This window comes from Pelobates fuscus, chromosome 5 (genome assembly GCF_036172605.1).
Source record: "Pelobates fuscus isolate aPelFus1 chromosome 5, aPelFus1.pri, whole genome shotgun sequence".
Classification (NCBI taxonomy): Eukaryota; Metazoa; Chordata; class Amphibia; order Anura; family Pelobatidae; genus Pelobates; species Pelobates fuscus.
In genome coordinates this window covers 292,337,781-292,597,713 of record NC_086321.1, presented here as the reverse complement: position 1 = coordinate 292,597,713, position 259,933 = coordinate 292,337,781, and the positions used below count along the sequence as shown (strand labels likewise).

The 259,933-nt window shown below is 41.9% G+C and overlaps 1 protein-coding gene across 1 annotated transcript; it reads right to left on the bottom strand.

The window, feature by feature from the left end:
- Positions 1 to 47,538: 47,538 nt before the first annotated feature.
- INSR (insulin receptor) lies at positions 47,539 to 200,136 on the bottom strand. The gene is made up of 21 exons (XM_063455443.1): positions 198,954 to 200,136; positions 129,295 to 129,843; positions 97,365 to 97,686; positions 95,994 to 96,142; positions 71,366 to 71,510; positions 68,511 to 68,725; positions 67,011 to 67,137; positions 66,380 to 66,630; positions 62,140 to 62,307; positions 61,681 to 61,882; positions 60,400 to 60,674; positions 59,888 to 60,030; positions 58,844 to 59,003; positions 58,244 to 58,343; positions 54,937 to 55,004; positions 54,614 to 54,843; positions 54,266 to 54,376; positions 53,905 to 54,064; positions 53,505 to 53,634; positions 53,053 to 53,187; positions 47,539 to 50,461 (listed from the first exon to the last, which is right to left on the bottom strand). The coding sequence occupies exons 1-21, from the start codon at positions 199,081 to 199,083 to the stop codon at positions 50,134 to 50,136; spliced, it is 4,098 nt and encodes a 1,365-aa protein (XP_063311513.1). The 5' UTR covers positions 199,084 to 200,136; the 3' UTR covers positions 47,539 to 50,133.
- Between the last annotated feature and the right edge of the window lie 59,797 nt (positions 200,137 to 259,933).

Here is a 259,933-nt window from a genome sequence, read left to right as displayed (position 1 = left end):
TACCCTAAAAATAGTGAGGGGGAACAATAACTAAGTACCTGTAAAAAAAAAAAGAAATACTTGTCTTCTTTTTTTCTAAAATCTTTTTTCAGACACAAAAAAGGCCAAATAAAAAAACATAATACCCATCACACTTTAAACAAAAAACAAAAAATCAGCCCCCAAAAAAACCTTGACGTTGAAACAGTAATCCATCTTCACCCATGGAGGGCACCGCGCAGACTGAGCTCCACAGGGCGGGGGAAGGCCTATAAAGCCTTGGCCGCTCTGCAATTAGGCTCAGAGCACTCTTGGTTGGTTTAAGACATCCAATCAGAGTGCTCTGACAGGTAAATTAAGAGACTGACAGGTAAGTCTCTACATTTACCTGTCACAGCACTCTGATTGGTTGGCTTGAAATCCAACCAATCAGAGTGCTCTGTGTAATTTTACACAGCGTGGTAAAGTTCTTTGGAATTTTTACCAGACATGCCCCTACTCACAGTATAGCTAGTAGTGGCAGAATTTACTAATACTAAGTAATCTTTACTTAGTATTAGTAAATTTGACTGAGAGACCAATTTAGGTCTTTCAGCCTTTTGGTAGATAGCTCCCTAATACCGTGAGAGGGAGTTATCTACTAAGCGGCTGCAAGAGAACATCCGAAGTTCTCAATTTCCGAAGTGCCAAAGTCCCGAACTGTCGAAGTCCTGAATTTCATAAGTGCCAAACCGAACCGAAGTACCGAAGTTTCGAAGTCCCGAATTTCGGAATGCCGAACCGAACAGAATATTTTGCCCACGCACATCCCTACTTGTATTCCATTTTCGTGCTTTAGAAATCTTGAATACATATAATATGAGTAATTAAGTATTTAGATTTATTTTTCAATTAAGGAAAACCTAGGTTAAATGAAAGAGATGAGGTATAATAGTTATGGTATCCAAAATACATCTGAAATCAAAGAGAATATACATTCCTTGATATCTTTTAATATATCGCAACTATACCATATATGGAGCATAGTTCCATTTTATTTTTTACATCTCCAACATATATGGGTAAGATTCATATAATTTGTGAATCTTAGTAAGAACCAGGTACCATCTGTATATCATTTTTAAGTGCTTTTCCAATAGAGATATACAGTGGATAGATCTTTTTAGTTGAGTGGTAGTTTGATACTATTCAGATGGAGTATAGGAAACTTTGAGGTCATTTTCCAATTTGATCTAGTGATCACACCCTTAGATTTTATTTTTTTCTAGATAGCCATATATAAAATGATTGAATACTATGATTTTTGTATTTAAATAATGCTTGCTTCTTAAATAGCAAAAAGTATCTCTTTGAGGTAAGTTGTATTTGGTTTGTAAATTAGGAAAACGTAGCATGCTTTTGTTTTCAAAAATATTGGATATTTTTATAATACCCAATTGCTTCCAATTACACATATCTATATCTTCCATATTATATTGAAGAATTTCTGTAGGAGCGTTTGCGAGTGTAGATTCTCATAGTACGAGTTTGTTTTTCAATATTTTTAAAGTAGTAAACATGTTGTCAATCAATTGGTTTGAGATTACTTTTTTTGGTTTGATATTATTATTATTAGAAGTAGTAGTAGTAGTATTTATATAGCGCCAACTAATTCTGCAGCGCTTTACAATATTATGAAAGGGGGGAAATTTACAACAAATGAGACAATTACACAGTCACACAGGAACAATAGGTAGATGAGGGCCCTGCTCAAACGAGCTTATAGTCTAGAGGAGGTGGGGTACAAATACACAACAGGGCAGCAAGGGTGACAGACAGCCACCAAACAAGGTGGAAAAGTAGCAGAGCTGGAAGTGAGAGTGGAGTGTGGCTCTTTAGGAGAGCAAGATACAGATATGGATAGGTATAAACAGGGCTCGAGTCCTGCAGGAACGCGTGGGAACGGCGTTCCTGCACTTTTTTTACAGCGGGAACACCATTCCCGTTACTCCTGCAGGAGCCCCCCTGTTCCCCCTGTTATGGGGTCCAGTGGGGCTAAAGCCCGGCGGGCGGCTGTGGTGCCTGATACACGCGGCGAGGGAGCTGCTGGTCTGTCTCCTCTGCTCCCTTGCGCGCTGTCTGCGGAAGCCGGAATATGACGTCATATTCCGGCTCCCGGCATTAATAGACAGCCCGCGAGGGAGCAGAGGAGACAGACCAGCAGCTCCCTCGCCGCGTGTATCAGGCACCACAGCCGCCCGCCGGGCTTTAGCCCCACTGGACCCCAGGGACAAGTCCACGCTAGCTCTCCATGTAGGAAGGCTGGGTGGACATTTGTTAAGCATTTTGTAAAAATGTATGTTTGTAAGTGTGAGTCTGGGAGTGTATGTATGTGTGTGTGTGTCTGGGAGTGTGAGTTTATGTGTGTCTGGAAGTGTGTGTGTTTGTGTGTGTGTGTCTGTGAGTGTGTTTGTCTGTGTGTGTGTATGTGTCTTTGTGAGTGTGTGTCTGGGAGTGTGTGTTTGTCTGTGAGTGTGTGTGTCTGGAAGTGTGTGTTTGTGTTTGTCTGTGAGTGTCTGGAAGTGTGAGTGTGTGTATCTTTCTCTGGGAGTGTGTGTGTCTGTGAGTGTGAGCTTATGTGTGTGTGGATGTTAGTGTGTTTGTCTGTGAGTGTGTGTGTCTGGAAGTGTGTGTATGTGTCTTTGTCTGTGAGTGTATGTATCTTTGTCTGTGAGTGTGTATTTGTCTGTGAGTGAGTATTTGTCTGTGAGTGTATGTGTGTGTGAGCCTGTAAGAGTGTGTGCGCATGAATGTCATCAGTATGTGTGTGTGCATGCGGGACTTGATGGACTTGACTCCTGGGTACAAATATGTTAGTCTGGGAGTCCATAAGCATTTCTGAAAAAAAGTGTTTTGAGGTACTTTTTAAGCAATTGAAGACTAGGGGAGAGTCTGATGGGGAGGCCAGCTGTTCCAAAGAAAGGGAGCCGACCACGAGAAGTCCTGTAAGGGCACGTTAACAGTAAGGGTGCGAGCAGCGGACAAGAGAAAGTCACAAGAAGAACGGAGAGACCGAGAGGGGGTATAACTATGAATCAGTGAAAAATGTAAGAGGGGCTACAGTTGGTTAGAGCTTTAGATGTAAATGTTAGTATTTTGAATTGACACCTATAGGATACAGGAAGCCAGTGTAAGGATTGATCGAGAGGTGAGGTATGGGAGAAGCAACAGGTTAGAAAAGATCAGCCTGGCGGCAGCATTCATTGCTGATTGTAGCAGGGCAGTTTGGCTTCTGGGGAGACCAACTAGGAGAGAATTACAGTAATCCATGTGAGAGACTACCAGAGCGCGAACAAGCTCCTTGGCAGAATCTTGCGTGAGAAAGGGGCAGATGCAGGCGATGTTTTTAAGGTGGAATCAACAGATTTTAGCAACATTCTGGATATGAGGCGCAAAGGTGAGGCCAGGATCAAAGATAACACCAAGACAACAGGCTTGCAAGGACGGACTGATGCAAGTACCATCAACTTGCAGGGAAATTATGCATTATGAGGGGGGAAAATAAGAAGCTCAGTTCTAGAGAGATTGAGTTTCAGAAAGCGGGAGAACATCCAATCAGATATTAAAGAAAGGCAATTAGTGACACATTGTAGGACCGTGGGGGGAGAGATCAAGGAAGGAGAGTGATATCAGCGTGTCGTCAGCATACAGATGGTAGCAGAATTCAAAGGAGTTAATGAGTTTGCCAAGGTAGGTAGTATAAAGAGAGAACAGAAGGGGACCAAGAACAGATCCTTGGGGGACTCCAACCTAGACATGGCGAGAGGAGGAGATGTCATTGCAATTGCAAATAGAGACACTGAACGAATGTTGGGAGAGATAGGAGGAGAACCACGAGATGACAGTGTAACAGAGATCAAGGGATTAAAGAGTTTGGAGAAGGAGGACATGATCAACAGTGTCAAAGGCGGCAGAGAGGTCAAGAAGAATTAGTATGGAGTAGTGGCCTTTTGATTTAGCTCTGATTAGGTAATTTGGGAATCAGAATAATAGATGCAATCAACATCTCATAGGGAAGGAATTTGTATTGGAAATCTCCAAGAATGTTTTTAATAAAAGAGTGCCAAAATATAAATATATTTTTTATAAAATAGGGCTGAGAAGCCATCTGAGCTTGGGGCTTAGGTGGAATTTAGATTTTATTATTGAATTGATAATTTCCATAATAGTTACATAGTTACATAGCTGAAAAGAGACTTGCGTCCATCAAGTTCAGCCTTCCTCACATATGCTTTTTGCTGTTGATCCAAAAGAAGGCAAAATGCCTGCTTTTATTAGAAGTCTCCTTGCAAAGCCTTTAAGTGTACACCAGAGTGTAGATACTGTGACCTCCCCATTGTCATTAATCTCTTTCAATTCATCTAGTTCCAAGGCCAGATCTAAAACTACATTCTCTTTTAATAAGAGGCTTTCATTCAGTCGTCATGTGTTTCTAATTTTAAAAGTTGGAGATTTCATTGTTTTTAAAAAGCTGGAGCGTGGTCTGATAGAGCAATTGAACCTATTTTAGAATTAATAACTAGATCCAAAAGGATGAGTTTTGTCAGGAATAGATCTATTTGAGAGTAGGTCTGGTGAACATTAAAGAAATAGATATAGTCCCTCTACCCTGGATTAAAAGTTCTCTAACAATCATAGAGTCAATTTTTCGTCCAAAAAATCATAACAATTTTGGGTGGATTTTCAATCTTTTTTATTATTGTTACATTTGTCTAATTTTAAATTAGAAACACAATTGAAATCACCTCCTATAATCAAATTACTGCAAGCTACCTTTTCAATCTTAGAAATGCAATCTTCAAGGAAACAAACCCATTGAGAATTTGTTAGGCGCATAGATATTAACAAGTGTAAATACCGTGTCATTTAATTTAGTAGTAAAAATCTGCAATCCGAATCAATTTCTGAGTGAATGAATTCGAATGTGAGATTTTTTAAAAAATAATGGCTACCCCTCTTTTTTTTATAGTTTCCTGCTATATTAGCAGAAGGACTATTGGGAATTTATTAAAATGTCATAATTTAGAGGGGGAGATTACCAAGTGGGTTTCCTAAATAAATGCTACATCTACCCTAGTATCTTTTAAAAATTTACACAATGCACCATGTTCTTTGGTAGAATCTAACCCTTGGATATTCCGTGACATAGATCTAAGTGACATCTGTTGAAACAGTACCCCCAGACGTACCACCTGGAAACTGCAGCCCTTTCACGATAACAAACATAAAACATGGAATTTTGAATTAATACATTTTGAAAATATATTTCAATATTCATCTTCGTAATACACGCTACTTTTTTTACGCAGGTAGTGAGGATTAGTGGATAACTAGAAGAGGATTGTTACGTTTGGAAACAAAAACAAAACAAAAACAATTTTAACATTAGAAATTTAGAAAACCATTTTGTTAATATACCCTTTCTCTCTTTTCTCTTGTTTATTCTTTACACTTCCATTTCTTCCCATTATTTTGGTTACATTGTTACATAGCTGAAAAGAGACTTGCGTCCATCAAGTTAAGCCTTCTTCACATTTGTTTTTTTCTGTTGATCCAAAAGAAGGCAAAAAAAAAAAACAGTTTGAAGCACTTCTAATTTTGCAGCAAACTAGGAAAAAAAATCCTTCTTGACCCCAGAATGGCAGTCAGATTAATCCTTTGAATAAAAAGCTATTACCCTACATTGAAAAATTATATCCTTGAATATTCTGTTTTTTTCAAGTATGCATCTAGTAGCTGTTTGAACATCTGTATGGACTCTGATAAAACCATTTTTTTCAGGCAGAGAATTCCACATCCTTATTGTTCTTACAGTAAAAAAAAAATTTTTTCTTTGCCTTAGACAAAATCGTCTTTCTTCCAGTCTAAACACATGGCCTCGTGTCCTATGTAAAGTCCGGTTTGTGAATAGATTTCCACACAACGGTTTGTATTGGCCCTGGATATATTTGTATAATCTTATGGTATCCCCTCTGAGGCGAAGTTTTTCTAAACTAAAGAGGTTTAAATTTGTTAACCTTTCTTCATAGCTGATATGTTCCATTCCTTTTATAAATTTTGTAGCCCGCCTCTCCACTTTTTCTAGTGCCATAATATCCTTCTTTAGAACAGGTTCCCAAAATTGCACAGCATATTCAAGATGTGCTCTAACCAGTGATTTATAAAGAGGCAAAATTATATTCTCATCCCAAGAATGAATGCCCTTTTTCATGCATGACAATACCTTACTGGACTAAACCACTGCCGATTGACATTGTACATTGTTGCATAGTTTGTTGTCTATAACAATTCCCAAGTTCTTTCCGTGTGTAGTTATCCCTAATTCGCTTCAATTAAGGGTATACGTTGCTTGTGCATTCTTTACACCGAAGTGCATAACTTTGCATTTTTCAACATTAAATTTCATCTGCCATTTGAGTGCCCAGTCCCCCAGTCTATCTAAATCCCTCTACAGCAAAGTAATATCTTGCTCACATTGTATTACTTTACAGAGTTTTATGTCATCTGCAAATACTGAAACATGACTTTCAATGCTTTTTTCAAGATCATTTTTTTTTTTCTGTTAATCTTTATTTTATTAAGGCACATATATGGGGTACAGAATAGAGAGAGGGAAATGCATGGGTATTTCACAACGTAGATTGGTGTAATGAAAACATTGTTAACATCGCTTAACGTAAACCTGTATTGAATTAGGTTGCTACTGAACGAGTGAGACCTATCCACTGTAGGTGTTTCCCTTCGAGCATATAGGTTGAGCGGTACCAGCTGGTACTAACATGTGATTACCAAACAGCATCAAATTAAACAAATCAATCAAGCTCAGCAGAATTATGTTTAGCACTATTAATGGTTGTAGGGCAAACATGTAGTAGATTTTTGTGGTGTATTCAATCTAACCACTAGCTTACTGTCTCTTGAGATTATGGTTTGTATATTCAGTGCTACTGTGTATAAAGGATGCATGCTATGGTAGTAGGCAGCATATATATGATGGAGCTAGTGGGTACCCTGCGCCTGCATGATACAAGATAGGCATATGCTGACCGGTTAGGTTAAGTTTTGGCTCAGGCGGCCCAGTACCTTTTGCTAACATAGCAAGTAGCCCATAAAGGGAATGCAAGCTTATAGAGCTGCCGCTGTGTATTGCTGCTAGCATGACTAAGTATACGGTTAAGCAAAGTTACATGAGTGGTGGCATTTGTAGCACTAGGTGAATATATAGTTACATGAGTGTGAGAGCGTCCCAAGTCCTGCGTGGTGTCTAGGCTGGGAGCCTAGATGTGGGTTGCAGGGGCACTTCACCCGATGCCACTATTGTGTTTGACTGTTCCCTGGTCCATGGTGGTGACCATGGTGGTCCGTTGTGTCTGTCCGGGCCCGCCAGGCGCCCTGCTCCCCGCGTTGCTGCTTTCCCCCTGTACTTACTGGGTGCCCGTCGTCCAGGTGCCGTGTGTCTTCTGCCCGAGCCCTTAGCAGGGGCCCTTGCCACATGTCCATTGACCCCATCAACAGGGTCGAGGGCCCAAGGATCCGCCGGAGTTCGGCTGTCCCCTCGGGTGTATGGGTGGCGTGGGAGGGTTACCTCCAGGTGAACCCCCAGCTCAGAAGAAGTGTGCACGGGCCTGGTAATGGCGTCGTCTCCCCGTGCGGTGAGGTGCGTCGGGCGGATAGCCTGGGATTTGCACAGGAGTGTGCCTGGATAGGCCCTTGTCTCTGCTCCTAGCCGGCATATGGGTTTTGGCGCGGCCCGTGCAGGTAGCTTCAGCCGCCTCCCATTCCTGTCTGTGATGGTGTGCTGTCTCCTCAGCGTCATCTGTGGGTGCTTTGGACGTTGAGTGGAGTTCGCCGGGTGGGTTTTGTGGTTTGCCACTGTTGTTGGCAGTTGCTGTCGCTTCGGTCCGTAGACTCCACGTGTCTGCTGGCTGTGGCTCACCTTGTGTGTCGCTGGAGCTCGCGGTGGTGCCGGCTCTGTGTGGGTGAGTGTCAGCTGCTTTGCAGGTATGTTTGTGCCTGCCAGTTGCTCCCTGGACGCCAGCTTCGTCCAGAACTTGGCGAACAGCTCGTCCAGTTTAGCTTCAAGCTCTGCATTCCTGGCGGGCCAGGTGCACGTGGCGGCAGCCATGTTGTCTCGCTTCATGTTGCTCCGCTGCTCACCATGCGTCTCAGCTGGCGCAGTTGTGGGTAGGTTGCTTCTTTGCGTTGGACCGGGATAACCACCGCCGGTCCTGGGGGGGAGCAGGGCATCTGTTGGGCCTTGCCTCCAGGGACTTTAATGGGCAGGCGAATTGTAAAACCCACAGGGACTCTTTCTGGCCACAATAGTGATGGAAAAGTTGTTTCAAGGGGACTAACACCTGGACTGTGGCATGCCAGAGGGGGATCCATGGCAAGACTCCCATGGAAAATTACACAGTTGATGCAGAGTCTGGTTTTAATCCATAAAGGGCATAAATCACCTAACATTCCTAAATCACAATGGATATGGATTGACACCTGACATATGACAAATTGACACCTTGACATATGGATTGACACCTGTCCTCAGAGACCCTGATACACACTGACACAGAGCAGAATAGGGACTGTTCCCCCTACATAGGGTCACTTGGCAGATATGGATTGACACCTGTCCTCAGGGACCCTGATACACACTGACACAGAGCAGAATAGGGACTGTTCCCCCTACATAGGGTCACTTGGCAGATATGGCTTGACACCTGTCCTCAGAGACCCTGATACACACTGACACAGAGCAGAATAGGGAATGTTCCCCCTACATAGGTTCACTTGGCAGATATGGATTGACACCTATCCTAAGGATCCCTGATACACACTGACACAGAGCAGAATAGGGACTGTTCCCCCTACATAGGGTCACTTGGCAGATATGGATTGATACCTGTCCTCAGGGACCCTGATACACACTGACACAGAGCAGAATAGGGACTGTTCCCCCTACATAGGGTCACTTGGCAGATATGGATTGACACCTGTCCTCAGGGACCCTGATACACACTGATACAGAGCAGAATAGGGACTGTTCCCCCTACATAGGGTCACTTGGCAGATATGGATTGACACCTGTCCTCAGGGACCCTGATACACACTGACACAGAGCAGAATAGGGACTGTTCCCCCTACATAGGGTCACTTGGCAGATATGGATTGACACCTGTCCTCAGGGACCCTGATACACACTGACACAGAGCAGAATAGGGAATGTTCCCCCTACATAGGGTCACTTGGCAGATATGGATTGACACCTATCCTAAGGATCCCTGATACACACTGACACAGAGCAGAATAGGGACTGTTCCCCCTACATAGGGTCACTTGGCAGATATGGATTGATACCTGTCCTCAGGGACCCTGACACAGAGCAGAATAGGGACTGTTCCTCCTACATAGGGTCACTTGGCAGATATGGATTGACACCTATCCTAAGGATCCCTGATACACACTGACACAGAGCAGAATAGGGACTGTTCCCCCTACATAGGGTCACTTGGCAGATATGGATTGACACCTGTCCTCAGGGACCCTGATACACACTGACACAGAGCAGAATAGGGACTGTTCCTCCTACATAGGGTCACTTGGCAGATATGGATTGACACCTATCCTAAGGATCCCTGATACACACTGACACAGAGCAGAATAGGAACTGTTCCCCTTACATAGGGACACTTGGCAGATATGGATTGACACCTGTCCACAGGGACCCTGATACACACTGACACAGAGAAGAATAGGGACTGTTCCTCCTACATAGGGTCACTTGGCAGATATGGATTGACACCTGTCCTCAGAGACCCTGATACACACTGACACAGAGCAGAATAGGGACTGATCCCCCTACATAGGGTCACTTGGCAGATATGGATTGACACCTGTCCTCAGGGACCCTGATACACACAGACACAGAGCAGAATAGGGACTGTTCCTCCTACATAGGGTCACCATTTTTAGCCCAAGGCAGCTCATCTCATCAGGCCTTTTTTAGTCTAATGTATCGCCCACTGTCAGTCCCTTCGGGATCCATCCCTCATTCATCTTAATAAAGGTGAGGTAATCTAGACTTTTTTGACCTAGGCGACTTCTCTTCTCAGTGACAATACCTCCTGCTGCACTGAAGGTCCTTTCTGACAGGACACTTGAAGCAGGGCAGGCCAGAAGTTCTATCGCAAATTGGGATAGCTCAGGCCACAGGTCAAGCCTGCACACCCAGTAGTCAAGGGGTTCATCGCTCCTCAGAGTGTCGATATCTGCAGTTAAGGCGAGGTAGTCTGCTACCTGTTGGTCGAGTCGTTCTCTGAGGGTGGATCCCGAAGGGCTGTGGCGATGCGTAGGACTTAAAAAGCTCTGCATGTCCTCCATCAACAACACGTCTTTAAAGCGTCCTGTCCTTGCCGGCGTGGTCATGGGAGGAGGAGGATTACTTTCACCTCTTCCCCTGTTAGATTCCCGTTGTGCTGTGACATCACCCTTATACGCTGTGTAAAGCATACTTTTTAATTTATTTTGCAAATGCTGCATCCTTTCCGACTTGTTGTAATTTGGTAACATTTCAGCCACTCTCTGCTTATACCGGGGGTCTAGTAGCCAAGTACAGGTCGTTCTCCTTCAGCCTTTTTATAAGAGGGTCCCTCAACAGGCACGACAGCATGAAAGACCCCATTTGCACAAGGTTGGATGCCGAGCTACTCATTTCCCGTTCCTCCTCCTCAGTGATCTCAATGAAGGTATGTTCTTCCCCCCAGCGTACAACACCACGGGTACCAGATAGGTGACAACGAGCACCCTGGGATGCCTGTTGTGGTTGGTCTTCCTCCTCCTCTTCAAAGCCACATTCTTCCTCTGACTCCTCTTCCTCACAATCCTCTTCCAGCGTTGCCGCAGGTTCAGCAAGCGATGCTGATAAGGCTGTTTCTGGTGGTGATGGTGACCACAACTCTTCCTCTTCACGCTCATCTACGGCCTGATCCAGCACTCTTCGCAGGGCACGCTCCAGGAAGAAAACAAATGGTATGATGTCGCTGATGGTGCCTTCGGTGCGACTGACTAGGTTTGTCACCTCCTCAAAAGGACGCATGAGCCTACAGGCATTGCGCATGAGCGTCCAGTAACGTGGCAAAAAAATTCCCAGCTCCCCAGAGGCTGTCCTAGCACCCCAGTCATACAAATATTCATTAACGGCTTTTTCTTGTTGGAGCAGGCGGTCGAACATTAGGAGTGTTGAATTCCAACGTGTCGGGCTGTCGCAAATCAAGCGCCTCACTGGCATGTTGTTTCGCCGCTGGATATCTGCAAAGTGCGCCATGGCCATGTAGGAACGCCTGAAATGGCCACACACCTTCCTGGCCTGCTTCAGGACGTCCTGTAAGCCTGTGTATTTATGCACAAAGCGTTGTACGATCAGATTACACACATGTGCCATGCACGGCACATGTGTCAACTTGCCCAACTTCAATGCCGCCAACAAATTTGTTCCGTTGTCACAATCCACTTTGCCGATATCCAGTTGCTGCGGAGTCAGCCACTTTTACACCTGTGCGTTCAGGGCGGACAGGAGTGCTTGTCCGGTGTGACTCTCTGCTTTCAAGCAAGTCAAACCCAAGACGGCGTGACACTGCCGTATCTGGGATGTGGAATAGTACCTGGGGAGCTGGGGGGTGCCGTTGATGTGGAGCAAGACGCAGCAGCAGAAGAGGACTCAGCCGAGGAGGTTATGGAAGAGGATGGAGTAGGAGGAGTAGAAGAGGTGGCAGCAGGCCTGCCTGCAAGTCGTGGCGGTGTCACCAACTCCTCTGCAGAGCCACGCATTCCATGCTTGGCAGCCGTCAGCAGGTTTACCCAATGCGCAGTGTAGGTGATATACCTGCCCTGACCATGCTTTGCAGACCAAGTATCAGTGGTCAGATGGACCCTTGCCCCAACACTGTGTGCCAGACATGCCATTACTTCCTTTTGCACAATCGAGTACAGGTTGGGGATTGCCTTTTGTGCAAAGAAATTTCGTCCGGGTACCTTCCACTGCGGTATCCCAATAGCCACAAATTTTTTGAACGCCTCAGACTCCACCAACTTGTATGGTAAAAGCTGGCGGGCTAATAGTTCAGACAAGCCAGCTGTCAGACGCTGGGCAAGGGGGTGACTTTCTGACATTGGCTTCTTACGCTCAAACATGTCCTTGACAGACACTTGACTGTAGGCAGATGAGCAGGCCTGACACACAGACGCTTGGAGACAACTAACTGCTATTCAATCTATAACAGTGAAAAAAGTTTTTTGGTTTTTAAATGCAAGCTATTGGGACACCATATATGAGTGGCAAAGTACACTGGCAGAGGTCTGCAGAGCACACGCTGAAGGCCTGACACACCCGCTTGAAGACAACTAACTGCTATTCAAGCTATAACAGTGAAAACGTTTTTTGGTTTTAAATGCACGCTATTGTGACACCAGATATGAGTGGCAAAGTACACTGGCAGAGGTCTGCAGAGCACACGCTGAAGGCCTGACACACCCGCTTGAAGACAACTAACTGCTATTCAATCTATAACAGTGAAACATTTTTTGGGGTTTTAAATGCACGCTATTGTGACACCAGATATGAGTGGCACTGTGAACTGGCAAAGGTTGGCAGAGTACACGTTGTAGGCCTGACACACAGACGCTTGGAGACAACTAACTGCTATTCAATCTATAACAGTGAAAAAGTTTTTTGGGTTTTAAATGCACGCTATTGTGACACCAGATATGAGTGCCAATGTGCAATGGCAGAGGTCTGCAGAGCACACGCTGAAGGCCTGACACCCGCTTTAAGGACACTGACTGCTATTAGCTTACACTGAAAAACGAGTGGCAAATTACACTTGCTGAGGTTGGCAGAGCACACGCTGAAGGCCTGACACCCAGACGCTTGCAGACAACTAACTGCTATTAGCTTACAGTGAAACACTTTTTTTGTTTTTAAAGGCACGCTATAGTCACACCAGATATGAGTGGTGTCACTGGGCAAATGGGCACAGTATCCCCTGAGCCTGACACAGAAGCTGGCAGGCAGGCAACTGCAATTACATTACACAGAAAAAAAAGTTCTAGCCCTAAAAAGGGCTTTTTGGGGTGCTGTCCTTACAGCAGAGATCAGATGAGTCCTTCAGGACTGTAGTGGACACTGAATACCCTAGCCTAGCTATCAATTTCCCTATCAAATGAGCAGCAGCTACACTTTCCCTCCTCTCACTAAGCATGCAGCTTCAGAATGAATCTAAAATGGATGCTGGGCGGGAGGTGGGAGGGTGTGGAAGGGAGGGTCTACTGCTAATTTGCTGGAATGTGTCTGCTGACCGTGAGGCACAGGGTCAAAGTTTGCTCAATGATGACGAATAGGGGGCGGATCGAACCAACCATGTGTTCGCACAGAAAGCGAACACGCTATGTTCGCCGGGAACTATTTGCCAGCGAACAGTTCGGTACATCACTACCTACAACCTATATCTGGTGGAGAATATTGCTTCCATTGCTAACAGTATTAAGATGTGGGAACTATCATCTTTTGTTCTGTTTGCAGATTTAAAGGACACTATTAAAAAGGATTATTCTTACCAATGTAGAGACACATCCAGTCCTACGAACTCTGTTACTAGTACTCATGTTCATTCAACTAATAACAGTTATAACACTACACTTTTGTGTGGCAATGAAATAGGTGAGGAAGAAACTTAAAAAGGGGGATATATTTTAAAAGTTGTGTTTTTTTCTTCTCTCTCTCTCATACATTCTTCAATAAAGTTTTACATTGCACATACATAAACATTTATCACACACACTCATCTAAATTATATCAAGTATATACTAATGATTTAAGTTCAGATTTTTTGTGACACTTTGTATAATATGTGAATTGACAGCCATAGAAAAGTACAGAAGAACTTATGTCGCTGAGGGAAATATTCTGGAGGAATGGTGTGTTGAATTTCTCCTGTATATCAGGTTTTTGCTCCCACTAGGTTCTCCTGTACTAGAGGGATAACTAGATAACGGAGCAACATAGAAGAAGAAAACATGGGGAAATGTGGGGTGATGCAACCCCTATTTGACTGTTTCCTTTCACCTTGCTCATCTCACTTACTATAATTCCTGTGCTCCCCTTTCCTACTTCAGATTTCATAGTTTAGATAGATAAGAGGGATATATTATTATTTTTAAATGTGCTCAACATAAGAGAAGAAAAAGTGAGGGAATGTGGTGACATTCTGTCATCAAACCAGTGACGGATCCAGAACCTGATCTCAGGAGGGGCACTTGTAGATTATTTAAAGAAATAATCCAGGCACAATAACCACTACAGCTCAGTGTAGTAGTTATGGCGCCAGTAGTGCCAGGATCCCATCCCAGAGTAAGTAGTCAAACCGTTTAAGAACAGTTTGACAACTTACCTGGGGTCTGCTGGGATATTGGGCATAGGAGCAGTGGTATGTGTTAGGGGTGAAGTGTGTGTGAAAGGTGCAGTGTGTGTGTGAGTGGGGAAATGCGAGTGCGTGAGGGCGGCAGTGCATGCCAGGGTTGCAGTGTGTGTGTGTTAGGGGGCAGTGTGTGTATGGGGGGCAGTGTTTGTGGGGCAGTGTGCGCAGTGTGTGTATGGGGGCCGTGTTTGTGGGGCAGTGTGTGCAGTGTGTGTATGGGGGCAGTGTGTGTATTGGGGCAGTGTGTATGGGGGCAGTGTGTATGGGGGCAGTGTGTGTAGTGTGTGTATGGGGGCAGTGTGTGTAGTGTGTGTATGGGGGGCAGTGTTTCTGGGGCAGTGTGTGTAATGTGGGTATGGGGGCAGTGTGTGCAGTGTGTGTATGGGGGCAGTGTTTGTGGGGCAGTGTGTGCAGTGTGTGTATGGGGGCAGTGTTTGTGGGGCAGTGTGTGTATGGGGGCAGTGTGTATGGGGGCAGTGTGTGTAGTGTGTGTATGGGGGCAGTGTGTGTAGTGTGTGTATGGGGGGCAGTGTTTCTGGGGCAGTGTGTGTAGTGTGTGTATGGGGGCAGTGTTTGTGGGGCAGTGTGTGCAGTGTGTGTATGGGGGCAGTGTGTGTAGTGTATGTATGGGGGTAGTGTGTGTATGGGGGGCAGTGTTTCTGGGGCAGTGTGTGTAGTGTGTGTATGGGGGCAGTGTGTGCAGTGTGTGTATGGGGCAGTGTGTGTAGTGTGTGTATGGGGGCAGTGTGTGTAGTGTGTGTATGGGGGGCAGTGTTTCTGGGGCAGTGTGTGTAATGCGTGTATGGGGGCAGTGTGTGCAGTGTGTGTATGGGGGCAGTGTTTGTGGGGCAGTGTGTGCAGTGTGTGTATGGGGGCAGTGTTTGTGGGGCAGTGTGTGTAGTGTATGTATGGGGTAGTGTGTGTATGGGGGGCAGTGTTTCTGGGGCAGTGTGTGTACTGTTTGTATGGGGGCAGTGTGTGCAGTGTGTGTATGGGGGCAGTGTTTGTGGGGTAGTGTGTGTATGGGGGCAGTGTTTGTGGGGCAGTGTGTGTAGTGTGTAGTTTGTGTAGTGTGTGTATGGGGGCAGTGTTTCTGGGGCATTGTGTGTAGTGTGTGTATGGGGGCAGTGTTTCTGGGGCAGTGTGTGTAGTGTGTGTATGGGGGCAGTGTGTGTAGTGTGTGTATGGGGGCATTGTGTGTAGTGTGTGTATGGGGGCAGTGTGTGTATGGGGGTAAGGAGGGTAGGGAGGCTTTTTTTTTTTAAATTTAATTAAAAATAATATATTCATGCCCCCCCTCCCTTCTTACCTTTACTGGGAGGAGGGGGACATTTCTTAGTCCCTGATGGTCCGGTGGGGATTCCCTGGTGGTCCGGTGGTGGTGAGGTGAACTCTAGCCCAGCTACAGGGCTAGAGTTCACTCTCGCGAGATTTGGAGCGTTGCCGTGGTTACCGCGGCAACGCTCCAAATCTCGCGAGAGGAGGACCCGGAGGAGCTGCAGGCTGAGCTCCCGGGTCCTCTCTCCCTCCCCTGCCGGCTGCCAGAACAGTGCCTGCGGACCGGGGAGGGAGAACTCTGATCTCCCCTCCGGTCCGCAGGCACATTGCAGGGCTGGCACTTGGGCAATGCCAGCCCTGCATTAGCCGGCAGGGGAGAATCTCGGGGGGGGGGCAATTGCTGCGTTGCCCCCCCCCCCTGGATCCGCCACTGCATCAAACTAATATGGTGACCAGGGGTCATGTGACCAAGTTCATGTATGCCTTTGTTACAGAGGGATAAGCTTTACCCTTTGATATGGTATTGGGTAATTCAATACCTTTGCAAGTCAGTAAAGAGATGACCACTTTTCCCTATCTCCACCCCTCCCTGTTCCTTCTTGGCTGTGCTACTGAGCAGACATAGGCTAATTTTTATCAAGGTGAACTGTGAGTGGGATCTTGTGACTTTATAAGATTTAGTTGTTATTGTGAGTTAGATTGTTGTTGTTGTTGGTATAGTTAGTTAGATTGTGTGTCATTATTTGTAGGTTGTTGTTTTGTCTCTGAATAAATATTTGTTAAAGTAGAAGGACCATAGTATGCGTACATAATTTATAGAGTTTGATAATTTACCACAGTAGGTACACAGTAAACATTAATGTAACACTATAGTCACCTAAACAACTTTAGCTTAATGAAGCAGCTTTAGTGTATAGTTCATGCTTCCCAGGTTTCACTGCTTAATTCACTGCCATTTTGTTTTGAATATGTTTATTAGAGTCGCAAAGAAGCGTAGGCAGACTTTTTTTGAATTGCTAAAAATAACATTTGGTTGCCTGCGCAGAGGCATATAAATCAGATGAGACAAGCAATAAAGTAAAGTAAATTGGACGTATATAGACTTTGCAAGATTTGGTATAACAAGGGCATTTAACAGGCATAATTACGCATTGTGTAGGCTGTTTAGTCATCTGAGCCATCCCTATGTCTAACTCTGCGTGCGATGGCGTTTTCCGCATGGGTAGCCTTGTACGTAGTTAAATAAACATGCAGTTAAGTAAATTAAGTATCCGTTAACTTTGCGAGATCCGTTTTGGCTTCGGATAAAACCTAAAAAACTATAGCAATAGGACTGACAAAAGGGAAGCTTAATTATGATTAAAAGTTGTGCACGTTATATGGGGTGCTAAGTATGAAATGGTCAATAAGTGCAGTACTTGCTTAAATGCGCGGCTAAATGTTCAGGTCTGTATGCGTGAAGCGGGCTCTTCTCGAGCCAGGTGCATGCACTAGGTGTTTTGTACGGAGCTTGACTCCTGGGCACTGTGGGTGCGGGGTGTTCAGTGTTACCTTGCAAATTTGTATCGAAAGTATAGACAGCAGTTAAGGTAAAAAGCAAATAAAATATGTAAATAACTTCAACAGACTATATGTAGTATACCATTCTAAGTAGGCGTCCCAGATCTGTCGAGCTTATTTACAATGCTCAGCGCGGCCCTTGCAGATATGTATCGTCTGCTGGTGGCTAAGCTGCCTAACAAGGATCTATATAGATTAGAAGGGAACATATGCAATATATGAACAGTTATGGGTTATGACATGGGCTTGCAATGATTATGCATGTCATGGGAGTAAAAAACAATTATAAGAACTATAATATTATGCGTCTGTATATATATATTAACTAACAAATTATGTAGAGTGCATATGGGCTCCCCCAAGAAGGAGAGGCGACATAGATAGCAAAAACAAAGCAGCCTTAATACAAAAATGTGAGTCACTTCGCTGGAGGGGGGCTAGATGGCGCCTGGTGCGAGGGTGCCAACCAGCTCGGAGTTCTGAACCTCCCAGGGCCTCTCTCCGGTTTTGCTTCGCCATGCGGTTCCTTTTCCAGGCCCTCAGGCATCCCCAGTCACAGAAGGTCCCCTTCCCCCCCCCCATGCTGTCGAACATGCCCGCGGTAAGGTCCACCGTGCTGTGGGCACTCAGAGACTGCAGCTGTCCAGCGTCCCCCCCCTGTAGAGTCCGCCAGGGCTCCAGCCTCCTGCACCTCACCAGCTCCGGTAGGGCCTCTCTGGAGCTCCAGCCCCGTCCTGCCTCATCCTCTTCCGGTCTCATACTTGGTGCCGGCACGCATCCCCCTCGGCCACCGGTCCACCGAGTGGTCTGCGTACCCAAGCTCCACAGGACTTGCAGATTTGGGGGAATTTTCTCGGACCACCACCAAATCCGAAAAACAGGGCCGGCTCCATGCCGGTCGGTTTGCCGCCCAGGGGAGACTAGTCGTGGGACCCGCTATCCCGGGGGGCTGATGCGCCCTGGTCTGGGTTTCCGTTGTGTGGGTGGGGCGCCCACCCCGTGGGGTGTCCGTTCGTCATTTTGGCTCCGTGAGGGAGGAGAGCACTCACCGGATGGGCCCCCTCCTCCAGTCTCCAAAGCTCGGACTCTTGGGCCGGGATCACCCCCCCCCCGGCTGTGAGGGTGGGGGAGCAGGGCCGGATCCGACCCCCTGCATGTCTCTTGCGTGTTGCGGTTCCCGCTCATGCGGCGTGTCACAGGCTTTATGGGCTTTTTGTGCTCCGTTAGCGGTGCCCGCCTGGTTTGTGCCGCAGCTCCTTGCTCTCTGGTTCCTCACCACCCGACCACCTGTCTTTTCTTTGGTGGTTAGTGCGATTTCGGGTCCAATTGTGGGTATTTTATGCAGCTTGTAGCCGGGGCCAGCAAGGGTGGCTGCTGCTCGGCTCGGCGGCCCGGCCCCGCCCCCTTCACTGCCGTTTTGGAGTTAAATCACTTTGTTTATGTTTATGCAGCCCTTGACACACCTCCCCTGACTCTGATTGACATAGCCTGCATGAAAAAAAAAACTGGTTTCACTTTTAATCAGATGTAATTTACCTTAAACAATTGTATCTCTTTCTCTGTAAATTTAACTTTATTTAACATACAGAAGGCTCTTGCTGGGTCTAGCAAGCTATTAACATTTCAGGGGATAAGAAAATCTAAATTAAACAGAACTTGCAATAAAGGAAGGATAAACTTTAGATGACTCTTTACAGGAAGTGTTTACGAAGGTTGTGCAAGTCACATGCAGGGAGGTGTGACTAGGGTTCAAGTTCAAACAAAGTGATTTAACTCCTAAATGGCAGAGACTTGAGCAGTGAGACTGCAGGGACATGATCTATACACCAAAACTGCTTTGTTAAGCTAAAGTTGTTTTGGTGATTATAGTGTCCCTTTAACAGCTGTCTAGTAGGTCCCGTGCCAGTAAAAAGGTTACAACGTGGGGTTTTGGTGCTCAATATATGAGACTAGTCCCCAGCAGGAATTCTCTGCACACCTGACTCTACGAGTGGGGGTTTAATTAAGGCCATGTGACAGCCTGACTGGAGGTACTATATATCAAGAGATACGACGGTAGGTCCAGGCTACAACAGAGTATAATGAGTGAATATCTAGGTCAATAGGACCAATAAAATCAGAAGGAAAGATAATAGAAATCATAAGGAAACAGAAAATAATTCATAAGAAAACAGAGCAGAATATCATCAACTTTAAGCTACTTTATACTCTATAAATTGCAGCCTCTCTGGTCTCCTCTCATGGAGAGATGTAGTTGCCTGGGTGCCCGTTGAGTGTATTCGACCACTGTAGAATAATACAGTCAGGAAAGGTTTGTCCTGTCTGTACGTGGTGGTATTGTATGCCCCCCCACCCCCGTGGGTGTCCAGTTCTAAGTGGGAGTCCAGTTCTAAGTGGTTGCAGGGTCTTGCGCCACTCGATGTAACCCTCAAATAATAAGGGAGTCTTCCCCCGTACAGCCGCCAGCAGGAGATCCTTTTCTTGAAGACTTGAAACGGATCATTAGACCCAAATGTGCTGAAGTCGTCGCCATCACCAGTTTCGGTAGATGGAACATGTCGTCTAGTCACACTACTTTGTCCTGATTAGGTGGTAGTAGAAGGGCAAGCATGCGTCTGATGAAATGTGGTAAGTCTGACATGCTTACAGGGTCTGGGATGCCGTGACTCAGTCCTTGGTGACTTGATGCTGTTTCTGTATTTCTCCCAATTTGTGTAACCGTCCTCTCCCATCACCATCTTGTGTCATGCAGACCTTTGTGAGCACCGCAGTAGTTCCTGATGTCGCGGCTGGTGGGGCCTTTGTCTGCTTTTGTTTTTTTATGCTTCCTACCCATGGTTGTTCCTCTACCGAATGAGGGTTTTTGTAGCTGGGTAACGTTCCAATTTCAACTCCAAGACCTCAGTTTTCTTAATATTAGGCAGAGAACTCGAGAGAGTGTGTCTGCTCTGTTCCTCAGTTAGCTCTGCCACCCCCTAATTAAAATGTATATCCCTGTTTGTTACGCTTTTGCAAGTATGTTAAATTCAATTGCTGTTTAACCATCTGTATAGACTCTGACAAAACCACCTCTTCAGGCAGAGAATTCCATATCATTATTGTTCTTACTGTAAAAAACCCTTTCCTTTGTCCTAGACTATATCTCCTTTCTTACAGTCTATATGTGTGACTGTATTTATGAATAGAATTCCAGACAATGGTTTGTATTGACCCCAAATATATTTGTATATGGATATCATATCCCCTCTGAAGCAGTGTTTTTCCAAACTAAAGAGATTTCAATTTGTTAATCTCTCTTCATAACTAAAAAGTTAAATTCCTTGTATCAGTTTTGTAGCCCGCCTCTGCACATTTTCTAGTGCCATAACATCCTTCTTTAAAATAGGTGCCCAAAACTGCACAGCAAGTTAAATGTGTGGTCTTACCAGTGATTTATAAAAATGCAAAATTGTATTTTCATCCCAAGAATGAATGCCCCTATTTATACATGACAATGCCTTACTGGCCTTAGCAATTGCCGATTGACATTGCATATTGATGCCTAGTTTTTTGTCTAATATAATTCCCAAATCCTTCTCATTTGTTGTTATCCATAATTCACTACGATTTAGGGTGTAAGTTGCCTGTGCATTATTTACCCTGAAGTGCATAACTTTGCATGTTTCCACATTTCATCAGCCATTTGAGTGCCCAGTCCCCCAATCTATATAAATCCCACTGCAGCAAAGCAATATCCTGCTCACATTGTATTCTTTTACACAGTTTTTGTCTTCTGTGACCACTGAAACATGGCTTTCAATACCTATTTCAAGATCATTCATGAATATATTAAATAGAAACTGCCCCAGAACAGAACCCTCAGGAACACCACTTACCACCTCTGTCCAGCTTGAAAATATATCATTAATGACAACTCTCTGTGCTCTATTTTTAAGCTATTGTTCTATCCAAGAATAAGAATTTTCATCTAGACCAATTTTTTTTTAGTTTGTACACATCTATTATGAGGAATTGTATCAAATGCCTTCGCAAAATACAAGTAGATCACATCTAGTGCAACACTGATCTATACTTCTACTAACTTCTTTGTAGAATGCAATTAGGTTAGTTTCGAATGACCTATGTTTAATAAAACCGTACTGATTATTGCTAATAACATTGCTCCTCCGAATGAATTCTTGACTATTATCCTTTAATAACCCTTCAAATTCTTTCCCAGTCACAGTAGTTAAGCTCACAGGTCTATAATTTCCAGGCAAATATGTTGAACCCTTTTTGAATATAGGAACCACATCTGCCTTCCTCCAATCCTCCAGTACAATACCTGAAAGAAAAGAATCTTCAAAGATTAAATACAGGGGTTCACGTATTTCCACAATTCTTACCTTTCCTCTGTGATCTTGCGATGCTTCCTGTCAGTATTCCCGAACGTCCTGTCACTTGGACAGAATGCTGGCGAAACCACTGAATTTCATCCTAGCAGAATAAGAAGTTTGTTTGGACGCAATTCGGGACTTTGTTTTGATCAGAATTTCATTCTAATGAATGAAACTCCGATCCAATTTGTGCCGCTGCTGCATCTTGCAGCCGCTTAGAAGATACCTCCCTAAAAATTACTTATTAAATTCTGTCCCTACTCGCTTTATCGCTTGTAGGGGCATGTCTAGTAAACAGTTTAAAAAACAAACAAACATAGTATCCCCCCTCCCGAGCCGCGCGAGTGGTTGCTCTTAAACTGAACAGGGGCCCCTACCCCTGAGCGGTGGGTGGGAACCCTAAATGACAATGGGGGGGGGGAACCTAATGTTCCCCTCCTGCTCCCCACCCCTAGCTGCTCACATTTTAGTAGACAGGCACCTACTCGCGGCATATCAAGTAGGGGCATCTGGGAGCTTTTAATCTCCCTTATGCTATGATGGGGGTCATATTGACCCCCCGGAGAGGGAGGGAGGACATGGGGGGGGCTTAGGAAGTGGTGCTGGTAGCTCCCTCCTTGTAATAAAGAGGTCTTCGTTGATTCGTTTGAAATTTCTATTCATTCGATTCTTTCTGACGAATAAATGAATAGATTAAATTCCTGTTCGCAGGCTCAATTATTTACTAGGCATGCGCAGGAATTTCTCAGTGATATCTAGTGTGGGCAGATGACGTGTCCCACCGGGACTTCATCTACCGACACAAAGATGACGGCGCCCAAAACCTAGGCCCGGGCACAAAATAAAGATGCAAAAATAGGTAATATGGGGGGCTTAGGGACATTTGGGGGTGACTAGGGGGACAATTAGATGTAGTGGAGTCGGGAGGGGGGTTTAAAAAAACGGGATTCGACCATGACAGTGCCGCTTTAAGTACTTGTGAATACCATCAGGCCTTGTAGCTTTGTTAACATTAACTCTCTTTAGCTGCTGTAGCACCTTGTCTTGAGTCATCCAATCACAATTTGTCTGCAATTTTTTTTGCAGCAATTATATGCATATCTTTTACCATAGGATACTCTTTAATATAAACTAAATATATATATATATATATATATATATATATATATATGTATATATATATATATATATATATTACATTTCTGCCTTTTTCTGGTCTTCATTAACTAACAAGCCCTTCTCTGTTTTCAGTGTACTTACACTTTCATTTTTCATGAATTCATGTGCTTACAAAATTTTGGGGAATTGGTTTTGCATTCTTTGGCTGTCAATTTGCAATTTTCTAGCTTAGCCGTTCTAATTGCCTTTTTGCATGCATTGTTTGCTTCCTTATATCTTATATAGGATGCCTCTAATCTGTCTGATTGAAATGCTTTAAATGACCTTTTTTATTTTTAATTTATGGATTCACTTTCCCACTAAGCCGCTTGGTTTTTGTTTCTTTTATATTTACTACCTAATGGCACTTACTGAGAAATGTACCTTTCTAATAAATGTTTAAAGATATTCCATTAAACCTCAGTGGGTTTTTTCACTAAAGAGTTTATGCCAGTCAATATGTTGTAAAGCTGCCCTTATCTTATAAAAGGGACTGGGGATACAAAGCAGCCCTGGAAAAAAAAATCTATGCCAGCCCCATAAGTCATTGTGCCATATATTGCCGTATGTAATATGTAAGGCTTAATGTCTTGCCACCCCAGATGGTTGAGTAAATATATATATATATATACACACACACACACACACATACACAATGACACAGACACACACACCATGGCACAGACACACACACACACACCATGACACATACACACACACACAATGACACAGACACACACACCATGACACAGACACACACCATGACACAAACACACACACCATGACACAGATACACACACAATGACACAGACACACACACACACAATGACACAGACACACACAAATACACTCACACTGACCGAATTTTACCTGTAGGTGACCGGCTGGGTGGGCTAGTGTCCGCAGGGGGAGATCTGCTGGCGGCCGCTGGCTGGGGGAGGTCTGCTGGCGGCCACAGGGGGAGCAGGCTGTTCTGTCTCTGCTCCCCCTCCCTCGCACGCTAGAAAGAGACCGGGGCCGGAATATGACGTCATATTCCGGCCCCGGTCTCATTAAGCTGCGCGCGAGGGCGGGGGAGCAGAGACAGAATAGCCTGCTCCCCCTGTGGCCACCAGCAGACCTCCCCCAGCCAGCGGCCGCCAGCAGATCTCCCCCTGTGTAATATACGACATTGCTGAAACTTGCCTATAATGCATCATAACATCGCTTTTCACGCTAAACATGGGCGGCCTGGGGTAGAACCAAACATTACTTAGGGTAAAACCGCTGGGAACAAGTGTAGTCACAAATGTCCTGAGGAGCACAGATTAGTGCTGATTGTAGTCTGCCTTACATATGCACTAGGCATCAGAGTCTGGGTGCTTCGCTGTTATGATAGCACGAAACTGTCCAGGCTAAGAGTACCTGTGGAGGGCGGTGTATTGGGTGCTTCAGCCGATACCTATTGCCGGTAAGAGCTGGGCTTTTTCGTTCTGAGTCTCTCCCTTGTCGCCCCCTAGCTTCCTGACGCTGCTTTGGGAGTCGGCTCCGGCGGTGTTTCCAGGAGCCATCTGCCGCACAGTTGCTTGAGTCGTCTTGATCTGTGCATGGGGTCGGTGTAAGCTGCGCTGTATGCTAAGATTTTGATCAGGTGAGTTGCCTGTTTGCAGCGGTTGTTTCGCAGGTCCGGGTGGTTTCAGTTGCAGGTAGGGGGTTGCACCCGATAAGCCTTCCGCCATTTTCCGTCTCTGGGCCCGCTTGTATCTGCGTAGTCGGGCGTCCATTTTGGAGCCTCGTGGCGTCTGCCTACAGTAGCTCCGTCGTGCTGCGGGCCGTATCGACGAGGTCACCGTTCTCTCGGCTTGGCGATAGGTAGCTCCCCTCTTCTGCAGGGCATACCTGAAGCTTGTGCAGAGGTGATCACATGTCTCCAAAGGTGACATGGGTGGCTGGGTGCGTGTGCTCCGCCTTCCCTGTTTGCGCCGGGCCGCCATTATAGATTTGCCCTGTGGGACAGTTTCCCCGGTTTGGGGTTGCCTGCTTGCTTCCAGTGTGGACCGGGATATCCCCCGCCGGTCCAAAGGGGGGGGGGGGGTAAGTTGCAGAGAAGTCGCTTTGTGGCTTTTGTGTCGGAGAGAGCGGCCGCCTCTCCCCGGTTTCAGCCTCAGGAGGCCGCATTTGTGTCTCTGCATTCCCAGCCTCTACGGGTCCCGGAGTGGTATCGCTGGGTTCAGGGGGGCACCCCCGACGTGGGTGGCGTACCTCTGAGTGGCTTTGGGTGAGATGGTCGCCGTTTTTGCCCCGGCTTGTTGCCGTTCGGCAGGAGCCCATGTCAGTTGCGTCTGCACGGCTCGGCGGTCAAGCTCCGCCCCCTTTGCGAGTTTATTTTAAAGGACATCTTATTGTGATCACTATTTCCCAAGTACTTGAATGTGGTTTAAAAGATTAAAATTTTGCTCCAAAAGCTGTTCTTCCTCATCAATATTAATATTAGGTGTTTTTTTGTTTGTAAATATATTTTTATTGAATATTTTTCAACATTTATCTTATGTTTCGTAGTAATAAGAAGTACACTGTGGACTTGCATGTCCCATCAATTATATAAGACATCCGACTGAAGAAAAATAATATTATTAAAGGCATACCTCAGAGACGTGCAGGTCTCAAAATTTGTAGTTAGCATCACTGTGATGGACTCGCAGGTCCTATAGCCTACATACATTAGTACAATAACGCAACGTCATGTGTGGGATCAGCAATTAGAGTCTGTCATCCGTTTTGCATATATGTAGTAAATGTGCTATTATCAGCTTTTACAGAGAAGCTGCCTTTGTAGTGGTATCTGTGGAACACGTTACCTAGGAAAGATTTTAGATTAGGTTCATGCAGATTATTTTGGGTTTACCCTTAGTGGGTGATTTCCTATCTCTGGGTTTTTAGTCAAGCATCAGTGCGCAACATTCAGGGTTGCGGGTCCCATCTGTTGCGAGGGATCTCTGCTCAGGGTCCCTAACGTCGGGTGTCCCGGGGCAGGAAATGATGCTGGGAGACAGTAGAAAGCAAAGAAGAAGAAGAAAAGAGAAGAATGGGAGGGGAGCTGAGGGGAAGGTTTGGTGTGAGGTCTCTTTGTCCGGCAGGTTAAATTACAGTGGCAGTTTGGATGTAAAGTCCAATGCGGCAGTGGTCAAGATCCAATTAAACCAAATCTCCATATACGCTGTAGAGGTGTTAACCGCCCCCATGTGAAGCTCCTCTACTGCCCTGAGCTCCTCCATTTGAGTAAACCATGCCAGGGGTGGGGGGATACTTGCCTGTTTCCAGGTTCAGGTTTCGAATGGGCATGGATTTCTTATATCTGGATCTGGGGTTGCCTGAGTGGTGTAAGAGCATTGCTGCCAGGTCCAGAGAGGTATTCCCACCCAGTAAGGTCTTATTTTTTCACAGTCCTACCAGATGTGTAGTGTGGTGCCCACCCCGTTCCCGTACCTCCAGCAGAAGTCTGTGTGATTTAGGTCTATAGCGTGTAAGAGGGCCGGGGTGCGGTACCAATTAGTTAATAGTTTAAAGGCTGTCTCCTGTGTTCTAATGAGAACTGCACAGTGGTGCGTGAGATAGCACATTGTTTCCCATTCATTGTCAGTAAATGTTCTGCCTACGGCTGTTTCCCATTTCCCCATGAAGGTAGGTTTCTCCATCAGTATCTCCCTCTGTAACACGGAATATGTGAAAGAGATCCCATGAAGCTGAGGGTCTGGATGCATACAGCTCTTTTCAAATGTGGTTCCCTGTTAAGTGCTCGTCCTTTAGGGAGGGTGTCAATGAAATTCGTCAGTTGTTTATACTTAAACGTCTGTAAGAAAAGAAAAAAAAAGTGGGGATGGCTCTATGGCCCTCCTGGGTGTGAACGTAATGGCGTTGAGTAGTGGGTGTACGTAATGTGTCCCGAAATGTGTTTGGGCCAAGTCCAAGTGGGAAGTCCTCACTATGTGTCAGGGGGTAGGGGTGAGGGGTATGGCGATAGGCTGTGTTTACTTTGAGCCCCTCTGCTATATTCGAAGGGTTTGCCGCGTGTATGGGGAACCCCCTCTTCCATCCACCCCCCTCACCCCAGAGTCACCATGGCAGAACTGGTCTGCCTGCCTCCGATTCCTCCACTACCTTTCATAGTTTATAAACATTAGTCTTTGTCCATTCCATCACCCGTTGGAGGTGGCAGGCCACATAATACAGTTAGAAGTACGGCTGTCATGATCTTGCTCAGGTCAGAAAGGAGGCTTTGGCCAGATTTAACTAAAGATGCTTTATTGGTAGGTTTTGACATAACAGCAGTGGTGTATCCTGGTTTTGTGCTGCCCTTGGCTTGAACACATGGTTGACATACAAACATACCCCTCCACCTTTCCTGTTTTTTGTATCCTCTCTAAATAATGTGTAACAATTTAAGTTAACTGCTTAGTCATGTGTCTCATCCCAATATAGTTACACAGTTACATAGTAGTTACATAGCTGAAAAGAGACTTGCGTCCATCAAGTTCAGCCTTCCTCACATTTGTTTTTTGCTGTTGATCCAAAAGAAGGCGAAAAAACCCAGTTTGAAGCACAGTTTTGCAACAAGCTAGGAAAAAAAATTCCTTCTTGACCCCAGAATGGTAGTCAGATTTATCCTTGGATCAAGCAGTTATTACCCTACATTGAAAGATTATATCCTTGAATATTCTCTTTTTGCAAGTATGCATCTAGTAGCTGTTTGAACATCTGTATGGACTCTGATAAAACCACTTCTTCAGGCAGAGAATTCCACATCCTGATTGTTCTTACAGTAAAAAACCTTTCCTTTGCCTTAGACAAAATCTTCTTTCTTCCAGTCTAAACGCATGGCCTCGTGTCCTATGTAAAGTCCGGTTTGTGAATAGATTTCCACACAATGGTTTGTATTGGCCCCGAATATATTTGTATAATGTTATCATATCCCCTCTCAGGCGACATTTTTCTAAACTAAATAGGTTTAAATTTGTTAACCTTTCTTCATAGCTGATATGATCCATTCCTTTTATTAATTTTGTAGCCCGCCTCTGCACTTTTTCTAGTGCCATAATATCCTTCTTTAGAACAGGTGCCCAAAATTGCACAGCATATTCAATGTGTGGTCTTACCAGTGATTTATAAAGAGGCAAAATTATATTCTCGTCCCGAGAATGAATGCCCTTTTTCATGCATGACAATACCCTACTGGCCTTGGCCACTGCTGATTGACATTGCACATTGTTGCATAGTTTGTTGTCTATAACAATTCCCAAGTCCTTTTCATGTGTTGTTATCCCTAATTCGCTACCATTAAGGGTACGTTGCTTGTGTATTCTTTACGCCGAAGTGCATAACTTTGCATTTTTCAACATTAAATTTCATCTGCCATTTGAGTGCCCAGTCCTCCAGTCTATCTAAATCCCTCTGCAGCAAAGTAATATCTTGCTCACATTGTATTATTTTACAAAGTTTTGTGTCATCTGCAAACACTGAAACATGACTTTCAATGCTGTCTTCAAGATCATTTATAAACATGTTAAATAGAAGGGGTCCCAGAACAGACCCCTGAGGGACACCACTTGCCACCTCTGTCCAGCTTGAAAATTTACCAATAACGACAACTCTTTGTACTCTGTTTTTAAGCCAATGTTCTACCCAAGAACAAGCATTTTCATCTACACCGATTTCCTTGCGTTTGAACACTAATCTTCTGTGTGGAACTGTATCAAATGCCTTGGCAAAATCCAAAGAGATCACATCCACTGCAACACCCTGATCTATACTTCTACTTACTTCTTTGTAGAATGCAATCAAGTTAGTTTGACACGACCTGTGCTTCATAAAACCGTGCTGATTTTTGCTGATAACCATGTTCTTCTGAAGGAATTCTTGAATATTATCCCTTAATAACCTTTCAAATATTTTACCAGCCACAGAAGTTAAGCTCACAGGTCTATAATTTCCAGGCAAGGATTTTGAACCCTTTTTGAATATAGGAACCACATCTGCCTTCCTCTAATCCTCCGGAACACTTCCTGAAAGAAAAGAATCTTGAAAGATTAAAAACAGAGGTTCACTTATTTCTACACTTAGTTCCTTAAGTACACGTGGATGGATACCGTCAGGCCCTGGAGCTTTGTTTATATTGACTTTCTTTAGTTGCTGCAGCACCTTGTCTTGAGTTAACCAATTACAATTATTCTGCAAGTTTTTAGTAGCAATCATTTGCACATCTATTGCCATGGGTTCTTCCTTAATATATGCAGAGGAGAAATAGTTATTTAAAATTCCTGCCTTTTCCAGGTCTTCATTGACTAACACCCCCGTTTCAGTTTTTAGTGTACCTACACTTTCATTTTTGTTTTTTTTTTAGAATTTATGTACTTAAAAAATGCTTTGGGGTTGGTTTTGCTCTCTTTAGCTATCATTTTTTCATTTTGAAGTTTAGCAAGTCTAATTGCCTTTTTGCACGCATTATTTGCTTCCTTATATCTTTTATAAGATGCATCTGATTTGTCCGATTTAAATGCTTTAAATGCCCTTTTCTTATTTTTAATCTCTTGTTTTACTTTTCTACTAAGCCACATTGGTTTTAATTTGTTTCTTTTATATTTATTTCCCAATGGTACATGCTGAGAAATGTACCTTTCTAATATTTGTTGGAAGATGATCCATTTATCCTCAGTGTTCTTTTCACTAAAGAGTTTATGCCAGTCAATATATTGTAAAGCTTCCCTTAACTTATTGAAATTGGCCTTTTTAAAATTATGTTTTAGTATACCCCATGTGCTTTTGTTTTTTTGAGTTTATTTCAAAGGATACTATATTGTGATCACTATTTCCCAAGTGTTTACCTACGTGAATGTTGGTCAAAAGATCAACGTTGTTTGTTAAAACCAGGTCCAGACAAGCGTCCATTCTAGTTGGTGCTTGTACTAGTTGTGACATGAAGGTGTCATTTAACAAGTTTAAAAACCTAATTCCCTTTGCTGAGCTACTAGTCCCTCTGTCCCAATTTATGTCCGGGTAATTAAAATCTCCAATAATTAAAGTGTTACCCAGATTTGCAGCTTTCTCAATTTGCTCAAACAGCTGTTGTTCCTCGTCAATATTAACATTAGGTGGTTTATAACATATCCCAACCAATAGTTGGTTTCCATTCTTTTCCCCCAAGCAGATATTTACCCATAAAGCTTCCACATTTTCCTCATCGCATTCCATTTGCTTAAGATTTGGCTTTAAATCATGGTTGACATACAAACATACCCCACCACCCTTCTTGTTTTTCCTATCCTTCCTAAATAACATGTACCCATTTAAGTTAACTGCCCAGTCATGTGTCTCATCCCACCATGTTTCAGTTATGCCTATTATATCATATTGTTCAGTGTATGCTAATGCCTCTAGTTCCCCCATTTTGTTATTTAGCCTCCTTGCATTAGTAAGCATGCATTTAATATCATGCGTCACTTGTATATTTTGTGAATTATCAACATTACATAGCTTCTCTGTTCTGAGCTTGCCCCTCCCCCCGTCTCCACCCTCCTTATACTGTGCTAAAGCCCATCTCCTTTCTGTCCTCTCTCCATTTTGTAAATTGCTATGACCCTCCCCACCTACTATTAGTTTAAAATCTCCTCCAACCTTCTAGCCATCCTATCACCCAGCACTGCAGACCCTCTCCCGTTTAGGTGCAATCCATCACTACTATAAAGGTTGTACCCAATCGCAAAGTCGGCCCAGTGCTCTAAAAACCCAAAACCCTCCTTCCTGCACCAAGACTTCAGCCATGCATTAACCTCTCTAATCTCCCGCTGCCTTTTCACTGTAGCGCGTGGCACAGGTAATATCTCAGAGAATACCACCTTGGAGGTCCTTTTCTTAAGTTTGCTACCTAATTCCCTGAAATCATTCTTTAGGACCTTCCATCTTCCTCTTACTTTGTCATTGGTACCAACATGGACCATGACCGCTGGGTCATCCCCAGCCCCTCCCAATAATCCATCCACTCTGTCAGCAACATGCCGGACCCGAGCACCCGGGAGACAGCAAACTGTCCGGTTGAGCCGATCAGATTGGCAGATTTCCCTATCTGCTCTCCTTATGGTAGAGTCCCCTACCACCACAACCTGTCTTGCCTTCCTTACATTTTGATTCCCACCCGTACTAGGGGGGCTGTTAGCTCGGCTGTTAGAAGTAACAGCTTCCTCTAATACAGCTACTCCTGAGCTGATGCTCCCAACATCTTCCCTCAAACTGGCAAATCTGCTAGGTTGCACCAAACCAGGACTAGCTAGCCCTTTCCTCTTCCCTCCCCCCCTGCTTCCTCGCCCCACTGTCACCCAGCTACATGCCTGTTCCCCATCTGTCATATCTCCTCCCTCTCCACTACCTGTCCCCACTAAACTCTGCTCAGTCAGCAGCAGACTCCTCTCAAGATTTTCAATCTCCCTCAAAGTTGCGATTTGTTTCTCGAGATCTCCAATCTGAGCTTCCAGAGAAGCCACTCGCACACAACCATCACAGAGGTATGGACCTTGGACGGGTACATCCAGGCATCCATACATGCAACAAGACGTGCATTGAGTTAAACCAGCAATCTTGCTAACACTCATTTCCCCAGATACAGAACAATAAAAATAAAGTAAAAATATATAAGTAAATAAAAATAAAAAAATTAAAAATTACCTTGATAGTTTAAACCCCTAGTTAGTTTGAACTCCTGGTTTTCTAACTCCTACTTGAAAGAGTCCACTTAATAGAGTCTGGTTCCAAGTAATGTGAGCAAGCTCAGTGAGTTAGGGGTGTGCCTTTATGGGGATACAAATCCCACACAGGTGCAATTAATGAACACTCCCCCCAATCAATCAAGCAGCAGCAAATACCTCAATATGTTTCTGTTATGCCATTATGTCATATTGCTTAGTGTACGCTATTGCCTCTAGTTTCCCCATTTTGTTATTTAGGCTCCTTGTAAGCAAACATTTAATATCATGAGTCACTTTTACTGTATGTGAATTTTTATTACTATTACATATCTCCTCTGTTCTGATCTTGTCCATCCCCCAAATCCTCCCCCTTGTGCCGATTTAAAGCCCATGTCCTTCCTGTCCTATCTTCATTTTGTAGATTTCTATGTGCTTCCACACCACCACTAGTTTAAAATCTCCTCCAACCTTCTAGCCATCATGTCCCCTAGCACTGCAGACCCTCTTCCATTTAGGTGCAATCTATTATGACTACAAAAGACTCTTCTGCCCCCTTTGCCAGGCCACCCATCATGTATTCTCTACATGCATGTAGATGGCAAACACCTATTCATGTAAAATATTTTAGAAATGTAATAATATTTCTGATAAAGATGATGTGAAAAATAATAACATAGAATAAATAAAATTGGAAGCAGTGGTTACTCTTGGATAAATTTATTTCAGAATTTTTATATAAACAGTTATTTGTTGAATAATTTACACTCAGCATGTTTCGTTTCAATGGTCAAAGATATTTTTTTCTGTACATAAATGTTTTAGCTCTAATATGAAAACATTGAAAAAATAAACCGAGCTTTTTGTTTTTATTAGATTTTTATTTTACACCTTTTTTTGCTTTGATTTTGAATTTTTTTTTTAGATTTTTTTTTTTAATCATTTTAAATTTACTTTTTTTTCACAAACCATGGCACATAGGATATATCGATCTTTACATATATATGTATTGATATATGCACATGTGTGTATATATATATATAAATATATATATATACACACACACACAAACATATATAGCTTTTTATGTAAAGATAGATATTCATGTATCTATATAACATCAACAGATCTATATAGATGCATATACTATTTTTTAAATTTATTTTTTGATCCTTAAAATGAATTTTAACTTCTCCACCACCAGAGAGAAGGTGGAAAGTGGATGTCTCTACTGGCAGTTTCAGGAGAGTTAAAACGAGGTATTTGATAATGATGGCTGGGGTGAGAAGAAGGATTTAAAGAGCACTTTCAGGAGTCGAGCATAAAATTTTTTTTAAAAAAATGTAAAAGCAGCAAAAGTAACCCCTTCACAACTAAAGAGTGAAGAGGTTGTACACAAAGTGACAAAATAAATCATTATATTTGGCAGGAACACTGCAGAGTTAGTTTAGAAATTTCAGTGCCAAGCACTTTTAACTGATATGTTCAATGGGTAATCTCTCCCCTCCCCAAGCCCTTCCTTATATGAGTTAAGTGTGGTGCCAATATAATGGGCATGGCACAGAGATAAGGGACTGGAGATAACTAAACATGTATGTAATGAATGGACTATTTTCCATGATCTATATCTATAAATACATGGGGCACAAGATAGCAGTTGAGATGAGGTATACACAAAAAAAACAAGGTCAAATACCTCAATAATTACTAGCTTGCATACATGTTGTCATGCTTGTAGCAATGACATATAGCCCATCTGTTGCGAGGGATCTCTGCTCAGGGTCCCTAACGTCGGGTGTCCCGGGGCAGGAAATGATGCTGGGAGACAGTAGAAAGCAAAGAAGAAGAAGAAAAGAGAAGAATGGGAGGGGAGCTGAGGGGAAGGTTTGGTGTGAGGTCTCTTTGTCCGGCAGGTTAAATTACAGTGGCAGTTTGGATGTAAAGTCCAATGCGGCAGTGGTCAAGATCCAATTAAACCAAATCTCCATATACGCTGTAGAGGTGTTAACCGCCCCCATGTGAAGCTCCTCTACTGCCCTGAGCTCCTCCATTTGAGTAAACCATGCCAGGGGTGGGGGGATACTTGCCTGTTTCCAGGTTCAGGTTTCGAATGGGCATGGATTTCTTATATCTGGATCTGGGGTTGCCTGAGTGGTGTAAGAGCATTGCTGCCAGGTCCAGAGAGGTATTCCCACCCAGTAAGGTCTTATTTTTTCACAGTCCTACCAGATGTGTAGTGTGGTGCCCACCCCGTTCCCGTACCTCCAGCAGAAGTCTGTGTGATTTAGGTCTATAGCGTGTAAGAGGGCCGGGGTGCGGTACCAATTAGTTAATAGTTTAAAGGCTGTCTCCTGTGTTCTAATGAGAACTGCACAGTGGTGCGTGAGATAGCACATTGTTTCCCATTCATTGTCAGTAAATGTTCTGCCTACGGCTGTTTCCCATTTCCCCATGAAGGTAGGTTTCTCCATCAGTATCTCCCTCTGTAACACGGAATATGTGAAAGAGATCCCATGAAGCTGAGGGTCTGGATGCATACAGCTCTTTTCAAATGTGGTTCCCTGTTAAGTGCTCGTCCTTTAGGGAGGGTGTCAATGAAATTCGTCAGTTGTTTATACTTAAACGTCTGTAAGAAAAGAAAAAAAAAGTGGGGATGGCTCTATGGCCCTCCTGGGTGTGAACGTAATGGCGTTGAGTAGTGGGTGTACGTAATGTGTCCCGAAATGTGTTTGGGCCAAGTCCAAGTGGGAAGTCCTCACTATGTGTCAGGGGGTAGGGGTGAGGGGTATGGCGATAGGCTGTGTTTACTTTGAGCCCCTCTGCTATATTCGAAGGGTTTGCCGCGTGTATGGGGAACCCCCTCTTCCATCCACCCCCCTCACCCCAGAGTCACCATGGCAGAACTGGTCTGCCTGCCTCCGATTCCTCCACTACCTTTCATAGTTTATAAACATTAGTCTTTGTCCATTCCATCACCCGTTGGAGGTGGCAGGCCACATAATACAGTTAGAAGTACGGCTGTCATGATCTTGCTCAGGTCAGAAAGGAGGCTTTGGCCAGATTTAACTAAAGATGCTTTATTGGTAGGTTTTGACATAACAGCAGTGGTGTATCCTGGTTTTGTGCTGCCCTTGGCTTGAACACATGGTTGACATACAAACATACCCCTCCACCTTTCCTGTTTTTTGTATCCTCTCTAAATAATGTGTAACAATTTAAGTTAACTGCTTAGTCATGTGTCTCATCCCAATATAGTTACACAGTTACATAGTAGTTACATAGCTGAAAAGAGACTTGCGTCCATCAAGTTCAGCCTTCCTCACATTTGTTTTTTGCTGTTGATCCAAAAGAAGGCGAAAAAACCCAGTTTGAAGCACAGTTTTGCAACAAGCTAGGAAAAAAAATTCCTTCTTGACCCCAGAATGGTAGTCAGATTTATCCTTGGATCAAGCAGTTATTACCCTACATTGAAAGATTATATCCTTGAATATTCTCTTTTTGCAAGTATGCATCTAGTAGCTGTTTGAACATCTGTATGGACTCTGATAAAACCACTTCTTCAGGCAGAGAATTCCACATCCTGATTGTTCTTACAGTAAAAAACCTTTCCTTTGCCTTAGACAAAATCTTCTTTCTTCCAGTCTAAACGCATGGCCTCGTGTCCTATGTAAAGTCCGGTTTGTGAATAGATTTCCACACAATGGTTTGTATTGGCCCCGAATATATTTGTATAATGTTATCATATCCCCTCTCAGGCGACATTTTTCTAAACTAAATAGGTTTAAATTTGTTAACCTTTCTTCATAGCTGATATGATCCATTCCTTTTATTAATTTTGTAGCCCGCCTCTGCACTTTTTCTAGTGCCATAATATCCTTCTTTAGAACAGGTGCCCAAAATTGCACAGCATATTCAATGTGTGGTCTTACCAGTGATTTATAAAGAGGCAAAATTATATTCTCGTCCCGAGAATGAATGCCCTTTTTCATGCATGACAATACCCTACTGGCCTTGGCCACTGCTGATTGACATTGCACATTGTTGCATAGTTTGTTGTCTATAACAATTCCCAAGTCCTTTTCATGTGTTGTTATCCCTAATTCGCTACCATTAAGGGTACGTTGCTTGTGTATTCTTTACGCCGAAGTGCATAACTTTGCATTTTTCAACATTAAATTTCATCTGCCATTTGAGTGCCCAGTCCTCCAGTCTATCTAAATCCCTCTGCAGCAAAGTAATATCTTGCTCACATTGTATTATTTTACAAAGTTTTGTGTCATCTGCAAACACTGAAACATGACTTTCAATGCTGTCTTCAAGATCATTTATAAACATGTTAAATAGAAGGGGTCCCAGAACAGACCCCTGAGGGACACCACTTGCCACCTCTGTCCAGCTTGAAAATTTACCAATAACGACAACTCTTTGTACTCTGTTTTTAAGCCAATGTTCTACCCAAGAACAAGCATTTTCATCTACACCGATTTCCTTGCGTTTGAACACTAATCTTCTGTGTGGAACTGTATCAAATGCCTTGGCAAAATCCAAAGAGATCACATCCACTGCAACACCCTGATCTATACTTCTACTTACTTCTTTGTAGAATGCAATCAAGTTAGTTTGACACGACCTGTGCTTCATAAAACCGTGCTGATTTTTGCTGATAACCATGTTCTTCTGAAGGAATTCTTGAATATTATCCCTTAATAACCTTTCAAATATTTTACCAGCCACAGAAGTTAAGCTCACAGGTCTATAATTTCCAGGCAAGGATTTTGAACCCTTTTTGAATATAGGAACCACATCTGCCTTCCTCTAATCCTCCGGAACACTTCCTGAAAGAAAAGAATCTTGAAAGATTAAAAACAGAGGTTCACTTATTTCTACACTTAGTTCCTTAAGTACACGTGGATGGATACCGTCAGGCCCTGGAGCTTTGTTTATATTGACTTTCTTTAGTTGCTGCAGCACCTTGTCTTGAGTTAACCAATTACAATTATTCTGCAAGTTTTTAGTAGCAATCATTTGCACATCTATTGCCATGGGTTCTTCCTTAATATATGCAGAGGAGAAATAGTTATTTAAAATTCCTGCCTTTTCCAGGTCTTCATTGACTAACACCCCCGTTTCAGTTTTTAGTGTACCTACACTTTCATTTTTGTTTTTTTTTTAGAATTTATGTACTTAAAAAATGCTTTGGGGTTGGTTTTGCTCTCTTTAGCTATCATTTTTTCATTTTGAAGTTTAGCAAGTCTAATTGCCTTTTTGCACGCATTATTTGCTTCCTTATATCTTTTATAAGATGCATCTGATTTGTCCGATTTAAATGCTTTAAATGCCCTTTTCTTATTTTTAATCTCTTGTTTTACTTTTCTACTAAGCCACATTGGTTTTAATTTGTTTCTTTTATATTTATTTCCCAATGGTACATGCTGAGAAATGTACCTTTCTAATATTTGTTGGAAGATGATCCATTTATCCTCAGTGTTCTTTTCACTAAAGAGTTTATGCCAGTCAATATATTGTAAAGCTTCCCTTAACTTATTGAAATTGGCCTTTTTAAAATTATGTTTTAGTATACCCCATGTGCTTTTGTTTTTTTGAGTTTATTTCAAAGGATACTATATTGTGATCACTATTTCCCAAGTGTTTACCTACGTGAATGTTGGTCAAAAGATCAACGTTGTTTGTTAAAACCAGGTCCAGACAAGCGTCCATTCTAGTTGGTGCTTGTACTAGTTGTGACATGAAGGTGTCATTTAACAAGTTTAAAAACCTAATTCCCTTTGCTGAGCTACTAGTCCCTCTGTCCCAATTTATGTCCGGGTAATTAAAATCTCCAATAATTAAAGTGTTACCCAGATTTGCAGCTTTCTCAATTTGCTCAAACAGCTGTTGTTCCTCGTCAATATTAACATTAGGTGGTTTATAACATATCCCAACCAATAGTTGGTTTCCATTCTTTTCCCCCAAGCAGATATTTACCCATAAAGCTTCCACATTTTCCTCATCGCATTCCATTTGCTTAAGATTTGGCTTTAAATCATGGTTGACATACAAACATACCCCACCACCCTTCTTGTTTTTCCTATCCTTCCTAAATAACATGTACCCATTTAAGTTAACTGCCCAGTCATGTGTCTCATCCCACCATGTTTCAGTTATGCCTATTATATCATATTGTTCAGTGTATGCTAATGCCTCTAGTTCCCCCATTTTGTTATTTAGCCTCCTTGCATTAGTAAGCATGCATTTAATATCATGCGTCACTTGTATATTTTGTGAATTATCAACATTACATAGCTTCTCTGTTCTGAGCTTGCCCCTCCCCCCGTCTCCACCCTCCTTATACTGTGCTAAAGCCCATCTCCTTTCTGTCCTCTCTCCATTTTGTAAATTGCTATGACCCTCCCCACCTACTATTAGTTTAAAATCTCCTCCAACCTTCTAGCCATCCTATCACCCAGCACTGCAGACCCTCTCCCGTTTAGGTGCAATCCATCACTACTATAAAGGTTGTACCCAATCGCAAAGTCGGCCCAGTGCTCTAAAAACCCAAAACCCTCCTTCCTGCACCAAGACTTCAGCCATGCATTAACCTCTCTAATCTCCCGCTGCCTTTTCACTGTAGCGCGTGGCACAGGTAATATCTCAGAGAATACCACCTTGGAGGTCCTTTTCTTAAGTTTGCTACCTAATTCCCTGAAATCATTCTTTAGGACCTTCCATCTTCCTCTTACTTTGTCATTGGTACCAACATGGACCATGACCGCTGGGTCATCCCCAGCCCCTCCCAATAATCCATCCACTCTGTCAGCAACATGCCGGACCCGAGCACCCGGGAGACAGCAAACTGTCCGGTTGAGCCGATCAGATTGGCAGATTTCCCTATCTGCTCTCCTTATGGTAGAGTCCCCTACCACCACAACCTGTCTTGCCTTCCTTACATTTTGATTCCCACCCGTACTAGGGGGGCTGTTAGCTCGGCTGTTAGAAGTAACAGCTTCCTCTAATACAGCTACTCCTGAGCTGATGCTCCCAACATCTTCCCTCAAACTGGCAAATCTGCTAGGTTGCACCAAACCAGGACTAGCTAGCCCTTTCCTCTTCCCTCCCCCCCTGCTTCCTCGCCCCACTGTCACCCAGCTACATGCCTGTTCCCCATCTGTCATATCTCCTCCATCTCCACTACCTGTCCCCACTAAACTCTGCTCAGTCAGCAGCAGACTCCTCTCAAGATTTTCAATCTCCCTCAAAGTTGCGATTTGTTTCTCGAGATCTCCAATCTGAGCTTCCAGAGAAGCCACTCGCACACAACCATCACAGAGGTATGGACCTTGGACGGGTACATCCAGGCATCCATACATGCAACAAGACGTGCATTGAGTTAAACCAGCAATCTTGCTAACACTCATTTCCCCAGATACAGAACAATAAAAATAAAGTAAAAATATATAAGTAAATAAAAATAAAAAAATTAAAAATTACCTTGATAGTTTAAACCCCTAGTTAGTTTGAACTCCTGGTTTTCTAACTCCTACTTGAAAGAGTCCACTTAATAGAGTCTGGTTCCAAGTAATGTGAGCAAGCTCAGTGAGTTAGGGGTGTGCCTTTATGGGGATACAAATCCCACACAGGTGCAATTAATGAACACTCCCCCCAATCAATCAAGCAGCAGCAAATACCTCAATATGTTTCTGTTATGCCATTATGTCATATTGCTTAGTGTACGCTATTGCCTCTAGTTTCCCCATTTTGTTATTTAGGCTCCTTGTAAGCAAACATTTAATATCATGAGTCACTTTTACTGTATGTGAATTTTTATTACTATTACATATCTCCTCTGTTCTGATCTTGTCCATCCCCCAAATCCTCCCCCTTGTGCCGATTTAAAGCCCATGTCCTTCCTGTCCTATCTTCATTTTGTAGATTTCTATGTGCTTCCACACCACCACTAGTTTAAAATCTCCTCCAACCTTCTAGCCATCATGTCCCCTAGCACTGCAGACCCTCTTCCATTTAGGTGCAATCTATTATGACTACAAAAGACTCTTCTGCCCCCTTTGCCAGGCAACCCATCATGTATTCTCTACATGCATGTAGATGGCAAACACCTATTCATGTAAAATATTTTAGAAATGTAATAATATTTCTGATAAAGATGATGTGAAAAATAATAACATAGAATAAATAAAATTGGAAGCAGTGGTTACTCTTGGATAAATTTATTTCAGAATTTTTATATAAACAGTTATTTGTTGAATAATTTACACTCAGCATGTTTCGTTTCAATGGTCAAAGATATTTTTTTCTGTACATAAATGTTTTAGCTCTAATATGAAAACATTGAAAAAATAAACCGAGCTTTTTTTTTTTATTAGATTTTTATTTTACACCTTTTTTTGCTTTGATTTTGAATTTTTTTTTTAGATTTTTTTTTTTAATCATTTTAAATTTACTTTTTTTTCACAAACCATGGCACATAGGATATATCGATCTTTACATATATATGTATTGATATATGCACATGTGTGTATATATATATATAAATATATATATATACACACACACACAAACATATATAGCTTTTTATGTAAAGATAGATATTCATGTATCTATATAACATCAACAAATCTATATAGATGCATATACTATTTTTTAAATTTATTTTTTGATCCTTAAAATGAATTTTAACTTCTCCACCACCAGAGAGAAGGTGGAAAGTGGATGTCTCTACTGGCAGTTTCAGGAGAGTTAAAACGAGGTATTTGATAATGATGGCTGGGGTGAGAAGAAGGATTTAAAGAGCACTTTCAGGAGTCGAGCATAAAAATTTTTTTAAAAAAATGTAAAAGCAGCAAAAGTAACCCCTTCACAACTAAAGAGTGAAGAGGTTGTACACAAAGTGACAAAATAAATCATTATATTTGGCAGGAACACTGCAGAGTTAGTTTAGAAATTTCAGTGCCAAGCACTTTTAACTGATATGTTCAATGGGTAATCTCTCCCCTCCCCAAGCCCTTCCTTATATGAGTTAAGTGTGGTGCCAATATAATGGGCATGGCACAGAGATAAGGGACTGGAGATAACTAAACATGTATGTAATGAATGGACTATTTTCCATGATCTATATCTATAAATACATGGGGCACAAGATAGCAGTTGAGATGAGGTATACACAAAAAAAACAAGGTCAAATACCTCAATAATTACTAGCTTGCATACATGTTGTCATGCTTGTAGCAATGACATATAGCCAGCCCACTGTGAATTGAATTTGAAGGATTATTTGTCCAAATATTATTACAAATATCCTTTGATTGTAAGACTGAACTAGGTAGTATATTGTATTGACACAAGTTTTGGAATGACAAATAAGTTAGCTTGGCTAAACCTAAGGCAACATTTGGGTAGGGCTTAATCCTATTAATCTAGGCCAGGGGTATCCAGAATGTAACAAACCCCATCTTATGTATTGTTATATAAGTATAATTCCCAGAATGCTCTACCAGGAGTAAATCATCATGTGAATTGTAGTTCTGCAACAGATGGAGAATTAACTCTCCTTGTCTAAGCCACTGTCAGAGATACAGTAAGCCTTTCTAGGACCCAAACTGGCTCTCTAGAATGTTCGATCTGCCAATAAATGCTCACATTTTAAACATGATTACAAACATTTTTAACATCAGAAAGTTGAAGAGTTAATGGAACCTCCTTCTGATACGTAGGATATTAATCCATTCACTGCCAAAGGAAAATAGAAAGGTTAAAGCTGAACTAGGGCTTCAGGGACAAATCTAACAATGTAAGGGAGAAAGCAAAGAAGAAATCCAACAATTTACAGAAGGTGCAATTTATATATGTTGCATTTTGTTTGTTTTTTCACAAAAATCAGACTAGTGAATTGAAAACTAAATTGCTAAATGTAGTCAGAAAGTGGTGATTTCGAAAAATTCTCAAACTTGTCTACAGTTACAGCTTAGTTATTTTAACCTAAATCCTGCAATTTGGTTTTCAATTACTCACAATTAAGTGTGAATAAAACACTATTGATTCATGATAGAACGGGAAATAGTTAATCAAACACAACATTGCTCATAAATCCATTTTCTGCTGGCTGGTAAGGACCGTATATGAATGAATTCTTAATTCCAAATAGTTGGACATTAACATCACTCACATTAACAACTATACAGTGCAATGCTTGGAATAGAAGATGCATTGCAACAGCTTTACACAGCCTTTGAGTTTTGCAGAGAATAAAATGCTCGGTTCAATTGGTTAAAGCAACTTATAAGGAACCAGCAAAGATGGATTAACCTACTTCACTGACAAATGTTAATCAGCCAGTGAAATGGGTTAAAGCCAAACCCAGTACTTTGAAGTTGCAACAAAAAAGCTTTGTGAAATTTCTGATAAACTAGGCCTAAAAAGAATAATCACGATTAGCAACACTTAAGGATCCAAGAGGTAATCAGTTTTTCTTTAAAAATAAAATAAAATAATAATAATAATAATAACAACATTTCTAATAAGCTAATATCAATCGGCGCAAAATAATAAAAATTAAAAAAAAGTACATTCACATTAATTTTATCTCAACAACACAAGCACTTAACATAACTCTGCAAGAGAGGTTCTCAGGGGGTATCCTTGCACAAGTATTCCCAAAAAAGCAGCAGCAATAAAACAGGTTAAAGAAATAAAAATAAAAAGATTTAAACTCAAGTCTACAGAGTTTTCATACTCAACTGACTTGCTATAGTTATGTAATATAGGGCATAACTGCTGGTTTAAATTGTATTGCTCAGGTGACACAAAGTGAGCCCAGCCTCTGTTATGCAGTGTATGAGCCCATGGAGACATATGTCCTAATGGTCTTATTTTTACAATTCCTTCCAGATTAACTTTTTAGGAACAGATAAAAATAGAAGAATGAAAATAAATAAAATAATAAATGAATGCATAGTATTACACATCCATAGTAAAATATGTCAATGAAATGACATAAAGCGACTGAAAATACTGCTGCATGGGAATCTTTAAAACTTCTTTCCAATGGAGAATTTAGGATTTAGCGCATGCATGTTGCTCCACCCCCTTACCTTCTTTCTCCCCTCCCCCGCAACCCCACTTCCCCACCCCCCCAAGCACACTTACAGATTTTGAGAGCAGAGCTCAAAAGAATACACTGTGTGTCATAATTCCATTGAGAATAAACAAAACGCATTTTAAGGGATAAGAAAAAAATAATAAACAATAGATTTTATTTGTATAATATAATAATTAAAAATCTAAGAAACCAAATCCCTATTCACAGATAATGATTGCAATTGTGTGATCTTAAGGTAACCCTTACATGCCAGGATAGGACTGCAGAGCTTTGTATTTAGATCCCCTGAAAAAAGTGGTAGAATAGCATAATGGAACAACTGGTCATATATATATATATCCCAAAACCCACTTATAGTTTAACGCAATCCTGGGTTAATCAATTTTATTTATCTGTGTGTGTATATATATATATATATATATATATATATATATATATATATATATATATATACATATACATACATATACATATACATACACACACCAACACAAACAGACACACAGACAAACATATACATCATGATCCCACCTATTAATTATGCAAGTGACTTACAAAATTAAAATATCACATTAAACAAAATTGCTAATAATTTTCATTAGTGCACTGCACTTCCCATGGTTTTGTCACTTTAGTGTTAAGATTCTGGCATCTCCACTTGCACTTCTGAAACCTAGATGCCCTAGAGGTAATGAGTTTTTAGGTTAGTGGCAGAACTAGACTTTCATACACTCACATGATCACATAGATTTATGGAGGATAGCAGGCATTCTGATTAAAATGCAATCACTTGTTTGATTTTTTTTTTTTTTTTTTAAATAGAAATTTGTGGAAACTAAGGAGGGTGAAAACTGCATTCATCAACAGGCACCAAAGAGCAACATAACCAATTTCACAAGAAAGAAAGAAAGAACGAAAGAAGAGAGACAAAGAAGAAACATTACAGGGGGAAACAGATTTAGAAATATAAACACAATAAACTGTCATAATTTGTTTTGGAAATAGCATTTGTGAGTCTGTCAGAATGTTCTGTTTCATCCCTCAAAACTAAGGGCTGACTTGTCCCCATAAACTGAAAAAGTGATCAAAGGATCAACATGAGGAGAACATTGCTAGGGTCCACCACAACTGTGGACTGAAGTGAGGTCAATGCAAATTGCATGGGAATATGACCAAATTATTAATTTTGCAAACGTTTGACAGGAACTTAGGTTTGAAAAGTTTTCCCCAAGATTGGTTCCTGAGTCAACAGTATTCATTCCACTTGGAAATGCTAAAGGAAACTATATGGTAACTCCACAAACTTGTTCTGCACACCTAACACTTCTACATATATACTAGAAACAAACAAGTGACTTGCACCTTCGTATTAAAAATCAATAGCGGCAGGTACACTGTTAAGTCACTTAATAAGACAAAAAAAAAAAAAGATAAAGATTGAATTGCTAACAAAAAAAAAAACTAAATTTGTATTTAGTGGGACAATCAAATTATCAGATATCGTATACACAACTTTCTTCTATACATAAAAATCGCCAGAATTAAACAATGGTTTTAAGACACCGAAACGCTGTAGGTGTAAGATGTTGGAGTGCTCACAACCAATATAAATGTTTTCTTAAGTGCCTTGACGCTTTGTTTGGATCTGCTGGGGTTGCCATGTGTATTGTGAAAAACCCGAGATGCGTTAATTAAATTCCTATTCTCCCAAAAAGGGTTACCCCTATCCATACACAACATATTGAGGTAGATAGTGTGCTAAAACAAAAACATTAACAAATTAAAAAATAAAATTAAAACGCCTCTAACCCCTTACAGACAACTAATTTTAAAAAAATGTACATGCATTTCATAATATATATATATATATATATATATATATATATATATATATATGAATTCTTTGTTACTATGGTAGCTAACTGAGTATCTGTACAGTGATCTTCATTATATTAAAATAAATACAATTTTCTCTTAATAAGAAAAATCTCTTGAATTACAAAAGAGGACAATATATATACTTTTTTTCGTACCATTTTCCCCCTAAAACTGTAGTGTTTTATATTATTTATTTTTTTAAAGGAGATAGAATATTAGATTTTATTCAACTGTCATGAATGCAGTTGAGAGCTTGTAGGCACTGAAATAGAATACAAATCCTGAATGTGAAAATGAAAGCATTAATAGAGAAAAGTAGCTTGATTTAAAACATGGATTTTATGAGTCTGCAGCGTTACTAGATGAATTAAATAGGACATGAAAGCAAAGTTATTCTAACTGATAGCAGCAAAAGATTTCACATGTTTAGATATTGCCATAGAGATGGTACAAACTTTGAAATTGCCATAGAGGTGGCCTTTACAAACTATCTAAACAAATTTTTGTAGGGCAGTACTATCTCAGGGAAACTTTCAGCAGCATAAACCAAGGATATATGCTATCAAAATTTAAAGGGTCATTGTGTGCACAGCAACCATAAAATGCATGTGATTATGGTGTCGATAGGCTGCGTGCCTACTGATACTTGGTCAAACCGTTATCCTGTCATTTGGCTAAATGCAATACCCCCTGGTTGTTGGCCACACCGTTTTCTAGCTGTTTCACCAAAACTTGGCTTGCCCAAGTTACCTGTGCCCAGGCCCCTGTTTGCTGGAGCTGTTTTGGTGGAAGTTTGAAGAGTCAGAGTCCACAAACTAATGACACCATACCGCTACAGTAGCCTAGACTGTTCAATTTCATTCAGCTCAATTATCTACAGGTGATAAAATGTATGTATTCATTATCAACTGAAAACTAAGTCAAGTGGTTAGATTTATCTGAAAATAGCTCAGGGTATACTCATAGTAACTGAAGGTTAGGGTGGGGGTTACATTTAATGCAAGTACCCTGGTCTGTAACAGGGACTTGGATCAACCAAATAAAGGTAATGTGGTTTCAATTTGGCTGATTGTGAATTTCCAAATTAACTAAATCACGGAATCCAAAAGTTCTATGTCATTGATCCAATCCTACCTGTCAAGTTTACATTTATCCCATATAGAGACAACCAAACTGAAGCCAAATTTAAATGCAAATTTGGTTGAAATTACTGAATTTGCCTTTTACAAATCTCCAAGATTTTTACTTTCTGTTATAACATCCAAAGTGTGAGCGAAACAACATTCAACAGCCATTGCTAGTCAGGCAGCATTTAGTGAATAGACACCTCCTTTAGCTTCCCTCCACCCTTATATTTTATTTACCCTCTGAGACTTTCACCTTGTAACATCAACTCACTGTCAAGATACAATGTTGTTTCACACTGACTTGGCTCATTTTGAAGGTTACAATTCCAGAATCTTACTTCAGTAAGCTCAAAAGAACACTCTAATTAAAATATATATAAATATCTATATATACACGTTTAATTTAGGTGAGTTGCTTTACCAGACTGGATTCAAGGGTCCCGTAAAAAAAATATTAAAATAAATAGCCAACATTTGTATTCTGTGCTGTGATAGATTTCTTACTGCAGCCCTATCTGCCTTCCATAAAGTCATCATACCAGATGACTTTCGTGATATTATGTGTTTCTCATACAAAATGGTACATGTGCGGTTATCACCGTGATGCTATGAGAAACATTGGTTGCAGTGTCTATTGTCAGCATACATTATATGCTGATGAGAAACGTAAATTAGATTCAATAATTGAATTAAATTGTGCCTAAAGCCCCTAGTGGCTATGTGCCTGGGCATTGCCAAAGGTCAAATGTAAAGATTGTAGTTTCTTTCAAACTGCATGATTTTTATTTAAAAGGCTGCAGGGGGTATCATCTGTGCCACAGAATAATGTAATTATGATGAAGTGTTAATACTGCTTAGACCATCCCTTTACCAACATTCTGGAGCAGGCTGCAATGATCCATAACACAGCCATCACTGGCAGGGTCATTTGCTAAGCTGAGAATCTGACCATGGAATTTCAAAATTCAATATTTGTCATTTTATTTAACTTTAAATTGATTGTGCATGGGAAGGTTCCTTTACTTAAGGTTACACAATGATGACTGATCTCTTTCTACATTGGTTAAATTTAATGTAAGATGATCAGCGATTGGCACCTTCATTATCTTTTTACTAAGTTTACCTTTGTCCCTATTCTGTGAAATAATTACCTGGTTTGGATTTTGTGGTAGAATTGACCTAGGTGGTTGAGATCCACTTACAGGGTTATTCAGTAAAGTGAGAATTTCAAATTTAAAGTCAAAATAACCAAAATGGAAAAATGTTTTCAATTAAGCTTTAATAAATAACCCTGTTAGTGTAAGAGGCTTTAATTGTGCTATTCAGTTTTTAACTTTACATTTTGTAATTCCCCAGTTTAGTCTATAATCCTGTATGTGTATGGGACTAGAAGGTGGTTTGAGCTAGAGGCTAAAATTACTTTAAAAAAAAAAAAAAAGAGGAATCACTAATGTGCATTCCTGTAATACAAATACAATAGGAGCTGACGCTCAATAGAGTTCTAATCATTAGACTTCTCTCTATCGCTATAAGTGGGAAAACTGAATATTGACTTATAGTGGAGCCCCTATATCCTCGAGACCTTTATAGTAAAAGATATTTTATAGGCAGACAAGCCCTGTGAAACACCTCGAATATCCTCTTCACTGCTGTTAAGATTAATAATTAAGATTGCAGAGGCCACCTGCTCTTTCCAGATAACTATAATAATAAATTATTATTATTCTGCATATCTTTACAAAACATTTTTTTAAACCAAGTTTCACTTACAAGCTCCACAGTTTCTGTGTGTGTATTTTTGTGTATATATTATATACTATATATTATATGTATATTATATTAAGTCGTGATTTGTTTTTTTGATAGTAGCAGCAACAGCAGCTTCCAGCCTTTCTGCAGTAAAAGATTATATACAAAACTGCGGCAGCATATAGCAATGAATTATGCTAAAATCAAGACTGTGTGCCTTGATAATTTTTTTAAAGAAAATAAAATGTTAGGAGATATTTTAGACTTTTTTAAAAGTTAAAAACGAATCCCTTGATTTTAGCCTTTGACTTAGAGCTATATAGCTATAGAGAGGGATTTGAGAATGTTAATGTGTTGAATTTGTAACTTTTATGGAGCACAATACTGTTATTGAAAGCCAGATATGAAGCAAAAGGGGGCACTTAGCTATCGCTTCAGTTCTGAAGATACCAGATAACTCTTATAGCATCCTGATACATCAGCCTGGAATTACATAAGTTCATAGAAGCTGTGATTGCATTAATTATAAGAAGAAGTAATATTGAAAAAAATGAGAATGGTTATGTAAATAAATAGAAGGGGTCTGGTGGAAGAGTTAAATGAATTAATACTTATGAATATCATATCCCTAATTGCTCTAAACTAAAATATACGGGTAGTTATTATTTAAACAAAAATTCAAAATTATGGGGAGTGATTGTTTTAAAAAGCATATCCTTACACGTTTTAACATTGTTTACTACTCCTTTACTTATATACAGTTCAGTAACAGAAATGAAAAATAACTGATTATTTGTTTGTATGGCACATGGCAATGAAGGGGGTGTTTAATGGTTAATATAGTAACTAGTCAACCATGGTGACGCATAGTAGTAGTGATCTGGGATTAGGGTAGATGGGGTCTTTTGTTTTGGGTTGGGGTGATTTTTTTTTTCTCCTTTCTTAAACTTGTTTCTGTTTTTTTTGTTTTTTTTAAATCTTAATAATGGATGTGATATCAAAGGAAATACCATACTACTTTATATATATATACTCCACGCCTGTTGAAAATTTTCTGTGACTGGGTATTTATGTACATATTTTATGTACATATATTTTCACACACACAGATACATACTTAACTGACCCACGCATATGTCAACCCCAAGATATACAATAGGCTACATATTAAATAAAAATTTTAAAATTAAAAAACAAAAAAAAATCCTGATGTATTGGTAACAACAAAAAGAAAATATTTTCCACATATGTCTAGATTTTGCAACAGGGAAGGCTTGACCAATAAAACCCCTATTAAAATAATGATACAAAAATAATAATATTAATCACAGTTATTAAAAAGAAAAAATAAGGAAAAAAAAAAGCAACTGCTATATATTAAGTTGTTAAAGTATACACACCAGACAGGAATCCTGATCTCAAATAAAATAAAAAGAAAACACAAACAAAAAGTTTGCTATGAACCACAGAAGCTAATAGTGACCAATTATCCCCCTTATCTGCCTGAGAGACATACAAAGCAGCCAAGGCAGTGAGGTGGTTCAGTATTTTCTACATAACCCTCTCTGTACTGAAAAGGTCCTAAGTCACCTGGGTGTGTGGCTTATAAACTGTTTAAATAATTTATTAAACAGCTGCATTTGATTGCAGTTACCTGGCCCGCCTCCACTGCTGTGTGAACAGAAAACAAAATTAAAATGTTGATAGAACTACACACGATGCCTTCAGATTGGAAAGGTGAAGAATAGGGGATGATGAGAAATCCCTCTGTTTTGGTCTGATAAAAACATCTGACAAAAAAAAAAAAAAAATAGCAACAAAGCAACCATCCCCAAAGATTAGTTTCAACCTTTGGAAGAGACATTTCTCCCATCCTCTCAGCCCCACCTCGGAAGCTTCCATTAAGAAGTCAATAAAAAACCCACTCATTTGCTAGAGGGGAAACAAATTCATCAATCTAGCGTGTGCTCCTCCATTTAGACATCCAACATGAGTTTTGTTTCTGCAGAGTAAGACCGGTGGTACGGGACCGTGAGCGCCTCTGATCTTCACCATGACAAGCCAATCTTTCTGTGTGAGGTGTGTCTAGCTTGATTTTCCAAAATCTTTTCTTTTACATTTGTACTTTTAGTTCCCTACTGGCTCTTGGAGAAAGGAGTTGGATTCTAAGTTCCGAGGTGAATAAACACCAATAATTTTACTTGTACTCATTTACTGCTGTTGCAAAAACCAGATTTCACCACAGATGATGGATTTTAAATAAACCCTTCTGTGAGAACTTCAGTTTTATAAATGTATAGAAACTAATATTCTCTTTTTTTTTTGCACATTAAAGTAATCCAGATGAGTGCTTTAATGTAATCCAGATTCGGACTTATTTCTTCTTTCTCCACCTGTATTTATGTATGTATGTATTAATGCATACTTGCTGGTTAAGAACCACTGGAAATAGACAGGCCTCTTTGAGAGAGAAAGTGTGTGAATAAGCATTTCCACTGTCCCTATATCTGTTCACAGGTTTGCCCCTATAATCAGCCTATCAAAACTGGCAAAAAAATGTAACTAATAATGAGTAAAATAGGACAATGAAACAATTGAAAACCTGATTAGGCATTGGTGTTTTGATGTCCTAGCTATGGGTATTGTTCTGTCCTGAGATTTGACGGAGGATAGTTATGCTTCAAAGGGTTCTAAATGTTAGGATGGACTGGAACGAGGCAGAGACAGGATGCGTCCATTCTTTCTACTACCATTCATATGTGTATATGGGATGTGTTCCTCGTAGATGTTCCCTCTGGGTCCATCATCTCGCAGAGAGCAGGAGGAGGGGTCCAGAGGGGTGCTCTCCATGTTTTCAAAATCAATGTCAAGATCATCTGTCTCAGGTGGCTTGTTCTCATCACTGTAGTAGAAGGAGACCTCCTGAAAACTGGGATGGAGATCATCCTTTAACATGTCGATAATCTCCAGAAAGGTCGGCCTCATTTTGGGATTATATTGCCAACACATCTGCATCAGACTGTTCCTGCAAAACAGAGTGCACACATCTTAATTTTACTGCATGTACAATTATTCAATGTTCATGGGTTTGGACATTTAAAAAAAATCTACTTATCATATGGACTAAAGTGGTAATCTACAATTTTTGCCTTACTTTATCCATTCGGATTTCATTTGCAAACTTTTGGAGTTCAGTGTCTTACCCCCTCTCTGTGTGATGTGTGTATCAGCTGGGTGTAATTTGTGTGGTGTGTGCTTGCTGCGTTTAATGTGTGTGCTGTCTTTGTGTAGTGTGTGTGTGTCTGGTGTGTGCTTGTTGTATGTAATGTGTGTGTGCTGCCTGTATGCAATTTGTGTGGTGTCTGCTGGCTATATGTCATGAGTGTAGGTGCTAGCTGTATGTAATGCATGTGCGCAGTGTGTGCTTGTTGTGTGTAATGTGTGTGCTGCCTGTATGCGATGTGTGTGGTGTCTTCTGGCTGTGTGCATTGTGTTTGGCGTGTGCTTGTTGTATGTAATGTGAGTGCACTGGCTGTGTGCAATGTGTGTTGGCAGTATGTAGTGTGTACCTGGTGTGTGCTAGATGTATGTAATATGTGTGTACTGGCTGTATGTAAAGTGTGTGCATTGTCTATATATAATCTGTGTGCTGTCTGTTTGTGTAATCTGGCTGTGTGTAGTGTGTTGGATGTCTTACTCCCTCGAATACAGTACATTCATTAACGTGACCACAGACTATGACCTCAGTAATTGCTCCTAGCAGTTCTGGCACTCACTAAGTCAGAGTTCATGTGGAGAGTCCCAGCGGCTACGCTCTGACTTACTAGAGAGCGCAGGACAGTGACTGAGCATTTACTGAGGTGTGCAATCAATCTATGAGCTCATACTCCCTATTCCAAGCATTGTCCTGCCTCAAGCTGCCCTGCCACTTGCCTAGAGAAGGGCTAGACACCAAAACAAACTGCCTGGCCTGCAGTACATGCATTGTTGGGTGTTGGGCGATACAAATTCCACATCGCTGAATGTTAAAGGGACACTATAGTCACCTGGACAACTTTAGCTTAATGAAGCAGTTTTGGTGTATAGAACATGCCCCTGCAGCCTCACTGCTCAATCCCCATGTAGGAGTTAAATCCCTTTGTTTATGCACCCTAGTCACACCTCCCTGCATGTGACTTGCACAGCCTTCCATAAACACTTCCTGTAAAGAGAGCCCTATTTAGGCTTTCTTTATTGCAAGTTCTGTTTAATTAAGATTATCTTATCCCCTGCTATGTTAATAGCTTGCTAGACCCTGCAAGAGCCTCCTGTATGTGATTAAAGTTCAATTTAGAGATTGAGATACAATTATTTAAGGTAAATTACATCTGCTTGAAAGTGAAACCAGTTTTTTTTTTCATGCAGGCTCTGTCAATCATTGCCAGGGGAGGTGTGGCTAGGGCTGCATAAACAGAAACAAAGTTATTTAACTCCTAAATGACAGTGAATTGAGCAGTGAAATTGCAGGGGAATGATCTATACACTAAAACTGCTTTATTTAGCTAAAGTAATTTAGGTGACTATAGTGTTACTTTAATATAAGCAGTAGAATTGTAGTATAAACAATTGTAAGCAATTCAACCTCAACAAATGGTGACTCCAAAACTGAGAATACTTGATTTGTTTCAATACAAGTATGTCAGCTACTTTGTTCCAGACTCTAGTGTTCAACATGGTTTCTATTAAATATGGGTACTTTAATGTGGACACAGTGTAGGATACAGTAGTACAGATGTAATCAAAATTATTATAATTTTGACACTGTAAAAGTCATTATAAGTTGCATTTTCAGTTCCATTTGGGGAAATCACATTAGTTGTGTTGAGCTATTTCAACTGCTTTTGTTTGATTTGTTCATTGCAAACAGCTGAATGTCTGTAAATGTTGCTAATAAACCTGATTTTAAAATGGGTTGAATAATTTTGATTACAACTGTAGATATTTATATAAAAGAGTATTACAAGGCATTTTAAATAGATATGCATTTTCTATAAGTGTATTCCAGTCTGTAAGGGGATTTTATAAAGGTAACTTTACCCCTTTCAAGAGAAGTACTGTTAAAGGAACACTCCAAGAACTATAACCACTACAACCAGATTAGAGGAGCTGACCAGTGTTACTATGTTTGTTATTTTAGAATCTTGTGTTGTACAATATTCAGTACAGTTACAGCTTTAAATTAACTTCCTTATCAAATGTATGCACACAACTCAGATAGTGCCAGTACTGAATTATATTACAGTTGTATTGGTGCCTGGAGAGTCCCTTTAATTGTTACCTAAAGTTCCATGAAGGTGCCACTAAAAGTTTTCCTCATGAACAAAAGGGTATTCCAAGGTGTTCCCCAATTCATTACACACAAACCCAAAATGGTTCAGGACTGATTAATTTCCTAGCTGATTAAAACCTGGACAGCTGGGGTGCATGTGGAATCAAATTAAGAGTGCAACAAGAAAACAGCTGTATGTTGCTCTTGGTAGAATTTTGAATGCCATATGAATGCTCTTAAATTCTGGTAATACCCCTAACAATAAAACAAACTTTAAAAAAAACATCATCATATTTCTCGATACTTACAATCTTGGGGGGCAGTTGTCTGGCGTTTCAAGGTAACCACCATCCATTACAAATTTGAGGACCTGTTCATTAGAAAGTCCCTGATATGGCTGCTCAGCTAAACTTGTTATCTCCCACAGAACCACTCCAAAGGACCTAAAACAATAACGAATGAAATGTTAATATATTCCAAGAACCAGCAAAGTATATTATAAAGACTGTCAAGTAGAATGTGATTTGTTATAATATTCAAATTTTTTAGAGCACGTTTAATGCTGGGGGTAAAGTGCAAGAAGTAACATTATTAAAAACATAACGCAATATCAGCTCCTCTATACATTTTCAAAAATGTAGACTAAAAATAGTAAACAAGAGAAAACCAGTGGAAAGGAAACATCCTTCCTTTGGATGTTACCTATACAGATGCTTCTACCTTCCTGATTTACATGTCTGAGCTACAGATATGAACATACCAAACATCTGAGAAGGTGGTAAATACTCCATCTTTCAGGGATTCGGGGGACATCCACCTGACGGGTAACAGACCTTTCCCCCCCTTCCTGTAATAGTCAGTTTCGTATATATCACGGGTCATTCCGAAATCTGAAGCATGAGAAGGAAAAATGGTAAATGGAAATAAGGTGATAGGCCAAATGAGGTACAACAGGAAGGTAAATTAAAACAAAAAAGTCAATTGACAAGTGTAGAAAGCAAAAAGCAGAAGTAAAAGTAAAAGAACATAAAAGCAAGAAAACCTCAACAATTTCTCACAGGTGGTATGATTTCTATTTCTCTTATTCCAAAATAAATAACACTGATGGAACAAATTCTGTAACCAATTTATTTTTAACCCAAGGTGATAATGTAACTCACCGCCAATTTTTACAGTATAATCCTCTGCCACCATGCAGTTACGGGCAGCCAGATCTCTGTGTACAAACTTTTTGGCATTAAGGTATGCCATGCCATCGGAAATCTCAGCTGCCATCTGGATCATTTCTTTGAGGGTAGGAGCTGGGCGGCCTGGGTTATTCTGCAAAAGTAGGAGATCAACTTTTTACCAGCAGTGTATAACAGATCCGAATATGTCTTGCGCTTATCTATATCATCAAACATAAAGCCATCCTTAAATAGGACAAAATGCTATTCAATAGTACATTAAATAGTACAAAATGCTTTCTTCATACAACTATTTTGCTCTCCCAAATACATGACTCAGTACAAGAATGCTTACTTCTGCATCAGGGCGCAGTGAACGCAAATAGCTTTTTAAGTCCCCATGTCCCATCAACTCCATAATCACAAGTGTAGGCTGGCCTTTAGAAACAACACCTACGAGGCGGACCTACAAAGAAGCAAGGCAAGACAATTAAGATCTAGATTCGGAATTCTAATACCATCAATATTGATATATTCAGAGGGTGATTTATTGTATTCTGCCATCCAAACCAAAACTGAATATATAACATTGATATGCATATCAGATAGAGTATAACAATGTAGAAAACAATCAGCTCATTTTCTGTTGGCTGAATTATTAAGTTACGGTGATTCTTAAACCTGCTGTTTTATGGTTCCTCACCACATGGTGACAGGTGAATCCCTTCATGACAGACGCCTCATTTAGGAATTCTATTCTTTCTCGGAGACTTGCAGACTCGTTCACAGTTTTCACAGCCACATGCACCTCTGGTTCTCCCTTAATAATGTCCTTTGCAATTCCCTCATACACCATTCCAAAGGAGCCCTGCCCCAGCTCTCTTAGCAAGTTGACTTTTTCACGTGGGACTTCCCACTCGTCCGGTACGTATACTGCAAGTATAACAGTTGGTAATGAAGTGTTGATCAAATCAAAATTTATTAGTGAACTATAACAAACTTTACAAATCAGCAAAGTGCACTCACCTTCACTGGCACTCAAATATTCAGGGTTAGAAGATGCGTACAATGGTCCAGTTGGGCCTTCAGCTTCTCTGTTGCAAAAAAAAGAAATATAAATAAATGGATAACTTTTAGGATATCGCCACCAATATCTGATATCTGATCATATTATATACCTCCTGGGTAGTATATATTTTTGTGTATATGCCTCATTCTCGGGTCCTCTACCAGAGGACTGGGAGTCCGAGACTTCTGCACAGTATCTTAGCTGGTCTTATAACTGCACTCTTTTGGACAGTGATCTCAGATGTTACACCTGGAGTCTGTTGAAGCCACTCCTCCACCTTGGCGGTCACAGCCCCGAGTGCTCCTATCACAACTGAGATTATTCACAGTTTAAAAGATTTTCTTTAAACATTAAAAGGACACTCTAAATCAGGGCCCCCCAGGATTAAGCAGACTTAATTGGCTCCCCTGAAGTGTCTTGGTGGAATGGAACTCCCATCTGTTCTGTCCTATTAACATGCCTCACATCTACTGAGGATTATAAACTGTGCCAAAATCACCCAACCTTTTAAAAGGTTTGGAACAAGCCCAGTTAGGTGGCAAAATACCTTCCAAGGTTTGGATTACTGATCCCCTTGTAGACAAGCAGATAGTGGAACACCCATTTATAGGTGCATCACTTAGTCTGGAACTTAATTTGCATTAAATATTGAGTCAGGCCCGCTGATGTCTATTATGCCTAATCAAAATTTAGAGGGGGGGGGGGGGGGGGGGGCTCACCCCTAGTGACATTCGTAACTTTGGAATACACAACTTGATGTATTTAAGGCAGTGGAGTACTCATACATCTCTAAAATCAACCTAATCCCTGAATTACCACTGACGGGTCTAAATACTTTTAGGTCAGCACATATTACTCCCTTTCAAAGGTAGGACCACAGAGATTTGACACAATATGAAGCACTTTGCACCACAAGAGAACATATGATCAGAGGAATCCCGTTGCTATACTCCATTCTGTTAACCGTTCCATTCTGTTAAAGTTGGAATGGAGATCGGGAATCACACTGTCGGAACAGCAATAGGAAACGGTAAACATTACCTTCCACCAGAGCTCTATTAGTTCTAAATTACGGGAGCTGAACTATAAATTACCTATGAGCTAATACAGGACACCAGAGTTGCTACACTGCATTTATGAAGGAGCCTCAGAGACGTGCTGGAGATGTGGGGAGGAGGTTTGCACTATTTTGCATATATGGTGGTCATGCTCTGTTATATCCCCATTTTGGAGACAAATCAAATGGAAGTGCTTGCTACGGATCTCCCATTTCAGTCCTTACCGATGTCGTTACATCACACAAAGTTTCTAAGCTGTCTAAATATATAAAGTCCCTAACAAAGTCCTTGATCCCGTTGATGTGGCACAAACCGATATTGTGTCTTCTCTCCAGCAGTGGATGTCAAAGGTAGAGGAAATCTATGATTTGGAGTCCTTTACTGCAGGACTTACAGGGCTCACCAAGCGTTGTATACAAATCTGTGCTCCATTGCTTGATTACAAATCCCATTGCACATCTGTCGAACCCTAACTTTCAAAACCATCACCTTGTGACGTACAAAGGGAGGTGTGTTTCATCTTTAGTTATGGTTCTGTCTGGTTCCCAGTATACAAACACTAGGATATGGGATACAGTGAAGGTGACAAATGGACGCGGAACAGGGTCACGGAGTGGAGAGGGGGAGGTGCTCATGGTGAGTTGTTTTTTTTCTTTCCCTTTCTCTCACTTCCTATTTTCTTTCTTAGTTTCCCTTTAAAAATGGGAAAGGGTAGTTCTAGAATGGTATGGGTAAGAGAACACGGCCACACAGACTTAGTCGAGGATTACATATAACCCATTGGGCAGACTAGATGGGCCGAATGGTTCTTATCTGTCGTCACATTCTATGTTTCTAAGCCCGAGACACACATAACGATCTAAGACCAGGTACACACTGAGTGCTCTGTCTCATAATGCCACCAATATGCATCCCACAGGCTATACCCTATGGTTATTTATGTAAGCATTTGTGATATATATATATATTATGTACTGTACACGCAATGATTGCCACTACTGACTCTGTGTGCATCACCGTTTCCCGCTCATTTAAAAAGAAAATAAAGATTGTAAAAAAAAAAAAAAAAAAACACCAAAAAACAAAAAGACACTCTGAGGATACATTAGTAGTGGTTTTCATGTATAGATGCCCTGAATCTAAAAACAATATGAAACGGGAATAGTATATATATATTTTTTTAATTAGATTGTTCTTTTAACCCCTTAAGGACACATGACATGTGTGACATGTCATGATTCCCTTTTAATCCAGAAGTTTGGTCCTTAAGGGGTTAAAGGACCACTCTAGTGCCAGGAAAACATACTCGTTTTCCTGGCACTAGAGTACCCTGAGGGTGCCCCCACCCTCAGGGACCCCCTCCCGCCGGGCTCTGGAGAGAGGAAGGGGTTAAACTTACCTCTTTTTCCAGCGCCGGGCGGGGAGCTTTCCTCCTCCTCTCCATCTTGATCGCGACGTCATCAGCTGAATGCGCATGCGCGGCAGGAGCCGCGCTCGCATTCAGCCGGTCGCATAGGAAAGCATTTACAATGCTTTCCTATGGACGCTTGCGTGCTCTCACTGTGATTTTCACAGTGAGAAGCACGCAAGCGCCTCTAGCGGCTGTCAATGAGACAGCCACTAGAGGATTTGGAGGCTGGATTAACCCTCATTATAAACATAGCAGTTTCTCTGAAACTGCTATGTTTATAAAAAAAAGGGTTAATCCTAGAGGTACCTGGCACCCAGACCACTTCATTAAGCTGAAGTCGTCTGGGTGCCTAGAGTGGTCCTTTAAAGAAAGAACATGACAACTGCTTTCCTATCACAGAATATTATAACTTGGAAAGTTACAATGTACTTTTGCATCTCTTTTTTATACACTGGAAGCAACAAATTGTATACAATATACCCATTCAGAAAATTATATTAGCCTATTAAACTTTGAAGAAAAAAAATAAGTGTCAGGAATCTCTAAAACTCTAAAACAGTGTCAAACTGAACTACAACTACCATGAATGCTTGCCAGCCAAAAGCACACAGTGACTGGATCAATTAGAGCTGTATTTCACTAACAACAGAATGCCCAATAATAATAATAATAATAATAATACATTTGTGTGACATTCTTTTACATTAATCAATGCACTCCGGAAATAAATGCACTTCTAGAAGGGCCACCATTGAGAAATATGTGTGGATCACTGTAACACGAAGAGTAACTCACTTCTTTTTCTGAATAAAACAGAAGGTCAGGAGGAACAGGAGAGCAATGACAATGATAACAGGACCAATGACAATCTTCAGGATGCTGGTCGGCGTGTGTACTGTGGGCAACATAATATGTTATAGCAAATAGATCATTATATATACCAATATACCATTATACTTTTTTTTATTAAACATTTACCGTTAAAAGCATGCAAATGTGGAACTCAACAACCTGCTATGTGGCAATTCTATTGCATTTATGAAGCAATATCCTAATATCATTTTTTCCAAGTTGTACCAGCCACATGTCTGCATCCAAAAATAAGTGGTTGGTATGTGAATAATGCACTGTAAGCTACAGAAAGGCACAGTTGCATTTGTTTTGTATTTACAAATCTGGGTAGTGCTTTAAATTACCGTACTTTAGAATCTTTTGAGGTATACATTTCCTAGCAATCCTGCTACCACAATGTGTAAATAAATTAAATATTTGGTTTGTGTGTTTTTATAAAAATACACAAACACGTTTTTCATGACATATATAAAAATAAAATATATAAATGATAAAAATCTTCTTCATGTAAATACTAAAGTTCTATATCCCAAACTTGCTTACCTTGGTCTGACACATAGAAATACGTGGTGTCTGTCCAGGAACCATTTCCAGCAAGAGATGTGGCCCGGATCTTCACACTGTAGTTTCCTGGGACAGCTATTCGTAGCTTCGTCCCTCTGTCCACCTTATATTGTTTCTGGGACACACAGGTCTTTTGTTCCTGCAACATGGAATAAAAGGCAAAGCAACCTGCATTAGGCACTGGAGACTTCAGTTCAGGTTCTTTTATGGTGCACAGTGGAAAAAATTACAACGTGAATCCTTGTGACAAAATACAAAACCTCATAATACAGAAAGCTGTAGTTTTACATGGGTTTATAAGTATTACATTCTGAGTGGAGTTGCTTTAGAGAAATTGCATTTGCTACAGACAGCACATACAAAAAACATGTCTCTGAATATTCATAGTATACAGCAAAGTAAAGTAATGCCCTCTGCAACCATTACATGGTCTCTCTGCAACCATTACATGGTCTCTAAGCCAACCCTGGTCCTTCCAATTCTTCTACATTTGAAAGGCAGCTGTAAAGGCATCACAGAAGAAATGATTCCAGAGGTGTAGATTTCTATCTATATATTTATACCTCATGAACAGGGTGTAAATATGTAATTAGTTTTTTTGGGGGGTATAAACCACCAGCACAAAATCTTGTACTTGAAATGAAAGGAGTGCCAATTATGACATTTAGGCCACAGTGACGACTGCACACCAAAGCAGGTAATCTAAATGGAAGCTCTTAAACCAGATTTGCACGCAGTTTGCCACGAAAATCCACAGATTATTTTCAACACGGCCAACACAATTACATTATAAAGCCTTTCTTAAGAGGAGACATCACGTGAAAGCAACAAATATCCATTCCCACATTTAGCTAAAATGTGGTTGACAAACTTTTTGACTCCTAAAACACAGTAAGAGGGCATTTTCAGTGACAAATGCATTTGTTATCAGGAAAGAAAAAACACTTTTAAGGAGATAGAATAGCACAGCTGGATCCATTACAGCCATAACTGGTTCATTGCAAACCCAGGACAAATTCTTACCTCAGGTTCTCCAAGTCTAGAGTAATGCACCTCATACAAAATGGTCAGTCCATTTGGATCTTTTGGCTCGTGCCACATAAGATGGATGATGTTGTGTTCTAAGCGCTCATAAGTTATAGGACCTACAATGTTGTCAGCTTTATCTGTGGGAAATATAAATACCGTTAAAACCGACAATGCCCTTTATATTCGCTTTCATGTTTAACGTTTATGAATTGCCACTTGTATGCAGTAAATTACAATTTAGTGGTTATTAACACACATTGTGTATGAATCAAATATTTTAGCATGACAATGCAAAGTTGCATTGCTTTTAAAACATTTGCAGATTTCTGTACATTCTTTTCATATATGAGCAGGAAATAAAAAAAAAACATGTGAGATGCACATGAGGCACGTTCTACTAAAATAATCATAACATACAAATAGATGTGGTAAGCCTTGTTTAATAATAATCGGCCTTTTTTTTTTTTTTTATTAATATTTAAAATGGAAAGATTTATGAAACTCACCTTCTGGCCTGGTCCTGGCACTAACATAAGCTGCTACACTGCAGCCATTGGTAATTTCATGGTTGCAGGCGTGAATCTCTATACGGTAAGCAGTAAAATGCCCGAGACCAGAAATCACAAGTGATTCCTTGAACCAGACTTTTTGAGAATGCTTCTTTGTCTCCAGATCTTCAGGGTTTCGAGTAGAGGAAGCATTGGATAGAGGTGGAGGTGAGACTTGGTCAGAAAGAGTTCCGTTGGCAATCCCAAATAGATCACGGCGTTTCCTTGACGGTCTAAAGAGAAAAGAAGGATTACTAATGTCTCCCTGAGCCATATAAATGCTTATAATTATAATTTTATATATATCATACACACACACACACACACACATATATATATCTATATAAACACACACACACACACACACACACACACACACGAATTAGCTGTAGACCAGATACCAAAATAACATTGTATTGCAGTATGCAATGATACCTTTTTTTATTTGGACTAACATAATATTTCAAAGACATGCTTTCGAGAGATTTCCTCAATTCCTCTGGTCTGAAGCAATATTGATCAATCCGATAGAGTTTAACACTTAAAACAACTGATGTTAGAGAAGGGAAGGGAGGGGGGTGTCATAAATAGTAGAAGACGTGCCTGAAAGTGAAAGGTGCAGGTTGTGTTTTTGTTTTGTTTGTTCTTTTGCTTCCAAACCAGCTCACTGACTCCCCTCCAGTTAAACCACCTTCTCCAGCCACCCTCACCTAACCCGTACCCCCCCCCCCACCTCCACGGCACGTGGATGGCAAAGGATGGCTGTGGAAAGTTGATGAACGGAGGGGAGTCAGTGAGCTGGTTGGAAGGAAAAGAACAAACAAACAAATAAACACAACCTGCACCTTTCACTTTTAGGCACATCTTTTGCTATTCATGACACCCCACTCACACCCCACTCCTTCCCCATTTACACAAATATACACAAACATACACGTGCATACATATATATTTATACATTAACACATATGAATACATAAATATATATACACACATAAATATATTTGGTTTATGAGTGTGGCAGAATAGTTTATCTTACTAACTCTGAAGTTCTGACATGTTATCTTACCATCTATGCTTACCCACCCTTCAACCCCCTTAGCTCTTCAACCCCCTTGTCATATTTAAACATGAACTGTCCACAGTTCGAGACTTACTTAGACTATCAAAGCCGTCCCTGGACCCAATGAATCACTGGCTCATTCACAAACAACCTTTGCTCACTGTATGCTAGTTTACCTTGGTATAAAGACCTCATTGTGCAGATAATTTTCAAATGTTTTCCGAAAAGCCTGTTCTAGCTGTTCGCTTTGAATCTGAGAGTCGCTTTTAGGACAGGAACAGCAGACAGCATTTGAATCTTTAGTTTCAGTTCCATTGGTTTTAAGTGATTCATCGGTTTCTTGGGGAGGTGTCGACTTCCTGGAGGGTATCTTTATATCTGTAGGGCAATAACATATTTAGCTGGATTACAGATACACTACTCAAGCTATCTACAATACACAGTGATAATTTCTGCTGAAATGGTTGGTATTGTAATAATAAAATTTTCATTAACCCTGGCATATATATATATATATATATATTTTTTTTTTTTTTAAATATCACCGACCATAATTTCATTTATGAAATCTCTTCTAGAAAGAAAAGAAAAAACAACTCACACCAAGTCTCATCTTTCTGATAAAAAGTACTTACCTTTGTTGCAATAATCCAATTCATACAGCTCACTGTCTTCAGGCTGCTCCTGCCAGTACACCAAGTAGTGGGTGACATTTCCATTAGGCTCAGATGGTGGCTTCCACTTTAAGCTAATTTGTGTGGATGAGTTGGACACAGAGATTGGATCCAGAGGAACAGAGGGAGCTAATGAGCAAAAGGCAGAGACACATTGAGGTCACAAACACAGATGTACATATGAAAAGTTGCATATACCAAATCTGAACTCTTTAGCCACGCTAGAAAAAGTTTAAGTCTTTTGTATTTCCAGTTGGTCAAAGATGACACAATCAAAAACTAAAACATGGATATTCACACCTACACACAAACCTTTATACTCACACAAAGTTTTATATGATATATAAAGAGCCCACAAACACAATAAACAACGTTCTTGAAACAGAATTAGATTAAATACTCTAAAATGCTATTTATCCTACTTTGGTCTTGATTTAATTCTACTGACAAAAAAATGGCTATTTATCAACAGTTTTCAGTCAATTTGTTTTACTGACTTTTGGATGGATAATGCCAACAAAAATTCAAATTGCCAAATTTAATAATACAGACTGCTAACCCTGTTAATCGTAAAAAAATAAAAATAAATTAAAAACGGTACATTGACGGGGGTGGAGCCTAGCTGGTAAACGGAGCAGACGTGTGTAGCCAGTGCTCCTGAATTTTGTCTGTTTTTGGGGCATCTACCCCAGTTTTTAAGCGACTTAATCTACTTACAGATACCTCTCAGATTGGGCATGCCATATTGAATGGCCTGACACCTCACTCGAGGCCACAGTCTGCAGGAGACACGAGGTGCCGTTTGCGACCTACCTGGGACTGGACTGAGGAGAGGCGGCCGATCTCCTTAAGCTTCAATCCTCTAGCCTATTTGTATAGCTTCCTAACCCCCTCCCACCCTGGACCGGCAGGGATTTTCCCAGTCCCCACTGGGGTATTCCTCACCAGCTACACTGCTCCCACCTTGCACCGCAAGTTCGCCGCACTCTGCAGGAAAGATGACGGCTTCCCCACGAGTGGCTGAGGAGGCCTGCATCCGTCCCATGAGCCTCACCAAAGCTCTACTGCAAGCATGCTTCTAAACCTGGATAACATTTTCCAGACCTTCTGGATGAGGATCCTAAAATGAACACGAGCTGAATTACCAACACAGCAAGGGGGTCGGGAGGAGAGCAGGCAGTCGAAGCCAGTTGGATCTCCTCAAGGTGTTCCTGTCGCTTAAGCACCCCACGCATCTGTTACCCACCTTTCTGGGCCTAGAGTCATCCGAGGCACAGCCTCACTGCATGAACCTCATGGACGGAGGACCACATGCTGCTGCCGGCTGTCAACATCTGGATTTTCTGCCTCCCCTGGAAGGGGAGAGGACTTAGCCCCTGACCGCACCCGAGTCCAAGGGTATATGATGCCAGTTCTCATACAGGCCCAGGGCCAGAGGAGAGCCTGGTCATGGCGCGAATCAGCAAATCCCCTCCTGAACTTTCTAAGCCACATGCCTCATTTGCCCCTGCTGTGATCGGCTGATCCACCTGCAGCAAGGGCGGACTTTGTGTATTCTGTAACACATATCTGCATTTTTTTTTCTTTATTTTTTTATGCTTTCTGTTTATTTTCTTGTGTTTCTAAGCTACTCTTTCTTACGCTCTAGGAGGCCCAGTGGTATGACAACTCTTTGTCTGGGAAGCTCTAAGCGTTATATAACCTGTGCTGTAGGTTATGTGCAGTTAGGCTTTTGTGACCTGGTATCACATCATGGTGTGGTACTAATGTTTTAACCCGACACACATCCTGGAAGTCCAGCGGTGTTCAGGAGTTTCTGTGTCCGTTTTCAGTTACATGAGATTCATGCCCAAACACCGCTGCCTGTGTTCATGCGAACAAGATGGCCGCAACCTTGTGGTTGTCCATAGAAATTGCGGCCACCCAGACGACCACTTAGAACACTGCGGTGTAAATTGCTACAAAGTAGCAATTAGGCTTAACAAGCTCCAGGGTGGTCTCCGGTTTGTGCGGCTGTTCGGTTCCCAAGCCAAATATAAAATCCCACAAACCAAGTCTGTTCACATAGTTTTTAAAGGGCTTTTGGTAAGAGGCTGGCCAGCAGACCCCTCCAGGCACACGTGATGAGGCTCAGTTCGTCACAGTGGCCCACACCCCTATTCATAGGTGTGGGCTGAGGGGAATACAGAGTCCCCCTTTGTACTTAATTAGTAGCCCCCAAATGCCCCTTTTGGGTGGGGTGTCACTAACTCCCTCTCCCGCTCGGGAACTTATAGACTTATGTTTGTGAACTAGGGGGCACTATGATGCCCACTCCTTTTATACTTAATAGCCCCAGGCCATGGGAGGAGGTAAAATGATGGCCTGTCCACCCCCAATTTTTAAAACTTTCAGTCTACATCTAAAGTCCGTAGATGGAGGCACGGGACGGGACCTGAGTTAAGTTTCCTCTGTATTTTTTTAGCAACTAGTCAGTTTTTTTTTATTTTTATTAAAGTGAGGAGCTGCCTGGTCACTAACAGACATGCCTCCAGCCATGGCACTGGGGGTGGGTGTACAAGGTATATTTGAAAGCACCCTCATACTAATCTGGTAGTTATATTGAGTACAGCCAGTTGGCAAATAGTCAAAAAATGTGGTATCTTTTTTGGCTATTGAATTTGATGAGCCATTTATCAGTTATTATAAATCCTATACATGGAACTGAAGCAGCAATTTGCAATGTGAAGTATAGCTAACAGTTTTGAAAGTATCGGCTCTCAATAGGCCTTTAACGGCTGTTATGTTATCCATCCAAGCTGTTAAATGGCTTATCAGGAGCCGATAAACGTGAGCAGCTCTGATTAAATTAGGTCTTTATTATTTTTTTCCCAATGAAAAGTATCATTGCTGCAGCCACTTTACTCTTCACAAATGGTGTTCTGGCGATTTGCTAGTAGTTTCGTATTTATTCATAGAAGGAGATGATTGTTGTTATTTTCAATGACTTAGTTTTGGAGGCACAAATAAACATTCTAATTTATTGCTTTGATGAAGGTATTCAGAAGCAAAACAGTGACTAAAAATTGTTAAAGTGTTCATCACACACACACACACACACACACACACACACACACACACACACACACACACACCCACCACCACCACCACCACCACCACCACCACCACATGTTAGCTATGGATTGTACTTTTTAATATTATTTTACACGTCTCATGCGATACATTTTTTTTAAATTTACATATTCGTGCAGGCACTGCATATAAATTAACTTAACCACCGCAGTGCCATAAACACAGCACTACCGAAGGAATGCCTGAGAGCACTTGCACTCAAATGGCATTTCTCTGTTGTGCTCAAGGGATCATGGGGTTCGGAAGTCACTTGTACAATACATAAGCGGAGTTGTGTGTTGTACAATCACCCTCCTACGTGAGCCTGTCACTATATATTCTGATAGATGAAAAATGTATATGTGTGGTTTATTTAACTAATATGTGTGTTTGATTTGGCTTTGTTTATCAGTTTTCTTTTTGAAAACTCCATAATGAAGAACCATGTTCTTTAATCTGCGGCTAGCTTTGGCTCTCTAGGCTCCACTTTCTGGTTGCAAAAATCAGTGTTCCACTTAACCCCTTAAGGACACATGACATTTGTGACATGTCATGATTCCCTTTTATTCCAGAAGTTTGGTCCTTAAGGGGTTAAATGAACCAGAAAGCGTTGTCTACATAGGTTTCCTTATGAATTAAAGTGTGATATCACATTGGATATATTTCTTTAACTAAACACACGCACAGAAGACACATTTACTCAAAAAACAACAAATTGTAGAAAACTGAAAAATTACAGATTTAGCCAAAAAGTGCTGATTTGGAAAAAAAATCCAATTAAGTTGGAGCATGGCTATTTTAGCCCCATTTTTGCAATTCAGATTTCATTTCACTACAATTTGATTATGAGTGAATAAACCCCATAGATACACTCATGTTTCTTCAATTAGGCTAATGTTTATTCATAGTGCATATGTACATTTTAAGCTTCTATGAATGATGGTTGCCTACAGTTGATATGTTAATTTACAAAGAGGTTTGTCCATAAATAACACGTTTCCACAAAGATCCCTGAATGCCAGAGTCATTTTAGAGGAAATGTAAAAGTCTCAGTATTAATATATATATTATTTATTATTCTCTAACTTACTAGTTTCATTTGTACGGATGTATATGATATCACTCTTTGCACCATATGTTCTCCTCTCATCTGAGCTGGACACAAGTGTCTTTACAAATACTGCATACTGTGTCCATGGTTTAAGTCCACGGAGAAGCCATCCTGGTGATGTCTGTGTTTTGCCATCTGTGCTGCGTAATGGGGGATCGACATCCACTACGGTCCAACTATTGGAACCACAGGCATCCTGACCATCAAATTCTGTCACGTTCTGGTAGGGGCTGAAAGGGCAATATGCAAACTTAATATTACCGAATGCAGAAGCTAATCTTACTCTTTGTGCCAAATATGAGTGATCATTAATCAGAAGAAAAAACCAAACATATATTATTTGAAATACTACAGACATGAGAGGAGGGTTTATGTTGTGAAAGGAAAATAGCCTTTTCTCAATCGTAAGAGCGTTAAAGATATTTAAATATCCAGACTTTATGTAAAAAAAGGATTAAACATTAAAAAGTATTCTGAAAGTTTCGAGCTTAATGTTAATCTACCTAACAATTAAAACAAGATATTTTTTATTTCCTTTTTTAAACAGAATGAACACACTGCCAAATAAACATTCTGGTGGTCTACCATAGTAAACACTGTATACACTTACGCTTCCTTGTACTGAAGCATGAAACCCAGCAGGTCTCTGTAATCTGGTGGCCAGTATGCTTCCCACTTGATCAAAACCTTATCAGAGCCAGTTTTAATTAGGTTAAAGTGAAGCACATCTTCCTCACCTGCAATAAAATGGAACCAGATAGGACAATAAAATCTCCACAGTAATATCCGCCACTTCCGCCCACATATGTGTATCTCTTTTCCTTGACACACTTATTTTACCCATTATTTATTATGTTTTGTAAACACTTTTGCATCAACCTCTGTAATCTGCAATTTTTCCATTAAGATAAAACTTAACAAACATGGATTTAAATAAAAAAATTACACTGAAAAGCAGCAGTCCCAAAATGAAAAAAAAAAAAATACACTTCACCAAACTGAAAAACATAGGCAATCTGTTATTAAAAATGGACTTCCAGCCATTCACACATCAATATATTTTCTTTCCATTCTCAGATTAGAGTAGCACCCATGGGCTTGAATTGTGTTCACTTCAATATTAATCAGCGAACAACTCATCAATGCTGCTAGAAGGGGGCTTAAGCCCTGGATTATTTTTATTTATTTTTTTAGCCCTGAAATGTGATTGAATGGCAGTAAGTTACCAGTGTTTTTTTTGTTGTTGTTTTTTTTTGTCTTTTCACTAAAAGTGTATTTCCAAAGCAGCTATCTCATAAAAAGGTCACTAGTATGGTTCTCTTCTAGGCTACTGGGAAAGGGGGGAATAGTTGTCCACCCCATGTGACAATCAGGAGGGTGATGCTGGGCAGAGAGGGACAACTCACTGCTCTCCACCAATCACTGCCATCAATATTGAACAGTTTGTTCCTGATTTACCAGCAACAGCATTTATGAAATAATAGATTACTAGTCGTGGACTACTGAAAGGAGGTCAAGTACTTGAATAGTTCAAAAGGAAAACTTAACGTCAGTGGGAGTGGGGTATTTTCTATGCAATGCAGATTAAGAGGAAAAAAATTAAAACACAAATATTTCAAAGGTGAGTTTCCAAAGCACTATAACCACTAAAAAATGGTTAACTAAACTGATAAAAGCTAAACATTAGTTATGCTGCTTTGAGTGTACCTTTCAGGAACCAACCCCTTAAAAATCACCTCATCTTGACCCTCTCTTTGTGTTCTTTATGTTTTACTTTCCCTCCTTTCATTCCTTTTATGTCTTCTAATGACTCCACTGTTTATATGGTACAATAGTTGCATCATTTTGCTATGCAATGTTATTTGATTGCAACATGTCAAATGATTTTAGTAAAAGCACATTTAAGATCTACCTGAGCATAATATAAAGCAAAGAAAAACTCAATATAAAGACCTGGCCAGCCCACTCTTCAGACCTCTACCTGATAAACACTTATCACATACATACCACAATACTGAATAGCTACCGGAACGTAATGCTGCATGAACTACTCTCTAGTACAGTATAGCCTTACACCATGCACATTTTATTGGATTTTAGCCATACTCACAAGACGCCTGGTCACCATTGGTCCTGATGGCAATGTCAGTTTTGTCTTGCCGACCTTTAGTTCCTGAAATCTCCTCCATACGGTGAATTTCAGCCAGGCACAATCTCGGGTTGTAATGGAAGAAGAGTTTTCCATGTATTATTGTCAAATTGTGCTTACTCCAGTCCCACAACTGGCGCAGATTGGTATTATCAAGTGCATAGAAAGAATAACTCCTGAAACATAAAGTAGAAATTTATTTTTTATATATAAAGTAATTTTCTTTTCCTGGCTATTTTTCATGACAGCATCATTTATGGGTTAGCTCAAGCTAAGCAGATGTCAGGACAGGAAATTATCATTATTAACAAATAAGCACATTTACCCCTACCACAGCCTACCATATGCCCCTACCACAGCCACCAGGGATAGAAGGGGACATAGAGACTTTTAACATAGCCTTCCCAGCTGCTATGAGATAATAAAACAGTAAGGTGAAACAACATTTTTAAGTATTAAAGATAAAGTTGTATCCTGCCTGCCTCCTGAGGACAGGGAAAAAAGACTGGGGTAGACAGGTGTCTGTGGGGTTTATAATTTATTTACTGATAATTAGAAATTCGTGTTAAACTACCCAGTGAGAGAAAACACAAACATGCCACGTGCAATGCAGACCTTAGAATACAACATATTTGGTTTAGTACAGCTTTAATTCAGCTTGCGATACCCTTGGCAGTGTATGGCTGCTGTACAGTTCCTGAATATTTTTTTTCTAATAACTAATTACGGTACTCTTTTTGATTTCTAGTTTTAAAATATCTTCTTGTCCTCAAAACATTTGTGTTGAGTAATTACTTTCTTCATCTATTAAATTTCCCACTAAACTTTTATGACTTGTATCCAAGCATGTTGCTTAGACATTCTGGTTTTTTTCTCAGTGCACATGTTCTGAAAATACACCGGGACTGTATCAAAGCCGTAATTAGCTTCTCTATGCAAGCAAGGCAAAAACTACTCTCTTCATATTTTAGATTTATCTTCTTGTAGATAACCAAGAAGAGAAAAATAAATATTATTGCCCGCTTGTTTTTACTGATGACTATTAGACAAACAACTGCATAGGCATTAATTCCTGCTTACTATGGATACTTTGCCAAGCTTTTATTGGACTGTTTTATAGTCCGCACTAGATCCAGATATTGACAAGCGATAAACACATCATTTACAAGTGAGTGCACTTTCTCAACTAGAATTGACTTTGCACTCTAAATGTTTGCATGGGATTTTCTTACACATACTGCACTGTAGGCCATTTTAAAATTAACAATGTTACCTCTACAAAAAGTACACCATGCAGCATATAACTGGAAAACGAAATGAAGTCGAGCCAAATGGTCTAATATGGTACACCAATGAACGGGGGATAACCCCAAAAGGCGAACTATGTGAATGAACGAAAGAGAAAATGGTGTACTATGGGGACTGGGATGTAGTCTAAACACAAAGGGATGCCAGCTTTCTACACGACTGGAAGGTAAATAATTGAAATAACATAAAGTGAAAAAACCTTATATACAGTGGTGTTAGTGTTTATGTATATTGCATTAAAAAAACAGGTATTTAATAAGCAGGTAAATAGTATAGTGAAATATTCACCAAAGCGTATGGTGACACAATGTATAGCTTTGCTATTCATAACCAATTAGCTGCGTATCGAACTGCCTTGGTGAATATTGACTATACTATTTACCTGCTTAATGAATACCTGTTTTTTTAATGCATTGTACATGAACACTAACACCACTGTATATAAGGTTTTTTCACTTTATGTTATTTCAATTAATAACATTTATTTATTTTTCATTTATCTTCCAGTCTGGTAGAAAGCTGGCATCCCTTTGTGTTTAAACAACATCCCAGTCTTTCATTCCCATGCACCGTATAGACTTATATTTTGGCACATTAACTCAACCATCTGCAATGTGAACTCTCCATGCACAGGACAGTGTCCGGAAATAGCCAATTTGACGATTTGGATCGATTCCTTTAAAGTTCACTGTGAAGCATGGGGTCTTATCTCTTAAAGGGACACTTTGGACCCCTAGAGAACTCTAGTTTGCTCAAGTGCTTTATGTGTGAAGCGTGTGTCCTCTTTTGTTCAGCACCTGCCTGGCAAAGACTTGGGATGCATTAGGAAGTCGCTGATTGGACAGCTACAGAAAGTATTGGAGGAATTAGAAGAGGAAGGCTTGCAAAGGCAACAGACAAGAGATCTGCAGCATTTTCAAGCCGATTTTAAATATGCCCTCAATGAAAAAAAATGCATAATTAAATGCCTGAATTGATTGGGGGTACTTATACTAAACAGGGATTTTTATTTATTTATTTATTGTTCCTTTGTGAAATAAGGGGGCTGATCCCTCAATGTTCACTGAGAAATACTCCCTCTCATCTCTCAATGTGAAATACCAGGTCTGGTCCATACATGCTTACAGTGAAATATAGGGTTTGATCTATGAAGCACTCATGTGACATAGAAATCAGAAGCCTATGAGATCCTCCCCATATGCACATATCAAGATGGAAAGCGCGTGAAAGATCCAAGCAGGAGAGAACCACACCATACCTCTCGCTTCTACAAACCCTGAACTCCGTAAATAACCGCCAGAGAACATTATTAATTATGTTAATTAACAGGGTTATTTACTAAAGTAAAAATTCAAAGCGAATTTCAAATTAAAGCCAGAGTACCTGAACTGAAAGCATAGTTGAGAATGTTTCCAGTTTGGCTATTTTAATCGTAAAATTTGAAATGCACTTTAAATTCTCACTTCAGTTAATAATTTTGTATGTTTTCATAACAAATTTATTCTCACCCAGCTTCCAACTTCATTCCCCTAATTACTCGCAGCTTCCGGAAGAAAGACAAAGACACCAATGCATATGATCTCCGTATCTTCAGATATCCTGTGATCTCTTCAATAAGACCTAGGTTAGCTTCTAGTTCAGCAGCGATGTTATCTTAAGAAGAAAGTCAACAACAGATATAGTCAACTATAGAACTGTAGGATGTATACAAAATAAATAAATAAATAACCAAGAACACTGTACAGTTGAAATATTGACATTCCAAGAAGGGAACAAATTCAGGCTTTTGAAGTAATTAATGAAGATAAAATAATAAATAAGTAATATTACCAGCCTCCTTTACATTTATGAGGAAGACCACTATTACGTTAAATGAACAGGGTATAACATGGATGAATCTAAATCAATCTCTTGAATATGCAAATAAAAAAAAAAAAAGTAATTAGAAAAACTCTTCATTTGTATAAAGAGATACAGGCAATATTTCTGATGTGGGAGTTGGCATCTTTCCATGACATAACAATAGCACTCTAGAGTCTTACAAGCTTATGCACAGTAGAAATTTACCTTTATTCCACAGGTAAAACTGGTGCCCAGTTAAAACTCTAGACCACTACTACCCCACTATTACAGATTGACCCGGTAATACGCTACTTCTGTCATTATACGGTAAGCCTCTCACATCAGCCAAGTTTCATTTTACATCAGAACACTATTCATGAGATCTGAATTACACCAGTCTACATTTTCAGGTTACTCATTCAGAATTGAAGCAGCATCAGCTGCCTATAGCAGAGATATTTCAGGGCATATAATCAAAGACTAAAACGCTGCAAATCCTGTGTTTACAATGGATCTATTCCTCAAACAGAGAAATTTAAGAGTTTGGCTTTGTAATTGTATTTTGTAGTAAGTGTGCTTTTTTTGCCCTCTTTAATTACAGACCTACCCATACGTTGGTTTCGGCACACCACAACCTCTATGCCACACCTTTTTGTTCACAACCACAAATATTAAGGTCTAATGACCTGTAGTTGTGGGAGTGGTTACCCAGCCTATATAAACTCAGACAACCCTCTTACCTGTGCTGTTGACATTCGTTTCACCCCACCCACCTCATATCACTACCTTGGTGGGCCCCCTTTGATTCCTGATTTTTTTTCTGTACCATGGCTTTTTGCTCCCAACAACAAATAATATATATAAATAGCCACCACACCGGTGCACGTGGCATTTAAGAGGGCAAAACTAATTTGCATTGTATGCAAGGTCAGATACAATTAGCCCCAAATATTTACAAATCAAAACATGAACAAACTTCCGTAATCCGTGCTAACACTAGAAGACACAATTACACTTTGAGACATTATGGTATATGCTGTGTCCATCCCAGTGTGTGTCAGTGTTGTTGCAAGTCAGTGTCTGGATTGTTATTTTGAAAACCGTCACTAATCTGGAATTTAGTCTTTAAGGATGTAGAAGGCTGTAGGAAACAAGGCTGTGTCTCTTGGCTTTATGCTTCTTCCTCTGCCTCAAGGTAGAACAACAATTTGAATTGCCAGAGGACATATACTACTGAAATTACTCATTCAGATTCCTATTCAGCTGATCAACTAGTTAGCTGCATTACAGCTACAAACCATTCTGGGATGAGGATATCCAGTTCAGTCACTGGGAATGCAACAAAGGTAGTGGTAGTCTGCACACTTATCTTTTGATAATCCTAGGTGCAGAACCTGCAGCTACATAAGTAGGAAAAGTAGTATGGCCCAGGTATTTAACTTATATAAAGTGGCAGATGTTTTAGAAAATCAGAACATGGACTGAAACGAATACGTTTCGACCTGCAATGAGCTTGTCAGATTTAATGAATATTGCTATTTATTCAATCTGCTACTTTATTTACCTGGAGTGCCTAGACCATGCTACTTTTCCTACATGGACTGCAACAGGCATAAAACATGTGACATACATAATTGGGTACATTTAACATGTGCGCTGGAAAGGACACTACAACCACCAAAAGTGTAAAGATGCATCCTATTTTGTATATGTGGTGTTTGCAAAAAGTGCGAACACATCTTGTGCCCTAAAATGTCCCCAATGTCTCAATTGTCAAACAGAAAGAAAGAGACAAGGAAATGTACAGGCATATGCATGCACAGTTCTATTTTCTTTTTTTCTTTTGACCACCGAATACTGGAGCGCCCATGCTCCTCTCGTATTCCCTCACCCACTCCCCCTCCCCCGGTAACATCTTTTAATTCGAGGATGATAACATATACAGAAAAAGAGAAGACAGGTTGTGTGTCCGTCTGGTTAAGCACAATTTCAATAAATTTGCCATTTAAGAGTGTGAGTTCCCGGCCCTGTGTAGTCAAATATCGGAAGCACATACATAGGTGTAATCACCTCTGAATTGTCGGGCAACAGGGGCTGTCAGTCAGGCTCCGTTAACGCAGCCGAGGGCGGCAACCCCCCACCTCGGCCGTGCACTGATAGTGCCTCTATTTCTAGGACAATCGGTTATGTAGGAGCCCCAACCCCGATCTGCCTATATGAGTCTGCCGTCTCAGGCTGGCCACGGACCCTACACATGTAGAATCTGTTGCGTCTGTCAGCTATATAGTGGTCGCTCGGACAACAGGGCCTGTTATGCCTCTCGTTCACAGCCTGCGATCCCAAGGCAATGGGCTGTGTGGCCTGGTCGGCTACACTGAGTACATTTGGGACTCATTATGGAAGCCCTGGCAACATCCTGGGTGTACTATGCCTGCACTGACGTGTAAGGTATAAGGCAGGCGTAAGGCAAAGGGAGGGGCAAGGAAAGAGGGAACTGAGAACAAGCGGGGTGGAGAAAGCGAGAGAGAGTGGGAAAAAGCGAAGAGAAAGGAGAAGAGCAGGTGTAAAGTGGGAGGAAAAGGCAAGAGATGGTGTAACAGGGTTCCCCCACTGGCGGGAGTCTCGCCTCCCTGCATCCCTCCAGGACGTTGGGGCAGGTGTGCCCCCGTCTCTGTGACATGTCCATATGGCCTGGGGGCGGCATCCGTCCCCTCCCCCTCACCATCAGGTTGTAGGTGTGGTGTTCGCAGTCCTAGATCGGCCTTTGGGATACAAAATCAATCCACGGGGTCCAAGCCTGCAGGCAGCGGTCCACGGTTCCCCGCAGGGAAGCTGTGAGCTTTTCCATCCCGTGGATCTCTTCAACCTTGTCTATCCAGTGCTGGAGGGTGGGCACCTGAGAGGTCCGCCATTTAAGTGGAATGAGCAGTTTGGCTGCATTTAGCAGGTGTTTGGTTAACGATTTTTTGAACCTCGAAAGGAGCATTGCGGTGTGGTGTAGGAGCATCTGGAGTGGTTAGAGCGGGAGATCTGTATCCAGTATTTATTTGATCTGTGTGTGGACTTGAGTCCAGTATGGGGCTACTCATAGTCCCACTCCCCCCAGAGCCTTCGTGAGGTAAAGGTGTGCTCTTCTCAGTCTAGGAGCCTTGGATTGCCATATAAACTGGAAGATAGCTGCGTCCATTTTTCGGAAGAAAGTCACAGGTAAGCTTATCGGGATGGTTTGGAAAAGGTACAGAAGGCAGGGGAGGAGGTTCATCTTGATTGCATTTATTCTACCAAACCAGGAAACACAGAGGCGTGTGAGTCAAGTCAGTTTTTAGCGTGTGAGACATTGGTGCGAAACTGTGGGCGTATAGTTGGGTCAGGTCTGCGGTGAGCCAAATACCCAGATATTTAAGTTTGGCCTGACACCAGGTAAATGCAAACTGAGTTTGTAGGTGAGTGGTAGTAGTTTCTTCTATCGAGATGGGCAGAGCTTCAGATTTTTCCGTGTTCAGTTTCAAATTAGAGATCTGACCATATTCTGCAAAGGCTCTCAGCAAATTTGGGAGGGGGACCAATGGGTAGCTGATAAAAAAATAGCATGTCGTCCGCATAAGCGGAAACCTTATGTGTCGCTCCCGGCAAGGCAAACCCCCCTATTCCCCCGTCCCGTCTGACCGCCCCCCAGGAAAGGTTCCAGGGAAAGGGCAAACAGAAGGGGGGAGAGCGGGCCACCCTGTCGTATCCCATTGTGCATGTGAACTGGTGCAGAGAGAGCTCCGTTAATCTGTATCCTTGCGGTTGGGATCGTATGCAGTGAAGATATCCAAGCCATCAGATGTGGGCCGAAGCCAATGGCCACTAGTGTCACCTTCATAAATCACCAATCCACCCGGTCAAAGGCTTTCTCCGCGTCAGTGGAGAGAAGGAGGATCTTCTGTGTCAAGTGTCTAGCTGCGTGGATGACATTCAGTGTGCGTATGGTGTTATCCCTCGCTTTCTTTCCGGGGGATGAAACCCACTTGGTCGGGGTTCACCAGCTCCGGGAGGACTCCACTGATGCGCGTCACGATAATCTTTGTCAAGAGTTACAGTTATGCATTTAGGAGTGATATCGGCCTATAGCTTGCACAGCTAGTCGGGTCTTTAACTTCTTTAAGAATGACGGCAATCGTCGCTGTTAGTGTGTCTCTTGAGAAGCCCCCCCCCCTTAAGTAAGGAGTTAATACCAGTGAAGAGCCTGGGTAAAAGCACGTCTCCTCACTCTTTGATGCATCTTACCGGTAGTCCGTCCGGTCCCGGCGCTCTATTGAGTTTAGAGCCTTTCAGCGCCGCCTGGAGTTCTTCCAGCGTAATGGGGGCCTCCAATTCAGCTGCCGTGTCTCAACTCAGGGTTTTAGTGACATGCTGTTGCAAATAGTCCGTGAGTCGTATGTCCCTGCAGCGGCCTGCTCCCGGGTTGTCCTCCGTGGGCAAGTTATACAGATTGTCATTAAATCCACAAAATGTTTAGATAATTTTGTCCGGTAATTGCGTTATCGACTGGTCCTTAGATTTAATTTTCGTACTTTGGCACATTCGTCGCCTCTTTTGAAGTGTCCTGGCAAGGAGTCGTCCACACTTGCCAGAATATTCGTTAAAAAAACGATGGGATTTGCGGATGTACTGTAGCTTCTGATGCAAGATGTCTCTCACAAGGGCCTAGTAGCTGTCGTCCGATTGCATGGATTTATGCACACCTTCCAGTTCTGAGATCCGCTGGGTCAGTTCAGCTATACGGTGTCGCTCTTCCTTCTTCCGCTGGGTTCACAGTTTAACAAGCTGACCCCGGACAACGCATTTATGCGTTTCCCATACAGTTAGGGCCGGCATGTCAGGAGATTCATTTTCCTCAAAGAAAGTGTTCAGCACTGAACGGAGTTTCGTGACAATGGGCGCGTTGTTGAGAACCGACTCATTCATCCTCCATTGGCGGTCCCTAGGTCGGAATAAAGGGGACTTAATGCGTGTTGATAATGGGGAGTGGTCGGACCAGCCCATTGGCATGGATCTCCTCCGAGATAAGCAGGGGCCAGGAGTATACACTGTGTGCAGAATTATTAGGCAAATGAGTATTTTGACCACATCATCCTCTTTATGCATGTTGTCTTACTCCAAGCTGTATAGGCTCGAAAGCCTACTACCAATTAAGCATATTAGGTGATGTGCATCTCTGTAATGAGAAGGGGTGTGGTCTAATGACATCAACACCCTATATCAGGTGTGCATAATTATTAGGCAACTTCCTTTCCTTTGGCAAAATGGGTCAAAAGAAGGACTTGACAGGCTCAGAAAAGTCAAAAATAGTGAGATATCTTGCAGAGGGATGCAGCACTCTTAAAATTGCAAAGCTTCTGAAGCGTGATCATCGAACAATCAAGCGTTTCATTCAAAATAGTCAACAGGGTCGCAAGAAGCGTGTGGAAAAACCAAGGCGCAAAATAACTGCCCATGAACTGAGAAAAGTCAAGCGTGCAGCTGCCAAGATGCCACTTGCCACCAGTTTGGCCATATTTCAGAGCTGCAACATCACTGGAGTGCCCAAAAGCACAAGGTGTGCAATACTCAGAGACATGGCCAAGGTAAGAAAGGCTGAAAGACGACCACCACTGAACAAGACACACAAGCTGAAATGTCAAGACTGGGCCAAGAAATATCTCAAGACTGATTTGTCTAAGGTTTTATGGACTGATGAAATGAGAGTGAGTCTTGATGGGCCAGATGGATTGATTGGTAAAGGGCAGAGAGCTCCAGTCCGACTCAGATGCCAGCAAGGTGGAGGTGGAGTACTGGTTTGGGCTGGTATCATCAAAGATGAGCTTGTGGGGCCTTTTCGGGTTGAGGATGGAGTCAAGCTCAACTCCCAGTCCTACTGCCAGTTTCTGGAAGCCACCTTCTTCAAGCAGTGGTACAGGAAGAAGTCTGCATCCTTCAAGAAAAACATGATTTTCATGCAGGACAATGCTCCATCACACGCGTCCAAGTACTCCACAGCGTGGCTGGCAAGAAAGGGTATAAAAGAAGAAAATATAATGACAGGGCCTCCTTGTTCACCTGATCTGAACCCCATTGAGAACCTGTGGTCCATCATCAAATGTGAGATTTACAAGGAGGGAAAACAGTACACCTCTCTAAACAGTGTCTGGGAGGCTGTGGTTGCTGCTGCACGCAATGTTGATGGTAAACAGATCAAAACACTGACAGAATCCATGGATGGCAGGCTTTTGAGTGTCCTTGCAAAGAAAGGTGGCTATATTGGTCACTGATTTGTTTTTGTTATGTTTTTGAATGTCAGAAATGTATATTTGTGAATGTTGAGATGTTATATTGGTTTCACTGGTAAAAATAAATAATTGAAATGGGTATATATTTGTTTTTTGTTAAGTTGCCTAATAATTATGCACAGTAATAGTCACCTGCACACACAGATATCCCCCTAAAATAGCTAAAACTAAAAACAAACTAAAAACTACTTCCAAAAATATTCAGCTTTGATATTAATGAGTTTTTTGGGTTCATTGAGAACATGGTTGTTGTTCAATAATAAAATTAATCCTCAAAAATATAACTTGCCTAATAATTCTGCACTCCCTGTATAGTGCTTGTGGACAGTGGAGTAATAGGTGTAGTCCCTATCACAGGGATGAAGAACTCTCCAACAGTCCACACAATGCGTCCCGAATGGCTCTCAGACCGCGGGGCGGAAAGGAACTAGCCCCTCTGGAAGTGTCGGCTCTTGGTTCAAGGGCGACATTCAGATTGCCTGCCACTATCAGGAAGCCCTCTCGGAACTGCTTAAGTCTATTCAGTATCCTCCTCAGGAATCTGTGTTGTTGGACGTTATGAGCATAAATGCTAGCCAAGTTATATGTGCAGCCTGCGATGGTGCCTTTAAGGAAGAAGAAGCGTCCCATGGTGTCAGTCAAGACTCCTGTGAATTCAAACGGTACGGTGTTTGCGAACAGTATTGCAACTCCAGCCTTTTCAGCTGTCTGGTGATTTGCAAAGAACCCCTGGGAGTATCGTGAGTCCCTCAGAAGTGGGTCTCCTGCAGAAACACAATGGACACCCTCGTAGCCCAAAGGTAGCGCAAGAGCGCCCTCAGGTATGTTTAGGCCTCGGACATTGTTCTACCAAAGATGGAGAGGCGCAGGGGCAAACCCTGACCCCATGGCTTGCAAGGAAGGGGGATGGGGGTTAAGGGCAGGAAAAGTGTGGGATGGGGTGAGAGTGAAGGGTGAGAAGAGAGGTAGGTAGTAAGTTGTAAATAGAACCCTACGTGGTGTGCGGTGACTTGACACAAGTGGTGGGGGCGTTGTGTGGAGCACCTAAGAGGGTAGTCCACAGAGCATGAACGCACCTATGCAGGGGTATCTCGAATCTCTATACGCTGCTACAGGCCTCAGCCCGACCTGAACCCGCAAAACATATAGCACGCTGGGAGGGAACCATGAGTGTTACGCTCTCAGACCCGCAGTGGTTTCCAGAAGCCTGAGAGCAAACCGTAACAACGATAATGGATTTAGGTCTGAAGTCAGCGGGAAGAACTGGGGGTCCTCCGTGGAGTCCCATGGCCTAACGTGAGTACCCCTGGACTTATCGGGGAGGAAGAGGTCTATGGCCCACCGCGAGCCCCCCTTCTAATATGGAGTGTACGTGGCTCGGCTGCTCACCGTCCCGTGCTCTCTAACTACCAGTCTGGGAGGCCTGGAGTGAACCCGTGACGTCATGACGTGGAAGTGGCCACAGTCCATGGCTGTCAATAAACCAGTAAGTGTGGGAGCTGAGAGCGACCTGTGGTCCCAGTACCCTTTAACTTAGTCCCCAGCGTCTCCCAGCGCCCCCACCACCCCACTCCCCAACTCCTCTAGCAGTTCTGGCGGCTGGTCAGGGCCCCCGGGGATCCCCCCCAAGTGGATGGGGCCCCATGCGGGCACCCCTACATCTGTTTTACAGTTTACCATGCAGTAGATATGATAGCCATTTCCGCTCCCTATAAGGGGGCACACACACCCTGTCTTGTACATCCTCCCACATTTCCCAACCCCCCGGCTACGGGGCAACAACAAATCGAGAACAAGCATGTACATAACACAGATTCTAAATCATTGAGGGGAGGCAGGGGAGCGGGTCCGATGCCCCCATCTTCGGTCGGGCTTGATCTGACTAGTAAAGTTTGTATAAACTCAGGGACGGGCCGCAAATATTCCTCGGGGGCATGTGGGGGGTCTCTAGGTATCATGGGTAGGCAAGCAAGCTCCTGGTCCCCCAACCCAAAATAGTTTGTGGGTCCATGTTCCCCCAACAGATCCGCTGATAGGGATGCTATGTCCGTTGGCCCCATGTCACTTCTTCATGGTGGGACAAGCACTGATGTAGCAAAGCGGGCCGGGTTTACAGGCATCCGTCTGTCCCCAAAAAGGGCCCCTTGCTACCCCAGGGGAAACCATGGCTGCTAAAGCAGAACCGACCTTTATGGGCCTGTTCGTACAGTCCCCCGCCCATACCTCTCCCCAAGTGTGGTGTACCCCCCCATTCCCCGTGTGACCATGGATGTGATTGTATGTCCCGCTCCCCAATGTTCAGAGCGACTCACCAGACTCCCACCAACTCGACCCGACTCCAGCAAAGCTATTCTTCTGGGCCGTCCGGCCCTCCCCATCGGCGTGGCTGAGCGTTCCTACCAGTAGGTGCATCGTTGGTTCACATGGGGGTTAGAGGGTCCCGTGTTGCAGCTGTGGGTTCCTCTAGGATCCAGTTCCGTACCCGGATTAATTGTAGATTGAGTGCTCTCCGGAATCTTGGTTTATCTTCCAGCCAGCGGGCTGTTATCCACGAGTTTCCTTGCTTCGCTTGTAAGCTGAAGGTGAATCCCCAGCAGTATGGAATCCTCTTGTCACGTAGGGTGCCAGTTACCGGAGATCTTCTGGCATCGAGCCTTAGGCTGGACAAGTCCTGGTATTAGGAGACTTCAACTCCACGCAACGAGATGGAGTGTGACCCTCTTGTGGGGGGCCATTATCTTATCTTTCAGGCCGTACTTAGGCATGCAGCACACCACATCTCTAGGACTGCCATTCTGTCTCACCGGTCCCAGAGCCCTGTGAGTGCGTTAAAGTCTGACCGCTTCAGGGGTCTCTGCCCCTAGTATCTGATGGAATAGTGCTTCTAGTGTGGCCTGGAGTGGCTCGGACTCTGCCTCAGGCAGGCCGCGGACACGGATATTATTGCGCCTGCTCCTATTCTCCAAATCCTCCACTTGTCTGTGGAGAGTGATCAGCATATTAACTTGTCTGGTAACCGCTACCTCGGTTGCTCTGTAATGCTGCTCACAGTCGCGGACTGCAGTCTCCACCTCATCAACTCTCTGCTCCAGAATTGTTAAGTCAGTTCTTAGGCCGACTAGTTCTTCACTCAGAGCTGCGCGGAGTTCCTGCACTAAAGTGCTTGTGTCAGACTTAGACAGCATCCTCGCCGAGATCTGGGTGAGTTTAGCTCTGATCTGTGTTAGAGCACTCGCTTGATCTCCCCCTGTCTGGGATTCCCCTGCACTCTCCGAGCCCGGAAAGGCGGGCGCCATTTTGTCAACAGGGAGAGGGCCTTGCAGGTCCAACAGCGGTGTGACTAAGTCATCCATTGGTCCCGTGTATCGCTGCAGGGGGGCTTGTCCAAGGCCGTCCCCGGCGGCGAGTGCATTTTATTCCGTACCATTGCCTCCAGTCATTGTGCTTCAATGCACTGTTTAGTTGGCCAGGGGTGCGGAAATTGTCTACCGTGTGTCCTGCACCATGCTCATCCAGGCCATGCGCCCCTCCACAGTTCTATTTTCAAGCTGCACATAAAGTTCTCTGCGCTGCTCTTCTGCAAGTGGGGAGGAGGAAGGGTGTTTTTAAAAAATGTGGAACCAAGGGAGGGCATGCAGAGTGAGTGAAAGGGGAAAGCTTGCTTTGTCTACCAGACATTCACTAGAGGAGCCTGACCAGCGCCGAGGGACATGAATGAGTTGTTAGTGTCTTTGGTCTTGTCTGTTCCAAGGACACTGTTCTTGTGGCTTGTTCAGATACAACTTTGCAAATCTAAGCCGAGCTGTCATGTTCTCTTTAGACAGAAGAGGCTTTCTCCTGACAACTATTCCAAACAAGCCATACTTGGTCAGTCTTTTTCTAATTGTACTTCATGAACTTTAACATTTAACATGCTAACTGAGACCTTTTGAGTCTGAGATGTGACTCTTGGGTTTTTACAATTTCTCTGAGCACTGCACAGTCTGACCCTGGGGTGAACTTGCTGAGACGTTCACTCTTGGGAAGATGTTTTCCACTTTTGAATAATCTTTCTCATTGTAGAATGATGGATTTTAAATTGTTTGGAAATGGCCTTATAACCCTTCCCAGTTTGATGGAAAGCACCAATTGCTTCTCTAGGTTCAGTTCTGATGTCTTTCCTCCTTGGCATTGTGTTAAATCACACCTGAATGTTTCAAACCAGCAAACTGCTAAAAATTCAGCTTTTATAGACGTGGTCACACTTGCTGATTATCAATTAATAGAGGGTATCTGATTAGCAGCACCTGTCTGCTGCTTAGCCATTTAATTCCTGTGGAAGCAGCAAGGGTGTACTTACCTTTTGGCACATGGCTTCTCCATTTTAGCTTTATTTTTGTTAAATAAATAATGACACATTCTAATGTGGCATTGTGTTGTTGTTCACCTGAGGTTGTAGTTACTTCATTTTAAAACCTGATAAGGAACAGATGATTAAAATCTATGGTTTTACATATCAAATCATAATAACAAAGATGGTGTACTTTTTTCCCCATTACTGTATATCTGAAAGAAAAATGCATTTAAAAATACATATTTTATTTAATATGTAGAAAGGCCATTAGGCCTGAATTTGTGAGAGGAGTAAGTCCCCTACTTAAACTCCCAGCCCCTACTCACCTCTGCCGTTTCAGTTGATTGTCTATCCCCATAGCAACCAGCACTTCCGGTCCGAGCTTCCCGCCAAACAGCTCCAGTCTCCTCCAGCAAGAGGTGTCCAGCGGAATCCTCCGTCCGTTCTGCGGCCCTGCCACCCGTCTTCCTCCCGGTCACGGTACTTGGCTTCCGGTCACGAGACCGGCACGCTCACGTAAGCTAGTGAGGGAAATAGCGTTCAGCTATTTCCCTCCGTTCGGGCCTAAAAACTTAGGGGTAGGCTCCCGTTTTTCTCTTACATTACCAATTCACGTATACTTACTCCTTCATGCATTTCAGCGTTCGCGCCACTAAAGTAGATGAACTCCCACTATACTTACATATCATTGGAGCTTTCGTACGGTCAAAAGTGCCGAACCATGTATAGGCATAACTCTGGTGCTAATCATTATATTTCTGTGTTACCTTTCGGTCATACGCACGAACCATGTACCTATTTACTTACCCGTTCGTGCATCTTAAGCGATTGATGTAAATCCTGTTCACCCCTCGCATACTTACCTAATTCATGATTTTGCTATTCGTGCGGAATTAAACAAACACACATTATACTTTACCTAAGCAGGTCCCTCGTACGGCTAAATCCACCGATCCCGTTCTAATAATACAAGCATTTCGTAAACACGAATTCATTTAAAAGCACATACTTTCTGTTCGGTTATTTAACTGTTTATACCTACCTGTCAGTATGAGTTATTAAATCCGTTTAAAACTACAACCTTTTACCAAACTGTGTGTTCCGGTTTAATTATGTTTAAAAATATTAAAACCTCAGCCATTGTATTTTAGTAATCGTTTTTTTTTCCCCTAAACTATGTTTAACGGTCATTTATCAATTAAAATAGATTCCTCCTGACACCAAACTAAAAAGGGCAGAATTATTTAATTCCACGCCAACCCTGTACAAACACTACATACATATATTAATTATTAACACGATCTTCTAGGGCAATTCTGGTAAAATCCCACATTTTTATTTACTACGTCTTCTCCTTAAAATACTAGAAGGTTCCAGTTCTCGATTATAACCCCTTCAAGGTTAGTATCCACACATAACACCAGAATTACCATTCAACCTTAAGTATACAAGTGAACTGGCTTACAGGGTCTAGGCTACCGCCCTGGCTCACCCTAGTAGAAAATCCGGTCCCGCGAGGCCATCTCCCACCTCAACACGGAGGTACGGCCCCACGCCCAAATCATAGTTATACGCCTCGCCCGCCCTACTACAGGGCTGTAGTCAGGGCCTCACCTGTCACGGCCACACGTTTTGAATCTCTTTACAGGCACCGAGAGGCCAACAACCCGCCACCACGTTTGTGGCCACGATTTTCCTAAGCCAAATCATAGGTAGAGCCTCTCACCGCCACTTGGCATTAGCAGGGCCTCACCTATCACCAATTCACAGCTAAGTTTTTCGCTTCAGCACTAGCATTACAGTCCAGTTCTTCTAAAAAAGACCCCCCCTCATATCCCTCCCAGTTCCCCTACTCCCCTTCTAATATCTCATTCACTAAATCATTTTTAGAATGTCCCAAGAACCAACCCCCATCGAAGAGTTGCCCGAAGAGATCCAGTGTACGCCCATCAGACCAGAGTCTCCACGCGAATCTCTCACCCCCTCAACTCCCACGTCCTTGAGAGCATGGACTTTTCCCAAAATTACGGCCGAGCTTAGGCTCAGGGGAATCCCCTTTCCAGCTACGGCTAGAAAGGCAGAACTTTACAGACGGCTCACCTACCAAGCCCCTGAGCTTTGGCCAAGCACTAGCTCTTAAGGACAGCCACCAAGCACTGGCACGGCCACCCAGGATACCCTAGCAGCAATCTTGGCCAACTTGCAGACTTTAAATAACAGGCTATCTAAGGTGGAGAGCGCCAGGTAATACCCCGGGCCTCCCAGTCTCCACCCCGGCTGTCCCCGCTGTACCACCATGCCCCCCCCATACTCCCCTCTCCAGCACCAGCCACGGCTATATCGCCTTTCGAGTCACCAGCTCACTCCGTCCCAGACTCCATCAGGAAAGAAATCCTAGACGGGAAGGACGTGTGTCAGGTGTCTCTGTTTATAGCATCCCAAGACATACTGGAGAACAGGGCATACAATTACGGGGACATCTCAGTGGTGCTTAAGACTAGAGACCCTAGGCTTAACAATAAACTACCCATCCCCCAGTTTGGGATATACTGTGACGTCATCTGCACGGTGTATCCCCACATAAGAGAGGAGCTAGACCTCTACCTCCACAAGGTGGTGGATCTAGGCATCAAGTACGGGGGCTCCTCCTTTTACGACTATCATAAGTCAGTATCAGCGAAGGCGGCGACCAATCTGAAACAGTTCAATGCCAAAATTAACTGGTGTCAGATGGATACAGAACTATTCTGTCGCCACTTCGCTGGTCTCAGGCCCCCGTCTTGCGCCGTATGCAACTCTACCTTTCATACGGCGGACTTATGTCCTTCCGAAGTCGATCCTACCACCTCCACTCCCACCCCTCATCCCACTTTCACCCCTCACAACAAACCAGCGGGTGGTCTACGTGATAAGCTGGGTAGGCCCATCTCCTTTCTAGGTAAAGCGCAGGTGTGCAATAATTTCAACGCAGGCTCCGGCAGTTTCAGCGCCTGTAGATTGTTGCACATCTGCTCCATATGCTTTAGGACACATACCAAGACCATGTGCCCGGCCAGGTTGTCCCCTAACAAATGACTAACCGACATCAATGTCGACAACCTGTTTTTTTTTACCTAAGGACACACCCAAGCAGGCATTTGGTGGAATATCTGACCACTGGGTTCACACAGGGTTTTCTCACGGGTATCGTAGCCATCCCCACGGGCACACTGGAATGTCCCAATTTATTATCAGCATGCCAAGATCCAGTTTCCACAGGCACTCTCCTTTCCTCTGAAATTACCAACGGTTTCATGATCGGCCCCTTCAGCTCCTCACCGTTTTCCTCCTGGCGCACTAACCCCATTGGTGTCGCAGTACACAAATATTCTAATAAAAAACGGCTAATTATTGATTTATCGGTACTGCACTCCTCTTTTGTTCCCAGCATAAACGCACTCATATCCGCAGACGAATTCTCACTTCAGTATGTAACAATTGACGACACCATACAGTCCATCATCTCATCTGGTAGTCACCCCTGGCTCAGCAAAACGGACATCACAAATGCTTTGAAATTATTACCCATGCACCCCTCACTCTGGCACTTGCACAATGTTAAATGATGAGAAAAGTACTACTTCTCCACACGACTCACTTTCGGTTCTCGAAGCAGCCCCAAACTGTTCGATATCTTCGCTGAGACGCTATGCTGGCTGCTTCTGAATGTCCTCAGGTGTCACTCTGTTATCCATTACTTAGACGACTTCTTACTGATAGAGCCAGGGGCACAAACACCCACCGCTATCAGCAGTACTACAGCACTTTTTTCCACACTTGGTGTACCATTATCTCCATCAAAAACAATTGGCCCCACAACTAAATTAACATTTTTGGGGATAGAGTTAGACTCTGTTACCCTCCGAGCTAGCCTTCCCCACGACAAACTGATCCGCTTGAGAGGGGAGATAGACATGTTCCTGCAGAATGATGTTTGCACCAGAAGGGAACTTCAGTCCCTTCTGGGATCCCTTAACTTCGCCATGTGCATCATCCCGCAGGGAAGGTTTTTTATATCCAGGCTTCTTTGCCTGCTCCACAGGGTACCGGACTCTTGCCCAGTTTCATTGGACCCCCACGCCAAGGCTGACTTAGCTATGTGGGGGAAGTTCTTGGCAGATTGGAACGGTATCTCCATGTTTATCCATGTTTATCCCCCCTCTCTTCATTTCTTCACCCATCATTCACACAGACGCTGCAGCCAACACTGGTTTCGCAGCCATCTTCGGGAACCACTGGTTCAGGGGTCACTGGCCAGCTGAAACGGATGCCTTGCCAGGATTCAGGGAGACCTCAGCCTAAATTTTTGAAATTTATCCCATTGTGGCGGCCGCACACACCTGGGGTCATCTCTGGTCCGGCAAGGCAGTAAATGCTATTCTGACAACTCGGCAGCTTGCGAAATCATTAACAAGGGGCGCTCATCGTACCTGACCATCATGCGGCTGATTCGCAAGCTGACCTGGCTGGCAGCAACCGTCCAGTTTCACTTAGTTTGTTCTCACATCCCGGATATCCACAACACGGCCGCTGATGCTCTCTCTCGCTCTCAATTCCAGGTATTCTTCCAGGCACTCCCTACAGCTCACCACCAGCCATCCAAGACACCACGATTCCACGAACTAATCCTGGATTGAGCACACTAATGCATCACGCTAGGACTCTCACTCACCAAGCACTATCACCTAACACAGCTATCTCATACAATAGGGCACTTACCATTTTTAACAAATTCACTGCAGAATTCGGTTTACAAGGCGACTTTTCTACACAAACCATGGTGGCTTTTGCCTCTTTCTGCCACTTACATCATAAACTTTCTCACAACACCATTAAACTTTACCTCACCGGGGTTCAGCACCATAGCCTCACCAATTTTCATAACAACACCCCCTTCTTGTCATCATATCCCATTAAAAAGGTCTTGAAAGGTATATTAAAGGTTTCGGTTCCACTCACCACCACAAGACTACCTATAGATGGGCCTATCTTTAGATCACTTAGCAATCTCCTTGACAAATCCCCGTTCGATCCCAATACAAACCTGGTGATCAAATCTGCTATCTATCTTGCTTTCTACGGTTTTCTCCGACCTAGAGAGTTCACTGTAATTTGTCAAGGAGATATCACGCACAGACTAAAAACATCACACCTCACTAAGGTGGAGGCTCACTACTTACTTACGATCCCATCAACTAAAACTAATCACTCACAACACCCCACCATAATTTCTCTCTTCTCTACCTATAATGCCTGGTGTCCGGTCAAGGGGCTAGACCACCTACGGTCAACCCATCACGCGCACTTACCAGACTCTCCGCTCTTATCACTACAAGGGCACCCACTCACCACGGCTAAATTCACGACACACGCCAGAACACTACTAGCCAAACTGGGTTACAATCTGGCTTCATTCTCCGGGCACTCCTTCCGCATAGGAGCCGCTTCATCAGCCTCTAGCACAAACACCCCGGTCCACATCATCAAGAGACTGGGTCGTTGGAAATCCTCCATATACCATACATATATACCACAACCAGAAAAAGAGCTTCGTCAAGCTTTCAGGAACTTGGTTATGTAATCAAAGGCAATAAAGTGTGTATTTTCTCGAACTTCTCTTTTGCCCTCTTTTATTTACAGGCCCACTCGTACGTTGGTTTCGGCACACCACAACCAACTTTGCCCTTTCAGATACTATCCATTACATTTTAAATTCCGAGCACAAGTAGAAAGGCCATTAGGCCTGAATTTGTGGGAGGAGTAAGTCCCCTACTTAAACTCCCAGCCCCTACTCACCTCTGCCGTTCCAGTTGATTGTCCCCACCCACTTACACCCTGTTATCATTACATTCTCCTTGGTGGGCCCTCTTTTATTTACAGGCCCACTCGTACGTTGGTTTCGGCACACCACAACCAACTTTGCCCTTTCAGATACTATCCATTACGTATTAAATTCCGAGCACAAATATAAATTAATAAAATGTCCTTTCTCAACATTACTTTGCAAATCTCAGGAAGTAGATGACATTTCAAAGCTAATTCTGCCCCTCATTCTCCTTTTAATATGCTATGCTTATCCCATAAACCTCTACACAATGTGAGTGTGGACCGAGATAACCCCCCCCCCCCCTGACCAACGGGGGTTATCTCGGTCCACACTTGATCACCCCACCTACGGTACAGCCGGCAGACGACTAAGCCTGTGTGGGCCTACCGTCCGGCGAACCTTCACAAAATGGCAGACACAATCAATATAAGTGACATGCGGCAGTCCAAGCCTAAAGGAAGTGCCACGCTGGAGGGTATACTACAGCGCATCGACAAAATCTCTACCCGATTCTGGGAGAAACTGGAGGTACATGTGGTGGAAGCTGTTGGGGTGAGGAGAAGCAAATGCCTACAAGCGGAAGAGGGGTTAAGGGGGGACCCACAGGGTATACAATCCCGCCGAACCCCCACCTCAGATACCCATAACCCACCAAGGCAGGCAATCCCCTCGAACCCCCCACTACAGGGACAGAGGACAGGGAACTACATGAAGCGCATGATCACCCTGAGCCCCCTGTACATTGCAGTGGACACTGACAATGGCCGTCCTAAAAGCCTTCCCAGGCCGAAGACCATCTGGAGTAAACCTCCTAAGCATCGACCACACCTCCGACGAGTAGGCCGCCGCAGGCGGCGGCGGAACATTCCAGCTCCACACGGTGCCCGACAAAGGGACAACCCGGCCTCGCTGAGACACGGAGTTGGTGGATTGATGGTGCAGGCCTTTACAACGACCTGGGGCCGGCAGGCGGCCGCTACATACCCCTATCCTACTGCCCCAAGGGACGCTCTCCTAGCCGTGGGGACCAACAGACCCGGAAGAGGCATCGGCTGACATATATCTATTTGCCTAACAGACCGGACAAGACACTCCCGGTTGCAGGCCCTATGCACCCCACCGCGCGGCGGCACACTTGACAAGCAGTGGGCTCTAACCAAACGGACAAACCCCAACTGCTACCTGATAACTGTAAATCTTAAGCGCATCACAAACGCTGCCATACATGCCAGAGACTCAACCCAATTTGCGAGGACTTCCTAACCGTGTAATGGATCGTAACACTGAGCTTCTCACAAGCGATCCCTGAGCCTGATACAGACACGGTGCGGCCTCAACTCACGTGGACATCTACACGTTCCCCACTCTCTGGATTTCCCCACGGATAGATGACTCTCCTTACCTGCCTCAGATGTGCTGCTTTTGCACGCTCACACCGGGACTCAAGAGTCTATTTACATGTTTTGATTTTATATCTTTCTCATACTATAAGCTTATTGGGAATCACATAGCACATAATTGATAGTTGATCACTTGCCTCACTGAAACTAATGCCCATCCAGTTAGGCCATGAGACACAGCAGGAAGGGTATTTGTGCCCTAGATAGTGTGCTAGTTTATTTGTCACTTGAAATGTACGTTCATAGCCTGTACCGTAGGGCTGGAGCACTGATGCAGTGATGCCTGAACTGCCCGTAGACTCTCTGCACCTAGGCGTGCATCAGGGCCACTAGGTAGCCTACCACAGAATGCTGTCTCCATATCTAAAGAGAGGCTGACCCATGCCTGAGTTTAAGCAATAAGAATGCCTAGCGTATAAGATGTTGTGATATACCCACCTCCCGTTAAATACACAATCGAGACTGCACAGCACTAGCTAGAATGGATGGAGCACATTTGATCCTCTACACCGCGTTTCAGCTTGTTTTAAAAAAATGTACCCGTTATATTAGCTTGCTTAGCTTGTTTAGCCTGTAATAATAATTACAACCTGGCGCAATATTACCCCAGCAACCTACTTAAGGGATATGATAGTCCTCATGTTTAGCGTTACCAATTACTACACTAACGTTTTTACTAGTTATTTAAGTTGTGTAGTTAGACCATGCAGCCACTAGGTGGCATTTTCTTTTTTTTTTTTTTTAAATCTTTCTTTATTAGAATTGTTCAAGTTATAAACATTAAGCAAGAAAGTAAATCAAGTGAAACTCGCAGGTTTCTGTCATTAGTAAAGCAAACAGCAACTCTAGATGCGCAGATCTCTACATTAGCGTCAGCAGGGAGACTCGCAGGTCTCCGAATAAAGTAGGCGCACGGTTTGCGAGATAGTGGTATCATATAGGTCGACCTGTTAAGAGCAAACCGGGGGTATCACACAATACAATTATATGTTGCGAGTGGATACAGATTGTTATTAGGCGTGTCATTCTCGGTACTTAATAATAACACATGTAAGGTAGGCTATACCCAAGGTACAGGGGAAGGTAAAAGCGTTAGAGTGGGATGTCTAAGGATTAACCTAGCAGGTGTCTCGCAGGCCCCTTTCGAATGCGAACTCGCGGGTCTGCGTTAGGGCCTTTGGTCGAACCCTAGGGAGTAGGGAAGGAGGGGTGGCTAGAGTCGGGTTTCGCGTAAATTACACCCAGTGTGTGTAACCTAGCCTCTGTAATGTAGGTAATATTGGTTACGGTCCTTATCCCCGTCCCTCCCTGCAGAGCCTGCGGTTCGCGAGTGTCCCAATGTGCAAGTGACCTGTTGTCTTCATTGACAGTGTAGTAAGCGTGTGTTGGTACGTATGACCAGGTGGTAGCGTAAGTATCCGTGTTAGCGCAGGATGAGTGTGGAGCCGGTCTATGTGGTACATTACCGTGAGCTGTAGGCCTGAGCCGTCCTATATCGCATGGTAAGTTGTGATAGTGCGTAATACTAAATATAACTCATCGGTTCCCAGAGAATGGGTATATGTCCGAGCCCCGCGAGTGCTAAGAGTAAATGTGTCCTGAAGGTGTAGTGAGCTGTATGTATGTTTTTATTTTTTATTTTTATTTGTCCCTTAAGGTCCGGCCTCTGTCCTCCTGGCCTCAGGGCCCTTTTGGCCTAGTAATTGCGAGAATGAAAGGGGGTGAGGAAGGATTAAGTGAAAGGGGGGGGGGAGGATGATTAGTAGGAGGTCGGGCTGCGTCAAGTGGGGGCCACGGCGATTGCAATTCCACCAGAGGGTGCAGAGGTGGTGTCTGATTGTCTATAACGAGTAATGTATGTGAACCATGGAAGCCACATTTCCAAATGTTTTGTTTCACGGCCAGTTAGGGTAGCATGCATGCCTTCCGCCCCATGTATATCTTCGACCCTATGGATCCATTCTTTCTTAGTGGGCGGATCGCGTTGTTTCCAATGTGCCGGTATGTTAGCTTTGGCGGCGTTGAGCAAGTGGCGTAGTATGGACCGTTTGTACATCCGGATGGATTGTGTCGATATGTGTAGCAGGGCTAGTTCTGCAGTCCATTCCGGTATGTCTCCCAGGATGTCGGAGACAGCGTCCTTAATCATTGCCCAATATGGGACGATGTCTTTGCATCCCACCAGATATGTATTAGCGAGCCGCGGTCCGCCTGGCACCTCCAGCACAGCGGGGTGATCGATGGGTAGATCCGGTGTAGTACGGTCGGGGTCCTGTACCAGGAGGAGATCAGTTTGTAGTTGACCTCCTGATAAAACAAGCTCATAGAGCTCTTTTGTTGCCACAGTAGTGCCGTGTCCCATTGCGCTGGAGTTAGCGTCTTTCCGAGTTGGGTTTCCCATTGACGACGGAAAGTGGTGGCCTGGGTCAAGTCTCCTGTTAGTAAGTGTTGATACAGTGTCGAGATTGCATGGTCTAGCTGGTCGCCTCGGTCGCAGAGTCCCTCAAACCAGGTGAGATCCCGGTGTAGCAGATTCCTGTGCGGGATAGAGTTGTAGTAGTGTTGCAGTTGTAGATACCTGAGTACCGCGAGGGGTGTCCCGGGGTTTGTTAGGTGGCATTTTCCAGTATCTTTCCGCTGTAATCGTATGAGATGCACCCCTGACTTACTCAAATAGGCATATTACTGGGGGTAAATATTTTGGACTGCTACTGCATCCAGGCTGAAACTAAGCTGACTCGAAATTCAGCAGGCTAAGCGGACGTATAACCATTTTTCTATGCTTGCGCCCATTCTTTTAATTCCTGCGATCAGGATCGCAACTAGCCATAGTTTCGAACACCCACCTACCTAACTCGCAGACTAACCTGCAATTAACTTGCTGACTAAACCTGTATATTACTCACGTTTCAAGATTAACCGTATGGTTTTTGCAAAGCTACCTTCATAACTACTCCATTATACATGTTATTTTAACCTGTCGATTTAATCGCCCACAGCATGTCTACGGTGTTATATAGCTTACTGACTCTTTATTTTAATAATTTACCTAGATAGGCGCTGTTTATGGTTATGTTTGCTATGCCGTTATATACCTGTTCTTCACATAAAAAATGAGGCTGACGATTCTCTAAGACAATATGTATTGCGATGTGACATTCCCAACTTGTACAACTTATTATTGTCTTCCCTTCTTTATTCTGTACCCGAAACCAAATATGCCTCAATAAAACAAAGATTAAAAAAAAAAAAAAAGAAAAACTAAATCCACAACACAGAGTAGTGCTGATACTTACTAATACTAATACTGATACTTAGCCTTGCAGTCAGTATACAGTATTAATGGGTAGTCTTCACCCTCTAATATTCTGTTATTAATTACAAAACTGAAGCTATTTTTTAACATATTAAAATATGAAATAAAATCTATCATATATAAAAATTTATCAATATACGAAAAGAAAAAAAAAATATTCTGGAAATACAGTTGTACATTTAGGACAATTCAACAACAAAGCTCTTCAGGTGATTTTATTTTTCTCACTGACAAGTACAGATAGCACAAAGAAAAGAAAATGATTATGTAGATAGAGATGAAAGAAACCCTATTGATAAGATAACCTAAGATAACCATTCATAGCGGGACTGTAAGTGTCTAATAGATGTGACCCTGAAGGAGGAACAGCTGACTGCTGGCGCAGAAATTTTTTTAAATGTCAGAAAACTCCCTGTTGCATGTGACAAGCATGTGCAAACAACTTACGCAGTGCACTCATACACCAAAAGGATCTTCTTACTTAGAAGGAACCACATAAGAAACACACTCACGTGTCTCTTGGGATTTAGCGTGGTGTTGTGACTTTCATAGCTTTCAAATGTCCATATGAACATTCACTGACCTGATTTAACTAGAACACCTAGATTTAACCCTTATTCAGATTTAGTGTGTTTTGCACTTAATGTGCACAGTAGGTGTTATGTTTAATTATATTATTTAACATTGTCCGTGCTATTACAAATTAATTTACAGTTTGCTTTGGCCTCTGCAATTTATTGAGAGCCACAAGAGGTCATTCCTCCTATCCTTTTGAAGAACAAAACTCTGACCTTTTAATTTTTTTTACCTGTCAAGACAGTTATTCTTTTAGAGGCACTCACTTAAGCCATTTACCACAACACTCCACACAAACTCCATCTCATCTATCATGGCCTACGCTAGATGCTTGATTGTAGTCAAAGATGACACCTCTCATTTGTTTAGACTCTGACTGCAACTACAACGCAGAGCCTAATATTCACACTTGAAATGCCCAATTCTCATAAATGGAACTTGTCTAATGTGGTTCCACTTTAACCTTTACCACTTACTATACTGTGTTTCAGAACATTTTAAGTGCTAGATCCATTTTACCAACCACAAGCTGCTTGTGTGCCTGAAACCTATTTGGGGCTTGTAGATAGAGACTGACATACTATATACTCATAAACTCTATATTTTGATTAGAGGAAAGGCTGGGTTATTTTGTTTTATTTTGTTATAAGATCTGTGACCCTGGACCACTGTATGAGACCCTTCATGAAATTAGGATGGACTGGTCCACAGGCACAGGCGAGATTTTCTTTTCTACTACCATTACATATTCATTACACATATGGAGTCAAAATATATAAATAACATAGCTACATGGAAAATTACAGAGCCTCGGAGAACCCATAGTAGAGTGGTAGTTGAGGAGAAATTACAGGGAACTGGGATGAGGTTGATATGATTTTTAGATGGTTTACTGTGAAGCAGGAGGAGAAACAATGATTTGAGAGGAGAGTGGCTTTTGTAGGGATTCAATCAAGGGTGGCAACTGAACAACATGCGGCAGTTACGGAGGTCCCCAGTAGCTACATACAGAGATACTGTTACCTGTTAACGGCATTTGATCTGATATGCAAAGTAATTCTGGAGGAGATTACAGACAAGACAGGTAGCTGTGGCCAAAATATAATCACAGTGACAGCGTATGGCAACATCTTCCCTGGGTGCAGTGGAGTGGGCCTGTTGTGTGATCCAGTCCTGGTTAGCTCACGACTTCAGTGGGGGGTTGCGACTGCTGCCATACTTCAGGTGGCAAGCATTAAAGGGTTTTCAACCCACAACGCCTACGTCATCCCTGTGGCAACTGAGAGCAGTCCGGGCCCTGTCTTTGGCCTAGGTCCAGCAGAAGGAACATGTGGACTGGAGCAGCATCAAAGCTCATCTCACAGCCTGGAGGCTGGGTGGCAGTCACCCCTACCCACCTACTGTACCACAACAACTGGAGGCCTAGTTGCAATTAGATGCAACGTCTCTTTTTTCGCTCCAGAGCCATGCCTTTAGGCTAAGCATTGGTTAGTTGCAATGGACAACTCCAGGAATCTGTAACTGAGACACTTACAACTGACAATATTTCCGTTTTATAGAGCTATCTTTCTTTGATTAATATTTTTTGCTAATATGTCTTTTCAGACAATCATGGGGGTATTTTTCTATTAATTTCTATTTTTTCTTTTTATGGGCTCCTACTCGTCTACATGATATCTTGCACGCTTGTATGTGCTTGAAACATCATATTAGCCTAGGTGTGTTCTAGCAGTAATTCATATTTGCTCCTTCAATTAGATTTTGCATAGTACTTCGTTAACCACAAAAAAAAACATATAAAAGGAGTTACTGTTATATTATATGACATTGAGTATAATCAAGTAATGTTTCCAACTACATTACTGTTGAAAGTAAAAGACACATGTCCTGTATTTGCCATTACTCTCATATATTTTGAGTTGTTGTCTGTGCTAAGCATAACCTCAATAAAACATTGATTGACAAAAGAAAATTTAAAATAGAAAGAGATGGGGTAGGTCAGGAGTAGCAAGGACATGAAATGCAGTGATGTAGCATTGTGACGGAGTATAAAGGGGTTATTTAGAAGAGAAAAAGTAGGAGTAGAGAGGTTGATGATAGAGATTAAGGTCTTAAAAAATGCAGGGATGTGCTTAGGTAGGAAGTAAAGGTATTGCTTGCAGCTACTCTGCCACGAGAGCTGAGGCCATGTGTAACTGCATAACAGTTTGTGTGGAGTTTACTTTTGTTTTTTTTCTTTTTATGGCAGGAATACAAATGTAAGGCTGGTAAAAATATATATATATATATATATATATATATATATATATATATATATATATATATATATATATATATATATATATATATATATATATATAATGTATATTTTTATTTTCTTTCCACAATTTGGATATTTTTACCTAACATTTCTCACAATTCCTGTTTTAGTTAAATTTCCCTATGTCTATCTAGTTTTGTTTCCTGAAGGATTGTTGATCAGTAATACTCACTCCCTCCACGTATGTTGATAATTAGACTCCCATTGACAACAGTGCACCCTCTCAGCTCTTGAGCAGAAGTCACGGAATCGATGATCTTTGCATCTTGAAAAATAGGACACACCTTTGGACAAGGGCCTGCACAAGGTGCGCAATTCAGACTGTTGGGTAAAAATATTACTGTGAGAATTTACATTCTTTGTGAACAAGAACATTACCTTAAATTAAAGTTCCTGATATTTCAAAATTAGCTGAACCAAAAATATGGTGTATACTATTTTCTTTGTCTAATATAATTCTTGACAGGAACACTCCAAAGCACACAGTAGTGTGTTATAGTGTCAGGGGCCCCTTGGCACCCTTCCAGGATATGTAGTCAAACGGTTTGCTAATGGTCTGACAACTTACCAGGGGTCAGTCAGGTTCCGGTCACAGCCTACAGGAGAGCAGGAAGCTCTTGCACAGAATCTCCGTTAGCACTCTTGAGGTAAGCTCTTCAGTGCAAGGCCAGCTGAGCATTCTCAGCCAAAGAGGTAAGCCTTGCACCACCACTAGCTAACTGCAGACAACTTCCTTTTCAGGAGGAGGTGACTGGTGCCCGGTGGAGCCCAGGTAATTTGCAAATGGTTTGACTACTTAACCTGAGAGGGTGCTAGAGTACACTGTAAAAGTTATAGTGCTTGGAGAGTTACTCATTTTAGGACCAGTTTAGCTACCATAACCATAAGCTGAATGCAACCTGGGGGAAACTGTTCGAGAATGGTTTAACCCCTTAAGGTAGGAAAGCTACTGGGGCATTCTGGCACCATAACAACATCATTTATTAGAAGTTGTTATGGTGATAGGAGTGTTCCTTTAATAATGCCTGCATTTACATCTTCAAAAAGAAATGCTCATGTGTCTGTTATCTAGAATGGAGTACCATCTGAGCACAATGGACTTCAATAATATTCACCAATTAATTTTCCTTAGCCACTGGAAACATTGGCCAAGGTCCAACTGGAAAAATAAAAAAAATCAACTATATCTTTATGGAGAGACTGAGAGTGGGAGAAACATCACAGTGACTATGGGAATGGAAGGGCAACCGCTTTGGCTGCACACTGAGAAAAATTAACCATTCTAGGATAATGCTAGAATAAATGTGCAAGAAAAAAGAATCATGGATATAGCGGTCCTTTTCTCTGATATTTCATAGCAGTTCCTACTCCCTACTTAATTCACCTGAGATCAATACATTTTACTGACCTCATATATATGAATGAGAAAAGAAAATGTTAGAAAAAAAAAACTGTCAAATCTTTATTATAGGCTACATAACCAAATGACTTCTCCCTAGTTCAGAAAGAAGGATGACCTGCAGGTAAAGAATAAATTACTCACGTGGTGGAGTTGATCATGTACCCCGATGGGCACTCTGCCATGCACTCGCCCTTGTGTATGACATGCTGTGAGGTAGAGCATAGCTTTGAGTTGCGGCAGCTTAGGTGCATCCCCTGGCACTCTTCAAAACTCACGCAGCGCCAGCTCTGGAAACGGTAGGAATTAGAAGGGCAGGAGTCCAAACATACCCCTTCGTGTACAAAGTGCCTGCATGCTGTACATTTAGATGGATCGTTTGGTTTGCTGCAGCCCCCCAGGCATTCACTGTGGCAACACTGGTTAGCTGTTGTACAACCATGAAATTTGCACTCTGAATTACACACTGTTTGGGGAAAACAGAGATGGAGAACAAACATATTAATTTTAACAGACAATGAATGACCTCACAAATATGCAACGGCCCAACAAAGACAAAGGCATTGCATCAAATCTCTATCACTTTTTTCATATACATTGCCTTCCAACTTTAATGTATACTACGTATAGCAATCTGAATCTGAAACAAACTACCTGCCTTGACCTGGTTTATGTAAATCTACAATGTTTGACATCATGCCTGCTTGGTTTCTCTATACATAATCTTTCGGAAGATTATAGAAAATGGGTGACCTGGAGACCTGTATAATATAAAACAGCTATCTGAAACGGTTAAGAACAGAATTACATTTCTTACACTCTCTACTGATGATATTTTACAAAAAAGAGAGAATATAAAAACTTGGGCTTTCTTTGGGCCTCATCAGCAAGGTGTAGCTGATACCTCTCTAGACACAGTGAGCAGGAAGTCCACGTCTGGATTACTCTTTGAACCCTTTTAACAAGTTAATGAATTGCAACAAAAAGCAGAGAGTATGAGAACTCTGAGAAAGGACAAATTGAGACAAATTTCTAAAACATCAGCTTAACAAATGTAGAGGAGATACTGACTTCCTCTAGTGGCCACACTCTGTATGTGTCAAGAGAGGGAATATGATTTTATCTTACAGCTTAGCCACGGTTAAACATTCTTCTGCAAACGCACGCATTAAAAGCATGTTATTGATTATCTCTGAGAAAGAACACACTGCTAAACAAGTGAACTAAGGCATTAGAAAATGGTGGGGACACAGTAACAAAGGGGTTCAACTCTTGTATAAGGAAGGGGATTCACACTTTATGATATATATCATTCCATAGGCTTAAAACAGAAGAGATTTGTGGGAGTTGGTGACTTAGAGACATACAAGTATAATTTACATATATGCAAAGCATAAAAACTGTATGCACTGATAACACAGTGGAATACATATAAAGAATGTATATAGGGAAAACATGATTATGAAGAAACCTTACTGAAATGTATTGTTCACATAGTAAAGCTGTAACAAATTTCTTTTGACTGTATAAAATAAATTAATATCTGTAATGAAGGGATACACAGTTTATAGTATCCAGACAGAAAATACTGTCTCTTCTGTGCACACACAGATTAGAAAGACAGTCAACACAAAGCATAATGTATGTAAAATGTGGATGCAGTGATTGGAGATGAAAAATAAACCTCATCCATCTCCATACCTACTCCACTCCGGGACATTGTAGCTGCCCAAGCGCCGCCCTTATCCTTAACCAATCCTAGGGATGCTGTATACAGACCAACCTGAGAAACGTCCTTCCTCTTAATCCACCCTCTTTTCCAGTGTTTCCCCCTTCTCGCTCCCCTTGCCACCCTCCCAAACCCTTGATGTGCAGAAAATAAACTACGCGATTAACTCTTTCAGTGCCAGAAATGGGAGATACAGTCACCAGTAAAATACATGGAGTGTACAGAGCTGTAAAGGAGAATCAGAATTAAATATATAGAGGGAAATTAATCCACTACAGTCTGAGTTCTAATAAAAACCAGTCAGCCTAACTGGGGAGAAGGAGAGGGGGGCTTATACGGAGAACCATAGAAGAACTTGTATGGGGCAAATGTACATTAGATGTTGTGGCTATTCTGGACAATCAAATGTTTTTAACAGAGAAGTTACATGGAGTAGGAGGAGGGGATATAGGGAGAGGTTATTTGGATTAATGGCAGGAGTTATTAGAAGAGATACATGAATTAATTAGAGGTATTAATAGGAGGGGTTATGAGGAGAGGTTACATGGTGTAATAGGAGGAGTTATAGGGAGTTATTAATAGGAGGGCTTGTGGTGAGAGGTTTTATGAAGTAATAGGAGGGGTTGTGGGGAGAGGTTATATGAAGAGATAGGAGGGGTTGTGGGGAGAGGTTATATAAAGAGATAGGAGGGATTGTGGGGAGAGGTTTTATGAAGTAATAGGAGGGGTTGTGCGGAGATGTTATATAGAGTAATCAGAGTGTTTATGGGGAGAGGTTTATAGAGTAATAGGAGGGGTTGTGAGAGAGGTTATATGAAGTAATATGAGGGGTTGTGGGGAGAGGTTATATGGAGTAAAAGGAGTGTTTGTGGGGAGAGGTTATATAAAGTAATAGGAGGGGTTGTGAAATAGGTTAGATGAAGTAATAGAAGGGGTTATGGTGAAAGGATATATGGAGTAACAGGATGGGTTGTGAGAGAGGTTATATGAAGTAATAGGAGGGGTTTTGGGAAGAGGTTATATGGAGTAAAAGGAGTGTTTGTGGGGAGAGGTTATATAAAGTAATAGGAGGGGTTGTGAAATAGGTTAGATGAAGTAATAGAAGGGGTTATGGTGAAAGGATATATGGAGTAACAGGATGGGTTGTGAGAGAGGTTATATGAAGTAATAGGAGGGGTTTTGGGAAGAGGTTATATAGAATAATAGGAATGTTTGTGGGGAGAGGTTATTAGAAGGAATACGAGGGATTATAAGGATATGTCATATGGAGTAATAGGAGGAGTTATGGGAAGAGGTTATATTGAGTCATAGGAGGGGTTGTGGTGAGAGGTTATATAGAGTAATAGGAGAGAGTGTGTAAAGAGGTTATATGGGTTATAGAGAGATGTTATATGGATTAATAGGATGAGCTATGGGGAGATGTTATATGGATTAATAGAAGGAGTTACATGAGAGGTTATACTGGGAGACCTTACACTGAGTAATAGGAGGAGTTATGGGAAGAGGTTATATGGAGTCATAGGAGAGGTTGTGGTGAGAGGTTATATAGAGTAATAGGAGAGTGTGTAAAGTGGTTATATAGGTTTTAGGGAGATGTTATATGGATTAATAGGATGAGTTACAGGAGAGGTTATACGGGGCAACGTTATACTGAGTAATAGGAGGAGTTATGAGGAGACGTTATATGAAGTAATAGACAAGGTTATGGTGTAAGGTTATATGGAGTAACAGGAGGGGTTGTGGGAGAGGTTGTATGAGGTACTGGGAGGGGTTGTGGGAGAGGTTATTTGAGGTAATAGTAGATGAAAGGAGAAATTATTAGAAGGAATACTGGGGTTATAGGGATATGTTATATGGATTAATAGGAGAAGTTATGGGAAGGGGTTATATGGAGTCATAGGAGGGGTTCTGGTGAGAGCTTGTCGAGAGTAATGGGGGTTACAGGGAGAAGTGAGATGTTATATGAAGTAATAAGATGTTATATGAAGTAATAGGAAGGGTTATAGGAAGAGTTAATATGTCGTAACAGGAGCAATTATGGGTTACATGGTGTAACAGGAGTAATAGAGGAAGGTTATTTAGAATAATATGGAATTATAGGGACAGGCTATATGGAGTAATAGGATGTGTAATAGAGAGGGTTATATGGAGTAACATGATGTGCTAATGCAGAGGATATAAGGAGTAAGGTTATAGTGAAAGGATATATGGAGTAATGGGAGGTTACATGACTATTTTTTTTTATCATTAAATGGAATTATGGGGAGGTGATATATTTTAGCAATATAATTCTCAAAAGAGATGTATAACACAAATTAAGGTAAGAATGTATTTTAAGCAAAAATGTGGATTATATGTTTGAGTTGTATGAATCAAAGAGGGTAAAATAATACAATACATGAAATTGTTAGAAGGTTTATACACAGGAAGAAGATGAGTTATATAGGGGATTATAGGATACAATAATATAATGACGCAGATGACAATACATTTGTTTCTTTATGTAAAATGTGTCTATTTCTTTCTAGAGGACTTATGTAATTAATACATATTTATTTATATTACACCTACAAAAGTATGGATATGTTATGGGGAAAAAACCTTTGCTGTCTTTCTGAATTATGATAATTATGGCAGCTGTAGTTTGCAAAAGTTACTGCACCTAAGCCTCCCTTCATTCGTCTAATGACATCACTTCTATTAGTTGTCCATTACCATTGATAGGTTCTATCAGAGCTTTCTACGGAACACCCTGTGGTGCAACTAATTGTATTCATAAAAACAAAAAAAACATGAATTAAACTATTTGTTAATGTAATAGAAGCCACTGGTATTATATTGAGCAGTGGTAGTTTGAATGACTAATGTGTTTCGACAGCAGTCAATAAAAGGGGCATTTCCAAATACTGTAGTTACGTCTTTGAATAGGGTAAATGCTCATCCACAACAGGATGAGCACCATGAATTAAAGGTAAACTATAGTCACTACAACCACTACAGCTTAATATAATAGTTCTGTTATCTATAGCATGTTCCTACAGGCTTTTAAATGTAAACTCTACCTTTTTGGATAAAAGGCTTTTTGCCACACATTTGTAACAGCCTCCGAATGCTTTCCAATGGGAAAGTATTGGATTGGCTGAGATTATCAAGACTGATGATCTCAGCAATGAAGGCAGGACCAGCAACATCAAGACTGACGCAGCAATGGAGAAAAGGCAAGTTTGAAACCTTCTAACGCCACTCTGAGGGAGGCCTGGGACCGAAATAGCTACTCCTACACTATAGTGTGAGGAATACATGTTTGTATTCTTAACACTATAGTGTTCCATTAAATGCATTATTTTTTTCTTTTTCAGGAATAGTATAGCATTAGGAATACAAACATGTATGCTATAGAGTCCTGCTGGCTATTGTGTTGTGTACAGTCCCCCTGCCCCCACCTATGAGGGTATGAAGGGTAAGGTGGACTGTCAACCAAAGTGATGAAACTTGGGAGGTATGTAAATAAAACGCTTTATATAGGTCACCTGCAGCATGAATACTGAGCAAGTTTCATAAGTCATAGTTCAAAATTAAGCTCCTGCAGCAGGTCTTACGAGAAATCACAATACATTGGATATAGGGATTGCAGTATGCCTAAACACACGAATTAAGTCCCTGCAATCTAATGCTGCCGCGTTTCTTTGAGAAAGAGAAAAAAAAAATATTTCCCGTAATCTGATCCAGGGCCTCTAGAAAGGCCAGTAATTCCAGCCATGCTGCATACCAAAGAACACGTCAATCCCAAAATGGAGCCCTTGCGGAAGCACGTACAAAAATGCATTAAAAAAATAAAAAAAATTTTTTTACATGTATTCTTTCAATAAAGAAAAACATTTACACGTAAACATGCTGTATTTTCATATTATGCTGATCTCTTTCTAATAGAGCATAAATAAACAAACATATACAATTTATCCATTTAACATATCTAATAAGCCTTTAAACATATATTTTTAACCCTTTCATGACAAGGGATTATGCAAAGAACCCCTTTATATCATGACTACACTGGCATGTCACCTGACATGATAGGGTAAAGTTTTACCAGGTTTACTTACAGACAAATGTGTCTGGAATTCTGTATATAAAATGAGGAGTCTAAAAAAGGGTGCCTTAAAGCAGTGTTCCCCAACCCCCGGGCCGTGGACCGGTACCGGTCCGTGGATCAAACGGTACCGGGCCGCCCAGGGGTGTGCGAGCCTGCCGGCTAATGCAGGGCTGGCATTGCCCAAGTGCCAGCCCTGCAATGTGCCTGCGGACCGGAGGGGAGATCAGAGATCTCCCTCCCCGGTCTGCAGGCACTGTGCTGACAGCCGGCAGCGGAGGGAATGAGAGAGGACCCGGGAGCTCTTACCTGCAGCTCCTCCGGGTCCTCCTCTCGCGAGATTTGGAGCGTTGCCGCGGTAACCACGGCAACGCTCCAAATCTCGCGAGAGTGAACTCTAGCCCTGTAACTGGGCTAGAGTTCATCTCACCACCACCGGACCACCAGGGAATCCCCACCGGACCACCAGGGACTAAGAAATGTCCCCCCTCCTCACAGTAAAGGTAAGAGGGGGGAGAGGAGGGAGGGGGGACATGAATATATTAAGTATAAGTAAATATATAAGTTTAATTAATTAAATAAATAAAAAAAAGCCTCCCTACCCTCCTTACCCCCCATACACACACTGCCCCACAAACACTGCCCCATACACACACTACACACACTGCCCCACAAACACTGCCCCATACACACACTACACACATTGCCCCATAAACACACTACACACACTGCCCCACAAACACTGCCCCCATACACACACTACACACACTGCCCCGCAAACACTGCCCCCATAGACACACTGCACACACTGCTCCACAAACACTGCCCCATACACACACTGCCCCATACACACACTACACACATTGCCCCATACACACACTACCCCACAAACACTGCCCCCATACACACACTACACACACTGCCCCCATACACACACTACACACACTGCCCCACAAACACTGCCCCCATACACACACCGCCCCAAACACACACACACTGCAACTCTCACACACACTGCCACCCTCACATACACACTGCACCGCTGACACACACATACACACAATTTTGAGTCTATGTCTTTATGTGACTGTGTTTGTGATTTTCTGACTATGTATGTGTCTGCGTGTTTTTTTAATATATGTGACTGGTTTTTTTTTTTTGTCTTATTAAATCAAAACAAGCGGGCCACGGAAAAATTATCAAGCGTTTACCGGTCCGCGGCGATAAAAAGGTTGGGGAGCACTGCCTTAAAGGGTGCCTTCACTACAGTAAAACACCAACAGTCAGAATGCTTTGCTAAGTGTTTTCTATAGATAAATGAACACAAATTATGCCAAAAAAATAAATCAATAGAATAAGAAAATATACTAAACTTTAAAGTTCCTGCAGCTGATTCTAACCCATAGTATAGCAGCAGATAGCACCCCCCACTACACTCAGACCAGGAAGAGGTTCCATAAATCAATAACTGTTCATTCTGGTCTAGAAGTCTGATCCCCTAAACCTCTGTTCAGCAGTAGTTTAAAGGGGCACTATAGTCACCCAGACCACTTCAGCTCAGTGCCAGGTGGGAGCCCGGCGCTGGATAAAGGTAAGTAGCTGAGGGGATTTTAACCCCTTCAGCGCCAAGGGAGGGGGACCGTGAGGGGTCCTAAGGATGCTATAGTGTCAGAAGTTTGTTTTCCTGACACTATAGTGATCCTTTAAGAGAAGCATAATTCGGCCCACAGCACTCAAGACTAGTGGAAATGCTAAAGCAGCCTCACATTCTCTTTTGCCCCTATTTTCTTCTTTTGAAAATCTTTCTAAATTATATGATCATTAAGTAAGAATTTGCAAAAAGAACCCCTTCAAAGGTGACACTACCTTTCGGGGTCCAGTGGCCTGGTGAGGGGCAGATAAAGGTGAGATTTACTTACCTTAACCCATCCCTTGCAGGCGCCACCATCTTTCTCCAGGCAGTCTGCTTCAACTCCTGGCACTGCTCAATGTCACTGCTGAAATCTCACACAACAGCATTGAGGTCTATGGAGGATCCTCCATAGACAGAGCCAATGCCCCGCAGCCTACACCGGTGACGCGTAGGGGTGCATTGACACTTCTATACGGTAGTAGTTCCCCCCAGACTCTACAAGTGTCAGGTGTAGGAAATATACAGAGACAAAGTAGTCCCTATTCACGTGGCTGTCATGCCAAAATCATGAGTTCTTGTTTGATATATGTTAAGAGTTGTTTTTTTTTTTTTTAAACCTTGGGATGACATTTATTGTGGTCTTTGATCTTGCACCAGGCCTAGACCATAAAACATCTAGATAGCCATCACCAGAGCTGGACACAAGGAATTGCATAGAGTGGGCAATAAACTGCCAGACCAACCCCATCTGATCACCCCCCAGGGGTCTGCCCACTGAGAAACAACAAGTTTAGATATATAATGAGGGTGCTGGACTATCCAGGGAGTTATTCATTTTTTTTTTCTTTGGTCAGCAACTTCTAGGAGACCTATACCATCTAAGACTCCCACAAGAATTCTACATGGGGTAACTACATGTAAGGAATTTCTTGTGTTTTCTCCTATTTTATTTTATGTACTGTTTTGCAATTTGTTATCTGTATGTCATTTATTTCTGTATTTTGTACTCAGCACTGTGAATCTTTTTTTTTCATATTAAAAGTTTACTTAATCAGCTTGTGTCTCTGTTCTCTTTAAGCTTCACTCTCCAGAGGAAAGCTCAGGTAAACACGTTACCAAAAAGGGTTAATTATATGCATTTGATCAGTAAAAGTAGAACTGTGATTCTATAATTCTCCTGTGTGTGGGGTAACCTAAGACCAGGGCCGGCCTTAGGGGTGTGCGAGCTGTGCGGCCGCACAGGGCGCCATGGAGCAGGGGGCGCCGTGCGGCCGCACAGCCGTTTTTAAAAAAAAAAAAAAATATATATATTTTTTTTTTACATTTGCAGCGGGGGCGGAGCTTACCGTGCGGCGGGGGCGGAGCTAAAAGCGCCGGAAAACTGCTGCAGGGGAAGCAGGAAGGAGTCCCTGCTTCCCCACCAAACAGTCACCAGGAGCTGCACTGCCTCCACAATGAACTCCACAGGTAACTGTGTGATTGCCAGGTGAGTGTGACTCTCTGCCTATGTGTATGACTGTCTGCCTCTGTGTGTGTGTGTGTTACTGTCTGTGTGTGTGTGTGTGTGTGTGTGTGTGTGTATGACTGTCTGCCTCTGTGTGTGTGTGTGTGTGTGTGTGTGTGTGTTACTGTCTGTGTGTCTGTGTGTATGACTGTCTGCCTCTGTGTGTGTGTCTGTGTGTATGACTGTCTGCCTCTGTGTGTCTGTGTGTATGACTGTCTGCCTCTGTGTGTCTGTGTGTGTGTATGACTGTCTGCCTCTGTGTGTCTGTGTGTATGACTGTCTGCCTCTGTGTGTGTGTCTGTGTGTATGACTGTCTGCCTCTGTGTGTCTGTGTGTATGACTGTCTGCCTCTGTGTGTGTGTCTGTGTGTATGACTGTCTGCCTCTGTGTGTATGACTATCTGCCTGTGTGTGTCTGTGTGTGTATGACTGTCTGCCTGTGTGTATGACTGTCTGCGTGTGTGTGTATGTGTGTGTGTATGACTGTCTGCCACTGTGTGTCTGTGTGTATTACTGTCTGCCTCTGTGTGTTTGTCTGTGTGTATTACTGTCTGCCTCTGTGTGTTTGTCTGTGTGTATTACTGTCTGCCTCTGTGTGTTTGTCTGTGTGTATTACTGTCTGCCTCTGTGTGTGTGACTATCTGCCTGTGTGTTTGTCTGTGTGTGTGTGTGTGTGTGTATGACTGTCTGCGTGTGTGTGTGTGTGTGTGTGTATGACTGTCTGCGTGTGTGTGTGTGTGTATATGACTGTCTGCCACTGTGTGTCTGTGTGTATTACTGTCTGCCTCTGTGTGTTTGTCTGTGTGTATTACTGTCTGCCTCTGTGTGTGTGACTGTGTATGACTGCCTCTGTGTGTATGACTGTCTGCCTCTGTGTGTATGACTGTCTGCCTCTGTGTGTATGACTGTCTGCCTCTGTGTGTATGACTGTCTGCCTCTGTGTGTATGACTGTGTGTGTGTCTGTGTGTATTACTGTCTGCCTCTGTGTGTGTCTGTGTGTATTACTGTCTGTGTGTATGACTGACTGTCTGCCTGTGTGTGTCTGTGTGTATGACTGTCTGCCTTTGTGTGTCTGTGTGTGTGTGTATGACTGTCTGCCTGTGTGTGTGTGTATGACTGTCTGCCTGTGTGTGTGTGTATGACTGTCTGCTTGTGTGTGTGTGGATGTCTTCCTGTGTGTGTATGGCCGTCTGACTCTGTGTGTGTGTGTGTGTCACATACAACCAATACACGCATATCACACACTGTTAATATACCCATTACAAATATCACACATAGCATACATATCACACACAGTCATCACACATACTATTACATACACAGACAACACAAACATAACAGCATACATGGATGACGGGGGGAAGGGGGGGCGCTGTGAAGATTTTTCGCACAGGGCGTCTAAATGCCTAAGGCCGGCCCTGCCTAAGACGCCCGGGTTTAAAGTCTTGGTGGTGGCAGTAAAGTGTGTACTAGGGGGACAGTGTAGAAGGGGTTGCAGGGGTTAATTGAGTGGTTGCTGGGACTATCAACAGGTAACCAGGGGTCTGGTGTCATTAACCCTGTCACTTCCACACTCTCCCCACTGTCTCGGCTGGGCCTATAGCCCACGCTTGTGACAGTGGCCCTAGCCCTTAATGCAAATACTTCGAAAACTAACCTGGACACGACTCTTTGATTCAGTTTCTTAGGGCAGCTGGGGTGTTGAGGGACACCACCCAGATGATCAAAGATGGTCACATTTTGTTGAAAAAAATAATACCTTTATGAGTTCCTTGTTTGACAAGCTTATCTATGGAGGTATTTATCGGGGTGATTAACAAAGAACAGTCCAGGTTTTACCAGTATGCCCACTGGAACAAAACTGGGAAATGCCTAAACCCTAGATGGATGGCATGCCTTGACGAATCGATAGGTAACCATTGCCTTTAAGGATGATACATAAAGCAATATAGGTTCCAGTTAGGACCTATAATTCAATATATTGCAATCTTGCACACACAAGTACAAAGGTTTGGTTATAGACCAGGGATAATTATCTTATTTTTAAGATAATATTATAGTAAACAGACTGTACAGGATAGCTACAGAAATAAACAAATTCCTTCAAATACAAGAGTATTGTTGTTAAATGGTTAACTTTGGTTGATACTGTTGCAAAATTTCTTTTTTGTTTGATTTTGGAGGTTTTTTGTTTTTTTACTGCTGGAAAAACAGCGAACAGGGACAAAGTTTATAGAAATGTAGCCTTGCAAAATACATCAGCATGAGCACTATCTACTAACTGGAGATATATATATATATACACATATATATATATATATATATATATATATATATGTAAACACATATAACAGGGTAATAAGCTGGACATTTCCACTACTTCATACACCACCTATAAATTAGACTTTATTTCATTTCTCTGCTAGATTTTCTCCTTTTGTTACACCTTACACTATTTAGGCTAGTAACTTTTCCCATCATGACTAGTAACTTTATCTTTAGCTTAGCAAATCATAACACATGCACACACTGGTCACAAGAAGGCTATGTTTAAAAGGCTATGTTTAAAATAGCAGGAGTCGCTTTGTGATCATACAAATGCCATTGCTGCTTGTGCTCATTTGCATATTTTAAATAAAAATGACAACAATAACAAAAAAAACTATTAGTGGGCACATCAAATTTACCTTATGTCATTATACTTGGTTCCTAGAGGTAGGAGTAGGGACATGTAATATATATGATGGTCCCAGACAGCTATCGTCTGCCCATCATCTACGCTAAATTGATTAAAGTAAAGGTACAGGTTTCCCCCAGTGCAATGGAGATTCCATTAAATCGAGGGAACAGTCTAATTAAGGTGCTTTGCAAATTGTAAGGAATAGGAATAGGTCACCAAACTCATACCATGCACATATTTTGGTTGTACGGTGTACACCGTAGAACAACAACTCCTTAATAAAATCACACTAGCGGCCAGAAGGGCTCTAGCTCAGGCGTGGCTGAAGCCCACGATACCCACTGATAATGACGTGATAGGAAAAATCAAAGATACATATCTGATATACAAACTCACAGCCCAAATTAGAAACACAGAAAAATCATTCCACAAAATTTGGCAACCCTGGGAAGACTATGCTAAAGAATAAACTCCCACAAACTAGACAGAGACAGAGGTCCCGGAGGGGGCCTCGATCTGCCGTGCGCCCCGACAAACAACACAAAATGCCCACCACCAAAATTAAAAAAAGCGACACTGAGCGGCAAACCAAGAACGTTATTTAACCTGTAAAACCATTTATCTTCTGTAACATGCAATGTAAAACTTATTCACAACCGGCCCCTGCGTGAGCCAATATATAAGCCGTACTCTGTGTCGACACAAAAAAAAAAGAAAAAAAAAAAAAAGAATAGTGTACACCGTGAGGGGGGTCAGCCCAGCACCAATTAGCATAGGAAAGGGCAACATGATCACCAGTAGTTGTATAGCAGCAATGTTTTTTTCCCACCATTTCTGGGAATGAGGATACATCGGAATAATATAAGAATGTAAAACCTAGTATCTTATATATCTTAATATACTGGCAATTGGGGGCCTGCTATTGTAGTCTGTGATAATTCCAATATCCTCTCCCTGGCTGTTGAAATGAAGGTTGCTGAGTTAGGCAAGAGGAAGTACAATTACAGTACATTTGCAGAGATGTAGAGGGACTGAATGAAGTATTGTCAAAGTACTGTTTCTCTATACACAAGAATTGTTTTCCTGGCACTATAGCTCCCTATAGTGCATTCTACCCCTACTTCCCCACATGGGGTGCAGAACAAGTTAAAAATCTCTTCTGTCACTTACCCACATTCAGCGCAGATGTCCCTCAGCACTGGTCAGGGGTCCGACTTCGCTCCTACCCCATCAACGTCACCCAGTGTGGGAGATCTAATGCGCATGCTCAGCTCACATTAAAACATAAAAAAGTATTTTACAAAGCTTTCCTGTGAGGTTTCAGATGATGCTGGATGTCATCATGCATATTGTGAGGACGTCAAGCATCAGTTAGACGACCAAAAGTCGCCTAACGACTCAGAAGTCCCACTTGTGGCTGTCTAATAGACAGCCGCTAGAGATAGAGTTAATCCATAAAGGTAATTATGACAGTTAATTAAAAACTTCAGTAATTACTTTTCCAGGGTTAAGGAATCAGGGAATATGCCCCAGACCACTTCAATTAGCTAAAGTGGTCTGGGTGCCTATAGTGTCCCTTTAAGTAGGGCTTCATGGGTTAAAATTTATTTTGCACTTTTGGGAAGGTGTATGTAATAATTAACACAACAATTCTGGTTGTTCTTTTCCATCTAAATTATTGGACAACCCAAAGCTAAGTATATTACATTACAAAGTACGCAATTAAACATTGCTGTAAATCAAAGCAATTTATGTAGAAATCACTGTGTTAACTTCTACACTTTGACATGTTTAAAGGATCACACTAGGCATCAAAATCACCTGTCCCTGGAGGCTCACGAGTTTAACCCCTTAACACCGTTATGGCGTTCTATGCCGTCCCGGCTTTAAAGCCGTTGCGGCGGCATAGAACGCTGTGACGGCTTAAGCCCCCAGGAGGTCCGGTGTACTCACCTCCGCCGCGAACCTCTTCTGGAGGGCTGTCTTACAGCCCAGGCAGCCCTCCCCCGGCAAATGAGGCCCCCTATAGCTGGCTGTGGATCTGCCAGCAGGGGGACTGTCTAAAATATCAGACAGTCCCCCTGCTAGTAGGTAGTGTAAAAAAAAAAAAAATTAAACATGTTTAGAATTAAATTACAAGTATTTATATATATATATATATATATATATATATATATATATATATATATATATATATATATATATATATATATATATATATATAATATATATACATATTATATATATGTAACGTCATACAAAGTGTATTTTAATATTAATATTAGTATATATAATATTAAAATACACTTGGAATGACGTTACATATATAATATGTATATATATTATATATATATATAATAGATATATACACATATATTTATATATATATATATATATATATATATATATATATATATATATATATACACGTATAATTACAATAATAAATAAATAAAATAATAAAATAAATAAAATATTGAAACAAAATTTAATATAAATTATATATTCATATGTAATTTCATTCTAACTGTATTTTGTTATTAATATATATATTGGTAACAAAATACACTTAGAATGACATTCTATATATATCTATCTATATATAAAATACAAATAACCGCAAATATATATATATATATATATATATATAGAGATAAATACATATAATTACATAAAAGATTACATTAGTATACATGTAGAATTTAAATACCTATAAATGCATATATATTAAAATTCCACATGTATATTTAAATAATCTTTTAACATAATTATGTGATTTTATTAATTAAAATTTGATTGACATGCCTGACAACACAGGGAGAAAGTGCAGAGAATTTAATTCGCAAGCGCTATATTTGACCCTGTAACTCTCCAAGACACCATAAAACCTGTACATAGGGGGTACTGTTTTACTCGGGAGACTTCGCTGAACTCAAATATTAGTGTTTCAAACTGGTAAATTGTATTACAACGATGATATTTTAAGTAAAAGTGAATTTTTTTTGCATTTTTTTTACAAACGAACGGCACTTTTATGGACTATATTATTGTTGTAATATGTTTTACTGTTTTAAAACACTAATATTTGTGTTTAGTGAAGTCTCCCGAGAATAACAGTACCCCCCATGTACAGGTTTTATGGTGTTTTGGAAAGTTAGAGATTCACATATAAGGCTTGCATTTCATTTTTTTGACATTGAAATCTGCCAGATTGGTTATGTTGCCTTTGAGAGCGTATGGTAGCCCAGGAATAAGAACTACCCCCATGATGGCATACCATTTGCAAAAGTAGACAACCCGAGGTATTGCAAGTGGGGTATGTCCATTCTTTCTTAGTAGCCACTTAGTCACAAACACTGTCCAAATATTAGTTTTTTTTGCTTTTTTCACACAAAAACAAATATGAACGCTAACTTTGGCCAGTGTTTGTGACTAAGTGGCTACTAAAAAAGACTAAACATACCCCACTTTCAATACCTTGGCTTGTCTACTTTTTCAAATGGTATGCCATTAAGGGGGTAATTCTCATTCCTGGGCTACCACACCGTCTCAAAGGTAACATTACTAATCTGGCAAATTTCAATTTGAAAATGGAACGTTCTATATTTAACCCTGTAACTTTCCAAAACACCATAAAACCTGTTAATGGGGGGTACTGTTGTACTCGTGAGACATCGCTGATTACAAATATGTGCATTAAAACCTAACAGTATTATGACATTTACAGCTAAAATGTGAGGCGTAACTACAATTTTTTTTTAAAATTACAAATTTCTCAAAGTTTTTTTTATTTTATTCATAATAAATTATGTTTCATATATAAATATTTGATATGAAATGAAAGCCCTGTTTCTCCTGAACAAAATGATATATAATAAGTGTGGGTGCATTTAATATGAAAGAGGTGAATTACGGTTGAACAGACATATAGCGCAAATTCCAGTTTTTGTTTATGTTTTGTTTTGATCAGAACGTGTACTATTGACTCAGTCCTGATGGGGTTAAGCACTGCCTTTTCTAAGAAAAGGCAATGTTTACATTGTTGCCTACCGCAACCTTGTTGGCTATCACCACTGGTAAGAGGAGTGCCTCAGGGTTCATGGGGATATGCGTGTATTGGGGGACCAGATAGGCAACTGACAAATGAGGTTTAATACAGATGAATGCATTTCAGAATAGGGAACGGACAAGCAACGCATACATTAAGTGGGGTTCAGTTTAGTAACAGTATGCAATGCTAGTCTGCCATTACAAAGGCTAGTAAGGTGCTGTCATATAAAAAAAGCATAAATAAATGGTCTAACCACACCTTGAATAAGCGGTGCAATTTTGGACAACCATTTTAAAGAAAACTATTGCAAAATTAGAAAAATGCAGAGGCATGCTTTAAAATTAATAAAGAGCATTGAAAACATTAGTTATGAAGAAAGGCTAGAAAAACTGGATTTGTTTTCATTAGAAAAAAAGGCATCTCTGAGTTGATATGGTAGCAATATACAAATATATACAGGGTCAGTACAAACCTCTGTCTAAGCTTGCAATGAGAAGGTACTGTTTGCAGAACCTGCGCCATGCTTGGAATGAAAGAAATCTTAATATATGCTTCCTGGTAAAATACTTTCTAAAAAAAATAAGACCATAATCACTGTTTTCAGGAACTTGAACACAGCTGTCTATATTTTTCCCAATAAAGCCTTGACGTATGTACCGTATTTATTTTTATGCATCCTGAGTAAGATGACAGCGAGGGTTAGGTATGAAGAGCAATTGAGGCTAGCATTCTAGGAGCAGGGAATCATCATGCAAACCAATGAAATGTTCTTGGTGATCACACCACTTTTATAATACTGCCCCAGATCTGTTCTACTTAGGTAACCCCCAAATTGTCAAATTGTTTTTGTTTTGTTTTTTTCAATTAAAACAGATATTTGGGGACAAATTCAAGGGGGGATCTACTCTAGGCACTATAACAACTTCAATAAAATGATGTTATAGGGAGTATTGTTACATAATACTCTAGGTTAATAAAAGACTAAAGTCTAGCAAGATCAATCTTGAAACCCATTCCTTTATGGTGTTGCTCCAAAAAAGGCAAAAAAAAGAACTATCTGTAGCGATTTCCAATTATGCCACAAAAAGGCGAATAAATCGTTCTTGACTCCATAATGGTAATAATGGTAATCAAATGTCTCCTTGGATCAACAACCTGTTCACATACATATCAAATATATCTTTGAATATTCTGTATTTGCAGTGTTCCTTTAAGAGATAAAAATAAAACTGTATCCATTAATTTGCTAGCAGTTTGGCAAGCATTTTGTGTAGTTAAAATATTATTATTGCATGATAAAACTTCAGAACACGAGGTTGTTCACTTGTTTACACTTGACCAAGCAGACACCTGTGAAAAATGTCTAATACAAAGGTAAACTGGAAGAAACACAAAAACTGTAATTGAAAGTTTTTTCATAATAGTTTAAGTGTATAATAAAAAAGAGCACAACGCATTTGAGATAGCTGTAAGGTCTTGATTTAATTTATTATACAAAAAAGAAAACACAATTTGTGTTAAGGACAAATCAAACCGTAATCCATTGACCAATTCTTAAATAGTGAAATGGCATGTAGTAATGTAGTCAACTTAGTAATGAATCTGTTAAAATTGCAGTACTGACCATTTGCAGTGGTATTTTATACCCCTATTATTATTATTATTATTTTTAATGTTATTAATATTTTCATACCCAATATCTTGTTCTGCTATACTGGTAACTCTGCATATATATTCTGTACTCGTGGGATCTCATACAAACAATAGCTATTTTGTCTCTCAAATTTTTTTCCATATCAAGCATGGTACCCTAGTGGAACAACGTTAATTGCTTTTCTTCATTTAAAAAATTGACATTTATTGCCCTCTGTATTGCCATAATATCTGTCTTGCTCCACGCAAAAATGAAGATTTTTTTTGTTTGTTTTGTTTTCTTAAAGGCAGTGCTAAGGTTGCTCCATTAAGAAGGTGTATTGAGTTCTATGAAAGGGTGGGGATCCTTAAGGACTGGGTGGAAGGTGGCAGGCTTGGAAAAAGGAGCACACCTTCCTATTAAGTTGTAAAATGTGACTCATGTCCGCATTCTTGTCCGCTTAACCCTACAGATACTGAGGAGTTCTCTAAACCAGTGGTTCCCAACCTTTTTTGGAACAAGACATACCCCAGTGAGAAAAAAAGAATTGAAGAACGCCTACTTCTTTACCTTCAGCAGCGGCTTTCAAGCATCACATTTATTTTCAGCCTTACTAGAAAGATATGCAACTTGTAGAGTTCATACAACTAGCTAAACAGACTTTATCTGTCAGATGCAAATCACAATATTACACTAATTAAAAAATGCATAAAAAAAGAGTATACTTAATGATTTCATTAGTAAAATGTTTCCAAACAATTTATCATGTTCTCGGATGCCCGCAGCCCAGCCACATCTGAAGGAAAGGCTATGGTGGCTGTGCCTTAAGCCATACCAAATCATACCAGTAACAGTGGGCAGTGATAAACTGAAAACCAAAAAATCATTGCTGGTTTCATAAGGCCCCTCCAGGCTCCACTTTGAAGGGAATGTCTGCAAACATATTCACATTTGGACAGCAGTGACAAGATTTTGATTTAGGGAGAGCCTTGGGACAGCCAAAATTAGATTGTTTCAAACAGACAGCTCAGTCAAAGATACGTGACTCACCTAACAACCCTCTACATCCTTTCTGGCTCCCAAAGAAATGACCTTAACCTACTCTCCTCCTTGTGACATAAATTATGTTCCCAGAGGCATATGGTTTGGACAGGAATTTGCTAATAGGAAGTTGCTCAACCCAAACAGGAAGTTAACCCGATACACCCCTCATTACTCCAGTGCCCTACTCCATATTTAAAGACTGTGGTTTCCTGAAAAACAACTCAAATCAAAGCTACCCATGCTAGCCTTTTAGCCTTTGACCTGGGATATGGCATGCAAGATATATATATATATATATATATATATATATATATATATATATGGCAAACACTTGCCTGGGAGCGTTCCACCACTTATATATAGGCATATTCAGGACAAATATCCTTTTGTAGCTTTTTGGGACAATATGTAGGAATAACTCCTTTTGAACCAGGCACTAAACTATATATTGAAAATGCTAAAGGCTCGTAAGCAACATAGACAACCTCATCTAATTCTGAATACAACTTCATACCTGCTAAAAAGTAGGGATCAAACGATTATTGGTTTTGCAATTTGTCAATAAATCGATATCGGTTTAAATTATACCGATATTATCGAGCGGAGCAGTCTGCCCCAGGTGTCATTCACATTTTAGAGGCGACGGCTAGGACCCAGCTCAGGCTATCTTCTGTTTCCGGCAGGTCCTCTCTGGCCACAGGTAAAAGGTAGGGAGGGGGGAATACATTTACTAAAAAAATTAAGATTTTATATATATATATATATATATATATATATATTCTGCATGGCACTATAACTGTGAATGTCATAATACGGGTTGGTTTTTCTTGCAATAAAATACACATATTAGTGTTCCGCGATGTCTCACAAGTAAAACAGTACCTCCCCTATTCAACTTTTATGGCAGGGCTTGACAAATTTGCTTGGAATCTAGGAGCCAGCAAAAAAAGTTAGGAGCCAGGTTTTTCAATGTCAAAAATACAATTCTTCAAGGGACACTATAGTCACCAGAACCACTACAGCTTAATGTAGTTAGTTGTTCTTGTGTCTATAATCTGTCTCTGCACACTTTTCAATGTAAACCCTGTGTATTTACATTGCTGCCTTGAATCACTTCTAGTGACAGTCACTCAGACTGCATCCTGGGTCAGTGCTGCACAGTACCTCGGTATAGCGTCTCCACGCCCTGCATCAATGCATCTCTATGAAGAGTTGCAGATTGGTGCAGCATGGCGCTTTGCCATACTTGCGCAATAGCCTCCCAATGCTTTCCTATGGATCAAGATTGATGGTAGCAGTCATGGAGGCCGGGCCAGCTGCAGCAAGATCAGCACAGCGTCGGAGAAAAAGGTGAGTATAAACCCCTTTCCCATGTAATTGGAGGGGTACCAGTCATCTAAACACACTCAATCAGACACAAACACACACACACACACACACACTCACTGTCATTGCAATAATCACACACATTTATGTGACCATTCAGCCTCCCCACCTGGGTTCAGCTTTCCCTGTGTTCCAGCGGGGCTTTAGCCATCTCCCTGCATCTCCCATGACGTCATATACCGGCTCCCAGCATCACTGGAGGGCGTGCGAGGAAGCAGAGCAGGAAGGGAGGTTACAGCTCCCCACGCGCATGCCCTTCTGCCTCAAACCTCCAGGGGTCTCCCTTCCGTGCGCAGGCCAATGCTCTCACTCGCAAAGCTGCCTGCCCACGCTCTTACTGATCTTGCCGACCAACCGACCACCCACACGCACGCACATGCTCTTTATGAGCCTGTCGGCAGCTCGCCTCCAATAATAGACAGCTGGCCACCTCGGGGGGCTGAATGGGCCAGCAAATCTCAGACGCCAGGACAAAAATCCTAGTCACCACGGCGACCTGGCACCTGGGATTTGTCGAGCCCTGTTTTATGGTGTTCTGAAAAGTTACAGGGTTAAATATAGCACATTACATTTTTCAGTTTATACACATTGAGATTTGCAAGACTGGTTATGTTGACAGTGAGACTCTATGGTAGCCCAGGAATGAGAATTATCCCAATTATAGCATACTATTTGCAAAAGTAGACTACCCAAGGTACAAATGGGGTATAAACACTGGCCAAAGTTAGCATTCATATTTGTATTTAAAAGATGCAAAAAAACTAATCTAAACGCAAATTTTTGCCAGTGTCTATGACTAAGTGGTTACAAAAAAATACTGGACATAACCTATTTGCAATACCTTTGGTTGTCTACTTTTGCAAATGGTATGCCATCGTGGGGGTAATTCTCATTCCTAAAGTGTGTGACTTTAAAGCGGCACTGCCATGCCGAACCTACCTTTCCCCAATCGATTCCTCTTCTCTCCCTCTCTCAGGATCTGTTCTTCTTTTCTTCCTATCTGCTATAGTTTTCTTTAAAACGTAAGAAAAAGTAGGGACTATTTATCTTCTGGAGGTTTAGTACACAGTGACCAGCGGTGACTAGCGGAGGAGCAAAGTGTGCTTCGTTTCCGGTGGTCACAGCAATTTTCCCATGATCCTTAGCTTTCCTCCCTGTTCCCACGATGCTTCCTGTCACTTAGACAGAACGCCAGCAAAACTGACGAATTGCTTTCTAACAGTTTCTCCATTCGTGTCAGAACACAATTCGGGACTTTGTTCGGATCGGAATTTCATTCGAATGAATGAAACTCCGATCCTATTCATTGCTGTGGCTGCATCTTGCAGCCGCTTAGTAGATAACTCCCTAATCCCCACGGTATTAGGGAGCTATCTACTAAAAGGCCGAAAGACCTAAATTGGTCTTTCAGCCAAATTTACTAATACTAAGTAAAGATTACTTAGTATTAGTAAACAATATGCCCCTACTCGCTATACCGAGAGTAGGGGCATGTCTATTAAGCAGTGAGCAGCCTGTGGCTGCTCACTGTAAAAAAAACACACACAAAAAAAAAACTATTGGCCCCACCCCTACTGTCCTGCCCCCACCCCTGCGTGGTGGGAGCTATAAAACACAATGGGGGGACCTATTGTCCAACCCCCGCCCCCACCCCTGCGGCGGGTGGGGGCCCTAAATAAGCATAAGGGGGGGGACCTACTGTCCTCCCCCCCGAGCGGTGGGTGGGGGCCCTAAAAACAATAAGGGGGGGGAACTACTGTCCTCCCTCCCGGCCCCCACCCCTGAGCGGTGGCCCTATATAAGAATGGTGGGGGGGGGGACTTACTGTCCTCCCCCCCCGGCCCCCACCCCTGAGCGGTGGGTGGGGGCCCTAAAAAACAATAAGGGGGGCCTACTGTACTCCCCCCGGCCCCCACCCCTGAGCGGTGGGTAGGGGCCCTAAAAAACAATAAGGGGGGGCCTACTGTCCTCCCCCACCGGCCCCCACCCCTGAGCGGTGGGTGGGGGGACCTACTGTCCTCCCCCCTGGCCCCCACCCCTGAGCGGTGGGTGGGGGCCCTAAAAAACAATAAGGGGGGGGACCTACTGTCCTCCCCCACCGGCCCCCACCCCTGAGCGGTGGGTGGGGGGACCTACTGTCCTCCCCCCTGGCCCCCACCCCTGAGCGGTGGGTGGGGGCCCTAAAAAACAATAAGGGGGGGGACCTACTGTCCTCCCCCACCGGCCCCCACCCCTGAGCGGTGGGTGGGGGCCCTAAATAAAAGTCTCCCCCCCCATAAAGGTGACTAGGGGTCCCAAGCCCCTAGTCGACCCCCCTCCCACCCAAATAAAACTATCCCCTACCTACCCCCCTCACCCTAAAAATTGTGAGGGGGGAATAAAATAACTAACCTGTAAAGAAAAATTCAACTTACCATTTGACGTCTTCTTTTTTCTAAAATCTTTGTTTTTCAGCCCCCAAAAAGGCCAAATAAAAAGCCATCATACCCGTCGAAAAAAAAATCCAGACGAAAAAGAAAAAACCTGACGCTTAAAAAATCTTCACCCATGGAGGGCTTCGCGCAGACTGAGCTCTGCAGGGCAGGGGAAGGCTTATAAAGCCTTGCCCCGCCCTGCAATTAGGCTAAGAACACTCTGATTGGCTGGTTTAAGCCAATTAGAGTGCATTTTGTCATTTTACACAGCGTGGGAAAATTCCAAAGAACTTTCCCACGCTGTGTAAAATGACATAGAGCACTCTGATTGGGTGGCTTGAAATCCATCCAATCACAGTGCTCTGTGTCATTTTACACCGTGGGAAAATGAACTTTCCCACGCTGTGTAAAATGACACAGAGCACTGTGATTGGATGGATTTCAAGCCATCCAATCACAGTGCTCTGTGTCATTTTACACAGCGTGGGAAAGTTCATGGCCTTTTTTGGGGCTGAAAAATGAAGATTTCAGAAAAAAGAAGACGTTGAATGGTAAGTTTAATTTTATTTACAGGGTAGTAATTGTATTCCCCCCTCACTATTTTTTAGGGTGAGGGGGGTAGGTAGGGGCTTTTTTATTTGGGTGGGGGGTGGGTGACTAGGGGCTTGGGGACCCCTAGTCACCTTTGATAGAGGGGGGGGGGGTTATTTGATTTAGGGCCATGGGTGGGGCCGGAGGACACTAGGTGTGTCCCCCCCCCTCATTATCATTATGGCCCCCACCCGCCGCCCAGGGGTGGGGGCCAGAGGGGGAGGACAGTAGGTCCCCCCCCATTATCATTATGGCCCCCACCTGCCACCCAGGGGTGGGGGCCTGGGGACATTCGGTCCCAGTAGTTCTCCCCCCCTCTATTATCATTATGGCCACCACCCGCCGCTCAAGGATGGGGGGGGGGGAGGACAGTAGGTCCCCATCCCCCCATTGTAATTTATGGCCCCCACCCACCGCGCAGGGGTGGGGGCCGGATAGTAGGGATTTTATTTTACAGTGAGCAGCCACAGGCTGTTTAGTAGACATGCCCCTACTCGCGGTATAGCGAGTAGGGGCATTGGGGAGATTTTATTCTCCTTTATACTATTATGGGGGTCATATTGATCCCCATAGAGTGAGGGGGGGACCTGGGGGGCTTATGAAGTGGTGGGGATCTCTGCTCCCTGCCGCTTCTATAGTTACATATTACAAGGAGGGAGTGCCTGCCGGTAGCTCCCTCCTTGTAATAAACTGAACGAACAAACGAACACTGATATTCGGTATTTGTTTGTTTGTCTGATTTTTCTATTCATTCATTTGTCTGTCTGATGAATGAATGAATAGATGAAATTCCCGTTCGCATGTCCAGGTGTTTCACTGGGCATGTGCGGGAATCTCACAGGAAGTCTAGTGTGGGCAGATGACGTGTCCCACAGGGACTTCACCTACCCACACAAAGATGGCGGCGCCCTGAATATAGATCGGGGCAGAAAATACAGATTAATAAATAGGTAATCCGGGGGGGCTTAGGGGCATTTGGGGGTGACTAAGGGGTTAATTGGATGTAGTGGAGGCGGGAGGGGGGTTTAAAAAAAAACGGGATTCGGCATGACAGTGCCGCTTTAACGTTAACTCTGTTTGTGCCAGTAGGTATGTGTGTGTGTGAAGGTAACTGTGTGTGGCTGCAACTGTAACTGTGTTATTGTAACTGTGTGCATGTACATGTAAATGTTTTTGACTGTGTGTCCTTGTAACAGTCGCTGTGACTATGTTCCTGTGATTATGAGTGTGGTGACTGACTGTGTGTGTGTGCCCATGACTACATGTATGACTGTGTGCCATTGACTATGTGTGGCTTATGCATGTGAATGTGTGCGTTTGTGTGTATGTATGTGACTGTGTGTCTAGGTATATGTATGTGTAAGTGACTGCATAATCGTTTAATAACAGGGCCATGGATCCAATAATAAAATGCTGATGGCACAATTGTGGAAGCAAATGTGTCAGCTGAGTATAACGTTTGAACAGGAGCTCCGAAGCAGGAGTACACTGCCACACACGTTATAATTTACGTTTTGACTGTAAGTCTGTGTATGTGACTCTTCGTGTCCATGTTATGTGAGTGAATGTATGACTGCATATCTGTGTAAGCATGCAAGATGCATGTCACTGTTAATGTAAGTGGGGGACAATAAAATTGTTAGGAAGAGGGTTAGGAAACAGATTAGGCCCTTGGTAACTATCTGCCAAACCAGGATAACCCTTCACTTAATCATTAAGAAAAAGCTCACTTGAGACATCGACATCTTACCCTAGACTCCTAATTTCCCCTCCTCCCGGGTTGGGGACCTAGGTCGCTGGCGTGCAACCTCCTCCCCTCTGATTGACCCTTATCCGGCTGGCATCTATCTCTCCTCTACCCCTTTCTTTCTAACCTTTCACCCCTCCAAATGGTATAAAACCCATCACAGTCAGAAGCCACACTAACACGCACCACATTCTATCCCACAAGATATAGGGGATAAAATCAGTATATCCACCTCTCTAGGTACACCTTTATCAACTAAATCTCAGACCTAACGCAGCTGCTACCAAACCACTAAAACCTCACATTAAAACGACCTCTCTCACTCAGCAATCAGGATCCCAACAGCCACCATCTGTCAGGGTCAAGCTAAAAGCCCCTGAAGAAGCCCTGACTAACGGATGGAGAAAAAGCTCCATAGACCCTGTGTACTGCTAGCATGCCGATGGATACTGTAACAACTTGAGACATTAATGTTCCACTCACTTCTAGCTCCAGACTATGTTTCAAATCTGATGTTACATGTTACTCTTCTATATTTCTGTACTTCTTTACCTATGTATCTTGCCATTCTTGCAAGAAAAATGAAAACTTATAAATAAAGAATCTTTAAAAAATAAATAAATACAGAGATACAGAAGAAGTAGTGTGGATTAAGAAACACACAAGAAAGTGAAAAGGTTTAAGAGACACACGAGGTTGAAAGGTGACACAGAAAAGTTTTGGATTGGAATATGGATTTAGGGAGGGTGGGGGTGGCCAACAGATTTTCGCCCCGGGTGCCAAGTGACCTAGCTACGCCTCTGGATATGCTTACCCCAGAAAGAATAAGCTACAAATAAGTTGGACAGTCATTTCTTACTTAAATCTCTTTTAAAACAAGAATTGTGCATGGTAAATGTTTTTCTCCCCCTATAATATTTTTGTTATGATTGCTTATGTTGTGCAATACCAACGTATATAAGCAAAGGATAAAATACAAAAAAATGGTGTTGATGTACAACGTTATCATTAAAAGAGGAGCAGAGTTTAGAACCGGAAATCGGAGAACAAAGGGACGGGCTCTGTCCGCTCATGGAGAATGTTAATGAAGTGACGAACAGTATGAATGGAACCCCAAAGAAGGGGTATGACTAGAGTCAATGAATCAGAAACAGTGAATAGACTATTACATTCCAATTGCCCAGGAATGTTACAGGCCTGACAAGGAGACAAAGACAGAGATTATGACAGCAGATAAGAAACAAACTGGCCCATTAATCTACCCATATTAAAATCTTAGACTGAATCTTAACAAAAAAACAACATTCAAAAGGGAGCTGGTATAATACCCTAAGGAAGTAGAAATCATTAAACAGTTAGTAAGCATTAAAATCATATAGCATATTCATAGCAAAAACATAGAAAATATGTTCAGATGATTATATAGAGAATCCCTCCAAGCACAATAACCAAAACTGTAGTCGTAGGTGTCAGGAGTGTCCTGGCCTCCCACCAACTAGTAAGTAGTAAATAAGTAGTGAAACCATTTTAGAGCCTCGGGTCTGATGGCTCCATTCTTAGCACTACTTCTGATAGAGAGCCTAATGCATCTAGTCAGGAACTTCAGTTGGCTCTCCTGAGCTAAGTCCTGTAATGCAGGGCTAACTCATTGGCTGAGAACATCAGGTTATCGCTCTTAGCCAATGAGCTAAGCCTTGCACTGCCAAACAAAGTTTTCAGTTTTCTAATAAGAGTAGATTAAGGCAAATCTTTCCTTGGATAACACCAAAATGGACAGGGCTTTGTAAGAAAAATGAGGCTATTTTCTATAGTGAGCATTTATTGAACAAAACTTTAAATTTGTTTTTGTTTAAAGTGCACTGAAAGTACCACAGTCATTACAGCTCACTGTAGTTGTTATGGTGTAAAGAGTGTTTGGGTGCCACCCCACAGTGTGTCAAAGCTATTAAAACAGGGCAATTAAAATAAATGCCACATATTGCCCTTTCCTGCTTTTGTTGAAAATCACAAGCTTTTTTGAGTGATGTTTCACCAGACCAGGTAGCAGCCAGTTAGCGTTAAACCAATCCTCTTTCGGGGAGTTGTAAATTTTCCATATGCAGTGGTACCTCGGTTTACGAATTGAATGTGTTCTCCGTGACGTTTCTTATTGCGAAAAATTTGTAAACCGAAACGCAGTTTCCCATAGGAATGCAATGAAAACCAATGAATCTGTTCTGGAGGTCAGAAAAAAGTCAAAATGAGCTGGCATGGAAACCAACCCACAATGACGAACACACAGAAGAAGGCATACAAACGATGAAGCTCAGCTCCCTACCTTTCCACCGTTTGAGAAATGGACCAAAAAAGTTCCAAAATGTCCCAAAACTGCTGCAAAAGTTTTCCAGAATGGCTCCAAAACTCGATGCAAAAGCCGCTCCAACACCTCCACACTCGACGCCACGTGCTACCCACAGACTCCAGCATGCATGGGGGCTGCGCTATAAACCTCCCAGGCGCAATGCATCCTGGGGAAACTTTGTATTGTGAAAAAAAAAAAACGTAAACCGAGGCATTATTTTCAATTGATTTTCATTTGTAAACTGAAAATGATATTAACCGAGGCGTTTGCAAACCGAGGTGCCACTGTAAACACTTGCAGGCTTGTAGTTCAGCTGTCAGCTTTCCACTGCACTGCAAATAGCCCTGAGCAAGCTGAGTTGCAATTATCTTCATTCAAAAATATGAATGAATCTATTTGCATAAGGTAATAGAAGTAGCACAAAGGATTCCATTATGTTTTTGTGTAATTTCAGGAGTTATGTTTCTTTGGTGAATAATGTGATGGAGAGCATAGGTTATGTAATAGAATGCTAGAGAACCAATATGCATTTGTCTTATAAACCTGTACTTTTGCAGAGAAAAGGGAAACAATGTAGATAAAGAAGAAGAGACTCTGGGTATGGACAGGAGAGAAAAATAAAATTAAATGTACAACGCCACACCTCTATATCCTGCAAATTGGCACCACCATCTTGCCTCAATGCCTATCCCTGTTACACACACGGTCTTTTGCTGTTTCTATTTCTCCTTCTTTTTTACAATGTTTGCCCTGGCTGAGCCTAGGTTGAGCTAGGCTGTGACATCATTTGCTAAAAGGGTTATTCACAAAACACCGGATTTTGTCTGGAAGGACAAAACCCAGTGAAAAAAAACAGAGTGCCAACGAAACGGCAAGTCTCATATTCACCCCTTTTTTTTTCTATATTTTGTGTTTTGTCCATGCCGCTTTTTCTGTATTTTGTGTTTTGTCTAAATTAAGTGTCTTAAGGACACCGGGGGGTTTTGTTGCATTTTATAAAAGATTAGCACGTCCCATTTCTTTTTGCTGTGTTTTTTTCTACTCATATTCACTAAAGCCAATTCTGGTCATAATTCTGTTGTTCTGAGCAAATTTGCAGCAATTGCCTGGATGCATTCGTGTATACAAAATCCTATACAAAATAAAGCATTCAGAATACTCACAAAGCACCAATTATAAACTGAATAGGACCCGAATGCATCCAGTAGGATGCACATTGGCAAATTATTGTTCATTAGCTTTTTTTTTTTAAAGCAAACAATAATTTTAAGACGTAGTGTCCTCCTCTAGCAGGCAAATAGTTTTTTTTTCTTTTTTTTAAAGCAGCAGTCAAAGGTTTAATTGTGTGACAGTTAGCCAGCACTTGCTAGCCAGCCACCATATTAAATAGTAAAAAAAAAAAAAAAAAGCCTATAAGGATCATTAAGACCCCTATATTACTATAAGAGAGGCTTATATGCAGCAGGTAGGGGCATATCAAGTAACGTTTTAAACCTTGTGACTGGGCAGCCCGTTGCCCTGTTATATAACGGGGTGGACAGATTCTAAATGTCCCCCCTTCCCCCATTCGTGATCAGCAGGTGAGATCTATTATAATATAAAGAAGGGAACTAAGAGTCCTTCCCTATGCGGCGGGTTGAGGGGGGGGCCTAGTTATAATATTCAGAGTTCAGTCTGCTGCAAACTCTCACAGGGAGGCACTAGGTTGTCCCCTTTATATTATAATAGCCACCAACTACTGACAGCATGATGCCTCCCCCGTTGTTTTTACTAAATACCCCCCTCCAAACTGGCCGCAGATGCACTAGTGCTCTGTCCTACGCCATTATCTATTTTAACGTCCCCCACCCAATACGCACATCCATCTCCCATCCAAGCTTTATTTATTTAAAACTATTTGATGCGGAATGTGACTAGCAAGGTCTGGCATATAATTAACCCTCACACCTCTGAGGTTATTTTACTATTTGCCCACTGGATGATAGTCCTAGTGGGCAAATAGTCTATTAAAACCTGACCCGGATTTGAAGCATTCGGGTATGGATTTCAGCTGCCCGGCAGCCTTCGATCCCGCTGAAATCTGGACCAAATTCTGGACTTTAGTGAATAACCCTGAAAAACAAAACATTGAATGTCGCTGTAAATGTTTATTTAAAATGACACTAGAGGCACCTAGACCACTTTAGCTCATTGAAGTGGTCTGGTCCCTTAAATCTGCAAAGGTAATTATTGCCGTTTTTAAGAAACTGCAATAATTATCTTTATGGGTTAACTCCACCTCTAGTGGCTGTCTGCCAGACAACCACTAGAGGGACTTCTGGGACGTTTCACCTACCTGACACTGGACATTCTCATGTTATCCAGCGTCACCCGAGACTACGTCTATTATTATTTACCACGGTGGTGGGGGGTGGGGGGAGGGGGGGGGAGTGGGAGGGGAGGAGGTACGCACCATAGGGAGCTATTGTGCCAGGAAAACAACTTTGTTTTCTTGACACTATAGTTTCCCTTTAAAGGGACACTATAGTCACCAAAACAACTACATCTTATTGAATTTGGTCTGGTGAGTAAAATCATTACCTTCAGGCTTTTTGCTGTAAATTCTGTCTTTTCAGAGAAAACGCAGTGTTTACATTACAGCCTAGTGATAACTTCACTGGCCACTCCTCAGATAGCTGTTACAGATCCTTCCTTGGTCATGGCTGCCTAAAATGCATCCAAACATTCAGTATCTCCTCCCTCTGCATGCAGACACTAAACTTTCCTCATAGAGATTCGTTGATTCAATTCATCTCTGTGAGGAGATGCGGATTGGCCAGGGGTGTTTGAATCATGCTGGCTCTGCCCCTGTTCTGCCTCCTTGTCAGTCTCAGCCAATCATATGGGGAAGCAGTGTGATTGGATCAGGCCACTATTTCTAATCATTTAAGCAGCCAGCTTGTTTTTCTGAGGCAAACAGCATGCAGATCTACAGCTTCAGGCTTGAATACAGTAAGATTTTGCTATATTTATTGAGGCATTAGGGGCCATGGGGGGCTAGATGGTGGTTTTAACCCTATAGGGTCAGGAATACATGTTTGTGTCCCTGACCCTATGGTGATCCTTTAAGATTTTTGCTTTATTGTAATTTTTAACACAAGTTATTTTTTTTCTAAATGATAAACTTTTGTTTTGAAGACTTGAGTATCCATTTTGGCTGGAGAGTTCAGTATATCTGCACTCCTGAGTCCTGGAGACTTGTCTCGCATTTTGCCCTTATTGCTGAACAGCCTGATCTTGTCTGCATACTTCCATCCGGGAAGGTGGACAGGCAAGATTGGCAGGTATGTAAATAGTTTTAGACACTTTTTGGTGTGGGAAAAGCCAATTACAGAAACAAAGGGGAATGCTTTAAAAATCCAGGCAAAGATTTTTAAAAATCCAAACTATTTGCCCGATGGCAGTGCTAACAGTGTTAAAAACCCTAAGAGTTGTTAGGGTTAATTATATGGCAGGTGGCCAGTCTTTACTAGTCACATACTTCATTAAATAGTTTTAAATAAATACAAAAATTGGGTGTATAATTTTATTAAATCTGAACAGTTGGGAGGTGTGCAACTCTTATATACTATTTCAAAGAGGGTTATTCACTAAACACTGAATTTGGCCTGGATCGAAAACATTTAGTGAAATTGACCAGATTCTGACTTGACTGGCAAATCTCTTATTTACTAAAGCCAAATCTGGACAGATTAATTTGAAGCCAGCTTTAAAATGTGTTTTTGCACTCAATCCTATGTAAAGAGGACATTTACAAAGTCCCAGTTTTAAAAAAATTAAGAGACCAAATGCATCTAGTCATTATACATCAATTAGCTTCTAGCAAGTGAATTATAAACCTCCAGTCTATTTGCCTGCTGGCAAAGCTAGAATACAGAAGTTAAATAGCTTTAAGAGAAACTAATAAAACATTTTTTTTTTTAAAAATCCATCTCAGTGCATCAAGGATTACAAACTGGAGCAGCTACTGGACACGTTACTGAAAACTTTTCACTCATTAAAGTTAAAGGAACACTATATGCACCAAAACAAATTCAGCTTAATGGAGCAGTTTTGGTATACAAGCAGTTTTGGTGTATAGGTCATACCACTGCAGTCTCACTGCCCAATTGTCTACCATTTAGGAGTTAAATCACTTTGTTTACGCAGCCATAGGCACACCTCCATGCATGTGACTTATACAGCCTTCATAAACACTTCCTATGAAGTGAGATCTAATGTTTATACTTCCTTTATTGCATAATTTTGATTCAATTAGAATTTGTTATCTCCTGCTATGATAATAGTTTGCAAGACTCTGTATGTGTGATTAAAGCTCACACCTATGTGTGATTAAAGCTCAATTTACAGAACAGGAGTTAAAAAAATTAAAGGAACACTATAGGGTCAGTCACACAAACATACATTCCTGACCCTATTATGTTAAAACCACCATTTAGATGGCTTGCCCCCACTAGCCCTCCTTAAAAGGTATGGAAATTTACCTAATTTCCAGTGCCGCCCAGCCCTCACCCCCTGATCCAGCTTCTTGCCTGATATCATTATAATTGATGATCTCATCTCATAGGAAAAATATTGGATTGGCCAAGATCGTCAAAGAGGCAGGGCGGGGCCTAATGCCGGCCTGGCCAATCAGCATCTCCTCATAGACATGTAGTGAATTAATGCATCTCCATGGGGAAAGTTCAGTGTCTCCATTCAGAGTCTGGAGGCGCTGGATATCAATGCTTCACACTGTGCAGCACTGCCCCAGGAAGCACCTATAGTGGCCATCAGAGGAGTGGCTACTGGAAGTGCCCCTAGGGAGCAATGTAATCACTACATTTTCTCTTAAAAGGCAGTGTTTACAGCAAAAAGTCTGCAAGGACTGACTATACTCACCAGAACAACTACAATAAGCTGCAGCTATTCTGGTGACTATAGTGTCCCTTTAAAGTAAGTTACATATGATTGAAAATGAAACCATTTTGTTTTCATGTAGGTGTAAGTCACAGCCAGGGGAGGTGTGGCTAGTGCTGCCTAACAGAAACAAATGTGATTTATCTCCTAAATGGCAGAGATTTAAGCAGTTAAGCTGCAGAGGCATTATCTATATACCCAAACTGCTTCATTAAGTTAAAGTTGTTTTGGTTACTATAGTAATGATAAGACACAAATTAAATTTGTAGTTACACTATTAGCTTATGGCTTACCTTTCTGACAGTGGTCCTGTGTCCAGCATTGGTCAAAAAGCTGTCCATTGATCACTGTATGAGGGCAACTGACCTTGCCCTTTGCACTACCTGGGCACACATCCCCACATTCCTTATCATCTTTGTTGAGGTTGATGTAATTGTCTTCCACTGAGTCAAGAATCCTGGACCAATCAATGGTGGAGAGGTAACAAAGTTCATTGTTCTTCTCAATTCTGACTGACCCTCTTGTGATATTCATGAGACTGTAAAGCCCAATGTCCTTCAGATGAACCATTTCGAAAATGACCAGGGCATAGTTAAAGAAGAGGCGAGTACCACGAATGACCGTGAGGTTGGGAAAGAGGTCCTTGAGGCTCTCAAGACCATAGACACGGAAGAGTAAGAGGTAGTCTGTTATCATGATGAGCTTTGGAAAACTCAGTCCTCTGAAGTTTTCCGGTTTGGTGTTAAACATAAGTAAGATCTGAAGATGGCCCTCAATGATTGTGCAGTCCTCCAGATCGTAGAGTTCAGTCAGGTTATTACGGATATCCATACTGCGGCAAACTGAAAACAATGGAAAAAAGGGTAAAGACAGTTAGATATTTCATATGAAATTAAAAGAATACTTGAGACCAGTAGAAAAATCAAACATACATACACACTTTCCATTATTTGCCTGGTCTTACTTAAAGTTACTTGCCACTGCAACCTATTCAGTAGCATAACCACTTGAAATAGATAGTGTAGTACCACAAAGAGCTGATCTGAATATGAGCTGACACCACATCTCAAAATTATTCACTCTGCATCAAACACATCTTAGCATATTACATAGTTACATAGTTACATAGCTGAAAAGAGACTTGCGTCCATCAAGTTCAGCCTTCCTCACATATGTTTTTTGCTGTTGATCCAAAAGAAGGAAAAAAAAAACAGTTTGAAGCACTTCCAATTTTGCAACAAGCTAGGAAAAAAATTCCTTCTTGACCCCAGAATGGCAGTCAGATTTATCCTTGGATCAAGCAGTTATTACCCTACATTGAAAGATTATATCCTTGAATATTCCGTTTTTGCAAGTATGCATCTAGTAGCTGTTTGAACATCTGTATGGACTCTGATAAAACCACTTCTTCAGGCAGAGAATTCCACATCCTGATTGTTCTTACAGTAAAAAAACCTTTCCTTTGCCTTAGACGAAATCTTCTTTCTTCTAGTCTAAACGCATGACCTCGTGTCCTATGTAAAGTCCGGTTTGTGAATAGATTTCCACACAATATGGGTGTCTGTTTGGCATTGCACTGACATTGATCTATTAGGCTTGAGAAAAGCCTGTAAGTGGGCTGAAACGTTGCTGGTGTGATAACAATAAATCTATAAAATCGCGACAACATGAGTTCCTGATCATTTTTTGTTGCTGTTTATGTGGGTTGGAGTTTGTCGCCCAGGATCCCCACAGCACCACAATTGCCTTGGTTCTCTGGGCTCTATATTTGCTGTCTTTGTCTCTATGACAAAGAGAGAAGCAGAAGTAAAGGCTAAAGAAATCAGTGCAAAAAAAAAAAAGAGTGAATTTTTGTATTTTATTTTTTGCCGTACATTTGCTATTTGACAAGCACAATCTATAGATACATAATACGTTCTGGACTAATGTTCCGGGCTGGCTAATATTAATTATGTGCATACATCTCTGCAGTGACGTTTACTCATTAGTACAGCGCCGCGGAATATGTTGGCGCTTTATAAATTATAATTAGTCTGGGGCCACTAAAAATGGCCTCAGCTGATTTACAGGAGCCACACGTGTCCACTGGCGTAAACAGGGTTTCCATACTGATCTTTCACTATTTTCTCTTTAAACAGAAAAATGTTTCACAGTAAGACTGGGCTTTAAAAAAAAAAATATATATATATATATATATATATATATTAGTAACAATTTTATAGATGGCAACATTAGGCGTAAGAGGCATAATGCAAATATAAACCTGAAGAGCAAATGTGAAAGAGAAGTGTAAAAACACCACTTACAGCAGTTATAAGCATCACAATGGATTCAGGGAAATAAAAGTAATTTTTCTTAATATTTAATACAGCTCCAATCCGAGGCAATACAAATGGTTTTATTATCGGCCGATATTCCGATTCTTTTTGTAAGTATCGCAATACCGATAATGAATGAGTGGGCCGGCGGGTACATAAGGCAGCACGAGCGGGCGCCTTATGGTAAGGATCACTATGGGATGGGAGTGGAAGAAAACTCTGGGACAGGGGGTGGGGGTGGTAAGGAACACTATGGTATGGGGTGGGAGAACACTATGGGACAGGGAAGCGGGTTTAAGAGCACTATGGGACAGGGGAGGGGAGGAAAGAACACTGGGGGGAGAGAGGAGCATTAAGGGAGGACACTAAGGTACAGGGGAGAAAGGGAAAAGGAACACTGGGGTGGGGGGGAACACTAAAAGAAATGGGAGAGGAACATTAAGGGGAATGGGGGGGCACTAAGAGACAGGAAGGGGGGCACTAAGAGACAGTTAAGGGGGGGTTCCTATCGCACATATTTGCTGATTTTTTTATTATATTTTTTTTATTTTTGCAGTGCATAGTTTAACAGATATTCTTGCATTGACAATTCGGAAGATTATATATCACAATGAAAGATAGTAATGATAACATGAAAAGTCAAGAATATTGCACTATGGGACAGGGGAGTGGGGAAAAGAACACTATGGGACAGGGGAGAGGGAAAAGAACACTATGGGACAGGGGAGGGGGTGAAAGAATACTATGGGACAGGGGAGGGGGAAAGAACACTATGGGACAGGGGGGAGAAAAGAACACTACGAGACAGGGAAGGGGAGAAAACTATGGGACAAAAGAACACTAAAAAAGAGGAAGGGGAGAGGAACATTAAGGGGGAGCACTAAGGTACAGGGAAGGGAAAAGCAACATTGGGGTAGAGGGGGCCACTAAGAGAGAAGGGAAGTTTTTCATATTAGATACATTAAATTAATTTAAAAGTCTAATATTAATAAGATTATAGAAAAAAAACTATTTGAAAAACATTTGGGGGAAAAAGTCATTTTCGGTTTCAGTTTCGGATTCCGGCCAAGGGCATCCTGAATTTTAAGTTTCGTCCCAGAATGTTTATTTCGGTGCATCCCTAATATTTACACACAAACACACTGCATCCACTAGACAAACACACACACTGCATCCACAACACAAACACCCACACTGCATTTACTAATCCAATACTCTCACTGCATCCCACTACACATTGTTGAAAACATAAACAAAAATTCTGACTGGCATATATATTTTGTGCATTTGCCACTTAATAAAAAAAAATTTGCAAAAACAAAAAGGTAAATGTACAGAATATCGGTAAACTATTGGCCTGAAAGATCACAGATTAACGGTATTGGCTCTAAAAAAATCAATATCAGTCGATCCCTACAAATGATAGGCCATTGTGAAAGGCCATTGATTGTGAAAGCAAGCTGCATTCAAGAAAATTTTCTTGCTGTTGCATTCCACAAGAACAAATAAGCTAGCTGAATCACTAGCAAGTTTGATTATTCACTGCCATTTTGCCTCAGGGTAGGATATCCTACTTTGGCTTGAAAAAATCGTTCAATTAATGCTCAAGGAAGTCAAGAAGGTGAATTTTCCTCAGAGATGAATTGATTCAATGCATCTCTATGAGGAGGTGCTGATTGGCCAAAACAGGTTTGGCCCCGCCTCTTTGCCAATCTTAGCCAATCCAATGCTTTCCCCATGGCTAAAATCTGCAATTCGTTCTGATGATGTCACCAAGGGGGCGGGGCCAGTGCCTGCAGAACCGCGCTGCGCCGGAAATAAGGTGAGTTTTATGGGGGTGCAAGCCACTTAAATGGTGGGTTTTGCACTATAGGGTCAGGAATACATGAATACATGTGTGTGTTCCTGACCCTATAGTGTTCCTTTAAATGCTACCTCCATTCCTATGTTTGCACTAAATACACCTGTAAACAAATACATTTTCAGTTTTCAATCCAGAGAAATTTAGAGAAACTAACATTTTCACTTCAGTGAAATCACTAAGAGAAAAACAACAGTTATTCAATGTAGTACAAACCTTAAACCTTCAAACCTTATGCAATCACCACATGATTTATTCTAATTCATTGATTAAAGTAGATCTGTCAACATTTGGGGAATTTGCATATTTTGCAAAGTCCCCTGACTGTGACAATGCTGCGGGGGTCCGGTGACCAGGAGAGCAGGCAAAGGTGAGTTTGTTGCGGTCACCGGCCCGCCGAGCCTCACGGTCGTGCCCGACCGGCACGACCGCTCCGACTACACGAGCTTACCTGCTCGTCGGCGAGCCGGGAACCGCGCGTGTAGTTCTTCCGGGCATCACGCCCGAATCCAATATGGCGCCGACCACGTGGTCGCGTCTAAGGATAGCCCCGCCCCCGAGAATTATACTAACGTGTGCGTGACGTCACGACGTCAACGCACACGCACGTTCTGGGGTCAGAGGTCGCCCTCTGACCAATCATAGCTTAGAGAGGGGTATTTAAACCCCTAATTCACCCTAGTACTTTGCCATGTCGTGGTTTCAGTTTCCTGGTTTCCTGAAAGTGCTGGTTTCGTGTTTCTGATTTCCTGGTATCCTGATCCTTGGCGTTTCCCTGGTTATTCTGATCTCTGGTTTCCCTGACTTGGCTTGTCTTATCGGTATTGAGTATTTTCTGGCTTCCTTGACCTCGGCTTTCCCTTTGACCATTCTCTGTCTCTAGCGTATTAGTCCGGCCATTCTAAGGTCCGGTTTACGCTCTGTCCTGTTATTTTTCCTTTTCTGACTTATGTATATGTTTACATAGATTCTGCGTGCTGGACCACATTACTAGTCGTGACATTACGACATGGCCATGGATCCTGCAGAACTATGCAAGCATATGATCGCATGTGAGAGTAGGGTGGAGGATATGGACCACAGGTTAGACCAATTTGCCCAGGCATTTCAGACCTTGCTCCAGAGGACTGCCTATTTAGAGGTCCCTCCGGTACCACCTGTGGTTCCGCCACCTGTAGTGGTTCCCGTACCACATAAACCACCGTCCATAACCTTGTCACCGCCCCCACGCTATGGAGGTGATTCTAAGGAATTCAGAGGTTTTTTAAACCAAATAGAATACCACTTTGAGGCCTCCCCAGGTTCATTCCCAACAGATAGATCTAAAATAGGCTATCTGATGAACCAATTAACTGGAAAAGCCTTGACTTGGGCTAACCCCTTATGGGAAAGTGGTGACGCAGTAGCCCGTGATTACAGTATCTTTCTTACGGCCTTTAAGGCTACATTTGAACCTAAAGGCAGGGAGAAGAACGCTGCCAAAGCCCTTATGAGAATCAAACAAGGCAGTCGTTCTGTAGCCGATTATGCAATAGAGTTCAGGACATTAGCGTCTGAGGTTGATTGGACCAATAGCGGTCTGGTGACTGCTTTCTCTGAAGGTTTAGCTGAGAGTATACAAGATGAGACTGCAGCTAGAGACCTTCCGGTTAATCTTAACGAGTTTATTGCCTACATGATAGACATTGATAACCGGCTCAGAGAGAGAGAAAAACAAACAACGTAACAGACGTTCTAATTCGTCCATAGCTCCTCGTTTCTCTAACCCAGTGGTGAGTAGCCAAACGCCTCTTCCAGAACCTGAACCCATGCAATTGGGTAGTGCTAAACTCACTGAGGCAGAGAGACAACACAGACGTAACGAGGGGTTATGTATGTATTGTGGCAAGAAGGGACATCTAAGATCGTCATGCCCGGTTCGGCCGGAAAACTTGCACACCTAAGGCACGTACGGGGACCGACCTTAGGTGTGATGTATATGTCCCCTAAATTGACTAAGAACCGTTTCCTTATCAAAGTAACCTTATCTTTCGAGAACACTGCTGTTCAATGTAAGGCTATGATTGACTCTGGGGCAGCGGAGAATTTCCTAGACAAAGAATTCTCTGCAAAACATCTCCTGCCCTTAAGACATAAAGAGAAACCTATAGCAGTCGAGGCCATTGATGGAAGGCCTCTTACCCAGCCTTTCATCACACACGAAACTCTGCCAATCACTGTTTCAGTGGGTATTCTCCACTCTGAAGAAATGACCTTTCAAATTATATCTTCACCTACAGTTCCGATAATACTCGGTTTCCCTTGGCTCCTGAAACACAATCCACATTTGGATTGGATTGAAGGAGAGATCGTGAGTTGGGGTGAGAGATGCAAAGGTGTTTGCTTTAAGCAAATCCCACAACCTATTGGCACCATTAATGTTCCTGTTACACCTCCCTTGACCACACAAATTCCACAGCAGTATATGGATTTGAAAGAGGTATTTAACAAGGTCCAGTCAGAAGGGTTACCTCCTCATAGACCTTATGACTGTACGATAAACTTATTACCAGGGACTATGCCTCCCAAGGGAGGAGTCTATGCCTTGTCCCCCCAGGAAAATCTTTGTTTGGAGGAATATATTAAGGATGCTCTCAGAAAGGGTCATATCCGTAGGTCCTCCTCACCAGCCGGGGCTGGATTCTTCTTTGTCTCTAAAAAAGAAGGAGACCTACGCCCTTGTATTGATTATAGGGGTTTGAATAGGATTACCATAAAAAATGCCTACCCTATTCCCCTTATATCAGAGCTATTCGACAGATTAAAGGGAGCTCGAGTCTTTACCAAGCTCGATCTCCGAAGTGCCTACAATCTAGTCAGAATTAAGGACGGTCACGAATGGAAGACCGCATTTAACACCAGAATGGGACATTACGAATACCTGGTTATGCCGTTTGGATTATGTAACGCTCCAGCGGTATTCCAGGATTTTATCAACGATGTCCTAAGAGAGTACCTTCACATGTTCGTTCTAGTGTATTTGGACGACATTCTCATCTATTCCCCAGACCTAGAGACGCATCACGAACATGTGAGAATTGTACTGAAAACCCTGTTACAGAACGGCCTTTACTGTAAACTGGAGAAATGCCAGTTTGACCAAACGGAGATACAATTCCTTGGATACGTTATATCTCCGTCTGGTTTCCAAATGGATCCTCGTAAACTGGAGGCAGTCTTACAGTGGCCATTACCCAAGGGCCTTAAAGCTACTCAACGCTTTATAGGTTTTGCGAATTACTACCGCAAATTCATAAGGGGATTTTCCTCCGTGATTTCCCCTATAACCAATTTAACAAAAAAAGGAGCAAATTGTATATCTTGGCCCAAAGAAGCAAGAGAGGCATTTGAACGATTAAAATCTTTATTTTCCTCAGCACCTGTCCTGACCCATCCTGATCCATCCAAACCATTTATCCTAGAGGTGGATGCATCAGAGACAGGAGTTGGAGCCATTCTGTCTCAAAGAGAGAGTCCTGATACGCCTTTACATCCCTGTGGATTTTACTCTCGCAAACTCACACCTGCAGAGAGGAATTACGACATAGGGAATAGGGAACTTTTGGCCATTGTACTTGCCCTTAAGGAATGGAGGCATCTCTTGGAAGGTTCCAAAGAGCCACTTTTGATCTTTACTGATCATAAGAATTTGGCTTATATTGGGGACGCTAAGAGACTGTCCTCTCGTCAGGCTAGGTGGTCATTGTTCCTCTCCCGATTCAATTTCGTAATTACATACAGACCTGGTACTAAAAACACCAAGGCAGATGCTCTTTCTCGGCAGTTTGAGACAGATGAAGTTCCGGAACAGGTGATATATCCTATTGTACCTCCTGAATGCCTCATTGCCACTACAGTTTCCGAAGTGTCTTCTCCACTCTTCTGTGCCATAATAGCAGATCAAACTCAGGCACCTGTGGGAAAACCTCCGGACAAACTGTATGTGTCACCTCAGTTTCAAAAGAAGGTACTAGATTTGTTCCATGACAGCCTCACAGCGGGCCATCCTGGAGTCCATAAAACTCTCTCTGCCATCTCCAGGAGATTTTGGTGGCCTGCTCTTAGAAACGATGTCAAAGATTATGTTGGGGCATGTCAAATATGTGCTGTTTCTAAAGTTCCTCCCAGGTCACCTCCTGGACTATTACAACCACTGCCCATACCTAGTGCTCCATGGACCCACTTGGCCATGGATTTCATTGTGGATCTACCCAGTTCAAACGGGTTTAATACAGTCCTTATGGTCATTGATAGATTCACGAAGATGGCACATTTCGTCCCACTTAAAAAATTACCATCTGCTCAAGATCTAGTTCAAATATTCTTGAGAGAGATCTTTCGGTTGCACGGTGTACCCAAAAGCATAGTATCTGACAGAGGTACCCAGTTTGTTTCTAGGTTTTGGCGTTCCTTTTGCAAACAATTGGGCGTCGAACTCTCCTTTTCGTCAGCATATCACCCTCAAACAAATGGAGCAGCAGAGAGGGCGAATCAGTCTTTAGAAGCCTATTTACGTTGCTTTATAAATGCCAATCAATCTAACTGGTACGAGCTCTTACCCATGGCTGAGTTCGCCAGAAACAACGCCACTCATGAATCTTCTAATCACAGTCCATTCTTTGTTAATCAGGGTTATCACCCCACTGTTTTTCCTTCTGCATTCTCAGACACAGAAATCCCCGCTTTGAACACCCGTTTAGATTCGATTCATGATACTTGGGATTCCGTCCATTCAGCTCTGCAAAAAGCCTCATTACGAGCGAAGGTCCAAGCTGACAAGAAACGGGGCGCTAATCCTGTCTATATTCCAGGTGACAGGGTGTGGCTCTCCACAAGACATATCAAGCTTAAGGTCCCATCCATGAAATTTGCCCCTCGGTACATTGGTCCCTTTCGAGTTACCCAACGTATTAATCCAGTGACCTATACTTTGGCACTACCGGCTCATATGAGAATAGCAAATACTTTCCATGTGTCTCTGCTCAAGCCCCTTACTTGCAATCGCTACACAAGGGTATCCACTCCTCCTCCGCCCTTGGTAGTGGGTGATCAAGAGGAATACGAAGTCCGTTCTATCATGGACTCCAAATTATCCAGAGGTGTCTTGTCCTATCTCGTTGACTGGAAGGGTTATGGTCCCGAGGAACGTTGTTGGGTTCCTGCTGACCAGGTCCATGCGCCCCGTCTTATCCGGTCGTTTCACAACCGCTTTCCTCTTAAGCCGGGTCCTTCCCGCTCGGTGCGCGGTCTTCGAGTGGGGGGTACTGTTGCGGTCACCGGCCCGCCGAGCCTCACGGTCGTGCCCGACCGGCACGACCGCTCCGACTACACGAGCTTACCTGCTCGTCGGCGAGCCGGGAACCGCGCGTGTAGTTCTTCCGGGCATCACGCCCGAATCCAATATGGCGCCGACCACGTGGTCGCGTCTAAGGATAGCCCCGCCCCCGAGAATTATACTAACGTGTGCGTGACGTCACGACGTCAACGCACACGCACGTTCTGGGGTCAGAGGTCGCCCTCTGACCAATCATAGCTTAGAGAGGGGTATTTAAACCCCTAATTCACCCTAGTACTTTGCCATGTCGTGGTTTCAGTTTCCTGGTTTCCTGAAAGTGCTGGTTTCGTGTTTCTGATTTCCTGGTATCCTGATCCTTGGCGTTTCCCTGGTTATTCTGATCTCTGGTTTCCCTGACTTGGCTTGTCTTATCGGTATTGAGTATTTTCTGGCTTCCTTGACCTCGGCTTTCCCTTTGACCATTCTCTGTCTCTAGCGTATTAGTCCGGCCATTCTAAGGTCCGGTTTACGCTCTGTCCTGTTATTTTTCCTTTTCTGACTTATGTATATGTTTACATAGATTCTGCGTGCTGGACCACATTACTAGTCGTGACAGAGTTTTACTTACCTGAACCTGTCTTTCACAGGTGCCGCCATCGTCTTCCATCTGCTCCCCACGTTTCACCTACCAGGAAACAAATTCAATGCTGTACTCTTGATGCATATGTGAGAGTACAGAACTGAGGTCTATGGGGGATCCCGCAAAACCCTCCATAGAAACAGCTAGTTTCTGGTGACGGGCTGGGGACAATGACCAGGCTACTCCGCCCAGTGTGAGGAGGAGGAAAAATACTGAGACAAAATTAGTTCCTGGTTGTGTTTAGAGAAGAGTGAATTAACCCCTTAAGGACCGGACTGTTTTTGCGATGTTGTACATTTGCGACCAGGCATCTTTTTACACTTTTGTGGTGTTTGTGTTTAGCTGTAATTTTCCGCTCTCTCATTTACTGTTCCCATACAAATTATATATTGTTTTTTTCAGGACAAAAGGGGCTTTCTTTACATACCATTATTTATATAATCTCATGTAATTTAATTTGTAAAAAATGAAAAAATATGATGAAAAATTTAAAAAAATACATGTTTTTTGACTTTTATGTGAAAAATCTTTTACTCATCTACAAAAGCGAATGAAAAAAACTGCTAAATAGATTCAAAATTTTGTCCTGAGTTTAAAAATACCCAGTGTTTACGTGCTTTTTGCTACTTTTTTGCATGTTATAGGGCTATAAGTACAAGTAGGATATTGCGGTTTCAAAACATACATTTTTAAAATGTATCAATAGTGACATTGTAACACTATTATCTGTCATAAATCGCTGAATAACACCCCACATGTACATATTTTTTTTAAAGTAGACAACCCAGGGTATTCAATATGGGGTATGTCCAAACACTGGCCAAAGTTAGCGTTCATATTTGTTTGTGTGTGAAAAAAGTAAAAAACTAAATTGAACGCTAATTTTGGCCAGTGTTTGTGACTAAGTGGTTATTAAAAAAGACTGGACATACCCCATTTGCAATACCTTGGGTTGTCTTCTTTTGCAAATGGTATGCCATCATGGGGGTAATTCTCATTCCTGGGCTACCATATGCTCTCAAAGGCAACGTAACCAACCTGGCCATTTTCAATGTAAAAATATTTGACCCATATATTTGACCCTGTAACTTTCAAAAACGCTATAAAACCTGTACATGGGGGGTACTTTTATACTCAGGAGACTTTGCTGAACACAAATATTAGTGTTTCAAAACTGGAAAATGTATCACAACAATTATATCATCAGTAAAAGTGCTGTTTGTGTGTGAAAAATGCAAAAAAAGTCACTTTCACTGACAATATCATCGCTGTGATATGTTTTACTGTTTTGAATCACTAATATTTGTGTTCAGCAAAGTCTCCCGAGTAAAACAGTACCCCCCATGTACAGGTTTTAGGGTGTCGTAGAACGTTACAGGGTAAAATACAGTGACAGCAAATTAAATTCTCTGGACTTTCGGCTTGGGTTGGCAGGCAGGTCCCCTAAATTGCAATCAATAAAATTACTTAATTATGTAAAAATATTACATAAATACGCACGTAGAATTTAAATATATATGCATATTTATATATTTGAAGTCTACGTGTATATTTATATAATTATTTATGTAATTTTGTATATGGACATATGAATAGTTCGTATTCTTTTTATTTATTTATATATACATAGATATATATACAATTTCATTCTAAGTGTATTTTGATATAAATATATATATATTAATATCAAAATACAGTTAGAATAAAATTTCGTATAGATATATAATTTTTATTATTATTTTTACATGTTTAATTTAATTTAAATTACTTATTTGTATTTTATAATAATATATATATACAATATATATAGTTATTATATATAGTATATATATACGTGTGTAATTTAATTATAAGTGTATTTTTATATTAATATATGTACATATTAATATAAAAATACACTTAGTATGACATTATATATATGATATATAGACATATATTATATAGGTATAATATATGTCTATATATCATATATATATACACATATATAATCATATTTTTTTTATTAACTATAACTTTAATTTTTTTTTTTTATTTTACACTGGCAGGGAGACTGCCTGTCAGCACAGACAGTCCCCCTGCAGGCAGACACATGGATACCTATTGTGACCATGTGGTCGCCCTGTTGGGCGATCACATGGCCACAGGGGTCCTAATCCGCCATGGGGAGACTGTCTGGGCTGCAGGCAGTCTCCCCACACCGGGAGCACCGCCGATCGCCGCCGGGGGAACGACGGCGATCGGGTAAGTACCTCTTAAATTTAGGACGGTTCAGGACCGTCGTCGGTCGGCAAGGGAAAAATGCCGATGACGGTCCTGAACCGTCCTGCGTCGTTAAGGGGTTAAAAAAGGAAGGGCTTTGTCCTTTACAGTTTGCAAGTCTTTTTTTTTTTTTTTGGGGGGGGGGGGGGGAACAAAGTGCAGTGGTCAACTTTATGTTCAACCAAGATTGTATGGATGAAAATACTTCTTAAAGTGACACTATAGGTACCCAGAACACTTCCTCTCTGGGATAAACTGCAATGTTTACTTGCCTCTAGTATAAAAGAAAAAAATCCCAGACATTCACTGTGACAGATCTAAGCAGGTTTATTGGACACCGCAACGTTTTGACCTGTACTAAAGACATGGGTACAGGTCGAAACGTTGGGGTGTCCGGTAAACCTGCTTAAATCTGTCACAGTGAGTGCCTGAGATTTTATTCTTTTATATTTGCTCTTAAGGGATATGCTGACCCATGCTCAGTTAGCACCCTGTGATTTTTATGATAGAGTGCAATCCTCTCTTCCTACATTGCCTCTAGTGGTCGTTTCAAATAGTTTGACTCCATGGAATGATGCTGAAAGTGAACATGCTCATGCTTAGCATGAGAACGCCCACTGGGTTGAAAAACCCTGTAGCATGAGCATTAAGTTTCCTTGTCGGCTGACGTTGGAGGAGGAGTCCATGAGCGCTGGAATAAGGTAAGTAATTAAGTGGGGCGTGGGTGGGGGGCGAGGGACACTGTAGCGTCAGAAATACAGATTCCCTTTAATTTGTCCCCTCACATCTTTTATATTGAAAAGCAGTAAATCCTGTCCTAGCATAATGTAGCCTTCCACATGTCCTGTATGATTTGCATGCTGTTAAAGCGTTGCATTAAGTTTCATCTCTATAGCTGCTTTACATTGTATATTAGCTTGAAATCTGTAACAAGCACTTTGGACTTCCTTTACAGTTTCAGAGTGCATGCTGTGACTACATCCTTTCCATATTTCAGCAATTTTTTATGTTTTTCTAAGTCTGACATTGTAAAAAAACTCCTGAGCAGAATGTTATCAGTTTCTGATATATGCCTGTACTACATACAATTTGTTAGATGATTCAGGTGTGCAATGTATCTCTGCGGTAACCTCTCTTGATGAACACCCGGAGAGTGACAGGGTTAATATAAGCATTTCAAGAGTGGGTTTCTTTTCCACGAATAGAGGAACAGACGGTTAGAACAGAGAAGTCTTGGGTTTCCTTCCTACAGCTGGGGGAATGTCTGTTACTCAGAGATTTGCCACGTATTCTCATCAACATTTCTAGGTTTGTTACCACAATGTCCACGGAACGGATGTGTGAAGAGTCCCCGTACTTCACCAGCCACTGCAACTTATTTATAACAGGCCTAACTTTTTCATGAAGAATGATGTAAACATTCTCTTAAAGGGAGATATGCGTTGCTTTTTCTTTTTTACTAGTTTCACCATTAAGTTTAAATTTTGCTGCTAATAAATTTATGCTAAGGAGTAGTAATCCTCAAATGCACTTTCCCAGGGTTTATATTATTTCAGTTTGTTGAAATGCATTTCCTGCAGGTTTATTATCATACAAAAATCCCCTTAAACCATTTTTTAAAGATGCTCCAAAGTGTCGTATTGAGACACTATTAATTTGTGTACTGAGACACTACAAATGACAGTGCCAAAATGTTCAGAATTATGCACATAGTACCATCTCCATACATAAGCACTGTTTAGCAGTTAAGTATGCAACTCTTGAGCATCTTCATGCGCACAAATGCAGTATTTTATTATGTAAACAGCTAGAATTTTTACACAGAAATATGCATTTGTGTGGCATGGTTTCAGAATTTACCTAGGTAAACCAGTAGTACGCTTCTCTAGAGCTAGAAGAGCCACGAGTTTCCTAATATTCTAACCAGGCTGAATGTTGGCTGGTCTAGACAAGAGATATATTGTTTCAAACTCAAAGTTGTAGCTATAGAAGAACCAATTCAGCACCAGGAACACCTTAAAGGGACACTATAGTCACCAGAACAGCACCAACCTTCAGCGTCTCTAAGCTATGCAAGGAGACGCTGAACATTCCCCATAGAAATGCATTGATTCAATGCAGATATCTCTATGATGAAGTGCTGATCGGCACAGTGCTCTGTTTTACTACAAATACACAATAGCCTTCCAGTGCTTTCCTACTGTAAAGGATCGGATTGGCTGAGATCCTCAGTTTCGATAATATCAAAAAATGGAGGCCAAACAGAATAAAGATAAGTAAAATCACCTTTCAAATGGGGAGGGATGGAAACATTTCAATATGTAGGGTAACACTATAATATATTATTAATACAGGTTTGGATTCCTAATGCTATAGTGTTCCTCTGAGCATCCCAAATAGGTGCACCAATTATTCCCTTGGAAACATTCAGCAATATACTGAAGAGAAGCACTCTGAAATTCCTAACAAGGAATCTCAAAGTCATCAAAGCAAAGGAAGGGCCAATACAATGCTTTTGGCACTCAACAGACAGAAGCAATGCAGCAGAGACACTGCATTTTCATGCACTGAAATAAATCATTACCACTACCACCTATTCAATTTACTTACACAGGTGTTTCCGTTTCAGTAAACAAACAACTCTATTGCAAAAAGAAAAGGCTACACCAAGTTAGCCACGCATGGTGTCAACATTTTCCTTGCTCAATAAGACCAACCTTTCTTTCTCTCACTGACACTGGAGCACTTCAAATTTTACTTCCAAAAAACTGCTCATCAAGATAACATAACTTGGCTTCTTGGGAGCTGTAGTTCGTTAATTAGCTTTCTTCAGTAACAGAAGAACAAAATTACTTACTCTGCATGTAAAGCATAGACATGTGGAATAAGCTCTGCAGTGTCCATTCCTGCTTTGGCAAAATATCACTGAAGAAATTACACAGCCTGTGCATTTGCAGCCAGAACAGTTTTATATATTTATATATTTTATATATTTTTATATATTTTTTTTCATAAATTTTTTATTTGATGTTTTTGCTTTTAATTATTATTTATACGGTATATTGAAAATGGACTGCTCCCAGGCAGGTATATCCCTTTAAGAACATTAAAACATGGCTATTTTGACATCATTTTGGCACTTTTGTATCTACCTTGCATGCAAATATATTTCATTTAGATAACTAATCTACACTGAAGTTGACTCTAAATAATGTTTACAGAAAACATTCATGGATTATTTGGAATTCACTAACATGATTTGAATTCTACAGGGGATAGATGTCTTGCTGCAACAAACATTGCAAAACTGGAACATGTTTGTACATGCAATATCTATGTGAAATGATAGCAAACCACAATAAACAACTAATAACAGCATTTTTTTGTCCACAATGTATTGGCTATATCAATCACATAGTTGCAAAGATAAACAGGCTATAATACTTTATCTAAGCTTCTTTTATTAATGTCTTTTTACACATTTTTTTAAAGAGACTAAAAACATTTAAGACTGCAGACAGACAGCGTCTGTGCATAGTTCATTTTGTCTCTACTGTGCAAATCACTAATATGATTTGAAAAGATGAGTTGAAAAGAGAACGAATGATGGCAGCCACAAGTCTGCTTATATTTTTTTATCAATCTCATCTACATAAAGAAGGAAGCCAACCTTAGTGAGGCTGTGGGTCCATGTGTTTATAAAGATGTTTTTCAGGGAAAATACTATCTCGTGGCTCCATGTTTGTGTTTTCAGTCTGTCAATGTTATTTACTAAACTGAGAACTGTAGGGTGTTCGAAATGAATTTCAAATTTAAGGCCAAAGTAGCCAAACTGTAAATATTTTTCAATAGTACACCAGTTTGGCTATTTTGACCTTAAATTTGAAATTCTATTGGAATTCATTTTGAATATCTGACAATTCTCACTTCAGTAAATAACCCTGTAAGTGATTTACTATGATGTCTCCAGAACCCTTCAATGGAATATTTTTTTCTAAAATGGTAGGTGTCACTTTCCAGGATTTTCAATTCTGCGTTTACTTATCCCCATATTTAATACACATGTATTCGCAAGGTGTGAAAAATAAAATTAAATACAGAAATCCAACATCTTTATACTGCAGCTGGGTGCCTCCATCATAGCTCCCTGTCAGTCATTGTTCCAAGTGTTACACTTTGCACCTGGCAGTCAGCGTAGAGAAATTAAACGGTCAGTGTGAATTGTTGGTAATGGAAAGTATTTTAAAAGTAAATATAAAATTACAGAACATGGTAACTGAATTGGGGAGGAAAAAAAATCAATTCAGCTTTGTTTCCAGTTTGGTTGTTTTGCCTTAAAATTGGGAATTACAAACAATTTTTACTTTAGTGAATGTTTCTATTTCTTCTCTGGATTTGTGATATTTTTTTTTGTCAATCTTTATTTTATTGAGGCATATATGGAGGGTACAGAAGAGAAAAAGGGAAATGCAAGGGTATTCCACACAAGATAAGGGTTATTACAGCTGTAACAATGCTATTTACATTTCCGAAATAAAACGTGCCTCATTTTTTATTTTTATAGGTCTTTTAACATAAGCATATATCAAGCAGGTTATGTTAAGATGTGATCTAATACAATGGTTACGTGAATCATGTTAAATAGGCTAAACATTGCTAACGGTACAATCGTGCCATTTAAATTTAGGATTAGTTTACATGCTGGGAGCTAGAACTGAATAGGTTAATTCAAAGTAAAAGGTATGAGTTTAAACTATAGGTACAGATGCTTAAGAGAAACAGGCTTAATCTAGTAGTGAGGTTCATGATTTAGAGATACATTTTAGTACAAGCTTAAGTTGTTGGGCATGTTCCTTTAACACATTAGTTATTTATATGTTAGCTTGGTCTAATGGATTTGTGATATTTTGCTCCAAAATAGATTAGAACATCAATTGCTAAATCTTTTTAAAAAATAAATAAATAAATGTTAAGAAAATATAGCATCTCATCAAATAAAACCTTAACTAGGGATCGACCGATTATTGGTCTGGCCGAAATTATCGGCCGATAATCGGCCTATAGAGATACCGATATTGCCGATAATACAGACAAGCCTGGCGGTCCTGGGGGGCCCGCAGCAAGCTCTTACTTACCTTCCCAGCAGCTCCCTTCAGCTCCGCTGTCTAAATGTTGCGAGTCCCGCGGCCGCCAGAGCGTTGCTACAGGTTACCATGGCAACACTCCACACGGCACACATGCCGCAAGATTTAGACAAGGTAGCTGAAGGGAGCTGCTGGGTAGGTAAGTAAGAGCTTGCTGTGGGTCCCAACTACACAGTCCATGCCACAGGACCACCAGGGAATGCCATACACCCCCTCCCTGGCCAGGTAACAAGCATGGAGGGGGGACTACATTTTTTTTTTATGTCATTTAAATAAAAAGAAAAAATGCCCCCCCCCCCCCCCCGCTTTACACACATTACACACTCTGCATTATATAAACACACTACACAAACACACTGAATTCACTATACACACACTACACAAACACACACACACTCTGCATTCATTATATACACACTACAAAAACACACACTGCATCCACTACACACACACACACTGCATTCACTAATCAAATACTCTCACTGCATCCACCACACACATATATTCTTGAAACCGTAACAAATTCTTACTGGCGTGTATATTTTGTGCATTTACCTAATAAAAAACAGATTTGCAAAAAAAAAAAATAAACATGTTCAGTTAACAGTAGATTTGTGTAGAAATAGTTTTATTTTGTTTTTTAAATGGTAAATGTACAGAATATCGGTAAGTTATCGGCTATCGGCCTGAAAGGTCACAGATTATCGGTATCGGTAACAGCTCTAAAAAAAAAAATCAATATCGGTCAATCCCTAATCTTAAAAAATGACAGTTCCCCTTTTTCCATACATATATTTACAATATATACATGCACATTATTTTGCTTAAACAATAGCATTTCTTCTTTTTGCAAACAGGTCCACATTCATTATGGACTGCACTACAAAAAGTCAGGGGTTTACAGAATTGCTTTCCACTAGATCACATGATCCCAATAAAGAATGGGCACTGGAATAAAAATCTAATAAAAGCCTAAATATAAAAAGAGGTGTATAATGTTTTACAGCAGGTAGGCGAGGGGTAGCTTTGTTTTAGACTGTGGTTTCCGACTGGCAGACAGTTTCTGGGCAACTGTACTTTGCCAGTCTAATTAGGCCCTCTTGTTGGAGAATACACCATTACTTATTGGAAAACGGCTTTCTATTTTGCAGTTACTTTGTTTACACAGGACTATTTTTGGAACAAACTAAATCCCTTTTATCTGCAAACCCCAGAGATAGTATTACATTTAACCCTTTGTTTATCTGCCATTGATTTACTCAGGTTCTGTGTTTTCACATGCTTCAGGGAATTACATGGAAAACTGGATGTCTATTTTTACTATTCTGTTTGTTATATGAAGCTGTATGTTTACAAGGATAATGCACTAGATTCATATAGGAATAGTGGATTTTGTGTACCATACAAAGTATTACAAACTTGGCTAATACTGTTCACCAGACTTTGTATGTTGGGTTATGATGCACTTATTATGGTCTATCGATTAGGCCGACAGAATAAACGTTGGAAGCCACTTATATGCCACAACAGTGATTTTGCATTGTGTAGTTTCTCTCAGGACATATATTCACATTGGTGGGTTTGTCATTGTTTGCAGCAGTAGCCCTAAACACTGTTGGAAATGGCATCTGATTGGATATTCTATCTACAGCATTGGCACTATTTTGATGATACATTTGCATCACTACAATTCATTACACTTCAAGCAAGCAGAAGAACAAAAGTGAGAAAGATTCTATTGTTCATAAACCTCATAGAAAAAGACAACCTACCCGAAATCGCTCCCATATACATTAAATACACCATATATCATAAAGATACATGGTGTGTTCAATGTAAAATAGAGATTTACTCACGTTTCCACTGTTCCAGCCCGCCACCTTTATGCTTTGTGTTATTCTATGTGTAACACCCACCTCTTGGCTGTCCTCTACTCCACATGCACTCCTCCTGAAGCCTTCTTTGATTTGCCATGCCCGAGACGTTTACCATTCATGGCAAATCTGCCTTCATTGTCAGTGCTGGCATTGGAATGGAGTGACGTCCGTTCCTATACTCCGTAGCCAGAAGCACTGGCTAGGTAGTATCCATACCAACCACAGCGCATGCACAGCACATACCCTGTAAGAGTTTTTTTCTGCTCTCCCTTGTCAGTCAGTGCTTTGACACATGGGAGAAAAGACTATTTTTCTCCTAATGTATACATTTGCTAGCAAAACTGCTAGTTAAATTCTTATGCTTTATTTATAAAGCATAAGTTGTTTGGGACATGACAGATACAGATACCCTTTCATATAGCATTGTTTTTATTGATTTGTTTGAACATTTGTAACATATGCTGCAATTTAATTTCTAGAGTACACTGTTAGGCCAGGTACCGGATGCTGGCAGCGATGAAAATCTGTAAGTTATCATTGAAAGGCTCTTCAAACATCATAACTACAGCATCCACTGCAGTAATTATGATGGAGCACCATGACCTCATTTCACGGTAATGTGGCAAATCATTTGTAACGGTTTGCTCTCTTACTTGTGTCATGCCAGGCTCTCTTCTTTGAAGGCAGAGTTACGACAACCGGCTTCTGCAGAGCATCAGAAGTCGGATGCCAATCCTGGTGCCCATTGCATGGTTCAGAGCTCAGCTGACTGCTCTCAGCCAATGAATGAGAGTCTGTGCATCGAACTTTGCACAGAATTGACATTAGCCAGCCCAAAACCTTTATTCCAAATTAACTAATGACACCGCAAAGTAGCTGTCGGATGTGGAGTTACATCTCCAACAGCAGAGGGCTTAATCTCAAAGTGAAATGCTTCACACTCTGCATTCATTATATATACACTACACAAACACACTGCATTCATTATATACACACACTACACACACACTTTGCATTCACTACACAAACACAGTATTCACTAATCAAATACTCTCATTGCATCCACTACACATATATTCTTGAAAACATAACAAATTCTGACTGACATGTATATTTTGTGCATATACCTTAATAAAAAATAAAAAAAGATTTGCAAAAAAATAAATAAATAATAAACATGTTCAGTTAACAGTAGATTTGTGTAGAAATAGTTGTTGGTTTTTTTTAAACGGTAAATGTACAGAATATTAGTATCGGTAAGTTATCGGCTATCGGCCTGAAAGTTTGCAGATTATCGGTATCGGCTCTAAAATATCAATATCGATCAATCCCTACTAGGCATGTGTGACATGTCATGATTCCCTTTTATTCCAGAGGTTTGGTCCTTAAGGGGTTAATTATCCCTACTGTCACAGGTGCCTACAGTCAAGATAATATAGATCAGGTCCATAAAGTGTCTGGGTGTTCAGTGAATGTTATGTAGTTATGTTCAGCAGGATGTGGTAATATAGGTTATCAGATCACTAGGAGAGCTTGCCTCCGGGTCCAAGTTACAAAGGAAGTTGTTGGTGGATGGTAATATCAATATGGCATGTGGTTCAACTGGAAACAAAAAAAATCTTTTATTTTACAAGGAAATGTAAGGAAGTATTTTTTGTGGTGAAGCTATTGCACAACTCAGCATATACGGAACACATTCCAACCTAACAAAACTTTTTGCAGAAAAGTGAACGCAGTACGTATAGCACTACAATAATTTCACAATACAAGCACCATTAAAGTTCAGGTGGTAGGTCTAAGTGACCCTTTATCCAGTCTGCTACATGCCTGTTTTGGTTTGCTGTATCAAGCTCGGACCAGAAGCATTCAAAATACTGACCATTTACAAAAACTAATATATCTAGAAAGACATTTGATACTGTATTTATATACTGTATTTACTCTAATCTAGTGCACCATCGAATTTAATGTGCATATAAATTTTAAAACCTTGAAGCTGAAAATGTTTTCGTTGGCGAATGTTGATACTATTGTTATTATAATTATTATTATTAGCATTTTTCTAAAGGTCCTGAGAAAAGTCTGAAGGACTGAAATGTTGACAGATTTTCTGGTGTATAAATGCACAATACAACTTCAAGGACTGTGAGTGTACCTTCTTTGATACACACACACATATATATATATGATCCTGGCATCATGTTTTAAACTTGCTTAATAAAAGAAGATTTTTAACCAGAAGACCGTGAGTGCTACCTTTCTACATATATATATATACATACAAACACGCACACACACAATTAGAACAGAGCGTTTTTTTAACACAGATGTGCATATACACACACTTTAGATATATGTGTCAACGGTTGCTATGAATATGAACTCATTAGTGGTAGGGAAACAAAAATACATACATATTGGGTGCAGGTGCAGGACTTTTAAGGATGGAGGGGAGGGGGGGGGAAGATGCCACAAGAAATATGAACATTACAGAAACATTCCATGCACCAACTCATCTACAACTGAATAATCAGCCCACCTGCAGAAGACCTTGCATTGTAGTTATGTATGTAAATGGATATTCGCAAAGACAAAAAAAAAAAAAAAGAAAAAAAACAGGATCACATCAGATATGTACATTATATATTCATCACCTTTAAGAGGCACCACAGGAACCATAATAACGTCCACCTAGCACAATCAGCAAGCTTGGTTTCACACTAGTCAAAGCAAGAGCCTTGTAAACTACTCCCACAAAAGGTACAAAAAATAGCCATAGCTCTACATTCTACAGAATCAAGACGCCTTAACAGGAGAGCTCTTTTTTTGGTACACAATAGCTTTTGTGTACCAAAAGGCAGAGGTTTGAGAAACTTTAAAAATCCTGTACCAAAGGGCTTGTGAGATCTTGATCTGATCTTGACTATGAATTCCTGTACATTAAAACAGATTGCGGGTGTGGGTTTATTTTGAAAGTTCGATTTGGTTTCTTATTGTTTAGTGTAATTTTAGGAAATACATAATAACACTGACAATAAGATCTAACTATGTTCTGAATGTTTGTTGGTCTTTGCAATTCTTACAAAGTTATGGCCTTGGTCAGATCTCCTTATATAAGAAAATCAAAAGGAATAGTACATTGTTTCCTGTAAGGATTCTGTCACATTTTAAGCAGTGTGTAATATTATTTATATATTACTGTAGCTACAAATGCTACCAAATGTACCATAGATATTTAAAAAAAATGTAAAAACATTCACACAGGTTGATTTCCAGGGCTGGTCACATGAGAAGATACAGCGAAACCCAATGCATTTTAGTCTTGAATGTCATCTTATGTAAACTGACATGAGATAACTCTGGGACAGATTATAGTGTATGGGTAGTAACCATTGGGAGATACAGAAACACAACAACAAGGGGGGAATCGCCAGGATCATGGAAAAAAAAGCCAAGATGGCAGGACTGGTCCCATCTCTAGATTGTACCACAAAATCAAAGACATGCGATGTTGGAGGAGACCCAAGCAGCTGTCTTACAGCTAGAAAAGGAACCAGACATGGAGTAAATATTCTACTTTTAACTCCTTAAGGACTGAGCCAAATGTACAGGTTGCGAACAAAACGTAAACAAAACCTGGCATTTGCGCTATATGTCTGTCCAACCTTAATTCACCTATATTAAATGCACCCACACTTATTATATATCATTTTATTCAGGGTAAACAGGGCTTTCATTTAGCATCAAATATTTAGCTATGAAACATAATTTAATATGAATAAAATAGTTTTAAAAATGGGAGAAAATAAGATTTTAAATACATTTTTACTTCTACGTTACATTTTAACTGTGAATGTCATAATTCTGTTTGCTTTTACTGCAATAAAATACACAAATTTGTATTCAGCGATGTCTCACATGTAAAACAGTACCCCCTATGTACAGGTTTTATGGTGTTTTGGGAAGCTACAGGGTCAAATATAGCATGTTACATTTTTCATTTTTTTCACATTGAAATTCGCCAGATTGGTTACGTTACCTTTGAGACCGTATGGTAGCCCAGGAATGAGAATTACCCCTACAATGGCATACCATTTGCAATAGTAGACAACCCAAGGTATTGCAAATGGGGTATATCCAGTCTTTTTAGTAGCCACTTGGTCACTAGCCAAAGTTAGCGTTAATATTTGTTTCTGTGTGAAAAATGCAAAAAACTAATTTGAACGCCAATTTTGGCCAGTGTTTGTGACTAAATGGCTACTAAAAAAGACTGGACATACCGCATTTGCAATACCTTGGGTTGTCTACTATTGCAAATGGTATGCCATCATGGGGGTAATTTCCTTCCATTCCTGGGCTACCATACGGTCTCAAAGGCAACGTAACCAATCTGGCGAATTTCAATGTGAAAAAACTGAAACGCAAGCCTTATATTTGACTCTGTAACTTTTGAAAACACCTTAAAACTTGTACATGAGGGGTACTGTTATACTCAGGAGACTTTGCTGAACACAAATATTTGTGTTTCAAAACAGTAAAAAGTATTACAGCAATAATTTCGTCAGTGTAAGTGCCGTTTGTGTGTGAAAAATTAAAAAAAAAACACTTTCACTGACAATATCATCGTTGTAATGCATTTTACTGTTTTGAAACACTAATATTTGTGTTCAGCGATGTCTCCCGAGTAAAACAGTACCCCCCATGTACAAGTTTCTTGGAAAGTTAAAGGGTTAAATATAGTGCTAGCAAATTAAATTCCCTATACTTTTGGTCTGGGTTGTTAGGCAGGTCCCGCAAATTGTAATTAATAAAATTACCTAATTATGTAAAAATATTACATAAATATATACGTATATAATTTTTATTTATATATAGGTGTATATATAGTGATATATACGTATATACTTATGTATATAGACATATATTATTTAGTTCTACGTGTTTTTTGATATCTACATATATATATTAATATCAAAATACAGTTAGAACAAATTTACACACATATAAATATATATGAAAACCCGCTAACAGTTTAAATGATATGCTTTCCTGAAGAAGTGTGTTTTCAAAGATTTTCTGAAGGAGTGAAGACTGGGTGATAGTATAACTGAGAATGGAAGGTGGGTTCCACAGAAAAGGTACAGCCCTGGAGGCGAGCATCAGATGTGGGAGTATGGACAGAGGATAGACGTAGGTCTTTGGCAGAGCTCAGGGGCCTCAACGGGACATATGTATTAGGGAGGATAGGTACATTGGAGCAGCATTTTGTAGGGACTTGTAAGCGTGCACCAGAATCTTAAATTGAGCCTTATATCTAACTGGAAGCAAATGTAGGAAAATGAGCGTCGCCGCTGCATTCATTATAGATTGCAGTGGTGCAATTTGGGAACACGCAAGACCACTGAGAATGGCTCATTTCACATCAAGTATTTATATAGTAAACATAATTTATTTGTAAATAAAATTTAAAAAAAAGTGTTGCGAAAGTAAAAAAAAAAAGTGTTATGCATGGCATTTTTACTGTGAATGTCATAATGCTGTTTTTACTGCAATAAAACACATATGTGTATGCTGTGATATCCCACAATGCCCCATCCCCTCCCCTCCCCTCCCCACCATGTGCAGATTTATTGGAAAGGTAAAGGGTTTAAAAAAAAAAAAAGAGCTTGCCCATTTCAGTTGGTACACATTGAAATATTGCCTTTGAGACCGTATGGCAGCCTAAGACCTTATTACTCACACACACACACACACACACATATATATATATACATACATACATACACACACACATACACACATAATATTAAAATATATATTAATATCAAAATAACCTTAGAATGAAATATTTTAAATATATATAAATAAATGAAACCAAAGATGGCTAGGGCTGCACTCATCTGAACATGCATATATTATATGGAGCTGCTGGGGCCAATTTATACAACATACAAAATACACAATCCATATATATATATATAGCACTCACTGCTTCCTGTTTTGTCTGTGACTCTGTGCTACACTCTACCTGTTTAAATAAATCCTAAGCAATGTGCACTGCTCAATTAACCGACTAACTAATCGGTGAATCGGTGCAGGGACTAACAGATACAGTCTAGCAGCAGAATAAACCTGTACACTCTCACTGCTACCAGTGAGCAAAATGGATAACAACGTAACAAAAGTACTTAATTGTGCTGAATTATAGATAAACGGGTACAAACCTGTGTAGGTCGTAATGACCATCCCATCAACGCAAGGCAGCACCCGCTGCAGTGCTTACCTATACTATGAATAATTAGTATTTAATAGTATCTGTGTGTATTATCTTATTTGCTTTATTTCTCAGTGCAAATTCTGTCTCAAGGTGATGGGAGTGGGTTTAGAGATTTTACGTATCCACTCCCCCTTTTTATTACTGTGTATGGCTTCGATGTGGGCACTTCAGTTGGTAGTTACAATGTAAATTTGTATGGGAAATCCACTGCATCATGTGCCACTGTATGGATGCTGCCTTGGGATGGTCAGTCCGTCCAATTTCATTCTAAGTGTATTTTGAGATATAGATATATATATATATATATATATATATATATACACATACAAATAACCCCTGCACTCCAACGTAAAAAAGAGTACCTGGTGCTCTGGTGGCTCAATTGTAGAAAAAGGATATAGATATAGATATAGATATAGATATAGATATAGATATATATATATATATATATATATATATACACACACACACACACACACTGAACAAAATTATAAACGCAACACTTTTGTTTTTGCCCCCATTTTTCATTAGCTGAACTCAAAGATCTAAAACTTTTTCTATGTACACAAAAGGCCTATTTCTCTCAAATATTGTTCACAAATCTGTGTTAGTGAGCACTTCTCCTTTGCCGATATAATCCATCCACCTCACAGGTGTGGCATATCAAGATGCTGATTAGACAGCATGATTATTGGACTGGGTGAAAGTGTTGTGGTCAAATGAGACCAAAATCTAGCTCTTTGGCATCAACTCAACTCGCCGTGTTTGGAGGAGGAGGAATGCTGCCTATGACCTCAAGAACACCGTCCCCAACGTCAAACTTTGAGGTGGAAACATTATGCTTTGGGGGTGTTTTTCTGCTGAGGGGACAGGACAACTGCACTGCATCAAAGGGACGATGGACGGGTCTATGTACCGTCAAATTTTGGGTGAGAACCTCCTTCCCTCAGCCAGGGCATTGAAAATGGATTGTGAATGGGTATTTCAGAATGACAATGACCCAAAACACACAGCCAAGGCAACAAAGGAGTGGTTCAAGAAGAAGCACATTAAGGTCCTAGAGTTTGTTATTCTGTCTCTCACTGTTAAAATACACCTACCATTAAAATTGTAGACTGCTCATTTCTTTGTCAGTGGGCAAACGTTCAAAATCAGCAGGGGATCAAATACTTTTTTCCCTCACTGTGTGTGTATATATATATATATATATATATATATATATATATATATATATATATATATATATATATATATATATATATATATATATATCTCAAAATACACTTAAAATAAAATATCCTTATATATAAAACGCATTTAGAATCAAATTTATATATATATATAAAAATGTGATTTTTAAATGCATTTTATATATAATGATATATTATAATTGTGGTCGGGGACAAAAGCCGTATACATGATAAGTTAGATATATGAGCAAGTCGGTTGTAGTGTGCCGAAACCGACGTATCGGGTAGGCCTGTAATAAAAGAGGGCCCACCTGTAATAGTAATATGTATAAGGGGAGAGGTGGGAGGGATGAACCAGGCAGCATCAGCCCTGTGGTGTAGGGGGCCTGAGTTTAAATAGCCGGGTAACCCCTCCCACAACTTCAGGCTACGCCTTCCAATTTGTGGTCGGGGACAAAAGCCGTATACATAAGTTAGATATATGAGCAAGTCGGTTGTAGTGTGCCGAAACCGACGTATCGGGTAGGCCTGTAATAAAAGAGGGCAAAAAGTTGAATAAGATACCTTATTACACATCTTTACGTTGCAAGATTCATAACGGCTTGTCCTACTCAAATCTAGCTCTGGTTGTGGTATGTATCTAGTATTATACTGTGGATTTCCAGCGTCCTAATGTTTATGGTGTGAGCAAGGAAATTTTCCTGGAAGCAGCTGATGCTGCCCTGATTCTGGAGGAATGTCCCGAAAAGGCATTGGGGTTGAGTCCCCGCCTAGTTAAGAGGGTTCTGAGGTACATTATGAATTTAGCTGTAGTGAGTGGTTTGCCATGCAGTTAAATAGGGGCATATTGAGATTTGGTCCTGTGAGTGATAACCTGTAAAGGTCTGACATTTTGACCGGCACCTTATTGCCCGTAGGATTGTCCCTACGTATTACATATGGCAAGAGGATGTGAACTGTTTGGTACCAGGATGGGCACTTAAGACATGGTGTAGCCAGCCAGGTAAGTTTTGTAGTGTTAAGAGAGATTTTATAAATTGTTTGGGCAAAAAGGAGAGGAGTGTCGCAATGGTGACTAGTGAACGAATATCGGTTTTATGGTAATCGGTGGTAAACTTGTTGTAAAGGTGAAATGTCTATTGTATGCTTGTGATGTATAATCAGAGAGGGCAGCTCAATCCAGAAATCTGCCAAATGCCATGAGGCGAGTTAGTGCAGTATTAAGCCATGGAATGTGGGTATAGCCAGCTGCTTTATTGTCAGAAAATCACTTGACTTCCCCTATCCGATCATACCTCCCCAGGCCTTGTAGGCGGCCACTATGGGGCAGATTCCAAAGAAATGTTGACGAGGAATAGAAACTCTTTTTTTTTTTTTTTTTTTTTTTTTTTTTTAAGAGTCTCAACTGGCCAGGCAACTCAGAACCAAAAGTCACCAAATTGGCTGTGAAATCAGTGTGTGCGGACGCATTGGTCCATGTAACTGGGAAATGATGAGAAATGGCGGGAATAACCTGGCCCCCAATCCAATGTGGTATGAACCTGAGCCATATGTGTAGGTCTGCTTACAACTAGTGCCAGAATGCAACTGTCGGTGGGAAGAAGACTCAGCGGTCGGGAAATAAATGTGCAGAATAATTCTCATGGCAAACCTCAATGTGCCCAGTAGGACTGTAGATCCATTCTCCCCCCCCACCCTCCCCGCTTGTTCTTCAGAAGGAAAGGTTCCCAGGACTCCGATGCGCTGTACCTTCTCTGTAGGTGGACATGTTCTGTAGCTTATTAGTGTCAAGATGAATGCCTAAGAAGGTCAGTTTGTGAAAGTGGAACCCATAGTGAGGAAAAGTGCCATCGTCTTGTGAATACTAACCAAAGCGGAGTGAGGGTGTTCTATCATGAGGAAGTTATCTAAGATAACCGGTGACTGCAGGACATTCGCTAATATTGAGTGTTAGTCAACATAGTGTGTTAGAAAATAAAATAAACAGCTTGGGGTTACTCTTTGCTCTAAAAGTTACACGTGTGGGAAATTCATGACAATCCCTCCATAAAATGCCATGAACATGCCCTTGGGATGGCTGAATAGGTAGAAGCTTGGAGGCATAGGAAATGTCTGCCTTGCCCACCCAAGCTCTGGTCAACCCCTTTGGCATAGTGCTGGGAGAATTCCTTAGAGGAAATCAATGAGTTGAGGCTAGGGGTGGGTAATTAATATGGTTGAATACCTTCTTAAGCAACGTGATTGTGTTGCGGGGTCTATTAATGCAGACAGAAGGTTCTGACACTCGTGAATACCGGACAGGAGTGTGACCAGACCTGTGTGGAACTGGTGTGTGGAAACCTTGATGTAGAAGTCGACTGAGTGACAGAAAGGCTGTGCTTAGAGGTAAAACTCCAGGTTGTTGATGCAAACCTTCTCTATGGTGAGGAGAAGTAGAGCCACTTACATCACAAAAGTATGAAGGCTAGGATGAATTCTGGGATAGTGAGTTTCTGATTGAGTCTGGGATTCTGGTGTATAGAACGACGTACAGATCATCGTAGTAGTAAGACTTGTACTCTAAGACATCGTGGGAGGCAATCAGTAAGGAGACTAAATTAACCTTTCCAGATGTCTTTGCGTATGGTCAGGGACACAAAGTATGAGGGAGTAATAATGTAAACCGATGTGCTAAGGGAGGGATTTGAAAGGATAACATAACCATGAGAGGGATTTGGGAGTCCTGTGGCTGGGATGTGCATCAGTGCCTGTGGAGATTCCAGTCTCTGTAGTCCATCGTTGATGTTATGTATGGAGGCAAGTAGAGTGGATATCAACGGTTTGACTTCATGTGATTTGGACTAGTGGGCAGGGGCCACTGAAAGGTGTGGCAAGAATGTTGGCCTCTTGGGGACTGTAAAAAGAGTCAATATAAGAGGCCATGCTGGGTGAGGCCCTAACTCGTAACCTGGAGAGGTTGATGTGAGGCGTTAGCTATGTGTTGGGCCGAGGGGCGTGTACCTCCATATGCGGATGAAGATGGGTGTTGGCCTCACGGAACTGATAATGATGAGGCTAGTTACTGGCATAGCTGGGTACCAGGCCGATAGCTGACATAGCGGATCCGAGAATGGGACGGGTAATGGGTAGTAGCGAGGTGGGTAAACATACCTTGCTTGGGGTAGAATGTGGTTTCCTTGCCAGAGGAATGAGATATTGGAGAACCTACAGGGAAATGATGGTGGGAGGCAAGTTGGAACTGGAATTGGGCTTGACTTACTGTGAACGAAATACGCCTGTATAATAGGGGTGGTTGTTCTTGAGGCTGGTCTATGAATAGGTAACCTGAGGACATAGTTGTTAGAATCCTGACCCTACAATGGTGGGTACAAGATTCATAGGACATAAATCAAATATCCCTATAAGTGAGTAGGGTGAGGATCCTAGGCCATTACCAGAGACCATGGGGAGTGTTTAACCAATACTGCGACAATAATGGGGGATAGGCAGAGTCATGAGTGACCGCTAATTGGTCCTGTGACTTCTTAAGCTAAAATACATATAGGGGGATATGGAATACCAAGCTATGATGGCAGTTTTGAGCTATCCCGGTAGGACTTAGAATATTTAATTATGGTCGTGCCAGCATGGGAAGGAGGGTGTATGTGTGGGGAATTAAGGATCCCCGGGCGTGGGCCTGTGTACGGCCTGGCAAAGGAATTGCGTGCCAGCGTTGGCTGATGTAACATAGAACAGTTAGAGTGGAGTTGCTGTAGGTTTAATGATACAAGGGTCGGTTAGGATGATGAACTTGCTTGAGTAGAATATAGCAGCAATGAGTAAATAACCTTTAGTGCATAATACGTGATTATTTTGACGTAGAGTCAGGGGGAACATATGATGGTATGGTAAAGCCTGGTACACTAGGGTTTGTCCCAGGGAACATGACGATACATATGAACATAGGAGTGTGGCGTGTTACAAAAAAGATTTAGCGAATAGGTGATCGTCCTCCAAATAAGTAATATACCTATCGTGGGAGCAAGTATACAGATTGGTCATAACACACGGTAACAAATGTGAACGTGATGACTGCCTCAGAACAGTACCAGGTCCATAAGTGATAGAATAAGACATATGCAATATATGATGGTAATGCTATATATGTAGTGAATATTAAATGCTTACCAGAGCTGAATTAGTAATGGGAAACTGACAATATCCATGCACAATCGTAAATAATAACAAGAAACATAGCAAATATAACAGAACTACAGGGGGCATGTAAGGATAACTAGTAGCAGGCTAAAGAACCTGGACATTTCATGAATCAGGGAACAGTGTAAAACTAACGAATTGGTACTATGATTGTGGTGGCCGTTGATGGAAGCATGGAATGGAAGATGGAAGCATGTAATTGAGATAGACTGGAGACTAGTTCGGTAGAAATTTGACGAAAAGAAACTAGCGAATAGGAATGGAACAAAGAGCAGGCAGGAGTAGGTGAACTGACTTAAGTCCTGAACGGGAAAAAGTCCAGAATATACGGTATGTAAAAACGTAAACGTGTGAACAATTGTGTGTTCATGGATTTGGCCCGTACAGGCAGACTCACGGTTCGTGGATTTGACTGGTACAGGAAACAAACGAGAGGTCAGCTATGTGGCTGGAAAGTACCCAGACTTGGTGGACACGGAGGTTTGGTCCAGGAAAAGGCCCGATAAGCCGGTAAGGGGTCTCATAGAGCCAGCGGGAACGAACAGCCAGTTCTGGAGAGGAGGTGAGTAGTCTGACTGAGTGTGGCTGGAACAGCGTGATGGGAGTTGTTGGAGCAGGGAAAACTTGGTCCGATCAGCGTGGGAGTCAATGACCGCATGTGGCTGGAACAGCGTGATGGGAGTTGTTGGAGCTGGGAGAACTTGGTCCGATCGGCGTGGGAGTCTGACCGCATGTGGCTGGAACAGCATGATGGGAGTTGTTGGAGCTGGGAGAACTTGGTCCGATCGGCGTGGGAGTCTGACCGCATGTGGCTGGAACAGCGTGATGGGAGTTGTTGGAGCAGGGAGAACTTGGTCCAATCATCGTGTGATCTCTTACTGCATGTGGCTGGAACAGCATGATGGGAGTTGTTGGAGCAGAGAGAACTTGGTCCGATCGTCCTGGGAGTCTCTGACCGCATGCGGCTGGAACAGCGTGATGGGAGTTGTTGGAGCAGGGAGAACTTGGACCAATCAGCGTGGGAGTCTCTGACCGCATGTGGCTGGAACAGCAGGATGGGAGTTGTTGGAGCAGGGAAAAACTTGGTCCGATCGGCATGGGAGCCACAGTAGGCCCAGACCAGCTTGTTTGGAGTTTTAGGCAGTCTGTGTTGATGACCTTTGAACCGGAAGTAGTCATGAACCAGGCAGCATCAGCCCTGTGGTGTAGGGGGCCTGAGTTTAAATAGCCGGGTAACCCCTCCCACAACTTCAGGCTACGCCTTCCAATTTATACACTGGGAGATCCGCCTGACAACCCAGGTAAATTTGGAAGCCCTATGTTTGGCCCTATAACTTTCCAAAACCCCATAAAACCTGTACATGGGGGTTACGGTTTTACTCGTGAGACATGGCTGAACACATATAGGAGTGTTTTAGTAAAGTAAAACGTATAATGACAATGATATCATCAGTGAAGTTCAATATAAAATAAGGACATACTTACCTCACCTCCAGCTCCACAAGCTTCCGAGCTTCATGGGTATTACTGTTCATGTAACATCCACCTCTACTTCACCCTTAGCATCTCCTGCTGTCTTCTATGATTTTGCTATGCTTAGCATGGCAAACCCCCTCAGTGATGCCGACACGAAGGCTTCGTAGTGATGTCACTTTTTTCAGACACTGGCATGCTGGCCAGGGTCTGAAAAAAGTGACATCACTCACTCTGTTCCAATACTTCCTAGCCAGCGCTAGCAGGGTCGACTAAGGAGTTTCAATGGAAACCGCTGCACATGCGCTGTGATTGCTATGCTTTGAAAAACAGAAGACCCACCTGTCTTTTCTGCTCTTTCTTGTAAATCATATTGTTGGTATAGATGTCGAAGATTTGACTAAGAAGTGGGAGAAAGCGCTATTTTGAAATAGTATTTTCTCTCAATCTATACATTTGCTTTCAAAAGAGCATGAGTGTTTTGGGGCATGACAGGTCCCCATTAATATTGGCCCCTTTGCAGGACAGAGAGAATAAATCCATTCATGACTAGTCCTTAAACTCAGAAATCTTAATAGAATTCATTGGATTCCTTTACAACTATGGAACAAGTTGCCTGGCTTACATGTAAACCTCTGAAATCAGAGGGGGTGAATCTAAAGATGTTAGATATCATGAATCTTTGTGTTCACCAATATGTAGTTTTGATATTTACATGTCCTTCAAAGTCCTTTACGTCAGCAATGCATCTGTATTATTCCAGAGCAAATGTAAAACAGCCTGTGTTAAATCACCTAGCTGGGCATGTATACACACCCAGTTATCACTTTAAACTATAACTGCCAAGTCTAAAGAAAATCCTTACCACGGTTTTTAAATACACGTGACAAGATGGGGGTAAATAAATAAATGTAAAAAGAAAAGCTGAAAATGCGTTTTATGGTCTAATCATGATCCAACATTTAGCATTATCCAAAAAGGAGCTGCCCAGTTGGGATCTATAGAACTCAGTAATGTCTTCATCAATTGAAAAATATGAATGAAATAGCTGCTAAAGCTAAGAAGCCACAGCAAAACAGCTAAATGAATATTTTTTTAAATTATAAAACAGAAAACTATGAAAGGACCAGTAAAAGGAGGAGTGTATAAGGAGGACACGGCTTTGCTGCATGAACCACAATGCAGGAATATAGGTGGTTATTGTGGAGTATACCTTTAAATTATTGTTCTGTTGTTGCAGGAATTAATGAGGTTTTTGATCTGCATTTTTTTAGTGAAACAAATACCATACCATGACAGTTTCTGCCCCTTTCTAAGACACAGCGACCAAAACTGCATAATAAAATGTTTTCATGGGATGTAACATGGAAGCTGCCTCCTGGTTCAAAGTGATTACCAATTCATTATAAAGATTTCTTTGGCAGAATATCTACACAACATGTGTACGTACAAGCACATACAATGCACATGGAAGATTTTCCTTTGTCACCATTCATTTCATGAATCACTGGTTTCAGAGGAAGTAAATCTGAAAAAGTACATAGGTTGTATTTTTATACATACTTTGGCTGAAATCTCAGAATCCCCAAGCAATGAATCAAATTATAATTTGCTCCACTGAACCCAGAGATAAAAAAAAAAAAAAAAAAAGACTGTCGCTCTTAGTAGCCAGGCAGACATATCCAGGAGCCAAATAACTGTAAATGTAAAGTATGCTGGGGGTGTATGATGCAAAGCAGCACACCACATTAGTCATTGCTTTGGCATTCATAAGATACCAAGTGTGCTAAAGATTCTACACCCAACAATACAACCCCCTACTCCACCCAAGTCTCTCATTTCATGCAGGCTCTTTCAGATGCCATAAAACTATACCAGCGTTTCACATTACCTATATGTGAAATCTAAGTTTTAATTTTATATAATTTGTATTATATTGCAGTTACAATATTACACGTCAGAACATGGAATCATTGTAGAATATAAGTGACTAACGTAATTTGATCTTGCCAAAACCTGGGATTTCTCCATTGGGATGTGTGACTCCATCTGAACCTTGATGTGCCTATTTGACACTGCAATTTTGTAAGTGTACCTGTGAATAAAGTGTGTCATTTTTTACTTGGATACTCTGCACTATTATTTGTCTTTTTCCTCCTATACATGATTCTGATGCTCCACAAGTCCTGAATTATCCACATCATCATATTTTGATATGCCTTCAATCAAATTGGTTTTGTGAGTGCAATTATTTATAACTACGATTATAATTATTTTGCAACAGTATTGCGCTATGTCCGTCTCTATTATTTCTGTATTGTAGATTGCCATCTTTTTGGTGTTTTGTTGTTATTGTCTTGAGGATATAAGAGGAATCCTTTATCTACGATACAGTTGACTAAGGGTAATTTGTGTGTTTTTGTTTCACCTAATACCCACTAAGTGTGTCTGCTATCTACACACAGGTGAATTTACATTGTCTGTTTATTGAACAAAACCTGGGGTTGTGTATAATGATGTTCCGTGAGAAACATGGTGCAACTGCAAAGCAATTAGTACTTGCGCTTGTGTGTATATATATATATATATATATAACAAAATACATACACACATACTAATGAGCCACAACAATAAAACCACCTGCCTAGTATTGTTTAGGTCCACCTTGTGCTGCCAAAACAGCTCTGATTCATAGAGGTATGGACTTCACATCACCTTTGAACATGTCCTGTGGTATCTGACCCCAAGACATCCTTTAAATCCTGTATGTTGCCAGGTTGGGCCTCCATGAATCGGATCTGTTTCGAATTTGGGGGTAAAGACAGCACCTTGACGTCTTTGTTATGTTCTTCAAATTATTTCTGAATAATATTTGCAGTGTAGCATGGTGCTTTATCCTGCTGAAAGAGGCCACTGCCATCAGGGAACACCATTGCCACGTAGGGGTGTATGCGGTCTGCAACAATCTCAACATTCACATGAATGCCAGGATCCAAGGTTTCCCAGCAGAATATTGCCCAAAGCATAACACTGACTCCACCGGCCTGCCTTCTTCCAGTAATGCATCCTGATGCCATCTTTTACCAAAGTAAACTACACACACGTACACGGCCATTCACCTGAATTAAAATATAACATGATTCATCAGACCAGGGATCCTTCTTCCATTGCTCCATGGTCAAGTTCTGATGCTCATGTGCCATGAAGGCGATTTTGGCGATGGTCAGGGTTCATCATGGGTACGATCACCGCTCTGCAGCTACGCAGCCACATGCTCAGCAAACTGTGATGCACTATGTGTTGACGTATTTCTTTCATAGGCAGCATTATATTTTTCAGCAATTTGAGCTACAATAGCAGCACTGAGCCTTGGGCGCCCATGATCCTGATGCCAGTTCACCGGCTGTCCGTTTTGGAGATGCCCTGACCCATTTGTCTAGCTATCCCTATTGCCATCACAAAAATAGATGCAACAATGCACCCATCTTCTACCATCTTGTATCTGGCATTAGCTGCACTGTAATTGTTCTCGCGTATATAGAAGCCAATTTAGACATTATATTTACTGTATTAGCAGAAAGGTAAATACATGACCAACTAGATCAGGTGTAGGCAACCTTTTATCAGACCTGTGTCAAAATAAGGCTTCGAAGTCCCTTGTTTTTGTTTTTTAATTAACTTGTGTGAATGTTGCCATATGCTGCTTGTGTCATGCTCCAGCTGCTTTGTAGGGTTGAATTTGTGGTTGTGTGGGCTGTGCTATAATGGGTGTGAGTGAGCAGTTTGATATTCTGATATTTGTGGTACCCCTCCAATGTACATAGTTACACATCGCTACATACACTGTTAGACTTACACATACAAAACACACTTCTATACATAAAGTACTGCACATTACTACACCCACACTTTGCCAACACTGCAATTTCTAGCTACCATCCTTATTGCTTACTATAGAGCAGCAGGAGGTTGGCTTCCATAAGGTCTAATAAGGACCGGGCTGGCCAGATATAGGGCAAGGACAAGTGCTTCGGCTGGCTGCACTCTTCCAGCATGGTTTCTCTTTCACAAGCACTGGGAGTTGGTGATATGAGATCACAAGTGAATAGAGAGCTTCTCCTTACTGCCCACTGCAATCTGGCACAAATATCTGAAGAAGTCCTACTGGGACCTCTGTAAAGCCAGCCCTGGGGAAGAGCCAAACATGACTAAATTGCCCAGTACCAAACCAGGCAAAACTATCTGGCAACATATGGGACCCACTGGGACTGCAAAATCCGGTGACCCTAATTAACATTGTCTGCATTTTGCAATTCAGGAATCGAATGGGCCTGAATTAGGTCCTGACTTCAGCCAGACTAAACGCTGCTGGATTGCTGCAATCCATCATTTTATGGGCCCCGTCCCCATGGGGTGGGATCTTTCAAGCAACAGAGCAGGAAATGCAGCTCAAGAAGCAAGTATAATTTAGGCCTGACTAAAAGGTCAGGTTAGAACTTGAAATTCCCAGCCTTGAGTCTCTTCTTGAGTCATGCGTTAATAATACAAATACAATAAAGAACAAGTTAGTCTAACTCCAGGACTTGCAAGTCTGCTCATCTCCGTCCTATCTCGCTACTGCATTTTGCATCCAAGATCCTTGAAAGAGTTGTGTATGCAAGATTGACAGACTTCATTGAGTCCAAATCTATGCACCACCAACTTCAGTCTGGTTTCCGCACTAAGCACTCTGCGGCACTGACCAAAGTATCCAATGATCTACTCGCTGCAAAATCTCATGGTCACTACTCTATCCTAATTCTTCTTGACCTTTCTGCGGCTTTTGACACTGTTGATCATCAACAGCTTCTTCTCATCCTCCGCAATATCGGTCTACAAGATATTGCTCTCCTGGTGCTCCTCCTACCTCTCCCAGCGCTCTTTCAGTGTTTCTTTCTCTGGCTCTGCTCTGCTTCTTCTCACCAACTCCTCTCTGTTGGTGTCCCCCAAGGTTCAGTCCTTGGTCCCCTACTCATTAGTTCCTTTGGCTTCCAATATCATTTCTATGCAGATGACACGCAAATCCATCTGTCCTCTACTGATCTCTCCCCGTCCCTCTTGACTAGTGTCCCTGACTGCCTCTGCTATTTCTTACTGGATGGCTGCCCACTTCCTTAAACTCAACTTGACCAAAACTGAAATTCTGGTCTTTCCTCCCTCAAGTGTTGCTACTCATGTGTCTATCTCTCTCCAAGTCAATGGTACTAACATCAGCTCCACCACGCAGGCTTGCTGCCTAGGTGTTCTCTTTGACTCCTTCATGCCTCATGTTCAGTCTATTGCCAAATCCTGCCATTTCCATCTCAAAAACATTGCGTGCATCCGACCCTACTTAACGCTAGATGCGACTAAGGCGCTGGTCCATTCCACTGTCCTTTCTCGCCTTGACTACTGTAATCTGCTTCTCAGCGGTCTTATGTTCTCCCAACTTGCGCCGTTACAGTCCATAATGGAATCAGCGGCGAGGCTCATTTTCCAGCACGCTCGCACCGTTCACGCCTAACCCTTCTGTCAGTCCCTACATTGGCTTCCTGTAAGATATAGGGCTCAATTTAAAATTCTGATTCTTGCTTTCAAATCTCTAAATAATGCTGCTCCCACCTATCTATCCTCCCTAATACACAAGTATGTCCTGTCTAGGCCCTTACGCTCTGCTGCAGACTTACGTCTATCTACTGTCCGTACTCCCACCTATGATGCTTGCCTTCAAGACTTCTCGAGGGCTGCACCGTTCCTGTGGAACTCACTTCCCTCCTCCGTTAGATGCTCACCCAGTCTCCACTCCTTCAAAAAAATCATTAAAAACCCACTTCTTCATAAAAGCGTATCAATTAAATTGTTAATAGCTCCCAACTGATTCCTCTCTTGCAACTGTCACTAGTTTAATACTATCCTTAACTTTTGTGACACTTTACCCCACTCCCTCTAGCATGTAAGCTCATTGAGCAGGGACCTCAACCACTCTGTTCCTGTGTGTCCAACTCGTCTGGTTACAACTACATGTTTGTTCGTCCACCCACTGTAAAGCACTGCGGAATTTGTTGGCGCTATATAAATAATAACATAATAATAATAATAATAATAATAATAATAAAGAGAGGAACTTCCCCTCAGCTTGTTCCTGCTGTACACATAGCCTCTCAACTCTGTCATCAAAACAGCAAGTGAGAGGCCAGGGTGATCTCAAAGGGGAGAGAGGAAAATGAGAGAAAAATAAGGAAAGCCTGAGTGCAGAGAGAGAGAGGTGAGGTTTTGTGTAAGAGTAGCAGTTGCAGTGGGGAGGAGGGAATGTGTGGGTGGATAAAGGAGGGGGGGGGGGAGTTAGTGTGGGCTGGAACACAACATGTTTGCTACACACAGATGATAAAGCAAAATTTCCCTCTTTTCCTGTTGAGAGAAGAGGTTAAACCTTCTGCTACCAGATGGTTCATTGACAAATAATGTACCAATAGTCGTTTAGCAAAGGGGAAATCAGAAAAAAATATTCACCACTTTTTACTACTTGATTTTACCTATTCTCTGTTGCAAGCTACAATACAATAAATAAAGCCTTGGCAAGACATGAAATACACAGACACCACAGATATCATTGCTTGGAATGGACATAACGTTTCTACTACAGCAGTTATGTTAAAAGCATATGGTTATAGGGCATCAGTCAAGCCCCAAACAACGTATGCCTTTATGATTAAGCATAAAATTCTCTATATACATTGTGCTTGCAATTTTGCGAGCAAATGTATCCATTAGGAGAAAATCCTATTTAAAAATGGGCATTTCCTCCAGCTGTGCAGAGTTATTTACTGACAAGGGAGAACAGAAAAGACCTCCCATAGGACATGCTTCTCTCCTAAGCATAGCAGCCACAGCGCATGCGCTTTGGTTCCTATGAAAACTCCCAAGCTGGTGCCTTTGTCGACACCTAGGAAGTATCGGAACGGAGTGATGTCACTCTGTTCCAACACCAGCATGCTGGAAACGACACCAGCTGACGTTACCGAGGTGGTTTGCCCGGCAAATCAAAGAAAGGTGGAGCGGAGGAGGAGTTGGTGTTATATGAAGAGTAACAAAAAGCTGGAAGATGGTGATGGGGTGGGGTGATTAAATTGTGATATAGTGTGTATACAATGCATATGGGATTGATTTCAGGTAAGTTGATTTTTCCACAACAGGTTCACCATGAGTTTTCAGTGCCTACTGTGTGGTCTGTTTGTTTGTTTGATAGTTTTTTCTTTCTTTTCCCCCTCCAAACAGAGAAGCAATACATTGAACTTTCAGAAGACACATAGTAGTTAATAGTACATTAGCATAAATTTAGTAGGACAGTTGTTTCCTAAATGACTCCACCTGTTGATATCTTTTAATGCAGGAAGCCTTTGGAGAACCATTACCCCAGTTTACCTCTTCAAATTGATATTAACATATGACAAGAATGGCTTTGCAGAGAATTGCAATGTGTATTTTCCATACAAATGTATGCAGTTTTATTATCAGTGCTAATCATATTCCTGGTGGAAATCACTTGTTTTCTCACCTTTTGGTACCACCAAGAGGACTCATTAGCATGTAGCCATACTTCCTCATTTCACCATACAAATATTTCGACTTTCTGACTGAGCCTGAGCCACAGCAAAGCATAAAATTCGCAAAAATTACATTCAACTGTGAATGAAGAGGTCAATGAGCTGTCAGCAGCCAGGGTATGGCTGCCATCAGACCTGCTGCTGGGGGCTAAATATCCTACCCCATAAATCTATATTTATTACTCTTCATGATGACTTTGCGGAAGGCGAAGCGAGCAGCAGCCCCCCAAGGGAATTTCGCCACTAAAAAAAATTAAAGTTAAACCTTTCTATTGTTTTTTTTATTTTTTACAGGTGAAGGGGACTGAATCTAAGTAGGCACTAGGACACTATAATTTTAGGAACACAGGTTTGTATCCCTAACACCATGCTCTACATGGAGACACTGAACATTCTCCATAGAGAGAAATCGATTCAATGCATCTCTACGTTTTGCCGCGCATGCTCAATAACCTCGCACTGGATTGGCTGATATCATCAAGATTGATGATCTCAGCCATGGATGCAAAGCCAGAAGGGGCGGGGAAAAAGTGAGTAAAGTCACTTTTTTACTGAAATTGGAGGGGGACCAGTCACCTAAACAGCCACTCCAGGACAATAGTGCCAGGAATACATGTTCGTATTCCTGACACTATAGTGTTCCTTTAAGCTTAGGACTATCCTAGAAGATTCAATGCAGCGTACAAAGCATTAAGTAGAAAATATAACCGTTACGTATGACTCTTTTAGGATAGCTTTCTGCTCAGAAAGAGTGCTCAGCTATTAGTGTTTGGTCTGTGTGATGTAGAGGTTAGCTTATGTGCAGCACACTCAAAAGAAGAGGGTGAATACAAAGTTTGTATTTAGTTCTCAAATGAATTTGGATTGTTTTATATTGTAGGCAGTTTCCAACTTTTATAATTTACTATTATTCAACACAAACGTGTCAAGAATGTACAAATCATTAATGCCAATAAAAATGTAGAGCAGATCTTCCAAATATACCGGATTTTACAGCCAGTATAGATTTCATAACCACTAGTGCTTTTTGTGAACGGAACAGATAGTAGTAGTTTTTGTTAGTTTTTTTTTTTTTAAATATACAGTTTAAAAACTAAAACAGATTTATTTTGGCAGGTTGGGGCTTGCGAGGGGGGTGTATTGTTTGGTATGGTTTTTTTTGCACCTTTTCTTTCATTCTTAATTTGTCTCTTCTGATTGACTTGCTTTGATTGCCATTTTACTGCACACTATTGTGTGTTCTATAGTGCGTTGCATAACATACTACTAATTCTCTGATGTGTGCCAAACATGAACACAGAGGATCCTTTGCTGACAGAAGATGAAGAAGGGATTGTGAGGGTCTTGTTGGAACTGAGAACATGGCAAATGAAGTGCTAATGCACAAACTGCACAACTGTATCATTAACACGGCACATCCAAGTGGGCACAGTTGAAAGTTTTTAAAGGGACACTGACACTTGGATGCCTTTGCTAGGTTTTTAGCCTCTACTTCCTTATTAAATGTATGCACACAGCCCACGGACAGTATTACGTTCTAAACTACGAAACAGTCTGCATTTGAAGTAGGTTGTACTCAGAGAGACTTATAGTAAGGGCTGTTGGGACTGTCCTATGTGCATATATTTCATTAGGAAGTAGTTTGGTTATGATGGGGTGTGACTTATGGTGCAAAGCAATTGTTTTTTTTGCAAAGCTAGAAAGATTTGAGCATGCAAAAATACAGCATAATGAGGCCAAAACCCAGAGTGCCCCTTAAAGGGATACTGTAGTACCAGGAATACAAAGCTGTATTCCTGGCACTACCTATCCCTCTGCCTCCCCCTCCCTTGCGCTGCCTCCTACCCTGTATATAAAGGTTTAAATTCCTTTATTTACTAACCTGATCTTAGTGTCGATGTGGGGTCTAATGCGCATGCGCAGCAAACATTGCTCGCACATTAGACCTCCCATAGGAACGCATTGAATCAATGCTTTGCATTGGGGAAAAAATCTGACGCTGGAGGTCCTCCTGCAGAACGTGAGGACGTCCAGCGTCAGATAACGAACCAAAAGTCCGTTTGGATTCTGGAAGCCCTCTAGTGGCTGTAGACAGCCACTGAGGGCAAACTTAGTGCTGCAATGTAAAGATTGCAGTTTCTCTGGAACTGCAACGTTTAACATTGCAGCACTAAGTGCAAAACGGACACAGCACCCAGACCACCTGAGCTGAAAAGTCTGGGTGCCTACAATGTCCCTTTAATTTAAGATTTTTTATTTTTGTATTTTTTTTGCAACTATCAGAATATTAAGCATGCAAAATAAATAAATAAAATGTCAAAATAAGGAGCAGGGCCTGACCGCCATACCTGCAAGACATGTTCTCTCAACTCCAGGAAGATACAGGCAAAACTGAAGGTTTTGGGGTCACTACTAGCCCCTAAGACACCCTAAATCAAACTTGCAGCAACCCTAGCCTGGGTGTAACCCATCTGTCAGTGACAAGACGTGTTGGTAGCTAACACAGTCTTGGAGGAAGCTCTGAGCACATTGCGGCATGGTACGCACTGAGCAAGGAAGAGACGAGATCTCCCGCCTGGAGCAGCCTGGGCTGAGTGGATCGCTTGTTGTCACCCTTTGGACAGGTGGAAGTGATCCCGGACCACATCCTTTGAACACTGAGGGTACACAGTGTCAACATGTAGCTGACAAAATGGTGACTGCTGTGTGCTTCTCCGACCATGGCCATGAAGAGTGGGGGGTGGTGCTACCCCTAATTTTTTTCAAGCCTTTTGGGAGAAGCTGGTGGCTCGCATGCAAACCTCTGCCTCTGCTGCACCAACTACCCATACTCACCAGGATCTCTAAAGCGATACGGAGCAGGGAGAAGGAACCCCAGTGCATCGGGAACCACCAACGGAGTATCCAAGTGGTGAAGATTGGGCGCACTCATTCCTCACGCCTCCACTCATGAAAGCTATACTCTGCTGTACCAGAGTGGCGAATGAGGCAGCCACTCAGCCCACTTACATACTCCTGTCGCCTGCTACAGTGGCCTCCACATGGTAAATTTAAACTAATGTTCATTTCCCCACAGCAAAGCTATGGCCTACCCCAGAGGGTTATAGGTGATGAAAGTCAGATACTCTTGATGTCAGACTCATCACAGTTCAGAGGCTTTCATATTTTGTGATGTTATTTCTGTTTTAAGCCCATTGTTTTTGCTTTTATCTGTTGTTATAGCTCTCTCAGTCTGCTGCTTTGACTATCTGGGGTCTTGCTTCCCATTTGCCTTATGTGGGGGCATCATGGGTGTACTTTTACTCTTTTGCTAAGCTTAGATTGCCTGTCCAGCACTACTCTTCCTGTTTAAAGGACAACTATAGTGCCAGGGAAACAAACTCGTTTTCCTGGCACTATGTAGTCCTTAGGTCCCCCCCCCTCATCCTCATGGCCCCCCTCCCGCTGGGTTGAAGGGGATAAAACCCCTTCAGCCACTTACCTTTCTCCAGCGCCGGGCTCCTTCGTCGCTGGGGAACTCTCCTCCTCCTGCCGATGTCAGCCCTGAATGCGCATGCGGGGCAAGAGCAGCGCACGCATTCAAACCACCCATAGGAAAGCATTACTCAATGCTTTCCTATGGACGTTAGCGTCTTCTCACTGTGATTTTCACAGTGAGAATCGCGGAAGCGGCCTCTAGTGGCTGTCAGTGAGACAGCCACTAGAGGCTGGATTAACCCTCAGTGTAGTGTTTCAGCTGCAGGGTTGAAACTAGAGGGACCTGGCACCCAGACCACTTCATTTAGCTGAAGTGGTCTGGCTGCCTAAAGTGGTCCTTTAAGCATCCAATGCAAAAGTTATGATCTACCTGCATTATTTATGACAATCTCCATCCATTGTGCTGAGCTCATCTTCATTCCTACTTTCAGTAAAAACAAAAAAGTTTAAAAGTGCAGATTTTCATATTGCTTGATGGATAACCTTATATGTGATTTATTCTCTTAAATTTGTAAGATATCCATGCTCTAAAGATAAAGAATTACCCCAAAAATGTCAAAATAAAGGATACAGAAAAAAAGTTTTTTTTTAAATCTGCTTAAATATAAAATTATATTAAAGATGTACAATGAAGCCAAAAAATAATAAAGTTTGGGGATTTTTAAATGTTTGCTTGGAAAAATCTTCTAGTTCCCTCCTCTAATAAAACCAAAAACAACCACACCAGCAGCAGTTTGTGTTATTTTATTGTTTGTGTGTATTACTGGGCTTTTGTAAAAGTTGTGTTTGTTTCTTGCCGATGCTGGAAACAGCATGTGACCTGACATTTTTCTAGAACAGGAGGTTACATTTGGAGTTATGATAAAGAGTACTTGTGGGGCAAATTCTAAACAAGTAGCCAATCACCAAGACAACCACTGAAAAAATCCAGATGATTGCTCTACATTTAGAACTTTGCACCACAATTGCTCTTTATACATATCTCCCACAGTCTCTTACATCCGTGAAAGGTCAATATTACTGAAATGATTATGTCTTAAGATCTGAACATGGGGTAGTAAAAAAAACAAAAACTTTTTTTTCCTTTTTTTAATTTATCTACAGCCCAACTAGGCCTAGACTTAGGCAATGGCAGCAAGATCCAATTCCCTTTATTTATTTTTTTAATATTCTTTACACTTCCCAATACAGCACCCCCTGCTTCTCAGTGTACACACCAGCACATCTGGCAGATTCTCTGGATATCTATCCCAGACTGTCAAGTCACATGAAATAAACATATGACACATGAATTACACAGAATTCACAGTCCCCTAATGTCGCAATGACTGTTACAAACTTCAGTGTATCTCCCAAGTGTCAGTATTTAAGAGGGACAGTCCCTATTTTGGGTCCAAATCACTCTGTCCTTTTCTACTCCTTTTTTTGTCATACACTCAAAAACACTGTTGGTGTGTCTGGGTGTATAACAGAGCTTCACAGCCATAATACTCCAATAATTGGAACTGCTTCGGAGGCATGCAATTTGTATCATTTTGTCATAAAGGAAAATGACCCCAAAAAATTATCCACCAGACTTTAGAACTCCTTTTTTTTTAATTTATTTTTTTCTGCGTGCTTGCTATGCTGCAGAATTGTAATGGTCTCCTGACTGAACACCTCATTTTTACACCTCATGATCAAATTGTTATGAGATATTAATTTCTGTTGCTTGCTTGTACAGATTCTATAAAAAAAACATATATATATATATATCTTGACATTTTGATTATTCAAACCATTATTAGTGTAGTGTGTTTATTTTTTTTAAAACTCATTAACTTATTAAAACATTGTTAAGTGGATGAAAAGTTTTGCTTCATATAGAAAAGGAAAAAAACAACAAAAAATGGTTTGATCTCTCCATGCTGGTAGAAAATGTACACGACCGACAGATCATTTTTATCTTGTCCTCTTTCTCAGGGAGTGGGTTGGTTGTGCAACAAAGCACTGTCATTGCCATCACCTACCTAATGGTAAATCTGTATTTATATTCCTTAAATGCAAACTGACAATTTGTCTAACAAAATGCTTCAATTCGAAATGTATTTGTTTTTTTACCCATTAAAAATTGAGAGCTTGGAACATTAAAATGTTCACTTCACATTTAGAGGCTTGTTCATTAAACTCCAAAATAAAATCTGAATGGAAAAAATTTGGCTAACCCAGAGGGGTACTCAAAGATCTTTTCAGAAAAAAGGATGGTGATAATGCTGAAGTTTGGTTTGAGAATTAGCCCTTCTTGGACCCACTCAGTTCGACTAGAACATTTAGATAAGTGTCCAATCAGGAAAAGAAAATAAGGTGTAAGCTCAGTTCAGCTTGGGAGACTGGTTCTCAGATGTCTCTATGAGGAAAGGCATACAGATATTTCAAAGCCAGCAAGCTTGTTACAACTAGCCAAGATGAGTGTCTAAAGAATTCAACGTCGAAAGATCTACATTTTTATGGCATCATGGAATGTCATAAGATTGGAATAAGCTAAACCAAAATGATGTCTTGTTTTCCAGACATGTTATTTCTAATACTATTACATCAATGTGGTGCTGCCCAGGAGCATCATTTTATTCATATACACATACATTCATCATACACACACACACAATACTGCAAAATGTAAGCACACACACACAAAGCTGTTGTAGAACACTGCTGTGAAAATTAACTAGCCCATTGAACAACTTACAGATGAAACACACTAGGTGACATGTATAAATGAAGCCACTACAACTAAAGGTAAACATAAGCCTTTCACACACAAAAAAAGAATGTCAGAAAAAAATAATTTAGATCAAGTGAAATGTGAGAATTCCCAAGATGAGTTATGAAGTGTACTGCGTCTCCTTAGCACTCGGACAAATACAAAAACATGCTCATTCATAAAACAACACGTTCACCTATGGGAATGCATGGGAAACTCCTGCAAACAGATTATGGCACCAGGAGGCTGCATATATGTTTTAGGCAATCCTGCCTACATTCACAAAATGTAGGGATTCAGTTTGTTTCCTAGGGCTAAGGAGGTTCGCAATCATGTGTTACCTTAGAAATGCAGACATGTCCATTTAACAATTCATAGACTTTTGGGGGGAATATTATAAAAAGTTATATATATATATATATATATATATATATATATATAGATATATATATAAACAAAAATGAGAGCACAACTGGACTTTCCAAAGACAACAAAGTATATTTAAGTGTGTGTGTGTGTGTGCGCGCGCGCGCGCGTGTGTGTCTATATATATATACACACACACGCACACACACACGCACACACACACACACACACACAACCATGAGTTAAAGTCAAATATTGGAGTGTGATGAGGAAAATGTGGAAGCTTTATGGGTAGATATCTGCTTGGGGCAAATGAAGGGAAATCAATTATTGGTTGGGATATGTTATAAACCACCTAATGTAAATATTAATAAGGAAGAACAGCTGTTAGAGTTGGCAAATTGGGAAAGCGGCAAATCTAAGTAACACGTTAATTATTGGAGATTTTAATTACCAAGATATAAATTGGGATAGAGTGACTAGTACTTCAGCAAGGGGAATCCGGTTTTTGAATGTGTTAAATGACACCTTTATGTCACAACTGGTACAAGCACCAGCTAGAAAGGATGCTGTCTGGATCTCGTTATAACAAACCATGTTGATCTTTTGACCAACATTCAAGTAGGGGAGCATTTGGGAAATAGCATTTGGGAAAACAAGTTTGTTTTCCTGGCACTACAGTGGTCCTTTAAGGAGTTAAGTGGGGAAATAAATGAATCTCTGTATTTCATTTTTCAAGATTCTTTTGTTTCAGGTATTGTACCGGAGGAATGAAGGAAGGCAGATGTCGTTCCTATATTTAAAAAGGGTTCAAAATCCTTGCCTGGAAATTATAGACCTGTGAGCTTAACTTCTGTGACTGAAAAAATATTTGAAGGGCTATTAAGGGATAATATTCAGGAACTCATTGGGAAGAACTTTGTTATTAGCAATAATCAGCATGGTTTTATGAAACATAGGTCATGTCAAACTAGCCTAATTGCATTCTACGAAGAAGTAAGTAGAAACATAGATCAGGGTGTTGCAGTGGATGTGATCTACTTGGATTTTGCCAAGGCATTTGATACAGTTCCACACAATAGGTTCATCTTTAAACTAAAAGAAATTGGTCTAGATGAATATTCTTGTTCTTGGATAGAACATTGGCTTAAGGATAGAGTACAACGAGTTGTCATTAATGGGACAATTTCAGACTGGACAAAAGTGGTAAGTGGTGTCCCTCAGGGTTCTGCTTTGGGGCCGCTTCTATTTAACATATTTATAAATTATCTTGAAATAGGCATTGAACACCATGTATCAGTGTTTGCAGATGACACAAAACTTTGTAAAGTAATAAAATGTGAGCAGGATATTGCTTTGCTGCAGAGGGATTTGGATAGATTGGGGGACTGGGCACTAAAATGGCAGATGAAATTTAACGCAACTTACACCCTAAATGGAAGTGAATTAGGGATAACCACACACGAGAAGGATTTGGGAATTGTTATAGACAACAAATTAGGCAGTAATATGCAATGTCAATCTGCAGTTGCTAAGGCCAGTAAAGTTTTGGCATGTATAAATAGGGGCATAAATTCTCGGGATGAAAATAATTTTGCCTATTTATAAATCGCTGGTAAGACCACACCTTGAAAATGCTGTGCAATTTTGGGCACCTGTTCTAAAAAAGGATATCATGGCACTAGAAAAAGTGCAGAGACGAGCTACAAAATTGATATAAGGAATGGAGCATTTTAGTTATGAAGAAAGGATAAGAAATTTAAATCTCTTTAGTTTGAAAAAAACAGCACCTGAGAGGGGATAGGATAACATTATACAAATATATTCGGGGCCAGTACAAACCCTATCTGGAAATCTATTCATAAACAGCACTATACATCTATATACACTATAGGTCACGAGGTCACACATTTAGGCTAGAAGAAAGGAGATTTCATCTAAGGCAAAGAAAAGGTTTTTTTTTACAGTAAGAGCAATAAGGATATGAAAATCTCTGACTGAAGAGGTGGTTTTATCAAAATCCATACAGATGTTTAAACTGCAATTGCAATTTAAACTACATTATATACACAGTGTGTTTGTGTAGTGTGTTTATATAATGCAGTGTGTTTGTGTAGTGTATGTGTATATAATGGAGTGTGTGTTTGTGTATGTATGTAATTGAGGGGGCAATTAAAAACTTTTTTTTTTTTAATATTTTTTTTAATATTTAATTATTATTTATTTTTTAGTCCCCTCTCCCTGCTTGTTACTTGGCCAGGGAGGGGGGATATGGCATTCCCTGGTGGTCCAGTGGCAGCCCGCAGGTAGCGTTTACTTACCTTCCCAGCAGCTCCTCCAGCTCCCCTGTGTAAATCTCGTGGCCTGTGTGCCATGCAGAGCGTTGCCATGGTAACCCGTGGCAACGCTCTGACGGCCGCGGGTCTCGCAAGATTTACACAGGGAGCTGGAGGAGCTGCTGGGAAGGTAAGTAAACGCTACCTGCCCCCCCCCCACCAGGACCGTAATGAGCCCGGCGGTCCTGTTATATATTATCGGCAATATCGGTATCTTAATTGTGGTACTATCACAAATTACCTAATTCAGTTACCTAGCTATTTCTCATAGGCATATCTGTATCCAGGACAATCTTGAAAACAAGAGAAATCTCAATGTATTCTTTCCGGTAAAATATTTTATAAATCAATATTGTCAACAGAAAATCTAATTCAAAGTGTCAATTAAATCGAAATACAAAACAATTTGGTAGCTGCATTTATATATTTGAAGTTTATTTATACATTTACAAAACAGAATACATTTACATTTTCACTTGTCACAGAAGAGTTAACTAGTGGAAATTTCCATCCCTATCTACACAACCACTCACATATACACACACACACAGATATACACACACAAACACAGTGACATACTTTCACATACAAAGACCTAAAAAGGTACTAAGGAGCGGGTACCCTATTAATCTCTTCTCTGCATATCAGATTCCCTGTTGCAATGAGCCGTGACCTCATCACACACAGACACACGCACCAAACACGAGAATCATGTACACGTAACCTCACATGGATCCCCTTACTAGCCCCTGTGGTGGAGGGGATGGGAGAAGGGAGGCCCTGCTCTGCATGCACTGGGATATCCACAGAGAAGGGCAATAACTCTGCTTTTACTGTATGACTGTAATCTTTCTATATCAGTCTCTTAGAGCTAGATTATTTCTTTTAAACATCATTATTACAATTATAGTCTAGATTGTATTTAAAAATATATCACATCCTCATCTTAATCCTATTATTTCCTCAATGTATGTTCTTACTGTTTTAGAGGTTCCTCTGTCACCTTTTGTTCCCAAATGTCTAAACTGGTTTCTTCAAACACTTTTATTTGTTTTTTTATATCCACAGTACGGTGCTGCCGTGCATACTGGCAATGTATAAAATATAAATAAAATAATAGTTATGATCAAATGTTCTCAAGAATAATTAATTCCATCTTAAAATAGCTATTTGAGAAGAATAAAGTGATAATTAAAAACAAAAACAAAAAAAAAATGTGTCTGGCTACTATATCGTACAAGCCCTTCAACCACACTTTAAGCTCCTTAATCATCCCTTTACATAAAATACATGAATAAGCAAATAAATAAAAAACACTATAGTGCAACAAAAAGGTTAACAATTAAGTGATTCCAGTGCCGAGATCTCTCATTTTTCCATCTCCTTATACGTCATTGCGCCACGCGTCTTAGACCTACCCCATAAGAAAGCGTTGAATCACTGTTTTTCTATGGTGTTTTGCAAGAAGCTGTCCGGCCGGATTATTACATTGCAGGGTTAAGGGGACTGTGACAGTGCACCCAGACCACTTCAATGTGATGAAGTGGTCTGGGTGCTTCTGGTGTCCCTTTAAGTGTATTATGTAAATTGGCATCTAGCAGAAGTCTATAGATTCTCTATACATACTAGTTATAATCGACAATCTTCTGACTACTGAAATGCTATTCTGATAATATAACAAAGTAGGTAAAGTACGACCTGCAAGTGAAAGGAAGGGGTCAAGCCATTCTAGAATAATAACATTAAGGAAAGTGGCAGATGGCAATGTTCAGAATCAGCCTATATTAAATAACAGCAATAGATTTATGGGGTCAGTTTCCATATGGAGCAAAATGTACTAAAGACAGTGGAAATGGGCTTAAAAACACCAACTATAACACATGAATCCATCTATACAAAGATATTAATTCCTTCAAAGTCTTTTATATGTTTCTCCATATCCAGATATGCCCTGCAGATTTTTACCATTGGGCTAACATAAAACAAAAAAAAAAGTCAAAACTGACGACCTTTTAATGCTTCCAACTTTCTAACAACCAAAACCAAAGCATGAAACCACATGAGGTGATAAATCAAAAGGTGTTAATTGATACGTTGTCTTAATCCGTTAATGCCAAAACTCAGCAAGGCTCTGAATTCAGATTTGCAGTTAATCTTTTTTTTTTTTTTTTTTTAATTTGTTACTTCATTTGCTCTCCTCTTCCAAACAGTAAATGAATATGCATTTCTCTGCTGTCTGTTGACAGCAGGGAACAGCAGAACTTTGGACTGCAAACTGCGTGTTGAACTTTACTTGTTTTTTTGGGTAATTTTCACCCCTCCTTGACAAAAGGAAAAAAAAAATGTAATCACCAGAATGACCACAAGAATGTAGAGATTTGTGACACCTTTAACAAAGGTTTCAGCAAAAATGTTTTAGAGTACCAACAGACCATTATATTTTGACTCTCTATTAGTTCAGATGATAGCATTGTTTTAATATTAAGGATTAAATTCTGCAATGAACGCAAGATTTTTTAAAGCAAAAAACTTCCCACAAATTAAGAAACATGGTCAAAAGAAAACTAGTCAATTAACGCATCAGCATTTTTAAGCAATCTTAGATAGAGGGCCAAGCTTTCTTGCCTGCGGTTAACATGAGATATGTACATTTCCTACATTCAGACCTACAAAAATCTGTGTAGAAAGTACAAACTGTGTTAGGAAAGAGATATAACATATACATTTACCGCTACTTACCAAACATATATCAAACCAGTGGCGTAACTACCGCGGTCGCAACTGCGACAGGGCCCGCCACTCCAGGGGGCCCAGCCGCTCTGCCAACCCCCGGCGACCAGGGTGCCTGCCGGCATTCTGGTGCGGCCCCGGCCATGCAGAGCAACGGCCGGGGGCGCAATGAAGGGACCCATCGGGTGGCCCATGCGATGGCAATGGATTTCCTGGGGCCTGTCTGTGCTGCGGCGCTTTAAGAGCACGACCAAGCTCCATTGATGAAGTCAAAGTCCCCATACACAGAGGAGAACGCAGGGAAAGGACAGCAGGGAGTCAGAGTGGGAGCTCTGACTCCCATAAGCTGAAGGCAGCCACTGGACCCCAGGGAAGTCACCCTCCTGCACCTAAGGGTATGAAACAGGAGGGTGACTAAAACATTTAACAGTTTGTGTGTGTGTGAATGTCTGTATCTGTGTGTCACTGTTTATATCTGTATGTGTATCATTCTCTCTATCTGAATTTTTGTCATTAAGTGTGTCTGTGTATCTGCATGCGTGTCTATATGTGTATCTGCATGTCTGTATGTGTATCTGTTTGTCTGCATGTGTATCTGCAATATGTGTGTCTGTATGTCTATCTGTTTTTCTGCATGTGTGTCTGTGTATGTGTGTCACTGTTTATATATCTGTATGTGTATCATTCTGTGCATCTGAATTTTTGTCATTGTGTCTGTGTATCTGCATGCGTGTCTATATGTGTGTCTATGTATCCGCATGTGTGTCTGTATGTGTATCTGCATGTCTGTATGTGTATCTGTTTGTCTGCACATATATGTCTGTATGTGTTTCTGCATATGTGTGTCTATCTGTTTTTCTGCATGTGTGTCTGTATGTGTATCTGTCTACATGTGTCAGTGAGTGCTCCTATGTATCTGTATGTGTGTCATTCTGTGTATGTGTATCTGCATTTGTCTATGTGTACCTCTGTATGTGTGTCTGTGTATCATCATGTGTGTCAGTGTGTGTCTGTGTATGTGTATGTGTATGTGTGTCAGTGTCTGTATCTGTAGAAGTATCATTCTGTTTATCTGAATATGTCTTATTCTGTGTGTCTGTGTATTAGCATGTGTGTCCGTGTATGTATCTGTATGTGTTATATTAGACAAATGGAGGGGCTGGAGGGGGGGAGGGAAGATGTAAGGGGGAGGGGGCCCCCAGTGCACTTTTCGCACCATGGCCCTGTGGTTTCTAGTTACACCCCCTACTTAAACCAAGAATACAAATCTAGTGATCGGAGTGGAAATTTCCACTGGTTTATGATTAGGTTAAGAAAGAATGGAAGGAAAATGTTGGAAGAACACCCTCCACCAAACTTTGTGAAATATATTGACCTTTTTTCCCATTTAAAACAGATGCAATGCCCCAGATAAGTTAATATAGCTCAAAATAATGTTGAACAATGTTGATTATAATGGGATTGAAAGGTAGTGTCCAATCAGAGAGACACAAATTGGTGATTTTATAAAGGAGGAGAGGCACAAATGGGGGTTTACACAGGAGGAGAGAGACACATATGCGGTTTAAACAGAAGGAAAGATACAGATTGGGGATTGCACAGGAGGAAAGACAGATAAATGGGAGTTGATAAAGGAAAAGAGAAAAAGATGGCTTTAAGCTAATCAGTAGCTTCCCTACCCGGCTATACTCCATGCTTAGTGAAACTGAGATCAAGAAACTGGATGGTGCCTGGGGAACCTGCAGATCGGTGCTGGCGGCACACTTTGGGGTTAAACCAATCTCTTAAAATAAGAATGCGGCCTGAGGGCATCTTGGCACCCTAACAACTTAATTTAGATTGTCATGGTGACTGGAGTGTCCCTTTAACTTACATTTTGTAATTCACTACAATTTGGTGTTTATTGAATTAAACCTGTGTATTTGTATGGTTACATTATCCATGATGCACACAGGGATGTGACACAGACTGCCTGATGCTGGGTACATCAAGTGAGTACTCAAAAGGACAGTAATATCTTTAAACTGCAGAGCAGAATCAAGCTGTAAGTATTTTTTTTTATTTTTTTTTTTGTAAATTACAGAATTGTCTCTTTTCTAAATGTTTTTTTCTCTAATGTCTTTACTTGTGATTTACATCCTGCGATGTCATATCCTATGATGTCACACATATATAATTAATTGTGAAGCTGTTAACAACATGGTAAACAGTAAACTAGCCAATATACCACAAATTGCTCTGGCTTTTAGCAACATACTCTGTACTAGAGAAAGAAAAAAAACGACCCTCTCCACAACTTGTATATTACTCTCATTAAATAATGAACTACCATTTAAAGCTTTTATTTTATTCTAAGAATTTCTCATCATAAGAGCACTGCAAATGCACTATTGCTGTTTTATTCGGCAAGGTCACTTAGTAGAGGAAGCAGAAAAATATACTAATGTCCACATCGCAAAAGTCATTGTTGCTCTTATAAGGTATAAACCCCACAATGTTTCAAAGCATATTGAAAATTCCAGGTTGAGACAAGTAAGCACAAACATACTTTTTAGATTAATTAATCATGGGATTAAGAAACACCCTAACAGCCAAAAGCCCACTGCCCCAAAACTAATATTACTAATGTAATACTAATATCATTCCTGCCAATCTTCCCTGCCAACCTTCTGAGATGGAGTTAGACAGGGAAGAGAGCAAACTGCATAGAGCACTGTGCAAGGTGCTGGCCCACCTGTCAAGGGAATGTACCCACCCACCCAACTGGTGGTCAGGCTGATTGACAACTTGCCACCTCAGGCACACCATGCACGGAGCACAGATGACGCACTCTCTTGCTTTTTGAATTTTGAATCGGCCGACAGGTCCCTAGGGCCTATTTTTACTGGGTCTCTAGCCCAAAATGGGGGACTGTCCTGGCAAATTTGTGATTGTTGTCACCTAAGTAATATATTTATTCATAACATTTGAGTGTTCCACTGCTTTTCTCACAAACAGCAATGATAAAATTTGACTGTAGGGTCAGGTTTAAAGGGGCACCACTACAGTGAAGGCATCTCAAGGAGCAGTTTCAGAAAAGCATAGTTTTTTTTCCAGCATAGTCCTCTCGTCAGTCACACCGATATATCCAACCTGGAAGGCAGTGGTATTTAAAAGTGTTACTTTCATAATCAAACATTCTTACCTTTTAACACCAATGGTAGAATACCGATAATACTCAAGTGACACGCAGCATGATGAGAGGTTGCCAGTCTCCCATGCCCTGGATATCTTTGTGCATCAGTTAAGAGTGCCCATTACCCCTCACCCCCTTTTTTTCAGCTGGTGGCAGTTGTCCTGCCCTCAAGAGTTTACGGACATCCACTGGCACTACATAATCCAATATGCAGGTTAGCAATTGTGACCACCATAGCCAAATATTATTAAAGGAACACTAACATTATAAATAAACGCATTTATTTGTAACATTAACAGCTTCCCTTTTGTGTTTTAGGTTCATGGCACCTCTACTTTTAAAAACACAAATACCAATACCAGTAATCCAGCACCAGGACAATCTGCTCTTGCCAGAAACTACTCCCTCAATCCGACTGTAACGACCAGTGATCTCTGTCCACCCCAATGCGGTTCATAGAAATGTAGTGACGACAAATGGCACATTTGTGGCAATAGATGCATTCTGCCAAGCTGATGCTTCTCTTCTCTTGTCTGATAGCAGTATGTTTCAGACAAATCTAAACACTGCCATTTCTTTTACAATCTGAGTAAGGACAGAGCTTCTATGAATGAAAGCCGCCACATTAAAATGTAGTGGTTTGGGCACTTAAAGTTTAACCCTCTAAGTCAGGACTTCACAAATTTGTTTGGAATCTAGGAGTCAGCTTAAAAAGTTAAGAGCCAGTTTTTTTATAACCTAACAAAGATTAATTTTCAACGAGAATTAATGCAATTCTTAAAGTTACACTAAAGTCACCAGAATCACTAGGGATGCACCGAAGTGAAAATTCTGTGCCGAAACCGAAAATTCAGGATGCCCTTGGCCGAAAACCAAAACCGAAAATGACTATTTTTCTGCAAATGATTTTAAAATAGTTTTTTCTTAATGAATCTAATATGAAAAACTACAAGCCAATAAAATAAATAATAAGGGATCTTTTCATATTACATATTATACTGCTGAGGTTGCCAGTCATAAATTATTATATACACCACATTTAAAAAGGGGGGGGGGGGGGGAATGTCATACCCAAATGTCATAGACCCACACTGCCAATATAATGTCACTATACACACTGCCCGTAATGATATAACATCACTATATACACACTGCCCATATAATGATATTATATCATTATACACACACTGCCCATAATGTTATAATATCACTATATACACACTGCCCATATAATGATAATATATCACTATACACACACTGCCCATAATGTTATAATGTCACTATACTGTACTTACCAACGTTTCCTAGTTTGCAGGTAGGCAGAGAGATTGCTGAAGGCCAAAGCGGGCTGTTATGCCTGCCAAGAGGGGGGGCTAGTCTGCGCTTAAAGAGTCTGGCCAGGCTGACTGAAAGCCTGTCCACTCCAATGAACCAGGCATATAACACAGTTAAAGAGCTCTATGCATTCTCCTATTGCCCAGTCCTCTCCTCCATTTTGAAATCTGCCTACAGATTTTATAATGTGGGACAACCCCCCAGTACATACATTTGCTGCAAGAGTACCCCAAAGTACGGGACTGTCCTGGTAAAGACGGGAGTGTTGGCACCTATGCACACTGACCCCCATGTTCCCAGTAGCAGTTCCTGATGCGCGCTCCCGTTACCTGGTTGCCGTAGAGCAGCTGTGGGCAGCAGAATGACATGGCGGCTGGTATGCTCGGCTCTCTGCACGGGTCTGCTCAGTGTGCACACTACCCGCACTGTGTGTCCTGCTATCACCTCTCACTGCCCCAGCATGCTCCGCACCGCCCGCCGTTATTAGCCAGCTCACCGCAATGGTCCGCCCAGCGAACGCTCCCTATCCCCAACACACCTTGCGTTCCTGATCACCCACCCCGGGAGCATGACATGGGTGTAATTTTTGGAAGATTCTATCAATTGTCTGCCAAAATTTCGATGCATCCCTAAGAATCACTACAGTTTAATGTAGTTGTTATGGCAGTATTTAGATTGCTGCTTAGTAATACTTCTAGTGACAGTCACTTAGACGGCCACTAAAGTCCTAGATCAGAGCTGCACAGTGTGCAGTACCCACGTTCAGCAACTCCAAGCTCTGCATGGAGGTGCTAAATGTTCCTCATAGAGATTCACAAATTCAATGCAGGAGATGCTGATTTGCACAGCGTCTGACAGACACACACACACACACATTGATAGACACTCAGAGACACACACACACACTCTGACAAATACATACAACTTTGAGAGAGCTGAGTGGATCGTTCCCTGGGGTCCAGTGGGGCTGCTCTCTAATCTTCCTGCACTTCCTCTCTGCTCCCCTGCACGTAGTGATGCTGGGGCAAGAGTGATGTCATATTCCAGCTCCCAGCCATTCCCTACCCTACAAATTTCCAAACTATGTCTGCAGTTTTAGTCACACCTCAACTTGGTGTGACACACACAGCCTCTCTGCACACTTATTGAAAAGAGGAATTAATTTGGAACCTCTTCTTACTTGTTGTTAGCTCACATGTTAATTGCTTGCTATCCCAAAGCACCCTCCTGTGTGATGAAGCAGAATATGTTGACTTTCTTATATCTGTTATTTGTCTGCTAGTGGAAAGCAGCATACATGAAAGGCTGAAACATTGAATCAATTCGCTTCTACCCTTTAGGTAAGCATATTTTAGACCTATTAAATCACAATAAATTTTATTCATTACATCTGTACACAATCCAGTATTTAGTTAGTTTTTTAAAAAAAATCACTAATATACATTTTCAAGTATGTTGCTTTTAAAGCTTTCAAATGTGCTCATTTGTTCAATATTGCTTCTCTATAAGAAGCATTTGAATGGACATCACCATGCAAATGATTTGACTCCTCAGGAGGCACTCCTGCTATCCACAACAGCAGCTGTAATGGTTAAGGTGTTTCATGTTTTCCTTTTAAATGGACACTATACTTATCAAAACAACTTCAGCTTAATGAAGCAGGTTTGGTGTATAGATCATGCCTCTGTAGTGTCACTGCTCAAGCCATTTAAGAGTTAAAATCACTTTATTTATGCAGCACTATGCACACCTCCCTACATGTGACTTACACATCCTTCCTAAACGCTTTCTGTAAAAAGTCCTCTAATATTTACACTTCCTTTTTGCAAATGCTGTTTAATTTATCATTTCTTATCTTGTGCTCTGTTAATAGCTTGCTAGACCCTGCAGTAGCCTCATGTTTGTATTTAAAGTTCAATTTACAGAGCAGTAGATAAAAACTTTTAAAGTTACATCTGTTTTAAAATGAAACCATTTTTTAATGCAGGCTGTGTTAGTCACAGTAAGGGGAGATGTGCATTGGGCCGCATAAACAGAAACAAAAGTTATTTAACTCCTATATGGCAGTGAATTGAGCAGTGAATCTTCAGAGGCATGATCTATACACCAAAACTGCTTTACTTGAAAAAGAAAAAGACAAAGAAAACCACAGTTCAGTAGCTATACCCCCAATGAATACATGAATGCATAATTTTAGTCTACTCCCAATGAATACATACATAAAACAGCTTGCAAAAGATGCAGTTCCTATGACTGCAGCTTTTGTAAGCCCTCCCCTTTTTCACAGGAAGTGACTTTCAGTCACTTCACAGAGAATTGTCCAATCAGAGGCTTCTCATAGAGAACCCTCTGTTTCTATTCTATTTCAGGTGCCCTCCTCCCCCCAGTCCCACCATGTGTCTCATCCCCCTCCCCTCCTCTCCATGTGCCTCAATACCCCCTCCTCTTTATGTGTCAAAATCCCCCCTCACCTTCTCGTGTCAAAGTCCACCTCCCCTCCTCTCCCTGTGTCAAAGTCCCCTTCGTCTCCTCTCCATTTGTCAAAGTCCCCCTCCCCTCATCTCCCGGTGTCAAATTACCCCTCCTCTCATCTCCCTGTGTCAAAGTCCCCCCTCCCCTTCATGTGTCAAAGCCCCCCCTCCCCTCTGTGTCAAATTCCCCCACTCCCCTTCTCTGCCTGTGTCAAAGTCGTCCACCCTCCCCACCATGTGTCAAAGTACCCTCTCCTCTCCCTGTGTCAAAGTCCCCCCTCCCCTCCTGTGCCTGCCGACCTTTTAGTGTGCCAATCCGCGAGTAGAGGATCTTCAGTTTCCTCTACCAGGACTGACAGGAAGTGTTCTCAATGAGAGCACTTTCTGTGCTCTCTACCTGTAGATCGGCACACCGCAAGGTCAGCAGGCACAGGAGTGGAGATGGGGACTTTGACACATGGAGGGGAGATGGTATGGATGCTGCAAGAACTGACCACCGAGCAGTTCTTGCAGCCAATATCGTAAGGCAGGCGTGCTCTATTAGAACGCACCTGCTACTACCGTTAGTTCAGTGTTGCTAACGGAAGTAGGAAGTGAGTCTCCCCAGCGTGGAAGGTGTTCCTATTTTCAAATATAAAAGTGCTAATTTCACAGTCAAATTGGCACTTTTATAACTGGGGATTTTAAAGGGATACTCCACAGCCAAATGGCAATTCAGCAAACTGAAGTGCTCCATTGGTGTGGAGTGCTCCTTTAAGCTAAGGTTGTTTTAGTGACTATAGTGTCCCTTTAAATTAAGCCATTTTGGTGTTCCAAAATCACACCCAGTTGATATTTCATATATTCAGGTAAGTTGATTTGATACCAGAAGGCCGTTTCATGAACCCAATGCTGGTGGATTTCAGTCTATTAATGCACACAAAGAAGTATGCATGCATATATTTACGTCATGAATCACACAATTATCGCACAAGAAATGCATGTCATGGACATCTTCCATGTTCTTGGAAACAAATGAACAAAAGAGTGCAATATTAGAGCTGTTAACTGAATAAATAAAACAAGCAAAAAAATAAAAAATAAGACATATCGGAAAAACTACAAAGCAAGAGAAGGGATCTATACGCTAAAGAATGTGAATATTTCCAGGCAATCTTACAGTAAATATTAACTTACCTTCATCTTTAAACTCTCAATGACTTGTTTACAATATTAGCATTTGCAATCAAATGACTTGACTTAACTTGTGTCATAATAAGGAAATCAGTAAGCTGTTTAACTCTTGCTGTGACAGAGGTATAACCATTACAGAGTCATTGCCACTTTGGAAGAGCTTGAAGGTTAAACATACAAGTTCATTCACTAAACAATATAGACAGGAGAGGACTATAAGTCCTAGTTGGGAGAGCAACACAAAATATAGAGAAGGGGAGCCCTACCTTTAATAGTCCCAAGAAAGAAACGTGAGTTGTAAAAAGGAGAGGGAGAGACAGAAAAACATCCTATGCCACAGCTCTCTCTGTAACTGGCCCCACCTCATTGGCAGAGATTATCATTCTTGATGATCTAAGCCAATCCAATGCTTTCCCATAGGAACGTATTGGGAGGTTAATACACACACAAAAAAACAAAAACGCAGAGTTGTGCCAATCAGATAGTGGCTATAAGATCATCTTATTGAAATAGCCTGGTTTACTCTGCTATTTCTGCGGAAGCTCCTCTAGTGGCTGTAAGTGTGACAGCCATTAGAGGCATTTAAAACCTGCAATGTAAACATTATGGTTTCTGTAGAATAGCATTATTTTACATTGTAATTTTATATACGACAGTGACATGGCACCCAGACCACTTTACTGAGATTAAGAAGTCTGGGTATCTGTAGTACCCCTTTAAATAGTTTTGAACGTAACACGTCGACCATAGCTTTATACAATAGGTAAAAATGTGTAATTTTATCAAGTTTATAAATCACAAGGACAAGCCATTCTCCTTTCTGATATTGCCAACTCATGCATAGTCTTTGGGTTATTGATATCCTTGCTTTAATTAAGCCAAAGGTTCATTTTATAACATAGCCCACAAGACATTAATACTTAAAAATCAATAAAAATGGTAGAACGGCTTCCTATTTTTTATTTGCATTCACAACAGCAAACGTAATCATGATAATTAATCATAAGTAGAACATACCAATATACCAAGAACAGAACAGTCAAGAACATACAATAATTCATACCTTAACTTCTTTATGAAACAATGTAATGCTGTGTTAGACTACATAATGATGTATATAATCCTTAATTTGATAGAATGAAATTCTTGTGATAGACTACCATTAAAAGGATCACTAAAGTCACCTAGACCACTTCATTAGGGATCGACCAATAATCGGTCTGGCCGATATAATCGGCCGATATTCGGTATTTTCGGCAATATCGGTATCAGCCTATAGAGATTTCGATATTGACGATAATGCAGACTAGGACCGCTGGGTCCATGACTTGAGGGGCCCGCAGCAAGCTCATACTTACCTTCCCAGCAGCTCCCCTGGCTAAATCTCGCGAGTCCCGTGGCCGTCAGAGCGTTGCCACGGGTTGCCATGTCAACGCTGAGATTTCGACAGGGGAGCTAAAGGGAGCTGCTGGGAAGGTAAGTAAGAGCTTGCTGCGGGCCCTCGCTGCACAGTCCATGCCACCGGACCACCAGGGAATGCCATATCCCCCCTCCCTGGCCAAGTAAGAAGGAGGGAGGGGGGGACAAAAGTTTTTTTATATATTTTTTCAAAATAAAATAAAAATGCCCCCCCTCCCCCATTTTACATACATTACATACCTAAGCAAACACACACACACTCTTCATTATATAAACACACTATACAAACACACTACATTCACTATACACACACTACACAAACACACACTCTCTGCATTCATTATATACACACTACAAAAACACTCACTGCATTCACTATACACACACTACACAAACACACACTGCATCCTGTACACACACACACACACACTGCATCCACTACACAAACACACACTGCATTCACTAATGAAATATTCTCACTGCATCCCCTACACATACTTATATTCTTGAAAACATAAAAATTTCTGACTGGCATGTATATTTTGTGCATTTACCTTAATAAAAAAAAAGATTTGCAAAAAAATAAATAATAAACATGTTCAGTTAACAGTAGATTTGTGTAGAAATAGTTTATTTTTTCAAAATGGTAAATGTACAGAATATCGGTAAATTATTGGCTATCGGCCTGAAAGTTCACAGATTATCAGTATCGGTATCTGCTCTAAAAAAAATCCCTACACTCCATGAACGTTAGGTTCAGCAGCCTTGTCGGTAACATCTGCAATATCAGCATGTAAATGCTGCAGTTTTGTATTGCAGGATTAAAAGCACCTCTTCCAGATAGCCACTAGAGTCAAGTCCTCAGCAACAACAGTCATGTCATGCAGCTCAGAGAGTAACACTGGATTCAATGCTTCCCTGTGAGAAACATTTAATTGGATGCACACCTTTTCCCCAGTACTCCTCTATGAGGAGCATTGGATTGAACATTCATTGGGAAGCTGCACCTCTAGGATTCCGGGATGGCACTACGGGAGGAGGGGGGGACACTTAAAAGGACACTGTACGCACCCAGATCACTTCAGCTAATTGAAGTGGTCTGGGTGCAGTGTCCCTTTTGCACCTCGTGCTTCCAGAGAAACTACAATGTTTACATTGCTGCACTAAGTCTGCCCACAGTGGCTGTCTACCAAGTTTTTCTACCAGACAGCCACTAGAGGGCTTCCTGAATCAAAGCGGACCTTTGGTCTGGTATCTGATGCTTGACGTCCTCCTGAGGACACCCAGCATCATATTTTTCCCCATAGGAAAGCATTGTTTCACTTCTTTCTTATGGGAAGGTCTAATGCACGAGTGGCATTTGGCACACAAGAGCCTGCTCGTCGCGGAACGTCGGAGGAGCTTCGACCCAGCACCAAAGGACATTGGCACTGAGATTGGGTAAGTAAATAAAGGGTTTCTAACCGTATATTTACCAGGGATTGGGGAGACAGGCGGAGCGATAGGGCCAGGAATACAGCTTTGTATTCCTGGCACTAAAGTATCCCTTTAATCTAAATATGCACTAGGACAATACATGTTTGTATTCCTAACGCTACAGTGTTCCTTTACGCAACAAAAGAAAAATAAATACAGGGATCAAAATTTCAGGTCCTTAGCAACTAGCCATGTCCAGAAATTATTTGTCACAAAAAAAACAAGTACAAAGGCCTCGATTTAATAAGCTTTCCAAATGATTCAATACTGTTAGGAAAACTTTTCGAATTATATATCTACAGACGTCACCATTAAAATTTATGAGAACTTGTGTAGATAAATAATTTGAAAAGTTTTACTAACAGTAGTGAATCATTTGGAAAGAAACACTGACATACACACACATACATACCCCCCTCAGAAGAGAGGTCCGGCACTCATCCCAACCACAAACAAAACAAAAAACTAATAAAGATACCCTGGTGCTGTAAATGTCAAAAATCCAATAAGGAGCACTCTTTGGGAATTTTTTTTAAATAGTGTATTTACTGAACATACATGACAATTTTCAGTGGCAGCGGAACTACAGTTCCCAATGATTGACAAATATTTTTAACTCGGGTCCAGCGAAAGGTACACCCTCATATGTAGCAAAAATACAATTCCAAACTTTTGGCATATATATTTAACTCAGGCTTGTGGAACACCCCATGTGTTGTATTACTACATTTCCCATGATGCTTAGCTAGGGGTCTAGCTCTTAGTCTCCTCTGCTTTATGGTACTGGAAATGCAGTAGAAGATCACATCAGGTGGTATCTCCCTAGTACCTGTTCAAACTTGCCTATGTGTACGGTTAGGGATAAAGACAACTGTGACAAATTCCCAAATATCCCCAGGATAAATATGCGTTCACAAACTCACATATTTCTGACTCTCAAAAAAATGACAAGAACAAACAAAATTTGTCAGTGTAAATAAAATATCACAAGTAGAAGCCATAAACTCAGGAGGGAAGATCAGCCAACACAGATAAAATAGCAGGGAGTACAAGTTATCTCTCAGCACGAATACAAGAAACAAGTTATAGAATTGTACGCTTAGAAGACGTCACTGCTAAATAAACTCTCAGCTACAAAGTTGTAGCAAGCATTTTTGTTCACGATATTACAATTGAAACTCTTGAAATTAAAGTCTTGTCTGAAATCATGCATCTTTTTATGAACTTAGTGTATGTACTAACACTGGAAGCAGCAACAAAAGCAAAAAATGTATACAAATATGTCTCCTCATCAGGCAGTAAAAGGAGATCTGTAATATTAGATAAACATACTAAGGAAAACAAAGCGAGAAGATGAAAGCAAAACTTGTTTTGCATATGAACACACAGTGCACATCTTTTTCACAGTATTATATAAAATTTGTAACCTGGAAATATATAGTATCTTTAGACCAGAGGCAGGCAACCTTCAGCTCTCCAGTTGTTGTGGACTAAATCACCCATAATGCTATTAGAACAATAATGCTGGCAAAGCACTGGAAGATGTAGTCCAAAAAAATTGGTGTGCCAAAGGTAGCTTACCCCTGCTTTAAACTAAACAAGTTTAATGTATGTAGTTTTTCTATATCTAATTAATGTATCTAATGACTGTCTATAACTGGAGTTGACTATATAAATTCCATGTAATTCCCTTTATTTATTTTTTGAATTGTTCATTTCCTTTATTATTTGATCTTTTTCATTTTTGTAAACCATTCGTATGTGTAATTACTATTAAAAAGGGACACTTCACGAACAATAACAACTTAATCAGAATGAAGTTCCATTAGCACTTCCCATGACCATCTGTTGCAGTCCAAGGTTTGAATCAGGAAACCTCAGGCTGGCAATGCATGTTCATGGGAAGAGCCAACAGGCACTAGTCTTCAGACTTTGGGGGAGGCCCAGGGAACTTCATTCCAATTAAGTTGTTATGGTGCTTGCAGTGTACCTTTAACCTCCGCATGCTATGGACAGCAGGCTTAAAGAAGTTTTGCTCTACTTCCCGTTTTACTTTCTCTTGCAGAATATATAAAGTCACTGGATTAAATGAACGTACCAAGCACAAAAACCACCTTACGATAATGGAAGGAAGTTGCCACCTCAGAACACTGACTTTTAATACCCTACTATGCAGTAAATCCCAGACTACTCTAAGTGCTCAATATTTAGCTTCTAAAAGAGGTAATGATCTCTTTGTGGTATTAAACAATCAGCAACTAACAGGAATTATGTCATACACATTATTTCACATACCGTATATACTCAAGTATAAGCCGAGTTTTTCAGCACATTTTTTGTGCTGAAAAACTCCAACTCGGCTTATACTTGAGTCAGTGTCTGTATTATGGCAATTTGCATTGCCATAATACAGACTGGGGGCTGTGGGGGCTGCAGAGCGTTTACTTACCTCTCCTGCAGCTCCTGTCAGCTCCCTCCGCCTCCGCGCCGGTCCGTTCAGCACCTCTGTCAGCTCCCAGTGTAAGTGTCGCGAGAGCCGCGGGGTCATAGTGCGCCCGCGAGAATTACACTGGGACTTACACTGGGAGCTGCACGGACCGGCGCGGAGGAGGAGGGAGCTGACAGGAGCTGCAGGAGAGGTAACAGCTCTGCCAGCCCCCTCCTACACAGTGCCCATCCACTGGACCACGAGGGAGTGGGAGGGAGTATCAAGCAGGGAGGGGGGACAAAAAAAAATTAAATAATACAATAAAATAAAAAATAATAATAATAAATAATTAAATTAAATAAAAAATAATAATAAAAAAAATTATTAAAATAATTAAAAAAAATAATAATAAAATTGCCCACCCCCCACCAAGGCTCTGCAACACACACACACTGCACTCACATACACACACACTGCACTCATACACACACACTGCACTCATACACACGCTGCACTCATACACACACGCTGCACACATACACACATGCTGCACTCATACACACACGCTGCACTCATACACACACGCTGCACTCATTATATACACACACTGTAAATAAATATTCAAATTCGTATAATTTTTTTAGGATCTAATTTTATTTCGAAATTTACCAGTAGCTGCTGCATTTCCCACCCTAGTCTTATACTCGAGTCAATAAGTTTTCCCAGTTTTTTGGGGTAAAATTAGGGGCCTCGGCTTATATTCGGGTCGGCATATACTCGAGTATATACGGTAATTTATAAGTTAGCACCGTCTCCATGCAAAACTGATCTCTTTGTGTATGAAGGCCCAAGGAAGAAGAGGATACCAGTTCCCTTACCTATTACCATCTTCCCTACATTTCTTAAGTGTCCTTAGCATCTCTGCCTGGCTCTCTATGGAAAAGAGCAGCCAGGCACCCCTTCATTCAATCAATATAACGTACCAGGCTCTGCTTAGCACTCTGAATAAATGAGAATCACAGTGCTCTATGCCTAACACTGCATTAACAGCCAACATCAGCCTGATAGCTGATTTGCCAGCACATTTATTTTTTATAAGTATACGGAAAATTGCAGAGGGCATCTGGAGATTAGAGGTGCCGCTGATTGGCTTAGAGCATCAGCTGTAGCTCTCCGCCAATCAGAGGAGCCCCTGTCCAAGGCTACCTCTCTAAAGAATCCCACAGAAGCAAAGGGGCAGGAGCAGAGATAAAGGGCACTGGATTCAAGACTTTAAGGTTAAACCATTTGTGAACAGCTTAACAACTAAAGGTAAGCATGTTCCAGGGCCCTCCTAGCACCATAACAACTTCATTCCAATTAAATTGTCATAGTTCCTGGAGTGTTTTTTTTAAGCTGTGTTGCTCCTCTGAGAAACAATACTTTGAAATATGTCTAACACTGAATATGTTTTCTTAAATACTTCGTGTTTTTGAACATGTGACCACACTAAAAGTCTGAGGTTGTACTCAAGACAAATTCCTTGCAACAGATATTTTGGTAATTCGTGAGACCAAACTCTGTTCAAGGTTCACTTCACACAGTGTGCAAAGTATGTATACCAGAATTTCAGATATTTATTACAGCTAAATGCATGTTTAATGGCTAGTCTCCTACACAATAACTGCCCCTTTATGTGGAATGCTGTCTTTCTGTAGTTAAAAAATATTCTACTTATTCAGTGGCAGATCTACATTACGTGACGACTGCATGATGGTGGAAATGTAAAAGGGAAGAAGCACACCTATCTTTTTCTCAGGTTTACCAATGCATGGCAGATGCAGACTGAATTTACAGCACAACTAAGCCAAACAAACATTAAAAAGTTAGATGGCATCGTATCCCCTGCCATAAGGCCTCCATATTTCTAACATTGGTTGTATGAAAGTAGGATGTGAAAATGCATGCAAGTGATGTCATATGCAATAAGATCAGTGCTAGCATTAGATGTACATGGAGTTTAATTTCTTATCATTTCAAGCAGACTTATTATGTGGGGCATAACTGTCCTCTCATCTTCTTTTCCTCTCTCTGTGGACTTCTACATTCCTCTAATAAGCGTTGTTGAAGAAGACACATCAGGATATTCATGTTTTGGTTTGTTTTAGATGTGACCCAAATTGATCTAAAAACAATAGTCAAACTGGCTCTGCCTTCAGTTTGATTCCCTGTGAAAATGTCAATTTGACGTTGATATTAAGTGAATGAAATACAAGTTGATTTTAAAGTAGAATGAAAATATCTTACAGATTTTATAAGTCGCACCAAAGATTCACTGAAAAGTACATGTAAAACTGTGTGGAACAGTTTGATACACCTACCACAATGTTTCTGTTCTCCCTCTCATTTGCCATGTATATAATGGCTTTGCCTAGATTGAATTCCGTTGTCACTTGCTAAATCTTTAACATACTATATGAAAAGAAAAAGCATCATATGAGAAAACAAGGATAAGGAAAGCACCATAATCTCTATGCTGTGCTTTAGTGGTTATGGTGCCAAGAGTATGCTGGAGCCCTAAAATTATAGTTAGTCAAACCTCTTGCGCCAGTTACTATCTTGATGGAGAACAGGAAAGCTTCTGCCGTGAAGCTTCCATTAGCTCTCCTGAGCTGAACCCTGTCATTTAATGTCTCATTGGTTTAGAAAAATCAACTGAGCACTCTCAGCCAGTGAGCTAAACCCTCCACCACTGTACATAGCTCATTGCAGAGAGCTCCTGGCTTTCATAGGGGAGATGACTGGTGCAGAGCTAACTCCAAGTTAGTTGTCAAAGTGTTAGAAAATGGTTTGATTACTTACATTAATGGGGAGCCAGGGCACTATAGGTACCATAGCCAATACAGTGTGCTGTAGATGGTTATGATGTTTGGAGTGTTCCTTTAACCCCTTAAGGACACATGACATGTGTGACATGTCATGATTCCCTTTTATTCCAGAAGTTTGGTCCTTAAGGGGTTAAACATAAGTTTATGTTTTATTCAATGGTTTCTAGACAAGTGAAAGTTCTGCTTTAAGAGTCTTATGAAAAAAATAAAAAATAACAAAAGCCACAACCGCATGTGGTGGCTCTAAACATTTAGCTGTTGTGGAAAATTAAAAGTGTCTGTAAACTTTTTTTTCTGTTTTAGAATAATAAAATGTGCACATGGTCTCCATACATTTAAGTCAATAGAAAAAAATCAGAAACAGTTTTCCTTAACAGATATTTTAGCCACAATTTCAAATTGTAAGCTCCTTCCTTTTACCTCCCACAGTAATAATTTTGGAATATGTGACACTGCAATATTTTGTTTACCAGATTAACACTGATAGTCAGGGAGAGGGCTGCTGTGTGTATCTAAATGATAGAATCTCAATTTGTGTACTACATAAAACATTTTTTTTTAAATGGGTAATGTTAAATCAGTTTACTGTCCCGTGTTTTTCCTAACTCTATCTAGCTGAAATCCAAATGGTAAAAATTAAGAAAACACACCTAATGTCTCAGTTTGGTTATTTGTGACAATACGTTGCCATTTGGTTTTTAATTTGCTTAAATTAGTATTTTAGGAAATAACACTGTATATACACACACACACTGAACTATCTAGAAAAACAATGATTCCAATCAATTTTATTCTGAAACAGCATGTGCGAACATTCTCTAAATATACTTTAAACAGGGAGATCAAGCTAGTGTTTTGTTTGGGTTTTTTTGTTTGTTTTTTTTAACAAAAATAAGATATTCCCCATCCCTACCTAACAATATTTCTTTACACATTTTGGGACTAAATGGGGAATTTGGAAACATTCTCTATTTGTGATAAAAGCAAACGTGTCAGACTAATCCGGGCCTCATACATTCCAGTGTTAGAATTTGACGGTATATCCGCCTGTCACCGTGAGAGGCGGCGGCCTCACAGCAGGCCACGGCCCCTCCCCACGCACTGTTTACAATCTTGACCGAAACCACTAGTGAGGCCTACTATTAGCGCCGCAGCACGAGCCAGCCTCGATTTTAGCTGCGCCGCTCAGGTTCACCGATACTGGGCGACACATAGCAAGCAAAGCCCCGGTCTTCGTAACACACGAGGCCCAAGTTACAAAAAAAGCACCTAGATCCTCACACACGTATACATGTTATGCAGGAGCCTATAAAAAGCTTCAAGCAAACGGTGTGAAACGTCCAGGCGACGTTAAACTACGAAGCTGCACGGTCAGCACACATACGGCATTAGAGAAACCATTAATAGTCACATTAACATGTACATATCCAGGCTGGAGAATAGAATAACACAGTCTGGTACTAAAATATTTAAAATGATAATAATCTACCGAAATGTCAGGTTATAATATTATGCATAGTGGATGTGATTTGTGTATCCAGCTACACAATATATTTGAAAACCTTTTACTGAGTTTGGGTATAAGCATAGCCTTGAATATACATACTGTATTTACATTACAATATTTCTATAATAAACTGCAAATAATTGTCTATAGATAGGCTTTACATACACGTTTATGCATGCATATACACTTAAACATATTTAGCGAGAGAGAGAGAGAGAGAGAGAGAGAGACAAAGAGACAGAATGTTAGAATACGCAAAGTTCTATTTTAATATACTCACTTTCTCCATTGGTTTGGCCACAGAACATCATACTTAAGATGGCGAAAACTCCCAGCAGGAACCTCCAGTCCACCTTGGGAATGGGGTTATTATTGGGGTACCCCACACCCCCTATTACACTTTGTCCCATGGCTAACCCTTCTCTCTCAATATTAGTATATTAAGGTTTCCCAGTAAGAGAGACGGAAGGTGTCGTGTTGTTTTTATTCTTCTCTCTCCAAAGAATACAACAATGAATCAGTAGTATCCCTGGATAGAACTCTGTATATACTATTTAATTATATGATCTTGACAGCTCACACACTGTGGCAGCATGATGATTTCTGAGAGCAGCTTCGATTGGGAAATAATGTCCACACTGATAAGAAAGAGACGGCAGCAACATACAATTAACACACTCTTTCTGTGAGTGGGGAAAACCTCGTTTTTTCCTTGGTTGGGGAGGTGGAAATGATGGAATACTGTATGGTTTCTTGAAGATGTTTTTTTTTTCTATTTCCTTTTTGCCGATCTGCTGAATCCTAGAGCCTCCAATCGTTTCTCGACAACAGGGGGGCTGGTTATATAGGATTTGTAAAGCTGGAGCCCAGCGCCAAGTTTTTTTTCCTTATTTCCTTCTAACTAATCACAGGAAAATATTTGCATTAAATCCTCAAAAGTAATCCAGAGTATGTCACAAAAATAACTTCCTGATTTTTTTTTCTTTGTTGCAACAGGAAAAGGAAAAAAATCCTGGTTTTTGTTGTTGTTTTTTTTAATTCTTCTTCTTTGTTATTATTCCCTTTCCACCCCAAAATTAGAAGGAGTGTGAGAAAAGACGTTTCCTTTTGATTGATCAATCTTGGGTTCTATCCACATCACCAACAATGCAGAGTTGCACTGGTCACGACTTGAGAATGCATGTGTGAATTCTTAAATGGGGCCCAGCGTATGATCGCTTAAAAATGTCTTCACCCCTCCAGGGAGAAACAAATCCTCATTTATGAGCTAGAACTGATAGTTGAAAACACTTCAGATTTCTCACCTCCTGTTTTCTGTCTGCTCCCAAGATCTTGCAAAAAAAAATAAGTAAATAGGAAACAAACCATGAAAACTATGCAGAAATCGAGATTTGTACAAAAATATATACACATATATGTTACTAGTTCTTGCAAAGTCTCTCCCCCCCCCTTTTCCACCAGTATCCAACCAGTAAACAAGAACTGTTAGTCAGCTGGGAGAGGAGAAAGGGCTATTGCAATATCTGGAGTGGAATCACAGTGGAAGGGAGTCTGTGCCTCGCATTGACAGAGAAATAACCCCCCTTCATAACAATATTAATAAAACGTTCAGAGGAGAAAACGGAAAAAGGGGGGAAATCAAGGGATAGGGGGTGGCTCTAACTAATTCTCTTGATAGTGATTATACAAACTACTGAAAAATTACACCAGCTCTATATATATATATAGTTATATATATCTGTCTGGATTGTAAATGATTTTACGTTGGCTTCCAGAGTACTCTTTATGTGTGCAGTAGATGAGCATGTTCTGTGTGAATTAAAAAATAAATTGACCGTTTGACAACAAATGTCACAGCGTGGAGTAGATCAAGGAAGAACTAGCTGTAAAAAAAAAAAAATACGTTAAAAAAAACAAAATGTTCCCTTTTTACAGCCTCAGTGTGATTGTCGTTTCTCACAGACTTTTTTTTTTGGTTGTTGTTGGAATTTGATCTGCACACCTAGACAGGATAAACGCATAGATGCACGTACACCACTCAGTATGTACTTATAATTGTATCACTTTTCTTATATACTTCTATATATTGTTATATAGGTCTTCACTTCAAAAATTAAGGGTAAACATAACAGTCTGCTTTGTAATAGTGCACGGGAGCTATTATGCTAATTTAGATGCTAGAAACTAGATATTAGAATTAATTATATCAAGTCCATTGTGATATATTATGTATATCTTCAGATTTTCCACATATATATATATATATATATATATATATATATATATATATATTTTTTTTTTTTTTTTATCTCAATCTTGTTTCCCAGGTTGATATTAAAAAAAAAAAATGCTAGAAACCTGTAATAAAATGCGTACACGTTTTCATTCCAGATAAAAAAATATATATATAGTTACATGAGAACAACTGTAATGTAACTCATAAGTCAGATGCATTTCTGATTGGAATCTTGGGTAGTGAGGTGTAGAAAAACAGACAATATAATATTAATATAATAATTGTAGTTAAATAGCAACGTCTATAATGCATTGTAATTGAGAAGTGTACAGTAAAGCATTTCAGAGTTTTTGTAAATACTGCTGAACACACCTTTCACGTGATATTCTGCACTTTAAACGCTTGTAAGTGTACCATGCAGAAGCTCCAGCAATAAACTTGTCTGTAGTTTTAGCAGAAGTGTTGTTGTGCAGGTTAAGATATATGAGAAACAGTTACAAGTTGGTTTTTCATGGTGTTTTCAAACAGCAGTTATTACTTAGGAAACAATTACTGCAAAGTGGAAAGGTTATAGAAGTATGTTTGATAAACAAACGCTGACACGCATTTTATTGTTTATATATCCCTGAGGCATAGCTAGTTTCATTGACATGCTGATGTGTTCTTTAAAGCATTGTCTACACCCGATTCAAGGTGACTTATTTGCATACAAAGAAAGTAAAAAAGGATACCATTGGACCCAGAAGGAGATGTGTAAATAGGGGTTTGTTTGAGGTAACAAGAGGGGTGCAGAATTAAGGCTATTATTGTTCTCATATCCAGGGGTAATATACCAAAGACATACATTTTATTTACAGGAACACGTGTTGGAAACCCTTGAGGAATAAAAAAAAAAAAAACTAAATTAATATAAAACAAATAGTAACATTTGTTTATTGCAAATCTTTTACTTTAACTTCATATTGTCTCTAAACCATTTTTCCTGAGAGATTACTCTAATAATTTGCATAATTTCACATAGATTAAACCCATCTTTTTTCCCTTTCCTTTTTGCTATTAGTCTAGGCTATTATAATACATTATTACTTTATTAGTTTACTAATCAGTCACCATCCTATTGGTGTATGGTTTATATATTCCAACACATAGCTAATCCATAATGCAATTTTCTTGAGCACAGTATTTTTGGTACATTGTCAGTAACTTAAAAACAAACAAACATGTTAGAGCCTCAAAAATAACAGCCCATGTTTTGTCCACTATAGTGACCAGGTGTGTTTTTTGGCATTGCAGAATTAATTACCTCTGTCATCTGCCCCATAGAGGTTAACCTAAACCCAGCTGTCTAATCTCCCCCTCCATTCGAGCTTTCCCAACGTAACTAACTTTATTTTTCGTTCCATTTGATGTTGTTCCAATAGATATCTGTGAAGGTTCCACACAAAACACAATGCCAATACACCAGGTTCCTGTGCTGGCCCTGAAAAAAAGACCTCCGCCGACTGTCCGTGAGACTAGGACATGTTGAAAGAAAACAACTTGAAAATAATCACAATTTTGCGATAAAGACAAGGACAAAATATACTGTTTAAGAGAAAAAAAAATTATGCGATAAAAAAAGACGTTTAGAAAGAAAAACAAATATAGAATTTATGTAACGGTAAAATTAATTATATAAATAGAACAAGTGTAGATATCTATAAGGTTTTTTTTTAACTAGGTATAGTACAGATCTTTGAAAATCATAATACACTGTTTTCGGCAGAACTAGACCTTTTAACAAAAGTATAAGCGCATTAAAAGGGGATTGTCACTTCTCTGGAAGATCACCTATAACTTGCGTTAGTCCTTTTCATGAGATACCCTGTTTCCTTACAGATTTCTATTAAAGATTTGGCAAATTACATAATAATCCAGTTCAGACAAGGTTAAGCCAGGGAACCACTGCAAACGAGGATAAACAGAAACATTGTTTAATTTCTCCTCTTCTCTATGCTCAGGACTGCCAAGTGCAAATGAGAAAATGTATGACAAGGATTGACAGTAAATTTAATGGAGCTACTCAGTTGCACAATGGGAATTCCTATATTTAATATTATAATTTTCACACCTCACAAATAAATACTTGGTAAATATAGGGATACATAAACATAATATTAAAAATCAAGATAAATGTCAGTTAGCCCTTTAAAGAAACAATCTAACCTCCAAGGTACCAAAACAAGTTTAGCTTCATGAAGAGGTTTTGGTGCACAGATCATGTCACTGAAGACTCTGTTTAAAGGGACACTATAGTCACCAGAACAATTACAGCTTATTGAATTTGTTCAGGTGAGTAGAATCATTACCTTCAGGCTTTTTGCTGTAAACACTGTCTTTTCAGAGAAAATGCAGTGTTTACATTACAGCCTAGTGATAACTTCACTGGCCACTCCTCAGATGGTTGTTAGAGATCCTTCCTGGGTCATGGCTGCCTAAAATGCATCCAAACATTCAGTATCTCCACCCTCTGCATGCAGACACTGAACTTTCCTCATAGAGATTAATTGGTTCAATTCATCTCTATGAGGAGATACTGATTGGCCAGGACTGTGTTTGAATTGTGCTGGCTCTGCCCCTGATCTGCCTCCTTGTCAGTCTCAGCCAATCCTATGGAGAAGCACTGTGATTGGATCAGGCTACCACTGATGATGTCAGCAGACTGCTTGTTTTTCTGAGGCAAACAGCATGCAGAGTTACAGCTTCAGGCTTGAATACAGTAAGATTTTGCTATATTTATGGAGGCATGAGGGCCCCGGAGGGCTAGATGGTGGTTTTAACACTATAGGGTCAGGAATACATGTTTGTGTTCCTGACCCTATAGTGATCCTTTAATACTCGCCATATAAGATTTAAATCACTTTGTTTATGCAACTCTAGCGACACCTCCCATGGCTGTGATTAGTACAGCCTCACTACACGTCTTATAAAAAAAAAAAGTCTAAATTTGTTATCTTCCCTTATTGCAAAGTGTATATAATTTGGATTTTTAAGCTTAATGAGGAAGGTGAATTGTTAGTGTAGAACCAGGGCCGTACTGGCCCACTGGGATACCGGGGAATTTCCCGGTGGGCCGGTGGACTTGGGGCCGGCAGTGCAGCACTTGACACATTTATTTTTCCCAACTGTGAGTTTTTGTGTGAGGGCTGGGGCAGGTAATTACCGAGGTGGCTGCTACACAGACAGAGGTGGCAGCCAGCTGCAGCAGGGAGGAGTGAGAGTCTCTCCCACATTGCCAGCTCCTCTGCGTGGCCAGTCTGGTAGGATCCAGCCCCCGCACTGGAGCTCCGCCCACTAGTCTCAGCCTGGTGACCTTTCACACAGGAAGAGGAAGTACAGGAAGCACCTCATGAAGGATCCACACTGCCAGTGACAGGTAATTGTATGATTGATACTGAAAGAGTGAGTGAGAGAGAGAGAGAGAGTGAGTGAGTATCAGCGAGCTTGTAGTTTGCTTGTGTGTGTATCAGTGAGCTTGTGGTGAGCTTGTGTGTTTGTCAGTGAGCTTGTAGTAAGCTTGTGTGTATCAGTGAGCTTGTAGTGTGCGTGTGTATCAGTGAGCTTGTAGTGTGCTTGTGTGTGTATCAGTAAACTTGCCTGTAATAAGCTTGTGTCTGTCAGTTTGACTGTTGTGAGCTTGTGTATGGGGCAGGGAGCTTGTGTATGTTGGTGTGCTTGTGTGTGTCAGTGAGCTTGCCTGTAGTAAGCTTGTGTGGGTCAGAGAGCTTCTGTGTGTCAGTGAGCTTCTGTGGGTCAAAGCACTTCTGTGTTTGTCATTAGCGAGCTTGTGTTGGTTAGAGAGGTTGTGTGTGTGGTGAGCTTGTCTATAGTTAGGTTGTGTTTGTCACTGAGTTTGTCTCTAGTGTGCTTGAGTGAATGTCAGTGAACTTGTGTACGGCAGTAAGCTTGTCTGTAGTGAGCTTGTGCATATGTCAGAGAGCGTTTGTGTGTATCGGTGAGCTTGTCTGTAGTGAGCTCTTTTGTGTCAGTGAGCTTTTCTGTAGTCAGTGTGTGTGTGTGCCATTGAACTAGTGTGATTTATTAATGTGGAACATCCTTTTAATATATATATTATCTGAAATCATACAATTGACACACTGATGCCGATATGCTGATATCGCATTGGAGTGTTTCCCTGCTTAAAGAATTGTCCCCAACCAGAGCCAGTCACAACGGACAGGGGGCGTCCTGGAGGGTGGCGGTTATAGCACTGTAACACCCATGGATCATCTAGAGCGAGGGGCTGCAGGTAAGACAAAAATCTTCTTCAAAGTACATACATATAAACAATACAAGCATACTATGTGACACAATGAATTAGAGGGCTGGAATAATTTTTTTCCAGGGCTGCTTTATGTTCCCAGTCCAGCCCTGTGTAGAACTTACCTAAGATATTTTGCCTTGACATGGCAGGTGAGCTTACACTTTAATGGCCATTGGAGTGATACTAGAAAAAAAACTCCAGTTATTTAAATGTGCCTAGGGGTTTGGAAAAGTGCACAAGTAACTTTTTTCTTTTTTTTTTCTTTTTCTTTTTTATTGTATGTATTAGGGCTGACGTCTGTTATAATCATTGCTGCCAGGTGAATAGTTAGTATAGGACCCATATAAGAGGTTTAGCCTTGACGTGGTAGGTGAGATTACACTTTAATGGCCATTGGAATAATACTAAGAAATGTCCAGTTATTTAAATGTGCATAAGGATTTAGGATAGTGTGCAAGTAACTTTTGCGTCAGGTTATTATTTCAGCTTGATAACCAAAATCTGCTAAAGTGTATGTGATGACGTAGATTTTGTTCTTGACTTCAGGACCTGTTTGACGTTCTGGAGGTACTTGCATCTTGGAGTCATTGGTTGGTAGTTAGATGGTGTTATTCTCTTGTGATAATCCTTTATGAACACTATTGGTCTGCCTTGTGTTAGCGTGTCAGAATGGGAGCTTTTGAAAGTAGCTGGTTCACATGTGCTGCTTGGCGTTCATGTAGCAGTTAGTTTCTTCATCCAGTAGGTTTGGATCATGTCAGGTCTTGGCTCTGACAAACTCTTCATGTGGACTATTCTTTGTTGGATATCTCCTACTGTGATGGTGATTGCTTCCTGTTTTGGGAGCCTCCAGTGGTCTGCTTTCAGGTCTGGTAGCCACTGGACCTTGGTGTTATAGAAGTTATATGATGTTTCTTTCTTCCAGATATTCTTCCAGTACTGTTCAGTTTCAGCTTTGGGTGGCCCTGGGGTGGATACCTTGTTACACTGCCTGTGCCTGTACCTTGGATGCATCTTGGTAAATACGTAATTTATTCTCTTAGCCTCTGCTGATTAGCCTCAACACTAAAACCAGTTAAAAGAGAAGACAATTCAGCTCTTGTAGGTACTGATACAGTTCAATGGAGCAGCCTAACACCCAAGTCTTGTGTCTCTCTTATCCGGTAAAGTCAAATATGGCAAAGGGTAGGTGCGGTGCTTGAGTAGTCCTTGGAAGATAAATGCAATGACAAGAAGGAAAACAATAGGGGAACTGATAGTGCAGTAAATAAAGTATCTGGTGAGGAATGAAGTATGACTGTTGGTTTTCTGTCAATAAAATGTAATTTGTCAGCACCAGGACTTATGGACTCTTAATCTGGCTCTGCCTACGTAGTCTGTGTTATGTGGTTTGGAATTGCTGACATTTTATATTCTTTCTTTTTTTTTTATACTTTGGAAAATTGCACTTTTTTTGCCCGTCATTTAGGCTGGTCTTTATGTTATCATATATTTCAGGACATATTTTGGCTGCCACATGACTCAATATAATTAAAGGAACAGTACACTCATTCGCAGATAAGTATATTTGTGATAATTTCTGGCCACTACAGGCATTCCTGTTGGTTTGCTTATTGATAGCAGTGAATATTTCTCATGTTAGGACATTACTTGTGGAAAACATTTTTTTTCTGTATCACCACATTGTTAATATTGCCTAAATTTGGTCTATTTGTGCTTAGACGTGCAGTTTCTTTTTTTATTTATCTTTTTTTTTGGTGTCTCACTGGAATAGGTTCATGCTAAACAATGTTCTTGTAAAAATAACAAAATAACAATTGGCATTATTAAAAAAAAATAAAAAATTGACAAATCCTACTCTTTTTTTAGTGTGGATACTGTTATTATTTTTGTTGTATCTCTATTAGTGGGTACCTTAGTAGAGACTAACCCATTTGAATCCTGCACCAATTTCTATTTGTTTATGGCTATTTAGGCAATGTGGTGTGGCTGGTATATTTCCTTTTTTTTTTTTTTTTTATAAAAATATAAAAGTACATTATTATTGTTTTTTTTTTGTCCCATAGGTTTCTGTGGGTGTAATATTTAGTGGCTATTCATTTAGCATATGTGTTTCCATATGGTGTTCTGTTATGAATATTGTCAATTATTTTCCATTAACCGGATCAACCATCCTGGAAAACACATGATGATGAAATAACAGGTATGATTGCCATATTGTAGGATATAATTCCAGGTAGCTCATTCTAAATGAATAGCACACTCATTACCACACAAACACAAGACATTGTGCAACTGTGTTGAGAATCATCCACGTCATCTACACAACTCATCAGGAAAAATGTACCATTCCCAAGATGTCCCTTTAACTCTCTCTCATTTGCTGGACACTCCAATCCCTAATTGTTATATTCAATATCCAATAGTTTTAATTTCCAAGATAACATTGTAAAAGAAGATGTGTTCAATTTTATTTTAATGTGCTGAATACAATTCATCAACATTTTCATTGTATCAACAACAGTTACACACAAAAAAGAAAAAGAAAAAGAAGAAACAGTACAACCTCAGAGAAAAATAAAGAAAAAAGAAAAACAATTTTTAAAATGACCACAAAAAGAAGAGACAAGACCCCCAGGGATGTCCAAGTAAAGCATAAACAGCAAGTTCAACAATGAGAATGTTCAAAAAGCAGGATTAGTGAAATTTTTCAGAAATATCCCTACATATCCTTGTGCCATATTCTGATCGATATTAACCAAATCTCATGCTGTTAGAAGACTGGCCCGGAGGGCGTGGTCTGCGGCGGGAGCAAGCTGGACGTGTCCAGGTGAAGCTCCGCTCGGATCTAAAGACCGACAGCTCACTATAGCACAGCGACACGGCTCTCTTTGCAGTCACCCACAGAGGTGCAGCCATCGATAAACGGACGGCTAAAAAGCACCTGAAAAAAACGTCGTAACAGGGCGCAACAGTCTCCGATATGTTTGCGGCCTCCCGCGCCAGGAGGCTGAGCTCCCAAGATGGCGGACGGGAGAGCCCCAGGATCCCACACACACCCCCTAGCCCGGAGGACGCTGCAGCCCGTGCACCATCGGAGGCTAATGCTGCTCAAATCTTGGAGAAGCTAGCGGAGGTGAGATCCTACCTTGCCACCGAAATCGCCAGAAACACCAATGAGGTCAAACTGGAGATCCAGGCGGTGGGAGCAAGGACGGCGGCATTAGAAACGAGGCTGGAATCGACGGCGGTGGCTCATAACGAAGCTGTAGCCCAGATTAACCGCTTGACTTCCAGGCTGACGCTGCTGGAATCCGCCATGGATGATTTAGGTAACAGATCGCGCCGAAACAACATCCAGCTGTGAGGACTCCCAGAACAGGAAGGAGAAGGCCCCCTGGCAGCAGTGATTACTGCTATTTTCAAGCCACTACTGCCTGACACGCCGGATCATCTATGGCATATTGAGAGGGCTCATAGAGCACTTCGGGCGAAACGGGGGGGACAACCAATACCCCAGAGACGTCATCGTGAAATTTCTCCACTTCCCCATGAAGGAGGCCCTCATGAAACGAAGCAGGGAAGGCCCAATCTGGTATAAAGGCGCGGAATTATCCCTGTTCCAGGATCTCACCCCAGCTACCTTACAACAACGTAGAGCATGGCGACCGATCACTACATTGTTACAAAAACACCAGATCAGGTATGCTTGGGGACACCCATTCCGGCTACTGGCTTTCCGGGAGGGTCGCACCAGAGTTCTGCATATGAATGGTGACCCGACAGCGTTTCTATGTGAGCTGGGCATCCAGGAGACGGTGGAATTGGAGGCGTCCGCAGGGCTGATGGAGGAACTGCCACCCCTTCCGCGCGAGTGGCTCTCGACGGCCGACTGAGGTATTTGTCAGGCGACGTCCTCGGGCCCATCAGGAGAGGTGATTACTTCGGGCAGAGCCGCTGCTGGGGAGGGATTGACGGCTTATGTTGGGAGGGGGTTTTCTTTTCTTTCCTCAGACATGGCCTCTCATCGAGTGACCCCCTGGGGTCCACATGGCCCTACTGCCGGGTTTACATGGGGGGGGCTCCATAATCCTTGGTCTCCAGATTTCTGTGGGGGCTACACCCAAATTGTGTGTAGGGATGCTCTTGGGGCTATGCCCTCTTTTTTGCATTTTCTTTGGTCTCGCCGCCGAGAGTTCTGGCAACGGGAATAGAAACTACCTCCCACTTGCCATTATCGTTTTATTTCTTTATTGTTCACCTCTATGTTTGCGGGAAAATCACGGGGGGCTCTTTGACTGTATACCATGCCGCCTCACGGTACTCCCCCAATGGACGAGGGGAGGTGTCATGCTTTCTATGTCATGTGTAGATTTAATCTTGGGCGGCGGTGTGGCTCAGAGTTCCTACTGTGGCACTGTTTAGTCTTCACATAGAGATGTTTAATGTATTTTACATTGCTGTTAAATATGCTTACGCTATTGTTGCGCGAGGAAGGGACTTTATAGGAGCTGCTCAAGTTTTATTACTCTGGTTCCTGAGTCGGGAGGGTGGCTGTAGCTGTGGGTTATATGCATGGGCTATCCCCGCGCGTGGCATTGTGTCCCCACCCCTGGTACGACCGTGTGGGGCGTAGGGGGAGGCACACAGGGGGCAGGGGTGAGGGGAGGATTTAAACAATATACACGGATGGGACGCTACTTGCTGATTGCGCATGGTGAGTCCTCCCGGTCTGAATGCAAGAACGGCGCTTTAGGGGCTCAAGTTTTGTTATGTGGGATCCGTTTTCTGCCGTGTCCTGTTACGTTCAATGGTTGGTACCCGCAAGGTACTGTTCAAGGTCGGTCTGGGTCCCCGCTGCTCCAGGGTTCGTAGGTACGGTCTGGAGGAGCTGGGACACAAACCCCAAATGGATCTGGCTATAGGTAAGACCAGACAATCTCTGTATTATAAGTTACTCTTTCACTTTTCTTCTTTAGTCTTTTCTATTCTTTCTTCCCTCCTCTCCCTTTTACCCGCTCCTTATACCTTACCCCTTGGGGGAGGACCGAAGGGGACCAGACAGTACGAATTATTACAGGATAGCCGAAACGGTATAGCCGCATCACCGAGTCACCACCTACGTGGAAAACATCAGAGGTGTGGGTCGCATAGTGACACCATAGGTAAGCACAGCGTTAACCTATATGACGAGTTATGCCTGTAAAACTATTATCTTTAAATGTTAAAGGCCTTAACGCCCCTAAGAAGCGACGCCTGATGTTCAGGGAACTTAAACGCACCAACCCTGACATTGCATTCCTGCAGGAGACACACATACCGGCATCAGCGAAATTTGCCCTCAGGCAAGGTATATCCAGATCCGGGAGGGCGATATGTGTTACTATCGGGTACATTATTCTCTCATACGATCCATATCCTCAACCTATATGCCCCCAATGACCCAACTAAAGAATTCTGGTCAGAGCTCACTCACATGGTCACCACTCTGCCACATGGCATGATCATAGTGGGGGGGACTTTAATGCGGCACCATGTCCAGCGGCGGACAGAGGACCTTGCCATGGCCTTCCACGGTCCCATAGACGGGGCGGACAAGATAAACTATTACACACTTTTATGCAACATACTGGCCTTCTTGATATATGGAGAGCCCACCACCCCGACGTTAATGACTATACATTTTATTCTAACCCTCACGACACCTACTCGAGGATAGACCTATTCCTGGTTAATCCTCTGACTGTAGCTAGGGTTGCCGATTCCACCATCGGATCCATAACGTGGTCTGATCACGCGGAGATTACCATAACGCTCGATAAATTGTGTGCGACGTCTCCTTGGTCCTGGCGATTAAACACCTCTTTGCTTCGGGACGCAGAGATTGTCGCGAAAATTCGGACGGATTTGACGGAATTCTTCGCAAGAGAAGCAGACTCTGGCCACTCTGAGGCTACAATTTGGGCTACTCACAAATTATCAGAGGTACCCTGATACGCGAAGCAACGTTAAAGAAAAAGCGCAAAACCCAACTACTGTCGACTCTTTTGACGTCCCTGAGGAAAGCTGAATTAAAACATAAATCGGATCCTACCCCGGCCAGTTTAGAGACAGTGCAGAATTCACGGAACTCAGTTCGCGACGCCTTATTGGCCGATACCGCTAGAGCGATGGTGTGGTCCAAATGGAACTACTACGAGAAGGCGAATAAAATGGACACACTCTTGGCGAGGTCCCTTCGACCGCGGCACAGAGGCACACACATCACGAAAATCAGGACACGACAGGCAAATATCATACTAACCCCACCGATATAGCTAAAGTCTTCACGGACTACTATACTAGCTTATATATCCACTCACTGGGAGACTCTCCGGGTCCCCGCGATGAGGTGGGGGGATCCGAGAATTTCTGTCTCAGATGGAACTCCCTAAACTCCTTGACGCGGATGTGGTAACCCTGCAACAGCGGATCTCCGCTGATGAAGTTGACGCGGCTATATCGGCATTAAAAAGCAATAAAGCACCAGGCCCGGATGGTTTCGACGGCAGCTACTATAAGATCTTCCGTGAGGAACTTGTACCTCACCTAGAGACTTGGTGCAATGATTTAATGGAAGGGGGCACACCGGACAGAGATATGTCCCTGGCAGACATAGTTCTACTACCGAAACCTGGCAAAAACGAAGAGATCCCTGGAAACTTCCGCCCAATCTCCCTGATAAACCACGACTCTAAAATCCTAGCAAAAGTTCTAGCGGGCAGACTGAATCCGATGCTTTCCCGGTTGGTTCATCCGGACGAAGTGGGATTTATACCGGGGAGACAATTATTTGAAAATACATACGATCTGATTTGGAGACAGGCCACGAGGGGCACACCGACATTGATCCTGTCGTTAGACGCTGAGAAGGCGTTCGACAGGGTCAAATGGTCATATTTATTTTAAGTTTTACAACACTTTGGTATTCCGGCCCAATTCATCACCGCAATCCGGGCCATGTACACTAACGTGCAGGCGCGCATACAGATTTCGGGCGCGAAGGTCTCCCCGTTTCGCTTGAGCAACGGTACTAGACAGGGCTGCCCCCTATCACCCTTACTATTCGCTTTATCTCTGGAACCCTTGCTACAGATGATACGCGCTTCTCCGGGTGTTGGGGGAGTTACAGTGGGTGGACAGCGATACGTGGTCTCCGGATTTGCAGACGACATACTCCTAACAATAACGGACCCTAAAGGATCGATGGTGGCATTGACAAACATATTACAAACATATAGCGAAATAGATATAGCGAAAAACATATAGCGAAATAAATTTACAAAGTAAGCCTGAACAAATCTAGCGCGCTCCCCATAGGCATGACTGATGCTGACGCAACTTATATTGGATCGACTTACCACATACATGTAGCGCGGGACTCCATCAAATATTTAGGCATTCGACTGACGGCCGACCCGACTCAATTATACCAACATAATTACACCCCACTAATACGTACTTTAATGAATGATATGGAGCATTGGCTGGACAAACCTATCTCATGGATCGGGAGGATCCACTCCGTCAAAATGAATATTCTTCCTAGAATACTTTTTCTATTTCAGGCCCTCCCGGTCTGCATAACTAAATCTCAGTTAGGGTCACTTCAACAGGTTATAGGCAAATTTGTCTGGCAGAACAAAGACCTAGAGTCTCCCAAAACTTGCTTTTTCGGGCGAAGAATAGAGGGGGCCTGGGACTCCCGAATCTATACTATTATTACGTCGCAGCGCAACTAGCCCAGATAGCGTTCTGGCACTCTCCCCCGGAGGAGAGAAGGTGGGTAGATCTGGAAACCTCCCTTACGGGAGCAGATTTACCCCAATTCCTGATCTGGACCCCTAAAGAACATAGACCGACGGTTCAGACGAAATGTCCAGCTATATTGCATTCACTTAAGATATGGGATGAGAGTGCCGTAAAATACGGCCTGACATCCTCCCCATCCTCGATGACCCCATTTCTGCGAAACAAAGCGTCCCCCCCCGGACTGGCAGCTAGGGACTTTAGAGGTATAGAAAATACGGGATTGCAGAGACTAGGACATCTATTCGAAAATGGCTCTATAGTAACATTCGAGGAACTGAAAACTAAGGCTATATTAAGACCTTTCGACTATTTTCGTTATATTCAGCTAAGGGATTATGCACAAACTCCGCAGGTGAAGAAAGCGGCTCTAACACAACCAACGTTCTTTGAGAGGATGTGTCTCAAGGAAACGTTTCCGAACGGGTTAATCTCCTGCCTATACACTCACTGGAGCACTCACACTTTGGAGTGGGGACGGATTACATATGCAGATCAGTGGGAGGCAGACCTAGGGGAGGAGCTGGAAGGCATAGAATGGCAGGAAATCTGGGAGGCCGCCGCGAAGTCCTCTGTGTGTGTCTCCTTGCAGGAACAGTCATTTAAGACATTATTTAGATGGTTCACTACACCAGTCAAACTACATTGAATGCATAAAACTCCGACGGATTTATGTTGGAGAGGCTTTGGACAAAAGGGCACCTACATTCACATGTGGTGGGAATGTCCAGAAGCGCAGGCATACTGGAAGCGTATAGAGGCACTAGAGCGAGACATCTTTGACAAAGAGGTCAAAATAGATCCTTGGGTCTTACTGGCTAGATCCCTAGAAAATTGGACACGAACGGAACAAAACCTTTTACATAAGATAAACTTAGCAGCCAGGCGAGCCTTGGCTAGGGTATGGTTACAGAGGGAAACACCTACGCTCCCCATGGTGATACAAAAGATTAAAGATACCTTTCTTATGGACAAATTAACTGCAACGGTTAGAGGGACGATGAAAAAGTTTGAAAAGACTAGGGGCCCATGGATGGCGAACGCAGCTAGCGACTGAGGACGGGTGGGGTGGACTTAGTCCCCCGCGCACCTGTTATCTCCTAATAGAAGCCACGAGCGGGCCAAATTTAGAAAGTGCCACCGTACGAGGAGACTCCATGGACCCCCCTGAGAGATAACTATCCACCGACCTACCCTAGGGCATACACCCCTGTGGTCCAGTAATCAGTAACCGTACCTCTAGTGACAAACTGGTCGACCCCCACAAAATCCTCCCCCCCCCCTCTTTTTCTCCTGATCTCTTCCCCCCCCTTCTTATCCTATCTTTACTACTTTTCTATTTAACCTTACATTCGTATTCTGACTCACCTCGTGCGACTTCGCAGCATGGATTTAACATTAGGGTTCAAAGATTAGGAATGAGACGGCTTAGATATTCTAAGAATATACACCACTCCCGAACGGGAGGAGTCTACTGGAAAACTGTCATTCCTGTCTTGTCGGAAGCCGTATATTTAGTTGTACGCTATTTCATTTTTATTTTAGCTTAAACCTGAGGGCGGGATGTCGGGTATGGTGTGTTTTTGAACTGGGTCGCAGACACATTGCACGGATTCCTTGTAAGGACACCACATGTTATACTATATCCGGCATTATCTTCATTGCTTATACCTGTGCAATTACTGTTCAAAGTACGTTAATATGTGTCTGTTTAAAGCTAATGGAAGTTTTGTTTATGCTGTATCTTTCATCCTGTCTTGAAATAAATAAAGAATAAAAAAAAAAAAGAAGAAGACTGGCCCGGGTTTGGGACAATATGAAAGTAACAGCTTGTACTAACCATTACTCTGAGTGACTGTACGGTACTCAATGTTCCTATAGCAGATCTTTCCCATGGAAATAAATGACATTGTGTTATCATGTCACACTTCAGGAAATGAAACTGTGGACACAAATTGTTATGTATCCTTAAAATGCTCTACAAATGCAAAACATTTTATTAAACAGTACCTGTACCAAGTGATCTCTGTAGGCAATGTGGATGTACAACTTAAACTAAATAAAACATTATTCATAATTAAGAATAAAATCACATCCAAAATATGAAAAAGAAAACACTATTTGCAAACACAGAAACAGAACTAAATGTATACTATCAATTTAAATAATTGGGTCGTTCTAGCCAGCAGAAATTAACATGGTTTCTCATTTGAACTACATGTAAGTTATTCTATATTATCTACGTTAGCCCAGTAACTGTGTGGACATATAAAACATGATTTGCAGGCAGCTGTGCATAATCATATCCTAAACAATGTAAATGTAAGCCTTGCACTAAAACTCCCACTACTCATGCCTATAATACTCATCAACCCCAATACTTAGAATTAAAACAAAAACAAAAAAAGTTACCTGCACACCTTCCCAAATCTCTATGCACATTTAAATTACTGGAGGTTTTTTAGTATCACTTCAATTAAAGTATACGCCATTAAAGTATAAGCTCACCTGACACGTCAAGGCAGAACCTCTAAGGTAAGTCCTACACTAACTATTCACCTTGCTGCTTTCAGCTAAAAGGTGAAATATCTAATAAGATAGAAAGGGGTATTTTTCAAAACCCCTACACACTTATTAACCCTTAATAGGGAATGCATAGGTGGGCTGCAGCACTGTATCATGATTGTGTAATACAAAAGCAAGTCTAAATGTACATTCTGGACAGCATCCTTCCCAACATTTCAAATGGACAAAGAGGGACACTTTAATTTTAGGGGTGTGAGTAGGTGTGTAGCCAGGGGTGGACTGCTCTGAGAAAATTTTGGATCCCCTCAATACAGTAAAACTGCACATTTTAGAGTGTCTTTTTATTGTAACCAGCCTAAGGCACACCTGTGCAATAATCATGCTGTCTAATCAGTATCTTGATATGCCACACCTGTGAGGTGGATGGATTATCTCAGCAAAGGAGAAGTGCTCACTAACACAGATTTAGACAGGTTTGTGAACAATATTTGCGAGAAATAGGCCTTTTGTGTACGTAGAAAAAGTCATCGATCTTTGAGTTGAGCTCATGAAAAATGGGGGACATAAACAAAAGTGTTGCGTTTATAATTTTGTTCAGTGTAGATTATAGTGGAATGGAACCCCTCAGCACAACTATAATGAGCTTTTCTGTCAAACATATGAGCATTACGAGGTAGAGAATGCACATGGTAGGTATATAAATGTAGGTGTGACAGTGATTGCATGAATGGGATCTAGCAATGATTGCATGGATGGGACACTATGCAGATCATGCATACTTTATAGTTACCATGTGTCAGGTAAAGAAGTTGACCAGTAAACACTAATGCAGAGTGTGTTCCTGATGCTGCTGGGCAGTTTGAGTAGTAATTTATGTTAGAGATATTAGAGTTGGTTTTATGTGATATTAACCAAACAGTAAAAAGGCACATTTATTAAAATACCCACAAATTAAAAAGTAGTTGTATACTCTCCGTGGTCACTTTTTTAGGTACATCTTTATGATACCAAATAAGATTCTCTTTTTTCCCAGTATAGCCTTGATTCGTCATGGCATGGACTCAAAGTGCTGAAAAAAATGATCTTGTTGACATAATAGCCCCCCTCACAGACTGTAGATTTGTCAACTGCACATTTCTCCAACAGGGTTATTCACTGAACAGTGACTAAAAATTACAGAATTCTGGCTGCATTGGCGATTCAGAGATTTACTAAAGCATCATTTAGTATCATTTGTTCGGAATATGGTATTTTTTATGCCTCATCTGAATTAAAAGAGTACATATCAGTTAGCTCTGTATTTTTTATTAAAGCCCTGAATGTGTATCTTCCAGCTCCTCGAAGAAAAGGAGTTAGACGTCTATCTTGGACAAGGCATGTGACAATAAAGTTCTAAAAGGGAAGCATTTATGTTCTTCCTATATTAGAGTCGCCATGGAGGCACCCTCCCCTTCTCTGTATTAAGCTTTATTAAACAGCTGTATCTCAGGTGATATATCAGATTGGGTGAAATAATTTTAATCTGAGGAGAATAATCCCTCTGCATTTGTCAGTATTCCTCATTCAATGAGGATTTTTTCCAATCCAGTGGAATCACTGAATCAAAAAAGAATTGATCAACTCATTGCAATTGTCAGAAGATCTCTAAGTCTCAACAAGAGCAGCCTTCCTCTAGCAGACATTTTGCGGAAATGCATTAGAAAAAAATAATCTTTTCCACTGCATGACACTATTGTGAACTCATCTCTAATGAGTGGAAGAAGTCGGAGAAAAGAACTTCTATTCTATTCAAGAGAAGATTTCTGACCTGTATTTTTTTAAATCATGGGATTCGGCACCAAAAGTTGATGCAGCTATTATCTATTTGGCAAGGAGAACAGTCCTCCCCGTTGATGATGTACTCTTCTAAATAAAATACTTTGGTTCTGCAGATTGCACAATACCTTGGATGGCTAAGTAATTGGGAAAAGAGTTAGCTCAATCGTTGGATTTACCTGGGAACGTGATGACTGCTACCATGTCCCTATCCAGGGAGAGGGGCCGCTATCTACAGGGAAAAATAAATAATTTACTCCTTCTGAGCAGTATATCTACCTGATACTTTCTACCTGAGACTGAGCGAGACGGGAAGGGGAGCACACTTCAACTCTCTTTATGTATAGGGCAGATTGCACCATGGCAGGAGGACAATTCCATTCAACTTCCTCAAGTTGCAAGCAGTTTGGTTAGCCCTTTGTCACTTTGGCCTTCTTCTGGAAAATCAATGAAGATGGAGATGAAGATAAGGGTAGACAATACCTTGTTTGTCTACTATCAGAGTCATCATGGGGGATGAGGAAAAGAGCTTTTATGTTTGTTCTACATCCTCTTATGGCTTGTGCTCATCTGGCGGGGCTCACTGCCACCTATCTCCTAGGTAAGGCCAATACCATGGCAGATTTCCTCAGAACACTGGATCTAGACATAGGAGAATGGTCGTTGTTGAAGGAAGTTTTCCTACAGGTTTCCAATTACTGAGGAACTTTGTAGGTGGACTTGATTGCAACAACGAAGTTCACAGATTCACCTATGCAGAGTAAGCGGGGTTAAGTGGCTAGTTCACACTGGCTAGCGCAAACCTGTTGCTAACATTTAACAATTTTGGTGAGCCGTTGGCAAAACGGGCCCCTGCCAGAGACACAAAATTCAGTTGTCAGGCTGACAAGTGATTTTTGCATTTCCCTGGCCTGCGGGTAACCTGTGACTCCATAAGGGAACTACATGCAAACTAAGCTAACTATCATTAGGTTCCAGAGCCGGCGCTTCCTTCGTCTAGGGTAGGGGGCAGAGACATGGATGGAAGGGGTAGGGGAACATGAGGGGAGAGGAGAGAGACATGGATGGAAGTGGTAGGGGACATGGATGGAAGAGGTAGGGATACATGGATGAAAGGAGTAGGGGAATGGGACATAATTGGAAGGGGTAGGGGTACATGGAGGGGATGGGGAAGAGACATGGATGGAAGGTGTAGGGGGATATGGAGAGGAGGAAGAAACATGTTTGGAAGGGGTAGAGAGACATGAGGGGATGGGGGATATGAAAGGGAGGGGGGATTGACATGTATGGAGGGAGTAGGGAGACATGGAATGGAGGGGACATGGAAGGGAGGGGAACAGAGACATGGATGGAAAGGGGTAGGGAGTCATGGATGGAAAGAGGGATGACACACACCCACACACACTTTCACCCTGAATGGAAATGGCACAGAGAGGCTAAGGGCAGATACATAGCACAGAGAAGCTGGTAGCAGAGAGATTGCACTGGCAGGCTGTTTGGGGATCAGTGCACTTAGCAGGCTTTTTGGAGACACATATTGCTCATTGGCATGATGTGCAAATTTTAAGAATTTACTGCTCGTTGGTATGATATACCAAGTTCAAAAATTTCTAATCCCACTACTGGACAGGTGCCCTGAAGAGTCCTTGGAATGACTTTCCCTCTGGTCCCACTCATGAGAGAGAGAAAGTGGAAGTTGCAATTATCCCGTTCTGGCTGAATAGATCCTGGTTTGCTCTTCTGTTTTCTATATCTCAGGGCCTCCCAAAGCGTAAGTTTCAGCCCTTTCTGCATTAACTGGGACTGGATGGGCACTTTGTCAGCATTATATACACTTTATGAAGGCAGTTTTAAAGATCAGATCTTCTATCAAAATGTTTTGTCCCTCGTGGGATTTGCCATTAGTTATGTAGTACCTCATAAATATTAATTTGCATCATTGATAGAAGTTCCCCTAAATGTCTTCACCTGGAAAGTTATCCTGCTTGTTGCACTTCAGGGCAAAAAGTGTCTGAGATCCAAGCATTTTCCTGTGAAGCCCTATTCACCATCATCCATGAAGATAGAGCTACCTTGCGGACTGTTCCTAAGCTTAGACAAAAAGTGTTCTCCTCCTTTCACATTAATCAGGATTGTGATGGAACGCCGTCACTGAGTACCATGCCCACATGCTTGCCTTCTTATTGTTTTCAGGTCAGGGCAATTTAACAATGTCTTACTTGTCTGTACCTCTCCGCCTTCCTTTTCCTGTCCTAGCAGGGCGTTGTCCCAGGGACACTGCCAGACCAGTTTAAACTAGCTGCTTTGTCCATTCTCAATCTCCCATCAGGATCTTGGGATTGAAACACCTGTTGTATTGTGTTGGAGACCCTATGTAGGGGTCTGTGCCTAAGAAACCATGTGTGACGAAGGCTACAGACGAAACGCGTAAGCGAAACGCAAAGTGATTGAACATTTTATTTATGTGCGACTTTTCTACTCAATTCTGTTTTATTTTATTTTATTTGTATCAATACATTTTGTAACCCCCTACATTCTGCATCCTGAATGATCCTGGGAGGTGTTGTATACAGAAAATTAGAAGTTTCCAGTGGAAGTCCTGCATATATTTTATCCAATGGCATTCAGTTTGAGACAGCTTTTAAGTGGCTCTTCATCATGTGAGTGAGACCAACAGCTGTATTTTAATCACTCTGTTGTTGCTATATTACCCGATGTCTTTCTTTTTTGTTTTATCTTTCTAGATTGAAAACATAAATTGTGGGTAATAAGATTTAATTTGCGTGCTCTCACCATTTTATTGTATTTTTCACAAAGTAAACGTAAGTTGACTCCAGAACTGTGTGTCATCCAGTTACTGAGGAAAATGTATACCTGCTTGTTTTACGGGTTCTAGAGTGGCGGAAGGAAGGTAATAGCGGAGGTTACCGGCCGGGGTACCTGTTATCCACTACAAGGATTATGTGCTCCTTGTTTTTTTTCCTAATCCTACAACTAAGGAAGAAACAAATTGGCATAACCTAGATCGTTCAGGATTATTTCGGTCTACATTGATGAGATATCCTCCTGGAGAAAATCTTCTCAACTTTTTGTCCTTCATTCTGAGATTAATAAAGGCAACGCGACTACTTCTTCATTCCTTCTTCATCTGTGGATTATCTCATCCACTTCCTATGCCTACTGATCCATTCATCTTCAAGTTCCATCTGGCAACAGGGCTCGCTGCATTGGGACATGTTCCTCTTCATGGGCTTCAGCAACAGGTGTTTCCATGGAACAAATCTGCAGAGCAGCCTTATGGTCCTCTAAGGATATATTTATCAAACACTATTGATTTGATGACCTGTCTGCTTGTAATGACACATTCAGGCAGACTGTTCTTTGTGCTGCTTTATCTTGATTTATTATAAATTAATTTTGTGTTCAAATAGCACAGCCCTCACCCTTGCTAAACAATCCTACTTTTCTTCTCTTGTTAGTTCGTGCTCACGCAATCCCAGGCGTCTCTTTAATACCTTAAACTCTCTCCTTCGCCCACCTCAAACCACCCCTCAAACTGACCTTTCAGCAGATAGCCTTGCATGCTACTTTACCGACTAGATCGAACAGTTAAGGAAAGAATTCTTCCCCCTTTGCTCCTCCATGTCGCAGGTACATGGACCGTACCTACCCTACCCTACGGGCCTTCGCCCTAGCTACAGAGCAGGAGGTGGCTTCGCTTCTCCTTTTGTCCCACCACCTATCTGCTTAATCCAGTACCATCCCACCTTATCAGATTTTCCTCCCCTTGTCTTGTACAATCCTTAACACACATCCTAAATTGCTTTCTTCCATCTGGTGTTGTCCCTACTCCCCTTAAGCATGCTATTGTCGTGCCCCTTCCAATAATCGTCCCATATCCCTGCTTCCTTTTTCCTCAAAGCTTCTAGAAAGACTTGTCTTTACTCATATGACTCACTTCCTAAATTTCAACTCCCTCTTTGATCATCTTCAATCTGACTTTCGCTCCCTCCACTCTACTTAGTCTGCGCTTATTAAAGTTACAAATGACCTAATGACAGCTAAATCCAAAGGTCACTACTCCATACTAATTCTTCTTGACCTCTCTGCTGCCTTTGACACTGTTGATTATGTCCTCCTTCTCCAAACTCTTCAATCCCTCGGTCTCTGTGACACAGTCCTCTCATGGTTCTCCTCCTATCTCTCCCAACGTTCGTTCAGTGTCTCCTTTTGCAATGACACCTCCTCCTCTTGCCCTGTCTCGGTTGGAGTCCCCCAAGGATCTGTTCTTGGTCACCTTCTGTTCTCTCTTTATACTGACTCTCTTGGCAAACTCATTAACTCCTTTGGATTCCGCTACCATCTGTATGTTGACAAGACCCAGATATATCTCTCCTACCCTGATCTCTCCCCCACGGTCCTACAACATGTCCCTGCTTGCCTTTCTTCAATCCCTGTTGGGATGTCCTCCCGCTTTCTGAAACTCAATCTCTCTAAAACTGAGCTTCTTAATTTTCCCCTTCATCATGCTGATTCTTCTCCTTCGCTTTCCCTGCAAGTTGATTGTACTTGCATCAGTCCATCCTTGCAAGCTCATTGTCTTGGTGCTATCTTTGATCCTGGCCTCACCTATGCCCAACATATCCAGTATGTTGCTAAAACCTGTCGATTCCACCTTAAAAACATTGCCCGCATCCGACCCTTTCTCAGGCAAGATGCTGCCAAGGAGTTTGTTCATGCTCTGGTAATCTCTCGCATGGATTACTGTAATTCTCTCCTAGTTGGTCTTCCCAAAAGCCGAACTGCCCGCTACAATGAATATGCCCCCTCTCATTCTCTCCACTCTGCCCATGACCTTCTCCTGTCCGCTGCTCGCACCCTTACTGCTAACTCGTGCTTGCAGGACTTCTCGCGGGCGGCTCCCATCCTTTGGAACAGCCTGCCTACCCCCATCAGACTCTTCCCTAGTCTTCAATTGTTTAAGAAGTCCCTCAAAACACATCTGTTCAGAAATGTTTATTGACTAGGCATGTGCATGGGTACAATTTTCGGTTCGGTTCGGCATTCCGAAATTCAGGATTTTCACAATTCGGGACTTTGCAATTCGGCACTTCGACACTTCGGAACTTTGGCAACTTCGGAACTTCGGCACTTCGGAACTTCGGCACTTCGGCAGTTCGACACTTCGGAAATTCGGCAACTTCGGAACTTCAGCACTTCGGCGCTTCGGAACTTCGGAACTTCGGAACTTGGGCAACTTCGGCAACTTCGGCACTTCGACACTTTGGAACTTCAGAATTTCGGAACTTCAGAATTTCGGGACTTCGGGACTTCTATTGCAGCCGCTTAGTAGATAACTCCCTAATTCCCACGGTATTAGGGAGTTATCTACCAAAAGGCTGAAAGACCTATATTGGTCTTTCAGACAAATTTACTAATACTAAGTAAAAATTACTTAGTATTAGTAAATTTTGCCCCTACTCGCTATACCGCGAGTAGGGGCATGTCTAGTAAACAGAGAGCAGCCTCTGGCTGCTCACTGTTTAAAAAATAAATAAAAAAATAGCCCCCCCGGCGGGTGGGGGCCCTAAAGTAAAATGATGGGGGGGGGACCTATTGTCCTACCCCTGGCCCCTACCCCTGAGCGGTGGGTGGGGGCCCTGAATACTAATAAGGGGGTTGGGGGTCTTAAATTGGAATAATGTCCTCCCCATTGGCCCCCATCCCTGAGCGGCGGGTGGGGGCCCTAAATTGGTATAAGGGGGGGACCTAATGTCCTCCCTCCTGGCCCCACCCCTGAGTGGCAGGTGGGGGCCCTAAATACTAATAGGGGGGGGGACCTAATGTCCTCCTCCCTGGCCCCCACCCCTGAGCGGCGGTGGGGGTCCTAAATTGGAATAAGGGGGGACCTAATGTCCTCCCCCCTGCCCCCACCCCTGAGCGGTGGGTGGGGGCCCTAAATACTAATAAGGGGGGGACCTAATGTCCTACCCCCTGGCCCCCACCCCTGAGCGGCGGATGGTGGCCCTAAATACTAAAAGGGGGGAACCTAAGGTCCTCCCCCCGGGCCCCCACCCCTGAGCGATGGGTGGGGGCCCTAAATACTAAAAGGGGGGACCTAATGTCCTCCCCCCTGCCCCCCACCCCTGAGCGGCGGATGGGGGCCCTAAATACTAAAAAGGGGGTACCTAAGGTCCTCCCCCCTGGCCCCCACCCCTGAGTGGGGGGTGGGGGCCCTAAATAATAAAAAGAGGGTACCTAATGTCCTCCCCCTGGCCCCAACCCATGAGCGGTGGGTGGGGGCCCTACAGTAAAATAAGGGGGGGGACCTTATGTCCTCCCCACTGGCTCCCACCCCTGAGCAGTGGGTGGGGGCCCTACAGTAAAATAACATTAGGACATTAGGTCCTCCCCCCTGGCCCCCACCCCTGAGCGGCGGATGGGGGCCCTAAATACCAATAGGGGGGGACCTATTGTCCTCCCCCCAGCCCCCACCCCTGAGCGGCGGTTGGGGGCCCTAAAAAATGTTAACCCCCTCCCAGGTGACTATGGGTCCCCAAACCCCTAGTCACCCCCTCCCCCCCAAAAAAAATTAACCCCCTACCTACCCCCCTCACCCTAAAAATAATGAGGGGGGGACCTTTAACTAAGAACCTGTAAAAAAAAACTTACCATTCAATGTTTTCTTTCTTCAAAAATCTTCTTTTTTCAGCCCCCAAAAAAGCCAAATAAAAAACCATAATAACCGACGCAATTAAAAACAAACCCCAAAAAAACGAGCTCCCAAAAAAATAATAATCCTTCTTCACCCATGGAGGGCTCCGTGCAGACTGAGCTCTGCAGGGCGGGGGAAGGCTTATAATTGCCCCGCCCTGCAATTAGGCTCAGAGCACTCTGATTGGTGGGTCTCTACATTTACCTGTCACAGCACTCTGATTGGTTGGTTTGAAATCCACCAATCAGAGTGCTCTGTGTCATTTTACACAGCGTGGGAAAGTTCTTTGGAATTTTCCCACGTTGTTTAATTTGACTCATAACTCCTTGATTGGTTACTTAATCCACCAATCAGAGAGTTATGAGTCAAATTACACAGCGTGGGAAAATTCCAAAGAACTTTCTTACGCTGTGTAAAATGACACAGAGCACTCTGATTCGTGGATTTCAAACCAACCAATCAGAGTGCTGTGACAGGTTAATGTAGAGACTTACCTGTCAGTCTCTTCATTTACCTGTCAGAGCACTCTGATTGGATGGCTTAAACCCACCAATCAGAGTGATCTGAGCCTAATTTCAGGGCGGGGCAAGGCTTTATAAGCCTTCCCCCGCCCTGCAGAGCTCAGTCTGCGCGGAGCCCTCCATTTAAAAAAAAAAAAATTATTGCGTCGGTTATTATGGTTTTTTATTTGGCCTTTTTTGGGGCTGAAAGAAGAAGATTTTAGAAGATTTTAGAAGAAAATTGAATGGTAACAGAAAACATTGAATGGTAAGTTTTATTTTTTTTTACAGGTACTTAGTTAAAGGATCCCCCTCATTATTTTTAGGGAGAGGGGGGTTAGGTAGGGGGTTAATTTTTTTTTGGGGGGGGAGGGGGTGACTAGGGGTTTGAGGACCCCTAGTCACCTGGGATGGGGGTTAACATTTTTTTTGGGCTCAGTGGTGGGGGCCGGGGGGAGGACAATAGGTCCCCCCCTATTGGTATTTAGGGCCCCCACCCGCCGCTCATGGGTGGGGGCCATGGGGGTGGCCTTTAGGTCCTCCCCCCTTATTTTACTGTAGGGCCCACACCCACCGCTCAGTGGTGGGGGCCAGGGGGGAGGACATTAGGTCCCCGCCCTTTTTATTATTTAGGGCCCCCACCCACCGCTCAGGGGTGGGGGCCAGGGGGGAGGACATTAGGTCCCCCCCCCTTTTTTACTGTTGGGCCCACACCCACCGCTCAGGGGTGGGGGCCAGGGGGAGGACATTAGGTTCCCCCCTATTTGTATTTAGGGCCCCCACCCACCGCTCAGGGGTGGGGGCCAGGGGGGAGGACATAAGGTCCCCCACACTTATTTTACTGTAGGGCCCCCACCCACCGCTCAGGGGTGGGGGCCAGGGGGGAGGACATTAGGTCCCCCCCATTAGTATTTAGGGCCCCCTCCCACTGCTCAGGGGTGGGGGCCAGGGGGAGGACATTTGGTCCCCCCTCTTATTTTACTGAAGGGAGCCCCCACCCACCGCTCAGGGGTGGGGGCCAGGGGAGAGGACATTAGGTTCCCCCCTATTAGTATTTAGGGCCCCCACCCACCGCTCAGGGGTGGAGGCCAGGGGTGAGGACATTAGGTCCCCCCCATTCTGATTTAGGGCCCCCCCATTATTGTACATTAGGGCCCCACCCGCCGCTCAGGGGTGGGGGCGGGGGGGGGGTCAATTGGTCCACCCTTTAGTTTAAAAGCGTGGGTTGGGGCTTGGCTTTTTTTTAACAGTGAGCAGCCACAGGCTACTCACTGTTTATTAGACATGCCCCTACTCGCGGTATAGCGAGTAGGGGCATAATTTACTAATACTAAGTAGTCTTCACTTAGTATTAGTACATTTGGCTGAAAGACTGTCAGGGTACCTGAAGTCGCTACCTCGGAGGAGGTTAGACTTCCCGACGGCCGTTCTCTCAAGGGGGCTGATTCACCCAATCCTCACAGCTCTCATAGTCATTCTCACGCCGGCCGCGATAGCCCCGCTTCCTTTTATGACACGGCGCTCAGGAGCCGACGTCATGACGGCAATCACATCCCGACCTGTCAATCTAGTTCTGAACAACGAATCAGGGCTCGGCAAGGGCGGAGTCATCAATTAAAGAACCAGGGTATAAAAGAGGGATGTGTGTAATGGTTCATTGCCCTGTCGTGGTTCTAGCTTGTCTGGTTCCTCAGTGCTCTTATTTCTATTGTCTATTTGGTTTTGACTCGGCTTGTACATTCGTTCCTGTTTACCTCTCGTGTCCTTTGACCTCGGCTTGTCTCTCGCTTACCTGTTCTCTCGCTCCCTCGACCTCGGCTTGTCTCTGACCATTCTTTGCTTTCTCCTTACGTTAGTCCGGCCATTCTAAGGTCCGGTATACGTACATCTCTCCTGTTTGTACTCTGCGTGTTGGATCCCTGTCCCGATCCTGACAAAGACCAATTGAGGTCTTTCAGCCTTTTAGCAGATAGCTCCCTAATACCGTGGGAATTAGGGAGTTATCTACTTATTCATTCCTGTCATTACACTGACTGGCCAAGTAATTTACATTTTATATGAATGTATGTTACTTGATTGTTGTAAGTGTTGCGAATGCTTACAGGTGAATCCTGGCTATGTTTGTATACTTTTTATTTAAAATTGTATACAATGTAACATTCTTCTTCTTTCACTGAGTAAGTATATTAGTACTTAGGCAATACTGTGCTTCGGAACTTCGGCACTTTGACACTTCGGAACTTCGGCAACTTCGGAACTTCGGCAACTTCGGAACTTCGGCACTTCGGCACTTCGGAACTTCGGCACTTCGGAACTTCGGCACTTCGGAACTTCGGAACTTCGGAAATTTGGTAATTTCGGAACTTCGGGACCTCGGCAATTCTCCAATTCGGACATTCGGAAGTACCAATCTTTGTAACTTCTAGAGACTGATGTGTATGTAATTCCTTGGAGATCAGTATATTCTGAGATTATCAAACAACCACATCTAGAGCCCAAAATTATTTCATGGTCAAAGTCACTTAGATCACATTTCTTCCCCCATTCTGATGTGAAAGGCCTCCTTACAGCTCTTCAAAGAATATGGCATCAGGGGGAAAACGGAGCATGCACACAATCTGACCATCAAGATCCCTGTCAGTGCCCTCAGTTCAGAGCCTGATTTACCTTGGCACAGAAGGCACGGAAGCAGAGAAAGAAGAAATGACTGGCACCTCAATCCTGAAGGTTCAGTTTTGTTGGCAGCTGTCACTTTCCTAGGCCTCAGTCCAGCCAGGGTTGATTCTCTAGACACAGCTCACAATACATTTGGATTGCAGAACGAGAGTTGACCTGAGGGCAAAGTGCATTGGACTGTGCAAGAGCCTGGGGCTGGTGGAGCACTGCTGTCTGGGACTTGAGCAATAACAATCTGCTGGGTACATTGTTTTCTCTAGTGGGCATAGGCTAAGCACATTCTCCAGCAAAGGGCCTGGGGTCCTCACTTCTAATTTATAGTGGCCTCTTGGCACATACAGGGCAGGTGTTTCTTCTATTTCAGTTTTTTTTTTACATACTTTTTTTAAATCTAAATCTTAGTTGTACAGGTGGCGAGGTATGTGTAACCAGTAACAAGTAACATTTCAAAACATAATTTGCTGGACATTCTGGCATTTGAGACAAGTAATGTCAATTACTACTAGCTTGTCTCAACCCCAACTGGTCTAGGATTTTAACACAAGACAATACTGAAAGTAAAATAAAACATAGATAACAAATTAAGTAAAGGGATGCTTGATTTGTGACATTCTATGAGTTCGAATGAAGTGCTTTAACAATGGGGAGTCACCATGACTCTATATGTCGAAAATAAGCAAGGTGTTAACTTAGAATTGGGACTGTGAGTTAAGAGGGTGAATTTTGAATTCATGCTGTGCATTGGTTCCGATCTTCTGCGCTTTCACTGGGGTTGGTGCAGGCACATCCAGTCTCTGGAGGAAAGTCTCTCAGAACAGGATAGGGTGAGTATGTCGTCCCCCTGCAGGACCAAGAAGGAGCCATCCACCCCCAACAGTATCGAATTGCCGCATCCCTCGGCTGTCTGGCCACCGGTGCCAGTGGGCTCTTCACCACTAATACTGCAAACGGGTGATCTCCTTATATGGCTATGTCACAGCTTTAAATCGTCGATTCCAAGCTCTCTGGATCTGGACATGACAGCGGACTGAACCGCCATATGTTTAGTCACTGCAATTACGTCTCTTGGTGCGCCCGCTGGGGCAGCAGTGGCTTTGTGGATCCTAAATGCTGAAGATAGTAACCCTAGGTCTGTGCTTCCTCTGATGACCATTAAGGCAAGGGTAGCGCTGTGTCCCCTCCAATTGGCTCCGGTATGCCCTGAAGGCGGATATCCCTCCTTCTGTGCCTGAAGTCCAGCACGATCATCATTCGGGTAAGTTTCTGGATCTGATGAGTGAGTTCTGCATGTGGTCTTGGGTAGTTTGCGGCTTCTGTTGTCTAGCCACTTCCTTGGATTCTGCATCAGCGATTCTCTGTTTTGGGGTCCCAGGTTCTGTGCATGTCAGCTTTCCACACCCACCGAATGTCCAGCAGGAAATTTTTTTGATTCCTTTTTGTTGCCAGCGAGAAATCCACATCAGACTCTGTATCATTAGAGCGAGTTCCCACCAGAGTCAAGGTAGGAGTCCTTTCATCATCAAGAGATTCCTGTGAGGCCTACTTGTCGCTGAGCGGTTTGTTCACCATATTAGGAGGTATCCGCGGCGTAGTCCTTTCAAACGAGAGCTGAATATCTGTCATTTTTGTAGGGAGATCTCCGGGTCTTCTTTGTGAGGGCAGTGATCAGCAAGGTTTGATAGAACTATTTAGTAGGTTTAGTCAGCTTTTTTATTAGAATGTGGAATTCTCTGCTTGAAGAGGTGTTTTTTTCAGAGGCTATAGAGATGCTTAAAGGGACACTATAGTCACCAGAACAACTACAGTTTATTGAATTTGTTCTCGTGAGTAGAATCATTACCTTCAGACTTTTTGCTGTAAACACTGTCTTTTCAGAGAACATGCAGTGTTTACATTACAGCCTAGTGATAACTTCACTGGCCACTCCTCAGATGGCTTTTAGAGATCCTTCCTGGGTCATGGCTGCCTAAAATGCATCCAAGCATTCAGTATCTCCTCCCTCTGCATGCAGACACTGAACTTTCCTCATAGAGATTCATTGATTCAATTCATCTCTATGAGGAGATGCTGATTGGCCAGGGCTGTGTTTGAATCATGCTGGCTCTGCCCATGATCTGCCTCGGTGTCAGTCTCAGCCAATCCTATGGGGAAGCATTGTGATTGGATCCGGCTACCACTTCTGATGATGTCAGCAGACTGCTTTTTTAATGAGTCAAACAGCATGCAGATTTACAGCTTCAGGCTTGAATACAGTAAGATGTTGCCATATTTATGGAGGCATGAGGGGCCTATAGGGTCAGGAATACATGTTTGTGTTCCTGACCCTACAGTGATCCTTTAAACAGCAATTGGATGACTACTTGCAAAAACATAATACTCAAAGATATAATTTTTAATTAGTGGGGTAATAGCTTTTTGATCCAAGGAGATATCTGACTGCCATTCTGTCAAGAAGGATTATTTCCTCTAGTTTGTTGGAAGATTGGAAGCAGTTGAAACTGTTTTTTTTAGCCATCTGTTGTATCAACAACAAAAACAGATAGGAGAAAGGCTGAACTTGATGAAACACTTCTCTTTTCAGCTATGTAACTATGTAAAACAATAATTAGGACTTTTGGCAGCTATGTTGTGCTCAAGCAGGTCATCTGTACAAGACAATTACATGATGTTTATGGAATACACACACTATGTCTTACGATAAGTACCATTAGGGTTACAGTGACATTTAGGCTTAACCTGCCTGGCGGTATTCCCGAGCGTGACTCGGGGTTAATTTTCGCTGCCAGAAGCGGTAACCCCGAGTCACGCTCGGGGTAGATAAGATTTACTTACCTCCGCCGCGATCCGCTTCGGGAGGACTGCCTCACAGCCCAGGCAGCCCTCCCACGGCAAATCAGGCCCCCGGGGGCCATGTGATCGAGCGATCACATGGCCCTCTATAGCTGGCTGTGGATCTGCCAGCAGGGGGACTGTTTGAAATATCAGACAGTCCCCCTGCTGGTGGGAAGTATAAAAAAAATAAAAAAAAGACAAGTGTAAAAACAAATTAAATATATTTTTATATATATATATATATATATATATATATATATATATATAGTATGTATATATATTATATATATAATAGATGTACATATATATATATTATATATAAATACGTATAATTAAAATAATAAATTAATAAAATAACAAAATAAATAAATAAAATATTGAAACAAAATTTAATATAAATTATATATGCATATGTAATTTCATTCTAACTGTATTTTGTTATTAATATATATCGGTAACAAAATACACTTAGAATTACATTTTATATATATATATATATATATATATAAAATACAAATAAGCGCAAATATATATATATAGATAAATACATATAATTACATAAAAGATTACATTAGTATACACGTAGAATTTAAATACCTATAAATGCATATATATTAAAATTCTACATGTATATTTAAATAATCTTTTAACGTAATTTGATTGACATGCCTGACATGGGGGCGGAACTGGGCGGGTAATTCAAATGCAAAAAAATGGTACCGCTTTTGGTACAAAATTCCTGACATAATCATACCGCCAGGGAGGTTAAGGAGCACAACTAGTTATGGCATTTAAAATTGCTTATAGTCACAATTGGGGTTTGTAATATATTTAGTCGAATTACAAATTTGATTCTAACCCTAAATTTAATTATATCCCTACATACAACACTTACTCTCATAACTCTTGCACCATAACCTCAATCTAGTCAAATAATGACTTCATTTGTTGTGTTCCTACAAAACCATAACAAATAAATAGTATGTAGCATGTAGAAAATTATAGAAAACATTTGTTACTATATCACTGTTGTCCAACTTAGTCATGAAAAGCTATCAAATAGGTTTCACAGTTATCTGTGCTGTAGCCTACATGGGTCATGGGTCCATCATAAACCAACCACTGATAAACTTACCTGTTAATCATTAGTCCAGTAATTGTGACTAATTCATCTGTACTTAAACAAAGAAAACCTTTAAACCTGGCCATTTATAAAAGGCACATATTAAACGGACATTACAGGGCATCTATAAAACCATTTATGTGTGGCTATATAAGCCGAATATTGCACGCATATATAAAACCATCTCCCAATATAAACTAGGTATGTACATTTCCAAGGTCATGTTGCCTAGATTTTTCCTAAGTCAAAATAACAGACTAATTTTGGTGAATGATTTGATGATTTCTCCAAAAGTTAGTTGGAGTCAGGTGTTCCAAACTATGAGATGATATTCAACGTGTTACCTTTACCTAAAAATAGGAACACACATGCTGATTACTGCATTTTGTATCTATGAGACACATGAACACATCAATTAAATATCAGAAAAATGATTCACTACTGGTTGTCTGCACCAAATGTGTTTAGATTTCGTCTTTGTCTATTTATGGAATGCTAGTCAACACAATAACTTATAAAAAAAAATACAATATGTAGTTTGTTTTCTTTGTATCTGTACCGTCTTGTATTGTATTGTGAAAAAATAAATTAAATAAAAAAATTAAAATAAAGAATATAATTACAACAACAAAAAATCTGAAAAATGAATGTAAAGAGGGCAAAAGCTTCCTACAGAAGGTCATTTTAGCCATTAATGCTCAGTAAGACAGTGGTCTGCAAATGGAGACTAAACACGATGAATAGTTTCTATCAATGTGTTCACTGTATGGAAAACACAAAAAAAGAATGGTAACAAGTGAAAAGATACCCCATAGTCCCCTATAGTATCGGCTGCCTGGGAGGAAGTGAGGGCCTGTCACTTCCTCCCATAGGGAACTGGGAGGGAGAGGAAAAGGCAGAGGAGGCACAGGCAGCATGAGGGGAGAAAAGCATGGAAAGTTGCTCCAGCCAGCCTCACACTCAGGCTCAGCCAGCAGTAGGACTCCAGAGAAGCCATCCTACTGCACATAAAAGCTATGTTAAAATGAGTGTGGCCAAGAAGCAGAAACCGCAGTAGAGGCTTGGATGACAGCCCTTATCCTCACTGAACCTATACCATTCCACTGATCCTGGACAGGTTCTGGACTACTCCAAAATGCCTGCAGCCAGCATAGGCTTAGCACCATAATCATAAGAGAATACTACGACCTCAGGGCACAAGTACCTGTGAGAAGGACATATGCACATGACTAACACGAAAATATGCACCCCTCCGTCCTTGAATATTCACATATATGTTTGTTTCCTTTTTACTTTCAACAAATATATTGGAAAAGTTGTATAATGCTGAGAATAACTCAATAAAATGCAAATTGAAAAAAAATGAGGGTGGCTGAAAATTGAAATAAAACATATGACAAAAAAATCATATGACATATGTATTTGTATGTGTCTGCTTGTTTATATGTGTGTGTCAGTGTGTGTATATGTCATTGTGTGTATATATGTGTATATCTGAGTGTATGTGTGCATCAATGTGTAACAGCAATACTACACACAAATGAACTTTGACATTTAAAATCCAATTCTACATACAAACACACCAATGCATTTAAACAAACATTACAAACACATATCCTGTAGAAAAATGCAAAGTTATGCACTTCGGGGTTAAGAATGCACAAGCAATTTACAAATACAGAAAGAGAAGTCCTGCGCTTAAGCAGCAAGGACTACAACACACATCAGCCCCAATATATAGTAAAAACCAAAGAAAAGAAAATGTTACTTGCGCTTTCTCCTTAATCCCTATGTATATTTAGACAAATGGAGGTAATTTAGTTGCTCCAATGGCCATTGGAGGGATGCCCGCCTGCCAACGTCAAGGCAGACCCCCCCAAGCGGGTCCTAACACTGACCCTTCAGCCTGCTTCCTGGGTCAGTGTTAGGAAGCAGGCTGAAGGGTCAGTGTTAGGACCCGCTTGGGGGGGTCTGCCTTGACGTTGGCAGGCGGGCATCCCTCCAATGGCCATTGGAGCAACTAAATTACCTCCATTTGTCTAAATATACATAGGGATTAAGGAGAAAGCGCAAGTAACATTTTCTTTTCTTTGGTTTTTACAAGCAATTTACACCTTAAATGGTAGTGAACTAGGGATAACCACACACGAGAAGGATTTGGGAATTGTTATAGACAATAAATTAGGTAGCAATATGCAATGTCAATCTGCCATTGCTAAGGCCAGTAAGGTTTTGTCATGTATAAATAGGGGCATAAATTCTCAAGATGAAAATATAATTTTGCCTCTTTATAAATCGCTGGTAAGACCACACCTTGAGTATGCTGTGCAATTTTGGGCACCTGTTCTAAATAAAGATATCATGGCACTAGAAAAAGTGCAGAGACGAGCTACAAAATTGATAAAAGGAATGGAGCATTTTAGTTATGAAGAAATGTTAAAAAATGTAAATCTCTTTAGTTTGGAAAAACGGCGCCTGAGAGGGGATATGATAACATTACAGGGAGTGCAGAATTATTAGGCAAATGAGTATTTTGACTACATCATCCTCTTTATGCATGTTGTCTTACTCCAAGCTGTATAGGCTCGAAAGCCTACTACCAATTAAGCATATTAGGTGATGTGCATCTCTGTAATGAGAAGGGGTGTGGTCTAATGACATCAACACCCTATATCAGGTGTGCATAATTATTAGGCAACTTCCTTTCCTTTGGCAAAATGGGTCAAAAGAAGGACTTGACAGGCTCAGAAAAGTCAAAAATAGTGAGATATCTTGCAGAGGGATGCAGCACTCTTAAAATTGCAAAGCTTCTGAAGCGTGATCATCGAACAATCAAGCGTTTCATTCAAAATAGTCAACAGGGTCGCAAGAAGCGTGTGGAAAAACCAAGGCGCAAAATAACTGCCCATGAACTGAGAAAAGTCAAGCGTGCAGCTGCCAAGATGCCACTTGCCACCAGTTTGGCCATATTTCAGAGCTGCAACATCACTGGAGTGCCCAAAAGCACAAGGTGTGCAATACTCAGAGACATGGCCAAGGTAAGAAAGGCTGAAAGACGACCACCACTGAACAAGACACACAAGCTGAAATGTCAAGACTGGGCCAAGAAATATCTCAAGACTGATTTGTCTAAGGTTTTATGGACTGATGAAATGAGAGTGAGTATTGATGGGCCAGATGGATTGATTGGTAAAGGGCAGAGAGCTCCAGTCCGACTCAGATGCCAGCAAGGTGGAGGTGGAGTACTGGTTTGGGCTGGTATCATCAAAGATGAGCTTGTGGGGCCTTTTCGGGTTGAGGATGGAGTCAAGCTCAACTCCCAGTCCTACTGCCAGTTTCTGGAAGCCACCTTCTTCAAGCAGTGGTACAGGAAGAAGTCTGCATCCTTCAAGAAAAACATGATTTTCATGCAGGACAATGCTCCATCACACGCGTCTAAGTACTCCACAGCGTGGCTGGCAAGAAAGGGTATAAAAGAAGAAAATCTAATGACATGGCCTCCTTGTTCACCTGATCTGAACCCCATTGAGAACCTGTGGTCCATCATCAAATGTGAGATTTACAAGGAGGGAAAACAGTACACCTCTCTGAACAGTGTCTGGGAGGCTGTGGTTGCTGCTGCACGCAATGTTGATGGTGAACAGATCAAAACACTGACATAATCCATGGATGGCAGGCTTTTGAGTGTCCTTGCAAAGAAAGGTGGCTATATTGGTCACTGATTTGTTTTTGTTATGTTTTTGAATGTCAGAAATGTATATTTGTGAATGTTGAATGTTGAGATGTTATATTGGTTTCACTGGTAAAAATAAATAATTGAAATGGGTATATATTTGTTTTTTGTTAAGTTGCCTAATAATTATGCACAGTAATAGTCACCTGCACACACAGATATCCCCCTAAAAGAGCTATAACTAAAAACAAACTAAAAACTACTATATTAATGAGTTTTTTGGGTTCATTGAGAACATGGTTGTTGTTCAATAATAAAATTAATCCTCAAAAATACAACTTGCCTAATAATTCTGCACTCCCTGTATACAAATAAATTCGGGGCCAGTACAAAGCATTATCTGGAAATCTATTCATAAACAGGGCTATACATAGGACACGAGGTCACACATTTGGGCTTGAAGAAAGGAGATTTCATCTAAGGCAAAGAAAAGTTTTTTTTACAGTAAGAGCAATAAGAATATGGAATTCTTTGCCTGAAGAGGTGGTTTTTTCAGAGTCTATACAGAGGTTTAAACTGTAATTGGATAAATACTTGCAAAAACATAACATACAGGGATATAATTTCTAATTAGTGGGGTAATAGCTTCTTGATCTAAGGAGACATCTGACTGCTATTTTGGGTTCAAGAAGGAATTTTTTCCTAGTTTGTTGCAAAATTGGAAGCGCTTCAGACTGTTTTTTTTTGCCTTCTTTTGGATCAACAGCAAAAGCATATGTGAAGAAGGCTGAACTTGATGGACGCAAGTCTCTTTTCAGCTATGTAACTATGTAACTATGTAATTAAAATGTCTACTTTAGGGGGCGGGGCCGGGCCGCCGAGCAGAGCGGTCGCAGGACAGCTCGGCTCCTGCAAAAACAGACACAAAAAGCTTGAATATCGTGATTGTGATGGAAATAACCCACCAAATCTGCGACCCTCAAAGTGACCGGGCTGCTTGAGCTGGGGAGAGACTTGCTCCCGGAGTTATAGTCCCTCAGGGGAGAGGGGCCGCTGTGCAAGGCGGGCCCTCGCCTGGTGGTGAGTGGAGCGGACGGCCGCCGCGACACTATCCTGCCCGAAGGGGCCCAACACAAAGGTGCTATCTGCGGTCCCGGTCCCGGTCCCCCCCCCTCTGGACCGGGGGGGTGATCCCGGTCCCCACCCTAGGCCCACCAGCGAGCAGCATACCTGCGCCAGGCTGAGATGGAGACCCAAGCCTCTGAGGAAGAACACAAGATGGCGGAGTCAGTGAGCGGGAAGTTGGAGGTACGCACCTCACACTGGTGTCAGGCGGACATGGGCCATGAGGAAACCGGCGAGTATCTGCTGAGACCCATTCTGGGTCAAATCAAGCGGCGGAGGTGAAACCGGGATCATGCCGAGCAGCAGCACAAGCAAGCGGCGGAGGCCTACACCAGCAAGGTACACACACAGCATGTACCCCTGGGGGGAGAGACAGTGCCCCGGCGACGAAGCCCTGCACACTATGATTCACAAAGCACCGCGAAGATGCCGACTCACAAGACCAGACGTCCTGCAGATGCGAAGTATATTCGGACACAGCACGGCGGCGGGGATCCAGCCCCTACCAGAGGCAGACACCGGACTATACCGCAAGTAAACCACGAGGGGTCTGTGGATCCGCCACTGACCTGGACAGTACCTAACTGGACAGTAATAAAGCTTTGGTCCCTATGCTGCCTCCGCTATACTACACAGACCAGCTTCATGACATGCAGCCACTGACTCCCATATGGCTGGTGGGGGTTTAAACAGGGGTGGTAAAACCTAGCGCATGTTTAAAGCTTTTTTTCTATAGGCACTGTATCATTAACTGCAGACAGGCTAGCTTGCACACTCTGATGTACCTTACGACCAACAGTTACTGCTATATAATTCTATGATAAGCTTGTTTAACTACTGATATATCTAATCTCACTTCTCATGCAACCCATATTGAAAATGACCAGTCTGCTATATAAATAGTCGTACTCTACTATTAGACTAACTAAGCATGCTTTACCCTAATACTGTTTGTTTTTTCATGCACTTAGCCTGATTACTCTATAAAACAAAAAATGTGCTCTTTCTCACTTGCCACGATGCCCTGAAATGTTTATGTAAGCGAGTTCTACGCTGTTGTGGCGTTACATATATGTATGTGAACCTAAGCACTACCAAAATAAAAATGTCTACTTTAAAATGTCTACTTTAAAATGTCTATTTTATACAAACACCCCTTTATTCAAACACCAACTTTACACAAAAAATAACACCTACATTAAAAAGCTAACACTACATACAAACACACCCCTGTATTCAAACACAAATACTATATGGAAGTATACCACTGCATATCAATGGCAACGGTACATTCAAATACACCTCTACTTGTTCACACACATACTTCATACAAAAACATATTTACATTCAAACGCATAAACACTGTTCACAAATACAACCCTGCAAGGATGTTGGCAAATAGCTTCTAGGGCATAGATTCATAAGATATGTTTTACAAATGGGGATCTATCTTTTGGTCACCCTTGTGCTAGAGGCAGGGCCGTCTTTAATTTTGATTGGACCCTGGGCAAGCATTTACTTGGGCCCCCCTGACTACATATAGATACGCACAAAAACACTACCTGACACACACAAGCAGATGCACACTGACCGCATATAGATACACACAAGAACATACAGATACACACAGACTACATATACACTGGCACGCACATAGACACACACAGATACAAACACTGGCATACATGCAGATGCAAAGGTACACACACTGACTTCATATAGATACACCAACACAAACACTGACACACATACAGACACACAGATACACAACCTGACACACATGCAGCTATACAGATACAAACACTGATACATACAGATACACACACAAACACAAATGGACAACATACAGATACAGAGACACATTCTGACAGACGTACTGACACAGACAGCCATACTGAAACACACATACACAAAGACATACTGAACCACACAGACACTGATGGACTCACACACACAGACATACAGATACACTGACAGACATAGTGGCACATATACACACAGACAGATGGACACACAGACACAGACATACTGAAACACACATACACTGGCAGACATATTGACAAACACAGACATACAGAACCACACGGACACTGACAGACTCACACCTAGACATACAGACATTCTGGCACACATACACACAGACAGACAGGCATACTGAAACACACATACAGACATACTGACACACTGACCGACTCTCTCTCACACACACACACACTGACATACTGACACACTGACAGGCTCACACACACACACACACACACACACACACACAGACAGACAGACTCTCACACACACACACAGACATACTGACACACTGACAGACATACACATACACTGACAGACATGCACACATACATACATACATACTGAAGCACACAGACACTGACAGACTCACACACACAGACAGACATACAGATACACTGACAGACATACTGACACACACACACACTCAGACACTCATGCAAATTTGATAACCACCCTCCAGTTTCTTACCTTTTCCTGGAGGGTGGCTTCCCTGGGGTCCAGTGGGCTGGCTGGGCTGGCTGGGGTGGCTGGGAGTTAAGCTCTCCCGGCCTGGCCCCTTCCTGAACAGCTTCTTCCTCCCGCATGGCTCCTGTTTCTGTGGGAGGAAGTGACGCGCGGCGGTCACTTCCTCCCAGCCGACTGCCGGAAAGTCTGTTAAAGCGCCACAGCGCCTGACCGGGCCCCTGCTGACACAGGCCCACCGGGTGGCCCTAAGTGCATGGGCCACCCAATGGGCCCCCATAGTTTGCGGGCAAAGGGCAAACGGAGCAGCTGTCTTGGGCCCCCCAGCAGGGACAGGGCCCGGGGCAGCTGCCCCATTTGCCCCATGTTAAAGACGGCCCTGGCTAGAGGGGAGTCCCAAAAAATTCTTGTACCAGGGCCCTCTCTACATTAGTTCTGTCACTGCATAGAAATATGCAATAGAAACCAAAGAATATAGAATACATTTTTTTTAAAAAGAGCTAATTGAGGTCTCTGGCTCTTTTTCTTAGAGAGTTGGACAGGCTGTAACAGTTGAGCTTATAGAACTACTTGTGAAAATAAGCATTATGATCACATAGCAGACAGAGCTGGGGTTTTCAAGAATAACATCCCTGGATCTCCTCCATCAGACAAGCAATTTAAAATTGAGCAATAACGCATATTGCTTGTTAGAAAAGCCCTCCATACTGGTGGGGTTTTAGAAGATGGACAATGTGACACAAGACAGGTGTAAATAAACAACATAATTGCTGAAACAGAAGAATGTTTTGTGTTGTGAAAGTCAGAGTCCAGACCTCAAACTAAGGTTGATGCTGTACCATGACCTAAAGGAATCTAGTCTTGCATGGAATCCAAGAAATATCATTGAACTGAAACAGTTTTGGTCAAAGAATGATAGGTCTAAAATTCCTCCGTACTGTTATGCCAACCTGGTCAGCTGCTACAGAAACATTTGGTGAACGTTAACACTGCTAAAGAAGACTACCAGTTACTCAATAAATATATTAACATATTTCTAAAAACTGTAAATATTTAAACAAAGTGTTCAGTATTGGCAGAAAGAAATTGTGTGTCCTTTCAGCTGCATTTGTGTGCATTAAATATTATTTTAATTATTAATAAAGTGCTAGTTTCAGCAGCACTGTTTACTTTCCTTTTTTCGAAAAAAATAATTAAAATAAAACCAACTCTTTCATAATTTAAAACAATATATACAATATTACATGAGCAAAAAATAAAATAAAATCTCTCTATTACTCTCTCTCCATCACCCGCAAGCTCTACTCCAACTCCCCCAGAAACCCTCCCAGGGTCCAGTCTTGAGTATGATCCAATAGAATTCAAATATGATGTGTATTCTCCAGTAACTTACTTGAACCCTTCAACAGTATTGGTGACTCAAGATCGCAATGTACACTGAGTGAAAATTTATTACATATATTATCATTATAAAAATTTTGAATAACAACATTTTGGTAAAATCACTAAATGTGACCCAAAATTACAATGAGTGAGCCAATTTGGGGGATTTCATAAATTGAGATCCATTAAGCATGATACAGGGACCATTTGAGGGAGCTGGACTTAGAAAAAAACTCCATAGAAGTAAAATCTAAAGTAGCATTGTGACGGATACCTCTGCCGACGGATGCTTCTAGCGCTTCTCAAGGACCATCAGCACCGCACCAGAAACCATAAGCACCGCAGACTCCACAAACTGCCGTAGCTTGGTTGGGATCTCGCCGTCTCCTTCCCACCGTGGGACTCCAACCTCTGGCTCCAGGAGCATGTGGGAAGGACCTCTCCTCCAAGAGAGTATAGCTGGGTCTCTCCTCCAAGAGTGTATAGCTGGTAGACATGTGCAATTCGTTTCAGTCCGAATATGTATTCGGACGAATATCGGACAATTCGGACATTCGGGTACTTCCGAATGTCCGAATTGCCGAAGTACCGAATTGCCGAGGTCCCGAAGTTCTGAAATTACCGAATTTCCGAAGTGTCGAAGGGCCGAAGTGCCGAAGTTCCAAAGTGCTGAAGTGCCGAAGTTCCGAAGTTGCCGAAGTTCCGAAGTGTCAAAGTGCCGAAGTTCCGAAGCAAGTAATTAAGTACAAATATACTTACCCAGTGAAAGAAGAAGAATGTTACATTGTAAATAATTTTAAATAAAAAGTATACAAACATAGTCAGGATTCACCTGTAAGCATTTGCAACACTATATAAAATGTAAGTTACTTCGCCAGTCAGTGTAATGACAGGAATGAATAAGTAGATAACTCCCTGATTCTCACGGTATTAGGGAGCTATCTACTAAAAGGCTGAAAGACCTAAATTGGTCTTTCAGCCAAATTTACTAATACTAAGTAAAGATTACTTAGTATTAGTAAATTATGACCCTACTCGCTATACCGCGAGTAGGGGCATATCTATTAAACAGTGAGCAGACTGGCGGTGGGTGGGGGCCCTACAGTAAAATAAGGGGGGGGACCTAAAGTCCTCCCCCTGGCCCCCACCCCTGAGGGGTGGGTGGGGGCCCTAAATACTAATAAAAGGGGGGGTACCTAATGTCCTCCCCCCTGGCCCCTACTTTTGAGCGGCGGGTGGGGGCCCTAAATACTAATAAGAGGGAGGACCTAATGTCCTCCCCCCTGGTCCCCACCCCTGAGCGGCGGGTGGGGGCCCTAAATACTAATAAGGGGGAGGGGGACATAATGTCCTCCCCCCTGGCCCCCGCCCCTGAGCGGCGGGTGCGGGCCCTAAATTGAAATAAGAGGGTGGGGACCTAGTGTCATCCCCCCTGGCCCCCACCCCTGAGCGGCGGGTGGGGGCCCTAAATACTAATAAGAGGGAGGACCTAATGTCCTCCCCCCTGGTCCCCACCCCTGAGCGGCGGGTGGGGGCCCTAAATACTAATAAGGGGGAGGGGGACATAATGTCCTCCCCCCTGGCCCCCGCCCCTGAGCGGCGGGTGCGGGCCCTAAATTGAAATAAGAGGGTGGGGACCTAGTGTCATCCCCCCTGGCCCCCACCCCTGAGCGGCGGGTGGGGGCCCTAAATACTAATAAGGGGGGGGACCTAAGGTTTTCCCTCTTGGCCCCCACCCCTGAGCGGTGGGTGGGGCCCTAAAAAAAATCCCCCCCAGGTGACTAGGGGTCCCCAAACCCCTAGTCACCCTCTCCCCCCAATAAAAAATATCCCCCTACCTACTCCCCTCACCCTAAAAACTAATGAGGGGGGGACCTTTAACTAAGTACCTGTAAAAAAATAAATAAAACTTACCATTCAATGTTTTCTTTCTTCTAAAATCTTATTTTTTTCAGCCCCAAAAAAGGGCAAATAAAAAACCATAATAACCAACGCAATTATAAAAAAAATAATAATTATCCTTCTTCACCCAGCGAGGCTCTGCGCAGACTGAGCTCTGCAGGGCGGGGGAAGGCTTATAAAGCCTTGCCCCGCCCTGCAATTAGGCTCAGAGCACTCTGATTGGTGGGTTTAAGCCATCCAATCAGAGTGCTCTGACAGGTAAATGAAGAGACTGACAGGTAAGTCTCTAAATTTACCTGTCACAGCACTCTGATTGGTTGGTTTGAAATCCACCAATCAGAGTGCTCTGTGTCATTTTACACAGCGTGGGAAAGTTCTTTGGAAATTTCCCACGCTGTGTAATTTGACTCATACTTCTCTGATTGGTTACTTACAGTAGTGTATGCAATGTGTGTGTTGTGCTAGTGTATGCAGTGTGTTGTGTCAGTGTATGCAGTGTGTTGTGTTGGTGTATGCAGTGTGTTGTGTCGGTGTATGCAGTGTGTGTGTTGTGTCAGTGTATGCAGTGTGTTGTGTTAGTGTATGCAGTGTGTTTTGTCAGTGTATGCATTGTGTGTATTGTGTTAGTGTATGTGTTGTGTCCGTGTATGCAGTGTGTTGTGTCAGTGTATGCAGTGTGTGTGTTGTGTTAGTGTATGCAGTGTGTTGTGTTAGTGTATGCAGTGTGTTGTGTCAGTGTATGCAGTGTGTGTGTTGTGCTAGTGTATGCAGTGTGTGTGTTGTGTTAGTGTATGCAGTGTGTTGTGTTAGTGTATTAAATGTGTGTGTGTGTAAATTGTGCAATCTGGGGGGGAGGGGGAGGAAGGGGCATTTTCCCATGAATTTTGTATTAAATTAAATGTAAATGTTTCTCCCCCTCCCTGCTAACCTGTGTCCAGGGCATGTGTGGGGGCCCCCTGGCTGGCATTTGCGGGGCCCCCCAGCTCCCTGTTACTGCAGAGGGGGCCCAGGCATCACATAGCTTCTCCTCTCTTCTCTCTTCTAATAACTCTTGCGAGACCCGCGAAACGTTGCCATGGTAACCAGGTCTCGCGAGAGTTATTAGAAGAGAGAAGAGGAGAAGCTGTGTGCTGCCTGGGCCCCCTCTGCGGTAACAGGGAGCCGGGGGCCCGCGGCTGCACACATAGACACCGATATTCGCTATCTGTGTGTGCAGAGAAAGAAAGTGGGGCCCAGGACAGCCAGAGCAGTCTGGGCCCCCCAGGGCCGCTGGGCCCGTTGTCACCCCCTGATGGCGGCCCTGGCCCCTGTACCATGTAGTTGTGTTCAGGTGAGTGGTGAATTGCTGTTCTATGTGTTATATAGGAGGATTAGCCATTACTCAAAGTTTTGCACCCCTCCTTGTCAGCCACCTCATTACATGGACCTATTTACTCATTCACCAAGAGAATGGATGTTCTGTGGAATGAATTGATGTCAAAAGTGCAGACATTAAGTTACATTAACGTAGAGTCTGACAGAAATAGGATACATTTACGATTGTGACAGGGACATGCAATGTGTGATCATATTAAGTAAATATATCCCTTGTATAAAGTTTTAGAACTTGCAAGTAGTCGTTCAAATGGAGTGTGCTACTTTCTGTGTATTATTATAAATGAAAGAACTTTTGACTTTTAACACTTAAAAAAATGCCCATATCTGGCCAATTGTAAGCCAAAGGAAGGAGAAATACACAGGGTGGTAATAAATATAAAAAAAACACTCATGTTAAAATAACAAATTGAATATTTTTCAATTACTCTGCACTCAAACCTTTAGTATCAACTTCAATTCTAAAGCAATTCCTTCTTTCTTCTACTTTAAACCTTGCCAAGCTACATATGGAATTTTTGCCTGTAGAATAACATCTTAAGAGGGAATTAGGCTTAGTGTGAAACTGCATAACATGCCAGTCCCCAAAGTGCTTTGTAAAGCATGATTCAGCAAAACAAATGAGCGCCCATTCAGTAAAATTGCTGGGATCTATTAAAAAGGGATAAAGTAGGGACATCTTGCACATGGTTGGAAAGGTAAATTCCAGGAACGTGGGTGTTTTCACAATCTATTCTCTGTATCTACCCGTTGCAGCATTGTACCCCTTGATGATTTTATGGTTCCACAGAAATTGAGGGAGATTCGTGGAACAGCCTTCCAATATAGGAAGTAGAGTCTAGTGACAGTGTCGGAAATTAGCCACATCCGAAAAACACCAACATTCAGCCTGCATATCTGTAGCAGATAAGCAGAAAGGGTGGGGTGAGAAGTTCCTGTGAGAAGTGTCATAATCTTAACAGCACTCCTCTTAACTGTAAGGGATACATTGTTAAAAGCAATCTCCCTTTTTAAATTTTTTACATTTTAAAAAAAAATCTTTTTGCATCAATCCAAAGACGCCAAATGTGTCATGAAGACCAGAAGTACATACAATACATAAAAAAACATACAAAGGCTGCAGTCTGGTATAACCAGGGCCGGATTAAGAGCCCAGTGGGCCTGGTGCTGACAGTTATGATGGGGCCTAATTACAGAATCTTATCGACGAAAAATACTAAAACAGTCATACCTCCCAAGCGTCATGTATCTGACGGTGTTGGAGGGAAACTCAAAGGATGCAGCTATAAGAAAACACATACTCTATGCTAATCTCTTTATCTAATTTATGCTTTCATCTTTCAAGTAAATCCATACCAACAGCAGTGTCCAGTAAAGCAGGAAGCCAATGGGCGGGGTAAAAGAGTAGGCCAAATCACATGACCAGAACTGCCAGAAGGGGCGAACATGCCCAAAAAGGGGGTATGTCTGTCCAAATAATTGGAAGGCCAGCGTGGCATCAGTGTCCCTATGAATCACAGTGTCAGTGTCCACATGTCGCCCAGTCCCTTAGTCTCCCAGTGTCTGTGTCCACATTTCTCCCAGTGTCCCCATGTCTCAGTGTGTCCTGTGTCACTAGGATACATGGGGACACAGAGACACAGGGACACTGAGACACTTGGAGACATGGGGGCACTGAGACACATGGGGCACTTGTGGATACAGACATGGGGACACTGAGAGACATGGGGACAGACATTTGGGGACACTGGGAGAAATGGGGTCACAGACACTAGGGACACAGATATGGGGACACAGACACTGGGAGACATGGGGATACTGACACACTAGGGACACTGGCTGGGAGACATAGGGACATGGGGACACAGACACTGGCTCGGAGACATGTGGACACTGGGAGACATGGGGACACAGACATATGGGGTCAATGGGAGCCATGGAGACACTGGGAGCCATGGGGACACTGACTGGGAGGCATGGGGATACTGGGAGCCATGGGGACACTGAGACACTAGGGACACTGGCTGGGAGGCATGGGGACACTGGGAGACATGTGTCCCAATGTGTCTACCTATGTCTCACAGCATCCCCATGTGTCTGTGTCCGTGTGCCTCACAGTGTCCCCTAGTGTCTGTGTGTCTCATGTCTCCCTGATGCCTTTCCCCTCATCCCTCACTTCCCTGAGCTGTAGTCCGTCTCTGCAGGCTGGGAGCAGCTGTCTGAACTCTCTGTACTGTGTAGCTGCTCCCCTGCGTATCAGTGAGTAGAGAGAGGCAGGGAGGGATATGCTGTAACTTCCTATCCCTGCCTCTCTCCATACACAGTGACCCCTACTGGCCAGTGCTGGTATTGCAGAGTAATCCCCGGTTATACGGAGAAAGATATTTGCATTTGTATTGCTGGTAATACTGCAATACCAGCACGGCCAGGCAGCCTCAAATACAGGATGTGCCTTAAAATACCAGTCTGAAGGAAATCTTAAGAGTAGTGTGTAAAAAAAAAAAAGTCACATTTTTTTTTTTTAAATGGGCCTATTCCATGGGCCTGGGCCTGGAGCTGCAGCTCCATCAGCCCCTATGTTAATCCGGCCCTGGGTATAACAAAATAATACTCTGGCCTAAATTCCATTTTAAATTAAAGATTCAATCGAAGCTATGTTAATGTTGGCGTCATTGTTGAAGATATTGCCCCATCCATGCTATGCGGAAGTGTACAGGTGGAGCTCAAGCTGAAACAGCATGGGATGTAGCAAATAGAAGGTTATAGTAACCATCAAAAACAAACATTAGTAATAATGAAAACATAATCGATAGGCCGAATAATCTACTATTAAAGTAGTGAAGTAAGCTCCACAGTGACAAGAGGTATTAACGCCCCGCTGTACGGACATTGGGCCCACTGCTTACGCAATACCTTGGGGTGGGGAGGGTATAGTTAAGCATTTAGACTGAACGGTCTGCACTGAATTGACGAGGTCAACATAAAACTAAAAGTTAGGTAAATTTAAACGTACAAAATAGAATAAATAAAAAAATAAACAATGCCTGGAGGGCATGTGAATCCCCGTAGATTCATTAGGAGTGGTAACGGCAGCTTATGAGTCTGATGTGGACTGTTGCAGTACAAACGGGGTGATTCTTGCTGGATCCCAGGCATGTGATGGCTAGGATGTGTTCCCTCTGGGTAAGCAAGTCCAGTGGTAGAGCCAAGTACCACAGTAGTGCAGCCGAACCTTGAAGGTCTTGAATGAAGTGTGTGTTGTTACCATGCAGGACAGTAAGTGTACAGGACAAGCGCCAACAGCAGCGGATGTCTTGGCGACATACTTGATTCTGGCCTCACCTTTGAGCCACACATTCAGTATGTTACCAAATCCTGTAAATTCCATCTTAAAAACATGCATCCGCCCCTTCCTTACGCAAAATGTTATTAAAGAGCTTGTCCATGCTCTAGTAATTTCCTGCATGGATAATTGGTCTTCCCAAAACCCGTATTGCCCCGCTACAGTCTGTAATGAATGCTGCCTCTAGACTGATTTTCCTCTCTAGTCGGTCCTCTCACACCTCTCCCCTCTATCAGTCCTTCCATTGGCTTCCTGTATCCTATAGGAGTAAATTCAAAGTACTAACCCATACCTATAAAGCATTGAACAACTCTAGACCCTCTTATATATCTTCACAGATCCATAGGTATGCCCCCTCTTAGTCTCTCCGCTCTACCTGTGACCTTCTCCTGTCCGTTGCTCGCATCCGTATGGCCAATTCACACTTGCAGGACTTCTTGCTGCAGCTCCCTTCCTATGGAATAGCCTGCTTACTGCCATCAGACTCTCCCCCAGTCTTCAATCGTTTAAGAAGTGCCTTAAAACCCATCGCTTATGGCCTCCCAGAGTAACCTCTACCTCACATACCTGTCCTTCGCTCTCTCCTAAAGGGCAGCACTCTACTCTCTCCTCCACCTCTGCTTCACTCCCACTTATTTGATTGCTATTTCCTGTCCTATTGTGTTTTTTTTTATTTAATTTTTATAGCAGATAGGTATCGTCTCGAATTTTGTCTGGGGACCATACCACTCACTGGATTGGTATAGATACCATTATCATCATTTATTTCTTTATTTCCCCCCATTTTCTCCCTCTTATATGCAAATGATGTCTCCTTATTCATAATCCTTCATATTACGCAAAACAATTTCTTCTAAATTTAACTATATCTCTACTCTTATTATTCCCTGATAATATAATGATACCCCTTAAAAGAATTCTATCCCTTCCCGCCTCCCTCTATCCCACCCTCCTGTGATCCCCCTTCCTCTGTTACACTATTTGCTCCTTTATTCCAGAGAGAGAGAAAGTCTGCTTATCTTTCATAACTGTATTTAGGAGAAAAAGGAAAAAATCAGTGAGTGAAGGAAAGAACGGAGAAGAAAGGATAGGAAATGACCTCCATAAAAGGTGGCCTTATGTTGTCTTATTGTAATCTTTCCCCTCTTCCTCCCCCTCTCCCATCTCCCACCCTTTAAATTTATATAGGTATCCATACATGATTGCCCAGGGTTCAAAGTATGTCTCAGATATCTATTTGGTACTGCTAGGTTTGAGCTGTATTTTATTTTGGGGTACGGTTACGAGCCTCCTGCTCTCCTCTCTTTCTATTTATAAATGCAAAATCCAGAGCAGGGGAAAGGGAGAATTGATCAAATAAAGCATAGAAATGTTGCAGAGTTGAATGCTTTAGCATAACATGTAAAATCAATTTCATCAGGGTGCAGCCAAAATGTCTTTGATGTCTTTAATGCGTTTTGGAACCTCCAAGAAGCTCCATTTTTTCTTTTTCTCCCCTTCACAATGTTTCTGTCTTTATAGGGATCCAAGACACAATTGACGTCACCCATTAAAGGTAGTCAGTCCTCCCTGTTTAATCTGGTCAATCTTTTTTAAAATTTTTGTGATAAACTTAATTGGGGCTTTAGTTGGTATATATAGGTTGACCAAAGTGAAGGTTTTATTATTGATCTCACAAATTGAAATTATATATCGTCCCTCATGATCCAATTCTTGATAATTAATTTTAAGCAGTAAATTTCTAGAGAACATAAAGGCCACTCCTCTTTAAAGGCAGCGCTAATAATTGTTAGAAACATTTTTGTGTTCATCTTTTTCCTATCTGCAGTGGTCCAATGGGTTTCCTGAATGGCGCAAATTTGCACCTGTTTTTTTTTCCAGTAGCTCTAGCAATAATGTTCTCTTCAAGGGTGAATTAATTCCCTGGCATTCAGTAATATTAACTTAATTTAACTCCCTCCCACCTTGACCTCTCTTTCTCCAGCTTTCTCCAGATACTTGTGTGTAACAGTCCTAACAAAAAACGTGCCCACCCAGCCCAAAAAACAAACAAACAAACAAACAAAAAACTGGTTTCCCCATAGTGTTGCGAAACACCTGTTGAGAAGTTTGTGTAGCATGACCACCACGCCACGTCACACAAAGACCCGAGAATAGCAAACCCATGAAAATGTCAGGATTACTGTTTGATTCAGCACGTAGAACTGTATAGCACGGATGACAAATAAGTGACGTATTACCGGTCCTTATAATGGCCGGATTTAACGTACATAGAATAGTCAAAAATACTAGCTGAGGTCAGGGAACACAGAAGGGGACGCAGTGATGAGGAAAGCCAGGAGTCAGGATACCAGAATATAGAAAAGTCAATAAACAAAGCCAACGTCAAAAACCTGATAGAAGGCAGACATAAAAGCCCTAATGAAAGAAATCCAGGCTATCTTCAATGCCGATATGGCACCAGTCCGAGAAGCTGTATCAACCCTCACAACACGTGTACAAGCAGTGGAGGAAAGCACAGAAAGCTGCAAAACAGCACAGTCAGCTACAGACACAGCTATAGCAACGCTGCAGAAACAATGTGCCGACCATCAAGCCCAAATAGCCACCATGGAGGACAAAGCCAGGGCACGCAACCTGAGAATAAGGGGAGTGCCAGACACGATCTCAGGAGTAGAGCTCCCTCACTACTGCAGGAGACTCCTTACCACTCTCCTCATGCCCAAACAGAACAAACAGCTAGTGGTGGATTCCTGCTTCAGACTGCACAATGCAACCAACGCAAATCCAGAGGTACCCGGGGATGTTTTGCTGAAACTGGTGCGGGACTCTGACCGTGGGGTTATCATGGGTGCAGTCAGGGGTACCCCCACGGTATCGTTTGAGGGAGCGCAGCTGGCTTTTTACCGGGACTTTTTAAGGTATACTCTGACATGGCGAAGATCTCTAAAACCAATCACCCAGCTCCTTCAGGAGAATGCGATCACATATAAATGGGGCACACGCCGCCTGCTCGCCAATAAAGCGGGCAAGACATTTGCCATCTCACACCCTACTGAAGCACCAACCTTCCTGAAATCCTTGGGCCTGCCAGAGGAGAGCACACCGCCGCCTGGCCGCATAGCTTGGAATGTAGCAAACATCACCCCATTCGTGCCCAGAAGGGAGGCACCTGAGGCAACCGACCTCCCACCCTGAACTCTCTGACGGCATCTACCTGTGCCATATTGTTCCACATTGTTTGGCTCATTTTACTTATAATTTTTCTGTTGACTGTTATTACATTCCATGACCCTATTACACTGGCTCCGTAGGCCTTAGACATAGCCATGAGATTATGCCCCCACCCTCCCCCCCTATACACAGTGGGCGCAAGCGATACACCTGTAATAATGCAGCCAATTGTTAGCCCCTCGCAAAACCACAGCCGCCTATTGCAGCGCTACGCACCAAGCTTTACTCCTTGGATACGGGCGGCTAATAACCTGCTTTCTCTCCCTACCAGCGCCTCCCTAGAAGTACATACTTAACGCGCTACAATATTTAGCCCTAAGGCGCAAGAAGCCTAATGCAAACGCCCCCCCCACATCCTACGCCTCATAGCAGCCCATAGATTAATCTGGGTGTCTTAGCCCACAACCAAAAATTGAGTAGGCTCAGCCGAGTGATGTATAGCCAGCTATGACGTATTGTTTACCAGTTACTCACGTGACAAGTTGTATTATTTGCATAAACTCACAAAAATAAAGAATAAAAAAAAAAAAACAATAAAAAAAAAAAAAACCTGATAGAAAGAGGAACGCGCTCTCAGACAACCACAAGGGAAACCACGACAGGGCACTGAGCAGGATGAGAACTGGGCCTAAATACCCCTCCTCTAGATCTGATAGGCTGTAACCGGCCTTTGACCCCAAAGTCAGTTACCAGGTTTCATTTGCATAATTGCTGCTCAGCATTAACACTTCTGTGGATTAGGTTGCTGCTTGGCACAACTTTTCCTGTATGGACAGAATATGTCATTAACCACATTTCTATAAGCAGATGAATACGTGACAGTTACCAGGTTTCATTTGCATAATTGCTGCTCAGCATTAACCCTTCTGTGGATTAGGTTGCTGCTCGGCACAACTTTTCCTGTGTGGACAGTAAATGTCATTAACCACATTTCTATGACATTACCCCCCACCTGAAGAATTCCCACCGGGCGGGCAGGACCAGGCTTGAGAGGAAATTTGGCGTGAAAAGCGCGGATCTTACGGCCGCATGCAGGTCAGGAGCCGAAACCCAAGAACGATCAGCAGGACCGTAACCTTTCCAAACAACCAAGTACTGTAAAGTGCCCCGAGAAAACCTAGAATCCACGATAAAAGATACCTCATACTCCTCCTGACCACCCACCACCACCGGAGGGGGAGGAACACAAGGAACAGTATATTTATTGCAGACAAGAGGTTTGAGTAAGGACACATGAAAAGTTTTGGGAATCCCTAAAGATGCAGGAAGAGCCAGAGAGTAAGCCACTGGATTGATCCTACGAAGCACTCTATAGGGACCAAGGAATCTGAGGGCAAACTTCATGCTAGGGACCTTAAGCTTGATGTTGCGAGATGACAACCAAACCCGGTCCCCCACTTGGTACACCGGGTTGGCACTCCTACGCGTATCAGCAAAATGTTTAAAGCGTTCAGCAGCAGCCCCTAGAGCAGTTTGATCCTTAACCCAGGTATCCAGAATGGAGGCCAGATGCTCATCCAGAGCAGGAATGGCAGTATCAGAAAATACAGCAGTGAGAACCGTAGGATGCCTACCATTATTGACAAAAAATGGACTGTGCCTAGAGGAGTCATGAACAGCATTGTTTCTAGCGAACTCGGCCCACGGGAGTAGTTCGGACCAATTGTCCTGTGTGCTATTAATAAAACAACGCAAATAAACTTCTAATGACTGGTTAGCCCTCTCAGCTGTACCATTGGTCTGTGGATGGTAGGAGGAGGAGAAGGAAAGATCAATCCCCAATTGTTTACTGAACGCCCTCCAGAACCTGGACACAAACTGAGAGCCCCTATCAGACACAATATTGTGAGGGATGCCATGCAAACGGACAATTTCACGTATGAAAATTAGGACCAATTCTTGCGAAGATGGCAACTTCTTAAGAGGAATGAAGTGAGCCATCTTAGAAAATCGGTCTACAACCATGAGAATAGTAGTGAACCCAGCAGAGCTAGGAAGCTCAACAATAAAGTCCATGGATAAGTAGGACCATGGAATCTCAGAAACAGGAAGAGGCTGCAACAGGCCACAAGGAAGTCCATGAGTCACCTTAGAAACTGCACACACAGAAAATGCCTGCACATACTCCTTTACATTTTTCCTGAGTGAATCCCACCAAAATGATCTAGTGATCGCGGCAGTGGACTTATTGATGCCCGGGTGTCCAGCAGTTATATTGTCATGGAACACTTTCATGATATTAACCTTTTCACATAGGGGAACGAACAATTTATCACATGGTTTACCACTGGGCGCCTGAGGCTGGGCCTCCAGTATGGTGCCAAGCAGTGGAGAAGACAATGAGAGGACAGTAGTAGCAATAATACACTCTGGTGGAATAATAGGAGATGTCACCTGTTCCGGATCTGACTCATTATCAAATTGCCTGGACAAGGCATCAGCCTTGGTATTTTTAGAACCAGGTCTATAAGTAATGAGGAAGTTAAAACGTGAAAGGAACAATGACCATCTAGCCTGTCTGGAAGACAAACGTTTGGCATCCCCTATATATGCCAGATTTTCGTGGTTGGTTATGATCAACAGGGGGTCCTTGGAACCCTCCAAAAGATGTTGCCACTCCTTGAGGGCAAGAATAATGGCCAACAGTTCTCTATTGCCAATATCGTAGTTGCGCTCAGCAGGAGACATCTTTCTGGAGAAGTAGCCACAAGGATACAATGGTGTTCCCTGGATTTCTCTCTGAGAGAGAACAGCCCCTACCCCTGTCTTAGATGCATCAACCTCCAATATAAAAGGTTTACTGGTGTCGGGATGTTTTAGTATGTCCGCAGAGGCAAATCTTTGTTTAACCCCTTAAGAACACATGACATGTGTGACATGTCATGATTCCCTTTTATTCCAGAAGTTTGGTCCTTAAGGGGTTAAGAGAATCAAAAGCATTCACAGCCTCTTTGGAAAATACCCTGCTACTAACCCCTTTGCGAGTCATATTAGTGATGGGGGCTATTACAGAAGAAAATCCCTTGATGAATCTTCTGTAATAGTTGGCAAAACCAATAAACCTTTGAATGGCTTTTAAACCAGAGGGTAATGGCCAGTGTAGTACAGCCTCTAGTTTTTTTAGGATCCATTTGAAATCCCGATGCAGAGATGTTGTAACCCAAAACGTGGACTTCAGGCTGGTCAAATATGCACTTTTCTAATTTACAATAAAGTTTATTTTTCAACAACGTCTGCAAAACCTGTTTCACATGTGAGTGGTGAGTTTGAAGATCAGGGGAATACACCAAAATATCATCCAAATAAACCAAGGTAAATGAGTAAATGAATTCCCTGAGTACATCCTTTATAAAGTCTTGGAATACGGCCGGGGCGTTGCATAACCCAAATGGCATTACCAGATATTCATAGTGTCCACTACGGGTATTAAATGCCATCTTCCACTCATGATTCTCTTTAATTCTAACCAAATTGTAAGCGCTCCCAAGGTCAAGCTTAGTAAATATGTTAGCTCCCTGAAGTCTATCGAACAATTCGGAAATGAGTGGGATAAGGTATGCATTTTTTACAGTGATTTTATTAAGTGCTCTGTAGTCTATGCAAGGGCATAACTCACCACCCTTTTTCTCATTATTTTACTCTCCTGGGGAGATAAGGCATAAACTGCCCCCTTAGGTGGCATAGCACCTGGAAAAAGGTTAATGGCACAGTCATATGCTCTATGGGGAGGCAATACATCGGATTGAGCCTTGTTAAACACCTCCTAAAGTTCTCGGTATTGTATGAGAACTCCAGGAGTTTGGGGAGTGGTAGTGGGAAGGTCAATAGTATCCAATCTCTTTAGTACTGGTTTTATACATCTCCCCATACACTCTTTACCCAGTTCCAATATCTCCCCATTAGCCCAGTCAATATAGGGATTGTGCTTACTCAGCCACGGAAACCCTAATATGATAGGACATGATGGAGAAGTAATAACCTGAAACATCATCTCCTCCCTATGGGAGGCCCCAATAGAGATCGTAATAGGGACAGTTTCGTGGGTTATAAGCGGATGTGTGAGTGGTCTACCATCAATAGCCTCTACAGCTAGCGGCGTAGGTCTCTCCCTGACCGGTATCTCATTACCCCTAATAAACTGGACATCAATAAAATTTCCAGCAGCACCTGAGTCAACTAGGGCACTGCAAGAAAACTTCTTGTTATCAAGGGAAATAGATACCTCAAGGAGGAATCTACTTTTGTTTTTGTTAGAGGACAACTCCATCACACCTAAGATCTGTCCCCTTAAGGTTCTTAGGTGCGGAAGTTTTCCGGACACACTGGGCAATTAGTTATCATATGTCCCTTTCTACCGCAATATAGGCATAACCCCTCCCTTCTCCTATACTGTTTTTCAGCCTCCGACAGTCTAGTGATCCCCAACTGCATAGGTTTGGGTTCGGACTGTACAGGGAGGTTAGACAAAACAGGTTTAGAGAATTGAGGTGCTAGGGACATAGCCGTACGTCTGGTCTTGCTTCTGGTGACTTCTCTGAGTCTTAACCTATTATTAATATGCATGACAAACGTAATAAATTCGTTAAGACTCTTAGGTAATTCTTTAGCGGCTATCTCCTCTAGTATATTCTCTGAGAGACCCTTTTTGAATGCTGAGATTAACCCATTGTTAGTCCAGTCTACCTCGGAAGCTAAGGTACGGAATTCAATAGCATAATCCGAGATAGACCGGTTACCTTGTCTGATGTGCATTAGGGCAGTGGAGGCGTCATCCTCTCTACCCAATGGCTCAAACATGAGCTTGAATTCGGCAAGGAATTCCTGGTAATTATGAGCAATGCTCCGATTACTCTCCCACAACGGATTAGCCCAGGCAAGGGCCTTGCCCTTTAATTGATTCATTAGATAACCAATTTTTGCTCTGTCCGTGGGGAACGACCCTGGTGAGGCCTCAAAATGGTACTCCACCTGATTAAGAAAACCCCTGCATTCCTGGATATTGCCATCAAACTGTAGTGATGGCGATAAGGAGTTCTATTAACAGTGGGTGGAGGTACACAGGGTAGAGGTGCTATAGGAGGAGACGCTGCAGGCTGCAGATGCGCCGTTTTAGCGAGAAGCGTACTGAAAGCCTGGGCGAATTGATCCATGCGGTGATCATTCTCCTCTAATTTCATCTCGCAAGCAGCTATGTGCTGACACAGTTCTACAAGATCTATGGCCATGTCGTAATCTCAGGATTACTGTAGAACTGTATAGCACGGATGACAAATAAGTGACGTATTACCAGTCCTTAGAATGGCCGTATTTAACGTACATAGAATAGTCAAAAATACTAGCCGAGGTCAGGGAACACAGGAAGGGACGCAGCGATGAGGAAAGCCAGGAGTCAGGATACCAGAATATAGAGAAGTCTATAAACAAAGCCAAAGTCAAAAACCAGGTAGAAAACTATAAACAGGAACGCGCAACCACAAGGGAAACCACGACAGGGCACTGAGCAGGATGAGAACTGGGCCTAAATACCCCTCCTCTAGATCTGATAGGCTGTAACCGGCCTTTGACCCCAAAGTCAGTTACCAGGTTTCATTTGCATAATTGCTGTTCAGCATTAACCCTTCTGTGGATTAGGTTGCTGCTTGGCACAACTTTTGCTGTGTGGACAGTAAATGTCATTAACCACATTTCTCTAAGCGGATGAATACGTGACAGTTACCAGGTTTCATTTGCATAATTGCTGCTCAGCATTAACCCTTCTGTGGATTAGGTTGCTGCTCGGCACAACTTTTCCTGTGTGGACAGTAAATGTCATTAACCACATTTCTATAAGCGGATGAATACGTGACAGAAAAAAGGCTCCCACTTATGTTGTGGGATGCTTGCTTAGCTGAGTGAGAGTTCTTGCAAGGAGCCATAGTGTTCTAGCCAAGGAGGTAATTTAAATCTAATCCTCACTGTTCAGAACTCCCACTCTATCCCCTCAGCCCCAAAGAGTAGGGCAAGAGGGGGAGCAAGGGAGGAGCCGAGAGCCACCAACAGGAGAGTGGCATCAGAGAGGAAATATTTACAAGGATGGAAGAGAAACAACTAATTAAATTTATTTTTTTAAATTTAAAAAAAGTGAAGAAGAATAGGCCAATGAGAATGGATCTTCATCTAGTCCTATCTTTCAAAAAAACTTTCTTTCATCTCTGTGGCTTATCAGTACCTGCTTCTCTATAAACTAAACTTGATTTCCCATTTACTCTTTGATCATTATTGTGTTCCCAGCTCTTATTCAAGTTTCTTATTATTTTTTTCTTGCTTGTGGAAGTGTAGTGAAAAAAACAAAAAAAACAAAAAAAACAACAAAGCCATCTATTTGTTTCGATCTGTTTTTGTCCTTAATTTGTGTATTCCCTCCTCCTTCCCTTCCCCTCTTTCATATGTGTTTCCCAATTCTTCTTATTGTGTAATCCTCTCTTATGCAACGTAATAGTGTTTTTGATTACTATTACTTGTATTGGCATAATTTGTACTCTTAATTTTATGTCCTCTGTCTCTGTATTACTTTTTTTACAGGTACTTAGTTAAAGGTCCCCCCCTCATTATTTTTAGGGTGAGGTGGGTAGGTAGGGGGTTCATTTTTTTGGGGGGGGGGAGGGGGTGACTAGGGGTTTGGGGACCCCTATTCACCTGGGAGGGGGGGTTAAATTCTTTTAGGGCCTCCACCCGCCGCTTAGGGGTGGGGGCCAGGGGGAGGACATTAGGTCCCCCCCCTTATTTGACAGTAGGGCCCACACCCACCACTCAGGGGTGGGGGCCAGGGGGGAGGACATTAGGTCCCCCCTATTAGTATTTAGGGCCCCCACCCACCGCTCAGGGGTGGGGGCCAGGTGGGAGGACATTAGGTCCCCCTCCTATTAGTATTTAGAGCCCCCACCCACCGCACAGGGGTGGGGTCAGGGGGGAGGACATTAGGTCCCCCCCATTATTATAATTTAGGGCCCCAACCCACCGCTCAGGGGTGGGGCCAGGGGGAGGACATTAGGTCCCCCCCTATTCTGATTTAGGGCCCCCACCCACCGCACAGGGGTGGGGTCAGGGGGGAGGACATTAGGTCCCCCACATTATTATAATTTAGGGCCCCCACCCACCACTCAGGGGTGAGGGCCCAGGGGGAGGACATTAGGTGTCCCCCCATTATTTTACATTAGGGCCCCCACCCGCCGCTCAGGGGTGGGGGCCGGGGGGGGCAATTGGTCCCCCCTTTAGTTTAAAAGCGCGGGTTGGGGCTCGGGAAGGGGGACCTTTTTTTTTTTAACACTGAGCAGCCACAGGCTGCTCACTGTTTAATAGACATGCCCCTACTCGCGGCATAGCGAGTAGGGGCATAATTTACTAATAATTACTAAAATTACTTTACTTAGTATTAGTAATTTTGTCTGAAAGACGAATTTAGGTCTTTCAGCCTTTTAGTAGATAGTTCCCTAATACCGTGGGAATTAGGGAGTCATCTACTTATTCATTCCTGTCATTAAATTGACTGGCCAAGTAACTTACATTTTATATGAATGTATGTTACTTGATTGTTGTGAGTGTTGCAAATGCTTACAGCTGAATCCTGGCTATGTTTGTATACTTTTTATTTAAAATTGTATACAATGTAACATTCTTCTTCTTTCACTGGGTAAGTATATTAGTACTTAGGCAATACTGTGCTTCGGAACTTCGTCACTTTGACACATCGGCACTTTGACACATCGGCACTTTGACACTTCGGAACTTCGGCACTTTGACACTTCGGAAATTCGGTAATTTCAGAACTTCGGGACCTCGGCAATTCGGCACTTCAGTAATTCAGACATTCGGAAGTACCCGAATGTCCGAATTGCCCGAAATTCATCCGAATTCATATTCAGACTGAAACAAATTGCACATGACTAATATCCTGCACAGCCCCCATGCACAGACTCACAGGCCGAGTGAATTCTTACCTGACCACCTTGGCCTGTGTTTAATTGGAAGGGTGAGCATAAATCTCTGCCTACCGGACTCCCAACTAAGGGAAGACGTCACGGCTCTGCGGACTCCATGATGGTCAGTTCATTCCTGTCACAGGAATGAACTGACCATCATGGAGTCCGCAGAGATGTGCACACTACTTTCCCAGCAAGTATCCAGCCTGGCCCAGACTGCAGCGAGAAGTTTTATTTCTTAAAGGCACAGTACGCCCAGCCCAAGCAAGTAGTGAAACTCCAGTGGACAGGGAGGAACCCATGGAGACCGGATTTACCCTGCCCCAGCATACACATACACGGCCCCCCATAAACACACACAGCCCCCCATACATATACACAGCTCTCCATACACACATTGCCTCAGACACACACATACACTGCCCCCATACACACATACTGCCCCCCCACACACACACATTCACTGCCCCTACACACACACACACATTGCCCCCCCACACACACACTGCCCCACACACACAAACACTGCCCACCCATACACACATTGCCCCTCTACACACACACACACAGCCTCCAATACACTGCCCCCATACACACACTGCCCCCACACACACCATACACATTCATAACACTTTCCCCACACACACCATACACATTCACACACTGCCCCCCATACACACTGCCACACACACACATACACTGCCCCCCCACACACACACATTCACTGCCCCTACACACACACACACATTGCCCCCCCACACACACACTGCCCCACACACACAAACACTGCCCACCCATACACACATTGCCCCTCTACACACACACACACAGCCTCCAATACACTGCCCCCATACACACACTGCCCCCACACACACCATACACATTCATAACACTTTCCCCAAACACACCATACACATTCACACACTGCCCCCCATACACACTGCCACACACACACATACACTGCCCACCCATTCACACACACATACACAGCCCCTATACACACATTGCCCCCCCACACACAAAGCCCCCATACACACATTGCCCCACACAAACATACAAAGCCCCTCATACACACATTGCCCCACATACACACACACACACACTGCACCCCTCACACATTGCACCACTCACACACCACTGCTCATATGCAGATGCAAGGTAAGTTTTCAAACTGTTCTTAAACTGTTTGACTATTTACTCTAGGAGGGGGTCCCGGTACTCCTGGCACCATAATCACTACACAGAGCTGTAATGGTCATTGTGCATGGATTATTTCTTTAAATAATCTACAAGTGCCCCTCCCAAGATCAGGCTCTGGATCGGCTACTGGCTAGGGGAAAGATACTCATTGGTGGGCTGTGGGGACTAGAGGAAAGAGACACACTTGGGGGCTAGACATTTGTGAGGGGGGCTACGGGATAGAGACACATGTGGGGGGGGGCTGAGTTATAGGGAATGGGACACACAGAGGGGCTGGGGGTAGGGAAAGGAACACACGGTGGGGGTAGAAAATGAGACAAACAGAGGGACTGGGGGAGGCAAGAGACACATAGGGGGAGGGGCCCAGGGAAATATTTGCAAAAGGACCAGGTGGTTTCTAGTTACGCCTCTGTTAACACATATTAAAATTCACAGTAGCCATCCCCAATCTTCCCACAATTTAGAGTTGGAAAAGCCGCAATATGACCCGGGATCATCCGACACCCAATCTGCAGGACCCCTGGGTGTCGTGCTCATAAGTCCACCACGGCCAGAGTCATACCAGTAATCAGGGAGAAGTGCGCTGGTACCTCTCCATAATACCCTCCCAGCTTCAGTAATATGTCGTCGCCATCTTGAGGGAGGAGGTGTGGGTATACTGCTAGAATACAGTCCCCCGCTAGAAAAAGCTTTTTTTATTGCATTACCTATAGCAGTGTGGGGAAGTAAAAGTATTAGACTAATAATTACTTGATAACCATATAAATAAAGACATTTTACTTTTACAGCAAATACCACAAATATGAATTAAAATCTGGCTAGGTGGTGTTTTAGGCTTTTTTTCTTCCCATGAAATGTGCCCAGTATTAAAGTTAAAATATAGAATGCCTTTACCTTGTGAACTTTCTTTCTGAAGGCCACTTGAGAATTGTAATTGGCTTTCGGTATCTCAAACAAATTCTCTCATCTTATACAGAACAAAATCCATGTACCCATCTTATGTAATG

Bases quoted from the DNA above. Each gene is read 5' to 3' on its own strand.
- INSR (XM_063455443.1), bottom strand. From the start codon at position 199,083: ATGGGACAAAGTGTAATAGGGGGTGTGGGGTACCCCAATAATAACCCC. The intron at 68,726-71,365 runs GTGAGAATAAAT...TTTATGTTTCAG, and splicing joins GGAATGAAGTTGGAAGCTGG to GAGTTATTCTTTCTATGCAC. The intron at 66,631-67,010 runs GTAAGTGTATAC...TTGCCCTTTCAG, and splicing joins ATGCTTCAGTACAAGGAAGC to CCCCTACCAGAACGTGACAG.